Raw genomic sequence first — 288,358 nt, 5'->3', positions numbered from 1 at the left:
TTATGACAGTGTGAAGGTAGCAGTATTCTGAGTAAGGAGGTTCCCAGATTACCTCTCTACTGCACCTGGAGATACTCTCCAGGTCTGCATTGTTAACTTGCGTCTCAGAAGCCTCTGGCAAAAGTCTCTGGTGAAGACGTGGGAAACCTACTCTGCAGGCAGTGTGGAACTGTGAGGGACTGAGGGTGAGCTCAACTCTCAGCAGTAAGATGATTTTGGACAAGGCGTTCAGCTACCTTCTCACATATGGAACTTAGTATGTAGCACCAGTCTACCCCAGGAATTACTGGGAAATCGCTGGATTGAGCTTGGAGGCACTAGTCTTGTGTGCCGGGAGATTCCAGTTACCTCTCCCAACACTTGCGTCAAGCAGCGATCCTAGGCCTTTTGGAAGCGAAAGGTAGCGGCAGGCACGATGTAGGGTTACAGGCCATAAGCTCAACTCTCAGAAGTGTGTATGCATGGGAGGCAGATGTCTGCTACCCACTCGGACATGGGAGTTGGAACCTAGCTACACTCCTATTGAAGAAGGATGTTGGAAATCGCTCTATTCAACTCAGATACACGGTAGTTCAGGCCCAATGGTTTCACATGCTTTTCCCACAACCTATCTCAGCCACTAACATAAGGAGGTTAGCAGGTACGTCTACAGTCAGGCAGGGTGCGGGAGGGTTCTGCCCTGTCCTCAGCTCTCACAGGGAAGCATGCCTAGACCCCAGCTCCCAACTAGCTGCATTCTTATGACAGTGTGAAGGTAGCAGTATTCTGAGTAAGGAGGTTCCCAGATTACCACTCTACTGCACCTGGAGATACCCTCCAGGTCGGCATTGTTAACTTGCGTCTCAGAGGCCTCTGGCAAAAGTCTCTGGTGAAGACGTGGGAAACCTACTCTGCAGGCAGTGTGGAACTGTGAGGGACTGAGGGTGAGCTCAACTCTCAGCAGTAAGATGATTTTGGACAAGGCGTTCAGCTACCTTCTCACATATGGAACTCAGTATGTAGCACCAGTCTACCCCAGGAATTACTGGGAAATCGCTGGATTGAGCTTGGAGGCACTAGTCTTGTGTGCCGGGAGATTCCAGTTACCTCTCCCAACACTTCGGTGAAGCAGCGAGCCTAGGCCTTTTGGAAGCGAAAGGCAGCTGCAGGCAGGAGGTAGGGTTACAGGCCATAAGCTCAACTCTCAGAAGTGGGTATGCATGGGAGGCAGATGTCTGCTACCCACTCGGACATGCGAGTGGGAACCTAGCTACACTCTGATGAAGAAGGACTTTGGAAATCGCTGTATTCAACTCAGATACACGTGGGTTCAGGCACAACGATTCCACATGCTTTTCGCACAACCTTTCCCTGCCACTAACATGAGGACGTTAGCAGTTCCTTCTACAGTCAAGCAGGATGCGGGAGGGTTGTGCCCTGTCCTTAGCTCTCACAGGGAAGCATGCCTTGAAGCCAGCTGTCAACTAGCTGCATTCTTATGGCAGGGTGAAGGTAGCAGTATTCTGAGACAGGAGGTTCCCAGATTACCACTCTACTGCACCTGGAGATACCCTCCAGGTCTGCATTGTTAACTTGCGTCTCAGAAGCCTCTGGCAAACGTCTCTGGTGAAGACGTGCGAAACTCACTCTGCAGGCAGTGTGGAACTGTGAGGGACTGAGGGTGAGCTCAACTCTCAGAAGTAAGATGTTTTTGGACAAGGCGTTCAAGTACCTACTCACGTATGGAACTTAGTACGTAGCACCAGTCTACCCCAGGAATTACTAGGAAATCGCTTGATTGAGCTTGGAGGCACTCGTCTTGTGTGTCGGGAGATTCCAGTTACCTCTCCCAACACTTGCGTCAAGCAGCGAGCCTAGGCCTTTTGGAAGCGAAAGGTAGCGGCAGGCAGGATGTAGGGTTACAGGCCATAAGCTCAACTCTCAGAAGTGTGTATGCATGGGAGGCAGATGTCTGCTACCCACTCGGACATGGGAGTTGGAACCTAGCTACACTCCTATTGAAGAAGGATGTTGGAAATCGCTGTATTCAACTCAGATACACGGGAGTTCAGGCCCAATGGTTTCACATGCTTTTCCCACAACCTATCCCATCCACTAACATAAGGAGGTTAGCAGGTACGTCTACAGTCAGGCAGGGTGCGGGAGGGTTCTGCCCTGTCCTCAGCTCTCACAGGGAAGCATGCCTAGAAGCCAGCTCTCAACTAGCTGCATTCTTATGACAGTGTGAAGGTAGCAGTATTCTGAGTAAGGAGGTTCCCAGATTACCACTCTACTGCACCTGGAGATACCCTCCAGGTCTGCATTGTTAACTTGCGTCTCAGAGGCATCTGGCAAAAGTCTCTGGTGAAGACGTGGGAAACCTACTCTGCAGGCAGTGTGGAACTGTGAGGGACTGAGGGTGAGCTCAACTCTCAGCAGTAAGATGATTTTGGACAAGGCGTTCAGCTACCTTCTCACATATGGAACTTAGTATGTAGCACCAGTCTACCCCAGGAATTACTGGGAAATCGCTGGATTGAGCTTGGAGGCACTAGTCTTGTGTGCCGGGAGATTCCAGTTACCTCTCCCAACACTTCGGTGAAGCAGCGAACCTAGGCCTTTTGGAAGCGAAAGGCAGCTGCAGGCAGGAGGTAGGGTTACAGGCCATAAGCTCAACTCTCAGAAGTGGGTATGCATGGGAGGCAGATGTCTGCTACCCACTCGGACATGCGAGTGGGAACCTAGCTACACTCTGATGAAGAAGGACTTTGGAAATCGCTGTATTCAACTCAGATACACGTGGGTTCAGGCACAACGATTCCACATGCTTTTCGCACAACCTTTCCCTGCCACTAACATGAGGACGTTAGCAGCTCCTTCTACAGTCTAGCAGGATTCGGGAGGGTTGTGCCCTGTCCTTAGCTCTCACAGGGAAGCATGCCTTGAAGCCAGCTGTCAACTAGCTGCATTCTTATGGCAGGGTGAAGGTAGCAGTATTCTGAGACAGGAGGTTCCCAGATTACCACTCTACTGCACCTGGAGATACCCTCCAGGTCTGCATTGTTAACTTGCGTCTCAGAAGCCTCTGGCAAACGTCTCTGGTGAAGACGTGCGAAACTCACTCTGCAGGCAGTGTGGAACTGTGAGGGACTGAGGGTGAGCTCAACTCTCAGAAGTAAGATGTTTTTGGACAAGGCGTTCAACTACCTACTCACGTATGGAACTTAGTACGTAGCACCAGTCTACCCCAGGAATTACTAGGAAATCGCTTGATTGAGCTTGGAGGCACTCGTCTTGTGTGCCGGGAGATTCCAGTTACCTCTCCCAACACTTGCGTCAAGCAGCGAGCCTAGGCCTTTTGGAAGCGAAAGGTAGCGGCAGGCAGGATGTAGGGTTACAGGCCATAAGCTCAACTCTCAGAAGTGTGTATGCATGGGAGGCAGATGTCTGCTACCCTCTCGGACATGGGAGTTGGAACCTAGCTACACTCCTATTGAAGAAGGATGTTGGAAATCGCTGTATTCAACTCAGATACACGGGAGTTCAGGCCCAATGGTTTCACATGCTTTTCCCACAACCTATCCCAGCCACTAACATAAGGAGGTTAGCAGGTACGTCTACAGTCAGGCAGGGTGCGGGAGGGTTCTGCCCTGTCCTCAGCTCTCACAGGGAAGCATGCCTAGAAGCCAGCTCTCAACTCGCTGCATTCTTATGACAGTGTGAAGGTAGCAGTATTCTGAGTAAGGAGGTTCCCAGATTACCACTCTACTGCACCTGGAGATACCCTCCAGGTCTGCATTGTTAACTTGCGTCTCAGAGGCCTCTGGCAAAAGTCTCTGGTGAAGACGTGGGAAACCTACTCTGCAGGCAGTGTGGAACTGTGAGGGACTGAGGGTGAGCTCAACTCTCAGCAGTAAGATGATTTTGGACAAGGCGTTCAGCTACCTTCTCACATATGGAACTCAGTATGTAGCACCAGTCTACCCCAGGAATTACTGGGAAATCGCTGGATTGAGCTTGGAGGCACTAGTCTTGTGTGCCGGGAGATTCCAGTTACCTCTCCCAACACTTCGGTGAAGCAGCGAGCCTAGGCCTTTTGGAAGCGAAAGGCAGCTGCAGGCAGGATGTAGGGTTACAGGCCATAAGCTCAACACTCAGAAGTGGGTATGCATGGGAGGCAGATGTCTGCTACTCACTCGGACATGCGACTGGGAACCTAGCTACACTCTGATGAAGAAGGACTTTGGAAATCGCTGTATTCAACTCAGATACACGTGGGTTCAGGCACAACGATTCCACATGCTTTTCGCACAACCTTTCCCTGCCACTAACATGAGGACGTTAGCAGCTCCTTCTACAGTCAAGCAGGATGCGGGAGGGTTGTGCCCTGTCCTTAGCTCTCACAGGGAAGCATGCCTTGAAGCCAGCTGTCAACTAGCTGCATTCTTATGGCAGGGTGAAGGTAGCAGTATTCTGAGACAGGAGGTTCCCAGATTACCACTCTACTGCACCTGGAGATACCCTCCAGGTCTGCATTGTTAACTTGCGTCTCAGAAGCCTCTGGCAAACGTCTCTGGTGAAGACGTGCGAAACTCACTCTGCAGGCAGTGTGGAACTGTGAGGGACTGAGGGTGAGCTCAACTCTCAGAAGTAAGATGTTTTTGGACAAGGCGTTCAAGTACCTACTCACGTATGGAACTTAGTACGTAGCACCAGTCTACCCCAGGAATTACTAGGAAATCGCTTGATTGAGCTTGGAGGCACTCGTCTTGTGTGCCGGGAGATTCCAGTTACCTCTCCCAACACTTGCGTCAAGCAGCGAGCCTAGGCCTTTTGGAAGCGAAAGGTAGCGGCAGGCAGGATGTAGGGTTACAGGCCATAAGCTCAACTCTCAGAAGTGTGTATGCATGGGAGGCAGATGTCTGCTACCCACTCGGACATGGGAGTTGGAACCTAGCTACACTCCTATTGAAGAAGGATGTTGGAAATCGCTGTATTCAACTCAGATACACGGGAGTTCAGGCCCAATGGTTTCACATGCTTTTCCCACAACCTATCCCAGCCACTAACATAAGGAGGTTAGCAGGTACGTCTACAGTCAGGCAGGGTGCGGGAGGGTTCTGCCCTGTCCTCAGCTCTCACAGGGAAGCATGCCTAGAAGCCAGCTCTCAACTAGCTGCATTCTTATGACAGTGTGAAGGTAGCAGTATTCTGAGTAAGGAGGTTCCCAGATTACCACTCTACTGCACCTGGAGATACCCTCCAGGTCTGCATTGTTAACTTGCGTCTCAGAGGCCTCTGGCAAAAGTCTCTGGTGAAGACGTGGGAAACCTACTCTGCAGGCAGTGTGGAACTGTGAGGGACTGAGGGTGAGCTCAACTCTCAGCAGTAAGATGATTTTGGACAAGGCGTTCAGCTACCTTCTCACATATGGAACTTAGTATGTAGCACCAGTCTACCCCAGGAATTACTGGGAAATCGCTGGATTGAGCTTGGAGGCACTAGTCTTGTGTGCCGGGAGATTCCAGTTACCTCTCCCAACACTTCGGTGAAGCAGCGAGCCTAGGCCTTTTGGAAGCGAAAGGTAGCTGCAGGCAGGAGGTAGGGTTACAGGCCATAAGTTCAACTCTCAGAAGTGGGTATGCATGGGAGGCAGATGTCTGCTACCCACTCGGACATGCGAGTGGGAACCTAGCTACACTCTGATGAAGAAGGACTTTGGAAATCGCTGTATTCAACTCAGATACACGTGGGTTCAGGCACAACGATTCCACATGCCTTTCGCACAACCTTTCCCTGCCACTAACATGAGGACGTTAGCAGCTCCTTCTACAGTCAAGCAGGATGCGGGAGGGTTGTGCCCTGTCCTTAGCTCTCACAGGGAAGCATGCCTTGAAGCCAGCTGTCAACTAGCTGCATTCTTATGGCAGGGTGAAGGTAGCAGTATTCTGAGACAGGAGGTTCCGAGATTACCACTCTACTGGACCTGGAGATACCCTCCAGGTCTGCATTGTTAACTTGCGTCTCAGAAGCCTCTGGCAAAAGTCTCTGGTGAAGACGTGGGAAACCTACTCTGCAGGCAGTGTGGAACTGTGAGGGACTGAGGGTGAGCTCAACTCTCAGCAGTAAGATGATTTTGGACAAGGCGTTCAGCTACCTTCTCACATATGGAACTTAGTATGTAGCACCAGTCTACCCCAGGAATTACTGGGAAATCGCTGGATTGAGCTTGGAGGCACTAGTCTTGTGTGCCGGGAGATTCCAGTTACCTCTCCCAACACTTGCGTCAAGCAGCGAGCCTAGGCCTTTTGGAAGCGAAAGGTAGCGACAGGCAGGATGTAGGGTTACAGGCCATAAGCTCAACTCTCAGAAGTGTGTATGCATGGGAGGCAGATGTCTGCTACCCACTCGGACATGGGAGTTGGAACCTAGCTACACTCCTATTGAAGAAGGATGTTGGAAATCGCTGTATTCAACTCAGATACACGGGAGTTCAGGCCCAATGCTTACACATGCTTTTCCCACAACCTATCCCATCCACTAACATAAGGAGGTTAGCAGGTACGTCTACAGTCAGGCAGGGTGCGGGAGGGTTCTGCCCTGTCCTCAGCTCTCACAGGGAAGCATGCCTAGAAGCCAGCTCTCAACTAGCTGCATTCTTATGACAGTGTGAAGGTAGCAGTATTCTGAGTAAGGAGGTTCCCAGATTACCACTCTACTGCACCTGGAGATACCCTCCAGGTCTGCATTGTTAACTTGCGTCTCAGAGGCCTCTGGCAAAAGTCTCTGGTGAAGACGTGGGAAACCTACTCTGCAGGCAGTGTGGAACTGTGAGGGACTGAGGGTGAGCTCAACTCTCAGCAGTAAGATGATTTTGGACAAGGCGTTCAGCTACCTTCTCACATATGGAACTTAGTATGTAGCACCAGTCTACCCCAGGAATTACTGGGAAAGCGCTGGATTGAGCTTGGAGGCACTAGTCTTGTGTGCCGGGAGATTCCAGTTACCTCTCCCAACACTTCGGTGAAGCAGCGAGCCTAGGCCTTTTGGAAGCGAAAGGTAGGTGCAGGCAGGAGGTAGGGTTACAGGCCATAAGCTCAACTCTCAGAAGTGGGTATGCATGGGAGGCAGATGTCTGCTACCCACTCGGACATGCGAGTGGGAACCTAGCTACACTCTGATGAAGAAGGACTTTGGAAATCGCTGTATTCAACTCAGATACACGTGGGTTCAGGCACAACGATTCCACATGCTTTTCGCACAACCTTTCCCTGCCACTAACATGAGGACGTTAGCAGCTCCTTCTACAGTCTAGCAGGATGCGGGAGGGTTGTGCCCTGTCCTTAGCTCTCACAGGGAAGCATGCCTTGAAGCCAGCTGTCAACTAGCTGCATTCTTATGGCAGGGTGAAGGTAGCAGTATTCTGAGACAGGAGGTTCCCAGATTACCACTCTACTGCACCTGGAGATACCCTCCAGGTCTGCATTGTTAACTTGCGTCTCAGAAGCCTCTGGCAAACGTCTCTGGTGAAGACGTGCGAAACTCACTCTGCAGGCAGTGTGGAACTGTGAGGGACTGAGGGTGAGCTCAACTCTCAGAAGTAAGATGTTTTTGGACAAGGCGTTCAAGTACCTACTCACGTATGGAACTTAGTACGTAGCACCAGTCTACCCCAGGAATTACTAGGAAATCGCTTGATTGAGCTTGGAGGCACTCGTCTTGTGTGCCAGGAGATTCCAGTTACCTCTCCCAACACTTGCGTCAAACAGCGAGCCTAGGCCTTTTGGAAGCGAAAGGTAGCGGCAGGCAGGATGTAGGGTTACAGGCCATAAGCTCAACTCTCAGAAGTGTGTATGCATGGGAGGCAGATGTCTGCTACCCACTCGGACATGGGAGTTGGAACCTAGCTACACTCCTATTGAAGAAGGATGTTCGAAATCGCTGTATTCAACTCAGATACACGGGAGTTCAGGCCCAATGGTTTCACATGCTTTTCCCACAACCTATCCCAGCCACTAACATAAGGAGGTTAGCAGGTACGTCTACAGTCAGGCAGGGTGCGGGAGGGTTCTGCCCTGTCCTCAGCTCTCACAGGGAAGCATGCCTAGAAGCCAGCTCTCAACTAGCTGCATTCTTATGACAGTGTGAAGGTAGCAGTATTCTGAGTAAGGAGGTTCCCAGATTACCACTCTACTGCACCTGGAGATACCCTCCAGGTCTGCACTGTTAACTTGCGTCTCAGAGGCCTCTGGCAAAAGTCTCTGGTGAAGACGTGGGAAACCTACTCTGCAGGCAGTGTGGAACTGTGAGGGACTGAGGGTGAGCTCAACTCTCAGCAGTAAGATGATTTTGGACAAGGCGTTCAGCTACCTTCTCACATATGGAACTTAGTATGTAGCACCAGTCTACCCCAGGAATTACTGGGAAATCGCTGGATTGAGCTTGGAGGCACTAGTCTTGTGTGCCGGGAGATTCCAGTTACCTCTCCCAACACTTCGGTGAAGCAGCGAACCTAGGCCTTTTGGAAGCGAAAGGCAGCTGCAGGCAGGAGGTAGGGTTACAGGCCATAAGCTCAACTCTCAGAAGTGGGTATGCATGGGAGGCAGATGTCTGCTACCCACTCGGACATGCGAGTGGGAACCTAGCTACACTCTGATGAAGAAGGACTTTGGAAATCGCTGTATTCAACTCAGATACACGTGGGTTCAGGCACAACGATTCCACATGCTTTTCGCACAACCTTTCCCTGCCACTAACATGAGGACGTTAGCAGCTCCTTCTACAGTCTAGCAGGATGCGGGAGGGTTGTGCCCTGTCCTTAGCTCTCACAGGGAAGCATGCCTTGAAGCCAGCTGTCAACTAGCTGCATTCTTATGGCAGGGTGAAGGTAGCAGTATTCTGAGACAGGAGGTTCCCAGATTACCACTCTACTGCACCTGGAGATACCCTCCAGGTCTGCATTGTTAACTTGCGTCTCAGAAGCCTCTGGCAAACGTCTCTGGTGAAGACGTGTGAAACTCACTCTGCAGGCAGTGTGGAACTGTGAGGGACTGAGGGTGAGCTCAACTCTCAGAAGTAAGATGTTTTTGGACAAGGCGTTCAAGTACCTACTCACGTATGGAACTTAGTACGTAGCACCAGTCTACCCCAGGAATTACTAGGAAATCGCTTGATTGAGCTTGGAGGCACTCGTCTTGTGTGCCGGGAGATTCCAGTTACCTCTCCCAACACTTGCGTCAAGCAGCGAGCCTAGGCCTTTTGGAAGCGAAAGGTAGCGGCAGGCAGGATGTAGGGTTACAGGCCATAAGCTCAACTCTCAGAAGTGTGTATGCATGGGAGGCAGATGTCTGCTACCCTGTCGGACATGGGAGTTGGAACCTAGCTACACTCCTATTGAAGAAGGATGTTGGAAATCGCTGTATTCAACTCAGATACACGGGAGTTCAGGCCCAATGGTTTCACATGCTTTTCCCACAACCTATCCCAGCCACTAACATAAGGAGGTTAGCAGGTACGTCTACAGTCAGGCAGGGTGCGGGAGGGTTCTGCCCTGTCCTCAGCTCTCACAGGGAAGCATGCCTAGAAGCCAGCTCTCAACTAGCTGCATTCTTATGACAGTGTGAAGGTAGCAGTATTCTGAGTAAGGAGGTTCCCAGATTACCACTCTACTGCACCTGGAGATACCCTCCAGGTCTGCATTGTTAACTTGCGTCTCAGAGGCCTCTGGCAAAAGTCTCTGGTGAAGACGTGGGAAACCTACTCTGCAGGCAGTGTGGAACTGTGAGGGACTGAGGGTGAGCTCAACTCTCAGCAGTAAGATGATTTTGGACAAGGCGTTCAGCTACCTTCTCACATATGGAACTCAGTATGTAGCACCAGTCTACACCAGGAATTACTGGGAAATCGCTGGATTGAGCTTGGAGGCACTAGTCTTGTGTGCCGGGAGATTCCAGTTACCTCTCCCAACACTTCGGTGAAGCAGCGAGCCTAGGCCTTTTGGAAGCGAAAGGCAGCTGCAGGCAGGAGGTAGGGTTACAGGCCATAAGCTCAACTCTCAGAAGTGGGTATGCATGGGAGGCAGATGTCTGCTACCCACTCGGACATGCGAGTGGGAACCTAGCTACACTCTGATGAAGAAGGACTTTGGAAATCGCTGTATTCAACTCAGATACACGTGGGTTCAGGCACAACGATTCCACATGCTTTTCGCACAACCTTTCCCTGCCACTAACATGAGGACGTTAGCAGCTCCTTCTACAGTCAAGCAGGATGCGGGAGGGTTGTGCCCTGTCCTTAGCTCTCACAGGGAAGCATGCCTTGAAGCCAGCTGTCAACTAGCTGCATTCTTATGGCAGGGTGAAGGTAGCAGTATTCTGAGACAGGAGTTTCCCAGATTACCACTCTACTGCACCTGGAGATACCCTCCAGGTCTGCATTGTTAACTTGCGTCTCAGAAGCCTCTGGCAAACGTCTCTGGTGAAGACGTGCGAAACTCACTCTGCAGGCAGTGTGGAACTGTGAGGGACTGAGGGTGAGCTCAACTCTCAGAAGTAAGATGTTTTTGGACAAGGCGTTCAAGTACCTACTCACGTATGGAACTTAGTACGTAGCACCAGTCTACCCCAGGAATTACTAGGAAATCGCTTGATTGAGCTTGGAGGCACTCGTCTTGTGTGCCGGGAGATTCCAGTTACCTCTCCCAACACTTGCGTCAAGCAGCGAGCCTAGGCCTTTTGGAAGCGAAAGGTAGCGGCAGGCAGGATGTAGGGTTACAGGCCATAAGCTCAACTCTCAGAAGTGTGTATGCATGGGAGGCAGATGTCTGCTACCCACTCGGACATGGGAGTTGGAACCTAGCTACACTCCTATTGAAGAAGGATGTTGGAAATCGCTGTATTCAACTCAGATACACGGGAGTTCAGGCCCAATGGTTTCACATGCTTTTCCCACAACCTATCCCAGCCACTAACATAAGGAGGTTAGCAGGTACGTCTACAGTCAGGCAGGGTGCGGGAGGGTTCTGCCCTGTCCTCAGCTCTCACAGGGAAGCATGCCTAGAAGCCAGCTCTCAACTAGCTGCATTCTTATGACAGTGTGAAGGTAGCAGTATTCTGAGTAAGGAGGTTCCCAGATTACCACTCTACTTAACCTGGAGATACCCTCCAGGTCTGCATTGTTAACTTGCGTCTCAGAGGACTCTGGCAAAAGTCTCTGGTGAAGACGTGGGAAACCTACTCTGCAGGCAGTGTGGAACTGTGAGGGACTGAGGGTGAGCTCAACTCTCAGCAGTAAGATGATTTTGGACAAGGCGTTCAGCTACCTTCTCACATATGGAACTTAGTATGTAGCACCAGTCTACCCCAGGAATTACTGGGAAATCGCTGGATTGAGCTTGGAGGCACTAGTCTTGTGTGCCGGGAGATTCCAGTTACCTCTCCCAACACTTCGGTGAAGCAGCGAACCTAGGCCTTTTGGAAGCGAAAGGCAGCTGCAGGCAGGAGGTAGGGTTACAGGCCATAAGCTCAACTCTCAGAAGTGGGTATGCATGGGAGGCAGATGTCTGCTACCCACTCGGACATGCGAGTGGGAACCTAGCTACACTCTGATGAAGAAGGACTTTGGAAATCGCTGTATTCAACTCAGATACACGTGGGTTCAGGCACAACGATTCCACATGCCTTTCGCACAACCTTTCCCTGCCACTAACATGAGGACGTTAGCAGCTCCTTCTACAGTCAAGCAGGATGCGGGAGGGTTGTGCCCTGTCCTTAGCTCTCACAGGGAAGCATGCCTTGAAGCCAGCTGTCAACTAGCTGCATTCTTATGGCAGGGTGAAGGTAGCAGTATTCTGAGACAGGAGGTTCCGAGATTACCACTCTACTGGACCTGGAGATACCCTCCAGGTCTGCATTGTTAACTTGCGTCTCAGAAGCCTCTGGCAAAAGTCTCTGGTGAAGACGTGGGAAACCTACTCTGCAGGCAGTGTGGAACTGTGAGGGACTGAGGGTGAGCTCAACTCTCAGCAGTAAGATGATTTTGGACAAGGCGTTCAGCTACCTTCTCACATATGGAACTTAGTACGTAGCACCAGTCTACCCCAGGAATTACTGGGAAATCGCTGGATTGAGCTTGGAGGCACTAGTCTTGTGTGCCGGGAGATTCCAGTTACCTCTCCCAACACTTGCGTCAAGCAGCGAGCCTAGGCCTTTTGGAAGCGACGGTAGCGACAGGCAGGATGTAGGGTTACAGGCCATAAGCTCAACTCTCAGAAGTGTGTATGCATGGGAGGCAGATGTCTGCTACCCACTCGGACATGGGAGTTGGAACCTAGCTACACTCCTATTGAAGAAGGATGTTGGAAATCGCTGTATTCAACTCAGATACACGGGAGTTCAGGCCCAATGCTTACACATGCTTTTCCCACAACCTATCCCATCCACTAACATAAGGAGGTTAGCAGGTACGTCTACAGTCAGGCAGGGTGCGGGAGGGTTCTGCCCTGTCCTCAGCTCTCACAGGGAAGCATGCCTAGAAGCCAGCTCTCAACTAGCTGCATTCTTATGACAGTGTGAAGGTAGCAGTATTCTAAGGAGGTTCCCAGATTACCACTCTACTGCACCTGGAGATACCCTCCAGGTCTGCATTGTTAACTTGCGTCTCAGAGGCATCTGGCAAAAGTCTCTGGTGAAGACGAGGGAAACCTACTCTGCAGGCAGTGTGGAACTGTGAGGGACTGAGGGTGAGCTCAACTCTCAGCAGTAAGATGATTTTGGACAAGCCGTTCAGCTACCTTCTCACATATGGAACTTAGTATGTAGCACCAGTCTACCCCAGGAATTACTGGGAAAGCGCTGGATTGAGCTTGGAGGCACTAGTCTTGTGTGCCGGGAGATTCCAGTTACCTCTCCCAACACTTCGGTGAAGCAGCGAGCCTAGGCCTTTTGGAAGCGAAAGGTAGGTGCAGGCAGGAGGTAGGGTTACAGGCCATAAGCTCAACTCTCAGAAGTGGGTATGCATGGGAGGCAGATGTCTGCTACCCACTCGGACATGCGAGTGGGAACCTAGCTACACTCTGATGAAGAAGGACTTTGGAAATCGCTGTATTCAACTCAGATACACGTGGGTTCAGGCACAACGATTCCACATGCTTTTCGCACAACCTTTCCCTGCCACTAACATGAGGACGTTAGCAGCTCCTTCTACAGTCTAGCAGGATGCGGGAGGGTTGTGCCCTGTCCTTAGCTCTCACAGGGAAGCATGCCTTGAAGCCAGCTGTCAACTAGCTGCATTCTTATGGCAGGGTGAAGGTAGCAGTATTCTGAGACAGGAGGTTCCCAGATTACCACTCTACTGCACCTGGAGATACCCTCCAGGTCTGCATTGTTAACTTGCGTCTCAGAAGCCTCTGGCAAACGTCTCTGGTGAAGACGTGCGAAACTCACTCTGCAGGCAGTGTGGAACTGTGAGGGACTGAGGGTGAGCTCAACTCTCAGAAGTAAGATGTTTTTGGACAAGGCGTTCAAGTACCTACTCACGTATGGAACTTAGTACGTAGCACCAGTCTACCCCAGGAATTACTAGGAAATCGCTTGATTGAGCTTGGAGGCACTCGTCTTGTGTGCCGGGAGATTCCAGTTACCTCTCCCAACACTTGCGTCAAGCAGCGAGCCTAGGCCTTTTGGAAGCGAAAGGTAGCGGCAGGCAGGATGTAGGGTTACAGGCCATAAGCTCAACTCTCAGAAGTGTGTATGCATGGGAGGCAGATGTCTGCTACCCACTCGGACATGGGAGTTGGAACCTAGCTACACTCCTATTGAAGAAGGATGTTGGAAATCGCTGTATTCAACTCAGATACACGGGAGTTCAGGCCCAATGGTTTCACATGCTTTTCCCACAACCTATCCCAGCCACTAACATAAGGAGGTTAGCAGGTACGTCTACAGTCAGGCAGGGTGCGGGAGGGTTCTGCCCTGTCCTCAGCTCTCACAGGGAAGCATGCCTAGAAGCCAGCTCTCAACTAGCTGCATTCTTATGACAGTGTGAAGGTAGCAGTATTCTGAGTAAGGAGGTTCCCAGATTACCACTCTACTGCACCTGGAGATACCCTCCAGGTCTGCATTGTTAACTTGCGTCTCAGAGGCCTCTGGCAAAAGTCTCTGGTGAAGACGTGGGAAACCTACTCTGCAGGCAGTGTGGAACTGTGAGGGACTGAGGGTGAGCTCAACTCTCAGCAGTAAGATGATTTTGGACAAGGCGTTCAGCTACCTTCTCACATATGGAACTTAGTATGTAGCACCAGTCTACCCCAGGAATTACTGGGAAATCGCTGGATTGAGCTTGGAGGCACTAGTCTTGTGTGCCGGGAGATTCCAGTTACCTCTCCCAACACTTCGGTGAAGCAGCGAACCTAGGCCTTTTGGAAGCGAAAGGCAGCTGCAGGCAGGAGGTAGGGTTACAGGCCATAAGCTCAACTCTCAGAAGTGGGTATGCATGGGAGGCAGATGTCTGCTACCCACTCGGACATGCGAGTGGGAACCTAGCTACACTCTGATGAAGAAGGACTTTGGAAATCGCTGTATTCAACTCAGATACACGTGGGTTCAGGCACAACGATTCCACATGCTTTTCGCACAACCTTTCCCTGCCACTAACATGAGGACGTTAGCAGCTCCTTCTACAGTCAAGCAGGATGCGGGAGGGTTGTGCCTTGTCCTTAGCTCTCACAGGGAAGCATGCCTTGAAGCCAGCTGTCAACTAGCTGCATTCTTATGGCAGGGTGAAGGTAGCAGTATTCTGAGACAGGAGTTTCCCAGATTACCACTCTACTGCACCTGGAGATACCCTCCAGGTCTGCATTGTTAACTTGCGTCTCAGAAGCCTCTGGCAAACGTCTCTGGTGAAGACGTGCGAAACTCACTCTGCAGGCAGTGTGGAACTGTGAGGGACTGAGGGTGAGCTCAACTCTCAGAAGTAAGATGTTTTTGGACAAGGCGTTCAACTACCTACTCACGTATGGAACTTAGTACGTAGCACCAGTCTACCCCAGGAATTACTAGGAAATCGCTTGATTGAGCTTGGAGGCACTCGTCTTGTGTGCCGGGAGATTCCAGTTACCTCTCCCAACACTTGCGTCAAGCAGCGAGCCTAGGCCTTTTGGAAGCGAAAGGTAGCGGCAGGCAGGATGTAGGGTTACAGGCCATAAGCTCAACTCTCAGAAGTGTGTATGCATGGGAGGCAGATGTCTGCTACCCACTCGGACATGGGAGTTGGAACCTAGCTACACTCCTATTGAAGAAGGATGTTGGAAATCGCTGTATTCAACTCAGATACACGGGAGTTCAGGCCCAATGGTTTCACATGCTTTTCCCACAACCTATCCCAGCCACTAACATAAGGAGGTTAGCAGGTACGTCTACAGTCAGGCAGGGTGCGGGAGGGTTCTGCCCTGTCCTCAGCTCTCACAGGGAAGCATGCCTAGAAGCCAGCTCTCAACTAGCTGCATTCTTATGACAGTGTGAAGGTAGCAGTATTCTGAGTAAGGAGGTTCCCAGATTACCACTCTACTGCACCTGGAGATACCCTCCAGGTCTGCATTGTTAACTTGCGTCTCAGAGGACTCTGGCAAAAGTCTCTGGTGAAGACGTGGGAAACCTACTCTGCAGGCAGTGTGGAACTGTGAGGGACTGAGGGTGAGCTCAACTCTCAGCAGTAAGATGATTTTGGACAAGGCGTTCAGCTACCTTCTCACATATGGAACTTAGTATGTAGCACCAGTCTACCCCAGGAATTACTGGGAAATCGCTGGATTGAGCTTGGAGGCACTAGTCTTGTGTGCCGGGAGATTCCAGTTACCTCTCCCAACACTTCGGTGAAGCAGCGAACCTAGGCCTTTTGGAAGCGAAAGGCAGCTGCAGGCAGGAGGTAGGGTTACAGGCCATAAGCTCAACTCTCAGAAGTGGGTATGCATGGGAGGCAGATGTCTGCTACCCACTCGGACATGCGAGTGGGAACCTAGCTACACTCTGATGAAGAAGGACTTTGGAAATCGCTGTATTCAACTCAGATACACGTGGGTTCAGGCACAACGATTCCACATTCCTTTCGCACAACCTTTCCCTGCCACTAACATGAGGACGTTAGCAGCTCCTTCTACAGTCAAGCAGGATGCGGGAGGGTTGTGCCCTGTCCTTAGCTCTCACAGGGAAGCATGCCTTGAAGCCAGCTGTCAACTAGCTGCATTCTTATGGCAGGGTGAAGGTAGCAGTATTCTGAGACAGGAGGTTCCGAGATTACCACTCTACTGGACCTGGAGATACCCTCCAGGTCTGCATTGTTAACTTGCGTCTCAGAAGCCTCTGGCAAAAGTCTCTGGTGAAGACGTGGGAAACCTACTCTGCAGGCAGTGTGGAACTGTGAGGGACTGAGGGTGAGCTCAACTCTCAGCAGTAAGATGATTTTGGACAAGGCGTTCAGCTACCTTCTCACATATGGAACTTAGTACGTAGCACCAGTCTACCCCAGGAATTACTTGGAAATCGCTGGATTGAGCTTGGAGGCACTAGTCTTGTGTGCCGGGAGATTCCAGTTACCTCTCCCAACACTTGCGTCAAGCAGCGAGCCTAGGCCTTTTGGAAGCGACGGTAGCGACAGGCAGGATGTAGGGTTACAGGCCATAAGCTCAACTCTCAGAAGTGTGTATGCATGGGAGGCAGATGTCTGCTACCCACTCGGACATGGGAGTTGGAACCTAGCTACACTCCTATTGAAGAAGGATGTTGGAAATCGCTGTATTCAACTCAGATACACGGGAGTTCAGGCCCAATGCTTACACATGCTTTTCCCACAACCTATCCCATCCACTAACATAAGGAGGTTAGCAGGTACGTCTACAGTCAGGCAGGGTGCGGGAGGGTTCTGCCCTGTCCTCAGCTCTCACAGGGAAGCATGCCTAGAAGCCAGCTCTCAACTAGCTGCATTCTTATGACAGTGTGAAGGTAGCAGTATTCTAAGGAGGTTCCCAGATTACCACTCTACTGCACCTGGAGATACCCTCCAGGTCTGCATTGTTAACTTGCGTCTCAGAGGCATCTGGCAAAAGTCTCTGGTGAAGACGAGGGAAACCTACTCTGCAGGCAGTGTGGAACTGTGAGGGACTGAGGGTGAGCTCAACTCTCAGCAGTAAGATGATTTTGGACAAGCCGTTCAGCTACCTTCTCACATATGGAACTTAGTATGTAGCACCAGTCTACCCCAGGAATTACTGGGAAAGCGCTGGATTGAGCTTGGAGGCACTAGTCTTGTGTGCCGGGAGATTCCAGTTACCTCTCCCAACACTTCGGTGAAGCAGCGAGCCTAGGCCTTTTGGAAGCGAAAGGTAGGTGCAGGCAGGAGGTAGGGTTACAGGCCATAAGCTCAACTCTCAGAAGTGGGTATGCATGGGAGGCAGATGTCTGCTACCCACTCGGACATGCGAGTGGGAACCTAGCTACACTCTGATGAAGAAGGACTTTGGAAATCGCTGTATTCAACTCAGATACACGTGGGTTCAGGCACAACGATTCCACATGCTTTTCGCACAACCTTTCCCTGCCACTAACATGAGGACGTTAGCAGCTCCTTCTACAGTCTAGCAGGATGCGGGAGGGTTGTGCCCTGTCCTTAGCTCTCACAGGGAAGCATGCCTTGAAGCCAGCTGTCAACTAGCTGCATTCTTATGGCAGGGTGAAGGTAGCAGTATTCTGAGACAGGAGGTTCCCAGATTACCACTCTACTGCACCTGGAGATACCCTCCAGGTCTGCATTGTTAACTTGCGTCTCAGAAGCCTCTGTCAAACGTCTCTGGTGAAGACGTGCGAAACTCACTCTGCAGGCAGTGTGGAACTGTGAGGGACTGAGGGTGAGCTCAACTCTCAGAAGTAAGATGTTTTTGGACAAGGCGTTCAAGTACCTACTCACGTATGGAACTTAGTACGTAGCACCAGTCTACCCCAGGAATTACTAGGAAATCGCTTGATTGAGCTTGGAGGCACTCGTCTTGTGTGCCGGGAGATTCCAGTTACCTCTCCCAACACTTGCGTCAAGCAGCGAGCCTAGGCCTTTTGGAAGCGAAAGGTAGCGGCAGGCAGGATGTAGGGTTACAGGCCATAAGCTCAACTCTCAGAAGTGTGTATGCATGGGAGGCAGATGTCTGCTACCCACTCGGACATGGGAGTTGGAACCTAGCTACACTCCTATTGAAGAAGGATGTTGGAAATCGCTGTATTCAACTCAGATACACGGGAGTTCAGGCCCAATGGTTTCACATGCTTTTCCCACAACCTATCCCAGCCACTAACATAAGGAGGTTAGCAGGTACGTCTACAGTCAGGCAGGGTGCGGGAGGGTTCTGCCCTGTCCTCAGCTCTCACAGGGAAGCATGCCTAGAAGCCAGCTCTCAACTAGCTGCATTCTTATGACAGTGTGAAGGTAGCAGTATTCTGAGTAAGGAGGTTCCCAGATTACCACTCTACTGCACCTGGAGATACCCTCCAGGTCTGCATTGTTAACTTGCGTCTCAGAGGCCTCTGGCAAAAGTCTCTGGTGAAGACGTGGGAAACCTACTCTGCAGGCAGTGTGGAACTGTGAGGGACTGAGGGTGAGCTCAACTCTCAGCAGTAAGATGATTTTGGACAAGGCGTTCAGCTACCTTCTCACATATGGAACTTAGTATGTAGCACCAGTCTACCCCAGGAATTACTGGGAAATCGCTGGATTGAGCTTGGAGGCACTAGTCTTGTGTGCCGGGAGATTCCAGTTACCTCTCCCAACACTTCGGTGAAGCAGCGAGCCTAGGCCTTTTGGAAGCGAAAGGTAGCTGCAGGCAGGAGGTAGGGTTACAGGCCATAAGTTCAACTCTCAGAAGTGGGTATGCATGTGAGGCAGATGTCTGCTACCCACTCGGACATGCGAGTGGGAACCTAGCTACACTCTGATGAAGAAGGACTTTGGAAATCGCTGTATTCAACTCAGGTACACGTGGGTTCAGGCACAACGATTCCACATGCCTTTCGCACAACCTTTCCCTGCCACTAACATGAGGACGTTAGCAGCTCCTTCTACAGTCAAGCAGGATGCGGGAGGGTTGTGCCCTGTCCTTAGCTCTCACAGGGAAGCATGCCTTGAAGCCAGCTGTCAACTAGCTGCATTCTTATGGCAGGGTGAAGGTAGCAGTATTCTGAGACAGGAGGTTCCCAGATTACCACTCTACTGCACCTGGAGATACCCTCCAGGTCTGCATTGTTAACTTGCGTCTCAGAAGCCTCTGGCAAACGTCTCTGGTGAAGACGTGCGAAACTCACTCTGCAGGCAGTGTGGAACTGTGAGGGACTGAGGGTGAGCTCAACTCTCAGAAGTAAGATGTTTTTGGACAAGGCGTTCAAGTACCTACTCACGTATGGAACTTAGTACGTAGCACCAGTCTACCCCAGGAATTACTAGGAAATCGCTTGATTGAGCTTGGAGGCACTCGTCTTGTGTGTCGGGAGATTCCAGTTACCTCTCCCAACACTTGCGTCAAGCAGCGAGCCTAGGCCTTTTGGAAGCGAAAGGTAGCGGCAGGCAGGAGGTAGGGTTACAGGCCATAAGCTCAACTCTCAGAAGTGGGTATGCATGGGAGGCAGATGTCTGCTACCCACTCGGACATGCGAGTGGGAACCTAGCTACACTCCTATTGAAGAAGGATGTTGGAAATCGCTGTATTCAACTCAGATACACGGGAGTTCAGGCACAACGATTCCACATGCTTTTCGCACAACCTTTCCCTGCCACTAACATGAGGACGTTAGCAGCTCCTACTACAGTCAAGCAGGATGCGGGAGGGTTGTGCCCTGTCCTTAGCTCTCACAGGGAAGCATGCCTTGAAGCCAGCTGTCAACTAGCTGCATTCTTATGGCAGGGTGAAGGTAGCAGTATTCTGAGACAGGAGGTTCCCAGATTACCACTCTACTGCACCTGGAGATACCCTCCAGGTCTGCATTGTTAACTTGCGTCTCAGAAGCCTCTGGCAAACGTCTCTGGTGAAGACGTGCGAAACTCACTCTGCAGGCAGTGTGGAACTGTGAGGGACTGAGGGTGAGCTCAACTCTCAGAAGTAAGATGTTTTTGGACAAGGCGTTCAAGTACCTACTCACGTATGGAACTTAGTACGTAGCACCAGTCTACCCCAGGAATTACTAGGAAATCGCTTGATTGAGCTTGGAGGCACTCGTCTTGTGTGCCGGGAGATTCCAGTTACCTCTCCCAACACTTGCGTCAAGCAGCGAGCCTAGGCCTTTTGGAAGCGAAAGGTAGCGGCAGGCAGGATGTAGGGTTACAGGCCATAAGCTCAACTCTCAGAAGTGTGTATGCATGGGAGGCAGATGTCTGCTACCCACTCGGACATGGGAGTTGGAACCTAGCTACACTCCTATTGAAGAAGGATGTTGGAAATCGCTGTATTCAACTCAGATACACGGGAGTTCAGGCCCAATGCTTACACATGCTTTTCCCACAACCTATCCCAGCCACTAACATAAGGAGGTTAGCAGGTACGTCTACACTCAGGCAGGGTGCGGGAGGGTTCTGTCCTGTCCTCAGCTCTCACAGGGAAGCATGCCTAGAAGCCAGCTCTCAACTAGCTGCATTCTTATGACAGTGTGAAGGTAGCAGTATTCTGAGTAAGGAGGTTCCCAGATTACCACTCTACTGCACCTGGAGATACCCTCCAGGTCTGCATTGTTAACTTGCGTCTCAGAAACCTCTGGCAAAAGTCTCTGGTGAAGACATGGGAAACCTACTCTGCAGGCAGTGTGGAACTGTGAGGGAATGAGGGTGAGCTCAACTCTCAGAAGTAAGATGTTTTTGAACAAGGCGTTCAGCTACCTACTCACGTATGGAACTTAGTACGTAGCTCCAGTCTACCCCAGGAATTACTAGGAAATCGCTGGATTGAGCTTGGAGGCACTCGTCTTGTGTGCCGGGAGATTCCAGTTACCTCTCCCAACACTTGCGTCAAGCAGCGAGCCTAGGCCTTTTGGAAGCGAAAGGTAGCGGCAGGCAGGAGGTAGGGTTACAGGCCCTAAGCTCAACTCTCAGAAGTGGGTATGCATGGGAGGCAGATGTCTGCTACCCACTCGGACATGCGAGTGGGAACCTAGCTACACTCTGATGAAGAAGGACTTTGGAAATCGCTGTATTCAACTCAGGTACACGTGGGTTCAGGCACAACGATTCCACATGCCTTTCGCACAACCTTTCCCTGCCACTAACATGAGGACGTTAGCAGCTCCTACTACAGTCAAGCAGGATGCGGGAGGGTTGTGCCCTGTCCTTAGCTCTCACAGGGAAGCATGCCTTGAAGCCAGCTGTCAACTAGCTGCATTCTTATGGCAGGGTGAAGGTAGCAGGATTCTGAGACAGGAGGTTCCCAGATTACCACTCTACTGCACCTGGAGATACCCTCCAGGTCTGCATTGTTAACTTGCGTCTCAGAAGCCTCTGGCAAACGTCTCTGGTGAAGACGTGCGAAACTCACTCTGCAGGCAGTGTGGAACTGTGAGGGACTGAGGGTGAGCTCAACTCTCAGAAGTAAGATGTTTTTGGACAAGGCGTTCAAGTACCTACTCACGTATGGAACTTAGTACGTAGCACCAGTCTACCCCAGGAATTACTAGGAAATCGCTTGATTGAGCTTGGAGGCACTCGTCTTGTGTGTCGGGAGATTCCAGTTACCTCTCCCAACACTTGCGTCAAGCAGCGAGCCTAGGCCTTTTGGAAGCGAAAGGTAGCGGCAGGCAGGATGTAGGGTTACAGGCCATAAGCTCAACTCTCAGAAGTGTGTATGCATGGGAGGCAGATGTCTGCTACCCACTCGGACATGGGAGTTGGAACCTAGCTACACTCCTATTGAAGAAGGATGTTGGAAATCGCTGTATTCAACTCAGATACACGGGAGTTCAGGCCCAATGCTTACACATGCTTTTCCCACAACCTATCGCAGCCACTAACATAAGGAGGTTAGCAGGTACGTCTACAGTCAGGCAGGGTGCGGGAGTGTTCTGCCCTGTCCTCAGCTCTCACAGGGAAGCATGCCTAGAAGCCAGCTCTCAACTAGCTGCATTCTTATGTCAGTGTGAAGGTAGCAGTATTCTGAGTAAGGAGGTTCCCAGATTACCACTCTACTGCACCTGGAGATACCCTCCAGGTCTGCATTGTTAACTTGCGTCTCAGAAACCTCTGGCAAAAGTCTCTGGTGAAGACATGGGAAACCTACTCTGCAGGCAGTGTGGAACTGTGAGGGAATGAGGGTGAGCTCAACTCTCAGAAGTAAGATGTTTTTGGACAAGGCGTTCAGCTACCTACTCACGTATGGAACTTAGTACGTAGCACCAGTCTACCCCAGGAATTACTAGGAAATCGCTGGATTGAGCTTGGAGGCACTCGTCTTGTGTGCCGGGATATTCCAGTTACCTCTCCCAACACTTGCGTCAAGCAGCGAGCCTAGGCCTTTTGGAAGCGAAAGGTAGCGGCAGGCAGGAGGTAGGGTTACAGGCCATAAGCTCAACTCTCAGAAGTGGGTATGCATGGGAGGCAGATGTCTGCTACCCACTCGGACATGCGAGTGGGAACCTAGCTACACTCCTATTGAAGAAGGATGTTGGAAATCGCTGTATTCAACTCAGATACACGGGAGTTCAGGCACAACGATTCCACATGCTTTTCGCACAACCTTTCCCTGCCACTAACATGAGGACGTTAGCAGCTCCTACTACAGTCAAGCAGGATGCGGGAGGGTTGTGCCCTGTCCTTAGCTCTCACAGGTAAGCATGCCTTGAAGCCAGCAGTCAACTAGCTGCATTCTTATGGCAGGGTGAAGGTAGCAGTATTCTGAGACAGGAGGTTCCCAGATTACCACTCTACTGCACCTGGAGATACCCTCCAGGTCTGCATTGTTAACTTGCGTCTCAGAAGCCTCTGGCAAACGTCTCTGGTGAAGACGTGCGAAACTCACTCTGCAGGCAGTGTGGAACTGTGAGGGACTGAGGGTGAGCTCAACTCTCAGAAGTAAGATGTTTTTGGACAAGGCGTTCAAGTACCTACTCACGTATGGAACTTAGTACGTAGCACCAGTCTACCCCAGGAATTACTAGGAAATCGCTTGATTGAGCTTGGAGGCACTCGTCTTGTGTGCCGGGAGATTCCAGTTACCTCTCCCAACACTTGCGTCAAGCAGCGAGCCTAGGCCTTTTGGAAGCGAAAGGTAGCGGCAGGCAGGATGTAGGGTTACAGGCCATAAGCTCAACTCTCAGAAGTGTGTAACATTGGGAGGCAGATGTCTGCTACCCACTCGGACATGGGAGTTGGAACCTAGCTACACTCCTATTGAAGAAGGATGTTGGAAATCGCTGTATTCAACTCAGATACACGGGAGTTCAGGCCCAATGGTTTCACATGCTTTTCCCACAACCTATCCCAGCCACTAACATAAGGAGGTTAGCAGGTACGTCTACAGTCAGGCAGGGTGCGGGAGGGTTCTGCCCTGTCCTCAGCTCCCACAGGGAAGCATGCCTAGAAGCCAGTTCTCAACTAGCTGCATTCTTATGACAGTGTGAAGGTAGCAGTATTCTGAGTAAGGAGGTTCCCAGATTACCACTCTACTGCACCTGGACATACCCTCCAGGTCTGCATTGTTAACTTGCGTCTCAGAAACCTCTGGCAAAAGTCTCTGGTGAAGACATGGGAAACCTACTCTGCAGGCAGTGTGGAACTGTGAGGGAATGAGGGTGAGCTCAACTCTCAGAAGTAAGATGTTTTTGGACAAGGCGTTCAGCTACCTACTCACGTATGGAACTTATTACGTAGCACCAGTCTACCCCAGGAATTACTAGGAAATCGCTGGATTGAGCTTGGAGGCACTCGTCTTGTGTGCCGGGAGATTCCAGTTACCTCTCCCAACACTTGCGTCAAGCAGCGAGCCTAGGCCTTTTGGAAGCGAAAGGTAGCGGCAGGCAGGATGTAGGGTTACAGGCCATAAGCTCAACTCTCAGAAGTGTGTATGCATGTGAGGCAGATATCTGCTCCCCACTCGGACATGGGAGTTGGAACCTAGCTACACTCCTATTGAAGAAGGATGTTGGAAATCGCTGTATTCAACTCAGATACACGGGAGTTCAGGCCCAATGCTTACACATGCTTTTCCCACAACCTATCCCAGCCACTAACATAAGGAGGTTAGCAGGTACGTCTACAGTCAGGCAGGGTGCGGGAGGGTTCTGCCCTGTCCTCAGCTCTCACAGGGAAGCATGCCTAGAAGCCAGCTCTCAACTAGCTGCATTCTTATGACAGTGTGAAGGTAGCAGTATTCTGAGTAAGGAGGTTCCCAGATTACCACTCTACTGCACCTGGAGATACTCTCCAGGTCTGCATTGTTAACTTGCGTCTCAGAGGCCTCTGGCAAAAGTCTCTGGTGAAGACGTGGGAAACCTACTCTGCAGGCAGTGTGGAACTGTGAGGGACTGAGGGTGAGCTCAACTCTCAGCAGTAAGATGATTTTGGACAAGGCGTTCAGCTACCTTCTCACATATGGAACTTAGTATGTAGCACCAGTCTACCCCAGGAATTACTGGGAAATCGCTGGATTGAGCTTGGAGGCACTAGTCTTGTGTGCCGGGAGATTCCAGTTACCTCTCCCAACACTTCGGTGAAGCAGCGAGCCTAGGCCTTTTGGAAGCGAAAGGTAGCTGCAGGCAGGAGGTAGGGTTACAGGCCATAAGCTCAACTCTCAGAAGTGGGTATGCATGGGAGGCAGATGTCTGCTACCCACTCGTACATGCGATTGGGAACCTAGCTACACTCTGATGAAGAAGGACTTTGGAAATCGCTGTATTCAACTCAGATACACGTGGGTTCAGGCACAACGATTCCACATGCCTTTCGCACAACCTTTCCCTGCCACTAACATGAGGACGTTAGCAGCTCCTTCTACAGTCAAGCAGGATGCGGGAGGGTTGTGCCCTGTCCTTAGCTCTCACAGGGAAGCATGCCTTGAAGCCAGCTGTCAACTAGCTGCATTCTTATGGCAGGGTGAAGGTAGCAGTATTCTGAGACAGGAGGTTCCCAGATTACCACTCTACTGCACCTGGAGATACCCTCCAGGTCTGCATTGTTAACCTGCGTCTCAGAAGCCTCTGGCTAACGTCTCTGGTGAAGACGTGCGAAACTCACTCTGCAGGCAGTGTGGAACTGTGAGGGACTGAGGGTGAGCTCAACTCTCAGAAGTAAGATGTTTTTGGACAAGGCGTTCAACTACCTACTCACGTATGGAACTTAGTACGTAGCACCAGTCTACCCCAGGAATTACTAGGAAATCGCTTGATTGAGCTTGGAGGCACTCGTCTTGTGTGTCGGGAGATTCCAGGTACCTCTCCCAACACTTGCGTCAAGCAGCGAGCCTAGGCCTTTTGGAAGCGAAAGGTAGCGGCAGGCAGGATGTAGGGTTACAGGCCATAAGCTCAACTCTCAGAAGTGGGTATGCATGGGAGGCAGATGTCTGCTACCCACTCGGACATGGGAGTTGGAACCTAGCTACACTCCTATTGAAGAAGGATGTTGGAAATCGCTGTATTCAACTCAGATACACGGGAGTTCAGGCCCAATGGTTTCACATGCTTTTCCCACAACCTATCCCAGCCACTAACATAAGGAGGTTAGCAGGTACGTCTACAGTCAGGCAGGGTGCGGGAGGGTTCTGCCCTGTCCTCAGCTCTCACAGGGAAGCATGCCTAGAAGCCAGCTCTCAACTAGCTGCATTCTTATGACAGTGTGAAGGTAGCAGTATTCTGAGTAAGGAGGTTCCCAGATTACCACTCTACTGCACCTGGAGATACCGTCCAGGTCTGCATTGTTAACTTGCGTCTCAGAAGCCTCTGGCAAAAGTCTCTGGTGAAGACGTGGGAAACCTACTCTGCAGGCAGTGTGGAACTGTGAGGGACTGAGGGTGAGCTCAACTCTCAGCAGTAAGATGATTTGGACAAGGCGTTCAGCTACCTTCTCACATATGGAACTTAGTATGTAGCACCAGTCTACCCCAGGAATTACTGGGAAATCGCTGGATTGAGCTTGGAGGCACTAGTCTTGTGTGCCGGGAGATTCCAGTTACCTCTCCCAACACTTCGGTGAAGCAGCGAGCCTAGGCCTTTTGGAAGCGAAAGGTAGCTGCAGGCAGGAGGTAGGCTTACAGGCCATAAGCTCAACTCTCAGAAGTGGGTATGCATGGGAGGCAGATGTCTGCTACCCACTCGTACATGCGAGTGGGAACCTAGCTACACTCTGATGAAGAAGGACTTTGGAAATCGCTGTATTCAACTCAGATACACGTGGCTTCAGGCACAACGATTCCACATGCCTTTCGCACAACCTTTCCCTGCCACTAACATGAGGACGTTAGCAGCTCCTTCTACAATCAAGCAGGATGCGGGAGGGTTGTGCCCTGTCCTTAGCTCTCACAGGGAAGCATGCCTTGAAGCCAGCTGTCAACTAGCTGCATTCTTATGGCAGGGTGAAGGTAGCAGTATTCTGAGACAGGAGGTTCCCAGATTACCACTCTACTGCACCAGGAGGTAGCCTCCAGGTCTGCATTGTTAACTTGCGTCTCAGAAGCCTCTGGCAAACGTCTCTGGTGAAGACGTGCGAAACTCACTCTGCAGGCAGTGTGGAACTGTGAGGGACTGAGGGTGAGCTCAACTCTCAGAAGTAAGATGTTTTTGGACAAGGCGTTCAAGTACCTACTCACGTATGGAACTTAGTACGTAGCACCAGTCTACCCCAGGAATTACTAGGAAATCGCTTGATTGAGCTTGGAGGCACTCGTCTTGTGTGTCGGGAGATTCCAGGTACCTCTCCCAACACTTGCGTCAAGCAGCGAGCCTAGGCCTTTTGGAAGCGAAAGGTAGCGACAGGCAGGATGTAGGGTTACAGGCCATAAGCTCAACTCTCAGAAGTGTGTATGCATGGGAGGCAGATGTCTGCTACCCACTCGGACATGGGAGTTGGAACCTAGCTACACTCCTATTGAAGAAGGATGTTGGAAATCGCTGTATTCAACTCAGATACACGGGAGTTCAGGCCCAATGGTTTCACATGCTTTTCCCACAACCTATCCCAGCCACTAACATAAGGAGGTTAGCAGGTACGTCTACAGTCAGGCAGGGTGCGGGAGGGTTCTGCCCTGTCCTCAGCTCTCACAGGGAAGCATGCCTAGAAGCCAGCTCTCAACTACCTGCATTCTTATGACAGTGTGAATGTAGCAGTATTCTGAGTAAGGAGGTTCCCAGATTACCACTCTACTGCACCTGGAGATACCCTCCAGGTCTGCATTGTTAACTTGCGTCTCAGAGGCCTCTGGCAAAAGTCTCTGGTGAAGACGTGGGAAACCTACTCTGCAGGCAGTGTGGAACTGTGAGGGACTGAGGGTGAGCTCAACTCTCAGCAGTAAGATGATTTTGGACAAGGCGTTCAGCTACCTTCTCACATATGGAACTTAGTATGTAGCACCAGTCTACCCCAGGAATTACTGGGAAAGCGCTGGATTGAGCTTGGAGGCACTAGTCTTGTGTGCCGGGAGATTCCAGTTACCTCTCCCAACACTTCGGTGAAGCAGCGAGCCTAGGCCTTTTGGAAGCGAAAGGTAGCTGCAGGCAGGAGGTAGGGTTACAGGCCATAAGCTCAACTCTCAGAAGTGGGTATGCATGGGAGGCAGATGTCTGCTACCCACTCGGACATGCGAGTGGGAACCTAGCTACACTCTGATGAAGAAGGACTTTGGAAATCGGTGTATTCAACTCAGATACACGTGGCTTCAGGCACAACGATTCCACATGCTTTTCGCACAACCTTTCCCTGCCAGTAACATGAGGACGTTAGCAGCTCCTTCTACAGTCAAGCAGGATGCGGGAGGGTTGTGCCCTGTCCTTAGCTCTCACAGGGAAGCATGCCTTGAAGCCAGCTGTCAACTAGCTGCATTCTTATGGCAGGGTGAAGGTAGCAGTATTCTGAGACAGGAGGTTCCCAGATTACCACTCTACTGCACCTGGAGATACCCTCCAGGTCTGCCTTGTTAACTTGCGTCTCAGAAGCCTCTGGCAAACATCTCTGGTGAAGACGTGCGAAACTCACTCTGCAGGCAGTGTGGAACTCTGAGGGACTGAGGGTGAGCTCAACTCTCAAAAGTAAGATGTTTTTGGACAAGGCGTTCAACTACCTACTCACGTATGGAACTTAGTACGTAGCACCAGTCTACCCCAGGAATTACTAGGAAATCGCTTGATTGAGCTTGGAGGCACTCGTCTTGTGTGCCGGGAGATTCCAGTTACCTCTCCCAACACTTGCGTCAAGCAGCGAGCCTAGGCCTTTTGGAAGCGAAAGGTAGCGGCAGGCAGGATGTAGGGTTACAGGCCATAAGCTCAACTCTCAGAAGTGTGTATGCATGGGAGGCAGATGTCTGCTACCCACTCGGACATGGGAGTTGGAACCTAGCTACACTCCTATTGAAGAAGGATGTTGGAAATCGCTGTATTCAACTCAGATACACGGGAGTTCAGGCCCAATGGTTTCACATGCTTTTCCCACAACCTATCCCAGCCACTAACATAAGGAGGTTAGCAGGTACGTCTACAGTCAGGCAGGGTGCGGGAGGGTTCTGCCCTGTCCTCAGCTCTCACAGGGAAGCATGCCTAGAAGCCAGTTCTCAACTAGCTGCATTCTTATGACAGTGTGAAGGTAGCAGTATTCTGAGTAAGGAGGTTCCCAGATTACCACTCTACTGCACCTGGAGATACCCTCCAGGTCTGCATTGTTAACTTGCGTCTCAGAAACCTCTGGCAAAAGTCTCTGGTGAAGACGTGGGAAACCTACTCTGCAGGCAGTGTGGAACTGTGAGGGAATGAGGGTGAGCTCAACTCTCAGAAGTAAGATGTTTTTGGACAAGGCGTTCAGCTACCTACTCACGTATGGAACTTAGTACGTAGCACCAGTCTACCCCAGGAATTACTAGGAAATCGCTGGATTGAGCTTGGAGGCACTCGTCTTGTGTGCCGGGAGATTCCAGTTACCTCTCCCAACACTTGCGTCAAGCAGCGAGCCTAGGCCTTTTGGAAGCGAAAGGTAGCGGCAGGCAGGAGGTAGGGTTACAGGCCCTAAGCTCAACTCTCAGAAGTGTGTATGCATGGGAGGCAGATGTCTGCTACCCACTCGGACATGCGAGTGGGAACCTAGCTACACTCTGATGAAGAAGGACTTTGGAAATCGCTGTATTCAACTCCGATACACGTGGGTTCAGGCACAACGATTCCACATGCCTTTCGCACAACCTTTCCCTGCCACTAACATGAGGATGTTAGCAGCTCCTTCTACAGTCAAGCAGGATGCGGGAGGGTTGTGCCCTGTCCTTAGCTCTCACAGGGAAGCATGCCTTGAAGCCAGCTGTCAACTAGCTGCATTCTTATGGCAGGGTGAAGGTAGCAGTATTCTGAGACAGGAGGTTCCCAGATTACCACTCTACTGCACCTGGAGATACCCTCCAGGTCTGCATTGTTAACTTGCGTCTCAGAAGCCTCTGGCAAACGTCTCTGGTGAAGACGTGCGAAACTCACTCTGCAGGCAGTGTGGAACTGTGAGGGACTGAGGGTGAGCTCAACTCTCAGAAGTAAGATGTTTTTGGACAAGGCGTTCAACTACCTACTCACGTATGGAACTTAGTACGTAGCACCAGTCTACCCCAGGAATTACTAGGAAATCGCTTGATTGAGCTTGGAGGCACTCGTCTTGTGTGCCGGGAGATTCCAGTTACCTCTCCCAACACTTGCGTCAAGCAGCGAGCCTAGGCCTTTTGGAAGCGAAAGGTAGCGGCAGGCAGGATGTAGGGTTACAGGCCATAAGCTCAACTCTCAGAAGTGTGTATGCATGTGAGGCAGATATCTGCTCCCCACTCGGACATGGGAGTTGGAACCTAGCTACACTCCTATTGAAGAAGGATGTTGGAAATCGCTGTATTCAACTCAGATACACGGGAGTTCAGGCCCAATGCTTACACATGCTTTTCCCACAACCTATCCCAGCCACTAACATAAGGAGGTTAGCAGGTACGTCTACAGTCAGGCAGGGTGCGGGAGGGTTCTGCCCTGTCCTCAGCTCTCACAGGGAAGCATGCCTAGAAGCCAGCTCTCAACTAGCTGCATTCTTATGACAGTGTGAAGGTAGCAGTATTCTGATTAAGGAGGTTCCCAGATTACCACTCTACTGCACCTGGAGATACCCTCCAGGTCTGCATTGTTAACTTGCGTCTCAGAGGCCTCTGGCAAAAGTCTCTGGTGAAGACGTGGGAAACCTACTCGGCAGGCAGTGTGGAACTGTGAGGGACTGAGGGTGAGCTCAACTCTCAGCAGTAAGATGATTTTGGACAAGGCGTTCAGCTACCTTCTCACATATGGAACTTAGTATGTAGCACCAGTCTACCCCAGGAATTACTGGGAAATCGCTGGATTGAGCTTGGAGGCACTAGTCTTGTGTGCCGGGAGATTCCAGTTACCTTTCCCAACACTTCGGTGAAGCAGCGAGCCTAGGCCTTTTGGAAGCGAAAGGTAGCTGCAGGCAGGAGGTAGGGTTACAGGCCATAAGCTCAACTCTCAGAAGTGGGTATGCATGGGAGGCAGATGTCTGCTACCCACTCGTACATGCGAGTGGGAACCTAGCTACACTCTGATGAAGAAGGACTTTGGAAATCGCTGTATTCAACTCAGATAGACGTGGGTTCAGGCACAACGATTCCACATGCTTTTCGCACAACCTTTCCCTGCCACTAACATGAGGACGTTAGCAGCTCCTTCTACAGCCAAGCAGATTCGGGAGGGTAGTGCCCTGTCCAAGCTCTCACAGGGAAGCATGCCTTGAAGCCAGCTTCAACTAGCTGCATTCTTATGGCAGGGTGAAGGTAGCAGTATTCTGAGACAGGAGGTTCCCAGATTACCACTCTACTGCACCTGGAGATACCCTCCAGGTCTGCATTGTTAACTTGCGTCTCAGAAGCCTCTGGCAAACGTCTCTGGTGAAGACGTGCGAAACTCACTCTGCAGGCAGTGTGGAACTGTGAGGGACTGACGGTGAGCTAAACTCTCAGAAGTAAGATGTTTTTGGACAAGGCGTTCAACTACCTACTCACGTATGGAACTTAGTACGTAGCACCAGTCTACCCCAGGAATTACTAGGAAATCGCTTGATTGAGCTTGGAGGCACTCGTCTTGTGTGCCGGGAGATTCCAGTTACCTCTCCCAACACATGCGTCAAGCAGCGAGCCTAGGCCTTTTGGAAGCGAAAGGTAGCGGCAGGCAGGATGTAGGGTTACAGGCCATAAGCTCAACTCTCAGAAGTGTGTATGCATGGGAGGCAGATGTCTGCTACCCACTCGGACATGGGAGTTGGAACCTAGCTACACTCCTATTGAAGAAGGATGTTGGAAATCGCTGTATTCAACTCAGATACACGGGAGTTCAGGCCCAATGCTTACACATGCTTTTCCCACAACCTATCCCAGCCACTAACATAAGGATGTTAGCAGGTACGTCTACAGTCAGGCAGGGTGCGGGAGGGTTCTGCCCTGTCCTCAGCTCTCACAGGGAAGCATGCCTAGAAGCCAGCTCTCAACTAGCTGCATTCTTATGACAGTGTGAAGGTAGCAGTATTCTGAGTAAGGATGTTCCCAGATTACCACTCTACTGCACCTGGAGATACCCTCCAAGTCTGCATTGTTAACTTGCGTCTCAGAGGCCTCTGGCAAAAGTCTCTGGTGAAGACGTGGGAAACCTACTCTGCAGGCAGTGTGGAACTGTGAGGGACTGAGGGTGAGCTCAACTCTCAGCAGTAAGATGATTTTGGACAAGGCGTTCAGCTACCTTCTCACATATGGAACTTAGTATGTAGCACCAGTCTACCCCAGGAATTACTGGGAAATCGCTGGATTGAGCTTGGAGGCACTAGTCTTGTGTGCCGGGAGATTCCAGTTACCTCTCCCAACACTTCGGTGAAGCAGCGAGCCTAGGCCTTTTGGAAGCGAAAGGTAGCTGCAGGCAGGAGGTAGGGTTACAGGCCATAAGCTCAACTCTCAGAAGTGGGTATGCATGGGAGGCAGATGTCTGCTACCCACTCGGACATGCGAGTGGGAACCTAGCTACACTCTGATGAAGAAGGACTTTGGAAATCGCTGTATTCAACTCAGATACACGTGGGTTCAGGCACAACGATTCCACATGCTTTTCGCACAACCTTTCCCTGCCACTAACATGAGGACGTTAGCAGCTCCTTCTACAGTCAAGCAGGATGCGGGAGGGTTGTGCCCTGTCCTTAGCTCTCACAGGGAAGCATGCCTTGAAGCCAGCTGTCAACTAGCTGCATTCTTATGGCAGGGTGAAGGTAGCAGTATTCTGAGACAGGAGGTTCCCAGATTACCACTCTACTGCACCTGGAGATACCCTCCAGGTCTGCATTGTTAACTTGCGTCTCAGAAGCCTCTGGCAAACGTCTCTGGTGAAGACGTGCGAAACTCACTCTGCAGGCAGTGTGGAACTGTGAGGGACTGAGGGTGAGCTCAACTCTCAGAAGTAAGATGTTTTTGGGAAGGCGTTCAACTACCTACTCACGTATGGAACTTAGTACGTAGCACCAGTCTACCCCAGGAATTACTAGGAAATCGCTTCATTGAGCTTGGAGGCACTAGTCTTGTGTGCCGGGAGATTCCAGTTACCTCTCCCAACACTTCGGTGAAGCAGCGAGCCTAGGCCTTTTGGAAGCGAAAGGCAGCTGCAGGCAGGAGGTAGGGTTACAGGCCATAAGCTCAACTCTCAGAAGTGGGTATGCATGGGAGGCAGATGTCTGCTACCCACTCGGACATGCGAGTGGGAACCTAGCTACACTCTGATGAAGAAGGACTTTGGAAATCGCTGTATTCAACTCAGATACACGTGGGTTCAGGCACAACGATTCCACATGCTTTTCGCACAACCTTTCCCTGCCACTAACATGAGGACGTTAGCAGCTCCTTCTACAGTCAAGCAGGATGCGGGAGGGTTGTGCCCTGTCCTTAGCTCTCACAGGGAAACATGCCTTGAAGCCAGCTGTCAACTAGCTGCATTCTTATGGCAGGGTGAAGGTAGCAGTATTCTGAGACAGGAGGTTCCCAGATTACCACTCTACTGCACCTGGAGATACCCTCCAGGTCTGCATTGTTAACTTGCGTCTCAGAAGCCTCTGGCAAACGTCTCTGGTGAAGACGTGCGAAACTCACTCTGCAGGCAGTGTGGAACTGTGAGGGACTGAGGGTGAGCTCAACTCTCAGAAGTAAGATGTTTTTGGACAAGGCGTTCAACTACCTACTCACGTATGGAACTTAGTACGTAGCACCAGTCTACCCCAGGAATTACTAGGAAATCGCTTCATTGAGCTTGGAGGCACTCGTCTTGTGTGCCGGGAGATTCCAGTTACCTCTCCCAACACTTCGGTGAAGCAGCGAGCCTAGGCCTTTTGGAAGCGAAAGGCAGCTGCAGGCAGGAGGTAGGGTTACAGGCCATAAGCTCAACTCTCAGAAGTGGGTATGCATGGGAGGCAGATGTCTGCTACCCACTCGGACATGCGAGTGGGAACCTAGCTACACTCTGATGAAGAAGGACTTTGGAAATCGCTGTATTCAACTCAGATACACGTGGGTTCAGGCACAACGATTCCACATGCTTTTCGCACAACCTTTCCCTGCCACTAACATGAGGACGTTAGCAGCTCCTTCTACAGTCAAGCAGGATGCGGGAGGGTTGTGCCCTGTCCTTAGCTCTCACAGGGAAGCATGCCTTGAAGCCAGCTGTCAACTAGCTGCATTCTTATGGCAGGGTGAAGGTAGCAGTATTCTGAGACAGGAGGTTCCCAGATTACCACTCTACTGCACCTGGAGATACCCTCCAGGTCTGCATTGTTAACTTGCGTCTCAGAAGCCTCTGGCAAACGTCTCTGGTGAAGACGTGCGAAACTCACTCTGCAGGCAGTGTGGAACTGTGAGGGACTGAGGGTGAGCTCAACTCTCAGAAGTAAGATGTTTTTGGGAAGGCGTTCAACTACCTACTCACGTATGGAACTTAGTACGTAGCACCAGTCTACCCCAGGAATTACTAGGAAATCGCTTCATTGAGCTTGGAGGCACTAGTCTTGTGTGCCGGGAGATTCCAGTTACCTCTCCCAACACTTCGGTGAAGCAGCGAGCCTAGGCCTTTTGGAAGCGAAAGGCAGCTGCAGGCAGGAGGTAGGGTTACAGGCCATAAGCTCAACTCTCAGAAGTGGGTATGCATGGGAGGCAGATGTCTGCTACCCACTCGGACATGCGAGTGGGAACCTAGCTACACTCTGATGAAGAAGGACTTTGGAAATCGCTGTATTCAACTCAGATACACGTGGGTTCAGGCACAACGATTCCACATGCTTTTCGCACAACCTTTCCCTGCCACTAACATGAGGACTTTAGCAACTCCTTCTACAGTCAAGCAGGATGCGGGAGGGTTGTGCCCTGTCCTTAGCTCTCACAGGGAAACATGCCTTGAAGCCAGCTGTCAACTAGCTGCATTCTTATGGCAGGGTGAAGGTAGCAGTATTCTGAGACAGGAGGTTCCCAGATTACCACTCTACTGCACCTGGAGATACCCTCCAGGTCTGCATTGTTAACTTGCGTCTCAGAAGCCTCTGGCAAACGTCTCTGGTGAAGACGTGCGAAACTCACTCTGCAGGCAGTGTGGAACTGTGAGGGACTGAGGGTGAGCTCAACTCTCAGAAGTAAGATGTTTTTGGACAAGGCGTTCAACTACCTACTCACGTATGGAACTTAGTACGTAGCACCAGTCTACCCCAGGAATTACTAGGAAATCGCTTCATTGAGCTTGGAGGCACTAGTCTTGTGTGCCGGGAGATTCCAGTTACCTCTCCCAACACTTCGGTGAAGCAGCGAGCCTAGGCCTTTTGGAAGCGAAAGGCAGCTGCAGGCAGGAGGTAGGGTTACAGGCCATAAGCTCAACTCTCAGAAGTGGGTATGCATGGGAGGCAGATGTCTGCTACCCACTCGGACATGCGAGTGGGAACCTAGCTACACTCTGATGAAGAAGGACTTTGGAAATCGCTGTATTCAACTCAGATACACGTGGGTTCAGGCACAACGATTCCACATGCTTTTCGCACAACCTTTCCCTGCCACTAACATGAGGACGTTAGCAGCTCCTTCTACAGTCAAGCAGGATGCGGGAGGGTTGTGCCCTGTCCTTAGCTCTCACAGGGAAGCATGCCTTGAAGCCAGCTGTCAACTAGCTGCATTCTTATGGCAGGGTGAAGGTAGCAGTATTCTGAGACAGGAGGTTCCCAGATTACCACTCTACTGCACATGGAGATACACTCCAGGTCTGCATTTTTAACTTGCGTCCCAGAAGCCTCTGGCAAACGTCTCTGGTGAAGACGTGCGAAACTCACTCTGCAGGCAGTGTGGAACTGTGAGGGACTGAGGGTGAGCTCAACTCTCAGAAGTAAGATGTTTTTGGAAAAGGCGTTCAAGTACCTACTCACGTATGGAACTTAGTACGTAGCACCAGTCTACCCCAGGAATTACTGGGAAATCGCTGGATTGAGCTTGGAGGCACTAGTCTTGTGTGCCGGGAGATTCCAGTTACCTCTCCCAACACTTCGGTGAAGCAGCGAGCCTAGGCCTTTTGGAAGCGAAAGGTAGCTGCAGGCAGGAGGTAGGGTTACAGGCCATAAGCTCAACTCTCAGAAGTGGGTATGCATGGGAGGCAGATGTCTGCTACCCACTCGTACATGCGAGTGGGAACCTAGCTACACTCTGATGAAGAAGGACTTTGGAAATCGCTGTATTCAACTCAGATACACGTGGGTTCAGGCACAACGATTCCACATGCTTTTCTCACAACCTTTCCCTGCCAGTAACATGAGGACGTTAGCAGCTCCTTCTACAGCCAAGCAGGATGCGGGAGGGTTGTGCCCTGTCCTTAGCTCTCACAGGGAAGCATGCCTTGAAGCAAGCTGTCAACTAGCTGCATTCTTATGGCAGGGTGAAGGTAGCAGTATTCTGAGTAAGGAGGTTCCAAGATTACCACTCTACTGCACCTGGAGATACCCTCCAGGTCTGCATTGTTAACTTGCGTCTCAGAAGCCTCTGGCAAACGTCTGTGGTGAAGACGTGCGAAACTCACTCTGCAGGCAGTGTGGAACTGTGAGGGACTGAGGGTGAGCTCAACTCTCAGAAGTAAGATGTTTTTGGACAAGGCGTTCAACTACCTACTCACGTATGGAACTTAGTACGTAGCACCAGTCTACCCCAGGAATTACTAGGAAATCGCTTGATTGAGCTTGGAGGCACTCGTCTTGTGTGTCGGGAGATTCCAGTTACCTCTCCCAACACTTGCGTCAAGCAGCGAGCCTAGGCCTTTTGGAAGCGAAAGGTAGCGGCAGGCAGGATGTAGGGTTACAGGCCATAAGCTCAACTCTCAGAAGTGTGTATGCATGGGAGGCAGATGTCTGCTACCCACTCGGACATGGGAGTTGGAACCTAGCTACACCTCTATTGAAGAAGGATGTTGGAAATCGCTGTATTCAACTCAGATACACGGGAGTTCAGGCCCAATGGTTTCACATGCTTTTCCCACAACCTATCCCAGCCACTAACATAAGGAGGTTAGCAGGTACGTCTACAGTCAGGCAGGGTGCGGGAGGGTTCTGCCCTGTCCTCAGCTCTCACAGGGAAGCATGCCTAGAAGCCAGCTCTCAACTAGCTGCATTCTTATGACAGTGTGAAGGTAGCAGTATTCTGAGTAAGGAGGTTCCCAGATTACCACTCTACTGCACCTGGAGATACCCTCCAGGTCTGCATTGTTAACTTGCGTCTCAGAGGCCTCTGGCAAAAGTCTCTGGTGAAGACGTGGGAAACCTACTCTGCAGGCAGTGTGGAACTGTGAGGGACTGAGGGTGAGCTCAACTCTCAGCAGTAAGATGATTTTGGACAAGGCGTTCAGCTACCTTCTCACATATGGAACTTAGTATGTAGCACCAGTCTACCCCAGGAATTACTGGGAAATCGCTGGATTGAGCTTGGAGGCACTAGTCTTGTGTGCCGGGAGATTCCAGTTACCTCTCCCAACACTTCGGTGAAGCAGCGAGCCTAGGCCTTTTGGAAGCGAAAGGTAGCTGCAGGCAGGAGGTAGGGTTACAGGCCATAAGCTCAACTCTCAGAAGTGGGTATGCATGGGAGGCAGATGTCTGCTACCCACTCGGACATGCGAGTGGGAACCTAGCTACACTCTGATGAAGAAGGACTTTGGAAATCGCTGTATTCAACTCAGATACACGTGGGTTCAGGCACAACGATTCCACATGCTTTTCGCACAACCTTTCCCTGCCACTAACATGAGGACGTTAGCAGCTCCTTCTACAGTCAAGCAGGATGCGGGAGGGTTGTGCCCTGTCCTTAGCTCTCACAGGGAAGCATGCCTTGAAGCCAGCTGTCAACTAGCTGCATTCTTATGGCAGGGTGAAGGTAGCAGTATTCTGAGACAGGAGGTTCCCAGATTACCACTCTACTGCACCTGGAGATACCCTCCAGGTCTGCATTGTTAACTTGCGTCTCAGAAGCCTCTGGCAAACGTCTCTGGTGAAGACGTGCGAAACTCACTCTGCAGGCAGTGTGGAACTGTGAGGGACTGAGGGTGAGCTCAACTCTCAGAAGTAAGATGTTTTTGGGAAGGCGTTCAACTACCTACTCACGTATGGAACTTAGTACGTAGCACCAGTCTACCCCAGGAATTACTAGGAAATCGCTTCATTGAGCTTGGAGGCACTAGTCTTGTGTGCCGGGAGATTCCAGTTACCTCTCCCAACACTTCGGTGAAGCAGCGAGCCTAGGCCTTTTGGAAGCGAAAGGCAGCTGCAGGCAGGAGGTAGGGTTACAGGCCATAAGCTCAACTCTCAGAAGTGGGTATGCATGGGAGGCAGATGTCTGCTACCCACTCGGACATGCGAGTGGGAACCTAGCTACACTCTGATGAAGAAGGACTTTGGAAATCGCTGTATTCAACTCAGATACACGTGGGTTCAGGCACAACGATTCCACATGCTTTTCGCACAACCTTTCCCTGCCACTAACATGAGGACGTTAGCAGCTCCTTCTACAGTCAAGCAGGATGCGGGAGGGTTGTGCCCTGTCCTTAGCTCTCACAGGGAAACATGCCTTGAAGCCAGCTGTCAACTAGCTGCATTCTTATGGCAGGGTGAAGGTAGCAGTATTCTGAGACAGGAGGTTCCCAGATTACCACTCTACTGCACCTGGAGATACCCTCCAGGTCTGCATTGTTAACTTGCGTCTCAGAAGCCTCTGGCAAACGTCTCTGGTGAAGACGTGCGAAACTCACTCTGCAGGCAGTGTGGAACTGTGAGGGACTGAGGGTGAGCTCAACTCTCAGAAGTAAGATGTTTTTGGACAAGGCGTTCAACTACCTACTCACGTATGGAACTTAGTACGTAGCACCAGTCTACCCCAGGAATTACTAGGAAATCGCTTCATTGAGCTTGGAGGCACTCGTCTTGTGTGCCGGGAGATTCCAGTTACCTCTCCCAACACTTCGGTGAAGCAGCGAGCCTAGGCCTTTTGGAAGCGAAAGGCAGCTGCAGGCAGGAGGTAGGGTTACAGGCCATAAGCTCAACTCTCAGAAGTGGGTATGCATGGGAGGCAGATGTCTGCTACCCACTCGGACATGCGAGTGGGAACCTAGCTACACTCTGATGAAGAAGGACTTTGGAAATCGCTGTATTCAACTCAGATACACGTGGGTTCAGGCACAACGATTCCACATGCTTTTCGCACAACCTTTCCCTGCCACTAACATGAGGACGTTAGCAGCTCCTTCTACAGTCAAGCAGGATGCGGGAGGGTTGTGCCCTGTCCTTAGCTCTCACAGGGAAGCATGCCTTGAAGCCAGCTGTCAACTAGCTGCATTCTTATGGCAGGGTGAAGGTAGCAGTATTCTGAGACAGGAGGTTCCCAGATTACCACTCTACTGCACCTGGAGATACCCTCCAGGTCTGCATTGTTAACTTGCGTCTCAGAAGCCTCTGGCAAACGTCTCTGGTGAAGACGTGCGAAACTCACTCTGCAGGCAGTGTGGAACTGTGAGGGACTGAGGGTGAGCTCAACTCTCAGAAGTAAGATGTTTTTGGGAAGGCGTTCAACTACCTACTCACGTATGGAACTTAGTACGTAGCACCAGTCTACCCCAGGAATTACTAGGAAATCGCTTCATTGAGCTTGGAGGCACTCGTCTTGTGTGCCGGGAGATTCCAGTTACCTCTCCCAACACTTCGGTGAAGCAGCGAGCCTAGGCCTTTTGGAAGCGAAAGGCAGCTGCAGGCAGGAGGTAGGGTTACAGGCCATAAGCTCAACTCTCAGAAGTGGGTATGCATGGGAGGCAGATGTCTGCTACCCACTCGGACATGCGAGTGGGAACCTAGCTACACTCTGATGAAGAAGGACTTTGGAAATCGCTGTATTCAACTCAGATACACGTGGGTTCAGGCACAACGATTCCACATGCTTTTCGCACAACCTTTCCCTGCCACTAACATGAGGACGTTAGCAGCTCCTTCTACAGTCAAGCAGGATGCGGGAGGGTTGTGCCCTGTCCTTAGCTCTCACAGGGAAACATGCCTTGAAGCCAGCTGTCAACTAGCTGCATTCTTATGGCAGGGTGAAGGTAGCAGTATTCTGAGACAGGAGGTTCCCAGATTACCACTCTACTGCACCTGGAGATACCCTCCAGGTCTGCATTGTTAACTTGCGTCTCAGAAGCCTCTGGCAAACGTCTCTGGTGAAGACGTGCGAAACTCACTCTGCAGGCAGTGTGGAACTGTGAGGGACTGAGGGTGAGCTCAACTCTCAGAAGTAAGATGTTTTTGGACAAGGCGTTCAACTACCTACTCACGTATGGAACTTAGTACGTAGCACCAGTCTACCCCAGGAATTACTAGGAAATCGCTTCATTGAGCTTGGAGGCACTAGTCTTGTGTGCCGGGAGATTCCAGTTACCTCTCCCAACACTTCGGTGAAGCAGCGAGCCTAGGCCTTTTGGAAGCGAAAGGCAGCTGCAGGCAGGAGGTAGGGTTACAGGCCATAAGCTCAACTCTCAGAAGTGGGTATGCATGGGAGGCAGATGTCTGCTACCCACTCGGACATGCGAGTGGGAACCTAGCTACACTCTGATGAAGAAGGACTTTGGAAATCGCTGTATTCAACTCAGATACACGTGGCTTCAGGCACAACGATTCCACATGCTTTTCGCACTACCTTTCCCTGCCACTAACATGAGGACGTTAGCAGCTCCTTCTACAGTCAAGCAGGATGCGGGAGGGTTGTGCCCTGTCCTTAGCTCTCACAGGGAAGCATGCCTTGAAGCCAGCTGTCAACTAGCTGCATTCTTATGGCAGGGTGAAGGTAGCAGTATTCTGAGACAGGAGGTTCCCAGATTACCACTCTACTGCACATGGAGATACACTCCAGGTCTGCATTTTTAACTTGCGTCCCAGAAGCCTCTGGCAAACGTCTCTGGTGAAGACGTGCGAAACTCACTCTGCAGGCAGTGTGGAACTGTGAGGGACTGAGGGTGAGCTCAACTCTCAGAAGTAAGATGTTTTTGGAAAAGGCGTTCAAGTACCTACTCACGTATGGAACTTAGTACGTAGCACCAGTCTACCCCAGGAATTACTGGGAAATCGCTGGATTGAGCTTGGAGGCACTAGTCTTGTGTGCCGGGAGATTCCAGTTACCTCTCCCAACACTTCGGTGAAGCAGCGAGCCTAGGCCTTTTGGAAGCGAAAGGTAGCTGCAGGCAGGAGGTAGGGTTACAGGCCATAAGCTCAACTCTCAGAAGTGGGTATGCATGGGAGGCAGATGTCTGCTACCCACTCGTACATGCGAGTGGGAACCTAGCTACACTCTGATGAAGAAGGACTTTGGAAATCGCTGTATTCAACTCAGATACACGTGGGTTCTGGCACAACGATTCCACATGCTTTTCTCACAACCTTTCCCTGCCAGTAACATGAGGACGTTAGCAGCTCCTTCTACAGTCAAGCAGGATGCGGGAGGGTTGTGCCCTGTCCTTAGCTCTCACAGGGAAGCATGCCTTGAAGCAAGCTGTCAACTAGCTGCATTCTTATGGCAGGGTGAAGGTAGCAGTATTCTGAGTAAGGAGGTTCCAAGATTACCACTCTACTGCACCTGGAGATACCCTCCAGGTCTGCATTGTTAACTTGCGTCTCAGAAGCCTCTGGCAAACGTCTGTGGTGAAGACGTGCGAAACTCACTCTGCAGGCAGTGTGGAACTGTGAGGGACTGAGGGTGAGCTCAACTCTCAGAAGTAAGATGTTTTTGGACAAGGCGTTCAACTACCTACTCACGTATGGAACTTAGTACGTAGCACCAGTCTACCCCAGGAATTACTAGGAAATCGCTTGATTGAGCTTGGAGGCACTCGTCTTGTGTGTCGGGAGATTCCAGTTACCTCTCCCAACACTTGCGTCAAGCAGCGAGCCTAGGCCTTTTGGAAGCGAAAGGTAGCGGCAGGCAGGATGTAGGGTTACAGGCCATAAGCTCAACTCTCAGAAGTGTGTATGCATGGGAGGCAGATGTCTGCTACCCACTCGGACATGGGAGTTGGAACCTAGCTACACTCCTATTGAAGAAGGATGTTGGAAATCGCTGTATTCAACTCAGATACACGGGAGTTCAGGCCCAATGGTTTCACATGCTTTTCCCACAACCTATCCCAGCCACTAACATAAGGAGGTTAGCAGGTACGTCTACAGTCAGGCAGGGTGCGGGAGGGTTCTGCCCTGTCCTCAGCTCTCACAGGGAAGCATGCCTAGAAGCCAGCTCTCAACTAGCTGCATTCTTATGACAGTGTGAAGGTAGCAGTATTCTGAGTAAGGAGGTTCCCAGATTACCACTCTACTGCACCTGGAGATACCCTCCAGGTCTGCATTGTTAACTTGCGTCTCAGAGGCCTCTGGCAAAAGTCTCTGGTGAAGACGTGGGAAACCTACTCTGCAGGCAGTGTGGAACTGTGAGGGACTGAGGGTGAGCTCAACTCTCAGCAGTAAGATGATTTTGGACAAGGCGTTCAGCTACCTTCTCACATATGGAACTCAGTATGTAGCACCAGTCTACCCCAGGAATTACTGGGAAATCGCTGGATTGAGCTTGGAGGCACTAGTCTTGTGTGCCGGGAGATTCCAGTTACCTCTCCCAACACTTCGGTGAAGCAGCGAGCCTAGGCCTTTTGGAAGCGAAAGGCAGCTGCAGGCAGGAGGTAGGGTTACAGGCCATAAGCTCAACTCTCAGAAGTGGGTATGCATGGGAGGCAGATGTCTGCTACCCATTCGTACATGCGAGTGGGAACCTAGCTACACTCTGATGAAGAAGGACTTTGGAAATCGCTGTATTCAACTCAGATACACGTGGGTTCAGGCACAACGATTCCACATGCTTTTCGCACAACCTTTCCCTGCCAGTAACATGAGGACGTTAGCAGCTCCTTCTACAGTCAAGCAGGATGCGGGAGGGTTTTGCCCTGTCCTTAGCTCTCACAGGGAAGCATGCCTTGAAGCCAGCTGTCAACTAGCTGCATTCTTATGGCAGGGTGAAGGTAGCAGTATTCTGAGACAGGAGGTTCCCAGATTACCACTCTACTGCACCTGGAGATACCGTCCAGGTCTGCATTGTTAACTTGCGTCTCAGAAGCCTCTGGCAAAAGTCTCTGGTGAAGACGTGGGAAACCTACTCTGCAGGCAGTGTGGAACTGTGAGGGACTGAGGGTGAGCTCAACTCTCAGCAGTAAGATGATTTTGGACAAGGCTTTCAGCTACCTTCTCACATATGGAACTTAGTATGTAGCACCAGTCTACCCCAGGAATTACTGGGAAATCGCTGGATTCAGCTTGGAGGCACTAGTCTTGTGTGCCGGGAGATTCCAGTTACCTCTCCCAACACTTCGGTGAAGCAGCGAGCCTAGGCCTTTTGGAAGCGAAAGGTAGCTGCAGGCAGGAGGTAGGGTTACAGGCCATAAGCTCAACTCTCAGAAGTGGGTATGCATGGGAGGCAGATGTCTGCTACCCACTCGGACATGCGAGTGGGAACCTAGCTACACTCTGATGAAGAAGGACTTTGGAAATCACTGTATTCAACTGAGATACACGTGGGTTCAGGCACAACGATTCCACATGCTTTTCGCACAACCTTTCCCTGCCAGTAACATGAGGACGTTAGCAGCTCCTTCTACAGTCAAGCAGGATGCGGGAGGGTTGTGCCCTGTCCTTAGCTCTCACAGGGAAGCATGCCTTGAAGCCAGCTGTCAACTAGCTGCATTCTTATGGCAGGGTGAAGGTAGCAGTATTCTGAGACAGGAGGTTCCCAGATTACCACTCTACTGCACCTGGAGATACCCTCCAGGTCTGCATTGTTAACTTGCATCTCAGAAGCCTCTGGCAAACGTTTCTGGTGAAGACGTGCAAAACTCACTCTGCAGGCAGTGTGGAACTGTGAGGGACTGAGGGTGAGCTCAACTCTCAGAAGTAAGATGTTTTTGGACAAGGCGTTCAACTACCTACTCACGTATGGAACGTAGTACGTAGCACCAGTCTACCCCAGGAATTACTAGGATATCGCTTGATTGAGCTTGGAGGCACTCGTATTGTGTGCCGTGAGATTCCAGTTACCTCTCCCAACACTTGTGTCAAGCAGCGAGCCTAGGCCTTTTGGAAGCGAAAGGTAGCGGCAGGCAGGATGTAGGGTTACAGGCCATAAGCTCAACTCTCAGAAGTGTGTATGCATGGGAGGCAGATGTCTGCTACCCACTCGGACATGGGAGTTGGAACCTAGCTACACTCCTATTGAAGAAGGATGTTGGAAATCGCTGTATTCAACTCAGATACACGGGAGTTCAGGCCCAATGCTTACACATGCTTTTCCCACAACCTATCCCAGCCACTAACATAAGGAGGTTAGCAGGTACGTCTACAGTCAGGCAGGGTGCGGGAGGGTTCTGCCCTGTCCTCAGCTCTCACAGGGAAGCATGCCTAGAAGCCAGCTCTCAACTAGCTGCATTCTTATGACAGTGTGAAGGTAGCAGTATTCTGAGTAAGGAGGTTCCCAGATTACCACTCTACTGCACCTGGAGATACCGTCCAGGTCTGCATTGTTAACTTGCGTCTCAGAAGCCTCTGGCAAAAGTCTCTGGTGAAGAAGTGGGAAACCTACTCTGCAGGCAGTGTGGAACTGTGAGGGACTGAGGGTGAGCTCAACTCTCAGCAGTAAGATGATTTTGGACAAGGCGTTCAGCTACCTTCTCACATATGGAACTTAGTATGTAGCACCAGTCTACCCCAGGAATTACTGGGAAATCGCTGGATTGAGCTTGGAGGCACTAGTCTTGTGTGCCGGGAGATTCCAGTTACCTCTCCCAACACTTCGGTGAAGCAGCGAGCCTAGGCCTTTTGGAAGCGAAAGGTAGCTGCAGGCAGGAGGTAGGGTTACAGGCCATAAGCTCAACTCTCAGAAGTGGGTATGCATGGGAAGCAGATGTCTGCTACCCACTCGTACATGCGAGTGGGAACCTAGCTACACTCTGATGAAGAAGGACTTTGGAAATCACTGTATTCAACTCAGATACACGTGGGTTCAGGCACAACGATTCCACATGCTTTTCGCACAACCTTTCCCTGCCACTAACATGAGGACGTTAGCAGCTCCTTCTACAGTCAAGCAGGATGCGGGAGGGTTGTGCCCTGTCCTTAGCTCTCACAGGAAAGCATGCCTTGAAGCCAGCTGTCAACTAGCTGCATTCTTATGGCAGGGTGAAGGTAGCAGTATTCTGAGACAGGAGGTATCCAGATTACCACTCTACTGCACCTGGAGATACCCTCCAGGTCTGCATTGTTAACTTGTGTCTCAGAAGCCTCAGGCAAACGTCTCTGGTGAAGACGTGCGAAACTCACTCTGCAGGCAGTGTGGAACTGTGAGGGACTGAGTGTGAGCTCAACTCTCAGAAGTAAGATGTTTTTGGACAAGGCGTTCAACTACCTACTCACGTATGGAACTTAGTACGTAGCACCAGTCTACCCCAGGAATTACTAGGAAATCGCTTCATTGAGCTTGGAGGCACTAGTCTTGTGTGCCGGGAGATTTCAGTTACCTCTCCCAACACTTCGGTGAAGCAGCGAGCCTAGGCCTTTTGGAAGCGAAAGGCAGCTGCAGGCAGGAGGTAGGGTTACAGGCCATAAGCTCAACTCTCAGAAGTGGGTATGCATGGGAGGCAGATGTCTGCTACCCACTCGGACATGCGAGTGGGAACCTAGCTACACTCTGATGAAGAAGGACTTTGGAAATCGCTGTATTCAACTCAGATACACGTGGGTTCAGGCACAACGATTCCACATGCTTTTCGCACAACCTTTCCCTGCCACTAACATGAGGACGTTAGCAGCTCCTTCTACAGTCAAGCAGGATGCGGGAGGGTTGTGCCCTGTCCTTAGCTCTCACAGGGAAGCATGCCTTGAAGCCAGCTGTCAACTAGCTGCATTCTTATGGCAGGGTGAAGGTAGCAGTATTCTGAGACAGGAGGTTCCCAGATTACCACTCTACTGCACCTGGAGATACCCTCCAGGTCTGCATTGTTAACTTGCATCTCAGAAGCCTCTGGCAAACGTCTCTGGTGAAGACGTGCAAAACTCACTCTGCAGGCAGTGTGGAACTGTGAGGGACTGAGGGTGAGCTCAACTCTCAGAAGTAAGATGTTTTTGGACAAGGCGTTCAACTACCTACTCACGTATGGAACGTAGTTCGTAGCACCAGTCTACCCCAGGAATTACTAGGAAATCGCTTCATTGAGCTTGGAGGCACTCGTCTTGTGTGCCGGGAGATTCCAGTTACCTCTCCCGACACTTGCGTCAAGCAGCGAGCCTAGGCCTTTTGGAAGCGAAAGGTAGCGGCAGGCAGGATGTAGGGTTACAGGCCATAAGCTCAACTCTCAGAAGTGTGTATGCATGGGAGGCAGATGTCTGCTACCCACTCGGACATGGGAGTTGGAACCTAGCTACACTCCTATTGAAGAAGGATGTTGGAAATCGCTGTATTCAACTCAGATACAAGGGAGTTCAGGCCCAATGGTTTCACATGCTTTTCCCACAACCTATCCCAGCCACTAACATAAGGAGGTTAGCAGGTACGTCTACAGTCAGGCAGGGTGCGGGAGGGTTCTGCCCTGTCCTCAGCTCTCACAGGGAAGCATGCCTAGAAGCCAGCTCTCAACTAGCTGCATTCTTATGACAGTGTGAAGGTAGCAGTATTCTGAGTAAGGAGGTTCCCAGATTACCACTCTACTGCACCTGGAGATACTCTCCAGGTCTGCATTGTTAACTTGCGTCTCAGAGGCCTCTGGCAAAAGTCTCTGGTGAAGACGTGGGAAACCTACTCTGCAGGCAGTGTGGAACTGTGAGGGACTGAGGGTGAGCTCAACTCTCAGCAGTAATATGATTTTGGACAAGGCGTTCAGCTACCTTCTCACATATGGAACTTAGTATGTAGCACCAGTCTACCCCAGGAATTACTGGGAAATCGCTGGATTGAGCTTGGAGGCACTAGTCTTGTGTGCCGGGAGATTCCAGTTACCTCTCCCAACACTTGCGTCAAGCAGCGAGCCTAGGCCTTTTGGAAGCGAAAGGTAGCGGCAGGCAGGATGTAGGGTTACAGGCCATAAGCTCAACTCTCAGAAGTGTGTATGCATGGGAGGCAGATGTCTGCTACCCACTCGGACATGGGAGTTGGAACCTAGCTACACTCCTATTGAAGAAGGATGTTGGAAATCGCTGTATTCAACTCAGATACACGGGAGTTCAGGCCCAATGCTTACACATGCTTTTCCCACAACCTATCCCAGCCACTAACATAAGGAGGTTAGCAGGTACGTCTACAGTCAGGCAGGGTGCGGGAGGGTTCTGCCCTGTCCTCAGCTCTCACAGGGAAGCATGCCTAGAAGCCAGCTCTCAACTAGCTGCATTCTTATGACAGTGTGAAGGTAGCAGTATTCTGAGTAAGGAGGTTCCCAGATTACCACTCTACTGCACCTGGAGATACCGTCCAGGTCTGCATTGTTAACTTGCGTCTCAGAAGCCTCTGGCAAAAGTCTCTGGTGAAGAAGTGGGAAACCTACTCTGCAGGCAGTGTGGAACTGTGAGGGACTGAGGGTGAGCTCAACTCTCAGCAGTAAGATGATTTTGGACAAGGCGTTCAGCTACCTTCTCACATATGGAACTTAGTATGTAGCACCAGTCTACCCCAGGAATTACTGGGAAATCGCTGGATTGAGCTTGGAGGCACTAGTCTTGTGTGCCGGGAGATTCCAGTTACCTCTCCCAACACTTCGGTGAAGCAGCGAGCCTAGGCCTTTTGGAAGCGAAAGGTAGCTGCAGGCAGGAGGTAGGGTTACAGGCCATAAGCTCAACTCTCAGAAGTGGGTATGCATGGGAGGCAGATGTCTGCTACCCACTCGGACATGCGAGTGGGAACCTAGCTACACTCTGATGAAGAAGGACTTTGGAAATCGCTGTATTCAACTCAGATACACGTGGGTTCAGGCACAACGATTCCACATGCTTTTCGCACAACCTTTCCCTGCCACTAACATGAGGACGTTAGCAGCTCCTTCTACAGTCAAGCAGGATGCGGGAGGGTTGTGCCCTGTCCTTAGCTCTCACAGGGAAGCATGCCTTGAAGCCAGCTGTCAACTAGCTGCATTCTTATGGCAGGGTGAAGGTAGCAGTATTCTGAGACAGGAGGTTCCCAGATTACCACTCTACTGCACCTGGAGATACCCTCCAGGTCTGCATTGTTAACTTGCGTCTCAGAAGCCTCTGGCAAACGTCTCTGGTGAAGACGTGCGAAACTCACTCTGCAGGCAGTGTGGAACTGTGAGGGACTGAGGGTGAGCTCAACTCTCAGAAGTAAGATGTTTTTGGACAAGGCGTTCAACTACCTACTCACGTATGGAACTTAGTACGTAGCACCAGTCTACCCCAGGAATTACTAGGAAATCGCTGGATTGAGCTTGGAGGCACTCGTCTTGTGTGCCGGGAGATTCCAGTTACCTCTCCCAACACTTGCGTCAAGCAGCGAGCCTAGGCCTTTTGGAAGCGAAAGGTAGCGGCAGGCAGGATGTAGGGTTACAGGCCATAAGCTCAACTCTCAGAAGTGTGTATGCATGGGAGGCAGATGTCTGCTACCCACTCGGACATGGGAGTTGGAACCTAGCTACACTCCTATTGAAGAAGGATGTTGGAAATCGCTGTATTCAACTCAGATACACGGGAGTTCAGGCCCAATGCTTACACATACTTTTCCCACAACCTATCCCAGCCACTAACATAAGGAGGTTAGCAGGTACGTCTACAGTCAGGCAGGGTGCGGGAGGGTTCTGCCCTGTCCTCAGCTCTCAGAGGGAAGCATGCCTAGAAGCCAGCTCTCAACTAGCTGCATTCTTATGACAGTGTGAAGGTAGCAGTATTCTGAGTAAGGAGATTCCCAGGTTACCATTCTACTGCACCTGGAGATACCGTACAGGTCTGCATTGTTAACTTGCGTCTCAGAAGCCTCTGGCAAAAGTCTCTGGTGAAGACGTGGGAAACCTACTCTGCAGGCAGTGTGGAACTGTGAGGGACTGAGGGTGAGCTCAACTCTCAGCAGTAAGATGATTTTGGACAAGGCTTTCAGCTACCTTCTCACATATGGAACTTAGTATGTAGCACCAGTCTACCCCAGGAATTACTGGGAAATCGCTGGATTGAGCTTGGAGGCACTAGTCTTGTGTGCCGGGAGATTCCAGTTACCTCTCCCAACACTTCGGAGAAGCAGCGAGCCTAGGCCATTTGGAAGCGAAAGGTAGCTGCAGGCAGGAGTTAGGCTTACAGGCCATAAGCTCAACTCTCAGAAGTGGGTATGCATGGGAGGCATATGTCTGCTACCCACTCGTACATGCGAGTGGGAACCTAGCTACACTCTGATGAAGAAGGACTTTGGAAATTGCTGTATTCAACTCAGATACACGTGGGTTCAGGCACAACGATTCCACATGCTTTTCTCACAACCTTTCCCTGCCAGTAACATGAGGACGTTAGCAGCTCCTTCTACAGTCAAGCAGGATGCGGGAGGGTTGTGCCCTGTCCTTAGCTCTCACAGGGAATCATGCCTTGAAGCCAGCTGTCAACTAGCTGCATTCTTATGGCAGGGTGAAGGTAGCAGTATTCTGAGACAGGAGGTTCCCAGATTACCACTCTACTGCACCTGGAGATACCGTCAAGGTCTGCATTGTTAACTTGCGTCTCAGAAGCCTCTGGCAAAAGTCTCTGGTGAAGACGTGGGAAACCTACTCTGCAGGCAGTGTGGAACTGTGAGGGACTGAGGGTGAGCTCAACTCTCAGCAGTAAGATGATTTTGGACAAGGCTTTCAGCTACCTTCTCACATATGGAACTTAGTATGTAGCACCAGTCTACCCCAGGAATTACTGGGAAATCGCTGGATTCAGCTTGGAGGCACTAGTCTTGTGTGCCGGGAGATTCCAGTTACCTCTCCCAACACTTCGGTGAAGCAGCGAGCCTAGGCCTTTTGGAAGCGAAAGTTAGCTGCAGGCAGGAGGTAGGGTTACAGGCCATAAGCTCAACTCTCAGAAGTGGGTATGCATGGGAGGCAGATGTCTGCTACCCACTCGGACATGCGAGTGGGAACCTAGCTACACTCTGATGAAGAAGGACTTTGGAAATCGCTGTATTCAACTCAGATACACGTGGCTTCAGGCACAACGATTCCACATGCTTTTCCCACAACCTTTCCCTGCCAGTAACATGAGGACGTTAGCAGCTCCTTCTACAGTCAAGCAGGATGCGGGAGGGTTGTGCCCTGTCCTTAGCTCTCACAGGGAAGCATGCCTTGAAGCCAGCTGTCAACTAGCTGCATTCTTATGGCAGGGTGAAGGTAGCAGTATTCTGAGACAGGAGGTTCCCAGATTACCACTCTACTGCACCTGGAGATACCCTCCAGGTCTGCATTGTTAACTTGCGTCTCAGAAGCCTCTGGCAAACGTGTCTGGTGAAGACGTGCAAAACACACTCTGCAGGCAGTGTGGAACTGTGAGGGACTGAGGGTGAGCTCAACTCTCAGAAGTAAGATGTTTTTGGACAAGGCGTTCAACTACCTACTCACGTATGAAACGTAGTACGTAGCACCAGTCTACCCCAGGAATTACTAGGAAATCGCTTGATTGAGCTTGGAGGCACTCGTCTTGTGTGCCGGGAGATTCCAGTTACCTCTCCCAAAACTTGCGTCAAACAGCGAGCCTAGGCCTTTTGGAAGCGAAAGGTAGCGGCAGGCAGGATGTAGGGTTACAGGCCATAAGCTCAACTCTCAGAAGTGTGTATGCATGGGAGGCAGATGTCTGCTACCCACTCGGACATGGGAGTTGGAACCTAGCTACACTCCTATTGAAGAAGGATGTTGGAAATCGCTGTATTCAACTCAGATACAAGGGAGTTCAGGCCCAATGTTTTCACATGCTTTTCCCACAACCTATCCCAGCCACTAACATAAGGAGGTTAGCAGGTACGTCTACAGTCAGGCAGGGTGCGGGAGGGTTCTGCCCTGTCCTCAGCTCTCACAGGGAAGCATGCCTAGAAGCCAGCTCTCAACTAGCTGCATTCTTATGACAGTGTGAAGGTAGCAGTATTCTGAGTAAGGAGGTTCCCAGATTACCACTCTACTGCACCTGGAGATACTCTCCAGGTCTGCATTGTTAACTTGCGTCTCAGAGGCCTCTGGCAAAAGTCTCTGGTGAAGACGTGGGAAACCTACTCTGCAGGCAGTGTGGAACTGTGAGGGACTGAGGGTGAGCTCAACTCTCAGCAGTAAGATGATTTTGGACAAGGCGTTCAGCTACCTTCTCACATATGGAACTTAGTATGTAGCACCAGTCTATCCCAGGAATTACTGGGAAATCGCTGGATTGAGCTTGGAGGCACTAGTCTTGTGTGCCGGGAGATTCCAGTTACCTCTCCCAACACTTGCGTCAAGCAGCGAGCCTAGGCCTTTTGGAAGCGAAAGGTAGCGGCAGGCAGGATGTAGGGTTACAGGCCATAAGCTCAACTCTCAGAAGTGTGTATGCATGGGAGGCAGATGTCTGCTACCCACTCGGACATGCGAGTGGGAACCTAGCTACACTCTGATGAAGAAGGACTTTGGAAATCGCTGTATTCAACTCAGATACACGTGGGTTCAGGCACAACGATTCCACATGCTTTTCGCACAACCTTTCCCTGCCACTAACATGAGGACGTTAGCAGCACCTTCTACAGTCAAGCAGGATGCGGGAGGGTTGTGCCCTGTCCTTAGCTCTCACAGGGAAGCATGCCTTGAAGCCAGCTGTCAACTAGCTGCATTCTTATGGCAGGGTGAAGGTAGCAGTATTCTGAGACAGGAGGTTCCCAGATTACCACTCTACTGCACCTGGAGATACCCTCCAGGTCTGCATTGTTAACTTGCGTCTCAGAAGCCTCTGGCAAACGTCTCTGGTGAAGACGTGCGAAACTCACTCTGCAGGCAGTGTGGAACTGTGAGGGACTGAGGGTGAGCTCAACTCTCAGAAGTAAGATGTTTTTGGACAAGGCGTTCAAGTACTTACTCACGTATGGAACTTAGTACGTAGCACCAGTCTACCCCAGGAATTACTAGGAAATCGCTTGATTGAGCTTGGAGGCACTAGTCTTGTGTGCCGGGAGATTCCAGTTACCTCTCCCAACACTTGCGTCAAGCAGCGAGCCTAGGCCTTTTGGAAGCGAAAGGTAGCGGCAGGCAGGATGTAGGGTTACAGGCCATAAGCTCAACTCTCAGAAGTGTGTATGCATGGGAGGCAGATGTCTGCTACCCACTCGGACATGGGAGTTGGAACCTAGCTACACTCCTATTGAAGAAGGATGTTGGAAATCGCTCTATTCAACTCATATACACGGGAGTTCAGGCCCAATGCTTGCACATGCTTTTCCCACAACCTATCCCAGCCACTAACATAAGGAGGTTAGCAGGTACGTCTACAGTCAGGCAGGGTGCGGGAGGGTTCTGCCCTGTCCTCAGCTCTCACAGGGAAGCATGCCTAGAAGCCAGCTCTCAACTAGCTGCATTCTTATGACAGTGTGAAGGTAGCAGTATTCTGAGTAAGGAGGTTCCCAGATTACCACTCTACTGCACCTGGAGATACCGTCCAGGTCTGCATTGTTAACTTGCGTCTCAGAAGCCTCTGGCAAAAGTCTCTGGTGAAGAAGTGGGAAACCTACTCTGCAGGCAATGTGGAACTGTGAGGGACTGAGGGTGAGCTCAACTCTCAGCAGTAAGATGATTTTGGACAAGGCGTTCAGCTACCTTCTCACATATGGAACTTAGTATGTAGCACCAGTCTACCCCAGGAATTACTGGGAAATCGCTGGATTGAGCTTGGAGGCACTAGTCTTGTGTGCCGGGAGATTCCAGTTACCTCTCCCAACACTTCGGTGAAGCAGCGAGCCTAGGCCTTTTGGAAGCGAAAGGTAGCTGCAGGCAGGAGGTAGGGTTACAGGCCATAAGCTCAACACTCAGAAGTGGGTATGCATGGGAGGCAGATGTCTGCTACCCACTCGTACATGCGAGTGGGAACCTAGCTACACTCTGATGAAGAAGGACTTTGGAAATCGCTGTATTCAACTCAGATACACGTGGGTTCAGGCACAACGATTCCACATGCTTTTCGCACAACCTTTCCCTGCCACTAACATGAGGACGTTAGCAGCTCCTTCTACAGTCAAGCAGGATGCGGGAGGGTTGTGCCCTGTCCTTAGCTCTCACAGGGAAGCATGCCTTGAAGCAAGCTGTCAACTAGCTGCATTCTTATGGCAGGGTGAAGGTAGCAGTATTCTGAGACAGGAGGTATCCAGATTACCACTCTACTGCACCTGGAGATACCCTCCAGGTCTGCATTGTTAACTTGTGTCTCAGAAGCCTCTGGCAAACGTCTCTGGTGAAGACGTGCGAAACTCACTCTGCAGGCAGTGTGGAACTGTGAGGGACTGAGGGTGAGCTCAACTCTCAGAAGTAAGATGTTTTTGGACAAGGCGTTCAACTACCTACTCACGTATGGAACTTAGTACGTAGCACCAGTCTACCCCAGGAATTACTAGGAAATCGCTTCATTGAGCTTGGAGGCACTAGTCTTGTGTGCCGGGAGATTCCAGTTACCTCTCCCAACACTTCGGTGAAGCAGCGAGCCTAGGCCTTTTGGAAGCGAAAGGCAGCTGCAGGCAGGAGGTAGGGTTACAGGCCATAAGCTCAACTCTCAGAAGTGGGTATGCATGGGAGGCAGATGTCTGCTACCCACTCGGACATGCGAGTGGGAACCTAGCTACACTCTGATGAAGAAGGACTTTGGAAATCGCTGTATTCAACTCAGATACACGTGGGTTCAGGCACAACGATTCCACATGCTTTTCGCACAACCTTTCCCTGCCACTAACATGAGGACGTTAGCAGCTCCTTCTACAGTCAAGCAGGATGCGGGAGGGTTGTGCCCTGTCCTTAGCTCTCACAGGGAAGCATGCCTTGAAGCCAGCTGTCAACTAGCTGCATTCTTATGGCAGGGTGAAGGTAGCAGTATTCTGAGACAGGAGGTTCCCAGATTACCACTCTACTGCACCTGGAGATACCCTCCAGGTCTGCATTGTTAACTTGCGTCTCAGAAGCCTCTGGCAAACGTCTGTGGTGAAGACGTGCGAAACTCACTCTGCAGGCAGTGTGGAACTGTGAGGGACTGAGGGTGAGCTCAACTCTCAGCAGTAAGATGATTTTGGACAAGGCGTTCAGCTACCTTCTCACGTATGGAACTTAGTATGTAGCACCAGTCTACCCCAGGAATTACTGGGAAATCGCTGGATTGAGCTTGGAGGCACTAGTCTTGTGTGCCGGGAGATTCCAGTTACCTCTCCCAACACTTGCGTCAAGCAGCGAGCCTAGGCCTTTTGGAAGCGAAAGGTAGCGGCAGGCAGGATGTAGGGTTACAGGCCATAAGCTCAACTCTCAGAAGTGTGTATGCATGGGAGGCAGATGTCTGCTACCCACTCGGACATGGGAGTTGGAACCTAGCTACACTCCTATTGAAGAAGGATGTTGGAAATCGCTGTATTCAACTCATATACACGGGAGTTCAGGCCCAATGGTTTCACATGCTTTTCCCACAACCTATCCCAGCCACTAACATAAGGAGGTTAGGAGGTACGTCTACAGTCAGGCAGGGTGCGGGAGGGTTCTGCCCTGTCCTCAGCTCTCACAGGGAAGCATGCCTAGAAGCCAGCTCTCAACTAGCTGCATTCTTATGACAGTGTGAAGGTAGCAGTATTCTGAGTAAGGAGGTTCCCAGATTACCACTCTACTGCACCTGGAGATACCCTCCAGGTCTTCATTGTTAACTTGCGTCTCAGAAGCCTCTGGCAAAAGTCTCTGGTGAAGAAGTGGGAAACCTACTCTGCAGGCAGTGTGGAACTGTGAGGGACTGAGGGTGAGCTCAACTCTCAGCAGTAAGATGCTTTTGGACAAGGCGTTCAGCTACCTTCTCACATATGGAACTTAGTATGTAGCACCAGTCTACCCCAGGAATTACTGGGAAATCGCTGGATTGAGCTTGGAGGCACTAGTCTTGTGTGCCGGGAGATTCCAGTTACCTCTCCCAACACTTCGGTGAAGCAGCGAGCCTAGGCCTTTTGGAAGCGAAAGGTAGCTGCAGGCAGGAGGTAGGGTTACAGGCCATAAGCTCAACTCTCAGAAGTGGGTATGCATGGGAGGCAGATGTCTGCTACCCACTCGTACATGCGAGTGGGAACCTAGCTACACTCTGATGAAGAAGGACTTTGGAAATCGCTGTATTCAACTCAGATACACGTGGGTTCAGGCACAACGATTCCACATGCTTTTCGCACAATCTTTCCCTGCCACTAACATGAGGACGTTAGCAGCTCCTTCTACAGTCAAGCAGGATGCGGGAGGGTTGTGCCCTGTCCTTAGCTCTCACAGGGAAGCATGCCTTGAAGCAAGCTGTCAACTAGCTGCATTCTTATGGCAGGGTGAAGGTAGCAGTATTCTGAGACAGGAGGTATCCAGGTTACCACTCTACTGCACCTGGAGATACCCTCCAGGTCTGCATTGTTAACTTGTGTCTCAGAAGCCTCTGGCAAACGTCTCTGGTGAAGACGTGCGAAACTCACTCTGCAGGCAGTGTGGAACTGTGAGGGACTGAGGGTGAGCTCAACTCTCAGAAGTAAGATGTTTTTGGACAAGGCGTTCAAATACCTACTCACGTATGGAACTTAATACGTAGCACCAGTCTACCCCAGGAATTACTAGGAAATCGCTTCATTGAGCTTGGAGGCACTAGTCTTGTGTGCCGGGAGATTCCAGTTACCTCTCCCAACACTTCGGTGAAGCAGCGAGCCTAGGCCTTTTGGAAGCGAAAGGCAGCTGCAGGCAGGAGGTAGGGTTACAGGCCATAAGCTCAACTCTCAGAAGTGGGTATGCATGGGAGGCAGATGTCTGCTACCCACTCGGACATGCGAGTGGGAACCTAGCTACACTCTGATGAAGAAGGACTTTGGAAATCGCTGTATTCAACTCAGATACACGTGGGTTCAGGCACAACGATTCCACATGCTTTTCGCACAACCTTTCCCTGCCACTAACATGAGGACGTTAGCAGCTCCTTCTACAGTCAAGCAGGATGCGGGAGGGTTGTGCCCTGTCCTTAGCTCTCACAGGGAAGCATGCCTTGAAGCCAGCTGTCAACTAGCTGCATTCTTATGGCAGGGTGAAGGTAGCAGTATTCTGAGACAGGAGGTTCCCAGATTACCACTCTACTGCACCTGGAGATACCCTCCAGGTCTGCATTGTTAACTTGCGTCTCAGAAGCCTCTGGCAAACGTCTCTGGTGAAGACGTGCGAAACTCACTCTGCAGGCAGTGTGGAACTGTGAGGGACTGAGGGTGAGCTCAACTCTCAGAAGTAAGATGTTTTTGGACAAGGCGTTCAAGTACCTACTCACGTATGGAACTTAGTACGTAGCACCAGTCTACCCCAGGAATTACTAGGAAATCGCTTGATTGAGCTTGGAGGCACTCGTCTTGTGTGCCGGGAGATTCCAGTTACCTCTCCCAACACTTGCGTCAAGCAGCGAGCCTAGGCCTTTTGGAAGCGAAAGGTAGCGGCAGGCAGGATGTAGGGTTACAGGCCATAAGCTCAACTCTCAGAAGTGTGTATGCATGGGAGGCAGATGTCTGCTACCCACTCGGACATGGGAGTTGGAACCTAGCTACACTCCTATTGAAGAAGGATGTTGGAAATCGCTGTATTCAACTCAGATACACGGGAGTTCAGGCCCAATGGTTTCACATGCTTTTCCCACAACCTATCCCAGCCACTAACATAAGGAGGTTAGCAGGTACGTCTACAGTCAGGCAGGGTGCGGGAGGGTTCTGCCCTGTCCTCAGCTCTCACAGGGAAGCATGCCTAGAAGCCAGCTCTCAACTAGCTGCATTCTTATGACAGTGTGAAGATAGCAGTATTCTGAGTAAGGAGGTTCCCAGATTACCACTCTACTGCACCTGGAGATACCCTCCAGGTCTGCATTGTTAACTTGCGTCTCAGAAGCCTCTGGCAAAAGTCTCTGGTGAAGACGTGCGAAACTCACTCTGCAGGCAGTGTGGAACTGTGAGGGACTGAGGGTGAGCTCAACTCTCAGCAGTAAGATGATTTTGGACAAGGCGTTCAGCTACCTTCTCACATATGGAACTTAGTATGTAGCACCAGTCTACCCCAGGAATTACTGGGAAATCGCTGGATTGAGCTTGGAGGCACTAGTCTTGTGTGCCGGGAGATTCCAGTTACCTCTCCCAACACTTCGGTGAAGCAGCGAGCCTAGGCCTTTTGGAAGCGAAAGGTAGCTGCAGGCAAGAGGTAGGGTTACAGGCCATAAGCTCAACTCTCAGAAGTGGGTATGCATGGGAGGCAGATGTCTGCTAACCACTCGTACATGCGAGTGGGAACCTAGCTACACTCTGATGAAGAAGGACTTTGGAAATCGCTGTATTCAACTCAGATACACGTGGGTTCAGGCACAACGATTCCACATGCTTTTCGCACAACCTTTCCCTGCCACTAACATGAGGACGTTAGCAGCTCCTTCTACAGTCAAGCAGGATGCGGGAGGGTTGTGCCCTGTCCTTAGCTCTCACAGGGAAGCATGCCTTGAAGCCAGCTGTCAACTAGCTGCATTCTTATGGCAGGGTGAAGGTAGCAGTATTCTGAGACAGGAGGTTCCCAGATTACCACTCTACTGCACCTGGAGATACCCTCCAGGTCTGCATTGTTAACTTGCGTCTCAGAAGCCTCTGGCAAACGTCTCTGGTGAAGACGTGCGAAACTCACTCTGCAGGCAGTATGGAACTGTGAGGGACTGAGGGTGAGCTCAACTCTCAGAAGTAAGATGTTTTTGGACAAGGCGTTCAACTACCTACTCACGTATGGAACTTAGTACGTAGCACCAGTCTACCCCAGGAATTACTAGGAAATCGCTTCATTGACCTTGGAGGCACTCGTCTTGTGTGCCGGGAGATTCCAGTTACCTCTCCCAACACTTCGGTGAAGCAGCGAGCCTAGGCCTTTTGGAAGCGAAAGGCAGCTGCAGGCAGGAGGTAGGGTTACAGGCCATAAGCTCAACTCTCAGAAGTGGGTATGCATGGGAGGCAGATGTCTGCTACCCACTCGGACATGCGAGTGGGAACCTAGCTACACTCTGATGAAGAAGGACTTTGGAAATCGCTGTATTCAACTCAGATACACGTGGGTTCAGGCACAACGATTCCACATGCTTTTCGCACAACCTTTCCCTGCCACTAACATGAGGACGTTAGCAGCTCCTTCTACAGTCAAGCAGGATGCGGGAGGGTTGTGCCCTGTCCTTAGCTCTCACAGGGAAGCATGCCTTGAAGCCAGCTGTCAACTAGCTGCATTCTTATGGCAGGGTGAAGGTAGCAGTATTCTGAGACAGGAGGTTCCCAGATTACCACTCTACTGCACCTGGAGATACCCTCCAGGTCTGCATTGTTAACTTGCGTCTCAGAAGCCTCTGGCAAACGTCTCTGGTGAAGACGTGCGAAACTCACTCTGCAGGCAGTGTGGAACTGTGAGGGACTGAGGGTGAGCTAAACTCTCAGAAGTAAGATGTTTTTGGACAAGGCGTTCAAGTACCTACTCACGTATGGAACTTAGTACGTAGCACCAGTCTACCCCAGGAATTACTAGGAAATCGCTTGATTGAGCTTGGAGGCACTCGTCTTGTGTGCCGGGAGATTCCAGTTACCTCTCCCAACACTTGCGTCAAGCAGCGAGCCTAGGCCTTTTGGAAGCGAAAGGTAGCGGCAGGCAGGATGTAGGTTTACAGGCCATAAGCTCAACTCTCAGAAGTGTGTATGCATGGGAGGCAGATGTCTGCTACCCACTCGGACATGGGAGTTGGAACCTAGCTACACTCCTATTGAAGAAGGATGTTGGAAATCGCTGTATTCAACTCAGATACACGGGAGTTCAGGCCCAATGGTTTCACATGCTTTTCCCACAACCTATCCCAGCCACTAACATAAGGAGGTTAGCAGGTACGTCTACAGTCAGGCAGGGTGCGGGAGGGTTCTGCCCTGTCCTCAGCTCTCACAGGGAAGCATGCCTAGAAGCCAGCTCTCAACTAGCTGCATTCTTATGACAGTGTGAAGGTAGCAGTATTCTGATTAAGGAGGTTCCCAGATTACCACTCTACTGCACCTGGAGATACCCTCCAGGTCTGCATTGTTAACTTGCGTCTCAGAGGCCTCTGGCAAAAGTCTCTGGTGAAGACGTGGGAAACCTACTCTGCAGGCAGTGTGGAACTGTGAGGGACTGAGGGTGAGCTCAACTCTCAGCAGTAAGATGATTTTGGACAAGGCGTTCAGCTACCTTCTCACATATGGAACTTAGTATGTAGCACCAGTCTACCCCAGGAATTACTGGGAAATCGCTGGATTGAGCTTGGAGGCACTAGTCTTGTGTGCCGGGAGATTCCAGTTACCTTTCCCAACACTTCGGTGAAGCAGCGAGCCTAGGCCTTTTGGAAGCGAAAGGTAGCTGCAGGCAGGAGGTAGGGTTACAGGCCATAAGCTCAACTCTCAGAAGTGGGTATGCATGGGAGGCAGATGTCTGCTACCCACTCGTACATGCGAGTGGGAACCTAGCTACACTCTGATGAAGAAGGACTTTGGAAATCGCTGTATTCAACTCAGATAGACGTGGGTTCAGGCACAACGATTCCACATGCTTTTCGCACAACCTTTCCCTGCCACTAACATGAGGACGTTAGCAGCTCCTTCTACAGCCAAGCAGGATTCGGGAGGGTTGTGCCCTGTCCAAGCTCTCACAGGGAAGCATGCCTTGAAGCCAGCTGTCAACTAGCTGCATTCTTATGGCAGGGTGAAGGTAGCAGTATTCTGAGACAGGAGGTTCCCAGATTACCACTCTACTGCACCTGGAGATACCCTCCAGGTCTGCATTGTTAACTTGCGTCTCAGAAGCCTCTGGCAAACGTCTCTGGTGAAGACGTGCGAAACTCACTCTGCAGGCAGTGTGGAACTGTGAGGGACTGAGGGTGAGCTAAACTCTCAGAAGTAAGATGTTTTTGGACAAGGCGTTCAACTACCTACTCACGTATGGAACTTAGTACGTAGCACCAGTCTACCCCAGGAATTACTAGGAAATCGCTTGATTGAGCTTGGAGGCACTCGTCTTGTGTGCCGGGAGATTCCAGTTACCTCTCCCAACACTTGCGTCAAGCAGCGAGCCTAGGCCTTTTGGAAGCGAAAGGTAGCGGCAGGCAGGATGTAGGGTTACAGGCCATAAGCTCAACTCTCAGAAGTGTGTATGCATGGGAGGCAGATGTCTGCTACCCACTCGGACATGGGAGTTGGAACCTAGCTACACTCCTATTGAAGAAGGATGTTGGAAATCGCTGTATTCAACTCAGATACACGGGAGTTCAGGCCCAATGCTTACACATGCTTTTCCCACAACCTATCCCAGCCACTAACATAAGGAGGTTAGCAGGTACGTCTACAGTCAGGCAGGGTGCGGGAGGGTTCTGCCCTGTCCTCAGCTCTCACAGGGAAGCATGCCTAGAAGCCAGCTCTCAACTAGCTGCATTCTTATGACAGTGTGAAGGTAGCAGTATTCTGAGTAAGGATGTTCCCAGATTACCACTCTACTGCACCTGGAGATACCCTCCAAGTCTGCATTGTTAACTTGCGTCTCAGAGGCCTCTGGCAAAAGTCTCTGGTGAAGACGTGGGAAACCTACTCTGCAGGCAGTGTGGAACTGTGAGGGACTGAGGGTGAGCTCAACTCTCAGCAGTAAGATGATTTTGGACAAGGCGTTCAGCTACCTTCTCACATATGGAACTTAGTATGTAGCACCAGTCTACCCCAGGAATTACTGGGAAATCGCTGGATTGAGCTTGGAGGCACTAGTCTTGTGTGCCGGGAGATTCCAGTTACCTCTCCCAACACTTCGGTGAAGCAGCGAGCCTAGGCCTTTTGGAAGCGAAAGGTAGCTGCAGGCAGGAGGTAGGGTTACAGGCCATAAGCTCAACTCTCAGAAGTGGGTATGCATGGGAGGCAGATGTCTGCTACCCACTCGGACATGCGAGTGGGAACCTAGCTACACTCTGATGAAGAAGGACTTTGGAAATCGCTGTATTCAACTCAGATACACGTGGGTTCAGGCACAACGATTCCACATGCTTTTCGCACAACCTTTCCCTGCCACTAACATGAGGACGTTAGCAGCTCCTTCTACAGTCAAGCAGGATGCGGGAGGGTTGTGCCCTGTCCTTAGCTCTCACAGGGAAGCATGCCTTGAAGCCAGCTGTCAACTAGCTGCATTCTTATGGCAGGGTGAAGGTAGCAGTATTCTGAGACAGGAGGTTCCCAGATTACCACTCTACTGCACCTGGAGATAACCTCCAGGTCTGCATTGTTAACTTGCGTCTCAGAAGCCTCTGGCAAACGTCTCTGGTGAAGACGTGCGAAACTCACTCTGCAGGCAGTGTGGAACTGTGAGGGACTGAGGGTGAGCTCAACTCTCAGAAGTAAGATGTTTTTGGGAAGGCGTTCAACTACCTACTCACGTATGGAACTTAGTACGTAGCACCAGTCTACCCCAGGAATTACTAGGAAATCGCTTCATTGAGCTTGGAGGCACTAGTCTTGTGTGCCGGGAGATTCCAGTTACCTCTCCCAACACTTCGGTGAAGCAGCGAGCCTAGGCCTTTTGGAAGCGAAAGGCAGCTGCAGGCAGGAGGTAGGGTTACAGGCCATAAGCTCAACTCTCAGAAGTGGGTATGCATGGGAGGCAGATGTCTGCTACCCACTCGGACATGCGAGTGGGAACCTAGCTACACTCTGATGAAGAAGGACTTTGGAAATCGCTGTATTCAACTCAGATACACGTGGGTTCAGGCACAACGATTCCACATGCTTTTCGCACAACCTTTCCCTGCCACTAACATGAGGACGTTAGCAGCTCCTTCTACAGTCAAGCAGGATGCGGGAGGGTTGTGCCCTGTCCTTAGCTCTCACAGGGAAACATGCCTTGAAGCCAGCTGTCAACTAGCTGCATTCTTATGGCAGGGTGAAGGTAGCAGTATTCTGAGACAGGAGGTTCCCAGATTACCACTCTACTGCACCTGGAGATACCCTCCAGGTCTGCATTGTTAACTTGCGTCTCAGAAGCCTCTGGCAAACGTCTCTGGTGAAGACGTGCGAAACTCACTCTGCAGGCAGTGTGGAACTGTGAGGGACTGAGGGTGAGCTCAACTCTCAGAAGTAAGATGTTTTTGGACAAGGCGTTCAACTACCTACTCACGTATGGAACTTAGTACGTAGCACCAGTCTACCCCAGGAATTACTAGGAAATCGCTTCATTGAGCTTGGAGGCACTAGTCTTGTGTGCCGGGAGATTCCAGTTACCTCTCCCAACACTTCGGTGAAGCAGCGAGCCTAGGCCTTTTGGAAGCGAAAGGCAGCTGCAGGCAGGAGGTAGGGTTACAGGCCATAAGCTCAACTCTCAGAAGTGGGTATGCATGGGAGGCAGATGTCTGCTACCCACTCGGACATGCGAGTGGGAACCTAGCTACACTCTGATGAAGAAGGACTTTGGAAATCGCTGTATTCAACTCAGATACACGTGGGTTCAGGCACAACGATTCCACATGCTTTTCGCACAACCTTTCCCTGCCACTAACATGAGGACGTTAGCAGCTCCTTCTACAGTCAAGCAGGATGCGGGAGGGTTGTGCCCTGTCCTTAGCTCTCACAGGGAAGCATGCCTTGAAGCCAGCTGTCAACTAGCTGCATTCTTATGGCAGGGTGAAGGTAGCAGTATTCTGAGACAGGAGGTTCCCAGATTACCACTCTACTGCACCTGGAGATACCCTCCAGGTCTGCATTGTTAACTTGCGTCTCAGAAGCCTCTGGCAAACGTCTCTGGTGAAGACGTGCGAAACTCACTCTGCAGGCAGTGTGGAACTGTGAGGGACTGAGGGTGAGCTCAACTCTCAGAAGTAAGATGTTTTTGGGAAGGCGTTCAACTACCTACTCACGTATGGAACTTAGTACGTAGCACCAGTCTACCCCAGGAATTACTAGGAAATCGCTTCATTGAGCTTGGAGGCACTAGTCTTGTGTGCCGGGAGATTCCAGTTACCTCTCCCAACACTTCGGTGAAGCAGCGAGCCTAGGCCTTTTGGAAGCGAAAGGCAGCTGCAGGCAGGAGGTAGGGTTACAGGCCATAAGCTCAACTCTCAGAAGTGGGTATGCATGGGAGGCAGATGTCTGCTACCCACTCGGACATGCGAGTGGGAACCTAGCTACACTCTGATGAAGAAGGACTTTGGAAATCGCTGTATTCAACTCAGATACACGTGGGTTCAGGCACAACGATTCCACATGCTTTTCGCACAACCTTTCCCTGCCACTAACATGAGGACGTTAGCAGCTCCTTCTACAGTCAAGCAGGATTCGGGAGGGTTGTGCCCTGTCCTTAGCTCTCACAGGGAAGCATGCCTTGAAGCCAGCTGTCAACTAGCTGCATTCTTATGGCAGGGTGAAGGTAGCAGTATTCTGAGACAGGAGGTTCCCAGATTACCACTCTACTGCACCTGGAGATACCCTCCAGGTCTGCATTGTTAACTTGCGTCTCAGAAGCCTCTGGCAAACGTCTCTGGTGAAGACGTGCGAAACTCACTCTGCAGGCAGTGTGGAACTGTGAGGGACTGAGGGTGAGCTCAACTCTCAGAAGTAAGATGTTTTTGGACAAGGCGTTCAACTACCTACTCACGTATGGAACTTAGTACGTAGCACAAGTCTACCCCAGGAATTACTAGGAAATCGCTTCATTGAGCTTGGAGGCACTAGTCTTGTGTGCCGGGAGATTCCAGTTACCTCTCCCAACACTTCGGTGAAGCAGCGAGCCTAGGCCTTTTGGAAGCGAAAGGCAGCTGCAGGCAGGAGGTAGGGTTACAGGCCATAAGCTCAACTCTCAGAAGTGGGTATGCATGGGAGGCAGATGTCTGCTACCCACTCGGACATGCGAGTGGGAACCTAGCTACACTCTGATGAAGAAGGACTTTGGAAATCGCTGTATTCAACTCAGATACACGTGGGTTCAGGCACAACGATTCCACATGCTTTTCGCACAACCTTTCCCTGCCACTAACATGAGGACGTTAGCAGCTCCTTCTACAGTCAAGCAGGATGCGGGAGGGTTGTGCCCTGTCCTTAGCTCTCACAGGGAAGCATGCCTTGAAGCCAGCTGTCAACTAGCTGCATTCTTATGGCAGGGTGAAGGTAGCAGTATTCTGAGACAGGAGGTTCCCAGATTACCACTCTACTGCACATGGAGATACACTCCAGGTCTGCATTTTTAACTTGCGTCCCAGAAGCCTCTGGCAAACGTCTCTGGTGAAGACGTGCGAAACTCACTCTGCAGGCAGTGTGGAACTGTGAGGGACTGAGGGTGAGCTCAACTCTCAGAAGTAAGATGTTTTTGGACAAGGCGTTCAAGTACCTACTCACGTATGGAACTTAGTACGTAGCACCAGTCTACCCCAGGAATTACTGGGAAATCGCTGGATTGAGCTTGGAGGCACTAGTCTTGTGTGCCGGGAGATTCCAGTTACCTCTCCCAACACTTCGGTGAAGCAGCGAGCCTAGGCCTTTTGGAAGCGAAAGGTAGCTGCAGGCAGGAGGTAGGGTTACAGGCCATAAGCTCAACTCTCAGAAGTGGGTATGCATGGGAGGCAGATGTCTGCTACCCACTCGTACATGCGAGTGGGAACCTAGCTACACTCTGATGAAGAAGGACTTTGGAAATCGCTGTATTCAACTCAGATACACGTGGGTTCAGGCACAACGATTCCACATGCTTTTCTCACAACCTTTCCCTGCCAGTAACATGAGGACGTTAGCAGCTCCTTCTACAGTCAAGCAGGATGCGGGAGGGTTGTGCCCTGTCCTTAGCTCTCACAGGGAAGCATGCCTTGAAGCAAGCTGTCAACTAGCTGCATTCTTATGGCAGGGTGAAGGTAGCAGTATTCTGAGTAAGGAGGTTCCAAGATTACCACTCTACTGCACCTGGAGATACCCTCCAGGTCTGCATTGTTAACTTGCGTCTCAGAAGCCTCTGGCAAACGTCTCTGGTGAAGACGTGCGAAACTCACTCTGCAGGCAGTGTGGAACTGTGAGGGACTGAGGGTGAGCTCAACTCTCAGAAGTAAGATGTTTTTGGACAAGGCGTTCAACTACCTACTCACGTATGGAACTTAGTACGTAGCACCAGTCTACCCCAGGAATTACTAGGAAATCGCTTGATTGAGCTTGGAGGCACTCGTCTTGTGTGTCGGGAGATTCCAGTTACCTCTCCCAACACTTGCGTCAAGCAGCGAGCCTAGGCCTTTTGGAAGCGAAAGGTAGCGGCAGGCAGGATGTAGGGTTACAGGCCATAAGCTCAACTCTCAGAAGTGTGTATGCATGGGAGGCAGATGTCTGCTACCCACTCGGACATGGGAGTTGGAACCTAGCTACACTCCTATTGAAGAAGGATGTTGGAAATCGCTGTATTCAACTCAGATACACGGGAGTTCAGGCCCAATGGTTTCACATGCTTTTCCCACAACCTATCCCAGCCACTAACATAAGGAGGTTAGCAGGTACGTCTACAGTCAGGCAGGGTGCGGGAGGGTTCTGCCCTGTCCTCAGCTCTCACAGGGAAGCATGCCTAGAAGCCAGCTCTCAACTAGCTGCATTCTTATGACAGTGTGAAGGTAGCAGTATTCTGAGTAAGGAGGTTCCCAGATTACCACGCTACTGCACCTGGAGATACCCTCCAGGTCTGCATTGTTAACTTGCGTCTCAGAAACCTCTGGCAAAAGTCTCTGGTGAAGACGTGGGAAACCTACTCTGCAGGCAGTGTGGAACTGTGAGGGACTGAGGGTGAGCTCAACTCTCAGCAGTAAGATGATTTTGGACAAGGCGTTCAGCTACCTTCTCACGTATGGAACTTAGTATGTAGCACCAGTCTACCCCAGGAATTACTGGGAAATCGCTGGATTGAGCTTGGAGGCACTAGTCTTGTGTGCCGGGAGATTCCAGTTACCTCTCCCAACACTTCGGTGAAGCAGCGAGCCTAGGCCTTTTGGAAGCGAAAGGTAGCGGCAGGCAGGAGGTAGGGATACAGGCCATAAGCTCAACTGTCAGAAGTGGGTATGCATGGGAGGCAGATGTCTGCTACCCACTCGTACATGCGAGTGGGAACCTAGCTACACTCTGATGAAGAAGGACTTTGGAAATCGCTGTATTCAACTCAGATACACGTGGCTTCAGGCACAACGATTCCACATGCTTTTCTCACAACCTTTCCCTGCCAGTAACATGAGGACGTTAGCAGCTCCTTCTACAGTCAAGCAGGATGCGGGAGGGTTGTGCCCTGTCCTTAGCTCTCACAGGGAAGCATGCCTTGAAGCCAGCTGTCAACTAGCTGCATTCTTATGGCAGGGTGAAGGTAGCAGTATTCTGAGACAGGAGGTTCCCAGATTACCACTCTACTGCACCTGGAGATACCGTCCAGGTCTGGATTGTTAACTTGCGTCTCAGAGGCCTCTGGCAAAAGTCTCTGGTGAAGACGTGGGAAACCTACTCTGCAGGCAGTGTGGAACCGTGAGGGACTGAGGGTGAGCTCAACTCTCAGCAGTAAGATGATTTTGGACAAGGCGTTCAGCTACCTTCTCACATATGGAACTTAGTATGTAGCACCAGTCTACCCCAGGAATTACTGGGAAATCGCTGGATTGAGCTTGGAGGCACTAGTCTTGTGTGCCGGGAGATTCCAGTTACCTCTCCCAACACTTCGGTGAAGCAGCGAACCTAGGCCTTTTGGAAGCGAAAGGCAGCTGCAGGCAGGAGGTAGGGTTACAGGCCATAAGCTCAACACTCAGAAGTGGGTATGCATGGGAGGCAGATGTCTGCTACCCACTCGGACATGCGAGTGGGAACCTAGCTACACTCTGATGAAGAAGGACTTTGGAAATCGCTGTATTCAACTCAGATACACGTGGGTTCAGGCACAACGATTCCACATGCTTTTCGCACAACCTTTCCCTGCCACTAACATGAGGACGTTAGCAGCTCCTTCTACAGTCTAGCAGGATGCGGGAGGGTTGTGCCCTGTCCTTAGCTCTCACAGGGAAGCATGCCTTGAAGCCAGCTGTCAACTAGCTGCATTCTTATGGCAGGGTGAAGGTAGCAGTATTCTGAGACAGGAGGTATCCAGATTACCACTCTACTGCACCTGGAGATACCCTCCAGGTCTGCATTGTTAACTTGTGTCTCAGAAGCCTCAGGCAAACGTCTCTGGTGAAGACGTGCGAAACTCACTCTGCAGGCAGTGTGGAACTGTGAGGGACTGAGTGTGAGCTCAACTCTCAGAAGTAAGATGTTTTTGGACAAGGCGTTCAACTACCTACTCACGTATGGAACTTAGTACGTAGCACCAGTCTACCCCAGGAATTACTAGGAAATCGCTTGATTGAGCTTGGAGGCACTCGTCTTGTGTGCCGGGAGATTCCAGTTACCTCTCCCAACACTTGCGTCAAGCAGCGAGCCTAGGCCTTTTGGAAGCGAAAGGTAGCGGCAGGCAGGATGTAGGGTTACAGGCCATAAGCTCAACTCTCAGAAGTGTGTATGCATGGGAGGCAGATGTCTGCTACCCACTCGGACATGGGAGTTGCAACCTAGCTACACTCCTATTGAAGAAGGATGTTGGAAATCGCTGTATTCAACTCAGATACACGGGAGTTCAGGCCCAATGGTTTCACATGCTTTTCCCACAACCTATCCCAGCCACTAACATAAGGAGGTTAGCAGGTACGTCTACAGTCAGGCAGGGTGCGGGAGGGTTCTGCCCTGTCCTCAGCTCTCACAGGGAAGCATGCCTAGAAGCCAGCTCTCAACTAGCTGCATTCTTATGACAGTGTGAAGGTAGCAGTATTCTGAGTAAGGAGGTTCCCAGATTACCACTCTACTGCACCTGGAGATACCCTCCAGGTCTGCATTGTTAACTTGCGTCTCAGAGGCCTCTGGCAAAAGTCTCTGGTGAAGACGTGGGAAACCTACTCTGCAGGCAGTGTGGAACCGTGAGGGACTGAGGGTGAGCTCAACTCTCAGCAGTAAGATGATTTTGGACAAGGCGTTCAGCTACCTTCTCACATATGGAACTTAGTATGTAGCACCAGTCTACCCCAGGAATTACTGGGAAATCGCTGGATTGAGCTTGGAGGCACTAGTCTTGTGTGCCGGGAGATTCCAGTTACCTCTCCCAACACTTCGGTGAAGCAGCGAACCTAGGCCTTTTGGAAGCGAAAGGCAGCTGCAGGCAGGAGGTAGGGTTACAGGCCATAAGCTCAACACTCAGAAGTGGGTATGCATGGGAGGCAGATGTCTGCTACCCACTCGGACATGCGAGTGGGAACCTAGCTACACTCTGATGAAGAAGGACTTTGGAAATCGCTGTATTCAACTCAGATACACGTGGGTTCAGGCACAACGATTCCACATGCTTTTCGCACAACCTTTCCCTGCCACTAACATGAGGACGTTAGCAGCTCCTTCTACAGTCTAGCAGGATGCGGGAGGGTTGTGCCCTGTCCTTAGCTCTCACAGGGAAGCATGCCTTGAAGCCAGCTGTCAACTAGCTGCATTCTTATGGCAGGGTGAAGGTAGCAGTATTCTGAGACAGGAGGTATCCAGATTACCACTCTACTGCACCTGGAGATACCCTCCAGGTCTGCATTGTTAACTTGTGTCTCAGAAGCCTCAGGCAAACGTCTCTGGTGAAGACGTGCGAAACTCACTCTGCAGGCAGTGTGGAACTGTGAGGGACTGAGTGTGAGCTCAACTCTCAGAAGTAAGATGTTTTTGGACAAGGCGTTCAACTACCTACTCACGTATGGAACTTAGTACGTAGCACCAGTCTACCCCAGGAATTACTAGGAAATCGCTTGATTGAGCTTGGAGGCACTCGTCTTGTGTGCCGGGAGATTCCAGTTACCTCTCCCAACACTTGCGTCAAGCAGCGAGCCTAGGCCTTTTGGAAGCGAAAGGTAGCGGCAGGCAGGATGTAGGGTTACAGGCCATAAGCTCAACTCTCAGAAGTGTGTATGCATGGGAGGCAGATGTCTGCTACCCACTCGGACATGGGAGTTGCAACCTAGCTACACTCCTATTGAAGAAGGATGTTGGAAATCGCTGTATTCAACTCAGATACACGGGAGTTCAGGCCCAATGGTTTCACATGCTTTTCCCACAACCTATCCCAGCCACTAACATAAGGAGGTTAGCAGGTACGTCTACAGTCAGGCAGGGTGCGGGAGGGTTCTGCCCTGTCCTCAGCTCTCACAGGGAAGCATGCCTAGAAGCCAGCTCTCAACTAGCTGCATTCTTATGACAGTGTGAAGGTAGCAGTATTCTGAGTAAGGAGGTTCCCAGATTACCACTCTACTGCACCTGGAGATACCCTCCAGGTCTGCATTGTTAACTTGCGTCTCAGAGGCCTCTGGCAAAAGTCTCTGGTGAAGACGTGGGAAACCTACTCTGCAGGCAGTGTGGAACCGTGAGGGACTGAGGGTGAGCTCAACTCTCAGCAGTAAGATGATTTTGGACAAGGCGTTCAGCTACCTTCTCACATATGGAACTTAGTATGTAGCACCAGTCTACCCCAGGAATTACTGGGAAATCGCTGGATTGAGCTTGGAGGCACTAGTCTTGTGTGCCGGGAGATTCCAGTTACCTCTCCCAACACTTCGGTGAAGCAGCGAACCTAGGCCTTTTGGAAGCGAAAGGCAGCTGCAGGCAGGAGGTAGGGTTACAGGCCATAAGCTCAACTCTCAGAAGTGGGTATGCATGGGAGGCAGATGTCTGCTACCCACTCGGACATGCGAGTGGGAACCTAGCTACACTCTGATGAAGAAGGACTTTGGAAATCGCTGTATTCAACTCAGATACACGTGGGTTCAGGCACAACGATTCCACATGCTTTTCGCACAACCTTTCCCTGCCACTAACATGAGGACGTTAGCAGCTCCTTCTACAGTCTAGCAGGATGCGGGAGGGTTGTGCCCTGTCCTTAGCTCTCACAGGGAAGCATGCCTTGAAGCCAGCTGTCAACTAGCTGCATTCTTATGGCAGGGTGAAGGTAGCAGTATTCTGAGACAGGAGGTATCCAGATTACCACTCTACTGCACCTGGAGATACCCTCCAGGTCTGCATTGTTAACTTGTGTCTCAGAAGCCTCAGGCAAACGTCTCTGGTGAAGACGTGCGAAACTCACTCTGCAGGCAGTGTGGAACTGTGAGGGACTGAGTGTGAGCTCAACTCTCAGAAGTAAGATGTTTTTGGACAAGGCGTTCAACTACCTACTCACGTATGGAACTTAGTACGTAGCACCAGTCTACCCCAGGAATTACTAGGAAATCGCTTGATTGAGCTTGGAGGCACTCGTCTTGTGTGTCGGGAGATTCCAGTTACCTCTCCCAACACTTCGGTGAAGCAGCGAGCCTTGGCCTTTTGGAAGCGAAAGGCAGCTGCAGGCAGGAGGTAGGGTTACAGGCCATAAGCTAAACTCTCAGAAGTGGGTATGCATGGGAGGCAGATGTCTGCTACCCACTCGGACATGCGAGTGGGAACCTAGCTACACTCTGATGAAGAAGGACTTTGGAAATCGCTGTATTCAACTCAGATACACGTGGGTTCAGGCACAACGATTCCACATGCTTTTCGCACAACCTTTCCCTGCCACTAACATGAGGACGTTAGCAGCTCCTTCTACAGTCAAGCAGGTTGCGGGAGGGTTGTGCCCTGTCCTTAGCTCTCACAGGGAAGCATGCCTTGAAGCCAGGTGTCAACTAGCTGCATTTTTATGGCAGGGTGAAGGTAGCAGTATTCTGAGACAGGAGGTTCCCAGATTACCACTCTACTGCACCTGGAGATACACTCCAGGTCTGCATTGTTAACTTGCGTCTCAGAAGCCTCTGGCAAACGTCTCTGGTGAAGACGTGCGAAACTCACTCTGCAGGCAGTGTGGAACTGTGAGGGACTGAGGGTGAGCTAAACTCTCAGACGTAAGATGTTTTTGGACAAGGCGTTCAAGTACCTACTCACGTATGGAACTTAGTAGGTAGCACCAGTCTACCCCAGGAATTACTAGGAAATCGCTTGATTGAGCTTGGAGGCACTCGTCTTGTGTGCCGGGAGATTCCAGTTACCTCTCCCAACACTTGCGTCAAACAGCGAGCCTAGGCCTTTTGGAAGCGAAAGGTAGCGGCAGGCAGGATGTAGGGTTACAGGCCATAAGCTCAACTCTCAGAAGTGTGTATGCATGGGAGGCAGATGTCTGCTACCCACTCGGACATGGGAGTTGGAACCTAGCTACACTCCTATTGAAGAAGGATGTTGGAAATCGCTGTATTCAACTCAGATACACGGGAGTTCAGGCCCAATGCTTACACATGCTTTTCCCACAACCTATCCCTGCCACTAACATAAGGAGGTTAGCAGGTACGTCTACACTCAGGCAGGGTGCGGGAGGGTTCTGCCCTGTCCTCAGCTCTCACAGGGAAGCATGCCTAGAAGCCAGCTCTCAACTAGCTGCATTCTTATGACAGTGTGAAGGTAGCAGTATTCTGAGTAAGGAGGTTCCCAGATTACCACTCTACTGCACCTGGAGATACCCTCCAGGTCTGCATTGTTAACTTGCGTCTCAGAAACCTCTGGCAAAAGTCTCTGGTGAAGACATGGGAAACCTACTCTGCAGGCAGTGTGGAACTGTGAGGGAATGAGGGTGAGCTCAACTCTCAGAAGTAAGATGTTTTTGGACAAGGCGTTCAGCTACCTACTCACGTATGGAACTTAGTACGTAGCACCAGTCTACCCCAGGAATTACTAGGAAATCGCTTGATTGAGCTTGGAGGCACTCGTCTTGTGTGCCGGGAGATTCCAGTTACCTCTCCCAACACTTGCGTCAAGCAGCGAGCCTAGGCCTTTTGGAAGCGAAAGGTAGCGGCAGGCAGGATGTAGGGTTACAGGCCATAAGCTCAACTCTCAGAAGTGTGTATGCATGGGAGACAGATGACTGCTACCCACTCGGACATGGGAGTTGGAACCTAGCTACACTCCTATTGAAGAAGGATGTTGGAAATCGCTGTATTCAACTCAGATACACGGGAGTTCAGGCCCAATGGTTTCACATGCTTTTCCCACAACCTATCCCAGCCACTAACATAAGGAGGTTAGCAGGTACGTCTACACTCAGGCAGGGTGCGGGAGGGTTCTGCCCTGTCCTCAGCTCTCACAGGGAAGCATGCCTAGAAGCCAGCTCTCAACTAGCTGCATTCTTATGACATTGTGAAGGTAGCAGTATTCTGAGTAAGGAGGTTCCCAGATTACCACTCTACTGCACCTGGAGATACCCTCCAGGTCTGCATTGTTAACTTGCGTCTCAGAGGCCTCTGGCAAAAGTCTCTGGTGAAGACGTGGGAAACCTACTCTGCAGGCAGTGTGGAACTGTGAGGGACTGAGGGTGAGCTCAACTCTCAGCAGTAAGATGATTTTGGACAAGGCGTTCAGCTACATTCTCACATATGGAACTCAGTATGTAGCACCAGTCTACCCCAGGAATTACTGGGAAATCGCTGGATTGAGCTTGGAGGCACTAGTCTTGTGTGCCGGGAGATTCCAGTTACCTCTCCCAACACTTCGGTGAAGCAGCGAGCCTAGGCCTTTTGGAAGCGAAAGGTAGCTGCAGGCAGGAGGTAGGGTTACAGGCCATAAGCTCAACTCTCAGAAGTGGGTATGCATGGGAAGCAGATGTCTGCTACCCACTCGTACATGCGAGTGGGAACCTAGCTACACTCTGATGAAGAAGGACTTTGGAAATCACTGTATTCAACTCAGATACACGTGGGTTCAGGCACAACGATTCCACATGCTTTTCGCACAACCTTTCCCTGCCACTAACATGAGGACGTTAGCAGCTCCTTCTACAGTCAAGCAGGATGCGGGAGGGTTGTGCCCTGTCCTTAGCTCTCACAGGGAAGCATGCCTTGAAGCCAGCTGTCAACTAGCTGCATTCTTATGGCAGGGTGAAGGTAGCAGTATTCTGAGACAGGAGGTATCCAGATTACCACTCTACTGCACCTGGAGATACCCTCCAGGTCTGCATTGTTAACTTGTGTCTCAGAAGCCTCAGGCAAACGTCTCTGGTGAAGACGTGCGAAACTCACTCTGCAGGCAGTGTGGAACTGTGAGGGACTGAGTGTGAGCTCAACTCTCAGAAGTAAGATGTTTTTGGACAAGGCGTTCAACTACCTACTCACGTATGGAACTTAGTACGTAGCACCAGTCTACCCCAGGAATTACTAGGAAATCGCTTGATTGAGCTTGGAGGCACTCGTCTTGTGTGCCGGGAGATTCCAGTTACCTCTCCCAACACTTGCGTCAAGCAGCGAGCCTAGGCCTTTTGGAAGCGAAAGGTAGCGGCAGGCAGGATGTAGGGTTACAGGCCATAAGCTCAACTCTCAGAAGTGTGTATGCATGGGAGGCAGATGTCTGCTACCCACTCGGACATGGGAGTTGCAACCTAGCTACACTCCTATTGAAGAAGGATGTTGGAAATCGCTGTATTCAACTCAGATACACGGGAGTTCAGGCCCAATGGTTTCACATGCTTTTCCCACAACCTATCCCAGCCACTAACATAAGGAGGTTAGCAGGTACGTCTACAGTCAGGCAGGGTGCGGGAGGGTTCTGCCCTGTCCTCAGCTCTCACAGGGAAGCATGCCTAGAAGCCAGCTCTCAACTAGCTGCATTCTTATGACAGTGTGAAGGTAGCAGTATTCTGAGTAAGGAGGTTCCCAGATTACCACTCTACTGCACCTGGAGATACCCTCCAGGTCTGCATTGTTAACTTGCGTCTCAGAGGCCTCTGGCAAAAGTCTCTGGTGAAGACGTGGGAAACCTACTCTGCAGGCAGTGTGGAACCGTGAGGGACTGAGGGTGAGCTCAACTCTCAGCAGTAAGATGATTTTGGACAAGGCGTTCAGCTACCTTCTCACATATGGAACTTAGTATGTAGCACCAGTCTACCCCAGGAATTACTGGGAAATCGCTGGATTGAGCTTGGAGGCACTAGTCTTGTGTGCCGGGAGATTCCAGTTACCTCTCCCAACACTTCGGTGAAGCAGCGAACCTAGGCCTTTTGGAAGCGAAAGGCAGCTGCAGGCAGGAGGTAGGGTTACAGGCCATAAGCTAAACTCTCAGAAGTGGGTATGCATGGGAGGCAGATGTCTGCTACCCACTCGGACATGCGAGTGGGAACCTAGCTACACTCTGATGAAGAAGGACTTTGGAAATCGCTGTATTCAACTCAGATACACGTGGGTTCAGGCACAACGATTCCACATGCTTTTCGCACAACCTTTCCCTGCCACTAACATGAGGACGTTAGCAGCTCCTTCTACAGTCAAGCAGGTTGCGGGAGGGTTGTGCCCTGTCCTTAGCTCTCACAGGGAAGCATGCCTTGAAGCCAGGTGTCAACTAGCTGCATTTTTATGGCAGGGTGAAGGTAGCAGTATTCTGAGACAGGAGGTTCCCAGATTACCACTCTACTGCACCTGGAGATACACTCCAGGTCTGCATTGTTAACTTGCGTCTCAGAAGCCTCTGGCAAACGTCTCTGGTGAAGACGTGCGAAACTCACTCTGCAGGCAGTGTGGAACTGTGAGGGACTGAGGGTGAGCTAAACTCTCAGACGTAAGATGTTTTTGGACAAGGCGTTCAAGTACCTACTCACGTATGGAACTTAGTAGGTAGCACCAGTCTACCCCAGGAATTACTAGGAAATCGCTTGATTGAGCTTGGAGGCACTCGTCTTGTGTGCCGGGAGATTCCAGTTACCTCTCCAACACTTGCGTCAAGCAGCGAGCCTAGGCCTTTTGGAAGCGAAAGGTAGCGGCAGGCAGGATGTAGGGTTACAGGCCATAAGCTCAACTCTCAGAAGTGTGTATGCATGGGAGGCAGATGTCTGCTACCCACTCGGACATGGGAGTTGGAACCTAGCTACACTCCTATTGAAGAAGGATGTTGGAAATCGCTGTATTCAACTCAGATACACGGGAGTTCAGGCCCAATGCTTACACATGCTTTTCGCACAACCTTTCCCTGCCACTAACATGAGGACGTTAGCAGCTCCTTCTACAGTCAAGCAGGATGCGGGAGGGTTGTGCCCTGTCCTTAGCTCTCACAGGGAAGCATGCCTTGAAGCCAGCTGTCAACTAGCTGCATTCTTATGGCAGGGTGAAGGTAGCAGTATTCTGAGACAGGAGGTTCCCAGATTACCACTCTACTGCACCTGGAGATACCCTCCAGGTCTGCATTGTTAACTTGCGTCTCAGAAGCCTCTGGCAAACGTCTCTGGTGAAGACGTGCGAAACTCACTCTGCAGGCAGTGTGGAACTGTGAGGGACTGAGGGTGAGCTCAACTCTCAGAAGTAAGATGTTTTTGGACAAGGCGTTCAAGTACCTACTCACGTATGGAACTTAGTACGTAGCACCAGTCTACCCCAGGAATTACTAGGAAATCGCTTGATTGAGCTTGGAGGCACTCGTCTTGTGTGCCGGGAGATTCCAGTTACCTCTCCCAACACTTGCGTCAAGCAGCGAGCCTAGGCCTTTTGGAAGCGAAAGGTAGCGGCAGGCAGGATGTAGGGTTACAGGCCATAAGCTCAACTCTCAGAAGTGTGTATGCATGGGAGGCAGATGTCTACTACCCACTCGGACATGGGAGTTGGAACCTAGCTACACTCCTATTGAAGAAGGATGTTGGAAATCGCTGTATTCAACTCAGATACACGGGAGTTCAGGCCCAATGCTTACACATGCTTTTCCCACAACCTATCCCAGCCACTAACATAAGGAGGTTAGCAGGTACGTCTACAGTCAGGCAGGGTGCGGGAGGGTTCTGCCCTGTCCTCAGCTCTCACAGGGAAGCATGCCTAGAAGCCAGCTCTCAACTAGCTGCATTCTTATGACAGTGTGAAGGTAGCAGTATTCTGAGTAAGGAGGTTCCCAGATTACCACTCTACTGCACCTGGAGATACCCTCCAGGTCTGCATTGTTAACTTGCGTCTCAGAGGCCTCTGGCAAAAGTCTCTGGTGAAGACGTGGGAAACCTACTCTGCAGGCAGTGTGGAACTGTGAGGGACTGAGGGTGAGCTCAACTCTCAGCAGTAAGATGATTTTGGACAAGGCGTTCAGCTACCTTCTCACATATGGAACTTAGTATGTAGCACCAGTCTACCCCAGGAATTACTGGGAAATCGCTGGATTGAGCTTGGAGGCACTAGTCTTGTGTGCCGGGAGATTCCAGTTACCTCTCCCAACACTTCGGTGAAGCAGCGAACCTAGGCCTTTTGGAAGCGAAAGGCAGCTGCAGGCAGGAGGTAGGGTTACAGGCCATAAGCTCAACTCTCAGAAGTGGGTATGCATGGGAGGCAGATGTCTGCTACCCACTCGGACATGCGAGTGGGAACCTAGCTACACTCTGATGAAGAAGGACTTTGGAAATCGCTGTATTCAACTCAGATACACGTGGGTTCAGGCACAACGATTCCACATGCTTTTCGCACAACCTTTCCCTGCCACTAACATGAGGACGTTAGCAGCTCCTTCTACAGTCTAGCAGGATTCGGGAGGGTTGTGCCCTGTCCTTAGCTCTCACAGGGAAGCATGCCTTGAAGCCAGCTGTCAACTAGCTGCATTCTTATGGCAGGGTGAAGGTAGCAGTATTCTGAGACAGGAGGTTCCCAGATTACCACTCTACTGCACCTGGAGATACCCTCCAGGTCTGCATTGTTAACTTGCGTCTCAGAAGCCTCTGGCAAACGTCTCTGGTGAAGACGTGCGAAACTCACTCTGCAGGCAGTGTGGAACTGTGAGGGACTGAGGGTGAGCTCAACTCTCAGAAGTAAGATGTTTTTGGACAAGGCGTTCAACTACCTACTCACGTATGGAACTTAGTACGTAGCACCAGTCTACCCCAGGAATTACTAGGAAATCGCTTGATTGAGCTTGGAGGCACTCGTCTTGTGTGCCGGGAGATTCCAGTTACCTCTCCCAACACTTGCGTCAAGCAGCGAGCCTAGGCCTTTTGGAAGCGAAAGGTAGCGGCAGGCAGGATGTAGGGTTACAGGCCATAAGCTCAACTCTCAGAAGTGTGTATGCATGGGAGGCAGATGTCTGCTACCCTCTCGGACATGGGAGTTGGAACCTAGCTACACTCCTATTGAAGAAGGATGTTGGAAATCGCTGTATTCAACTCAGATACACGGGAGTTCAGGCCCAATGGTTTCACATGCTTTTCCCACAACCTATCCCAGCCACTAACATAAGGAGGTTAGCAGGTACGTCTACAGTCAGGCAGGGTGCGGGAGGGTTCTGCCCTGTCCTCAGCTCTCACAGGGAAGCATGCCTAGAAGCCAGCTCTCAACTAGCTGCATTCTTATGACAGTGTGAAGGTAGCAGTATTCTGAGTAAGGAGGTTCCCAGATTACCACTCTACTGCACCTGGAGATACCCTCCAGGTCTGCATTGTTAACCTGCGTCTCAGAGGCCTCTGGCAAAAGTCTCTGGTGAAGACGTGGGAAACCTACTCTGCAGGCAGTGTGGAACTGTGAGGGACTGAGGGTGAGCTCAACTCTCAGCAGTAAGATGATTTTGGACAAGGCGTTCAGCTACCTTCTCACATATGGAACTCAGTATGTAGCACCAGTCTACCCCAGGAATTACTGGGAAATCGCTGGATTGAGCTTGGAGGCACTAGTCTTGTGTGCCGGGAGATTCCAGTTACCTCTCCCAACACTTCGGTGAAGCAGCGAGCCTAGGCCTTTTGGAAGCGAAAGGCAGCTGCAGGCAGGAGGTAGGGTTACAGGCCATAAGCTCAACTCTCAGAAGTGGGTATGCATGGGAGGCAGATGTCTGCTACTCACTCGGACATGCGAGTGGGAACCTAGCTACACTCTGATGAAGAAGGACTTTGGAAATCGCTGTATTCAACTCAGATACACGTGGGTTCAGGCACAACGATTCCACATGCTTTTCGCACAACCTTTCCCTGCCACTAACATGAGGACGTTAGCAGCTCCTTCTACAGTCAAGCAGGATGCGGGAGGGTTGTGCCCTGTCCTTAGCTCTCACAGGGAAGCATGCCTTGAAGCCAGCTGTCAACTAGCTGCATTCTTATGGCAGGGTGAAGGTAGCAGTATTCTGAGACAGGAGGTTCCCAGATTACCACTCTACTGCACCTGGAGATACCCTCCAGGTCTGCATTGTTAACTTGCGTCTCAGAAGCCTCTGGCAAACGTCTCTGGTGAAGACGTGCGAAACTCACTCTGCAGGCAGTGTGGAACTGTGAGGGACTGAGGGTGAGCTCAACTCTCAGAAGTAAGATGTTTTTGGACAAGGCGTTCAAGTACCTACTCACGTATGGAACTTAGTACGTAGCACCAGTCTACCCCAGGAATTACTAGGAAATCGCTTGATTGAGCTTGGAGGCACTCGTCTTGTGTGCCGGGAGATTCCAGTTACCTCTCCCAACACTTGCGTCAAGCAGCGAGCCTAGGCCTTTTGGAAGCGAAAAGTAGCGGCAGGCAGGATGTAGGGTTACAGGCCATAAGCTCAACTCTCAGAAGTGTGTATGCATGGGAGGCAGATGTCTGCTACCCACTCGGACATGGGAGTTGGAACCTAGCTACACTCCTATTGAAGAAGGATGTTGGAAATCGCTGTATTCAACTCAGATACACGGGAGTTCAGGCCCAATGGTTTCACATGCTTTTCCCACAACCTATCCCAGCCACTAACATAAGGAGGTTAGCAGGTACGTCTACAGTCAGGCAGGGTGCGGGAGGGTTCTGCCCTGTCCTCAGCTCTCACAGGGAAGCATGCCTAGAAGCCAGCTCTCAACTAGCTGCATTCTTATGACAGTGTGAAGGTAGCAGTATTCTGAGTAAGGAGGTTCCCAGATTACCACTCTACTGCACCTGGAGATACCCTCCAGGTCTGCATTGTTAACTTGCGTCTCAGAGGCCTCTGGCAAAAGTCTCTGGTGAAGACGTGGGAAACCTACTCTGCAGGCAGTGTGGAACTGTGAGGGACTGAGGGTGAGCTCAACTCTCAGCAGTAAGATGATTTTGGACAAGGCGTTCAGCTACCTTCTCACATATGGAACTTAGTATGTAGCACCAGTCTACCCCAGGAATTACTGGGAAATCGCTGGATTGAGCTTGGAGGCACTAGTCTTGTGTGCCGGGAGATTCCAGTTACCTCTCCCAACACTTCGGTGAAGCAGCGAGCCTAGGCCTTTTGGAAGCGAAAGGTAGCTGCAGGCAGGAGGTAGGGTTACAGGCCATAAGTTCAACTCTCAGAAGTGGGTATGCATGGGAGGCAGATGTCTGCTACCCACTCGGACATGCGAGTGGGAACCTAGCTACACTCTGATGAAGAAGGACTTTGGAAATCGCTGTATTCAACTCAGATACACGTGGGTTCAGGCACAACGATTCCACATGCCTTTCGCACAACCTTTCCCTGCCACTAACATGAGGACGTTAGCAGCTCCTTCTACAGTCAAGCAGGATGCGGGAGGGTTGTGCCCTGTCCTTAGCTCTCACAGGGAAGCATGCCTTGAAGCCAGCTGTCAACTAGCTGCATTCTTATGGCAGGGTGAAGGTAGCAGTATTCTGAGACAGGAGGTTCCGAGATTACCACTCTACTGGACCTGGAGATACCCTCCAGGTCTGCATTGTTAACTTGCGTCTCAGAAGCCTCTGGCAAAAGTCTCTGGTGAAGACGTGGGAAACCTACTCTGCAGGCAGTGTGGAACTGTGAGGGACTGAGGGTGAGCTCAACTCTCAGCAGTAAGATGATTTTGGACAAGGCGTTCAGCTACCTTCTCACATATGGAACTTAGTATGTAGCACCAGTCTACCCCAGGAATTACTGGGAAATCGCTGGATTGAGCTTGGAGGCACTAGTCTTGTGTGCCGGGAGATTCCAGTTACCTCTCCCAACACTTGCGTCAAGCAGCGAGCCTAGGCCTTTTGGAAGCGAAAGGTAGCGACAGGCAGGATGTAGGGTTACAGGCCATAAGCTCAACTCTCAGAAGTGTGTATGCATGGGAGGCAGATGTCTGCTACCCACTCGGACATGGGAGTTGGAACCTAGCTACACTCCTATTGAAGAAGGATGTTGGAAATCGCTGTATTCAACTCAGATACACGGGAGTTCAGGCCCAATGCTTACACATGCTTTTCCCACAACCTATCCCATCCACTAACATAAGGAGGTTAGCAGGTACGTCTACAGTCAGGCAGGGTGCGGGAGGGTTCTGCCCTGTCCTCAGCTCTCACAGGGAAGCATGCCTAGAAGCCAGCTCTCAACTAGCTGCATTCTTATGACAGTGTGAAGGTAGCAGTATTCTGAGTAAGGAGGTTCCCAGATTACCACTCTACTGCACCTGGAGATACCCTCCAGGTCTGCATTGTTAACTTGCGTCTCAGAGGCCTCTGGCAAAAGTCTCTGGTGAAGACGTGGGAAACCTACTCTGCAGGCAGTGTGGAACTGTGAGGGACTGAGGGTGAGCTCAACTCTCAGCAGTAAGATGATTTTGGACAAGGCGTTCAGCTACCTTCTCACATATGGAACTTAGTATGTAGCACCAGTCTACCCCAGGAATTACTGGGAAAGCGCTGGATTGAGCTTGGAGGCACTAGTCTTGTGTGCCGGGAGATTCCAGTTACCTCTCCCAACACTTCGGTGAAGCAGCGAGCCTAGGCCTTTTGGAAGCGAAAGGTAGGTGCAGGCAGGAGGTAGGGTTACAGGCCATAAGCTCAACTCTCAGAAGTGGGTATGCATGGGAGGCAGATGTCTGCTACCCACTCGGACATGCGAGTGGGAACCTAGCTACACTCTGATGAAGAAGGACTTTGGAAATCGCTGTATTCAACTCAGATACACGTGGGTTCAGGCACAACGATTCCACATGCTTTTCGCACAACCTTTCCCTGCCACTAACATGAGGACGTTAGCAGCTCCTTCTACAGTCTAGCAGGATGCGGGAGGGTTGTGCCCTGTCCTTAGCTCTCACAGGGAAGCATGCCTTGAAGCCAGCTGTCAACTAGCTGCATTCTTATGGCAGGGTGAAGGTAGCAGTATTCTGAGACAGGAGGTTCCCAGATTACCACTCTACTGCACCTGGAGATACCCTCCAGGTCTGCATTGTTAACTTGCGTCTCAGAAGCCTCTGGCAAACGTCTCTGGTGAAGACGTGCGAAACTCACTCTGCAGGCAGTGTGGAACTGTGAGGGACTGAGGGTGAGCTCAACTCTCAGAAGTAAGATGTTTTTGGACAAGGCGTTCAAGTACCTACTCACGTATGGAACTTAGTACGTAGCACCAGTCTACCCCAGGAATTACTAGGAAATCGCTTGATTGAGCTTGGAGGCACTCGTCTTGTGTGCCGGGAGATTCCAGTTACCTCTCCCAACACTTGCGTCAAGCAGCGAGTCTAGGCCTTTTGGAAGCGAAAGGTAGCGGCAGGCAGGATGTAGGGTTACAGGCCATAAGCTCAACTCTCAGAAGTGTGTATGCATGGGAGGCAGATGTCTGCTACCCACTCGGACATGGGAGTTGGAACCTAGCTACACTCCTATTGAAGAAGGATGTTCGAAATCGCTGTATTCAACTCAGATACACGGGAGTTCAGGCCCAATGGTTTCACATGCTTTTCCCACAACCTATCCCACCCACTAACATAAGGAGGTTAGCAGGTACGTCTACAGTCAGGCAGGGTGCGGGAGGGTTCTGCCCTGTCCTCAGCTCTCACAGGGAAGCATGCCTAGAAGCCAGCTCTCAACTAGCTGCATTCTTATGACAGTGTGAAGGTAGCAGTATTCTGAGTAAGGAGGTTCCCAGATTACCACTCTACTGCACCTGGAGATACCCTCCAGGTCTGCACTGTTAACTTGCGTCTCAGAGGCCTCTGGCAAAAGTCTCTGGTGAAGACGTGGGAAACCTACTCTGCAGGCAGTGTGGAACTGTGAGGGACTGAGGGTGAGCTCAACTCTCAGCAGTAAGATGATTTTGGACAAGGCGTTCAGCTACCTTCTCACATATGGAACTTAGTATGTAGCACCAGTCTACCCCAGGAATTACTGGGAAATCGCTGGATTGAGCTTGGAGGCACTAGTCTTGTGTGCCGGGAGATTCCAGTTACCTCTCCCAACACTTCGGTGAAGCAGCGAACCTAGGCCTTTTGGAAGCGAAAGGCAGCTGCAGGCAGGAGGTAGGGTTACAGGCCATAAGCTCAACTCTCAGAAGTGGGTATGCATGGGAGGCAGATGTCTGCTACCCACTCGGACATGCGAGTGGGAACCTAGCTACACTCTGATGAAGAAGGACTTTGGAAATCGCTGTATTCAACTCAGATACACGTGGGTTCAGGCACAACGATTCCACATGCTTTTCGCACAACCTTTCCCTGCCACTAACATGAGGACGTTAGCAGCTCCTTCTACAGTCTAGCAGGATGCGGGAGGGTTGTGCCCTGTCCTTAGCTCTCACAGGGAAGCATGCCTTGAAGCCAGCTGTCAACTAGCTGCATTCTTATGGCAGGGTGAAGGTAGCAGTATTCTGAGACAGGAGGTTCCCAGATTACCACTCTACTGCACCTGGAGATACCCTCCAGGTCTGCATTGTTAACTTGCGTCTCAGAAGCCTCTGGCAAACGTCTCTGGTGAAGACGTGCGAAACTCACTCTGCAGGCAGTGTGGAACTGTGAGGGACTGAGGGTGAGCTCAACTCTCAGAAGTAAGATGTTTTTGGACAAGGCGTTCAAGTACCTACTCACGTATGGAACTTAGTACGTAGCACCAGTCTACCCCAGGAATTACTAGGAAATCGCTTGATTGAGCTTGGAGGCACTCGTCTTGTGTGCCGGGAGATTCCAGTTACCTCTCCCAACACTTGCGTCAAGCAGCGAGTCTAGGCCTTTTGGAAGCGAAAGGTAGCGGCAGGCAGGATGTAGGGTTACAGGCCATAAGCTCAACTCTCAGAAGTGTGTATGCATGGGAGGCAGATGTCTGCTACCCTGTCGGACATGGGAGTTGGAACCTAGCTACACTCCTATTGAAGAAGGATGTTGGAAATCGCTGTATTCAACTCAGATACACGGGAGTTCAGGCCCAATGGTTTCACATGCTTTTCCCACAACCTATCCCAGCCACTAACATAAGGAGGTTAGCAGGTACGTCTACAGTCAGGCAGGGTGCGGGAGGGTTCTGCCCTGTCCTCAGCTCTCACAGGGAAGCATGCCTAGAAGCCAGCTCTCAACTAGCTGCATTCTTATGACAGTGTGAAGGTAGCAGTATTCTGAGTAAGGAGGTTCCCAGATTACCACTCTACTTAACCTGGAGATACCCTCCAGGTCTGCATTGTTAACTTGCGTCTCAGAGGACTCTGGCAAAAGTCTCTGGTGAAGACGTGGGAAACCTACTCTGCAGGCAGTGTGGAACTGTGAGGGACTGAGGGTGAGCTCAACTCTCAGCAGTAAGATGATTTTGGACAAGGCGTTCAGCTACCTTCTCACATATGGAACTTAGTATGTAGCACCAGTCTACCCCAGGAATTACTGGGAAATCGCTGGATTGAGCTTGGAGGCACTAGTCTTGTGTGCCGGGAGATTCCAGTTACCTCTCCCAACACTTCGGTGAAGCAGCGAACCTAGGCCTTTTGGAAGCGAAAGGCAGCTGCAGGCAGGAGGTAGGGTTACAGGCCATAAGCTCAACTCTCAGAAGTGGGTATGCATGGGAGGCAGATGTCTGCTACCCACTCGGACATGCGAGTGGGAACCTAGCTACACTCTGATGAAGAAGGACTTTGGAAATCGCTGTATTCAACTCAGATACACGTGGGTTCAGGCACAACGATTCCACATGCCTTTCGCACAACCTTTCCCTGCCACTAACATGAGGACGTTAGCAGCTCCTTCTACAGTCAAGCAGGATGCGGGAGGGTTGTGCCCTGTCCTTAGCTCTCACAGGGAAGCATGCCTTGAAGCCAGCTGTCAACTAGCTGCATTCTTATGGCAGGGTGAAGGTAGCAGTATTCTGAGACAGGAGGTTCCGAGATTACCACTCTACTGGACCTGGAGATACCCTCCGGTCTGCATTGTTAACTTGCGTCTCAGAAGCCTCTGGCAAAAGTCTCTGGTGAAGACGTGGGAAACCTACTCTGCAGGCAGTGTGGAACTGTGAGGGACTGAGGGTGAGCTCAACTCTCAGAAGTAAGATGATTTTGGACAAGGCGTTCAGCTACCTTCTCACATATGGAACTTAGTATGTAGCACCAGTCTACCCCAGGAATTACTGGGAAATCGCTGGATTGAGCTTGGAGGCACTAGTCTTGTGTGCCGGGAGATTCCAGTTACCTCTCCCAACACTTGCGTCAAGCAGCGAGCCTAGGCCTTTTGGAAGCGAAAGGTAGCGACAGGCAGGATGTAGGGTTACAGGCCATAAGCTCAACTCTCAGAAGTGTGTATGCATGGGAGGCAGATGTCTGCTACCCACTCGGACATGGGAGTTGGAACCTAGCTACACTCCTATTGAAGAAGGATGTTGGAAATCGCTGTATTCAACTCAGATACACGGGAGTTCAGGCCCAATGCTTACACATGCTTTTCCCACAACCTATCCCATCCACTAACATAAGGAGGTTAGCAGGTACGTCTACAGTCAGGCAGGGTGCGGGAGGGTTCTGCCCTGTCCTCAGCTCTCACAGGGAAGCATGCCTAGAAGCCAGCTCTCAACTAGCTGCATTCTTATGACAGTGTGAAGGTAGCAGTATTCTGAGTAAGGAGGTTCCCAGATTACCACTCTACTGCACCTGGAGATACCCTCCAGGTCTGCATTGTTAACTTGCGTCTCAGAGGACTCTGGCAAAAGTCTCTGGTGAAGACGTGGGAAACCTACTCTGCAGGCAGTGTGGAACTGTGAGGGACTGAGGGTGAGCTCAACTCTCAGCAGTAAGATGATTTTGGACAAGGCGTTCAGCTACCTTCTCACATATGGAACTTAGTATGTAGCACCAGTCTACCCCAGGAATTACTGGGAAAGCGCTGGATTGAGCTTGGAGGCACTAGTCTTGTGTGCCGGGAGATTCCAGTTACCTCGCCCAACACTTCGGTGAAGCAGCGAGCCTAGGCCTTTTGGAAGCGAAAGGTAGGTGCAGGCAGGAGGTAGGGTTACAGGCCATAAGCTCAACTCTCAGAAGTGGGTATGCATGGGAGGCAGATGTCTGCTACCCACTCGGACATGCGAGTGGGAACCTAGCTACACTCTGATGAAGAAGGACTTTGGAAATCGCTGTATTCAACTCAGATACACGTGGGTTCAGGCACAACGATTCCACATGCTTTTCGCACAACCTTTCCCTGCCACTAACATGAGGACGTTAGCAGCTCCTTCTACAGTCTAGCAGGATGCGGGAGGGTTGTGCCCTGTCCTTAGCTCTCACAGGGAAGCAGGCCTTGAAGCCAGCTGTCAACTAGCTGCATTCTTATGGCAGGGTGAAGGTAGCAGTATTCTGAGACAGGAGGTTCCCAGATTACCACTCTACTGCACCTGGAGATACCCTCCAGGTCTGCATTGTTAACTTGCGTCTCAGAAGCCTCTGGCAAACGTCTCTGGTGAAGACGTGCGAAACTCACTCTGCAGGCAGTGTGGAACTGTGAGGGACTGAGGGTGAGCTCAACTCTCAGAAGTAAGATGTTTTTGGACAAGGCGTTCAAGTACCTACTCACGTATGGAACTTAGTACGTAGCACCAGTCTACCCCAGGAATTACTAGGAAATCGCTTGATTGAGCTTGGAGGCACTCGTCTTGTGTGCCGGGAGATTCCAGTTACCTCTCCGAACACTTGCGTCAAGCAGCGAGCCTAGGCCTTTTGGAAGCGAAAGGTAGCGGCAGGCAGGATGTAGGGTTACAGGCCATAAGCTCAACTCTCAGAAGTGTGTATGCATGGGAGGCAGATGTCTGCTACCCACTCGGACATGGGAGTTGGAACCTAGCTACACTCCTATTGAAGAAGGATGTTGGAAATCGCTGTATTCAACTCAGATACACGGGAGTTCAGGCCCAATGGTTTCACATGCTTTTCCCACAACCTATCCCAGCCACTAACATAAGGAGGTTAGCAGGTACGTCTACAGTCAGGCAGGGTGCGGGAGGGTTCTGCCCTGTCCTCAGCTCTCACAGGGAAGCATGCCTAGAAGCCAGCTCTCAACTAGCTGCATTCTTATGACAGTGTGAAGGTAGCAGTATTCTGAGTAAGGAGGTTCCCAGATTACCACTCTACTGCACCTGGAGATACCCTCCAGGTCTGCATTGTTAACTTGCGTCTCAGAGGCCTCTGGCAAAAGTCTCTGGTGAAGACGTGGGAAACCTACTCTGCAGGCAGTGTGGAACTGTGAGGGACTGAGGGTGAGCTCAACTCTCAGCAGTAAGATGATTTTGGACAAGGCGTTCAGCTACCTTCTCACATATGGAACTTAGTATGTAGCACCAGTCTACCCCAGGAATTACTGGGAAATCGCTGGATTGAGCTTGGAGGCACTAGTCTTGTGTGCCGGGAGATTCCAGTTACCTCTCCCAACACTTCGGTGAAGCAGCGAACCTAGGCCTTTTGGAAGCGAAAGGTAGGTGCAGGCAGGAGGTAGGGTTACAGGCCATAAGCTCAACTCTCAGAAGTGGGTATGCATGGGAGGCAGATGTCTGCTACCCACTCGGACATGCGAGTGGGAACCTAGCTACACTCTGATGAAGAAGGACTTTGGAAATCGCTGTATTCAACTCAGATACACGTGGGTTCAGGCACAACGATTCCACATGCTTTTCGCACAACCTTTCCCTGCCACTAACATGAGGACGGTAGCAGCTCCTTCTACAGTCTAGCAGGATGCGGGAGGGTTGTGCCCTGTCCTTAGCTCTCACAGGGAAGCATGCCTTGAAGCCAGCTGTCAACTAGCTGCATTCTTATGGCAGGGTGAAGGTAGCAGTATTCTGAGACAGGAGGTTCCCAGATTACCACTCTACTGCACCTGGAGATACCCTCCAGGTCTGCATTGTTAACTTGCGTCTCAGAAGCCTCTGGCAAACGTCTCTGGTGAAGACGTGCGAAACTCACTCTGCAGGCAGTGTGGAACTGTGAGGGACTGAGGGTGAGCTCAACTCTCAGAAGTAAGATGTTTTTGGACAAGGCGTTCAAGTACCTACTCACGTATGGAACTTAGTACGTAGCACCAGTCTACCCCAGGAATTACTAGGAAATCGCTTGATTGAGCTTGGAGGCACTCGTCTTGTGTGCCGGGAGATTCCAGTTACCTCTCCCAACACTTGCGTCAAGCAGCGAGCCTAGGCCTTTTGGAAGCGAAAGGTAGCGGCAGGCAGGATGCAGGGTTACAGGCCATAAGCTCAACTCTCAGAAGTGTGTATGCATGGGAGGCAGATGTCTGCTACCCTCTCGGACATGGGAGTTGGAACCTAGCTACACTCCTATTGAAGAAGGATGTTGGAAATCGCTGTATTCAACTCAGATACACGGGAGTTCAGGCCCAATGGTTTCACATGCTTTTCCCACAACCTATCCCAGCCACTAACATAAGGAGGTTAGCAGGTACGTCTACAGTCAGGCAGGGTGCGGGAGGGTTCTGCCCTGTCCTCAGCTCTCACAGGGAAGCATGCCTAGAAGCCAGCTCTCAACTAGCTGCATTCTTATGACAGTGTGAAGGTAGCAGTATTCTGAGTAAGGAGGTTCCCAGATTACCACTCTACTGCACCTGGAGATACCCTCCAGGTCTGCATTGTTAACTTGCGTCTCAGAGGCCTCTGGCAAAACTCTCTGGTGAAGACGTGGGAAACCTACTCTGCAGGCAGTGTGGAACTGTGAGGGACTGAGGGTGAGCTCAACTCTCAGCAGTAAGATGATTTTGGACAAGGCGTTCAGCTACCTTCTCACATATGGAACTCAGTATGTAGCACCAGTCTACACCAGGAATTACTGGGAAATCGCTGGATTGAGCTTGGAGGCACTAGTCTTGGGTGCCGGGAGATTCCAGTTACCTCTCCCAACACTTCGGTGAAGCAGCGAGCCTAGGCCTTTTGGAAGCGAAAGGCAGCTGCAGGCAGGAGGTAGGGTTACAGGCCATAAGCTCAACTCTCAGAAGTGGGTATGCATGGGAGGCAGATGTCTGCTACCCACTCGGACATGCGAGTGGGAACCTAGCTACACTCTGATGAAGAAGGACTTTGGAAATCGCTGTATTCAACTCAGATACACGTGGGTTCAGGCACAACGATTCCACATGCTTTTCGCACAACCTTTCCCTGCCACTAACATGAGGACGTTAGCAGCTCCTTCTACAGTCAAGCAGGATGCGGGAGGGTTGTGCCCTGTCCTTAGCTCTCACAGGGAAGCATGCCTGGAAGCCAGCTGTCAACTAGCTGCATTCTTATGGCAGGGTGAAGGTAGCAGTATTCTGAGACAGGAGTTTCCCAGATTACCACTCTACTGCACCTGGAGATACCCTCCAGGTCTGCATTGTTAACTTGCGTCTCAGAAGCCTCTGGCAAACGTCTCTGGTGAAGACGTGCGAAACTCACTCTGCAGGCAGTGTGGAACTGTGAGGGACTGAGGGTGAGCTCAACTCTCAGCAGTAAGATGATTTTGGACAAGGCGTTCAGCTACCTTCTCACATATGGAACTTAGTACGTAGCACCAGTCTACCCCAGGAATTACTGGGAAATCGCTGGATTGAGCTTGGAGGCACTAGTCTTGTGTGCCGGGAGATTCCAGTTACCTCTCCCAACACTTGCGTCAAGCAGCGAGCCTAGGCCTTTTGGAAGCGACGGTAGCGACAGGCAGGATGTAGGGTTACAGGCCATAAGCTCAACTCTCAGAAGTGTGTATGCATGGGAGGCAGATGTCTGCTACCCACTCGGACATGGGAGTTGGAACCTAGCTACACTCCTATTGAAGAAGGATGTTGGAAATCGCTGTATTCAACTCAGATACACGGGAGTTCAGGCCCAATGCTTACACATGCTTTTCCCACAACCTATCCCATCCACTAACATAAGGAGGTTAGCAGGTACGTCTACAGTCAGGCAGGGTGCGGGAGGGTTCTGCCCTGTCCTCAGCTCTCACAGGGAAGCATGCCTAGAAGCCAGCTCTCAACTAGCTGCATTCTTATGACAGTGTGAAGGTAGCAGTATTCTAAGGAGGTTCCCAGATTACCACTCTACTGCACCTGGAGATACCCTCCAGGTCTGCATTGTTAACTTGCGTCTCAGAGGCCTCTGGCAAAAGTCTCTGGTGAAGACGTGGGAAACCTACTCTGCAGGCAGTGTGGAACTGTGAGGGACTGAGGGTGAGCTCAACTCTCAGCAGTAAGATGATTTTGGACAAGGCGTTCAGCTACCTTCTCACATATGGAACTCAGTATGTAGCACCAGTCTACACCAGGAATTACTGGGAAATCGCTGGATTGAGCTTGGAGGCACTAGTCTTGTGTGCCGGGAGATTCCAGTTACCTCTCGCAACACTTCGGTGAAGCAGCGAGCCTAGGCCTTTTGGAAGCGAAAGGCAGCTGCAGGCAGGAGGTAGGGTTACAGGCCATAAGCTCAACTCTCAGAAGTGGGTATGCATGGGAGGCAGATGTCTGCTACCCACTCGGACATGCGAGTGGGAACCTAGCTACACTCTGATGAAGAAGGACTTTGGAAATCGCTGTATTCAACTCAGATACACGTGGGTTCAGGCACAACGATTCCACATGCTTTTCGCACAACCTTTCCCTGCCACTAACATGAGGACGTTAGCAGCTCCTTCTACAGTCAAGCAGGATGCGGGAGGGTTGTGCCCTGTCCTTAGCTCTCACAGGGAAGCATGCCTTGAAGCCAGCTGTCAACTAGCTGCATTCTTATGGCAGGGTGAAGGTAGCAGTATTCTGAGACAGGAGTTTCCCAGATTACCACTCTACTGCACCTGGAGATACCCTCCAGGTCTGCATTGTTAACTTGCGTCTCAGAAGCCTCTGGCAAACGTCTCTGGTGAAGACGTGCGAAACTCACTCTGCAGGCAGTGTGGAACTGTGAGGGACTGAGGGTGAGCTCAACTCTCAGAAGTAAGATGTTTTTGGACAAGGCGTTCAAGTACCTACTCACGTATGGAACTTAGTACGTAGCACCAGTCTACCCCAGGAATTACTAGGAAATCGCTTGATTGAGCTTGGAGGCACTCGTCTTGTGTGCCGGGAGATTCCAGTTACCTCTCCCAACACTTGCGTCAAGCAGCGAGCCTAGGCCTTTTGGAAGCGAAAGGTAGCGGCAGGCAGGATGTAGGGTTACAGGCCATAAGCTCAACTCTCAGAAGTGTGTATGCATGGGAGGCAGATGTCTGCTACCCACTCGGACATGGGAGTTGGAACCTAGCTACACTCCTATTGAAGAAGGATGTTGGAAATCGCTGTATTCAACTCAGATACACGGGAGTTCAGGCCCAATGGTTTCACATGCTTTTCCCACAACCTATCCCAGCCACTAACATAAGGAGGTTAGCAGGTACGTCTACAGTCAGGCAGGGTGCGGGAGGGTTCTGCCCTGTCCTCAGCTCTCACAGGGAAGCATGCCTAGAAGCCAGCTCTCAACTAGCTGCATTCTTATGACAGTGTGAAGGTAGCAGTATTCTGAGTAAGGAGGTTCCCAGATTACCACTCTACTGCACCTGGAGATACCCTCCAGGTCTGCATTGTTGACTTGCGTCTCAGAGGACTCTGGCAAAAGTCTCTGGTGAAGACGTGGGAAACCTACTCTGCAGGCAGTGTGGAACTGTGAGGGACTGAGGGTGAGCTCAACTCTCAGCAGTAAGATGATTTTGGACAAGGCGTTCAGCTACCTTCTCACATATGGAACTTAGTATGTAGCACCAGTCTACCCCAGGAATTACTGGGAAATCGCTGGATTGAGCTTGGAGGCACTAGTCTTGTGTGCCGGGAGATTCCAGTTACCTCTCCCAACACTTCGGTGAAGCAGCGAGCCTAGGCCTTTTGGAAGCGAAAGGCAGCTGCAGGCAGGAGGTAGGGTTACAGGCCATAAGCTCAACTCTCAGAAGTGGGTATGCATGGGAGGCAGATGTCTGCTACCCACTCGGACATGCGAGTGGGAACCTAGCTACACTCTGATGAAGAAGGACTTTGGAAATCGCTGTATTCAACTCAGATACACGTGGGTTCAGGCACAACGATTCCACATGCCTTTCGCACAACCTTTCCCTGCCACTAACATGAGGACGTTAGCAGCTCCTTCTACAGTCAAGCAGGATGCGGGAGGGTTGTGCCCTGTCCTTAGCTCTCACAGGGAAGCATGCCTTGAAGCCAGCTGTCAACTAGCTGCATTCTTATGGCAGGGTGAAGGTAGCAGTATTCTGAGACAGGAGGTTCCGAGATTACCACTCTACTGGACCTGGAGATACCCTCCAGGTCTGCATTGTTAACTTGCGTCTCAGAAGCCTCTGGCAAAAGTCTCTGGTGAAGACGTGGGAAACCTACTCTGCAGGCAGTGTGGAACTGTGAGGGACTGAGGGTGAGCTCAACTCTCAGCAGTAAGATGATTTTGGACAAGGCGTTCAGCTACCTTCTCACATATGGAACTTAGTACGTAGCACCAGTCTACCCCAGGAATTACTGGGAAATCGCTGGATTGAGCTTGGAGGCACTAGTCTTGTGTGCCGGGAGATTCCAGTTACCTCTCCCAACACTTGCGTCAAGCAGCGAGCCTAGGCCTTTTGGAAGCGACGGTAGCGACAGGCAGGATGTAGGGTTACAGGCCATAAGCTCAACTCTCAGAAGTGTGTATGCATGGGAGGCAGATGTCTGCTACCCACTCGGACATGGGAGTTGGAACCTAGCTACACTCCTATTGAAGAAGGATGTTGGAAATCGCTGTATTCAACTCAGATACACGGGAGTTCAGGCCCAATGCTTACACATGCTTTTCCCACAACCTATCCCATCCACTAACATAAGGAGGTTAGCAGGTACGTCTACAGTCAGGCAGGGTGCGGGAGGGTTCTGCCCTGTCCTCAGCTCTCACAGGGAAGCATGCCTAGAAGCCAGCTCTCAACTAGCTGCATTCTTATGACAGTGTGAAGGTAGCAGTATTCTAAGGAGGTTCCCAGATTACCACTCTACTGCACCTGGAGATACCCTCCAGGTCTGCATTGTTAACTTGCGTCTCAGAGGCATCTGGCAAAAGTCTCTGGTGAAGACGAGGGAAACCTACTCTGCAGGCAGTGAGGAACTGTGAGGGACTGAGGGTGAGCTCAACTCTCAGCAGTAAGATGATTTTGGACAAGCCGTTCAGCTACCTTCTCACATATGGAACTTAGTATGTAGCACCAGTCTACCCCAGGAATTACTGGGAAAGCGCTGGATTGAGCTTGGAGGCACTAGTCTTGTGTGCCGGGAGATTCCAGTTACCTCTCCCAACACTTCGGTGAAGCAGCGAGCCTAGGCCTTTTGGAAGCGAAAGGTAGCTGCAGGCAGGAGGTAGGGTTACAGGCCATAAGCTCAACTCTCAGAAGTGGGTATGCATGGGAGGCAGATGTCTGCTACCCACTCGGACATGCGAGTGGGAACCTAGCTACACTCTGATGAAGAAGGACTTTGGAAATCGCTGTATTCAACTCAGATACACGTGGGTTCAGGCACAACGATTCCACATGCTTTTCGCACAACCTTTCCCTGCCACTAACATGAGGACGTTAGCAGCTCCTTCTACAGTCTAGCAGGATGCGGGAGGGTTGTGCCCTGTCCTTAGCTCTCACAGGGAAGCATGCCTTGAAGCCAGCTGTCAACTAGCTGCATTCTTATGGCAGGGTGAAGGTAGCAGTATTCTGAGACAGGAGGTTCCCAGATTACCACTCTACTGCACCTGGAGATACCCTCCAGGTCTGCATTGTTAACTTGCGTCTCAGAAGCCTCTGTCAAACGTCTCTGGTGAAGACGTGCGAAACTCACTCTGCAGGCAGTGTGGAACTGTGAGGGACTGAGGGTGAGCTCAACTCTCAGAAGTAAGATGTTTTTGGACAAGGCGTTCAAGTACCTACTCACGTATGGAACTTAGTACGTAGCACCAGTCTACCCCAGGAATTACTAGGAAATCGCTTGATTGAGCTTGGAGGCACTCGTCTTGTGTGCCGGGAGATTCCAGTTACCTCTCCCAACACTTGCGTCAAGCAGCGAGCCTAGGCCTTTTGGAAGCGAAAGGTAGCGGCAGGCAGGATGTAGGGTTACAGGCCATAAGCTCAACTCTCAGAAGTGTGTATGCATGGGAGGCAGATGTCTGCTACCCACTCGGACATGGGAGTTGGAACCTAGCTACACTCCTATTGAAGAAGGATGTTGGAAATCGCTGTATTCAACTCAGATACACGGGAGTTCAGGCCCAATGGTTTCACATGCTTTTCCCACAACCTATCCCAGCCACTAACATAAGGAGGTTAGCAGGTACGTCTACAGTCAGGCAGGGTGCGGGAGGGTTCTGCCCTGTCCTCAGCTCTCACAGGGAAGCATGCCTAGAAGCCAGCTCTCAACTAGCTGCATTCTTATGACAGTGTGAAGGTAGCAGTATTCTGAGTAAGGAGGTTCCCAGATTACCACTCTACTGCACCTGGAGATACCCTCCAGGTCTGCATTGTTAACTTGCGTCTCAGAGGCCTCTGGCAAAAGTCTCTGGTGAAGACGTGGGAAACCTACTCTGCAGGCAGTGTGGAACTGTGAGGGACTGAGGGTGAGCTCAACTCTCAGCAGTAAGATGATTTTGGACAAGGTGTTCAGCTACCTTCTCACATATGGAACTTAGTATGTAGCACCAGTCTACCCCAGGAATTACTGGGAAATCGCTGGATTGAGCTTGGAGGCACTAGTCTTGTGTGCCGGGAGATTCCAGTTACCTCTCCCAACACTTCGGTGAAGCAGCGAGCCTAGGCCTTTTGGAAGCGAAAGGTAGCTGCAGGCAGGAGGTAGGGTTACAGGCCATAAGTTCAACTCTCAGAAGTGGGTATGCATGGGAGGCAGATGTCTGCTACCCACTCGGACATGCGAGTGGGAACCTAGCTACACTCTGATGAAGAAGGACTTTGGAAATCGCTGTATTCAACTCAGGTACACGTGGGTTCAGGCACAACGATTCCACATGCCTTTCGCACAACCTTTCCCTGCCACTAACATGAGGACGTTAGCAGCTCCTTCTACAGTCAAGCAGGATGCGGGAGGGTTGTGCCCTGTCCTTAGCTCTCACAGGGAAGCATGCCTTGAAGCCAGCTGTCAACTAGCTGCATTCTTATGGCAGGGTGAAGGTAGCAGTATTCTGAGACAGGAGGTTCCGAGATTACCACTCTACTGGACCTGGAGATACCCTCCAGGTCTGCATTGTTAACTTGCGTCTCAGAAGCCTCTGGCAAAAGTCTCTGGTGAAGACGTGGGAAACCTACTCTGCAGGCAGTGTGGAACTGTGAGGGACTGAGGGTGAGCTCAACTCTCAGCAGTAAGATGATTTTGGACAAGGCGTTCAGCTACCTTCTCACATATGGAACTTAGTATGTAGCACCAGTCTACCCCAGGAATTACTGGGAAATCGCTGGATTGAGCTTGGAGGCACTAGTCTTGTGTGCCGGGAGATTCCAGTTACCTCTCCCAACACTTGCGTCAAGCAGCGAGCCTAGGCCTTTTGGAAGCGAAAGGTAGCGACAGGCAGGATGTAGGGTTACAGGCCATAAGCTCAACTCTCAGAAGTGTGTATGCATGGGAGGCAGATGTCTGCTACCCACTCGGACATGGGAGTTGGAACCTAGCTACACTCCTATTGAAGAAGGATGTTGGAAATCGCTGTATTCAACTCAGATACACGGGAGTTCAGGCCCAATGCTTACACATGCTTTTCCCACAACCTATCCCATCCACTAACATAAGGAGGTTAGCAGGTACGTCTACAGTCAGGCAGGGTGCGGGAGGGTTCTGCCCTGTCCTCAGCTCTCACAGGGAAGCATGCCTCGAAGCCAGCTCTCAACTAGCTGCATTCTTATGACAGTGTGAAGGTAGCAGTATTCTGAGTAAGGAGGTTCCCAGATTACCACTCTACTGCACCTGGAGATACCCTCCAGGTCTGCATTGTTAACTTGCGTCTCAGAGGCCTCTGGCAAAAGTCTCTGGTGAAGACGTGGGAAACCTACTCTGCAGGCAGTGTGGAACTGTGAGGGACTGAGGGTGAGCTCAACTCTCAGCAGTAAGATGATTTTGGACAAGGCGTTCAGCTACCTTCTCACATATGGAACTTAGTATGTAACACCAGTCTACCCCAGGAATTACTGGGAAAGCGCTGGATTGAGCTTGGAGGCACTAGTCTTGTGTGCCGGGAGATTCCAGTTACCTCTCCCAACACTTCGGTGAAGCAGCGAGCCTAGGCCTTTTGGAAGCGAAAGGTAGCTGCAGGCAGGAGGTAGGGTTACAGGCCATAAGCTCAACTCTCAGAAGTGGGTATGCATGGGAGGCAGAAGTCTGCTACCCACTCGGACATGCGAGTGGGAACCTAGCTACACTCTGATGAAGAAGGACTTTGGAAATCGCTGTATTCAACTCAGATACACGTGGGTTCAGGCACAACGATTCCACATGCCTTTCGCACAACCTTTCCCTGCCACTAACATGAGGACGTTAGCAGCTCCTTCTACAGTCAAGCAGGATGCGGGAGGGTTGTGCCCTGTCCTTAGCTCTCACAGGGAAGCATGCCTTGAAGCCAGCTGTCAACTAGCTGCATTCTTATGGCAGGGTGAAGGTAGCAGTATTCTGAGACAGGAGGTTCCGAGATTACCACTCTACTGGACCTGGAGATACCCTCCAGGTCTGCATTGTTAACTTGCGTCTCAGAAGCCTCTGGCAAAAGTCTCTGGTGAAGACGTGGGAAACCTACTCTGCAGGCAGTGTGGAACTGTGAGGGACTGAGGGTGAGCTCAACTCTCAGCAGTAAGATGATTTTGGACAAGGCGTTCAGCTACCTTCTCACGTATGGAACTTAGTATGTAGCACCAGTCTACCCCAGGAATTACTGGGAAATCGCTGGATTGAGCTTGGAGGCACTAGTCTTGTGTGCCGGGAGATTCCAGTTACCTCTCCCAACACTTGCGTCAAGCAGCGAGCCTAGGCCTTTTGGAAGCGAAAGGTAGCGACAGGCAGGATGTAGGGTTACAGGCCATAAGCTCAACTCTCAGAAGTGTGTATGCATGGGAGGCAGATGTCTGCTACCCACTCGGACATGGGAGTTGGAACCTAGCTACACTCCTATTGAAGAAGGATGTTGGAAATCGCTGTATTCAACTCAGATACACGGGAGTTCAGGCCCAATGCTTACACATGCTTTTCCCACAACCTATCCCATCCACTAACATAAGGAGGTTAGCAGGTACGTCTACAGTCAGGCAGGGTGCGGGAGGGTTCTGCCCTGTCCTCAGCTCTCACAGGGAAGCATGCCTAGAAGCCAGCTCTCAACTAGCTGCATTCTTATGACAGTGTGAAGGTAGCAGTATTCTGAGTAAGGAGGTTCCCAGATTACCACTCTACTGCACCTGGAGATACCCTCCAGGTCTGCATTGTTAACTTGCGTCTCAGAGGCCTCTGGCAAAAGTCTCTGGTGAAGACGTGGGAAACCTACTCTGCAGGCAGTGTGGAACTCTGAGGGACTGAGGGTGAGCTCAACTCTCAAAAGTAAGATGTTTTTGGACAAGGCGTTCAACTACCTACTCACGTATGGAACTTAGTACGTAGCACCAGTCTACCCCAGGAATTACTAGGAAATCGCTTCATTGAGCTTGGAGGCACTAGTCTTGTGTGTCGGGAGATTCCAGTTACCTCTCCCAACACTTCGGTGAAGCAGCGAGCCTTGGCCTTTTGGAAGCGAAAGGCAGCTGCAGGCAGGAGGTAGGGTTACAGGCCATAAGCTCAACTCTCAGAAGTGGGTATGCATGGGAGGCAGATGTCTGCTACCCACTCGGACATGCGAGTGGGAACCTAGCTACACTCTGATGAAGAAGGACTTTGGAAATCGCTGTATTCAACTCAGATACACGTGGGTTCAGGCACAACGATTCCACATGCTTTTCGCAAAACCTTTCCCTGCCACTAACATGAGGACGTTAGCAGCTCCTTCTACAGTTAAGCAGAATGCGGGAGGGTTGTGCCCTGTCCTTAGCTCTCACAGGGAAGCATGCCTTGAAGCCAGGTGTCAACTAGCTGCATTCTTATGGCAGGGTGAAGGTAGCAGTATTCTGAGACAGGAGGTTCCCAGATTACCACTCTACTGCACCTGGAGATACACTCCAGGTCTGCATTGTTAACTTGCGTCTCAGAAGCCTCTGGCAAACGTCTCTGGTGAAGACGTGCGAAACTCACTCTGCAGGCAGTGTGGAACTGTGAGGGACTGAGGGTGAGCTCAACTCTCAGACGTAAGATGTTTTTGGACAAGGCGTTCAAGTACCTACTCACGTATGGAACTTAGTACGTAGCACCAGTCTACCCCAGGAATTACTAGGAAATCGCTTGATTGAGCTTGGAGGCACTCGTCTTGTGTGCCGGGAGATTCCAGTTACCTCTCCCAACACTTGCGTCAAGCAGCGAGCCTAGGCCTTTTGGAAGCGAAAGGTAGCGGCAGGCAGGATGTAGGGTTACAGGCCATAAGCTCAACTCTCAGAAGTGTGTATGCATGGGAGGCAGATGTCTGCACCCAAACGGACATGGGAGTTGGAACCTAGCTACACTCCTATTGAAGAAGGATGTTGGAAATCGCTGTATTCAACTCAGATACACGGGAGTTCAGGCCCAATGCTTACACATGCTTTTCCCACAACCTATCCCAGCCACTAACATAAGGAGGTTAGCAGGTACGTCTACACTCAGGCAGGGTGCGGGAGGGTTCTGTCCTGTCCTCAGCTCTCACAGGGAAGCATGCCTAGAAGCCAGCTCTCAACTAGCTGCATTCTTATGACAGTGTGAAGGTAGCAGTATTCTGAGTAAGGAGGTTCCCAGATTACCACTCTACTGCACCTGGAGATACCCTCCAGGTCTGCATTGTTAACTTGCGTCTCAGAAACCTCTGGCAAAAGTCTCTGGTGAAGACATGGGAAACCTACTCTGCAGGCAGTGTGGAACTGTGAGGGAATGAGGGTGAGCTCAACTCTCAGAAGTAAGATGTTTTTGGACAAGGCGTTCAGCTACCTACTCACGTATGGAACTTAGTACGTAGCACCAGTGTACCCCAGGAATTACTAGGAAATCGCTGGATTGAGCTTGGAGGCACTCGTCTTGTGTGCCGGGAGATTCCAGTTACCTCTCCCAACACTTGCGTCAAGCAGCGAGCCTAGGCCTTTTGGAAGCGAAACGTAGCGGCAGGCAGGAGGTAGGGTTACAGGCCCTAAGCTCAACTCTCAGAAGTAGGTATGCATGGGAGGCAGATGTCTGCTACCCACTCGGACATGCGAGTGGGAACCTAGCTACACTCTGATGAAGAAGGACTTTGGAAATCGCTGTATTCAACTCAGGTACACGTGGGTTCAGGCACAACGATTCCACATGCCTTTCGCACAACCTTTCCCTGCCACTAACATGAGGACGTTAGCAGCTCCTTCTACAGTCAAGCAGGATGCGGGAGGGTTGTGCCCTGTCCTTAGCTCTCACAGGGAAGCATGCCTTGAAGCCAGCTGTCAACTAGCTGCATTCTTATGGCAGGGTGAAGGTAGCAGTATTCTGAGACAGGAGGTTCCGAGATTACCACTCTACTGGACCTGGAGATACCCTCCAGGTCTGCATTGTTAACTTGCGTCTCAGAAGCCTCTGGCAAAAGTCTCTGGTGAAGACGTGGGAAACCTACTCTGCAGGCAGTGTGGAACTGTGAGGGACTGAGGGTGAGCTCAACTCTCAGCAGTAAGATGATTTTGGACAAGGCGTTCAGCTACCTTCTCACATATGGAACTTAGTATGTAGCACCAGTCTACCCCAGGAATTACTGGGAAATCGCTGGATTGAGCTTGGAGGCACTAGTCTTGTGTGCCGGGAGATTCCAGTTACCTCTCCCAACACTTGCGTCAAGCAGCGAGCCTAGGCCTTTTGGAAGCGAAAGGTAGCGGCAGGCAGGATGTAGGGTTACAGGCCATAAGCTCAACTCTCAGAAGTGTGTATGCATGGGAGGCAGATGTCTGCTACCCACTCGGACATGGGAGTTGGAACCTAGCTACACTCCTATTGAAGAAGGATGTTGGAAATCGCTGTATTCAACTCAGATACACGGGAGTTCAGGCCCAATGCTTACACATGCTTTTCCCACAACCTATCCCAGCCACTAACATAAGGAGGTTAGCAGGTACGTCTACACTCAGGCAGGGTGCGGGAGGGTTCTGCCCTGTCCTCAGCTCTCACAGGGAAGCATGCCTAGAAGCCAGCTCTCAACTAGCTGCATTCTTATGACAGTGTGAAGGTAGCAGTATTCTGAGTAAGGAGGTTCCCAGATTACCACTCTACTGCACCTGGAGATACCCTCCAGGTCTGCATTGTTAACTTGCGTCTCAGAAGCCTCTGGCAAACGTCTCTGGTGAAGACGTGCGAAACTCACTCTGCAGGCAGTGTGGAACTGTGAGGGACTGAGGGTGAGCTCAACTCTCAGAAGTAAGATGTTTTTGGACAAGGCGTTCAAGTACCTACTCACGTATGGAACTTAGTACGTAGCACCAGTCTACCCCAGGAATTACTAGGAAATCGCTTGATTGAGCTTGGAGGCACTCGTCTTGTGTGTCGGGAGATTCCAGTTACCTCTCCCAACACTTGCGTCAAGCAGCGAGCCTAGGCCTTTTGGAAGCGAAAGGTAGCGGCAGGCAGGATGTAGGGTTACAGGCCATAAGCTCAACTCTCAGAAGTGTGTATGCATGGGAGGCAGATGTCTGCTACCCACTCGGACATGGGAGTTGGAACCTAGCTACACTCCTATTGAAGAAGGATGTTGGAAATCGCTGTATTCAACTCAGATACACGGGAGTTCAGGCCCAATGCTTACACATGCTTTTCCCACAACCTATCTCAGCCACTAACATAAGGAGGTTAGCAGGTACGTCTACAGTCAGGCAGGGTGCGGGAGTGTTCTGCCCTGTCCTCAGCTCTCACAGGGAAGCATGCCTAGAAGCCAGCTCTCAACTAGCTGCATTCTTATGACAGTGTGAAGGTAGCAGTATTCTGAGTAAGGAGGTTCCCAGATTACCACTCTACTGCACCTGGAGATACCCTCCAGGTCTGCATTGTTAACTTGCGTCTCAGAAACCTCTGGCAAAAGTCTCTGGTGAAGACATGGGAAACCTACTCTGCAGGCAGTGTGGAACTGTGAGGGAATGAGGGTGAGCTCAACTCTCAGAAGTAAGATGTTTTTGGACAAGGCGTTCAGCTACCTACTCACGTATGGAACTTAGTACGTAGCACCAGTCTACCCCAGGAATTACTAGGAAATCGCTGGATTGAGCTTGGAGGCACTCGTCTTGTGTGCCGGGAGATTCCAGTTACCTCTCCCAACACTTGCGTCAAGCAGCGAGCCTAGGCCTTTTGGAAGCGAAAGGTAGCGGCAGGCAGGAGGTAGGGTTACAGGCCATAAGCTCAACTCTCAGAAGTGGGTATGCATGGGAGGCAGATGTCTGCTACCCACTCGTACATGCGAGTGGGAACCTAGCTACACTCCTATTGAAGAAGGATGTTGGAAATCGCTGTATTCAACTCAGATACACGGGAGTTCAGGCACAACGATTCCACATGCTTTTCGCACAACCTTTCCCTGCCACTAACATGAGGACGTTAGCAGCTCCTACTACAGTCAAGCAGGATGCGGGAGGGTTGTGCCCTGTCCTTAGCTCTCACAGGGAAGCATGCCTTGAAGCCAGCTGTCAACTAGCTGCATTCTTATGGCAGGGTGAAGGTAGCAGTATTCTGAGACAGGAGGTTCCCAGATTACCACTCTACTGCACCTGGAGATACCCTCCAGGTCTGCATTGTTAACTTGCGTCTCAGAAGCCTCTGGCAAACGTCTCTGGTGAAGACGTGCGAAACTCACTCTGCAGGCAGTGTGGAACTGTGAGGGACTGAGGGTGAGCTCAACTCTCAGAAGTAAGATGTTTTTGGACAAGGCGTTCAAGTACCTACTCACGTATGGAACTTAGTACGTAGCACCAGTCTACCCCAGGAATTACTAGGAAATCGCTTGATTGAGCTTGGAGGCACTCGTCTTGTGTGCCGGGAGATTCCAGTTACCTCTCCCAACACTTGCGTCAAGCAGCGAGCCTAGGCCTTTTGGAAGCGAAAGGTAGCGGCAGGCAGGATGTAGGGTTACAGGCCATAAGCTCAACTCTCAGAAGTGTGTATGCATGGGAGGCAGATGTCTGCTACCCACTCGGACATGGGAGTTGGAACCTAGCTACACTCCTATTGAAGAAGGATGTTGGAAATCGCTGTATTCAACTCAGATACACGGGAGTTCAGGCCCAATGCTTACACATGCTTTTCCCACAACCTATCCCAGCCACTAACATAAGGAGGTTAGCAGGTACGTCTACACTCAGGCAGGGTGCGGGAGGGTTCTGTCCTGTCCTCAGCTCTCACAGGGAAGCATGCCTAGAAGCCAGCTCTCAACTAGCTGCATTCTTATGACAGTGTGAAGGTAGCAGTATTCTGAGTAAGGAGGTTCCCAGATTACCACTCTACTGCACCTGGAGATACCCTCCAGGTCTGCATTGTTAACTTGCGTCTCAGAAACCTCTGGCAAAAGTCTCTGGTGAAGACATGGGAAACCTACTCTGCAGGCAGTGTGGAACTGTGAGGGAATGAGGGTGAGCTCAACTCTCAGAAGTAAGATGTTTTTGAACAAGGCGTTCAGCTACCTACTCACGTATGGAACTTAGTACGTAGCTCCAGTCTACCCCAGGAATTACTAGGAAATCGCTGGATTGAGCTTGGAGGCACTCGTCTTGTGTGCCGGGAGATTCCAGTTACCTCTCCCAACACTTGCGTCAAGCAGCGAGCCTAGGCTTTTTGGAAGCGAAAGGTAGCGGCAGGCAGGAGGTAGGGTTACAGGCCCTAAGCTCAACTCTCAGAAGTGGGTATGCATGGGAGGCAGATGTCTGCTACCCACTCGGACATGCGAGTGGGAACCTAGCTACACTCTGATGAAGAAGGACTTTGGAAATCGCTGTATTCAACTCAGGTACACGTGGGTTCAGGCACAACGATTCCACATGCCTTTCGCACAACCTTTCCCTGCCACTAACATGAGGACGTTAGCAGCTCCTTCTACAGTCAAGCAGGATGCGGGAGGGTTGTGCCCTGTCCTTAGCTCTCACAGGGAAGCATGCCTTGAAGCCAGCTGTCAACTAGCTGCATTCTTATGGCAGGGTGAAGGTAGCAGTATTCTGAGACAGGAGGTTCCGAGATTACCACTCTACTGGACCTGGAGATACCCTCCAGGTCTGCATTGTTAACTTGCGTCTCAGAAGCCTCTGGCAAACGTCTCTGGTGAAGACGTGGGAAACCTACTCTGCAGGCAGTGTGGAACTGTGAGGGACTGAGGGTGAGCTCAACTCTCAGCAGTAAGATGATTTTGGACAAGGCGTTCAGCTACCTTCTCACATATGGAACTTAGTATGTAGCACCAGTCTACCCCAGGAATTACTGGGAAATCGCTGGATTGAGCTTGGAGGCACTAGTCTTGTGTGCCGGGAGATTCCAGTTACCTCTCCCAACACTTGCGTCAAGCAGCGAGCCTAGGCCTTTTGGAAGCGAAAGGTAGCGGCAGGCAGGATGTAGGGTTACAGGCCATAAGCTCAACTCTCAGAAGTGTGTATGCATGGGAGGCAGATGTCTGCTACCCACTCGGACATGGGAGTTGGAACCTAGCTACACTCCTATTGAAGAAGGATGTTGGAAATCGCTGTATTCAACTCAGATACACGGGAGTTCAGGCCCAATGCTTACACATGCTTTTCCCACAACCTATCCCAGCCACTAACATAAGGAGGTTAGCAGGTACGTCTACACTCAGGCAGGGTGCGGGAGGGTTCTGCCCTGTCCTCAGCTCTCACAGGGAAGCATGCCTAGAAGCCAGCTCTCAACTAGCTGCATTCTTATGACAGTGTGAAGGTAGCAGTATTCTGAGTAAGGAGGTTCCCAGATTACCACTCTACTGCACCTGGAGATACCCTCCAGGTCTGCATTGTTAACTTGCGTCTCAGAAGCCTCTGGCAAACGTCTCTGGTGAAGACGTGCGAAACTCACTCTGCAGGCAGTGTGGAACTGTGAGGGACTGAGGGTGAGCTCAACTCTCAGAAGTAAGATGTTTTTGGACAAGGCGTTCAAGTACCTACTCACGTATGGAACTTAGTACGTAGCACCAGTCTACCCCAGGAATTACTAGGAAATCGCTGGATTGAGCTTGGAGGCACTCGTCTTGTGTGCCGGGAGATTCCAGTTACCTCTCCCAACACTTGCGTCAAGCAGCGAGCCTAGGCCTTTTGGAAGCGAAAGGTAGCGGCAGGCAGGAGGTAGGGTTACAGGCCCTAAGCTCAACTCTCAGAAGTGGGTATGCATGGGAGGCAGATGTCTGCTACCCACTCGGACATGCGAGTGGGAACCTAGCTACACTCTGATGAAGAAGGACTTTGGAAATCGCTGTATTCAACTCAGATACACGTGGGTTCAGGCACAACGATTCCACATGCCTTTCGCACAACCTTTCCCTGCCACTAACATGAGGATGTTAGCAGCTCCTTCTACAGTCAAGCAGGATGCGGGAGGGTTGTGCCCTGTCCTTAGCTCTCACAGGGAAGCATGCCTTGAAGCCAGCTGTCAACTAGCTGCATTCTTATGGCAGGGTGAAGGTAGCAGTATTCTGAGACAGGAGGTTCCCAGATTACCACTCTACTGCACCTGGAGATACCCTCCAGGTCTGCATTGTTAACTTGCGTCTCAGAAGCCTCTGGCAAACGTCTCTGGTGAAGACGTGCGAAACTCACTCTGCAGGCAGTGTGGAACTGTGAGGGACTGAGGGTGAGCTCAACTTTCAGAAGTAAGATGTTTTTGGACAAGGCGTTCAACTACCTACTCACGTATGGAACTTAGTACGTAGCACCAGTCTACCCCAGGAATTACTAGGAAATCGCTTGATTGAGCTTGGAGGCACTCGTCTTGTGTGCCGGGAGATTCCAGTTACCTCTCCCAACACTTGCGTCAAGCAGCGAGCCTAGGCCTTTTGGAAGCGAAAGGTAGCGGCAGGCAGGATGTAGGGTTACAGGCCATAAGCTCAACTCTCAGAAGTGTGTATGCATGTGAGGCAGATATCTGCTCCCCACTCGGACATGGGAGTTGGAACCTAGCTACACTCCTATTGAAGAAGGATGTTGGAAATCGCTGTATTCAACTCAGATACACGGGAGTTCAGGCCCAATGCTTACACATGCTTTTCCCACAACCTATCCCAGCCACTAACATAAGGAGGTTAGCAGGTACGTCTACAGTCAGGCAGGGTGCGGGAGGGTTCTGCCCTGTCCTCAGCTCTCACAGGGAAGCATGCCTAGAAGCCAGCTCTCAACTAGCTGCATTCTTATGACAGTGTGAAGGTAGCAGTATTCTGAGTAAGGAGGTTCCCAGATTACCACTCTACTGCACCTGGAGATACTCTCCAGGTCTGCATTGTTAACTTGCGTCTCAGAGGCCTCTGGCAAAAGTCTCTGGTGAAGACGTGGGAAACCTACTCTGCAGGCAGTGTGGAACTGTGAGGGACTGAGGGTGAGCTCAACTCTCAGCAGTAAGATGATTTTGGACAAGGCGTTCAGCTACCTTCTCACATATGGAACTTAGTATGTAGCACCAGTCTACCCCAGGAATTACTGGGAAATCGCTGGATTGAGCTTGGAGGCACTAGTCTTGTGTGCCGGGAGATTCCAGTTACCTCTCCCAACACTTCGGTGAAGCAGCGAGCCTAGGCCTTTTGGAAGCGAAAGGTAGCTGCAGGCAGGAGGTAGGGTTACAGGCCATAAGCTCAACTCTCAGAAGTGGGTATGCATGGGAGGCAGATGTCTGCTACCCACTCGTACATGCGATTGGGAACCTAGCTACACTCTGATGAAGAAGGACTTTGGAAATCGCTGTATTCAACTCAGATACACGTGGGTTCAGGCACAACGATTCCACATGCCTTTCGCACAACCTTTCCCTGCCACTAACATGAGGACGTTAGCAGCTCCTTCTACAGTCAAGCAGGATGCGGGAGGGTTGTGCCCTGTCCTTAGCTCTCACAGGGAAGCATGCCTTGAAGCCAGCTGTCAACTAGCTGCATTCTTATGGCAGGGTGAAGGTAGCAGTATTCTGAGACAGGAGGTTCCCAGATTACCACTCTACTGCACCTGGAGATACCCTCCAGGTCTGCATTGTTAACTTGCGTCTCAGAAGCCTCTGGCTAACGTCTCTGGTGAAGACGTGCGAAACTCACTCTGCAGGCAGTGTGGAACTGTGAGGGACTGAGGGTGAGCTCAACTCTCAGAAGTAAGATGTTTTTGGACAAGGCGTTCAACTACCTACTCACGTATGGAACTTAGTACGTAGCACCAGTCTACCCCAGGAATTACTAGGAAATCGCTTGATTGAGCTTGGAGGCACTCGTCTTGTGTGTCGGGAGATTCCAGGTACCTCTCCCAACACTTGCGTCAAGCAGCGAGCCTAGGCCTTTTGGAAGCGAAAGGTAGCGGCAGGCAGGATGTAGGGTTACAGGCCATAAGCTCAACTCTCAGAAGTGTGTATGCATGGGAGGCAGATGTCTGCTACCCACTCGGACATGGGAGTTGGAACCTAGCTACACTCCTATTGAAGAAGGATGTTGGAAATCGCTGTATTCAACTCAGATACACGGGAGTTCAGGCCCAATGGTTTCACATGCTTTTCCCACAACCTATCCCAGCCACTAACATAAGGAGGTTAGCAGGTACGTCTACAGTCAGGCAGGGTGCGGGAGGGTTCTGCCCTGTCCTCAGCTCTCACAGGGAAGCATGCCTAGAAGCCAGCTCTCAACTAGCTGCATTCTTATGACAGTGTGAAGGTAGCAGTATTCTGAGTAAGGAGGTTCCCAGATTACCACTCTACTGCACCTGGAGATACCGTCCAGGTCTGCATTGTTAACTTGCGTCTCAGAAGCCTCTGGCAAAAGTCTCTGGTGAAGACGTGGGAAACCTACTCTGCAGGCAGTGTGGAACTGTGAGGGACTGAGGGTGAGCTCAACTCTCAGCAGTAAGATGATTTGGACAAGGCGTTCAGCTACCTTCTCACATATGGAACTTAGTATGTAGCACCAGTCTACCCCAGGAATTACTGGGAAATCGCTGGATTGAGCTTGGAGGCACTAGTCTTGTGTGCCGGGAGATTCCAGTTACCTCTCCCAACACTTCGGTGAAGCAGCGAGCCTAGGCCTTTTGGAAGCGAAAGGTAGCTGCAGGCAGGAGGTAGGCTTACAGGCCATAAGCTCAACTCTCAGAAGTGGGTATGCATGGGAGGCAGATGTCTGCTACCCACTCGTACATGCGAGTGGGAACCTAGCTACACTCTGATGAAGAAGGACTTTGGAAATCGCTGTATTCAACTCAGATACACGTGGCTTCAGGCACAACGATTCCACATGCCTTTCGCACAACCTTTCCCTGCCACTAACATGAGGACGTTAGCAGCTCCTTCTACAGTCAAGCAGGATGCGGGAGGGTTGTGCCCTGTCCTTAGCTCTCACAGGGAAGCATGCCTTGAAGCCAGCTGTCAACTAGCTGCATTCTTATGGCAGGGTGAAGGTAGCAGTATTCTGAGACAGGAGGTTCCCAGATTACCACTCTACTGCACCAGGAGGTAGCCTCCAGGTCTGCATTGTTAACTTGCGTCTCAGAAGCCTCTGGCAAACGTCTCTGGTGAAGACGTGCGAAACTCACTCTGCAGGCAGTGTGGAACTGTGAGGGACTGAGGGTGAGCTCAACTCTCAGAAGTAAGATGTTTTTGGACAAGGCGTTCAAGTACCTACTCACGTATGGAACTTAGTACGTAGCACCAGTCTACCCCAGGAATTACTAGGAAATCGCTTGATTGAGCTTGGAGGCACTCGTCTTGTGTGTCGGGAGATTCCAGGTACCTCTCCCAACACTTGCGTCAAGCAGCGAGCCTAGGCCTTTTGGAAGCGAAAGGTAGCGGCAGGCAGGATGTAGGGTTACAGGCCATAAGCTCAACTCTCAGAAGTGTGTATGCATGGGAGGCAGATGTCTGCTACCCACTCGGACATGGGAGTTGGAACCTAGCTACACTCCTATTGAAGAAGGATGTTGGAAATCGCTGTATTCAACTCAGATACACGGGAGTTCAGGCCCAATGGTTTCACATGCTTTTCCCACAACCTATCCCAGCCACTAACATAAGGAGGTTAGCAGGTACGTCTACAGTCAGGCAGGGTGCGGGAGGGTTCTGCCCTGTCCTCAGCTCTCACAGGGAAGCATGCCTAGAAGCCAGCTCTCAACTAGCTGCATTCTTATGACAGTGTGAAGGTAGCAGTATTCTGAGTAAGGAGGTTCCCAGATTACCACTCTACTGCACCTGGAGATACCCTCCAGGTCTGCATTGTTAACTTGCGTCTCAGAGGCCTCTGGCAAAAGTCTCTGGTGAAGACGTGGGAAACCTACTCTGCAGGCAGTGTGGAACTGTGAGGGACTGAGGGTGAGCTCAACTCTCAGCAGTAAGATGATTTTGGACAAGGCGTTCAGCTACCTTCTCACATATGGAACTTAGTATGTAGCACCAGTCTACCCCAGGAATTACTGGGAAAGCGCTGGATTGAGCTTGGAGGCACTAGTCTTGTGTGCCGGGAGATTCCAGTTACCTCGCCCAACACTTCGGTGAAGCAGCGAGCCTAGGCCTTTTGGAAGCGAAAGGTAGCTGCAGGCAGGAGGTAGGGGTACAGGCCATAAGCTCAACTCTCAGAAGTGGGTATGCATGGGAGGCAGATGTCTGCTACCCACTCGGACATGCGAGTGGGAACCTAGCTACACTCTGATGAAGAAGGACTTTGGAAATCGCTGTATTCAACTCAGATACACGTGGCTTCAGGCACAACGATTCCACATGCTTTTCGCACAACCTTTCCCTGCCAGTAACATGAGGACGTTAGCAGCTCCTTCTACAGTCAAGCAGGATGCGGGAGGGTTGTGCCCTGTCCTTAGCTCTCACAGGGAAGCATGCCTTGAAGCCAGCTGTCAACTAGCTGCATTCTTATGGCAGGGTGAAGGTAGCAGTATTCTGAGACAGGAGGTTCCCAGATTACCACTCTACTGCACCTGGAGATACCCTCCAGGTCTGCATTGTTAACTTGCGTCTCAGAAGCCTCTGGCAAACATCTCTGGTGAAGACGTGCGAAACTCACTCTGCAGGCAGTGTGGAACTCTGAGGGACTGAGGGTGAGCTCAACTCTCAAAAGTAAGATGTTTTTGGACAAGGCGTTCAACTACCTACTCACGTATGGAACTTAGTACGTAGCACCAGTCTACCCCAGGAATTACTAGGAAATCGCTTGATTGAGCTTGGAGGCACTCGTCTTGTGTGCCGGGAGATTCCAGTTACCTCTCCCAACACTTGCGTCAAGCAGCGAGCCTAGGCCTTTTGGAAGCGAAAGGTAGCGGCAGGCAGGATGTAGGGTTACAGGCCATAAGCTCAACTCTCAGAAGTGTGTATGCATGGGAGGCAGATGTCTGCTACCCACTCGGACATGGGAGTTGGAACCTAGCTACACTCCTATTGAAGAAGGATGTTGGAAATCGCTGTATTCAACTCAGATACACGGGAGTTCAGGCCCAATGGTTTCACATGCTTTTCCCACAACCTATCCCAGCCACTAACATAAGGAGGTTAGCAGGTACGTCTACAGTCAGGCAGGGTGCGGGAGGGTTCTGCCCTGTCCTCAGCTCTCACAGGGAAGCATGCCTAGAAGCCAGCTCTCAACTAGCTGCATTCTTATGACAGTGTGAAGGTAGCAGTATTCTGAGTAAGGAGGTTCCCAGATTACCACTCTACTGCACCTGGAGATACCGTCCAGGTCTGCATTGTTAACTTGCGTCTCAGAAGCCTCTGGCAAAAGTCTCTGGTGAAGACGTGGGAAACCTACTCTGCAGGCAGTGTGGAACTGTGAGGGACTGAGGGTGAGCTCAACTCTCAGCAGTAAGATGATTTGGACAAGGCGTTCAGCTACCTTCTCACATATGGAACTTAGTATGTAGCACCAGTCTACCCCAGGAATTACTGGGAAATCGCTGGATTGAGCTTGGAGGCACTAGTCTTGTGTGCCGGGAGATTCCAGTTACCTCTCCCAACACTTCGGTGAAGCAGCGAGCCTAGGCCTTTTGGAAGCGAAAGGTAGCTGCAGGCAGGAGGTAGGCTTACAGGCCATAAGCTCAACTCTCAGAAGTGGGTATGCATGGGAGGCAGATGTCTGCTACCCACTCGTACATGCGAGTGGGAACCTAGCTACACTCTGATGAAGAAGGACTTTGGAAATCGCTGTATTCAACTCAGATACACGTGGCTTCAGGCACAACGATTCCACATGCCTTTCGCACAACCTTTCCCTGCCACTAACATGAGGACGTTAGCAGCTCCTTCTACAGTCAAGCAGGATGCGGGAGGGTTGTGCCCTGTCCTTAGCTCTCACAGGGAAGCATGCCTTGAAGCCAGCTGTCAACTAGCTGCATTCTTATGGCAGGGTGAAGGTAGCAGTATTCTGAGACAGGAGGTTCCCAGATTACCACTCTACTGCACCAGGAGATAGCCTCCAGGTCTGCATTGTTAACTTGCGTCTCAGAAGCCTCTGGCAAACGTCTCTGGTGAAGACGTGCGAAACTCACTCTGCAGGCAGTGTGGAACTGTGAGGGACTGAGGGTGAGCTCAACTCTCAGAAGTAAGATGTTTTTGGACAAGGCGTTCAAGTACCTACTCACGTATGGAACTTAGTACGTAGCACCAGTCTACCCCAGGAATTACTAGGAAATCGCTTGATTGAGCTTGGAGGCACTCGTCTTGTGTGTCGGGAGATTCCAGGTACCTCTCCCAACACTTGCGTCAAGCAGCGAGCCTAGGCCTTTTGGAAGCGAAAGGTAGCGGCAGGCAGGATGTAGGGTTACAGGCCATAAGCTCAACTCTCAGAAGTGTGTATGCATGGCAGGCAGATGTCTGCTACCCACTCGGACATGGGAGTTGGAACCTAGCTACACTCCTATTGAAGAAGGATGTTGGAAATCGCTGTATTCAACTCAGATACACGGGAGTTCAGGCCCAATGGTTTCACATGCTTTTCCCACAACCTATCCCAGCCACTAACATAAGGAGGTTAGCAGGTACGTCTACAGTCAGGCAGGGTGCGGGAGGGTTCTGCCCTGTCCTCAGCTCTCACAGGGAAGCATGCCTAGAAGCCAGCTCTCAACTACCTGCATTCTTATGACAGTGTGAAGGTAGCAGTATTCTGAGTAAGGAGGTTCCCAGATTACCACTCTACTGCACCTGGAGATACCCTCCAGGTCTGCATTGTTAACTTGCGTCTCAGAGGCCTCTGGCAAAAGTCTCTGGTGAAGACGTGGGAAACCTACTCTGCAGGCAGTGTGGAACTGTGAGGGACTGAGGGTGAGCTCAACTCTCAGCAGTAAGATGATTTTGGACAAGGCGTTCAGCTACCTTCTCACATATGGAACTTAGTATGTAGCACCAGTCTACCCCAGGAATTACTGGGAAAGCGCTGGATTGAGCTTGGAGGCACTAGTCTTGTGTGCCGGGAGATTCCAGTTACCTCTCCCAACACTTCGGTGAAGCAGCGAGCCTAGGCCTTTTGGAAGCGAAAGGTAGCTGCAGGCAGGAGGTAGGGTTACAGGCCATAAGCTCAACTCTCAGAAGTGGGTATGCATGGGAGGCAGATGTCTGCTACCCACTCGGACATGCGAGTGGGAACCTAGCTACACTCTGATGAAGAAGGACTTTGGAAATCGCTGTATTCAACTCAGATACACGTGGCTTCAGGCACAACGATTCCACATGTTTTCGCACAACCTTTCCCTGCCAGTAACATGAGGACGTTAGCAGCTCCTTCTACAGTCAAGCAGGATGAGGGGGGGTTGTGCCCTGTCCTTAGCTCTCACAGGGAAGCATGCCTTGAAGCCAGCTGTCAACTAGCTGCATTCTTATGGCAGGGTGAAGGTAGCAGTATTCTGAGACAGGAGGTTCCCAGATTACCACTCTACTGCACCTGGAGATACCCTCCAGGTCTGCATTGTTAACTTGCGTCTCAGAAGCCTCTGGCAAACATCTCTGGTGAAGACGTGCGAAACTCACTCTGCAGGCAGTGTGGAACTGTGAGGGACTGAGGGTGAGCTCAACTCTCAAAAGTAAGATGTTTTTGGACAAGGCGTTCAACTACCTACTCACGTATGGAACTTAGTACGTAGCACCAGTCTACCCCAGGAATTACTAGGAAATCGCTTGATTGAGCTTGGAGGCACTCGTCTTGTGTGCCGGGAGATTCCAGTTACCTCTCCCAACACTTGCGTCAAGCAGCGAGCCTAGGCCTTTTGGAAGCGAAAGGTAGCGGCAGGCAGGATGTAGGGTTACAGGCCATAAGCTCAACTCTCAGAAGTGTGTATGCATGGGAGGCAGATGTCTGCTACCCACTCGGACATGGGAGTTGGAACCTAGCTACACTCCTATTGAAGAAGGATGTTGGAAATCGCTGTATTCAACTCAGATACACGGGAGTTCAGGCCCAATGGTTTCACATGCTTTTCCCACAACCTATCCCAGCCACTAACATAAGGAGGTTAGCAGGTACGTCTACAGTCAGGCAGGGTGCGGGAGGGTTCTGCCCTGTCCTCAGCTCTCACAGGGAAGCATGCCTAGAAGCCAGTTTTCAACTAGCTGCATTCTTATGACAGTGTGAAGGTAGCAGTATTCTGAGTAAGGAGGTTCCCAGATTACCACTCTACTGCACCTGGAGATACCCTCCAGGTCTGCATTGTTAACTTGCGTCTCAGAAACCTCTGGCAAAAGTCTCTGGTGAAGACGTGGGAAACCTACTCTGCAGGCAGTGTGGAACTGTGAGGGAATGAGGGTGAGCTCAACTCTCAGAAGTAAGATGTTTTTGGACAAGGCGTTCAGCTACCTACTCACGTATGGAACTTAGTACGTAGCACCAGTCTACCCCAGGAATTACTAGGAAATCGCTGGATTGAGCTTGGAGGCACTCGTCTTGTGTGCCGGGAGATTCCAGTTACCTCTCCCAACACTTGCGTCAAGCAGCGAGCCTAGGCCTTTTGGAAGCGAAAGGTAGCTGCAGGCAGGAGGTAGGGTTACAGGCCATAAGCTCAACTCTCAGAAGTGGGTATGCATGGGAGGCAGATGTCTGCTACCCACTCGGACATGCGAGTGGGAACCTAGCTACACTCTGATGAAGAAGGACTTTGGAAATCGCTGTATTCAACTCAGATACACGTGGGCTCAGGCACAACGATTCCACATGCCTTTCGCACAACCTTTCCCTGCCACTAACATGAGGATGTTAGCAGCTCCTTCTACAGTCAAGCAGGATGCGGGAGGGTTGTGCCCTGTCCTTAGCTCTCACAGGGAAGCATGCCTTGAAGCCAGCTGTCAACTAGCTGCATTCTTATGGCAGGGTGAAGGTAGCAGTATTCTGAGACAGGAGGTTCCCAGATTACCACTCTACTGCACCTGGAGATACCCTCCAGGTCTGCATTGTTAACTTGCGTCTCAGAAGCCTCTGGCAAACGTCTCTGGTGAAGACGTGCGAAACTCACTCTGCAGGCAGTGTGGAACTGTGAGGGACTGAGGGTGAGCTCAACTTTCAGAAGTAAGATGTTTTTGGACAAGGCGTTCAACTACCTACTCACGTATGGAACTTAGTACGTAGCACCAGTCTACCCCAGGAATTACTAGGAAATCGCTTGATTGAGCTTGGAGGCACTCGTCTTGTGTGCCGGGAGATTCCAGTTACCTCTCCCAACACTTGCGTCAAGCAGCGAGCCTAGGCCTTTTGGAAGCGAAAGGTAGCGGCAGGCAGGATGTAGGGTTACAGGCCATAAGCTCAACTCTCAGAAGTGTGTATGCATGTGAGGCAGATATCTGCTCCCCACTCGGACATGGGAGTTGGAACCTAGCTACACTCCTATTGAAGAAGGATGTTGGAAATCGCTGTATTCAACTCAGATACACGGGAGTTCAGGCCCAATGCTTACACATGCTTTTCCCACAACCTATCCCAGCCACTAACATAAGGAGGTTAGCAGGTACGTCTACAGTCAGGCAGGGTGCGGGAGGGTTCTGCCCTGTCCTCAGCTCTCACAGGGAAGCTTGCCTAGAAGCCAGCTCTCAACTAGCTGCATTCTTATGACAGTGTGAAGGTAGCAGTATTCTGAGTAAGGAGGTTCCCAGATTACCACTCTACTGCACCTGGAGATACTCTCCAGGTCTGCATTGTTAACTTGCGTCTCAGAGGCCTCTGGCAAAAGTCTCTGGTGAAGACGTGGGAAACCTACTCTGCAGGCAGTGTGGAACTGTGAGGGACTGAGGGTGAGCTCAACTCTCAGCAGTAAGATGATTTTGGACAAGGCGTTCAGCTACCTTCTCACATATGGAACTTAGTATGTAGCACCAGTCTACCCCAGGAATTACTGGGAAATCGCTGGATTGAGCTTGGAGGCACTAGTCTTGTGTGCCGGGAGATTCCAGTTACCTCTCCCAACACTTCGGTGAAGCAGCGAGCCTAGGCCTTTTGGAAGCGAAAGGTAGCTGCAGGCAGGAGGTAGGGTTACAGGCCATAAGCTCAACTCTCAGAAGTGGGTATGCATGGGAGGCAGATGTCTGCTACCCACTCGTACATGCGAGTGGGAACCTAGCTACACTCTGATGAAGAAGGACTTTGGAAATCGCTGTATTCAACTCAGATACACGTGGGTTCAGGCACAACGATTCCACATGCCTTTCGCACAACCTTTCCCTGCCACTAACATGAGGACGTTAGCAGCTCCTTCTACAGTCAAGCAGGATGCGGGAGGGTTGTGCCCTGTCCTTAGCTCTCACAGGGAAGCATGCCTTGAAGCCAGCTGTCAACTAGCTGCATTCTTATGGCAGGGTGAAGGTAGCAGTATTCTGAGACAGGAGGTTCCCAGATTACCACTCTACTGCACCTGGAGATACCCTCCAGGTCTGCATTGTTAACTTGCGTCTCAGAAGCCTCTGGCTAACGTCTCTGGTGAACACGTGCGAAACTCACTCTGCAGGCAGTGTGGTACTGTGAGGGACTGAGGGTGAGCTCAACTCTCAGAAGTAAGATGTTTTTGGACAAGGCGTTCAACTACCTACTCACGTATGGAACTTAGTACGTAGCACCAGTCTACCCCAGGAATTACTAGGAAATCGCTTGATTGAGCTTGGAGGCACTCGTCTTGTGTGTCGAGAGATTCCAGGTACCTCTCCCAACACTTGCGTCAAGCAGCGAGCCTAGGCCTTTTGGAAGCGAAAGGTAGCGGCAGGCAGGATGTAGGGTTACAGGCCATAAGCTCAACTCTCAGAAGTGTGTATGCATGGGAGGCAGATGTCTGCTACCCACTCGGACATGGGAGTTGGAACCTAGCTACACTCCTATTGAAGAAGGATGTTGGAAATCGCTGTATTCAACTCAGATACACGGGAGTTCAGGCCCAATGGTTTCACATGCTTTTCCCACAACCTATCCCAGCCACTAACATAAGGAGGTTAGCAGGTACGTCTACAGTCAGGCAGGGTGCGGGAGGGTTCTGCCCTGTCCTCAGCTCTCACAGGGAAGCATGCCTAGAAGCCAGCTCTCAACTACCTGCATTCTTATGACAGTGTGAAGGTAGCAGTATTCTGAGTAAGGAGGTTCCCAGATTACCACTCTACTGCACCTGGAGATACCCTCCAGGTCTGCATTGTTAACTTGCGTCTCAGAGGCCTCTGGCAAAAGTCTCTGGTGAAGACGTGGGAAACCTACTCTGCAGGCAGTGTGGAACTGTGAGGGACTGAGGGTGAGCTCAACTCTCAGCAGTAAGATGATTTTGGACAAGGCGTTCAGCTACCTTCTCACATATGGAACTTAGTATGTAGCACCAGTCTACCCCAGGAATTACTGGGAAAGCGCTGGATTGAGCTTGGAGGCACTAGTCTTGTGTGCCGGGAGATTCCAGTTACCTCTCCCAACACTTCGGTGAAGCAGCGAGCCTAGGCCTTTTGGAAGCGAAAGGTAGCTGCAGGCAGGAGGTAGGGTTACAGGCCATAAGCTCAACTCTCAGAAGTGGGTATGCATGGGAGGCAGATGTCTGCTACCCACTCGGACATGCGAGTGGGAACCTAGCTACACTCTGATGAAGAAGGACTTTGGAAATCGCTGTATTCAACTCAGATACACGTGGCTTCAGGCACAACGATTCCACATGCTTTTCGCACAACCTTTCCCTGCCAGTAACATGAGGACGTTAGCAGCTCCTTCTACAGTCAAGCAGGATGCGGGAGGGTTGTGCCCTGTCCTTAGCTCTCACAGGGAAGCATGCCTTGAAGCCAGCTGTCAACTACCTGCATTCTTATGGCAGGGTGAAGGTAGCAGTATTCTGAGACAGGAGGTTCCCAGATTACCACTCTACTGCACCTGGAGATACCCTCCAGGTCTGCATTGTTAACTTGCGTCTCAGAAGCCTCTGGCAAACGTCTCTGGTGAAGACGTGCGAAACTCACTCTGCAGTCAGTGTGGAACTGTGAGGGACTGAGGGTGAGCTCAACTCTCAGAAGTAAGATGTTTTTGGACAAGGCGTTCAACTACCTACTCACGTATGGAACTTAGTACGTAGCACCAGTCTACCCCAGGAATTACTAGGAAATCGCTTGATTGAGCTTGGAGGCACTCGTCTTGTGTGCCGGGAGATTCCAGTTACCTCTCCCAACACTTGCGTCAAGCAGCGAGCCTAGGCCTTTTGGAAGCGAAAGGTAGCGGCAGGCAGGATGTAGGGTTACAGGCCATAAGCTCAACTCTCAGAAGTGTGTATGCATGGGAGGCAGATGTCTGCTACCCACTCGGACATGGGAGTTGGAACCCAGCTACACTCCTATTGAAGAAGGATGTTGGAAACCGCTGTATTCAACTCAGATACACGGGAGTTCAGGCCCAATGGTTTCACATGCTTTTCCCACAACCTATCCCAGCCACTAACATAAGGAGGTTAGCAGGTACGTCTACAGTCAGGCAGGGTGCGGGAGGGTTCTGCCCTGTCCTCAGCTCTCACAAGGAAGCATGCCTAGAAGCCAGCTCTCAACTAGCTGCATTCTTATGACAGTGTGAAGGTAGCAGTATTCTGAGTAAGGAGGTTCCCAGATTACCACTCTACTGCACCTGGAGATACTCTCCAGGTCTGCATTGTTAACTTGCGTCTCAGAGGCCTCTGGCAAAAGTCTCTGGTGAAGACGTGGGAAACCTACTCTGCAGGCAGTGTGGAACTGTGAGGGACTGAGGGTGAGCTCAACTCTCAGCAGTAAGATGATTTTGGACAAGGCGTTCAGCTACCTTCTCACATATGGAACTTAGTATGTAGCACCAGTCTACCCCAGGAATTACTGGGAAATCGCTGGATTGAGCTTGGAGGCACTAGTCTTGTGTGCCGGGAGATTCCAGTTACCTCTCCCAACACTTCGGTGAAGCAGCGAGCCTAGGCCTTTTGGAAGCGAAAGGTAGCTGCAGGCAGGAGGTAGGGTTACAGGCCATAAGCTCAACTCTCAGAAGTGGGTATGCATGGGAGGCAGATGTCTGCTACCCACTCGTACATGCGAGTGGGAACCTAGCTACACTCTGATGAAGAAGGACTTTGGAAATCGCTGTATTCAACTCAGATACACGTGGGTTCAGGCACAACGATTCCACATGCCTTTCGCACAACCTTTCCCTGCCACTAACATGAGGACGTTAGCAGCTCCTTCTACAGTCAAGCAGGATGCGGGAGGGTTGTGCCCTGTCCTTAGCTCTCACAGGGAAGCATGCCTTGAAGCCAGCTGTCAACTAGCTGCATTCTTATGGCAGGGTGAAGGTAGCAGTATTCTGAGACAGGAGGTTCCCAGATTACCACTCTACTGCACCTGGAGATACCCTCCAGGTCTGCATTGTTAACTTGCGTCTCAGAAGCCTCTGGCTAACGTCTCTGGTGAAGACGTGCGAAACTCACTCTGCAGGCAGTGTGGAACTGTGAGGGACTGAGGGTGAGCTCAACTCTCAGAAGTAAGATGTTTTTGGACAAGGCGTTCAAGTACCTACTCACGTATGGAACTTAGTACGTAGCACCAGTCTACCCCAGGAATTACTAGGAAATCGCTTGATTGAGCTTGGAGGCACTCGTCTTGTGTGCCGGGAGATTCCAGTTACCTCTCCCAACACTTGCGTCAAGCAGCGAGCCTAGGCCTTTTGGAAGCGAAAGGTAGCGGCAGGCAGGATGTAGGGTTACAGGCCATAAGCTCAACTCTCAGAAGTGTGTATGCATGGGAGGCAGATGTCTGCTACCCACTCGGACATGGGAGTTGGAACCCAGCTACACTCCTATTGAAGAAGGATGTTGGAAACCGCTGTATTCAACTCAGATACACGGGAGTTCAGGCCCAATGGTTTCACATGCTTTTCCCACAACCTATCCCAGCCACTAACATAAGGAGGTTAGCAGGTACGTCTACAGTCAGGCAGGGTGCGGGAGGGTTCTGCCCTGTCCTCAGCTCTCACAGGGAAGCATGCCTAGAAGCCAGCTCTCAACTAGCTGCATTCTTATGACAGTGTGAAGGTAGCAGTATTCTGAGTAAGGAGGTTCCCAGATTACCACTCTACTGCACCTGGAGATACCCTCCAGGTCTGCATTGTTAACTTGCGTCTCAGAGGCCTCTGGCAAAAGTCTCTGGTGAAGACGTGGGAAACCTACTCTGCAGGCAGTGTGGAACTGTGAGGGACTGAGGGTGAGCTCAACTCTCAGCAGTAAGATGATTTTGGACAAGGCGTTCAGCTACCTTCTCACATATGGAACTTAGTATGTAGCACCAGTCTACCCCAGGAATTACTGGGAAAGCGCTGGATTGAGCTTGGAGGCACTAGTCTTGTGTGCCGGGAGATTCCAGTTACCTCTCCCAACACTTCGGTGAAGCAGCGAGCCTAGGCCTTTTGGAAGCGAAAGGTAGCTGCAGGCAGGAGGTAGGGTTACAGGCCATAAGCTCAACTCTCAGAAGTGGGTATGCATGGGAGGCAGATGTCTGCTACCCACTCGGACATGCGAGTGGGAACCTAGCTACACTCTGATGAAGAAGGACTTTGGAAATCGCTGTATTCAACTCAGATACACGTGGCTTCAGGCACAACGATTCCACATGCTTTTCGCACAACCTTTCCCTGCCAGTAACATGAGGACGTTAGCAGCTCCTTCTACAGTCAAGCAGGATGCGGGAGGGTTGTGCCCTGTCCTTAGCTCTCACAGGGAAGCATGCCTTGAAGCCAGCTGTCAACTACCTGCATTCTTATGGCAGGGTGAAGGTAGCAGTATTCTGAGACAGGAGGTTCCCAGATTACCACTCTACTGCACCTGGAGATACCCTCCAGGTCTGCATTTTTAACTTGCGTCTCAGAAGCCTCTGGCAAACGTCTCTGGTGAAGACGCGCGAAACTCACTCTGCAGTCAGTGTGGAACTGTGAGGGACTGAGGGTGAGCTCAACTCTCAGAAGTAAGATGTTTTTGGACAAGGCGTTCAAGTACCTACTCACGTATGGAACTTAGTACGTAGCACCAGTCTACCCCAGGAACTACTAGGAAATCGCTTGATTGAGCTTGGAGGCACTCGTCTTGTGTGCCGGGAGATTCCAGTTACCTCTCCCAACACTTGCGTCAAGCAGCGAGCCTAGGCCTTTTGGAAGCGAAAGGTAGCGGCAGGCAGGATGTAGGGTTACAGGCCATAAGCTCAACTCTCAGAAGTGTGTATGCATGGGAGGCAGATGTCTGCTACCCACTCGGACATGGGAGTTGGAACCCAGCTACACTCCTATTGAAGAAGGATGTTGGAAACCGCTGTATTCAACTCAGATACACGGGAGTTCAGGCCCAATGGTTTCACATGCTTTTCCCACAACCTATCCCAGCCACTAACATAAGGAGGTTAGCAGGTACGTCTACAGTCAGGCAGGGTGCGGGAGGGTTCTGCCCTGTCCTCAGCTCTCACAGGGAAGCATGCCTAGAAGCCAGCTCTCAACTAGCTGCATTCTTATGACAGTGTGAAGGTAGCAGTATTCTGAGTAAGGAGGTTCCCAGATTACCACTCTACTGCACCTGGAGATACCCTCCAGGTCTGCATTGTTAACTTGCGTCTCAGAAACCTCTGGCAAAAGTCTCTGGTGAAGACGTGGGAAACGTACTCTGCAGGCAGTGTGGAACTGTGAGGGACTGAGGGTGAGCTCAACTCTCAGCAGTAAGATGATTTTGGACAAGGCGTTCAGCTACCTTCTCACGTATGGAACTTAGTATGTAGCACCAGTCTACCCCAGGAATTACTGGGAAATCGCTGGATTGAGCTTGGAGGCACTAGTCTTGTGTGCCGGGAGATTCCAGTTACCTCTCCCAACACTTCGGTGAAGCAGCGAGCCTAGGCCTTTTGGAAGCGAAAGGTAGCTGCAGGCAGGAGGTAGGGTTACAGGCCATAAGCTCAACTCTCAGAAGTGGGTATGCATGGGAGGCAGATGTCTGCTACCCACTCGTACATGCGAGTGGGAACCTAGCTACACTCTGATGAAGAAGGACTTTGGAAATCGCTGTATTCAACTCAGATACACGTGGGCTCAGGCACCACGATTCCACATGCTTTTCGCACAACCTTTCCCTGCCACTAACATGAGGACGTTAGCAGCTCCTTCTACAGGCAAGCAGGATGCGGGAGGGTTGTGCCCTGTCCTTAGCTCTCACAGGGAAGCATGCCTTGAAGCCAGCTGTCAACTAGCTGCATTCTTATGGCAGGGTGAAGGTAGCAGTATTCTGAGACAGGAGGTTCCCAGATTACCACTCTACTGCACCTGGAGATACCCTCCAGGTCTGCATTGTTAACTTGCGTCTCAGAAGCCTCTGGCAAAAGTCTCTGGTGAAGACGTGGGAAACCTACTCTGCAGGCAGTGTGGAACTGTGAGGGACTGAGGGTGAGCTCAACTCTCAGCAGTAAGATGATTTTGGACAAGGCGTTCAGCTACCTTCTCACATATGGAACTTAGTATGTAGCACCAGTCTACCCCAGGAATTACTGGGAAATCGCTGGATTGAGCTTGGAGGCACTAGTCTTGTGTGCCGGGAGATTCCAGTTACCTCTCCCAACACTTGCGTCAAGCAGCGAGCCTAGGCCTTTTGGAAGCGAAAGGTAGCGGCAGGCAGGATGTAGGGTTACAGGCCATAAGCTCAACTCTCAGAAGTGTGTATGCATGGGAGGCAGATGTCTGCTACCCACTCGGACATGGGAGTTGGAACCTAGCTACACTCCTATTGAAGAAGGATGTTGGAAATCGCTGTATTCAACTCAGATACACGGGAGTTCAGGCCCAATGGTTTCACATGCTTTTCCCACAACCTATCCCAGCCACTAACATAAGGAAGTTAGCAGGTACGTCTACAGTCAGGCAGGGTGCGGGAGGGTTCTGCCCTGTCCTCAGCTCTCACAGGGAAGCATGCCTAGAAGCCATCTCTCAACTAGCTGCATTCTTATGACAGTGTGAAGGTAGCAGTATTCTGAGTAAGGAGGTTCCCAGATTACCACTCTACTGCACCTGGAGATACCCTCCAGGTCTGCATTGTTAACTTGCGTCTCATAAACCTCTGGCAAAAGTCTCTGGTGAAGACGTGGGAAACGTACTCTGCAGGCAGTGTGGAACTGTGAGGGACTGAGGGTGAGCTCAACTCTCAGCAGTAAGATGATTTTGGACAAGGCGTTCAGCTACCTTCTCACGTATGGAACTTAGTATGTAGCACCAGTCTACCCCAGGAATTACTGGGAAATCGCTGGATTGAGCTTGGAGGCACTAGTCTTGTGTGCCGGGAGATTCCAGTTACCTCTCCCAACACTTCGGTGAAGCAGCGAGCCTAGGCCTTTTGGAAGCGAAAGGTAGCTGCAGGCAGGAGGTAGGGTTACAGGCCATAAGCTCAACTCTCAGAAGTGGGTATGCATGGGAGGCAGATGTCTGCTACCCACTCGTACATGCGAGTGGGAACCTAGCTACACTCTGATGAAGAAGGACTTTGGAAATCGCTGTATTCAACTCAGATACACGTGGGCTCAGGCACAACGATTCCACATGCTTTTCGCACAACCTTTCCCTGCCACTAACATGAGGACGTTAGCAGCTCCTTCTACAGTCAAGCAGGATGCGGGAGGGTTGTGCCCTGTCCTTAGCTCTCACAGGGAAGCATGCCTTGAAGCCAGCTGTCAACTAGCTGCATTCTTATGGCAGGGTGAAGGTAGCAGTATTCTGAGACAGAAGGTTCCCAGATTACCACTCTACTGCACCTGGAGATACCCTCCAGGTCTGCATTGTTAACTTGCGTCTCAGAAGCCTCTGGCAAAAGTCTCTGGTGAAGACGTGGGAAACCTACTCTGCAGGCAGTGTGGAACTGTGAGGGACTGAGGGTGAGCTCAACTCTCAGCAGTAAGATGATTTTGGACAAGGCGTTCAGCTACCTTCTCACATATGGAACTTAGTATGTAGCACCAGTCTACCCCAGGAATTACTGGGAAAGCGCTGGATTGAGCTTGGAGGCACTAGTCTTGTGTGCCGGGAGATTCCAGTTACCTCTCCCAACACTTCGGTGAAGCAGCGAGCCTAGGCCTTTTGGAAGCGAAAGGTAGCGACAGGCAGGATGTAGGGTTACAGGCCATAAGCTCAACTCTCAGAAGTGTGTATGCATGGGAGGCAGATGTCTGCTACCCACTCGGACATGGGAGTTGGAACCTAGCTACACTCCTATTGAAGAAGGATGTTGGAAATCGCTGTATTCAACTCAGATACACGGGAGTTCAGGCCCAATGGTTTCACATGCTTTTCCCACAACCTATCCCAGCCACTAACATAAGGAGGTTAGCAGGTACGTCTACAGTCAGGCAGGGTGCGGGAGGGTTCTGCCCTGTCCTCAGCTCTCACAGGGAAGCATGCCTAGAAGCCATCTCTCAACTAGCTGCATTCTTATGACAGTGTGAAGGTAGCAGTATTCTGAGTAAGGAGGTTCCCAGATTACCACTCTACTGCACCTGGAGATACCCTCCAGGTCTGCATTGTTAACTTGCGTCTCAGAGGCCTCTGGCAAAAGTCTCTGGTGAAGAGGTGGGAAACCTACTCTGCAGGCAGTGTGGAACTGTGAGAGACTGAGGGTGAGCTCAACTCTCAGCAGTAAGATGATTTTGGACAAGGCGTTCAGCTACCTTCTCACATATGGAACTTAGTATGTAGCACCAGTCTACCCCAGGAATTACTGGGAAATCGCTGGATTGAGCTTGGAGGCACTAGTCTTGTGTGCCGGGAGATTCCAGTTACCTCTCCCAACACTTCGGTGAAGCAGCGAGCCTAGGCCTTTTGGAAGCGAAAGGTAGCTGCAGGCAGGAGGTAGGGTTACAGGCCATAAGCTCAACTCTCAGAAGTGGGTATGCATGGGAGGCAGATGTCTGCTACCCACTCGGACATGCGAGTGGGAACCTAGCTACACTCTGATGAAGAAGGACTTTTGAAATCGCTGTATTCAACTCAGATACACGTGGGCTCAGGCACAACGATTCCACATGCTTTTCGCACAACCTTTCCCTGCCACTAACATGAGGACGTTAGCAGCTCCTTCTACAGTCAAGCAGGATGCGGGAGGGTTGTGCCCTGTCCTTAGCTCTCACAGGGAAGCATGCCTTGAAGCCAGCTGTCAACTAGCTGCATTCTTATGGCAGGGTGAAGGTAGCAGTATTCTGAGACAGGAGGTTCCCAGATTACCACTCTACTGCACCTGGAGATACCCTCCAGGTCTGCATTGTTAACTTGCGTCTCAGAAGCCTCTGGCAAACGTCTCTGGTGAAGACGTGCGAAACTCACTCTGCAGGCAGTGTGGAACTGTGAGGGACTGAGGGTGAGCTCAACTCTCAGAAGTAAGATGTTTTTGGACAAGGCGTTCAACTACCTACTCACGTATGGAACTTAGTACGTAGCACCAGTCTACCCCAGGAATTACTAGGAAATCGCTTGATTGAGCTTGGAGGCACTCGTCTTGTGTGTCGGGAGATTCCAGGTACCTCTCCCAACACTTGCGTCAAGCAGCGAGCCTAGGCCTTTTGGAAGCGAAAGGTAGCGGCAGGCAGGATGTAGGGTTACAGGCCATAAGCTCAACTCTCAGAAGTGTGTATGCATGGGAGGCAGATGTCTGCTACCCACTCGGACATGGGAGTTGGAACCTAGCTACACTCCTATTGAAGAAGGATGTTGGAAATCGCTGTATTCAACTCAGATACACGGGAGTTCAGGCCCAATGGTTTCACATGCTTTTCCCACAACCTATCCCAGCCACTAACATAAGGAGGTTAGCAGGTACGTCTACAGTCAGGCAGGGTGCGGGAGGGTTCTGCCCTGTCCTCAGCTCTCACAGGGAAGCATGCCTAGAAGCCAGCTCTCAACTACCTGCATTCTTATGACAGAGTGAAGGTAGCAGTATTCTGAGTAAGGAGGTTCCCAGATTACCACTCTACTGCACCTGGAGATACCCTCCAGGTCTGCATTGTTAACTTGCGTCACAGAGGCCTCTGGCAAAAGTCTCTGGTGAAGACGTGGGAAACCTACTCTGCAGGCAGTGTGGAACTGTGAGGGACTGAGGGTGAGCTCAACTCTCAGCAGTAAGATGATTTTGGACAAGGCGTTCAGCTACCTTCTCACATATGGAACTTAGTATGTAGCACCAGTCTACCCCAGGAATTACTGGGAAAGAGCTGGATTGAGCTTGGAGGCACTAGTCTTGTGTGCCGGGAGATTCCAGTTACCTCTCCCAACACTTCGGTGAAGCAGCGAGCCTAGGCCTTTTGGAAGCGAAAGGTAGCTGCAGGCAGGAGGTAGGGTTACAGGCCATAAGCTCAACTCTCAGAAGTGGGTATGCATGGGAGGCAGATGTCTGCTACCCACTCGGACATGCGAGTGGGAACCTAGCTACACTCTGATGAAGAAGGACTTTGGAAATCGCTGTATTCAACTCAGATACACGTGGGCTCAGGCACAACGATTCCACATGCTTTTTTCACAACCTTTCCCTGCCAGTAACATGAGGACGTTAGCAGCTCCTTCTACAGGCAAGCAGGATGCGGGAGGGTTGTGCCCTGTCCTTAGCTCTCACAGGGAAGCATGCCTTGAAGCCAGCTGTCAACTACCTGCATTCTTATGGCAGGGTGAAGGTAGCAGTATTCTGAGACAGGAGGTTCCCAGATTACCACTCTACTGCACCTGGAGATACACTCCAGGTCTGCATTGTTAACTTGCGTCTCAGAAGCCTCTGGCAAACGTCTCTGGTGAAGACGTGCGAAACTCACTCTGCAGGCAGTGTGGAACTGTGAGGGACTGAGGGTGAGCTCAACTCTCAGAAGTAAGATGTTTTTGGACAAGGCGTTCAACTACCTACTCACGTATGGAACTTAGTACGTAGCACCAGTCTACCCCAGGAATTACTAGGAAATCGCTTGATTGAGCTTGGAGGCACTCGTCTTGTGTGCCGGGAGATTCCAGTTACCTCTCCCAACACTTGCGTCAAGCAGCGAGCCTAGGCCTTTTGGAAGCGAAAGGTAGCGGCAGGCAGGATGTAGGGTTACATGCCATAAGCTCAACTCTCAGAAGTGGGTATGCATGGGAGGCAGATGTCTGATACCCACTCGTACATGCGAGTGGGAACCTAGCTACACTCTGATGAAGAAGGACTTTGGAAATCGCTGTATTCAACTCAGATACACGTGGGCTCAGGCACAACGATTCCACACGCTTTTCGCACAACCTTTCCCTGCCACTAACATGAGGACGTTAGCAGCTCCTTCTACAGTCAAGCAGGATGCGGGAGGGTTGTTCCCTGTCCTTAGCTCTCACAGGGAAGCATGCCTTGAAGCCAGCTGTCAACTAGCTGCATTCTTATGGCAGGGTGAAGGTAGCAGTATTCTGAGACAGGAGGTTCCCAGATTACCACTCTACTGCACCTGGAGATACCCTCCAGGTCTGCATTGTTAACTTGCGTCTCAGAAGCCTCTGGCAAAAGTCTCTGGTGAAGACGTGGGAAACCTACTCTGCAGGCAGTGTGGAACTGTGAGGGACTGAGGGTGAGCTCAACTCTCAGCAGTAAGATGATTTTGGACAAGGCGTTCAACTACCTACTCACGTATGGAACTTAGTACGTAGCACCAGTCTACCCCAGGAATTACTGGGAAAGCGCTGGATTGAGCTCGGAGGCACTAGTCTTGTGTGCCGGGAGATTCCAGTTACCTCTCCCAACACTTGCGTCAAGCAGCGAGCCTAGGCCTTTTGGAAGCGAAAGGTAGCAACAGGCAGGATGTAGGGTTACAGGCCATAAGCTCAACTCTCAGAAGTGTGTATGCATGGGAGGCAGATGTCTGCTACCCACTCGGACATGGGAGTGGGAACCTAGCTACACTCCTATTGAAGAAGGATGTTGGAAATCGTTGTATTCAACTCAGATACACGGGAGTTCAGGCCCAATGGTTTCACATGCTTTTCCCACAACCTATCCCAGCCACTAACATAAGGAGGTTAGCAGGTACGTCTACAGTCAGGCAGGGTGCGGGAGGGTTCTGCCCTGTCCTCAGCTCTCACAGGGAAGCATGCCTAGAAGCCAGCTCTCAACTAGCTGCATTCTTATGACAGTGTGAAGGTAGCAGTATTCTGAGTAAGGAGGTTCCCAGATTACCACTCTACTGCACCTGGAGATACCCTCCAGGTCTGCATTGTTAACTTGCGTTTCAGAGGCCTCTGGCAAAAGTCTCTGGTGAAGAGGTGGGAAACCTACTCTGCAGGCAGTGTGGAACTGTGAGGGACTGAGGGTGAGCTCAACTCTCAGCAGTAAGATGATTTTGGACAAGGCGTTCAGCTACCTTCTCACATATGGAACTTAGTATGTAGCACCAGTCTACCCCAGGAATTACTGGGAAATCGCTGGATTGAGCTTGGATGCACTAGTCTTGTGTGCCGGGAGATTCCAGTTACCTCTCCCAACACTTCGGTGAAGCAGCGAGCCTAGGCATTTTGGAAGCGAAAGGTAGCTGCAGGCAGGAGGTAGGGTTACAGGCCATAAGCTCAAATCTCAGACGTGGGTATGCATGGGAGGCAGATGTCTGCTACCCACTCGGACATGCGAGTGGGAACCTAGCTACACTCTGATGAAGAAGGACTTTGGAAATCGCTGTATTCAACTCAGATACACGTGGGCTCAGGCACAACGATTCCACATGCTTTTCGCACAACCTTTCCCTGCCACTAACATGAGGACGTTAGCAGCTCCTTCTACAATCAAGCAGGATGCGGGAGGGTTGTGCCCTGTCCTTAGCTCTCACAGGGAAGCATGCCTTGAAGCCAGCTGTCAACTAGCTGCATTCTTATGGCAGGGTGAAGGTAGCAGTATTCTGAGACAGGAGGTTCCCAGATTACCACTCTACTGCACCTGGAGATACCCTCCAGGTCTGCATTGTTAACTTGCGTCTCAGAAGCCTCTGGCAAACGTCTCTGGTGAAGACGTGCGAAACTCACTCTGCAGGCAGTGTGGAACTGTGAGGGACTGAGGGTGAGCTCAACTCTCAGAAGTAAGATGTTTTTGGACAAGGCGTTCAACTACCTACTCACGTATGGAACTTAGTACGTAGCACCAGTCTACCCCAGGAATTACTAGGAAATCGCTTGATTGAGCTTGGAGGCACTCGTCTTGTGTGTCGGGAGATTCCAGGTACCTCTCCCAACACTTGCGTCAAGCAGCGAGCCTAGGCCTTTTGGAAGCGAAAGGTAGCGGCAGGCAGGATGTAGGGTTACAGGCCATAAGGTCAACTCTCAGAAGTGTGTATGCATGGGAGGCAGATGTCTGCTACCCACTCGGACATGGGAGTTGGAACCTAGCTACACTCCTATTGAAGAAGGATGTTGGAAATCGCTGTATTCAACTCAGATACACGGGAGTTCAGGCCCAATGGTTTCACATGCTTTTCCCACAACCTATCCCAGCCACTAACATAAGGAGGTTAGCAGGTACGTCTACAGTCAGGCAGGGTGCGGGAGGGTTCTGCCCTGTCCTCAGCTCTCACAGGGAAGCATGCCTAGAAGCCAGCTCTCAACTACCTGCATTCTTATGACAGAGTGAAGGTAGCAGTATTCTGAGTAAGGAGGTTCCCAGATTACCACTCTACTGCACCTGGAGATACCCTCCAGGTCTGCATTGTTAACTTGCGTCTCAGAGGCCTCTGGCAAAAGTCTCTGGTGAAGACGTGGGAAACCTACTCTGCAGGCAGTGTGGAACTGTGAGGGACTGAGGGTGAGCTCAACTCTCAGCAGTAAGATGATTTTGGACAAGGCGTTCAGCTACCTTCTCACATATGGAACTTAGTATGTAGCACCAGTCTACCCCAGGAATTACTGGGAAAGCGCTGGATTGAGCTTGGAGGCACTAGTCTTGTGTGCCGGGAGATTCCAGTTACCTCTCCCAACACTTCGGTGAAGCAGCGAGCCTAGGCCTTTTGGAAGCGAAAGGTAGCTGCAGGCAGGAGGTAGGGTTACAGGCCATAAGCTCAACTCTCAGAAGTGGGTATGCATGGGAGGCAGATGTCTGCTACCCACTCGGACATGCGAGTGGGAACCTAGCTACACTCTGATGAAGAAGGACTTTGGAAATCGCTGTATTCAACTCAGATACACGTGGCTTCAGGCACAACGATTCCACATGCTTTTCGCACAACCTCTCCCTGCCAGTAACATGAGGACGTTAGCAGCTCCTTCTACAGTCAAGCAGGATGCGGGAGGGTTGTGCCCTGTCCTTAGCTCTCACAGGGAAGCATGCCTTGAAGCCAGCTGTCAACTTGCTGCATTCTTATGGCAGGGTGAAGGTAGCAGTATTCTGAGACAGGAGGTTCCCAGATTACCACTCTACTGCACCTGGAGATACCCTCCAGGTCTGCATTGTTAACTTGCGTCTCAGAAGCCTCTGGCAAACGTCTCTGGTGAAGACGTGCGAAACTCACTCTGCAGGCAGTGTGGAACTGTGAGGGACTGAGGGTGAGCTCAACTCTCAGAAGTAAGATGTTTTTGGACAAGGCGTTCAACTACCTACTCACGTATGGAACTTAGTACGTAGCACCAGTCTACCCCAGGAATTACTAGGAAATCGCTTGATTGAGCTTGGAGGCACTCGTCTTGTGTGTCGGGAGATTCCAGGTACCTCTCCCAACACTTGCGTCAAGCAGCGAGCCTAGGCCTTTTGGAAGCGAAAGGTAGCGGCAGGCAGGATGTAGGGTTACAGGCCATAAGCTCAACTCTCAGAAGTGTGTATGCATGGGAGGCAGATGTCTGCTACCCACTCGGACATGGGAGTTGGAACCTAGCTACACTCCTATTGAAGAAGGATGTTGGAAATCGCTGTATTCAACTCAGATACACGGGAGTTCAGGCCCAATGGTTTCACATGCTTTTCCCACAACCTATCCCAGCCACTAACATAAGGAGGTTAGCAGGTACGTCTACAGTCAGGCAGGGTGCGGGAGGGTTCTGCCCTGTCCTCAGCTCTCACAGGGAAGCATGCCTAGAAGCCAGCTCTCAACTACCTGCATTCTTATGACAGAGTGAAGGTAGCAGTATTCTGAGTAAGGAGGTTCCCAGATTACCACTCTACTGCACCTGGAGATACCCTCCAGGTATGCATTGTTAACTTGCGTCACAGAGGCCTCTGGCAAAAGTCTCTGGTGAAGACGTGGGAAACCTACTCTGCAGGCAGTGTGGAACTGTGAGGGACTGAGGGTGAGCTCAACTCTCAGCAGTAAGATGATTTTGGACAAGGCGTTCAGCTACCTTCTCACATATGGAACTTAGTATGTAGCACCAGTCTACCCCAGGAATTACTGGGAAATCGCTGGATTGAGCTTGGAGGCACTAGTCTTGTGTGCCGGGAGATTCCAGTTACCTCTCCCAACACTTCGGTGAAGCAGCGAGCCTAGGCCTTTTGGAAGCGAAAGGTAGCTGCAGGCAGGAGGTAGGGTTACAGGCCATAAGCTCAACTCTCAGAAGTGGGTATGCATGGGAGGCAGATGTCTGCTACCCACTCGGACATGCGAGTGGGAACCTAGCTACACTCTGATGAAGAAGGACTTTGGAAATCGCTGTATTCAACTCAGATACACGTGGGCTCAGGCACAACGATTCCACATGCTTTTCGCACAACCTTTCCCTGCCAGTAACATGAGGACGTTAGCAGCTCCTTCTACAGGCAAGCAGGATGCGGGAGGGTTGTGCCCTGTCCTTAGCTCTCACAGGGAAGCATGCCTTGAAGCCAGCTGTCAACTACCTGCATTCTTATGGCAGGGTGAAGGTAGCAGTATTCTGAGACAGGAGGTTCCCAGATTACCACTCTACTGCACCTGGAGATACACTCCAGGTCTGCATTGTTAACTTGCGTCTCAGAAGCCTCTGGCAAACGTCTCTGGTGAAGACGTGCGAAACTCACTCTGCAGGCAGTGTGGAACTGTGAGGGACTGAGGGTGAGCTCAACTCTCAGAAGTAAGATGTTTTTGGACAAGGCGTTCAACTACCTACTCACGTATGGAACTTAGTACGTAGCACCAGTCTACCCCAGGAATTACTAGGAAATCGCTTGATTGAGCTTGGAGGCACTCGTCTTGTGTGCCGGGAGATTCCAGTTACCTCTCCCAACACTTGCGTCAAGCAGCGAACCTAGGCCTTTTGGAAGCGAAAGGTAGCGGCAGGCAGGATGTAGGGTTACATGCCATAAGCTCAACTCTCAGAAGTGGGTATGCATGGGAGGCAGATGTCTGCTACCCACTCGGACATGCGAGTGGGAACCTAGCTACACTCTGATGAAGAAGGACTTTGGAAATCGCTGTATTCAACTCAGATACACGTGGGCTCAGGCACAACGATTCCACACGCTTTTCGCACAACCTTTCCCTGCCACTAACATGAGGACGTTAGCAGCTCCTTCTACAGTCAAGCAGGATGCGGGAGGGTTGTTCCCTGTCCTTAGCTCTCACAGGGAAGCATGCCTTGAAGCCAGCTGTCAACTAGCTGCATTCTTATGGCAGGGTGAAGGTAGCAGTATTCTGAGACAGGAGGTTCCCAGATTACCACTCTACTGCACCTGGAGATACCCTCCAGGTCTGCATTGTTAACTTGCGTCTCAGAAGCCTCTGGCAAAAGTCTCTGGTGAAGACGTGGGAAACCTACTCTGCAGGCAGTGTGGAACTGTGAGGGACTGAGGGTGAGCTCAACTCTCAGCAGTAAGATGATTTTGGACAAGGCGTTCAGCTACCTTCTCACATATGGAACTTAGTATGTAGCACCAGTCTACCCCAGGAATTACTGGGAAAGCGCTGGATTGAGCTCGGAGGCACTAGTCTTGTGTGCCGGGAGATTCCAGTTACCTCTCCCAACACTTGCGTCAAGCAGCGAGCCTAGGCCTTTTGGAAGCGAAAGGTAGCAACAGGCAGGATGTAGGGTTACAGGCCATAAGCTCAACTCTCAGAAGTGTGTATGCATGGGAGGCAGATGTCTGCTACCCACTCGGACATGGGAGTGGGAACCTAGCTACACTCCTATTGAAGAAGGATGTTGGAAATCGTTGTATTCAACTCAGATACACGGGAGTTCAGGCCCAATGGTTTCACATGCTTTTCCCACAACCTATCCCAGCCACTAACATAAGGAGGTTAGCAGGTACGTCTACAGTCAGGCAGGGTGCGGGAGGGTTCTGCCCTGTCCTCAGCTCTCACAGGGAAGCATGCCTAGAAGCCAGCTCTCAACTAGCTGCATTCTTATGACAGTGTGAAGGTAGCAGTATTCTGAGTAAGGAGGTTCCCAGATTACCACTCTACTGCACCTGGAGATACCCTCCAGGTCTGCATTGTTAACTTGCGTTTCAGAGGCCTCTGGCAAAAGTCTCTGGTGAAGAGGTGGGAAACCTACTCTGCAGGCAGTGTGGAACTGTGAGGGACTGAGGGTGAGCTCAACTCTCAGCAGTAAGATGATTTTGGACAAGGCGTTCAGCTACCTTCTCACATATGGAACTTAGTATGTAGCACCAGTCTAACCCAGGAATTACTGGGAAATCGCTGGATTGAGCTTGGATGCACTAGTCTTGTGTGCCGGGAGATTCCAGTTACCTCTCCCAACACTTCGGTGAAGCAGCGAGCCTAGGCATTTTGGAAGCGAAAGGTAGCTGCAGGCAGGAGTTAGGGTTACAGGCCATAAGCTCAACTCTCAGACGTGGGTATGCATGGGAGGCAGATGTCTGCTACCCACTCGGACATGCGAGTGGGAACCTAGCTACACTCTGATGAAGAAGGACTTTGGAAATCGCTGTATTCAACTCAGATACACGTGGGCTCAGGCACAACGATTCCACATGCTTTTCGCACAACCTTTCCCTGCCACTAACATGAGGACGTTAGCAGCTCCTTCTACAATCAAGCAGGATGCGGGAGGGTTGTGCCCTGTCCTTAGCTCTCACAGGGAAGCATGCCTTGAAGCCAGCTGTCAACTAGCTGCATTCTTATGGCAGGGTGAAGGTAGCAGTATTCTGAGACAGGAGGTTCCCAGATTACCACTCTACTGCACCTGGAGATACCCTCCAGGTCTGCATTGTTAACTTGCGTCTCAGAAGCCTCTGGCAAACGTCTCTGGTGAAGACGTGCCAAACTCACTCTGCAGGCAGTGTGGAACTGTGAGGGACTGAGGGTGAGCTCAACTCTCAGAAGTAAGATGTTTTTGGACAAGGCGTTCAACTACCTACTCACGTATGGAACTTAGTACGTAGCACCAGTCTACCCCAGGAATTACTAGGAAATCGCTTGATTGAGCTTGGAGGCACTCGTCTTGTGTGTCGGGAGATTCCAGGTACCTCTCCCAACACTTGCGTCAAGCAGCGAGCCTAGGCCTTTTGGAAGCGAAAGGTAGCGGCAGGCAGGATGTAGGGTTACAGGCCATAAGCTCAACTCTCAGAAGTGTGTATGCATGGGAGGCAGATGTCTGCTACCCACTCGGACATGGGAGTTGGAACCTAGCTACACTCCTTTTGAAGAAGGATGTTGAAATCGCTGTATTCAACTCAGATACACGGGAGTTCAGGCCCAATGGTTTCACATGCTTTTCCCACAACCTATCCCAGCCACTAACATAAGGAGGTTAGCAGGTACGTCTACAGTCAGGCAGGGTGCGGGAGGGTTCTGCCCTGTCCTCAGCTCTCACAGGGAAGCATGCCTAGAAGCCAGCTCTCAACTACCTGCATTCTTATGACAGAGTGAAGGTAGCAGTATTCTGAGTAAGGAGGTTCCCAGATTACCACTCTACTGCACCTGGAGATACCCTCCAGGTCTGCATTGTTAACTTGCGTCACAGAGGCCTCTGGCAAAAGTCTCTGGTGAAGACGTGGGAAACCTACTCTGCAGGCAGTGTGGAACTGTGAGGGACTGAGGGTGAGCTCAACTCTCAGCAGTAAGATGATTTTGGACAAGGCGTTCAGCTACCTTCTCACATATGGAACTTAGTATGTAGCACCAGTCTACCCCAGGAATTACTGGGAAAGCGCTGGATTGAGCTTGGAGGCACTAGTCTTGTGTGCCGGGAGATTCCAGTTACCTCTCCCAACACTTCGGTGAAGCAGCGAGCCTAGGCCTTTTGGAAGCGAAAGGTAGCTGCAGGCAGGAGGTAGGGTTACAGGCCATAAGCTCAACTCTCAGAAGTGGGTATGCATGGGAGGCAGATGTCTGCTACCCACTCGGACATGCGAGTGGGAACCTAGCTACACTCTGATGAAGAAGGACTTTGGAAATCGCTGTATTCAACTCAGATACACGTGGCTTCAGGCACAACGATTCCACATGCTTTTCGCACAACCTCTCCCTGCCAGTAACATGAGGACGTTAGCAGCTCCTTCTACAGTCAAGCAGGATGCGGGAGGGTTGTGCCCTGTCCTTAGCTCTCACAGGGAAGCATGCCTTGAAGCCAGCTGTCAACTTGCTGCATTCTTATGGCAGGGTGAAGGTAGCAGTATTCTGAGACAGGAGGTTCCCAGATTACCACTCTACTGCACCTGGAGATACCCTCCAGGTCTGCATTGTTAACTTGCGTCTCAGAAGCCTCTGGCAAACGTCTCTGGTGAAGACGTGCGAAACTCACTCTGCAGGCAGTGTGGAACTGTGAGGGACTGAGGGTGAGCTCAACTCTCAGAAGTAAGATGTTTTTGGACAAGGCGTTCAACTACCTACTCACGTATGGAACTTAGTACGTAGCACCAGTCTACCCCAGGAATTACTAGGAAATCGCTTGATTGAGCTTGGAGGCACTCGTCTTGTGTGTCGGGAGATTCCAGGTACCTCTCCCAACACTTGCGTCAAGCAGCGAGCCTAGGCCTTTTGGAAGCGAAAGGTAGCGGCAGGCAGGATGTAGGGTTACAGGCCATAAGCTCAACTCTCAGAAGTGTGTATGCATGGGAGGCAGATGTCTGCTACCCACTCGGACATGGGAGTTGGAACCTAGCTACACTCCTATTGAAGAAGGATGTTGGAAATCGCTGTATTCAACTCAGATACACGGGAGTTCAGGCCCAATGGTTTCACATGCTTTTCCCACAACCTATCCCAGCCACTAACATAAGGAGGTTAGCAGGTACGTCTACAGTCAGGCAGGGTGCGGGAGGGTTCTGCCCTGTCCTCAGCTCTCACAGGGAAGCATGCCTAGAAGCCAGCTCTCAACTACCTGCATTCTTATGACAGAGTGAAGGTAGCAGTATTCTGAGTAAGGAGGTTCCCAGATTACCACTCTACTGCACCTGGAGATACCCTCCAGGTCTGCATTGTTAACTTGCGTCACAGAGGCCTCTGGCAAAAGTCTCTGGTGAAGACGTGGGAAACCTACTCTGCAGGCAGTGTGGAACTGTGAGGGACTGAGGGTGAGCTCAACTCTCAGCAGTAAGATGATTTTGGACAAGGCGTTCAGCTACCTTCTCACATATGGAACTTAGTATGTAGCACCAGTCTACCCCAGGAATTACTGGGAAAGAGCTGGATTGAGCTTGGAGGCACTAGTCTTGTGTGCCGGGAGATTCCAGTTACCTCTCCCAACACTTCGGTGAAGCAGCGAGCCTAGGCCTTTTGGAAGCGAAAGGTAGCTGCAGGCAGGAGGTAGGGTTACAGGCCATAAGCTCAACTCTCAGAAGTGGGTATGCATGGGAGGCAGATGTCTGCTACCCACTCGGACATGCGAGTGGGAACCTAGCTACACTCTGATGAAGAAGGACTTTGGAAATCGCTGTATTCAACTCAGATACACGTGGGCTCAGGCACAACGATTCCACATGCTTTTCGCACAACCTTTCCCTGCCAGTAACATGAGGACGTTAGCAGCTCCTTCTACAGGCAAGCAGGATGCGGGAGGGTTGTGCCCTGTCCTTAGCTCTCACAGGGAAGCATGCCTTGAAGCCAGCTGTCAACTACCTGCATTCTTATGGCAGGGTGAAGGTAGCAGTATTCTGAGACAGGAGGTTCCCAGATTACCACTCTACTGCACCTGGAGATACACTCCAGGTCTGCATTGTTAACTTGCGTCTCAGAAGCCTCTGGCAAACGTCTCTGGTGAAGACGTGCGAAACTCACTCTGCAGGCAGTGTGGAACTGTGAGGGACTGAGGGTGAGCTCAACTCTCAGAAGTAAGATGTTTTTGGACAAGGCGTTCAACTACCTACTCACGTATGGAACTTAGTACGTAGCACCAGTCTACCCCAGGAATTACTAGGAAATCGCTTGATTGAGCTTGGAGGCACTCGTCTTGTGTGCCGGGAGATTCCAGTTACCTCTCCCAACACTTGCGTCAAGCAGCGAGCCTAGGCCTTTTGGAAGCGAAAGGTAGCGGCAGGCAGGATGTAGGGTTACATGCCATAAGCTCAACTCTCAGAAGTGGGTATGCATGGGAGGCAGATGTCTGCTACCCACTCGTACATGCGAGTGGGAACCTAGCTACACTCTGATGAAGAAGGACTTTGGAAATCGCTGTATTCAACTCAGATACACGTGGGCTCAGGCACAACGATTCCACACGCTTTTCGCACAACCTTTCCCTGCCACTAACATGAGGACGTTAGCAGCTCCTTCTACAGTCAAGCAGGATGCGGGAGGGTTGTTCCCTGTCCTTAGCTCTCACAGGGAAGCATGCCTTGAAGCCAGCTGTCAACTAGCTGCATTCTTATGGCAGGGTGAAGGTAGCAGTATTCTGAGACAGGAGGTTCCCAGATTACCACTCTACTGCACCTGGAGATACCCTCCAGGTCTGCATTGTTAACTTGCGTCTCAGAAGCCTCTGGCAAAAGTCTCTGGTGAAGACGTGGGAAACCTACTCTGCAGGCAGTGTGGAACTGTGAGGGACTGAGGGTGAGCTCAACTCTCAGCAGTAAGATGATTTTGGACAAGGCGTTCAGCTACCTTCTCACATATGGAACTTAGTATGTAGCACCAGTCTACCCCAGGAATTACTGGGAAAGCGCTGGATTGAGCTCGGAGGCACTAGTCTTGTGTGCCGGGAGATTCCAGTTACCTCTCCCAACACTTGCGTCAAGCAGCGAGCCTAGGCCTTTTGGAAGCGAAAGGTAGCAACTGGCAGGATGTAGGGTTACAGGCCATAAGCTCAACTCTCAGAAGTGTGTATGCATGGGAGGCAGATGTCTGCTACCCACTCGGACATGGGAGTGGGAACCTAGCTACACTCCTATTGAAGAAGGATGTTGGAAATCGTTGTATTCAACTCAGATACACGGGAGTTCAGGCCCAATGGTTTCACATGCTTTTCCCACAACCTATCCCAGCCACTAACATAAGGAGGTTAGCAGGTACGTCTACAGTCAGGCAGGGTGCGGGAGGGTTCTGCCCTGTCCTCAGCTCTCACAGGGAAGCATGCCTAGAAGCCAGCTCTCAACTAGCTGCATTCTTATGACAGTGTGAAGGTAGCAGTATTCTGAGTAAGGAGGTTCCCAGATTACCACTCTACTGCACCTGGAGATACCCTCCAGGTCTGCATTGTTAACTTGCGTTTCAGAGGCCTCTGGCAAAAGTCTCTGGTGAAGAGGTGGGAAACCTACTCTGCAGGCAGTGTGGAACTGTGAGGGACTGAGGGTGAGCTCAACTCTCAGCAGTAAGATGATTTTGGACAAGGCGTTCAGCTACCTTCTCACATATGGAACTTAGTATGTAGCACCAGTCTACCCCAGGAATTACTGGGAAATCGCTGGATTGAGCTTGGATGCACTAGTCTTGTGTGCCGGGAGATTCCAGTTACCTCTCCCAACACTTCGGTGAAGCAGCGAGCCTAGGCATTTTGGAAGCGAAAGGTAGCTGCAGGCAGGAGGTAGGGTTACAGGCCATAAGCTCAAATCTCAGACGTGGGTATGCATGGGAGGCAGATGTCTGCTACCCACTCGGACATGCGAGTGGGAACCTAGCTACACTCTGATGAAGAAGGACTTTGGAAATCGCTGTATTCAACTCAGATACACGTGGGCTCAGGCACCACGATTCCACATGCTTTTCGCACAACCTTTCCCTGCCACTAACATGAGGACGTTAGCAGCTCCTTCTACAATCAAGCAGGATGCGGGAGGGTTGTGCCCTGTCCTTAGCTCTCACAGGGAAGCATGCCTTGAAGCCAGCTGTCAACTAGCTGCATTCTTATGGCAGGGTGAAGGTAGCAGTATTCTGAGACAGGAGGTTCCCAGATTACCACTCTACTGCACCTGGAGATACCCTCCAGGTCTGCATTGTTAACTTGCGTCTCAGAAGCCTCTGGCAAACGTCTCTGGTGAAGACGTGCCAAACTCACTCTGCAGGCAGTGTGGAACTGTGAGGGACTGAGGGTGAGCTCAACTCTCAGAAGTAAGATGTTTTTGGACAAGGCGTTCAACTACCTACTCACGTATGGAACTTAGTACGTAGCACCAGTCTACCCCAGGAATTACTAGGAAATCGCTTGATTGAGCTTGGAGGCACTCGTCTTGTGTGTCGGGAGATTCCAGGTACCTCTCCCAACACTTGCGTCAAGCAGCGAGCCTAGGCCTTTTGGAAGCGAAAGGTAGCGGCAGGCAGGATGTAGGGTTACAGGCCATAAGCTCAACTCTCAGAAGTGTGTATGCATGGGAGGCAGATGTCTGCTACCCACTCGGACATGGGAGTTGGAACCTAGCTACACTCCTATTGAAGAAGGATGTTGGAAATCGCTGTATTCAACTCAGATACACGGGAGTTCTGGCCCAATGGTTTCACATGCTTTTCCCACAACCTATCCCAGCCACTAACATAAGGAGGTTAGCAGGTACGTCTACAGTCAGGCAGGGTGCGGGAGGGTTCTGCCCTGTCCTCAGCTCTCACAGGGAAGCATGCCTAGAAGCCAGCTCTCAACTACCTGCATTCTTATGACAGAGTGAAGGTAGCAGTATTCTGAGTAAGGAGGTTCCCAGATTACCACTCTACTGCACCTGGAGATACCCTCCAGGTCTGCATTGTTAACTTGCGTCTCAGAGGCCTCTGGCAAAAGTCTCTGGTGAAGACGTGGGAAACCTACTCTGCAGGCAGTGTGGAACTGTGAGGGACTGAGGGTGAGCTCAACTCTCAGCAGTAAGATGATTTTGGACAAGGCGTTCAGCTACCTTCTCACATATGGAACTTAGTATGTAGCACCAGTCTACCCCAGGAATTACTGGGAAAGCGCTGGATTGAGCTTGGAGGCACTAGTCTTGTGTGCCGGGAGATTCCAGTTACCTCTCCCAACACTTCGGTGAAGCAGCGAGCCTAGGCCTTTTGGAAGCGAAAGGTAGCTGCAGGCAGGAGGTAGGGTTACAGGCCATAAGCTCAACTCTCAGAAGTGGGTATGCATGGGAGGCAGATGTCTGCTACCCACTCGGACATGCGAGTGGGAACCTAGCTACACTCTGATGAAGAAGGACTTTGGAAATCGCTGTATTCAACTCAGATACACGTGGGCTCAGGCACAACGATTCCACATGCTTTTCGCACAACCTCTCCCTGCCAGTAACATGAGGACGTTAGCAGCTCCTTCTACAGGCAAGCAGGATGCGGGAGGGTTGTGCCCTGTCCTTAGCTCTCACAGGGAAGCATGCCTTGAAGCCAGCTGTCAACTACCTGCATTCTTATGGCAGGGTGAAGGTAGCAGTATTCTGAGACAGGAGGTTCCCAGATTACCACTCTACTGCACCTGGAGATACACTCCAGGTCTGCATTGTTAACTTGCGTCTCAGAAGCCTCTGGCAAACGTCTCTGGTGAAGACGTGCGAAACTCACTCTGCAGGCAGTGTGGAACTGTGAGGGACTGAGGGTGAGCTCAACTCTCAGAAGTAAGATGTTTTTGGACAAGGCGTTCAACTACCTACTCACGTATGGAACTTAGTACGTAGCACCAGTCTACCCCAGGAATTACTAGGAAATCGCTTGATTGAGCTTGGAGGCACTCGTCTTGTGTGCCGGGAGATTCCAGTTACCTCTCCCAACACTTGCGTCAAGCAGCGAACCTAGGCCTTTTGGAAGCGAAAGGTAGCGGCAGGCAGGATGTAGGGTTACATGCCATAAGCTCAACTCTCAGAAGTGGGTATGCATGGGAGGCAGATGTCTGCTACCCACTCGTACATGCGAGTGGGAACCTAGCTACACTCTGATGAAGAAGGACTTTGGAAATCGCTGTATTCAACTCAGATACACGTGGGCTCAGGCACAACGATTCCACACGCTTTTCGCACAACCTTTCCCTGCCACTAACATGAGGACGTTAGCAGCTCCTTCTACAGTCAAGCAGGATGCGGGAGGGTTGTTCCCTGTCCTTAGCTCTCACAGGGAAGCATGCCTTGAAGCCAGCTGTCAACTAGCTGCATTCTTATGGCAGGGTGAAGGTAGCAGTATTCTGAGACAGGAGGTTCCCAGATTACCACTCTACTGCACCTGGAGATACCCTCCAGGTCTGCATTGTTAACTTGCGTCTCAGAAGCCTCTGGCAAAAGTCTCTGGTGAAGACGTGGGAAACCTACTCTGCAGGCAGTGTGGAACTGTGAGGGACTGAGGGTGAGCTCAACTCTCAGCAGTAAGATGATTTTGGACAAGGCGTTCAGCTACCTTCTCACATATGGAACTTAGTATGTAGCACCAGTCTACCCCAGGAATTACTGGGAAAGCGCTGGATTGAGCTCGGAGGCACTAGTCTTGTGTGCCGGGAGATTCCAGTTACCTCTCCCAACACTTGCGTCAAGCAGCGAGCCTAGGCCTTTTGGAAGCGAAAGGTAGCAACAGGCAGGATGTAGGGTTACAGGCCATAAGCTCAACTCTCAGAAGTGTGTATGCATGGGAGGCAGATGTCTGCTACCCACTCGGACATGGGAGTGGGAACCTAGCTACACTCCTATTGAAGAAGGATGTTGGAAATCGTTGTATTCAACTCAGATACACGGGAGTTCAGGCCCAATGGTTTCACATGCTTTTCCCACAACCTATCCCAGCCACTAACATAAGGAGGTTAGCAGGTACGTCTACAGTCAGGCAGGGTGCGGGAGGGTTCTGCCCTGTCCTCAGCTCTCACAGGGAAGCATGCCTAGAAGCCAGCTCTCAACTAGCTGCATTCTTATGACAGTGTGAAGGTAGCAGTATTCTGAGTAAGGAGGTTCCCAGATTACCACTCTACTGCACCTGGAGATACCCTCCAGGTCTGCATTGTTAACTTGCGTCTCAGAGGCCTCTGGCAAAAGTCTCTGGTGAAGAGGTGGGAAACCTACTCTGCAGGCAGTGTGGAACTGTGAGGGACTGAGGGTGAGCTCAACTCTCAGCAGTAAGATGATTTTGGACAAGGCGTTCAGCTACCTTCTCACATATGGAACTTAGTATGTAGCACCAGTCTACCCCAGGAATTACTGGGAAATCGCTGGATTGAGCTTGGATGCACTAGTCTTGTGTGCCGGGAGATTCCAGTTACCTCTCCCAACACTTCGGTGAAGCAGCGAGCCTAGGCATTTTGGAAGCGAAAGGTAGCTGCAGGCAGGAGGTAGGGTTACAGGCCATAAGCTCAACTCTCAGACGTGGGTATGCATGGGAGGCAGATGTCTGCTACCCACTCGGACATGCGAGTGGGAACCTAGCTACACTCTGATGAAGAAGGACTTTGGAAATCGCTGTATTCAACTCAGATACACGTGGGCTCAGGCACAACGATTCCACATGCTTTTCGCACAACCTTTCCCTGCCACTAACATGAGGACGTTAGCAGCTCCTTCTACAATCAAGCAGGATGCGGGAGGGTTGTGCCCTGTCCTTAGCTCTCACAGGGAAGCATGCCTTGAAGCCAGCTGTCAACTAGCTGCATTCTTATGGCAGGGTGAAGGTAGCAGTATTCTGAGACAGGAGGTTCCCAGATTACCACTCTACTGCACCTGGAGATACCCTCCAGGTCTGCATTGTTAACTTGCGTCTCAGAAGCCTCTGGCAAACGTCTCTGGTGAAGACGTGCCAAACTCACTCTGCAGGCAGTGTGGAACTGTGAGGGACTGAGGGTGAGCTCAACTCTCAGAAGTAAGATGTTTTTGGACAAGGCGTTCAACTACCTACTAACGTATGGAACTTAGTACGTAGCACCAGTCTACCCCAGGAATTACTAGGAAATCGCTTGATTGAGCTTGGAGGCACTCTTCTTGTGTGTCGGGAGATTCCAGGTACCTCTCCCAACACTTGCGTCAAGCAGCGAGCCTAGGCCTTTTGGAAGCGAAAGGTAGCGGCAGGCAGGATGTAGGGTTACAGGCCATAAGCTCAACTCTCAGAAGTGTGTATGCATGGGAGGCAGATGTCTGCTACCCACTCGGACATGGGAGTTGGAACCTAGCTACACTCCTATTGAAGAAGGATGTTGGAAATCGCTGTATTCAACTCAGATACACGGGAGTTCAGGCCCAATGGTTTCACATGCTTTTCCCACAACCTATCCCAGCCACTAACATAAGGAGGTTAGCAGGTACGTCTACAGTCAGGCAGGGTGCGGGAGGGTTCTGCCCTGTCCTCAGCTCTCACAGGGAAGCATGCCTAGAAGCCAGCTCTCAACTACCTGCATTCTTATGACAGAGTGAAGGTAGCAGTATTCTGAGTAAGGAGGTTCCCAGATTACCACTCTACTGCACCTGGAGATACCCTCCAGGTCTGCATTGTTAACTTGCGTCACAGAGGCCTCTGGCAAAAGTCTCTGGTGAAGACGTGGGAAACCTACTCTGCAGGCAGTGTGGAACTGTGAGGGACTGAGGGTGTGCTCAACTCTCAGCAGTAAGATGATTTTGGACAAGGCGTTCAGCTACCTTCTCACATATGGAACTTAGTATGTAGCACCAGTCTACCCCAGGAATTACTGGGAAAGCGCTGGATTGAGCTTGGAGGCACTAGTCTTGTGTGCCGGGAGATTCCAGTTACCTCTCCCAACACTTCGGTGAAGCAGCGAGCCTAGGCCTTTTGGAAGCGAAAGGTAGCTGCAGGCAGGAGGTAGGGTTACAGGCCATAAGCTCAACTCTCAGAAGTGGGTATGCATGGGAGGCAGATGTCTGCTACCCACTCGGACATGCGAGTGGGAACCTAGCTACACTCTGATGAAGAAGGACTTTGGAAATCGCTGTATTCAACTCAGATACACGTGGCTTCAGGCACAACGATTCCACATGCTTTTCGCACAACCTCTCCCTGCCAGTAACATGAGGACGTTAGCAGCTCCTTCTACAGTCAAGCAGGATGCGGGAGGGTTGTGCCCTGTCCTTAGCTCTCACAGGGAAGCATGCCTTGAAGCCAGCTGTCAACTTGCTGCATTCTTATGGCAGGGTGAAGGTAGCAGTATTCTGAGACAGGAGGTTCCCAGATTACCACTCTACTGCACCTGGAGATACCCTCCAGGTCTGCATTGTTAACTTGCGTCTCAGAAGCCTCTGGCAAACGTCTCTGGTGAAGACGTGCGAAACTCACTCTGCAGGCAGTGTGGAACTGTGAGGGACTGAGGGTGAGCTCAACTCTCAGAAGTAAGATGTTTTTGGACAAGGCGTTCAACTACCTACTCACGTATGGAACTTAGTACGTAGCACCAGTCTACCCCAGGAATTACTAGGAAATCGCTTGATTGAGCTTGGAGGCACTCGTCTTGTGTGTCGGGAGATTCCAGGTACCTCTCCCAACACTTGCGTCAAGCAGCGAGCCTAGGCCTTTTGGAAGCGAAAGGTAGCGGCAGGCAGGATGTAGGGTTACAGGCCATAAGCTCAACTCTCAGAAGTGTGTATGCATGGGAGGCAGATGTCTGCTACCCACTCGGACATGGGAGTTGGAACCTAGCTACACTCCTATTGAAGAAGGATGTTGGAAATCGCTGTATTCAACTCAGATACACGGGAGTTCAGGCCCAATGGTTTCACATGCTTTTCCCACAACCTATCCCAGCCACTAACATAAGGAGGTTAGCAGGTACGTCTACAGTCAGGCAGGGTGCGGGAGGGTTCTGCCCTGTCCTCAGCTCTCACAGGGAAGCATGCCTAGAAGCCAGCTCTCAACTACCTGCATTCTTATGACAGAGTGAAGGTAGCAGTATTCTGAGTAAGGAGGTTCCCAGATTACCACTCTACTGCACCTGGAGATACCCTCCAGGTCTGCATTGTTAACTTGCGTCACAGAGGCCTCTGGCAAAAGTCTCTGGTGAAGACGTGGGAAACCTACTCTGCAGGCAGTGTGGAACTGTGAGGGACTGAGGGTGAGCTCAACTCTCAGCAGTAAGATGATTTTGGACAAGGCGTTCAGCTACCTTCTCACATATGGAACTTAGTATGTAGCACCAGTCTACCCCAGGAATTACTGGGAAAGAGCTGGATTGAGCTTGGAGGCACTAGTCTTGTGTGCCGGGAGATTCCAGTTACCTCTCCCAACACTTCGGTGAAGCAGCGAGCCTAGGCCTTTTGGAAGCGAAAGGTAGCTGCAGGCAGGAGGTAGGGTTACAGGCCATAAGCTCAACTCTCAGAAGTGGGTATGCATGGGAGGCAGATGTCTGCTACCCACTCGGACATGCGAGTGGGAACCTAGCTACACTCTGATGAAGAAGGACTTTGGAAATCGCTGTATTCAACTCAGATACACGTGGGCTCAGGCACAACGATTCCACATGCTTTTCGCACAACCTCTCCCTGCCAGTAACATGAGGACGTTAGCAGCTCCTTCTACAGGCAAGCAGGATGCGGGAGGGTTGTGCCCTGTCCTTAGCTCTCACAGGGAAGCATGCCTTGAAGCCAGCTGTCAACTACCTGCATTCTTATGGCAGGGTGAAGGTAGCAGTATTCTGAGACAGGAGGTTCCCAGATTACCACTCTACTGCACCTGGAGATACACTCCAGGTCTGCATTGTTAACTTGCGTCTCAGAAGCCTCTGGCAAACGTCTCTGGTGAAGACGTGCGAAACTCACTCTGCAGGCAGTGTGGAACTGTGAGGGACTGAGGGTGAGCTCAACTCTCAGAAGTAAGATGTTTTTGGACAAGGCGTTCAACTACCTACTCACGTATGGAACTTAGTACGTAGCACCAGTCTACCCCAGGAATTACTAGGAAATCGCTTGATTGAGCTTGGAGGCACTCGTCTTGTGTGCCGGGAGATTCCAGTTACCTCTCCCAACACTTGCGTCAAGCAGCGAACCTAGGCCTTTTGGAAGCGAAAGGTAGCGGCAGGCAGGATGTAGGGTTACATGCCATAAGCTCAACTCTCAGAAGTGGGTATGCATGGGAGGCAGATGTCTGCTACCCACTCGTACATGCGAGTGGGAACCTAGCTACACTCTGATGAAGAAGGACTTTGGAAATCGCTGTATTCAACTCAGATACACGTGGGCTCAGGCACAACGATTCCACACGCTTTTCGCACAACCTTTCCCTGCCACTAACATGAGGACGTTAGCAGCTCCTTCTACAGTCAAGCAGGATGCGGGAGGGTTGTTCCCTGTCCTTAGCTCTCACAGGGAAGCATGCCTTGAAGCCAGCTGTCAACTAGCTGCATTCTTATGGCAGGGTGAAGGTAGCAGTATTCTGAGACAGGAGGTTCCCAGATTACCACTCTACTGCACCTGGAGATACCCTCCAGGTCTGCATTGTTAACTTGCGTCTCAGAAGCCTCTGGCAAAAGTCTCTGGTGAAGACGTGGGAAACCTACTCTGCAGGCAGTGTGGAACTGTGAGGGACTGAGGGTGAGCTCAACTCTCAGCAGTAAGATGATTTTGGACAAGGCGTTCAGCTACCTTCTCACATATGGAACTTAGTATGTAGCACCAGTCTACCCCAGGAATTACTGGGAAAGCGCTGGATTGAGCTCGGAGGCACTAGTCTTGTGTGCCGGGAGATTCCAGTTACCTCTCCCAACACTTGCGTCAAGCAGCGAGCCTAGGCCTTTTGGAAGCGAAAGGTAGCAACAGGCAGGATGTAGGGTTACAGGCCATAAGCTCAACTCTCAGAAGTGTGTATGCATGGGAGGCAGATGTCTGCTACCCACTCGGACATGGGAGTGGGAACCTAGCTACACTCCTATTGAAGAAGGATGTTGGAAATCGTTGTATTCAACTCAGATACACGGGAGTTCAGGCCCAATGGTTTCACATGCTTTTCCCACAACCTATCCCAGCCACTAACATAAGGAGGTTAGCAGGTACGTCTACAGTCAGGCAGGGTGCGGGAGGGTTCTGCCCTGTCCTCAGCTCTCACAGGGAAGCATGCCTAGAAGCCAGCTCTCAACTAGCTGCATTCTTATGACAGTGTGAAGGTAGCAGTATTCTGAGTAAGGAGGTTCCCAGATTACCACTCTACTGCACCTGGAGATACCCTCCAGGTCTGCATTGTTAACTTGCGTCTCAGAGGCCTCTGGCAAAAGTCTCTGGTGAAGAGGTGGGAAACCTACTCTGCAGGCAGTGTGGAACTGTGAGGGACTGAGGGTGAGCTCAACTCTCAGCAGTAAGATGATTTTGGACAAGGCGTTCAGCTACCTTCTCACATATGGAACTTAGTATGTAGCACCAGTCTACCCCAGGAATTACTGGGAAATCGCTGGATTGAGCTTGGATGCACTAGTCTTGTGTGCCGGGAGATTCCAGTTACCTCTCCCAACACTTCGGTGAAGCAGCGAGCCTAGGCATTTTGGAAGCGAAAGGTAGCTGCAGGCAGGAGGTAGGGTTACAGGCCATAAGCTCAACTCTCAGACGTGGGTATGCATGGGAGGCAGATGTCTGCTACCCACTCGGACATGCGAGTGGGAACCTAGCTACACTCTGATGAAGAAGGACTTTGGAAATCGCTGTATTCAACTCAGATACACGTGGGCTCAGGCACAACGATTCCACATGCTTTTCGCACAACCTTTCCCTGCCACTAACATGAGGACGTTAGCAGCTCCTTCTACAATCAAGCAGGATGCGGGAGGGTTGTGCCCTGTCCTTAGCTCTCACAGGGAAGCATGCCTTGAAGCCAGCTGTCAACTAGCTGCATTCTTATGGCAGGGTGAAGGTAGCAGTATTCTGAGACAGGAGGTTCCCAGATTACCACTCTACTGCACCTGGAGATACCCTCCAGGTCTGCATTGTTAACTTGCGTCTCAGAAGCCTCTGGCAAACGTCTCTGGTGAAGACGTGCCAAACTCACTCTGCAGGCAGTGTGGAACTGTGAGGGACTGAGGGTGAGCTCAACTCTCAGAAGTAAGATGTTTTTGGACAAGGCGTTCAACTACCTACTCACGTATGGAACTTAGTACGTAGCACCAGTCTACCCCAGGAATTACTAGGAAATCGCTTGATTGAGCTTGGAGGCACTCGTCTTGTGTGTCGGGAGATTCCAGGTACCTCTCCCAACACTTGCGTCAAGCAGCGAGCCTAGGCCTTTTGGAAGCGAAAGGTAGCGGCAGGCAGGATGTAGGGTTACAGGCCATAAGCTCAACTCTCAGAAGTGTGTATGCATGGGAGGCAGATGTCTGCTACCCACTCGGACATGGGAGTTGGAACCTAGCTACACTCCTATTGAAGAAGGATGTTGGAAATCGCTGTATTCAACTCAGATACACGGGAGTTCAGGCCCAATGGTTTCACATGCTTTTCCCACAACCTATCCCAGCCACTAACATAAGGAGGTTAGCAGGTACGTCTACAGTCAGGCAGGGTGCGGGAGGGTTCTGCCCTGTCCTCAGCTCTCACAGGGAAGCATGCCTAGAAGCCAGCTCTCAACTACCTGCATTCTTATGACAGAGTGAAGGTAGCAGTATTCTGAGTAAGGAGGTTCCCAGATTACCACTCTACTGCACCTGGAGATACCCTCCAGGTCTGCATTGTTAACTTGCGTCACAGAGGCCTCTGGCAAAAGTCTCTGGTGAAGACGTGGGAAACCTACTCTGCAGGCAGTGTGGAACTGTGAGGGACTGAGGGTGAGCTCAACTCTCAGCAGTAAGATGATTTTGGACAAGGCGTTCAGCTACCTTCTCACATATGGAACTTAGTATGTAGCACCAGTCTACCCCAGGAATTACTGGGAAAGCGCTGGATTGAGCTTGGAGGCACTAGTCTTGTGTGCCGGGAGATTCCAGTTACCTCTCCCAACACTTCGGTGAAGCAGCGAGCCTAGGCCTTTTGGAAGCGAAAGGTAGCTGCAGGCAGGAGGTAGGGTTACAGGCCATAAGCTCAACTCTCAGAAGTGGGTATGCATGGGAGGCAGATGTCTGCTACCCACTCGGACATGCGAGTGGGAACCTAGCTACACTCTGATGAAGAAGGACTTTGGAAATCGCTGTATTCAACTCAGATACACGTGGCTTCAGGCACAACGATTCCACATGCTTTTCGCACAACCTCTCCCTGCCAGTAACATGAGGACGTTAGCAGCTCCTTCTACAGTCAAGCAGGATGCGGGAGGGTTGTGCCCTGTCCTTAGCTCTCACAGGGAAGCATGCCTTGAAGCCAGCTGTCAACTTGCTGCATTCTTATGGCAGGGTGAAGGTAGCAGTATTCTGAGACAGGAGGTTCCCAGATTACCACTCTACTGCACCTGGAGATACCCTCCAGGTCTGCATTGTTAACTTGCGTCTCAGAAGCCTCTGGCAAACGTCTCTGGTGAAGACGTGCGAAACTCACTCTGCAGGCAGTGTGGAACTGTGAGGGACTGAGGGTGAGCTCAACTCTCAGAAGTAAGATGTTTTTGGACAAGGCGTTCAACTACCTACTCACGTATGGAACTTAGTACGTAGCACCAGTCTACCCCAGGAATTACTAGGAAATCGCTTGATTGAGCTTGGAGGCACTCGTCTTGTGTGTCGGGAGATTCCAGGTACCTCTCCCAACACTTGCGTCAAGCAGCGAGCCTAGGCCTTTTGGAAGCGAAAGGTAGCGGCAGGCAGGATGTAGGGTTACAGGCCATAAGCTCAACTCTCAGAAGTGTGTATGCATGGGAGGCAGATGTCTGCTACCCACTCGGACATGGGAGTTGGAACCTAGCTACACTCCTATTGAAGAAGGATGTTGGAAATCGCTGTATTCAACTCAGATACACGGGAGTTCAGGCCCAATGGTTTCACATGCTTTTCCCACAACCTATCCCAGCCACTAACATAAGGAGGTTAGCAGGTACGTCTACAGTCAGGCAGGGTGCGGGAGGGTTCTGCCCTGTCCTCAGCTCTCACAGGGAAGCATGCCTAGAAGCCAGCTCTCAACTACCTGCATTCTTATGACAGAGTGAAGGTAGCAGTATTCTGAGTAAGGAGGTTCCCAGATTACCACTCTACTGCACCTGGAGATACCCTCCAGGTCTGCATTGTTAACTTGCGTCACAGAGGCCTCTGGCAAAAGTCTCTGGTGAAGACGTGGGAAACCTACTCTGCAGGCAGTGTGGAACTGTGAGGGACTGAGGGTGAGCTCAACTCTCAGCAGTAAGATGATTTTGGACAAGGCGTTCAGCTACCTTCTCACATATGGAACTTAGTATGTAGCACCAGTCTACCCCAGGAATTACTGGGAAAGAGCTGGATTGAGCTTGGAGGCACTAGTCTTGTGTGCCGGGAGATTCCAGTTACCTCTCCCAACACTTCGGTGAAGCAGCGAGCCTAGGCCTTTTGGAAGCGAAAGGTAGCTGCAGGCAGGAGGTAGGGTTACAGGCCATAAGCTCAACTCTCAGAAGTGGGTATGCATGGGAGGCAGATGTCTGCTACCCACTCGGACATGCGAGTGGGAACCTAGCTACACTCTGATGAAGAAGGACTTTGGAAATCGCTGTATTCAACTCAGATACACGTGGGCTCAGGCACAACGATTCCACATGCTTTTCGCACAACCTTTCCCTGCCAGTAACATGAGGACGTTAGCAGCTCCTTCTACAGGCAAGCAGGATGCGGGAGGGTTGTGCCCTGTCCTTAGCTCTCACAGGGAAGCATGCCTTGAAGCCAGCTGTCAACTAGCTGCATTCTTATGGCAGGGTGAAGGTAGCAGTATTCTGAGACAGGAGGTTCCCAGATTACCACTCTACTGCACCTGGAGATACACTCCAGGTCTGCATTGTTAACTTGCGTCTCAGAAGCCTCTGGCAAACGTCTCTGGTGAAGACGTGCGAAACTCACTCTGCAGGCAGTGTGGAACTGTGAGGGACTGAGGGTGAGCTCAACTCTCAGAAGTAAGATGTTTTTGGACAAGGCGTTCAACTACCTACTCACGTATGGAACTTAGTACGTAGCACCAGTCTACCCCAGGAATTACTAGGAAATCGCTTGATTGAGCTTGGAGGCACTCGTCTTGTGTGCCGGGAGATTCCAGTTACCTCTCCCAACACTTGCGTCAAGCAGCGAGCCTAGGCCTTTTGGAAGCGAAAGGTAGCGGCAGGCAGGATGTAGGGTTACATGCCATAAGCTCAACTCTCAGAAGTGGGTATGCATGGGAGGCAGATGTCTGCTACCCACTCGTACATGCGAGTGGGAACCTAGCTACACTCTGATGAAGAAGGACTTTGGAAATCGCTGTATTCAACTCAGATACACGTGGGCTCAGGCACAACGATTCCACACGCTTTTCGCACAACCTTTCCCTGCCACTAACATGAGGACGTTAGCAGCTCCTTCTACAGTCAAGCAGGATGCGGGAGGGTTGTTCCCTGTCCTTAGCTCTCACAGGGAAGCATGCCTTGAAGCCAGCTGTCAACTAGCTGCATTCTTATGGCAGGGTGAAGGTAGCAGTATTCTGAGACAGGAGGTTCCCAGATTACCACTCTACTGCACCTGGAGATACCCTCCAGGTCTGCATTGTTAACTTGCGTCTCAGAAGCCTCTGGCAAAAGTCTCTGGTGAAGACGTGGGAAACCTACTCTGCAGGCAGTGTGGAACTGTGAGGGACTGAGGGTGAGCTCAACTCTCAGCAGTAAGATGATTTTGGACAAGGCGTTCAGCTACCTTCTCACATATGGAACTTAGTATGTAGCACCAGTCTACCCCAGGAATTACTGGGAAAGCGCTGGATTGAGCTCGGAGGCACTAGTCTTGTGTGCCGGGAGATTCCAGTTACCTCTCCCAACACTTGCGTCAAGCAGCGAGCCTAGGCCTTTTGGAAGCGAAAGGTAGCAACTGGCAGGATGTAGGGTTACAGGCCATAAGCTCAACTCTCAGAAGTGTGTATGCATGGGAGGCAGATGTCTGCTACCCACTCGGACATGGGAGTGGGAACCTAGCTACACTCCTATTGAAGAAGGATGTTGGAAATCGTTGTATTCAACTCAGATACACGGGAGTTCAGGCCCAATGGTTTCACATGCTTTTCCCACAACCTATCCCAGCCACTAACATAAGGAGGTTAGCAGGTACGTCTACAGTCAGGCAGGGTGCGGGAGGGTTCTGCCCTGTCCTCAGCTCTCACAGGGAAGCATGCCTAGAAGCCAGCTCTCAACTAGCTGCATTCTTATGACAGTGTGAAGGTAGCAGTATTCTGAGTAAGGAGGTTCCCAGATTACCACTCTACTGCACCTGGAGATACCCTCCAGGTCTGCATTGTTAACTTGCGTTTCAGAGGCCTCTGGCAAAAGTCTCTGGTGAAGAGGTGGGAAACCTACTCTGCAGGCAGTGTGGAACTGTGAGGGACTGAGGGTGAGCTCAACTCTCAGCAGTAAGATGATTTTGGACAAGGCGTTCAGCTACCTTCTCACATATGGAACTTAGTATGTAGCACCAGTCTACCCCAGGAATTACTGGGAAATCGCTGGATTGAGCTTGGATGCACTAGTCTTGTGTGCCGGGAGATTCCAGTTACCTCTCCCAACACTTCGGTGAAGCAGCGAGCCTAGGCATTTTGGAAGCGAAAGGTAGCTGCAGGCAGGAGGTAGGGTTACAGGCCATAAGCTCAAATCTCAGACGTGGGTATGCATGGGAGGCAGATGTCTGCTACCCACTCGGACATGCGAGTGGGAACCTAGCTACACTCTGATGAAGAAGGACTTTGGAAATCGCTGTATTCAACTCAGATACACGTGGGCTCAGGCACCACGATTCCACATGCTTTTCGCACAACCTTTCCCTGCCACTAACATGAGGACGTTAGCAGCTCCTTCTACAATCAAGCAGGATGCGGGAGGGTTGTGCCCTGTCCTTAGCTCTCACAGGGAAGCATGCCTTGAAGCCAGCTGTCAACTAGCTGCATTCTTATGGCAGGGTGAAGGTAGCAGTATTCTGAGACAGGAGGTTCCCAGATTACCACTCTACTGCACCTGGAGATACCCTCCAGGTCTGCATTGTTAACTTGCGTCTCAGAAGCCTCTGGCAAACGTCTCTGGTGAAGACGTGCCAAACTCACTCTGCAGGCAGTGTGGAACTGTGAGGGACTGAGGGTGAGCTCAACTCTCAGAAGTAAGATGTTTTTGGACAAGGCGTTCAACTACCTACTCACGTATGGAACTTAGTACGTAGCACCAGTCTACCCCAGGAATTACTAGGAAATCGCTTGATTGAGCTTGGAGGCACTCGTCTTGTGTGTCGGGAGATTCCAGGTACCTCTCCCAACACTTGCGTCAAGCAGCGAGCCTAGGCCTTTTGGAAGCGAAAGGTAGCGGCAGGCAGGATGTAGGGTTACAGGCCATAAGCTCAACTCTCAGAAGTGTGTATGCATGGGAGGCAGATGTCTGCTACCCACTCGGACATGGGAGTTGGAACCTAGCTACACTCCTATTGAAGAAGGATGTTGGAAATCGCTGTATTCAACTCAGATACACGGGAGTTCAGGCCCAATGGTTTCACATGCTTTTCCCACAACCTATCCCAGCCACTAACATAAGGAGGTTAGCAGGTACGTCTACAGTCAGGCAGGGTGCGGGAGGGTTCTGCCCTGTCCTCAGCTCTCACAGGGAAGCATGCCTAGAAGCCAGCTCTCAACTACCTGCATTCTTATGACAGAGTGAAGGTAGCAGTATTCTGAGTAAGGAGGTTCCCAGATTACCACTCTACTGCACCTGGAGATACCCTCCAGGTCTGCATTGTTAACTTGCGTCTCAGAGGCCTCTGGCAAAAGTCTCTGGTGAAGACGTGGGAAACCTACTCTGCAGGCAGTGTGGAACTGTGAGGGACTGAGGGTGAGCTCAACTCTCAGCAGTAAGATGATTTTGGACAAGGCGTTCAGCTACCTTCTCACATATGGAACTTAGTATGTAGCACCAGTCTACCCCAGGAATTACTGGGAAAGCGCTGGATTGAGCTTGGAGGCACTAGTCTTGTGTGCCGGGAGATTCCAGTTACCTCTCCCAACACTTCGGTGAAGCAGCGAGCCTAGGCCTTTTGGAAGCGAAAGGTAGCTGCAGGCAGGAGGTAGGGTTACAGGCCATAAGCTCAACTCTCAGAAGTGGGTATGCATGGGAGGCAGATGTCTGCTACCCACTCGGACATGCGAGTGGGAACCTAGCTACACTCTGATGAAGAAGGACTTTGGAAATCGCTGTATTCAACTCAGATACACGTGGCTTCAGGCACAACGATTCCACATGCTTTTCGCACAACCTCTCCCTGCCAGTAACATGAGGACGTTAGCAGCTCCTTCTACAGTCAAGCAGGATGCGGGAGGGTTGTGCCCTGTCCTTAGCTCTCACAGGGAAGCATGCCTTGAAGCCAGCTGTCAACTTGCTGCATTCTTATGGCAGGGTGAAGGTAGCAGTATTCTGAGACAGGAGATTCCCAGATTACCACTCTACTGCACCTGGAGATACCCTCCAGGTCTGCATTGTTAACTTGCGTCTCAGAAGCCTCTGGCAAACGTCTCTGGTGAAGACGTGCGAAACTCACTCTGCAGGCAGTGTGGAACTGTGAGGGACTGAGGGTGAGCTCAACTCTCAGAAGTAAGATGTTTTTGGACAAGGCGTTCAACTACCTACTCACGTATGGAACTTAGTACGTAGCACCAGTCTACCCCAGGAATTACTAGGAAATCGCTTGATTGAGCTTGGAGGCACTCGTCTTGTGTGTCGGGAGATTCCAGGTACCTCTCCCAACACTTGCGTCAAGCAGCGAGCCTAGGCCTTTTGGAAGCGAAAGGTAGCGGCAGGCAGGATGTAGGGTTACAGGCCATAAGCTCAACTCTCAGAAGTGTGTATGCATGGGAGGCAGATGTCTGCTACCCACTCGGACATGGGAGTTGGAACCTAGCTACACTCCTATTGAAGAAGGATGTTGGAAATCGCTGTATTCAACTCAGATACACGGGAGTTCAGGCCCAATGGTTTCACATGCTTTTCCCACAACCTATCCCAGCCACTAACATAAGGAGGTTAGCAGGTACGTCTACAGTCAGGCAGGGTGCGGGAGGGTTCTGCCCTGTCCTCAGCTCTCACAGGGAAGCATGCCTAGAAGCCAGCTCTCAACTACCTGCATTCTTATGACAGAGTGAAGGTAGCAGTATTCTGAGTAAGGAGGTTCCCAGATTACCACTCTACTGCACCTGGAGATACCCTCCAGGTATGCATTGTTAACTTGCGTCACAGAGGCCTCTGGCAAAAGTCTCTGGTGAAGACGTGGGAAACCTACTCTGCAGGCAGTGTGGAACTGTGAGGGACTGAGGGTGAGCTCAACTCTCAGCAGTAAGATGATTTTGGACAAGGCGTTCAGCTACCTTCTCACATATGGAACTTAGTATGTAGCACCAGTCTACCCCAGGAATTACTGGGAAATCGCTGGATTGAGCTTGGAGGCACTAGTCTTGTGTGCCGGGAGATTCCAGTTACCTCTCCCAACACTTCGGTGAAGCAGCGAGCCTAGGCCTTTTGGAAGCGAAAGGTAGCTGCAGGCAGGAGGTAGGGTTACAGGCCATAAGCTCAACTCTCAGAAGTGGGTATGCATGGGAGGCAGATGTCTGCTACCCACTCGGACATGCGAGTGGGAACCTAGCTACACTCTGATGAAGAAGGACTTTGGAAATCGCTGTATTCAACTCAGATACACGTGGGCTCAGGCACAACGATTCCACATGCTTTTCGCACAACCTTTCCCTGCCAGTAACATGAGGACGTTAGCAGCTCCTTCTACAGGCAAGCAGGATGCGGGAGGGTTGTGCCCTGTCCTTAGCTCTCACAGGGAAGCATGCCTTGAAGCCAGCTGTCAACTACCTGCATTCTTATGGCAGGGTGAAGGTAGCAGTATTCTGAGACAGGAGGTTCCCAGATTACCCCTCTACTGCACCTGGAGATACACTCCAGGTCTGCATTGTTAACTTGCGTCTCAGAAGCCTCTGGCAAACGTCTCTGGTGAAGACGTGCGAAACTCACTCTGCAGGCAGTGTGGAACTGTGAGGGACTGAGGGTGAGCTCAACTCTCAGAAGTAAGATGTTTTTGGACAAGGCGTTCAACTACCTACTCACGTATGGAACTTAGTACGTAGCACCAGTCTACCCCAGGAATTACTAGGAAATCGCTTGATTGAGCTTGGAGGCACTCGTCTTGTGTGCCGGGAGATTCCAGTTACCTCTCCCAACACTTGCGTCAAGCAGCGAGCCTAGGCCTTTTGGAAGCGAAAGGTAGCGGCAGGCAGGATGTAGGGTTACATGCCATAAGCTCAACTCTCAGAAGTGGGTATGCATGGGAGGCAGATGTCTGCTACCCACTCGTACATGCGAGTGGGAACCTAGCTACACTCTGATGAAGAAGGACTTTGGAAATCGCTGTATTCAACTCAGATACACGTGGGCTCAGGCACAACGATTCCACACGCTTTTCGCACAACCTTTCCCTGCCACTAACATGAGGACGTTAGCAGCTCCTTCTACAGTCAAGCAGGATGCGGGAGGGTTGTTCCCTGTCCTTAGCTCTACAGGGAAGCATGCCTTGAAGCCAGCTGTCAACTAGCTGCATTCTTATGGCAGGGTGAAGGTAGCAGTATTCTGAGACAGGAGGTTCCCAGATTACCACTCTACTGCACCTGGAGATACCCTCCAGGTCTGCATTGTTAACTTGCGTCTCAGAAGCCTCTGGCAAAAGTCTCTGGTGAAGACGTGGGAAACCTACTCTGCAGGCAGTGTGGAACTGTGAGGGACTGAGGGTGAGCTCAACTCTCAGCAGTAAGATGATTTTGGACAAGGCGTTCAGCTACCTTCTCACATATGGAACTTAGTATGTAGCACCAGTCTACCCCAGGAATTACTGGGAAAGCGCTGGATTGAGCTCGGAGGCACTAGTCTTGTGTGCCGGGAGATTCCAGTTACCTCTCCCAACACTTGCGTCAAGCAGCGAGCCTAGGCCTTTTGGAAGCGAAAGGTAGCAACAGGCAGGATGTAGGGTTACAGGCCATAAGCTCAACTCTCAGAAGTGTGTATGCATGGGAGGCAGATGTCTGCTACCCACTCGGACATGGGAGTGGGAACCTAGCTACACTCCTATTGAAGAAGGATGTTGGAAATCGTTGTATTCAACTCAGATACACGGGAGTTCAGGCCCAATGGTTTCACATGCTTTTCCCACAACCTATCCCAGCCACTAACATAAGGAGGTTAGCAGGTACGTCTACAGTCAGGCAGGGTGCGGGAGGGTTCTGCCCTGTCCTCAGCTCTCACAGGGAAGCATGCCTAGAAGCCAGCTCTCAACTAGCTGCATTCTTATGACAGTGTGAAGGTAGCAGTATTCTGAGTAAGGAGGTTCCCAGATTACCACTCTACTGCACCTGGAGATACCCTCCAGGTCTGCATTGTTAACTTGCGTTTCAGAGGCCTCTGGCAAAAGTCTCTGGTGAAGAGGTGGGAAACCTACTCTGCAGGCAGTGTGGAACTGTGAGGGACTGAGGGTGAGCTCAACTCTCAGCAGTAAGATGATTTTGGACAAGGCGTTCAGCTACCTTCTCACATATGGAACTTAGTATGTAGCACCAGTCTACCCCAGGAATTACTGGGAAATCGCTGGATTGAGCTTGGATGCACTAGTCTTGTGTGCCGGGAGATTCCAGTTACCTCTCCCAACACTTCGGTGAAGCAGCGAGCCTAGGCATTTTGGAAGCGAAAGGTAGCTGCAGGCAGGAAGTAGGGTTACAGGCCATAAGCTCAACTCTCAGACGTGGGTATGCATGGGAGGCAGATGTCTGCTACCCACTCGGACATGCGAGTGGGAACCTAGCTACACTCTGATGAAGAAGGACTTTGGAAATCGCTGTATTCAACTCAGATACACGTGGGCTCAGGCACAACGATTCCACATGCTTTTCGCACAACCTTTCCCTGCCACTAACATGAGGACGTTAGCAGCTCCTTCTACAATCAAGCAGGATGCGGGAGGGTTGTGCCCTGTCCTTAGCTCTCACAGGGAAGCATGCCTTGAAGCCAGCTGTCAACTAGCTGCATTCTTATGGCAGGGTGAAGGTAGCAGTATTCTGAGACAGGAGGTTCCCAGATTACCACTCTACTGCACCTGGAGATACCCTCCAGGTCTGCATTGTTAACTTGCGTCTCAGAAGCCTCTGGCAAACGTCTCTGGTGAAGACGTGCCAAACTCACTCTGCAGGCAGTGTGGAACTGTGAGGGACTGAGGGTGAGCTCAACTCTCAGAAGTAAGATGTTTTTGGACAAGGCGTTCAACTACCTACTCACGTATGGAACTTAGTACGTAGCACCAGTCTACCCCAGGAATTACTAGGAAATCGCTTGATTGAGCTTGGAGGCACTCGTCTTGTGTGTCGGGAGATTCCAGGTACCTCTCCCAACACTTGCGTCAAGCAGCGAGCCTAGGCCTTTTGGAAGCGAAAGGTAGCGGCAGGCAGGATGTAGGGTTACAGGCCATAAGCTCAACTCTCAGAAGTGTGTATGCATGGGAGGCAGATGTCTGCTACCCACTCGGACATGGGAGTTGGAACCTAGCTACACTCCTATTGAAGAAGGATGTTGGAAATCGCTGTATTCAACTCAGATACACGGGAGTTCAGGCCCAATGGTTTCACATGCTTTTCCCACAACCTATCCCAGCCACTAACATAAGGAGGTTAGCAGGTACGTCTACAGTCAGGCAGGGTGCGGGAGGGTTCTGCCCTGTCCTCAGCTCTCACAGGGAAGCATGCCTAGAAGCCAGCTCTCAACTAGCTGCATTCTTATGACAGTGTGAAGGTAGCAGTATTCTGAGTAAGGAGGTTCCCAGATTACCACTCTACTGCACCTGGAGATACCGTCCAGGTCTGCATTGTTAACTTGCGTCTCAGAAGCCTCTGGCAAAAGTCTCTGGTGAAGACGTGGGAAACCTACTCTGCAGGCAGTGTGGAACTGTGAGGGACTGAGGGTGAGCTCAACTCTCAGCAGTAAGATGATTTTGGACAAGGCGTTCAGCTACCTTCTCACATATGGAACTTAGTATGTAGCACCAGTCTACCCCAGGAATTACTGGGAAATCGCTGGATTGAGCTTGGAGGCACTAGTCTTGTGTGCCGGGAGATTCCAGTTACCTCTCCCAACACTTCGGTGAAGCAGCGAGCCTAGGCCTTTTGGAAGCGAAAGGTAGCTGCAGGCAGGAGGTAGGGTTACAGGCCATAAGCTCAACTCTCAGAAGTGGTTATGCATGGGAGGCAGATGTCTGCTACCCACTCGGACATGCGAGTGGGAACCTAGCTACACTCTGATGAAGAAGGACTTTGGAAATCGCTGTATTCAACTCAGATACACGTGGGCTCAGGCACAACGATTCCACATGCTTTTCGCACAACCTTTCCCTGCCACTAACATGAGGACGTTAGCAGCTCCTTCTACAGTCAAGCAGGATGCGGGAGGGTTGTGCCCTGTCCTTAGCTCTCACAGGGAAGCATGCCTTGAAGCCAGCTGTCAACTAGCTGCATTCTTATGGCAGGGTGAAGGTAGCAGTATTCTGAGACAGGAGGTTCCCAGATTACCACTCTACTGCACCTGGAGATACCCTCCAGGTCTGCATTGTTAACTTGCGTCTCAGAAGCCTCTGGCAAACGTCTCTGGTGAAGATGTGCGAAACTCACTCTGCAGGCAGTGTGGAACTGTGAGGGACTGAGGGTGAGCTCAACTCTCAGAAGTAAGATGTTTTTGGACAAGGCGTTCAACTACCTACTCACGTATGGAACTTAGTACGTAGCACCAGTCTACCCCAGGAATTACTAGGAAATCGCTTGATTGAGCTTGGAGGCACTCGTCTTGTGTGTCGAGAGATTCCAGGTACCTCTCCCAACACTTGCGTCAAGCAGCGAGCCTAGGCCTTTTGGAAGCGAAAGGTAGCGGCAGGCAGGATGTAGGGTTACAGGCCATAAGCTCAACTCTCAGAAGTGTGTATGCATGGGAGGCAGATGTCTGCTACCCACTCGGACATGGGAGTTGGAACCTAGCTACACTCCTATTGAAGAAGGATGTTGGAAATCGCTGTATTCAACTCAGATACACGGGAGTTCAGGCCCAATGGTTTCACATGCTTTTCCCACAACCTATCCCAGCCACTAACATAAGGAGGTTAGCAGGTACGTCTACAGTCAGGCAGGGTGCGGGAGGGTTCTGCCCTGTCCTCAGCTCTCACAGGGAAGCATGCCTAGAAGCCAGCTCTCAACTAGCTGCATTCTTATGACAGTGTGAAGGTAGCAGTATTCTGAGTAAGGAGGTTCCCAGATTACCACTCTACTGCACCTGGAGATACCCTCCAGGTCTGCATTGTTAACTTGCGTCTCAGAAACCTCTGGCAAAAGACTCTGGTGAAGACGTGGGAAACGTACTCTGCAGGCAGTGTGGAACTGTGAGGGACTGAGGGTGAGCTCAACTCTCAGCAGTAAGATGATTTTGGACAAGGCGTTCAGCTACCTTCACACGTATGGAACTTAGTATGTAGCACCAGTCTACCCCAGGAATTACTGGGAAATCGCTGGATTGAGCTTGGAGGCACTAGTCTTGTGTGCCGGGAGATTCCAGTTACCTCTCCCAACACTTCGGTGAAGCAGCGAGCCTAGGCCTTTTGGAAGCGAAAGGTAGCTGCAGGCAGGAGGTAGGGTTACAGGCCATAAGCTCAACTCTCAGAAGTGGGTATGCATGGGAGGCAGATGTCTGCTACCCACTCGTACATGCGAGTGGGAACCTAGCTACACTCTGATGAAGAAGGACTTTGGAAATCGCTGTATTCAACTCAGATACACGTGGGCTCAGGCACAACGATTCCACATGCTTTTCGCACAACCTTTCCCTGCCACTAACATGAGGACGTTAGCAGCTCCTTCTACAGTCAAGCAGGATGCGGGAGGGTTGTGCCCTGTCCTTAGCTCTCACAGGGAAGCATGCCTTGAAGCCTGCTGTCAACTAGCTGCATTCTTATGGCAGGGTGAAGGTAGCAGTATTCTGAGTAAGGAGGTTCCCAGATTACCACTCTACTGCACCTGGAGATACCCTCCAGGTCTGCATTGTTAACTTGCGTCTCAGAAGCCTCTGGCAAAAGTCTCTGGTGAAGACGTGGGAAACCTACTCTGCAGGCAGTGTGGAACTGTGAGGGACTGTCGGTGAGCTCAACTCTCAGCAGTAAGATGATTTTGGACAAGGCGTTCAGCTACCTTCTCACATATGGAACTTAGTATGTAGCACCAGTCTACCCCAGGAATTACTGGGAAAGAGCTGGATTGAGCTTGGAGGCACTAGTCTTGTGTGCCGGGAGATTCCAGTTACCTCTCCCAACACTTCGGTGAAGCAGCGAGCCTAGGCCTTTTGGAAGCGAAAGGTAGCTGCAGGCAGGAGGTAGGGTTACAGGCCATAAGCTCAACTCTCAGAAGTGGGTATGCATGGGAGGCAGATGTCTGCTACCCACTCGGACATGCGAGTGGGAACCTAGCTACACTCTGATGAAGAAGGACTTTGGAAATCGCTGTATTCAACTCAGATACACGTGGGCTCAGGCACAACGATTCCACATGCTTTTCGCACAACCTTTCCCTGCCAGTAACATGAGGACGTTAGCAGCTCCTTCTACAGGCAAGCAGGATGCGGGAGGGTTGTGCCCTGTCCTTAGCTCTCACAGGGAAGCATTCCTTGAAGCCAGCTGTCAACTAGCTGCATTCTTATGGCAGGGTGAAGGTAGCAGTATTCTGAGACAGGAGGTTCCCAGATTACCACTCTACTGCACCTGGAGATACCCTCCAGGTCTGCATTGTTAACTTGCGTCTCAGAAGCCTCTGGCAAACGTCTCTGGTGAAGACTTGCGAAACTCACTCTGCAGGCAGTGTGGACCTGTGAGGGACTGAGGGTGAGCTCAACTCTCAGAAGTAAGATGTTTCTGGACAAGGCGTTCAACTACCTACTCACGTATGGAACTTAGTACCTAGCACCAGTCTACCCCAGGAATTACAAGGAAATCGCTTGATTGAGCTTGGAGGCACTCGTCTTGTGTGCCGGGAGATTCCAGTTACCTATCCCAACACTTGCGTCAAGCAGCGAGCCTAGGCCTTTTGGAAGCGAAAGGTAGCGGCAGGCAGGATGTAGGGTTACAGGCCATAAGCTCAACTCTCAGAAGTGTGTATGCATGGGAGGCAGATGTCTGCTACCCACTCGGACATGGGAGTTGGAACCTAGCTACACTCCTATTGAAGAAGGATGTTGGAAATCGCTGTATTCAACTCAGATACACGGGAGTTCAGGCCCAATGCTTACACCTGCTTTTCCCACAACCTATCCCAGCCACTAACATAAGGAGGTTAGCAGGTACGTCTACAGTCAGGCAGGGTGCGGGAGGGTTCTGCCCTGTCCTCAGCTCTCACAGGGAAGCATGCCTAGAAGCCAGCTCTCAACTAGCTGCATTCTTATGACAGTGTGAAGGTAGCAGTATTCTGAGTAAGGAGGTTCCCAGATTACCACTCTACTGCACCTGGAGATACCCTCCAGGTCTGCATTGTTAACTTGCGTCTCAGAAGCCTCTGGCAAAAGTCTCTGGTGAAGACGTGGGAAACCTACTCTGCAGGCAGTGTGGAACTGTGAGGGACTGAGTGTGAGCTCAACTCTCAGCAGTAAGATGATTTTGGACAAGGCGTTCAGCTACCTTCTCACATATGGAACTTAGTATGTAGCACCAGTCTACCCCAGGAATTACTGGGAAATCGCTGGATTGAGCTTGGAGGCACTAGTCTTGTGTGCCGGGAGATTCCAGTTACCTCTCCCAACACTTGCGTCAAGCAGCGAGCCTAGGCCTTTTGGAAGCGAAAGGTAGCTGCAGGCAGGAGGTAGGGTTACAGGCCATAAGCTCAACTCTCAGAAGTGGGTATGCATGGGAGGCAGATGTCTGCTACCCACTCGGACATGGGAGTGGGAACCTAGCTACACTCTGATGAAGAAGGACTTTGGAAATCGCTGTGTTCAACTCAGATACACGTGGGTTCAGGCACAACGATTCCACATGCTTTTCGCACAACCTTTCCCTGCCACTAACATGAGGACGTTAGCAGCTCCTTCTACAGTCAAGCAGGATACGGGAGGGTTGTGCCCTGTCCTTAGCTCTCACAGGGAAGCATGCATTAAAGCCAGCTGTCAACTAGCTGCATTCTTATGGCAGGGTGAAGGTAGCAGTATTCTGAGACAGGAGGTTCCCAGATTACCACTCTACTGCACCTGGAGATACCCTCCAGGTCTGCATTGTTAACTTGCGTCTCAGAAGCCTCTGGCAAACGTCTCTGGTGAAGACGTGCGAAACTCACTCTGCAGGCAGTGTGGAACTGTGAGGGACTGAGGGTGAGCTCAACTCTCAGAAGTAAGATGTTTCTGGACAAGGCGTTCAACTACCTACTCACGTATGGAACTTAGTACCTAGCACCAGTCTACCCCAGGAATTACTAGGAAATCGCTTGATTGAGCTTGGAGGCACTCGTCTTGTGTGCCGGGAGATTCCAGTTACCTCTCCCAACACTTGCGTCAAGCAGCGAGCCTAGGCCTTTTGAAAGCGAAAGGTAGCGGCAGATAGGATGTAGGGTTACAGGCCATAAGCTCAACTCTCAGAAGTGTGTATGCATGGGAGGCAGATGTCTGCTACCCACTAGGACATGGGAGTTGGAACCTAGCTACACTCCTAATGAAGAAGGATGTTGGAAATCGCTGTATTCAACTCAGATACACGGGAGTTCAGGCCCAATGCTTACACATGCTTTTCCCACAACCTATCCCAGCCACACACATAAGGAGGTTAGCAGGTACGTCTACAGTCAGGCAGGGTGCGGGAGGGTTCTGCCCTGTCCTCAGCTCTCACAGGGAAGCATGCCTAGAAGCCAGCTCTCAACTAGCTGCATTCTTATGACAGTGTGAAGGTAGCAGTATTCTGAGTAAGGAGGTTCCCAGATTACCACTCTACTGCACCTGGAGATACCCTCCAGGTCTGCATTGTTAACTTGCGTCTCAGAAGCCTCTGGCAAAAGTCTCTGGTGAAGACGTGGGAAACGTACTCTGCAGGCAGTGTGGAACTGTGAGGGACTGAGGGTGAGCTCAACTCTCAGCAGTAAGATGATTTTGGAGAAGGCGTTCAACTACCTACTCACGTATGGAACTTAGTACCTAGCACCAGTCTACCCCAGGACTTACTGGGAAATCGCTGGATTGAGCTTGGAGGCACTAGTCTTGTGTGCCGGGAGATTCCAGTTACCTCTCCCAACACTTCGGTGAAGCAGCGAGCCTAGGCCTTTTGGAAGCGAAAGGTAGCTGCAGGCAGGAGGTAGGGTTACAGGCCATAAGCTCAACTCTCAGAAGTGGGTATGCATGGGAGGCAGATGTCTTCTACCCACTCGGACATGGGAGTGGTAACCTAGCTACACTCTGATGAAGAAGGACTTTGGAAATCGCTGTATTCAACTCAGATACACGTGGGTTCAGGCACAACGATTCTACATGCTTTTCACAACCTTTCCCTGCCACTAACATGAGGACGTTAGCAGCTCCTTCTACAGTCAAGCAGGATGCGGGAGGGTTGTGCCCTGTCCTTAGCTCTCACAGGGAAGCATGCATTAAAGCCAGCTGTCAACTAGCTGCATTCTTATGGCAGGGTGAAGGTAGCAGTATTCTGAGACAGGAGGTTCCCAGATTACCACTCTACTGCACCTGGAGATACCCTCCAGGTCTGCATTGTTAACTTGCGTCTCAGAAGCCTCTGGCAAACGTCTCTGGTGAAGACGTGCGAAACTCACTCTGCAGGCAGTGTGGACCTGTGAGGGACTGAGGGTGAGCTCAACTCTCAGAAGTAAGATGTTTCTGGACAAGGCGTTCAACTACCTACTCACGTATGGAACTTAGTACCTAGCACCAGTCTACCCCAGGAATTACTAGGAAATCGCTTGATTGAGCTTGGAGGCACTCGTCTTGTGTGCCGGGAGATTCCAGTTACCTCTCCCAACACTTGCGTCAAGCAGCGAGCCTAGGCCTTTTGGAAGCGAAAGGTAGCGGCAGGCAGGATGTAGGGTTACAGGCCATAAGCTCAACTCTCAGAAGTGTGTATGCATGGGAGGCAGATGTCTGCTACCCACTCGGACATGGGAGTTGGAACCTAGCTACACTCCTATTGAAGAAGGATGTTGGAAATCGCTGTATTCAACTCAGATACACGGGAGTTCAGGCCCATTGCTTACACCTGCTTTTCCCACAACCTATCCCAGCCACTAACATAAGGAGGTTAGCAGGTACGTCTACAGTCAGGCAGGGTGCGGGAGGGTTCTGCCCTGTCCTCAGCTCTCACAGGGAAGCATGCCTAGAAGCCAGCTCTCAACTAGCTGCATTCTTATGACAGTGTGAAGGTAGCAGTATTCTGAGTAAGGAGGTTCCCAGATTACCACTCTACTGCACCTGGAGATACCCTCCAGGTCTGCATTGTTAACTTGCGTCTCAGAAGCCTCTGGCAAAAGTCTCTGGTGAAGACGTGGGAAACCTACTCTGCAGGCAGTGTGGAACTGTGAGGGACTGAGTGTGAGCTCAACTCTCAGCAGTAAGATGATTTTGGACAAGGCGTTCAGCTACCTTCTCACATATGGAACTTAGTATGTAGCACCAGTCTACCCCAGGAATTACTGGGAAATCGCTGGATTGAGCTTGGAGGCACTAGTCTTGTGTGCCGGGAGATTCCAGTTACCTCTCCCAACACTTGCGTCAAGCAGCGAGCCTAGGCCTTTTGGAAGCGAAAGGTAGCTGCAGGCAGGAGGTAGGGTTACAGGCCATAAGCTCAACTCTCAGAAGTGGGTATGCATGGGAGGCAGATGTCTGCTACCCACTCGGACATGGGAGTGGGAACCTAGCTACACTCTGATGAAGAAGGACTTTGGAAATCGCTGTGTTCAACTCAGATACACGTGGGTTCAGGCACAACGATTCCACATGCTTTTCGCACAACCTTTCCCTGCCACTAACATGAGGACGTTAGCAGCTCCTTCTACAGTCAAGCAGGATGCGGGAGGGTTGTGCCCTGTCCTTAGCTCTCACAGGGAAGCATGCATTAAAGCCAGCTGTCAACTAGCTGCATTCTTATGGCAGGGTGAAGGTAGCAGTATTCTGAGACAGGAGTTTCCCAGATTACCACTCTACTGCACCTGGAGATACCCTCCAGGTCTGCATTGTTAACTTGCGTCTCAGAAGCCTCTGGCAAACGTCTCTGGTGAAGATGTGCGAAACTCACTCTGCAGGCAGTGTGGAACTGTGAGGGACTGAGGGTGAGCTCAACTCTCAGAAGTAAGATGTTTTTGGACAAGGCGTTCAACTACCTACTCACGTATGGAACTTAGTACGTAGCACCAGTCTACCCCAGGAATTACTAGGAAATCGCTTGATTGAGCTTGGAGGCACTCGTCTTGTGTGTCGAGAGATTCCAGGTACCTCTCCCAACACTTGCGTCAAGCAGCGAGCCTAGGCCTTTTGGAAGCGAAAGGTAGCGGCAGGCAGGATGTAGGGTTACAGGCCATAAGCTCAACTCTCAGAAGTGTGTATGCATGGGAGGCAGATGTCTGCTACCCACTCGGACATGGGAGTTGGAACCTAGCTACACTCCTATTGAAGAAGGATGTTGGAAATCGCTGTATTCAACTCAGATACACGGGAGTTCAGGCCCAATGGTTTCACATGCTTTTCCCACAACCTATCCCAGCCACTAACATAAGGAGGTTAGCAGGTACGTCTACAGTCAGGCAGGGTGCGGGAGGGTTCTGCCCTGTCCTCAGCTCTCACAGGGAAGCATGCCTAGAAGCCAGCTCTCAACTAGCTGCATTCTTATGACAGTGTGAAGGTAGCAGTATTCTGAGTAAGGAGGTTCCCAGATTACCACTCTACTGCACCTGGAGATACCCTCCAGGTCTGCATTGTTAACTTGCGTCTCAGAAACCTCTGGCAAAAGTCTCTGGTGAAGACGTGGGAAACGTACTCTGCAGGCAGTGTGGAACTGTGAGGGACTGAGGGTGAGCTCAACTCTCAGCAGTAAGATGATTTTGGACAAGGCGTTCAGCTACCTTCACACGTATGGAACTTAGTATGTAGCACCAGTCTACCCCAGGAATTACTGGGAAATCGCTGGATTGAGCTTGGAGGCACTAGTCTTGTGTGCCGGGAGATTCCAGTTACCTCTCCCAACACTTCGGTGAAGCAGCGAGCCTAGGCCTTTTGGAAGCGAAAGGTAGCTGCAGGCAGGAGGTAGGGTTACAGGCCATAAGCTCAACTCTCAGAAGTGGGTATGCATGGGAGGCAGATGTCTGCTACCCACTCGTACATGCGAGTGGGAACCTAGCTACACTCTGATGAAGAAGGACTTTGGAAATCGCTGTATTCAACTCAGATACACGTGGGCTCAGGCACAACGATTCCACATGCTTTTCGCACAACCTTTCCCTGCCACTAACATGAGGACGTTAGCAGCTCCTTCTACAGTCAAGCAGGATGCGGGAGGGTTGTGCCCTGTCCTTAGCTCTCACAGGGAAGCATGCCTTGAAGCCTGCTGTCAACTAGCTGCATTCTTATGGCAGGGTGAAGGTAGCAGTATTCTGAGTAAGGAGGTTCCCAGATTACCACTCTACTGCACCTGGAGATACCCTCCAGGTCTGCATTGTTAACTTGCGTCTCAGAAGCCTCTGGCAAAAGTCTCTGGTGAAGACGTGGGAAACCTACTCTGCAGGCAGTGTGGAACTGTGAGGGACTGTCGGTGAGCTCAACTCTCAGCAGTAAGATGATTTTGGACAAGGCGTTCAGCTACCTTCTCACATATGGAACTTAGTATGTAGCACCAGTCTACCCCAGGAATTACTGGGAAAGAGCTGGATTGAGCTTGGAGGCACTAGTCTTGTGTGCCGGGAGATTCCAGTTACCTCTCCCAACACTTCGGTGAAGCAGCGAGCCTAGGCCTTTTGGAAGCGAAAGGTAGCTGCAGGCAGGAGGTAGGGTTACAGGCCATAAGCTCAACTCTCAGAAGTGGGTATGCATGGGAGGCAGATGTCTGCTACCCACTCGGACATGCGAGTGGGAACCTAGCTACACTCTGATGAAGAAGGACTTTGGAAATCGCTGTATTCAACTCAGATACACGTGGGCTCAGGCACAACGATTCCACATGCTTTTCGCACAACCTTTCCCTGCCAGTAACATGAGGACGTTAGCAGCTCCTTCTACAGGCAAGCAGGATGCGGGAGGGTTGTGCCCTGTCCTTAGCTCTCACAGGGAAGCATTCCTTGAAGCCAGCTGTCAACTAGCTGCATTCTTATGGCAGGGTGAAGGTAGCAGTATTCTGAGACAGGAGGTTCCCAGATTACCACTCTACTGCACCTGGAGATACCCTCCAGGTCTGCATTGTTAACTTGCGTCTCAGAAGCCTCTGGCAAACGTCTCTGGTGAAGACGTGCGAAACTCACTCTGCAGGCAGTGTGGACCTGTGAGGGACTGAGGGTGAGCTCAACTCTCAGAAGTAAGATGTTTCTGGACAAGGCGTTCAACTACCTACTCACGTATGGAACTTAGTACGTAGCACCAGTCTACCCCAGGAATTACAAGGAAATCGCTTGATTGAGCTTGGAGGCACTCGTCTTGTGTGCCGGGAGATTCCAGTTACCTATCCCAACACTTGCGTCAAGCAGCGAGCCTAGGCCTTTTGGAAGCGAAAGGTAGCGGCAGGCAGGATGTAGGGTTACAGGCCATAAGCTCAACTCTCAGAAGTGTGTATGCATGGGAGGCAGATGTCTGCTACCCACTCGGACATGGGAGTTGGAACCTAGCTACACTCCTATTGAAGAAGGATGTTGGAAATCGCTGTATTCAACTCAGATACACGGGAGTTCAGGCCCAATGCTTACACCTGCTTTTCCCACAACCTATCCCAGCCACTAACATAAGGAGGTTAGCAGGTACGTCTACAGTCAGGCAGGGTGCGGGAGGGTTCTGCCCTGTCCTCAGCTCTCACAGGGAAGCATGCCTAGAAGCCAGCTCTCAACTAGCTGCATTCTTATGACAGTGTGAAGGTAGCAGTATTCTGAGTAAGGAGGTTCCCAGATTACCACTCTACTGCACCTGGAGATACCCTCCAGGTCTGCATTGTTAACTTGCGTCTCAGAAGCCTCTGGCAAAAGTCTCTGGTGAAGACGTGGGAAACCTACTCTGCAGGCAGTGTGGAACTGTGAGGGACTGAGTGTGAGCTCAACTCTCAGCAGTAAGATGATTTTGGACAAGGCGTTCAGCTACCTTCTCACATATGGAACTTAGTATGTAGCACCAGTCTACCCCAGGAATTACTGGGAAATCGCTGGATTGAGCTTGGAGGCACTAGTCTTGTGTGCCGGGAGATTCCAGTTACCTCTCCCAACACTTGCGTCAAGCAGCGAGCCTAGGCCTTTTGGAAGCGAAAGGTAGCTGCAGGCAGGAGGTAGGGTTACAGGCCATAAGCTCAACTCTCAGAAGTGGGTATGCATGGGAGGCAGATGTCTGCTACCCACTAGGACATGGGAGTTGGAACCTAGCTACACTCCTAATGAAGAAGGATGTTGGAAATCGCTGTATTCAACTCAGATACACGGGAGTTCAGGCCCAATGCTTACACATGCTTTTCCCACAACCTATCCCAGCCACACACATAAGGAGGTTAGCAGGTACGTCTACAGTCAGGCAGGGTGCGGGAGGGTTCTGCCCTGTCCTCAGCTCTCACAGGGAAGCATGCCTAGAAGCCAGCTCTCAACTAGCTGCATTCTTATGACAGTGTGAAGGTAGCAGTATTCTGAGTAAGGAGGTTCCCAGATTACCACTCTACTGCACCTGGAGATACCCTCCAGGTCTGCATTGTTAACTTGCGTCTCAGAAGCCTCTGGCAAAAGTCTCTGGTGAAGACGTGGGAAACGTACTCTGCAGGCAGTGTGGAACTGTGAGGGACTGAGGGTGAGCTCAACTCTCAGCAGTAAGATGATTTTGGAGAAGGCGTTCAACTACCTACTCACGTATGGAACTTAGTACCTAGCACCAGTCTACCCCAGGACTTACTGGGAAATCGCTGGATTGAGCTTGGAGGCACTAGTCTTGTGTGCCGGGAGATTCCAGTTACCTCTCCCAACACTTCGGTGAAGCAGCGAGCCTAGGCCTTTTGGAAGCGAAAGGTAGCTGCAGGCAGGAGGTAGGGTTACAGGCCATAAGCTCAACTCTCAGAAGTGGGTATGCATGGGAGGCAGATGTCTTCTACCCACTCGGACATGGGAGTGGTAACCTAGCTACACTCTGATGAAGAAGGACTTTGGAAATCGCTGTATTCAACTCAGATACACGTGGGTTCAGGCACAACGATTCTACATGCTTTTCACAACCTTTCCCTGCCACTAACATGAGGACGTTAGCAGCTCCTTCTACAGTCAAGCAGGATGCGGGAGGGTTGTGCCCTGTCCTTAGCTCTCACAGGGAAGCATGCATTAAAGCCAGCTGTCAACTAGCTGCATTCTTATGGCAGGGTGAAGGTAGCAGTATTCTGAGACAGGAGGTTCCCAGATTACCACTCTACTGCACCTGGAGATACCCTCCAGGTCTGCATTGTTAACTTGCGTCTCAGAAGCCTCTGGCAAACGTTTCTGGTGAAGACGTGCGAAACTCACTCTGCAGGCAGTGTGGACCTGTGAGGGACTGAGGGTGAGCTCAACTCTCAGAAGTAAGATGTTTCTGGACAAGGCGTTCAACTACCTACTCACGTATGGAACTTAGTACCTAGCACCAGTCTACCCCAGGAATTACTAGGAAATCGCTTGATTGAGCTTGGAGGCACTCGTCTTGTGTGCCGGGAGATTCCAGTTACCTCTCCCAACACTTGCGTCAAGCAGCGAGCCTAGGCCTTTTGGAAGCGAAAGGTAGCGGCAGGCAGGATGTAGGGTTACAGGCCATAAGCTCAACTCTCAGAAGTGTGTATGCATGGGAGGCAGATGTCTGCTACCCACTCGGACATGGGAGTTGGAACCTAGCTACACTCCTATTGAAGAAGGATGTTGGAAATCGCTGTATTCAACTCAGATACACGGGAGTTCAGGCCCAATGCTTACACATGCTTTTCCCACAACCTATCCCAGCCACTAACATAAGGAGGTTAGCAGGTACGTCTACAGTCAGGCAGGGTGCGGGAGGGTTCTGCCCTGTCCTCAGCTCTCACAGGGAAGCATGCCTAGAAGCCAGCTCTCAACTAGCTGCATTCTTATGACAGTGTGAAGGTAGCAGTATTCTGAGTAAGGAGGTTCCCAGATTACCACTCTACTGCACCTGGAGATACCCTCCAGGTCTGCATTGTTAACTTGCGTCTCAGAAGCCTCTGGCAAAAGTCTCTGGTGAAGACGTGGGAAACCTACTCTGCAGGCAGTGTGGAACTGTGAGGGACTGAGGGTGAGCTCAACTCTCAGCAGTAAGATGATTTTGGACAAGGCGTTCAGCTACCTTCTCACATATGGAACTTAGTATGTTGCACCAGTCTACCCCAGGAATTACTGGGAAATCGCTGGATTGAGCTTGGAGGAACTAGTCTTGTGTGCCGGGAGATTCCAGTTACCTCTCCCAACACTTCGGTGAAGCAGCGAGCCTAGGCCTTTTGGAAGCGAAAGGTAGCTGCAGGCAGGAGGTAGGGTTACACGCCATAAGCTCAACTCTCAGAAGTGGGTATGCATGGGAGGCAGATGTCTGCTACCCACTCGGACATGCGAGTGGGAACCTAGCTACACTCTGATGAAGAAGGACTTTGGAAATCGCTGTATTCAACTCAGATACACGTGGGTTCAGGCACAACGATTCCACATGCTTTTCGCACAACCTTTCCCTGCCACTAACATGAGGACGTTAGCAGCTCCTTCTAAGTCAAGCAGGATGCGGGAGGGTTGTGCCCTGTCCTTAGCTCTCACAGGGAAGCATGCCTTAAAGCCAGCTGTCAACTAGCTGCATTCTTATGGCAGGGTGAAGGTAGCAGTATTCTGAGACAGGAGGTTCCCAGATTACCACTCTACTGCACCTGGAGATACCCTCCAGGTCTGCATTGTTAACTTGCGTCTCAGAAGCCTCTGGCAAACGTCTCTGGTGAAGACGTGCGAAACTCACTCTGCAGGCAGTGTGGAACTGTGAGGGACTGAGGGTGAGCTCAACTCTCAGAAGTAAGATATTTCTGGACAAGGCGTTCAACTACCTACTCACGTATGGAACTTAGTACGTAGCACCAGTCTACCCCAGGAATTACTAGGAAATCGCTTGATTGAGCTTGGAGGCACTCGTCTTGTGTGCCGGGAGATTCCAATTACCTCTCCCAACACTTGCGTCAAGCAGCGAGCCTAGGCCTTTTGGAAGCGAAAGGTAGCGGCAGGCAGGATGTAGGGTTACAGGCCATAAGCTCAACTCTCAGAAGTGTGTATGCATGGGAGGCAGATGTCTGCTACCCACTCGGACATGGGAGTTGGAACCTAGCTACACTCCTATTGAAGAAGGATGTTGGAAATCGCTGTATTCAACTCAGATACACGGGAGTTCAGGCCCAATGCTTACACATGCTTTTCCCACAACCTATCCCAGCCACTAACATAAGGAGTTTAGCAGGTACGTCTACAGTCAGGCAGGGTGCGGGAGGGTTCTGCCCTGTCCTCAGCTCTCACAGGGAAGCATGCCTAGAAGCCAGCTCTCAACTAGCTGCATTCTTATGACAGTGTGAAGGTAGCAGTATTCTGAGTAAGGAGGTTCCCAGATTACCACTCTACTGCACCTGGAGATACCCTCCAGGTCTGCATTGTTAACTTGCGTCTCAGAAGCCTCTGGCAAAAGTCTCTGGTGAAGACGTGGGAAACCTACTCTGCAGGCAGTGTGGAACTGTGAGGGACTGAGGGTGAGCTCAACTCTCAGCAGTAAGATGATTTTGGAGAAGGCGTTCAACTACCTACTCACGTATGGAACTTAGTACCTAGCACCAGTCTACCCCAGGACTTACTGGGAAATCGCTGGATTGAGCTTGGAGGCACTAGTCTTGTGTGCCGGGAGATTCCAGTTACCTCTCCCAACACTTCGGTGAAGCAGCGAGCCTAGGCCTTTTGGAAGCGAAAGGTAGCTGCAGGCAGGAGGTAGGGTTACAGGCCATAAGCTCAACTCTCAGAAGTGGGTATGCATGGGAGGCAGATGTCTTCTACCCACTCGGACATGGGAGTGGTAACCTAGCTACACTCTGATGAAGAAGGACTTTGGAAATCGCTGTATTCAACTCAGATACACGTGGGTTCAGGCACAACGATTCTACATGCTTTTCACAACCTTTCCCTGCCACTAACATGAGGACGTTAGCAGCTCCTTCTACAGTCAAGCAGGATGCGGGAGGGTTGTGCCCTGTCCTTAGCTCTCACAGGGAAGCATGCATTAAAGCCAGCTGTCAACTAGCTGCATTCTTATGGCAGGGTGAAGGTAGCAGTATTCTGAGACAGGAGGTTCCCAGATTACCACTCTACTGCACCTGGAGATACCCTCCAGGTCTGCATTGTTAACTTGCGTCTCAGAAGCCTCTGGCAAACGTTTCTGGTGAAGACGTGCGAAACTCACTCTGCAGGCAGTGTGGACCTGTGAGGGACTGAGGGTGAGCTCAACTCTCAGAAGTAAGATGTTTCTGGACAAGGCGTTCAACTACCTACTCACGTATGGAACTTAGTACCTAGCACCAGTCTACCCCAGGAATTACTAGGAAATCGCTTGATTGAGCTTGGAGGCACTCGTCTTGTGTGCCGGGAGATTCCAGTTACCTCTCCCAACACTTGCGTCAAGCAGCGAGCCTAGGCCTTTTGGAAGCGAAAGGTAGCGGCAGGCAGGATGTAGGGTTACAGGCCATAAGCTCAACTCTCAGAAGTGTGTATGCATGGGAGGCAGATGTCTGCTACCCACTCGGACATGGGAGTTGGAACCTAGCTACACTCCTATTGAAGAAGGATGTTGGAAATCGCTGTATTCAACTCAGATACACGGGAGTTCAGGCCCAATGCTTACACATGCTTTTCCCACAACCTATCCCAGCCACTAACATAAGGAGGTTAGCAGGTACGTCTACAGTCAGGCAGGGTGCGGGAGGGTTCTGCCCTGTCCTCAGCTCTCACAGGGAAGGATGCCTAGAAGCCAGCTCTCAACTAGCTGCATTCTTATGACAGTGTGAAGGTAGCAGTATTCTGAGTAAGGAGGTTCCCAGATTACCACTCTACTGCACCTGGAGATACCGTCCAGGTGTGCATTGTTAACTTGCGTCTCAGAAGCCTCTGGCAAAAGTCTCTGGTGAAGACGTGGGAAATCTACTCTGCAGGCAGTGTGGAACTGTGAGGGACTGAGGGTGAGCTCAACTCTCAGCAGTAAGATGATTTTGGACAAGGCGTTCAGCTACCTTCTCACATATGGAACTTAGTATGTAGCACCAGTCTACCCCAGGAATTACTGGGAAATCGCTGGATTGAGCTTGGAGGCACTAGTCTTGTGTGCCGGGAGATTCCAGTTACCTCTCCCAACACTTCGGTGAAGCAGCGAGCCTAGGCCTTTTGGAAGCGAAAGGTAGCTGCAGGCAGGAGGTAGGGTTACAGGCCATAAGCTCAACTCTCAGAACTGGGTATGCATGGGAGGCAGATGTCTGCTACCCGCTCGGACATGCGAGTGGGAACCTAGCTACACTCTGATGAAGAAGGACTTTGGAAATCGCTGTATTCAACTCAGATAGACGTGGGTTCAGGCACAACGATTCTACATGCTTTTCGCACAACCTTTCCCTGCCACTAACATGAGGACGTTAGCAGCTCCTTCTACAGTCAAGCAGGATGCGGGAGGGTTGTGCCCTGTCCTTAGCTCTCACAGGGAAGCATGCCTTGAAGCCAGCTGTCAACTAGCTGCATTCTTTTTTTTTTTTTTTTTTAAATTTATTTATTTATTTTTTAATTTTTATTTATTTATGATAGTCACAGAGAGAGAGAGAGAGGCAGAGACACAGGCAGAGGAAGAAGCAGGCCCCATGCACCGGGAGCCCGACGTGGGATTCGATCCCGGGTCTCCAGGATCGCGCCCTGGGCCAAAGGCAGGCGCTAAACCGCTGCGCCACCCAGGGATCCCAACTAGCTGCATTCTTATGGCAGGGAGAAGGTAGGAGTATTCTGAGACAGGAGGTTCCCAGATTACCACTCTACTGCACCTGGAGATACCCTCCAGGTCTGCATCGTTAACTTGCGTCTCAGAAGCCTCTGGCAAAAGTCTCTGATGAAGACGTTGGAAACTCACCCTGCAGGCAGTGTGGAACTGTGAGGGACTGAGGGTGAGCTCAACTCTCAGAAGTAAGATGTTTTTGGACAAGGCGTTCAGCTACCTACTCACGTATGGAACTTAGTACGTAGCACCAGTCTACCCCAGGAATTACTAGGAAATCGCTGGATTGAGCTTGGAGGCACTCGTCTTGTGTGCCGGGAGATTCCAGTTACCTCTCCCAACACTTGCGTCAAGCAGCGAGCCTAGGCCTTTTGGAAGCGAAACGTAGCTGCAGGCAGGAGGTAGGGTTACAGGCCATAAGCTCAACTCTCAGAAGTGGGTATGCATGGGAGGCAGATGTCTGCTACCCACTCGTACATGCGAGTGGGAACCTAGCTACACTCTGATGAAGAAGGACTTTGGAAATCGCTGTATTCAACTCAGATACACGTGGGTTCAGGCACAACGATTCCACATGCCTTTCGCACAACCTTTCCCTGCCACTAACATGAGGACGTTAGCAGCTCCTTCTACAGTCAAGCAGGATGCGGGAGGGTTGTGCCCTGTCCTTAGCTCTCACAGGGAAGCATGCCTTGAAGCCAGCTGTCAACTAGCTGCATTCTTATGGCAGGGTGAAGGTAGCAGTATTCTGAGACAGGAGGTTCCCAGATTACCACTCTACTGCACCTGGAGATACCCTCCAGGTCTGCATTGTTAACTTGCGTCTCAGAAGCCTCTGGCTAACGTCTCTGGTGAAGACGTGCGAAACTCACTCTGCAGGCAGTGTGGAACTGTGAGGACTGAGGGTGAGCTCAACTCTCAGAAGTAAGATGTTTTTGGACAAGGCGTTCAACTACCTACTCACGTATGGAACTTAGTACGTAGCACCAGTCTACCCCAGGAATTACTAGGAAATCGCTTGATTGAGCTTGGAGGCACTCGTCTTGTGTGTCGGGAGATTCCAGGTACCTCTCCCAACACTTGCGTCAAGCAGCGAGCCTAGGCCTTTTGGAAGCGAAAGGTAGCGGCAGGCAGGATGTAGGGTTACAGGCCATAAGCTCAACTCTCAGAAGTGTGTATGCATGGGAGGCAGATGTCTGCTACCCACTCGGACATGGGAGTTGGAACCTAGCTACACTCCTATTGAAGAAGGATGTTGGAAATCGCTGTATTCAACTCAGATACACGGGAGTTCAGGCCCAATGGTTTCACATGCTTTTCCCACAACCTATCCCAGCCACTAACATAAGGAGGTTAGCAGGTACGTCTACAGTCAGGCAGGGTGCGGGAGGGTTCTGCCCTGTCCTCAGCTCTCACAGGGAAGCATGCCTAGAAGCCAGCTCTCAACTAGCTGCATTCTTATGACAGTGTGAAGGTAGCAGTATTCTGAGTAAGGAGGTTCCCAGATTACCACTCTACTGCACCTGGAGATACCGTCCAGGTCTGCATTGTTAACTTGCGTCTCAGAAGCCTCTGGCAAAAGTCTCTGGTGAAGACGTGGGAAACCTACTCTGCAGGCAGTGTGGAACTGTGAGGGACTGAGGGTGAGCTCAACTCTCAGCAGTAAGATGATTTGGACAAGGCGTTCAGCTACCTTCTCACATATGGAACTTAGTATGTAGCACCAGTCTACCCCAGGAATTACTGGGAAATCGCTGGATTGAGCTTGGAGGCTCTAGTCTTGTGTGCCGGGAGATTCCAGTTACCTCTCCCAACACTTCGGTGAAGCAGCGAGCCTAGGCCTTTTGGAAGCGAAAGGTAGCTGCAGGCAGGAGGTAGGCTTACAGGCCATAAGCTCAACTCTCAGAAGTGGGTATGCATGGGAGGCAGATGTCTGCTACCCACTCGTACATGCGAGTGGGAACCTAGCTACACTCTGATGAAGAAGGACTTTGGAAATCGCTGTATTCAACTCAGATACACGTGGCTTCAGGCACAACGATTCCACATGCCTTTCGCACAACCTTTCCCTGCCACTAACATGAGGACGTTAGCAGCTCCTTCTACAGTCAAGCAGGATGCGGGAGGGTTGTGCCCTGTCCTTAGCTCTCACAGGGAAGCATGCCTTGAAGCCAGCTGTCAACTAGCTGCATTCTTATGGCAGGGAGAAGGTAGCAGTATTCTGAGACAGGAGGTTCCCAGATTACCACTCTACTGCACCTGGAGATACCCTCCAGGTCTGCATTGTTAACTTGCGTCTCAGAAGCCTCAAGCAAACGTCTCTGGTGAAGACGTGCGAAACTCACTCTGCAGGCAGTGTGGAACTGTGAGGGACTGAGGGTGAGCTCAACTCTCAGAAGTAAGATGTTTCTGGACAAGGCGTTCAACTACCTACTCACGTATGGAACTTAGTACCTAGCACCAGTCTACCCCAGGAATTACTAGGAAATCGCTTGATTGAGCTTGGAGGCACTCGTCTTGTGTGCCGGGAGATTCCAGTTACCTCTCCCAACACTTGCGTCAAGCAGCGAGGCTAGGCCTTTTGGAAGCGAAAGGTAGCGGCAGGCAGGATGTAGGGTTACAGGCCATAAGCTCAACTCTCAGAAGTGTGTATGCATGAAGGCAGATGTCTGCTACCCACTAGGACATGGGAGTTGGAACCTAGCTACACTCCTATTGAAGAAGGATGTTGGAAATCGCTGTATTCAACTCAGATACACGGGAGTTCAGGCCAAATGCTTACACATGCTTTTCCCACAACCTATCCCAGCCACTAACATAAGGAGGTTAGGAGGTACGTCTACAGTCAGGCAGGGTGCGGGAGGGTTCTGCCCTGTCCTCAGCTCTCACAGGGAAGCATGCCTAGAAGCCAGCTCTCAACTAGCTGCATTCTTATGACAGTGTGAAGGTAGCAGTATTCTGAGTAAGGAGGTTCCCAGATTACCACTCTACTGCACCTGGAGATACCCTCCAGGTCTGCATTGTTAACTTGCGTCTCAGAAGCCTCTGGCAAAAGTCTCTGGTGAAGACGTGGGCAACCTACTCTGCAGGCAGTGTGGAACTGGGAGGGACTGAGGGTGAGCTCAACTCTCAGCAGTAAGATGATTTTGGACAAGGCGTTCAGCTACCTTCTCACATATGGAACTTAGTATGTAGCACCAGTCTACCCCAGGAATTACTGGGAAATCGCTTGATTGAGCTTGGAGGCACTCGTCTTGTGTGCCGGGAGATTCCAGTTACCTCTCCCAACACTTGCGTCAAGCAGCGAGCCTAGGCCTTTTGGAAGCGAAAGGTAGCGGCAGGCAGGATGTAGGGTTACAGGCCATAAGGTCAACTCTCAGAAGTGTGTATGCATGGGAGGCAGATGTCTGCTACCCACTCGGACATGGGAGTCGGAACCTAGCTACACTCCTATTGAAGAAGGATGTTGGAAATCGCTGTATTCAACTCAGATACACGGGAGTTCAGGCCCAATGCTTATACATGCTTTTCCCACAACCTATCCCAGCCACTAACATAAGGAGGTTAGCAGGTACGTCTACAGTCAGGCAGGGTGCGGGAGGGTTCTGCCCTGTCCTCAGCTCTCACAGGGAAGCATGCCTAGAAGCCAGCTCTCAACTAGCTGCATTCTTATGACAGTGTGAAGGTAGCAGTATTCTGAGTAAGGAGGTTCCCAGATTACCACTCTACTGCACCTGGAGATACCGTCCAGGTGTGCATTGTTAACTTGCGTCTCAGAAGCCTCTGGCAAAAGTCTCTGGTGAAGACGTGGGAAATCTACTCTGCAGGCAGTGTGGAACTGTGAGGGACTGAGGGTGAGCTCAACTCTCAGCAGTAAGATGATTTTGGACAAGGCGTTCAGCTACCTTCTCACATATGGAACTTAGTATGTAGCACCAGTCTACCCCAGGAATTACTGGGAAATCGCTGGATTGAGCTTGGAGGCACTAGTCTTGTGTGCCGGGAGATTCCAGTTACCTCTCCCAACACTTCGGTGAAGCAGCGAGCCTAGGCCTTTTGGAAGCGAAAGGTAGCTGCAGGCAGGAGGTAGGGTTACAGGCCATAAGCTCAACTCTCAGAAGTGGGTATGCATGGGAGGCAGATGTCTGCTACCCACTCGGACATGCGAGTGGGAACCTAGCTACACTCTGATGAAGAAGGACTTTGGAAATCGCTGTATTCAACTCAGATAGACGTGGGTTCAGGCACAACGATTCTACATGCTTTTCGCACAACCTTTCCCTGCCACTAACATGAGGACGTTAGCAGCTCCTTCTACAGTCAAGCAAGATGCGGGAGGGTTGTGCCCTGTCCTTAGCTCTCACAGGGAAGCATGCCTTGAAGCCAGCTGTCAACTAGCTGCATTCTTTTTTTTTTTTTTTTTTTTAAATTTATTTATTTATTTTTTAATTTTTATTTATTTATGATAGTCACAGAGAGAGAGAGAGAGGCAGAGACACAGGCAGAGGAAGAAGCAGGCCCCATGCACCGGGAGCCCGACGTGGGATTCGATCCCGGGTCTCCAGGATCGCGCCCTGGGCCAAAGGCAGGCGCTAAACCGCTGCGCCACCCAGGGATCCCAACTAGCTGCATTCTTATGGCAGGGAGAAGGTAGGAGTATTCTGAGACAGGAGGTTCCCAGATTAGCACTCTACTGCACCTGGAGATACCCTCCAGGTCTGCATTGTTAACTTGCGTCTCAGAAGCCTCTGGCAAAAGTCTCTGATGAAGACGTTGGAAACTCACCCTGCAGGCAGTGTGGAACTGTGAGGGACTGAGGGTGAGCTCAACTCTCAGAAGTAAGATGATTTTGGACAAGGCGTTCAGGTACCTTCTCACCTATGGAACTTAGTATGTAGCACCAGTCTACCCCAGGAATTACTGGGAAATCGCTGGATTGAGCTTGGAGGCACTAGTCTTGTGTACCGGGAGATTTCAGTTACCTCTCCCAACACTTCGGTGAAGCAGCGAGCCTAGGCCTTTTGGAAGCGAAAGGTAGCTGCAGGCAGGAGGTAGGGTTACAGGCCATAAGCTCAACTCTCAGAAGTGTGTATGCATGGGAGGCAGATGTCTGCTACCCACTCGGACATGGGAGTTGGAAACTAGCTACACTCCTATTGAAGAAGGATGTTGGAAATGGCTGTATTCAACTCAGATACACGTGGTTTCAGGCACAACGATTCCACATGCTTTTCTCACAACGTTTCCCTGCCACTAACATGAGGACGTTAGCAGCTCCTTCTACAGTCAAGCAGGATGCGGGAGGGTTGTGCCCTGTCCTTAGCTCTCACAGGGAAGCATGCCTTGAAGCCAGCTGTCAACTAGCTGCATTCTTATGGCAGGGTTAAGGTAGCAGTATTCTGAGACAGGAGGTTCCCAGGTTACCACTCTACTGCGCCTGGAGATACCCTCCAGGTCTGCATTGTTAACTTGCGTCTCAGAAGCCTCTGGCAAACGTCTCTGGTGAAGACGTGCGAAACTCACTCTGCAGGCAGTGTGGAACTGTGAGGGACTGAGGGTGTGCTCAACTCTCAGAAGTAAGATGTTTTTGGACAAGGCTTTCAACTACCTACTCACGTATGGAACTTAGTATGTAGCACCAGTCTACCCCAGGAATTACTAGGAAATCGCTTGATTGAGCTTGGAGGCACTCGTCTTGTGTGCCGGGAGATTCCAGTTACCTCTCCCAACACTTGCGTCAAGCAGCGAGCCTAGGCCTTTTGGAAGCGAAAGGTAGCTGCAGGCAGGATGTAGGGTTACAGGCCATAAGCTCAACTCTCAGAAGTGTGTATGCAAGGGAGGCAGATGTCTGCTACCCACTCGGACATGGGAGTTGGAACCTAGCTACACTCCTATTGAAGAAGGATGTTGGAAATCGCTGTATTCAACTCAGATACACGGGAGTTCAGGCCCAATGCTTACACATGCTTTTCCCGCAACCCATCCCAGCCACTAAGAGAAGGAGGTTAGCAGGTACGTCTACAGTCAGGCAGGATGCGGGAGGGTTCTGCCCTGTCCTCAGCTCTCACAGGGAAGCATGCCTAGAAGCCAGCTCTCAACTAGCTGCATTCTTATGAGAGTGTGAAGGTAGCAGTATTCTGAGTAAGGAGGTTCCCAGATTACCACTCTACTGCACCTGGAGATACTCTCCAGGTCTGCATTGTTAATTTGCGTCTCAGAAGCCTCTGGCAAAAGTCTCTGGTGAAGACGTGGGAAATCTACTCTGCAGGCAGTGTGGAACTGTGAGGGACTGAGGGTGAGCTCAACTCTCAGGAGTAAGATGATTTTGGACAAGGCGTTCAGCTACCTTCTCACATATGGAACTTAGTATGTAGCACCAGTCTACCCCAGGAATTACTGGGAAATCGCTGGATTGAGCTTGGAGGCACTAGTCTTGTGTGCCGGGAGATTCCAGTTACCTCTCCCAACACTTCGGTGAAGCAGCGAGCCTAGGCCTTTTGGAAGCGAAAGGTAGCTGCAGGCAGGAGGTAGGGTTACAGGCCATAAGCTCAACTCTCAGAACTGGGTATGCATGGGAGGCAGATGTCTGCTACCCACTCGGACATGCGAGTGGGAACCTAGCTACACTCTGATGAAGAAGGACTTTGGAAATCGCTGTATTCAACTCAGATACACGTGGGTTCAGGCACAACGATTCTACATGCTTTTCGCACAACCTTTCCTGCCACTAACATGAGGACGTTAGCAGCTCCTTCTACAGTCAAGCAGGATGCGGGAGGGTTGTGCCCTGTCCTTAGCTCTCACAGGGAAGCATGCCTTGAAGCCAGCTGTCAACTAGCTGCATTCTTATGGCAGGGAGAAGGTAGCAGTATTCTGAGACAGGAGGTTCCCAGATTACCACTCTACTGCACCTGGAGATACCCTCCAGGTCTGCATTGTTAACTTGCGTCTCAGAAGCCTCTGGCAAAAGTCTCTGATGAAGACGTTGGAAACTCACCCTGCAGGCAGTGTGGAACTGTGAGGGACTGAGGGTGAGCTCAACTCTCAGAAGTAAGATGATTTTGGACAAGGCGTTCAGCTACCTTCTCACCTATGGAACTTAGTATGTAGCACCAGTCTACCCCAGGAATTACTGGGAAATCGCTTGATTGAGCTTGGAGGCACTCGTCTTGTGTGCCGGGAGATTCCAGTTACCTCTCCCAACACTTGCATCAAGCAGCGAGCCTAGGACTTTTGGAAGCGAAAGGTAGCGGCAGGCAGGAGGTAGGGTTACAGGCCATAAGCTCAACTCTCAGAAGTGTGTATGCATGGGAGGCAGATGTCTGCTACCCACTCGCCATGGGAGTTGGAACCTAGCTACACTCCTATTGAAAAAGGATGTTGGAAATCGCTGTATTCAACTCAGATACACGGGAGTTCAGGCCCAATGCTTACACATGCTTTTCCCACAACCTATCCCAGCCACTAACATAAGGAGGTTAGCAGGTACGTATACAGTCAGGCAGGGTGCGGGAGGGTTCTGCCCTGTCCTCAGCTCTCACAGGGAAGCATGCCTAGAAGCCAGCTCTCAACTAGCTGCATTCTTATGACAGTGTGAAGGTAGCAGTATTCTGAGACAGGAGGTTCCCAGATTACCACTCTACTGCACCTGGAGATACCCTCCAGGTCTGCATTGTTAACTTGCGTCTCAGAAGCCTCTGGCAAAAGTCTCTGGTGAAGACGTGGGAAACCTACTCTGCAGGCAGTGTGGAACTGTGAGGGACTGAGGGTGAGCTCAACTCTCAGCAGTAAGATGATTTTGGACAAGGCGTTCAGCTACCTTCTCACATGTGGAACTTAGTATGTAGCACCAGTCTACCCCAGGAATTACTGGGAAATCGCTGGATTGAGCTTGGTGGCACTAGTCTTGTGTGCCGGGAGATTCCAGTTACCTCTCCCAACACTTCGGTGAAGCAGCGAGCCTAGGCCTTTTGGAAGCGAAAGGTAGCTGCAGGCAGGAGGTAGGCTTACAGGCCATAAGCTCAACTCTCAGAAGTGTGTATACATGGGAGGCAGATGTCTGCTACCCACTCGGACATGCGAGTGGGAACCTAGCTACACTCTGATGAAGAAGGACTTTGGAAATCGCTGTATTCAATTCAGATACACGTGGGTTGAGGCACAAGGATTCCACATGCTTTTCTCACAACGTTTCCCTGCCACTAACATGAGGACGTTAGCAGCTCCTTCTACAGTCAAGCAGGATGCGGGAGGGTTGTGCCCTGTCCTTAGCTCTCACAGGGAAGCATGCCTTGAAGCCAGCTGTCAACTAGCTGCATTCTTATGGCAGGGAGAAGGTAGCAGTATTCTGAGACAGGAGGTTCCCAGATTACCACTCTACTGCACCTGGAGATACCCTCCAGGTCTGCATTGTTAACTTGCGTCTCAGAAGCCTCTGGCAAAAGTCTCTGGTGAAGACGTGGGAAACCTACTCTGCAGGCAGTGTGGAACTGGGAGGGACTGAGGGTGAGCTCAACTCTCAGGAGTAAGATGATTTTGGACAAGCGTTCAGCTACCTTCTCACATATGGAACTTAGTATGTAGCACCACTGTACCCCAGGAATTACTGGGAAATCGCTTGATTGAGCTTGGAGGCACTCGTCTTGTGTGCCGGGAGATTCCAGTTACCTCTCCCAACACTTACGTCAAGCAGCGAGCCTAGGCCTTTTGGAAGCGAAAGGTAGCGGCAGGCAGGATGTAGGGTTACAGGCCATAAGGTCAACTCTCAGAAGTGTGTATGCATGGGAGGCAGATGTCTGCTACCCACTCGGACATGGGAGTTGGAACCTAGCTACACTCCTATTGAAGAAGGATGTTGGAAATCGCTGTATTCAACTCAGATACACGGGAGTTCAGGCCCAATGCTTACACATGCTTTTCCCACAACCTATCCCAGCCACTAACATAAGGAGGTTAGCAGGTACGTCTACAGTCAGGCAGGGTGCGGGAGGGTTCTGCCCTGTCCTCAGCTCTCACAGGGAAGCATGCCTAGAAGCCAGCTCTCAACTAGCTGCATTCTTATGACAGTGTGAAGGTAGCATTATTCTGAGACAGGAGGTTCCCAGATTACCACTCTACTGCACCTGGAGATACCCTCCAGGTCTGCATTGTTAACTTGCGTCTCAGAAGCCTCTTGCAAAAGTCTCTGATGAAGACGTTGGAAACTCACTCTGCAGGCAGTGTGCAACTGTGAGGGACTGAGGGTGAGCTCAACCCTCAGCAGTAAGATGATTTTGGACAAGGCGTTCAGCTACCTTCTCACATATGGAACTTAGTATGTAGCACCAGTCTACCCCAGGAATTACTGGGAAATCGCTGGATTGAGCTTGGAAGCACTAGTCTTGTGTGACGGGAGATTCCAGTTACCTCTCCCAACACTTCGGTGAAGCAGCGAGCCTAGGCCTTTTGGAAGCGAAAGGTAGCTGCAGGCAGGAGGTAGGGTTACAGGCCATAAGTTCAACTATCAGAACTGGGTGTGCATGGGAGGCAGATGTCTGCTACCCACTCGGACATGCGAGTGGGAACCTAGCTACACTCTGATGAAGAAGGACTTTGGAAATCGCTGTATTCAACTCAGATACACGTGGGTTCAGGCACAACGATTCTACATGCTTTTCGCACAACCTTTCCCTGCCACTAACATGAGGACGTTAGCAGCTCCTTCTACAGTCAAGCAGGATGCGGGAGGGTTGTGCCCTGTCCTTAGCTCTCACAGGGAAGCATGCCTTGAAGCCAGCTGTCAACTAGCTGCATTCTTATGGCAGGGTGAAGGTAGCAGTATTCTGAGTAAGGAGGTTCCCAGATTACCACTCTACTGCACCTGGAGATACCCTCCAGGTCTGCATTGTTAACTTGCGTCTCAGAAGCCTCTGGCAAACGTCTCTGGTGAAGACGTGCGAAACTCACTCTGCAGGCAGTGTGAAACTGTGTGGGACTGAGGGTGAGCTCAACTCTCAGAGGTAAGATGTTTCTGGACAAGGCGTTCAACTACCTACTCACGTATGGAACTTAGTACGTAGCACCAGTCTACCCCAGGAATTACTGGGAAATCGCTTGATTGAGCTTGGAGGCACTCGTCTTGTGTGCCGGGAGATTCCAGTTACCTCTCCCAACACTTGCGTCAAGCAGCGAGCCTAAGCCTTTTGGAAGCGAAAGGTAGCGGCAGGCAGGATGTAGGGTTACAGGCCATAAGCTCAACTCTCAGAAGTGTGTATGCATGGGAGGCAGATGTCTGCTACCCACTAGGACATGGGAGTTGGAACCTAGCTACACTCCTATTGAAGAAGGATGTTGGAAATCGCTGTATTCAACTCAGATACACAGAGTTCAGGCCCAATGCTTACACATGCTTTTCCTACAACCATCCCAGCAACTAACATTAGGAGGTTAGCAGGTACGTCTACTGTCAGGCAGGATGCGGGAGGGTTGTGCCCTGTCCTCAGCTCTCACAGGGAAGCATGCCTTGAAGCCAGCTGTCAACTAGCTGAATACTTATGGCAGGGTCAAGTAGCAGTATTCTGCGACAGGAGGTTCCCAGATTACCACTCTACTGCACCTGGAGATACCCTCCAGGTCTGCATTGTTAACTTGCGTCTCAGAAGCCTCTGGCAAACGTCTCTGTTGAAGACGTGCGAAACTCACTCTGCAGGCAGTGTGGAACTGTGAGGGACTGAGGGTGAGCTCAACTCTCAGAAGTAAGATGTTTTTGGACAAGGCGTTCAACTACCTACTCACGTATGGAACTTAGTATGTAGCACCAGTCTACCCCAGGAATTACTAGGAAATCGCTTGATTGAGCTTGGAGGCACTCGTCTTGTGTGCCGGGAGATTCCAATTACCTCTCCCAACACTTGCGTCAAGCAGCGAGCCTAGGCCTTTTGAAGCGAAAGGTAGGGGCCGGCAGGATGTAGGGTTACAGGCCATAAGCTCAACTCTCAGAAGTGTGTATGCATGGGAGGCAGATGTCTGCTACCCACTCGGACATGGGAGTTGGAACATAGCTACACTCCTATTGAAGAAGGATGTTGGAAATCGCTGTATTCAACTCAGATACACGGGAGTTCAGGCCCAATGCTTACATGTGCTTTTCCCACAACCTATCCCAGCCACTAACATAAGGTGTTTAGAAGGTACGTCTACAGTCAGGCAGGATGCGGGAGGGTTGTGCCCTGTCCTCAGCTCTCACAGGGAAGCATGCCTAGAAGCCAGCTCTCAACTAGCTGCATTCTTATGACAGTGTGAAGGTAGCAGTATTCTGAGTAAGGAGGTTCCCAGATTACCACTCTACTGCACCTGGAGATACCGTCCAGGTGTGCATGGTTAACTTGCGTCTCAGAAGCCTCTGGCAAAAGTCTCTGGTGAAGACGTGGGAAACTCACTCTGCAGGCAGTGTGGAACTGTGAGGGACTGAGGGTGAGCTCAACTCTCAGCAGTAAGATGATTGTGGACAAGGCGTTCAGCTACCTTCTCACATATGGAACTTAGTATGTAGCACCAGTCTACCCCAGGAATTACTGGGAAATCGCTGGTTTGAGCTTGGAGGCACTCGTCTTGTGTGCTGGGAGATTCCAGTTACCTCTCCCAACACTTCGGTGAAGCAGCGAGCCTAGGCCTTTTGGAAGCGAAAGGTAGCTGCAGGCAGTAGGTAGGGTTACAGGCCATAAGCTCAACTCTCAGAAGTGTGTATGCATGGGAGGCAGATGTCTGCTACCCACTCGTACATGCGAGTGGGAACCTAGCTACACTCTGATGAAGAAGGACTTTGGAAATTGCTGTATTCAACTCTGATACACGTGGGTTCAGGCACAACGATTCCACATGCTTTTCTCCCAACCTTTCCCTGCCAGTAACATGAGGACGTTAGCAGCTCCTTCTACAGTCAAGCAGGATGCGGGAGGGTTGTGCCCTGTCCTTAGCTCTCACAGGGAAGCATGCCTTGAAGCCAGCTGTCAACTAGCTGCATACTTATGGCGGGGTCAAGGTAGCAGTATTCTGAGACAGGAGGTTCCCAGATTACCACTCTACTGCACCTGGAGATACCCTCCAGGTCTGCATTGTTAACTTGCGTCTCAGAAGCCTCTGGCAAAAGTCTCTGGAGAAGACGTGGGAAACCTACTCTGCAGGCAGTGTGGAACTGTGAGGGACTGAGGGTGAGCTCAACTCTCAGCAGTAAGATGATTTTGGACAAGGCGTTCAGCTACCTTCTCACATATGGAACTTAGTATGTAGCACCAGTCTACCCCAGGAATTACTGGGAAATCGCTGGATTGAGCTTGGTGGCACTAGTCTTGTGTGCCGGGAGATTCCAGTTACCTCTCCCAACACTTCGGTGAAGCAGCGAGCCTAGGCCTTTTGGAAGCGAAAGGTAGCTGCAGGCAGGAGGTAGGCTTACAGGCCATAAGCTCAACTCTCAGAAGTGTGTATACATGGGAGGCAGATGTCTGCTACCTTCTCGGACATGCGAGTGGGAACCTAGCTACACTCTGATGAAGAAGGACTTTGGAAATCGCTGTATTCAATTCAGATACACGTGGGTTCAGGCACAAGGATTCCACATGTTTTTTCACAACGTTTCCCTGCCACTAACATGAGGACGTTAGCAGCTCCTTCTAGAGTCAAGCAGGATGCGGGAGGGTTGTGCCCTGTCCTTAGCTCTCACAGGGAAGCAGGCCTTGAAGCCAGCTGTCAACTAGCTGCATTCTTAAGGCAGGGTGAAGGTAGCAGTATTCTGAGACAGGAGGTTCCCAGATTACCACTCTACTGCACCTGGAGATACCCTCCAGGTCTGCATTGTTAACTTGCGTCTCAGAAGCCTCTGGCAAACGTCTCTGGTTAAGATGTGCCTAACTCACTCTGCAGGCAGTGTGGAACTGTGAGGGACTGAGGGTGAGCTCAACTCTCAGAAGTAAGATGTTTTTGGACAAGGCGTTCAACTACCTACTCACGTATGGAACTTAGTACGTAGCACCAGTCTACCCCAGGAATTACTAGGAAATCGCTTGATTGAGCCTGGAGGCACTCGTCTTGTGTGTCGGGAGATTCCAGGTACCTCTCCCAACTCTTGCGTCAAGCAGCGAGCCTAGGCCTTTTGGAAGCGAAACGTAGCGGCAGGCAGGATGTAGGGTTACAGGCCCTAAGCTCAACTCTCAGAAGTGTGTATGCATGGGAGGCAGATGTCTGCTACCCACTCGGACATGGGAGTTGGAACCTAGCTACACTCCTATTGAAGAAGGATGTTGGAAACCGCTGTATTCAACTCAGATACACGGGAGTTCAGGCCCAATGGTTTCACATGCTTTTCCCACAACCTATCCCAGCCACTAACATAAGGAGGTTAGCAGGTACGTCTACTGTCAGGCAGGGTGCCGGAGGGTTCTGCCCTGTCCTCAGCTCTCACAGGGAAGCATGCCTAGAAGCCAGCTCTCAACTAGCTGCATTCTTATGACAGTGTGAAGGTAGCAGTATTCTGAGTAAGGAGGTTCCCAGATTATCACTCTACTGCTCCTGGAGATACCCTCCAGGTCTGCATTGTTAACTTGCGTCTCAGAAACCTCTGGCAAAAGTCTCTGGTGAAGACGTGGGAAACCTACTCTGCAGGCAGTGTGGAACTGTGAGGGACTGAGGGTGAGCTCAACTCTTAGCAGTAAGATGATTTTGGACAAGGCGTTCAGCTACCTTCTCACGTATGGAACTTAGTATGTAGCACCAGTCTACCCCAGGAATTACTGGGAAAGCGCTGGATTGAGCTTGGAGGCACTAGTCTTGTGTGCCGGGAGATTCCAGTTACCTCTCCCAACACTTCGGTGAAGCAGCGAGCCTAGGCCTTTTGGAAGCGAAAGGTAGCTGCAGGCAGGAGGTAGGGTTACAGGCCATAAGCTCAACTCTCAGAAGTGGGTATGCATGGGAGGCAGATGTCTGCTACCCACTCGGACATGCGAGTGGGAACCTAGCTACACTCTGATTAAGAAGGCCTTTGGAAATCGCTGTATTCAACTCAGATACACGTGGGCTCAGGCACAACGATTCCACATGCTTTTCGCACAACCTTTCCCTGCCACTAACATGAGGACGTTAGCAGCTCCTTCTACAGTCAAGCAGGATGCGGGAGGGTTGTGCCCTGTCCTTAGCTCTCACAGGGAAGCATGCCTTGAAGCCAGCTGTCAACTAGCTGCATTCTTATGGCAGGGTGAAGGTAGCAGTATTCTGAGTAAGGAGGTTCCCAGATTACCACTCTACTGCACCTGGAGATACCCTCCAGGTCTGCATTGTTAACTTGCGTCTCAGAAGCCTCTGGCAAAAGTCTCTGGTGAAGACGTGGGAAACCTACTCTGCAGGCAGTGTGGAACTGTGAGGGACTGAGGGTGAGCTCAACTCTCAGCAGTAAGATGATTTTGGACAAGGCGTTCAGCTACCTTCTCACATATGGAACTTAGTATGTAGCACCAGTCTACCCCAGGAATTACTGGGAAATCGCTGGATTGAGCTTGGAGGCACTAGTCTTGTGTGCCGGGAGATTCCAGTTACCTCTCCCAACACTTGCGTCAAGCAGCGAGCCTAGGCCTTTTGGAAGCGAAAGGTAGCGACAGGCAGGATGTAGGGTTACAGGCCATAAGCTCAACTCTCAGAAGTGTGTATGCATGGGAGGCAGATGTCTGCTACCCACTCGGACATGGGAGTTGGAACCTAGCTACACTCCTATTGAAGAAGGATGTTGGAAATCGCTGTATTCAACTCAGATACACGGGAGTTCAGGCCCAATGCTTACACATGCTTTTCCCACAACCTATCCCAGCCACTAACATAAGGAGGTTAGCAGGTACGTCTACAGTCAGGCAGGGTGCGGGAGGGTTCTGCCCTGTCCTCAGCTCTCACAGGGAAGCATGCCTAGAAGCCAGCTCTCAACTAGCTGCATTCTTATGACAGTGTGAAGGTAGCAGTATTCTGAGTAAGGAGGTTCCCAGATTACCACTCTACTGCACCTGGAGATACCGTCCAGGTCTGCATTGTTAACTTGCGTCTCAGAAGCCTCTGGCAAAAGTCTCTGGTGAAGACGTGGGAAACCTACTCTGCAGGCAGTGTGGAACTGTGAGGGACTGAGGGTGAGCTCAACTCTCAGCAGTAAGATGATTTTGGACAAGGCGTTCAGCTACCTTCTCACATATGGAACTTAGTATGTAGCACCAGTCTACCCCAGGAATTACTGGGAAATCGCTGGATTGAGCTTGGAGGCACTAGTCTTGTGTGCCGGGAGATTCCAGTTACCTCTCCCAACACTTCGGTGAAGCAGCGAGCCTAGGCCTTTTGGAAGCGAAAGGTAGCTGCAGGCAGGAGGTAGGGTTACAGGCCATAAGCTCAACTCTCAGAAGTGGTTATGCATGGGAGGCAGATGTCTGCTACCCACTCGGACATGCGAGTGGGAACCTAGCTACACTCTGATGAAGAAGGACTTTGGAAATCGCTGTATTCAACTCAGATACACGTGGGTTCAGGCACAACGATTCCACATGCTTTTCGCACAACCTTTCCCTGCCACTAACATGAGGACGTTAGCAGCTCCTTCTACAGTCAAGCAGGATGCGGGAGGGTTGTGCCCTGTCCTTAGCTCTCACAGGGAAGCATGCCTTGAAGCCAGCTGTCAACTAGCTGCATTCTTATGGCAGGGTGAAGGTAGCAGTATTCTGAGACAGGAGGTTCCCAGATTACCACTCTACTGCACCTGGAGATACCCTCCAGGTCTGCATTGCTAACTTGCGTCTCAGAAGCCTCTGGCAAACGTCTCTGGTGAAGATGTGCGAAACTCACTCTGCAGGCAGTGTGGAACTGTGAGGGACTGAGGGTGAGCTCAACTCTCAGAAGTAAGATGTTTTTGGACAAGGCGTTCAACTACCTACTCACGTATGGAACTTAGTACGTAGCACCAGTCTACCCCAGGAATTACTAGGAAATCGCTTGATTGAGCTTGGAGGCACTCGTCTTGTGTGTCGAGAGATTCCAGGTACCTCTCCCAACACTTGCGTCAAGCAGCGAGCCTAGGCCTTTTGGAAGCGAAAGGTAGCGGCAGGCAGGATGGAGGGTTACAGGCCATAAGCTCAACTCTCAGAAGTGTGTATGCATGGGAGGCAGATGTCTGCTACCCACTCGGACATGGGAGTTGGAACCTAGCTACACTCCTATTGAAGAAGGATGTTGGAAATCGCTGTATTCAACTCAGATACACGGGAGTTCAGGCCCAATGGTTTCACATACTTTTCCCACAACCTATCCCAGCCACTAACATAAGGAGGTTAGCAGGTACGTCTACAGTCAGGCAGGGTGCCGGAGGGTTCTGCCCTGTCCTCAGCTCTCACAGGGAAGCATGCCTAGAAGCCAGCTCTCAACTAGCTGCATTCTTATGACAGTGTGAAGGTAGCAGTATTCTGAGTAAGGAGGTTCCCAGATTACCACTCTACTGCACCTGGAGATACCCTCCAGGTCTGCATTGTTAACTTGCGTCTCAGAGGCCTCTGGCAAAAGTCTCTGGTGAAGACGTGGGAAACCTACTCTGCAGGCAGTGTGGAACTGTGAGGGACTGAGGGTGAGCTCAACTCTCAGCAGTAAGATGATTTTGGACAAGGCGTTCAGCTACCTTCTCACATATGGAACTTAGTATGTAGCACCAGTCTACCCCAGGAATTACTGGGAAATCGCAGGATTGAGCTTGGAGGCACTAGTCTTGTGTGCCGGGAGATTCCAGTTACCTCTCCCAACACTTCGGTGAAGCAGCGAGCCTAGGCCTTTTGGAAGCGAAAGGTAGCTGCAGGCAGGAGGTAGGGTTACAGGCCATAAGCTCAACTCTCAGAAGTGGGTATGCATGGGAGGCATATGTCTGCTACCCACTCGGACATGCGAGTGGGAACCTAGCTACACTCTGATGAAGAAGGACTTTGGAAATCGCTGTATTCAACTCAGATACACGTGGGCTCAGGCACAACGATTCCACATGCTTTTCGCACAACCTTTCCCTGCCACTAACATGAGGACGTTAGCAGCTCCTTCTACAGTCAAGCAGGATGCGGGAGGGTTGTGCCCTGTCCTTTGCTCTCACAGGGAAGCATGCCTTGAAGCCAGCTGCCAACTAGCTGCATTCTTATGGCAGGGTGAAGGTAGCAGTATTCTGAGACAGGAAGTTCCCAGATTACCACTCTACTGCACCTGGAGATACCCTCCAGGTCTGCATTGTTAACTTGCGTCTCAGAAGCCTCTGGCAAACGTCTCTGGTGAAGACGTGCGAAACTCACTCTGCAGGCAGTGTGGAACTGTGAGGGACTGAGGGTGAGCTCAACTCTCAGAAGTAAGATGATTTTGGACAAGGCATTCAGCTACCTTCTCACCTATGGAACTTAGTATGTAGCACCAGTCTACCCCAGGAATTACTGGGAAATCGCTTGATTGAGCTTGGAGGCACTCGTCTTGTGTGCCGGGAGATTCCAGTTACCTCTCCCAACACTTGCATCAAGCAGCGAGCCTAGGACTTTTGGAAGCGAAAGGTAGCGGCAGGCAGGATGTAGGGTTACAGGCCCTAAGCTCAACTCTCAGAAGTGTGTATGCATGGGAGGCAGATGTCTGCTACCCACTCGCCATGGGAGTTGGAACCTAGCTACACTCCTATTGAAAAAGGATGTTGGAAATCGCTGTATTCAACTCAGATACACGGGAGTTCAGGCCCAATGCTTACACATGCTTTTCCCACAACCTATCCCAGCCACTAACATAAGGAGGTTAGCAGGTACGTATACAGTCAGGCAGGGTGCGGGAGGGTTCTGCCCTGTCCTCAGCTCTCACAGGGAAGCATGTCTAGAAGCCAGCTCTCAACTAGCTGCATTCTTATGACAGTCTGAAGGTAGCAGTATTCTGAGACAGGAGGTTCCCAGATTACCACTCTACTGCACCTGGAGATACCCTCCAGGTCTGCATTGTTAACTTGCGTCTCAGAAGCCTCTGGCAAAAGTCTCTGGTGAAGACGTGGGAAACCTACTCTGCAGGCAGTGTGGAACTGTGAGGGACTGAGGGTGAGCTCAACTCTCAGCAGTAAGATGATTTTGGACAAGGCGTTCAGCTACCTTCTCACCTATGGAACTTAGTATGTAGCACCAGTCTACCCCAGGAATTACTGGGAAATCGCTGGATTGAGCTTGGAAGCACTAGTCTTGTGTGCCGGGAGATTCCAGTTACCTCTCCCAACACTTCGGTGAAGCAGCGAGCCTAGGCCTTTTGGAAGCGAAAGGTAGCTGCAGGCAGGAGGTAGGGTTACAGGCCATAAGCTCAACTCTCAGAAGTGGGTATGCATGGGAGGCATATGTCTGCTACCCACTCGGACATGCGAGTGGGAACCTAGCTACACTCTGATGAAGAAGGACTTTGGAAATCGCTGTATTCAACTCAGATACACGTGGGCTCAGGCACAACGATTCCACATGCTTTTCGCACAACCTTTCCCTGCCACTAACATGAGGACGTTAGCAGCTCCTTCTACAGTCAAGCAGGATGCGGGAGGGTTGTGCCCTGTCCTTTGCTCTCACAGGGAAGCATGCCTTGAAGCCAGCTGCCAACTAGCTGCATTCTTATGGCAGGGTGAAGGTAGCAGTATTCTGAGACAGGAGGTTCCCAGATAACCACTCTACTGCACCTGGAGATACCCTCCAGGTCTGCATTGCTAACTTGCGTCTCAGAAGCCTCTGGCAAACGTCTCTGGTGAAGACGTGCGAAACTCACTCTGCAGGCAGTGTGGAACTGTGAGGGACTGAGGGTGAGCTCACCTCTCAGAAGTAAGATGTTTTTGGACAAGGCGTTCAACTACCTACTCACGTATGGAACTTAGTACGTAGCACCAGTCTACCCCAGGAATTACTAGGAAATCGCTTGATTGAGCTTGGAGGCACTCGTCTTGTGTGTCGAGAGATTCCAGGTACCTCTCCCAACACTTGCGTCAAGCAGCGAGCCTAGGCCTTTTGGAAGCGAAAGGTAGCGGCAGGCAGGATGTAGGGTTACAGGCCATAAGCTCAACTCTCAGAAGTGTGTATGCATGGGAGGCAGATGTCTGCTACCCACTCGGACATGGGAGTTGGAACCTAGCTACACTCCTATTGAAGAAGGATGTTGGAAATCGCTGTATTCAACTCAGATACACGGGAGTTCAGGCCCAATGGTTTCACATACTTTTCCCACAACCTATCCCAGCCACTAACATAAGGAGGTTAGCAGGTACGTCTACAGTCAGGCAGGGTGCCGGAGGGTTCTGCCCTGTCCTCAGCTCTCACAGGGAAGCATGCCTAGAAGCCAGCTCTCAACTAGCTGCATTCTTATGACAGTGTGAAGGTAGCAGTATTCTGAGTAAGGAGGTTCCCAGATTACCACTCTACTGCACCTGGAGATACCCTCCAGGTCTGCATTGTTAACTTGCGTCTCAGAGGCCTCTGGCAAAAGTCTCTGGTGAAGACGTGGGAAACCTACTCTGCAGGCAGTGTGGAACTGTGAGGGACTGAGGGTGAGCTCAACTCTCAGCAGTAAGATGATTTTGGACAAGGCGTTCAGCTACCTTCTCACATATGGAACTTAGTATGTAGCACCAGTCTACCCCAGGAATTACTGGGAAATCGCAGGATTGAGCTTGGAGGCACTAGTCTTGTGTGCCGGGAGATTCCAGTTACCTCTCCCAACACTTGGGTGAAGCAGCGAGCCTAGGCCTTTTGGAAGCGAAAGGTAGCTGCAGGCAGGAGGTAGGGTTACAGGCCATAAGCTCAACTCTCAGAAGTGGGTATGCATGGGAGGCATATGTCTGCTACCCACTCGGACATGCGAGTGGGAACCTAGCTACACTCTGATGAAGAAGGACTTTGGAAATCGCTGTATTCAACTCAGATACACGTGGGCTCAGGCACAACGATTCCACATGCTTTTCGCACAACCTTTCCCTGCCACTAACATGAGGACGTTAGCAGCTCCTTCTACAGTCAAGCAGGATGCGGGAGGGTTGTGCCCTGTCCTTTGCTCTCACAGGGAAGCATGCCTTGAAGCCAGCTGCCAACTAGCTGCATTCTTATGGCAGGGTGAAGGTAGCAGTATTCTGAGACAGGAGGTTCCCAGATTACCACTCTACTGCACCTGGAGATACCCTCCAGGTCTGCATTGTTAACTTGCGTCTCAGAAGCCTCTGGCAAACGTCTCTGGTGAAGACGTGCGAAACTCACTCTGCAGGCAGTGTGGAACTGTGAGGGACTGAGGGTGAGCTCAACTCTCAGAAGTAAGATGATTTTGGACAAGGCATTCAGCTACCTTCTCACCTATGGAACTTAGTATGTAGCACCAGTCTACCCCAGGAATTACTGGGAAATCGCTTGATTGAGCTTGGAGGCACTCGTCTTGTGTGCCGGGAGATTCCAGTTACCTCTCCCAACACTTGCATCAAGCAGCGAGCCTAGGACTTTTGGAAGCGAAAGGTAGCGGCAGGCAGGATGTAGGGTTACAGGCCCTAAGCTCAACTCTCAGAAGTGTGTATGCATGGGAGGCAGATGTCTGCTACCCACTCGCCATGGGAGTTGGAACCTAGCTACACTCCTATTGAAAAAGGATGTTGGAAATCGCTGTATTCAACTCAGATACACGGGAGTTCAGGCCCAATGCTTACACATGCTTTTCCCACAACCTATCCCAGCCACTAACATAAGGAGGTTAGCAGGTACGTATACAGTCAGGCAGGGTGCGGGAGGGTTCTGCCCTGTCCTCAGCTCTCACAGGGAAGCATGTCTAGAAGCCAGCTCTCAACTAGCTGCATTCTTATGACAGTCTGAAGGTAGCAGTATTCTGAGACAGGAGGTTCCCAGATTACCACTCTACTGCACCTGGAGATACCCTCCAGGTCTGCATTGTTAACTTGCGTCTCAGAAGCCTCTGGCAAAAGTCTCTGGTGAAGACGTGGGAAACCTACTCTGCAGGCAGTGTGGAACTGTGAGGGACTGAGGGTGAGCTCAACTCTCAGCAGTAAGATGATTTTGGACAAGGCGTTCAGCTACCTTCTCACCTATGGAACTTAGTATGTAGCACCAGTCTACCCCAGGAATTACTGGGAAATCGCTGGATTGAGCTTGGAAGCACTAGTCTTGTGTGCCGGGAGATTCCAGTTACCTCTCCCAACACTTCGGTGAAGCAGCGAGCCTAGGCCTTTTGGAAGCGAAAGGTAGCTGCAGGCAGGAGGTAGGGTTACAGGCCATAAGCTCAACTATCAGAACTGGGTGTGCATGGGAGGCAGATGTCTGCTACCCACTCGGACATGCGAGTGGGAACCTAGCTACACTCTGATGAAGAAGGACTTTGGAAATCGCTGTATTCAACTCAGATAGACGTGGGTTCAGGCACAACGATTCCACATGCTTTTCGCACAACCTTTCCCTGCCACTAACATGAGGACGTTAGCAGCTCCTTCTACAGTCAAGCAGGATGCGGGAGGGTTGTGCCCTGTCCTTATCTCTCACAGGGAAGCATGCATTAAAGCCAGCTGTCAACTAGCTGCATTCTTATGGCAGGGTGAAGGTAGCAGTATTCTGAGACAGGAGGTTCCCAGATTACCACTCTACTGCACCTGGAGATACCCTCCAGGTCTGCATTGTTAACTTGCGTCTCAGAAGCCTCTGGCAAACGTCTCTGGGGAAGACGTGCGAAACTCACTCTGCAGGCAGTGTGGACCTGTGAGGGACTGAGGGTGAGCTCAACTCTCAGAAGTAAGATGTTTCTGGACAAGGCGTTCAACTACCTACTCACGTATGGAACTTAGTACCTAGCACCAGTCTACCCCAGGAATTACTAGGAAATCGCTTGATTGAGCTTGGAGGCACTCGTCTTGTGTGCCGGGAGATTCCAGTTACCTCTCCCACACTTGCGTCAAGCAGCGAGCCTAGGCCTTTTGGAAGCGAAAGGTAGCGGCAGGCAGGATGTAGGGTTACAGGCCATAAGCTCAACTCTCAGAAGTGTGTATGCATGGGAGGCAGATGTCTGCTACCCACTCGGACATGGGAGTTGGAACCTAGCTACACTCCTATTGAAGAAGGATGTTGGAAATCGCTGTATTCAACTCAGATACACGGGAGTTCAGGCCCAATGTTTACACATGCTTTTCCCACAACCTATCCCAGCCACTAACATAAGGAGGTTAGCAGGTACGTCTACAGTCAGGCAGGGTGCGGGAGGGTTCTGCCCTGTCCTCAGCTCTCACAGGGAAGCATGCCTAGAAGCCAGCTCTCAACTAGCTGCATTCTTATGACAGTGTGAAGGTAGCAGTATTCTGAGTAAGGAGGTTCCCAGATTACCACTCTACTGCACCTGGAGATACCCTCCAGGTCTGCATTGTTAACTTGCGTCTCAGAAGCCTCTGGCAAAAGTCTCTGGTGAAGACGTGCGAAACTCACTCTACAGGCAGTGTGAAACTGTGATGGACTGAAGGTGAGCTCAACTCTCAGAGGTAAGATGTTTCTGGACAAGGCGTTCAACTACCTACTCACGTATGGAACTTAGTACCTAGCACCAGTCTACCCCAGGAATTACTAGGAAATCGCTTGATTGAGCTTGGAGGCACTCGTCTTGTGTGCCGGGAGATTCCAGTTACCTCTCCCAACACTTGCGTCAAGCAGCGAGCCTAGGCCTTTTGGAAGCGAAAGGTAGCGGCAGGCAGGATGTAGGGTTACAGGCCATAAGCTCAACTCTCAGAAGTGTGTATGCATGGGAGGCAGATGTCTGCTACCCACTCGTACATGCGAGTGGGAACCTAGCTACACTCTGATGAAGAAGGACTTTGGAAATCGCTGTATTCAACTCTGATACACGTGGGTTCAGGCACAACGATTCCACATGCTTTTCTCCCAACCTTTCCCTGCCAGTAACATGAGGACGTTAGCAGCTCCTTCTACAGTCAAGCAGGATGCGGGAGGGTTGTGCCCTGTCCTTAGCTCTCACAGGGAAGCATGCCTTGAAGCCAGCTGTCAACTAGCTGCATACTTATGGCGGGGTCAAGGTAGCAGTATTCTGAGACAGGAGGTTCCCAGATTACCACTCTACTGCACCTGGAGATACCCTCCAGGTCTGCATTGCTAACTTGCGTCTCAGAAGCCTCTGGCAAACGTCTCTGGTGAAGATGTGCGAAACTCACTCTGCAGGCAGTGTGGAACTGTGAGGGACTGAGGGTGAGCTCAACTCTCAGAAGTAAGATGTTTTTGGACAAGGCGTTCAACTACCTACTCACGTATGGAACTTAGTACGTAGCACCAGTCTACCCCAGGAATTACTAGGAAATCGCTTGATTGAGCTTGGAGGCACTCGTCTTGTGTGTCGAGAGATTCCAGGTACCTCTCCCAACACTTGCGTCAAGCAGCGAGCCTAGGCCTTTTGGAAGCGAAAGGTAGCGGCAGGCAGGATGTAGGGTTACAGGCCATAAGCTCAACTCTCAGAAGTGTGTATGCATGGGAGGCAGATGTCTGCTACCCACTCGGACATGGGAGTTGGAACCTAGCTACACTCCTATTGAAGAAGGATGTTGGAAATCGCTGTATTCAACTCAGATACACGGGAGTTCAGGCCCAATGGTTTCACATACTTTTCCCACAACCTATCCCAGCCACTAACATAAGGAGGTTAGCAGGTACGTCTACAGTCAGGCAGGGTGCGGGAGGGTTCTGCGTGTCCTCAGCTCTCACAGGGAAGCATGCCTAGAAGCCAGCTCTCAACTAGCTGCATTCTTATGACAGTGTGAAGGTAGCAGTATTCTGAGTAAGGAGGTTCCCAGATTACCACTCTACTGCACCTGGAGATACCCTCCAGGTCTGCATTGTTAACTTGCGTCTCAGAGGCCTCTGGCAAAAGTCTCTGGTGAAGACGTGGGAAACCTACTCTGCAGGCAGTGTGGAACTGTGAGGGACTGAGGGTGAGCTCAACTCTCAGCAGTAAGATGATTTTGGACAAGGCGTTCAGCTACCTTCTCACATATGGAACTTAGTATGTAGCACCAGTCTACCCCAGGAATTACTGGGAAATCACTGGATTGAGCTTGGAGGCACTAGTCTTGTGTGCCGGGAGATTCCAGTTACCTCTCCCAACACTTCGGTGAAGCAGCGAGCCTAGGCCTTTTGGAAGCGAAAGGTAGCTGCAGGCAGGAGGTAGGGTTACAGGCCATAAGCTCAACTCTCAGAAGTGGGTATGCATGGGAGGCATATGTCTGCTACCCACTCGGACATGCGAGTGGGAACCTAGCTACACTCTGATGAAGAAGGACTTTGGAAATCGCTGTATTCAACTCAGATAGACGTGGGTTCAGGCACAACGATTCCACATGCTTTTCGCACAACCTTTCCCTGCCACTAACATGAGGACGTTAGCAGCTCCTTCTAAGTCAAGCAGGATGCGGGAGGGTTGTGCCCTGTCCTTATCTCTCACAGGGAAGCATGCATTAAAGCCAGCTGTCAACTAGCTGCATTCTTATGGCAGGGTGAAGGTAGCAGTATTCTGAGACAGGAGGTTCCCAGATTACCACTCTACTGCACCTGGAGATACCCTCCAGGTCTGCATTGTTAACTTGCGTCTCAGTAGCCTCTGGCAAACGTCTCTGGGGAAGACGTGCGAAACTCACTCTGCAGGCAGTGTGGACCTGTGAGGGACTGAGGGTGAGCTCAACTCTCAGAAGTAAGATGTTTCTGGACAAGGCGTTCAACTACCTACTCACGTATGGAACTTAGTACGTAGCACCAGTCTACCCCAGGAATTACTAGGAAATCGCTTGATTGAGCTTGGAGGCACTCGTCTTGTGTGCCGGGAGATTCCAGTTACCTCTCCCACACTTGCGTCAAGCAGCGAGCCTAGGCCTTTTGGAAGCGAAAGGTAGCGGCAGGCAGGATGTAGGGTTACAGGCCATAAGCTCAACTCTCAGAAGTGTGTATGCATGGGAGGCAGATGTCTGCTACCCACTCGGACATGGGAGTTGGAACCTAGCTACACTCCTATTGAAGAAGGATGTTGGAAATCGCTGTATTCAACTCAGATACACGGGAGTTCAGGCCCAATGCTTACACATGCTTTTCCCACAACCTATCCCAGCCACTAACATAAGGAGGATAGCAGGTATGTCTACAGTCAGGCAGGGTGCGGGAGGGTTCTGCCCTGTCCTCAGCTCTCACAGGGAAGCATGCCTAGAAGCCAGCTCTCAACTAGCTGCATTCTTATGACAGTGTGAAGGTAGCAGTATTCTGAGTAAGGAGGTTCCCAGATTACCACTCTACTGCACCTGGAGATACCCTCCAGGTCTGCATTGTTAACTTGCGTCTCAGAAGCCTCTGGCAAAAGTCTCTGGTGAAGACGTGCGAAACTCACTCTACAGGCAGTGTGAAACTGTGAGGGACTGAAGGTGAGCTCAACTCTCAGAGCTAAGATGTTTCTGAACAAGGCGTTCAACTACCTACTCACGTATGGAACTTAGTACCTAGCACCAGTCTACCCCAGGAATTACTAGGAAATCGCTTGATTGAGCTTGGAGGCACTCGTCTTGTGTGCCGGGAGATTCCAGTTACCTCTCCCAACACTTGCGTCAAGCAGCGAGCCTAGGCCTTTTGGAAGCGAAAGGTAGCGGCAGGCAGGATGTAGGGTTACAGGCCATAAGCTCAACTCTCAGAAGTGTGTATGCATGGGAGGCAGATGTCTGCTACCCACTCGTACATGCGAGTGGGAACCTAGCTACACTCTGATGAAGAAGGACTTTGGAAATTGCTGTATTCAACTCTGATACACGTGGGTTCAGGCACAACGATTCCACATGCTTTTCTCCCAACCTTTCCCTGCCAGTAACATGAGGACGTTAGCAGCTCCTTCTACAGTCAAGCAGGATGCGGGAGGGTTGTGCCCTGTCCTTAGCTCTCACAGGGAAGCAGGCCTTGAAGCCAGCTGTCAACTAGCTGCATTCTTATGGCAGGGTGAAGGTAGCAGTATTCTGAGACAGGAGGTTCCCAGGTTACCACTCTACTGCACCTGGAGATACCCTCCAGGTCTGCATTGTTAACTTGCGTCTCAGAAGCCTCTGGCAAACGTCTCTGGTGAAGACGTGCGAAACTCACTCTGCAGGCAGTGTGGAACTGTGAGGGACTGAGGGTGAGCTCAACTCTCAGAAGTAAGATGTTTTTGGACAAGGCGTTCAACTACCTACTCACGTATGGAACTTAGTATGTAGCACCAGTCTACCCCAGGAATTACTAGGAAATCGCTTGATTGAGCTTGGAGGCACTCGTCTTGTGTGCCGGGAGATTCCAGTTACCTCTCCCAACACTTGCGTCAAGCAGCGAGCCTAGGCCTTTTGGAAGCGAAAGGTAGCGGCAGGCAGGATGTAGGGTTACAGGCCATAAGCTCAACTCTCAGAAGTGTGTATGCATGGGAGGCAGATGTCTGCTACCCACTCGGACATGGGAGTTGGAAACTAGCTACACTCCTATTGAAGAAGGATGTTGGAAATGGCTGTATTCAACTCAGATACACGTGGTTTCAGGCACAACGATTCCACATGCTTTTCTCACAACGTTTCCCTGCCACTAACATGAGGACGTTAGCAGCTCCTTCTACAGTCAAGCAGGATGCGGGAGGGTTGTGCCCTGTCCTTAGCTCTCACAGGGAAGCATGCCTTGAAGCCAGCTGTCAACTAGCTGCATTCTTATGGCAGGGTTAAGGTAGCAGTATTCTGAGACAGGAGGTTCCCAGGTTACCACTCTACTGCGCCTGGAGATACCCTCCAGGTCTGCATTGTTAACTTGCGTCTCAGAAGCCTCTGGCAAACGTCTCTGGTGAAGACGTGCGAAACTCACTCTGCAGGCAGTGTGGAACTGTGAGGGACTGAGGGTGTGCTCAACTCTCAGAAGTAAGATGTTTTTGGACAAGGCTTTCAACTACCTACTCACGTATGGAACTTAGTATGTAGCACCAGTCTACCCCAGGAATTACTAGGAAATCGCTTGATTGAGCTTGGAGGCACTCGTCTTGTGTGCCGGGAGATTCCAGTTACCTCTCTCAACACTTGCGTCAAGCAGCGAGCCTAGGCCTTTTGGAAGCGAAAGGTAGCTGCAGGCAGGATGTAGGGTTACAGGCCATAAGCTCAACTCTCAGAAGTGTGTATGCAAGGGAGGCAGATGTCTGCTACCCACTCGGACATGGGAGTTGGAACCTAGCTACACTCCTATTGAAGAAGGATGTTGGAAATCGCTGTATTCAACTCAGATACACAGAGTTCAGGCCCAATGCTTACACATGCTTTTCCTACAACCATCCCAGCAACTAACATTAGGAGGTTAGCAGGTACGTCTACTGTCAGGCAGGATGCGGGAGGGTTGTGCCCTGTCCTCAGCTCTCACAGGGAAGCATGCCTTGAAGCCAGCTGTCAACTAGCTGAATACTTATGGCAGGGTCAAGTAGCAGTATTCTGCGACAGGAGGTTCCCAGATTACCACTCTACTGCACCTGGAGATACCCTCCAGGTCTGCATTGTTAACTTGCGTCTCAGAAGCCTCTGGCAAACGTCTCTGGTGAAGACGTGCGAAACTCACTCTGCAGGCAGTGTGGAACTGTGAGGGACTGAGGGTGAGCTCAACTCTCAGAAGTAAGATGTTTTTGGACAAGGCGTTCAACTACCTACTCACGTATGGAACTTAGTATGTAGCACCAGTCTACCCCAGGAATTACTAGGAAATCGCTTGATTGAGCTTGGAGGCACTCGTCTTGTGTGCCGGGAGATTCCAATTACCTCTCCCAACACTTGCGTCAAGCAGCGAGCCTAGGCCTTTTGAAGCGAAAGGTAGGGGCCGGCAGGATGTAGGGTTACAGGCCATAAGCTCAACTCTCAGAAGTGTGTATGCATGGGAGGCAGATGTCTGCTACCCACTCGGACATGGGAGTTGGAACATAGCTACACTCCTATTGAAGAAGGATGTTGGAAATCGCTGTATTCAACTCAGATACACGGGAGTTCAGGCCCAATGCTTACATGTGCTTTTCCCACAACCTATCCCAGCCACTAACATAAGGTGTTTAGAAGGTACGTCTACAGTCAGGCAGGATGCGGGAGGGTTGTGCCCTGTCCTCAGCTCTCACAGGGAAGCATGCCTAGAAGCCAGCTCTCAACTAGCTGCATTCTTATGACAGTGTGAAGGTAGCAGTATTCTGAGTAAGGAGGTTCCCAGATTACCACTCTACTGCACCTGGAGATACCCTCCAGGTCTGCATTGTTAACTTGCGTCTCAGAAGCCTCTGGCAAAAGTCTCTGGTGAAGACGTGCGAAACTCACTCTGCAGGCAGTGTGGAACTGTGAGGGACTGAGGGTGAGCTCAACTCTCAGCAGTAAGATGATTGTGGACAAGGCGTTCAGCTACCTTCTCACATATGGAACTTAGTATGTAGCACCAGTCTACCCCAGGAATTACTGGGAAATCGCTGGTTTGAGCTTGGAGGCACTCGTCTTGTGTGCTGGGAGATTCCAGTTACCTCTCCCAACACTTCGGTGAAGCAGCGAGCCTAGGCCTTTTGGAAGCGAAAGGTAGCTGCAGGCAGTAGGTAGGGTTACAGGCCATAAGCTCAACTCTCAGAAGTGTGTATGCATGGGAGGCAGATGTCTGCTACCCACTCGTACATGCGAGTGAGAACCTAGCTACACTCTGATGAAGAAGGACTTTGGAAATTGCTGTATTCAACTCTGATACACGTGGGTTCAGGCACAACGATCCACATGCTTTTCTCCCAACCTTTCCCTGCCAGTAACATGAGGACGTTAGCAGCTCCTTCTACAGTCAAGCAGGATGCGGGAGGTTTGTGCCCTGTCCTTAGCTCTCACAGGGAAGCATGCCTTGAAGCCAGCTGTCAACTAGCTGCATACTTATGGCAGGGTCAAGGTAGCAGTATTCTGAGACAGGAGGTTCCCAGATTACCACTCTACTGCACCTGGAGATACCCTCCAGGTCTGCATTGTTAACTTGCGTCTCAGAAGCCTCTGGCAAAAGTCTCTGGAGAAGACGTGGGAAACCTACTCTGCAGGCAGTGTGGAACTGTGAGGGACTGAGGGTGAGCTCAACTCTCAGCAGTAAGATGATTTTGGACAAGGCGTTCAGCTACCTTCTCACATGTGGAACTTAGTATGTAGCACCAGTCTACCCCAGGAATTACTGGGAAATCGCTGGATTGAGCTTGGTGGCACTAGTCTTGTGTGCCGGGAGATTCCAGTTACCTCTCCCAACACTTCGGTGAAGCAGCGAGCCTAGGCCTTTTGGAAGCGAAAGGTAGCTGCAGGCAGGAGGTAGGCTTACAGGCCATAAGCTCAACTCTCAGAAGTGTGTATACATGGGAGGCAGATGTCTGCTACCCACTCGGACATGCGAGTGGGAACCTAGCTACACTCTGATGAAGAAGGACTTTGGAAATCGCTGTATTCAATTCAGATACACGTGGGTTCAGGCACAAGGATTCCAATGTTTTTTCACAACGTTTCCCTGCCACTAACATGAGGACGTTAGCAGCTCCTTCTACAGTCAAGCAGGATGCGGGAGGGTTGTGCCCTGTCCTTAGCTCTCACAGGGAAGCAGGCCTTGAAGCCAGCTGTCAACTAGCTGCATTCTTATGGCAGGGTGAAGGTAGCAGTATTCTGAGTAAGGAGGTTCCCAGATTACTACTCTACTGCACCTGGAGATACCCTCCAGGTCTGCATTGTTAACTTGCGTCTCAGAAGCCTCTGGCAAACGTCTCTGGTGAAGAAGTGCGAAACTCACTCTGCAGGCAGTGTGGAACTGTGAGGGACTGAGGGTGAGCTCAACTCTCAGAAGTAAGATGTTTTTGGACAAGGCGTTCAACTACCTACTCACGTATGGAACTTAGTATGTAGCACCAGTCTACCCCAGGAATTACTAGGAAATCGCTTGATTGAGCTTGGAGGCACTCGTCTTGTGTGCCGGGAGATTCCAGTTACCTCTCCCAACACTTGCGTCAAGCAGCGAGCCTAGGCCTTTTGGAAGCGAAAGGTAGCGGCAGGCAGGATGGAGGGTTACAGGCCATAAGCTCAACTCTCAGAAGTGTGTATGCATGGGAGGCAGATGTCTGCTACCCACTCGGACATGGGAGTTGGAACCTAGCTACACTCCTATTGAAGAAGGATGTTGGAAATCGCTGTATTCAACTCAGATACACGGGAGTTCAGGCCCAATGGTTTCACATACTTTTCCCACAACCTATCCCAGCCACTAACATAAGGAGGTTAGCATGTACGTCTACAGTCAGGCAGGGTGCGGGAGGGTTCTGCCCTGTCCTCAGCTCTCACAGGGAAGCATGCCTAGAAGCCAGCTCTCAACTAGCTGCATTCTTATGACAGTGTGAAGGTAGCAGTATTCTGAGTAAGGAGGTTCCCAGATTACCACTCTACTGCACCTGGAGATACCCTCCAGGTCTGCATTGTTAACTTGCGTCTCAGAGGCCTCTGGCAAAAGTCTCTGGTGAAGACGTGGGAAACTTACTCTGCAGGCAGTGTGGAACTGTGAGGGACTGAGGGTGAGCTCAACTCTCAGCAGTAAGATGATTTTGGACAAGGCGTTCAGCTACCTTCTCACATATGGAACTTAGTATGTAGCACCAGTCTACCCCAGGAATTACTGGGAAATCGCTGGATTGAGCTTGGAGGCACTAGTCTTGTGTGCCGGGAGATTCCAGTTACCTCTCCCAACACTTCGGTGAAGCAGCGAGCCTAGGCCTTTTGGAAGCGAAAGGTAGCTGCAGGCAGGAGGTAGGGTTACAGGCCATAAGCTCAACTCTCAGAAGTGGGTATGCATGGGAGGCATATGTCTGCTACCCACTCGGACATGCGAGTGGGAACCTAGCTACACTCTGATGAAGAAGGACTTTGGAAATCGCTGTATTCAACTCAGATACACGTGGGCTCAGGCACAACGATTCCACATGCTTTTCGCACAACCTTTCCCTGCCACTAACATGAGGACGTTAGCAGCTCCTTCTACAGTCAAGCAGGATGCGGGAGGGTTGTGCCCTGTCCTTTGCTCTCACAGGGAAGCATGCCTTGAAGCCAGCTGCCAACTAGCTGCATTCTTATGGCAGGGTGAAGGTAGCAGTATTCTGAGACAGGAGGTTCCCAGATAACCACTCTACTGCACCTGGAGATACCCTCCAGGTCTGCATTGTTAACTTGCGTCTCAGAAGCCTCTGGCAAACGTCTCTGGTGAAGACGTGCGAAACTCACTCTGCAGGCAGTGTGGAACTGTGAGGGACTGAGGGTGAGCTCAACTCTCAGAAGTAAGATGTTTTTGGACAAGGCGTTCAAGTACCTACTCACGTATGGAACTTAGTACGTAGCACCAGTCTACCCCAGGAATTACTAGGAAATCGCTTGATTGAGCTTGGAGGCACTCGTCTTGTGTGTCGAGAGATTCCAGGTACCTCTCCCAACACTTGCGTCAAGCAGCGAGCCTAGGCCTTTTGGAAGCGAAAGGTAGCGGCAGGCAGGATGTAGGGTTACAGGCCATAAGCTCAACTCTCAGAAGTGTGTATGCATGGGAGGCAGATGTCTGCTACCCACTCGGACATGGGAGTTGGAACCTAGCTACACTCCTATTGAAGAAGGATGTTGGAAATCGCTGTATTCAACTCAGATACACGGGAGTTCAGGCCCAATGGTTTCACATACTTTTCCCACAACCTATCCCAGCCACTAACATAAGGAGGTTAGCAGGTACGTCTACAGTCAGGCAGGGTGCCGGAGGGTTCTGCCCTGTCCTCAGCTCTCACAGGGAAGCATGCCTAGAAGCCAGCTCTCAACTAGCTGCATTCTTATGACAGTGTGAAGGTAGCAGTATTCTGAGTAAGGAGGTTCCCAGATTACCACTCTACTGCACCTGGAGATACCCTCCAGGTCTGCATTGCTAACTTGCGTCTCAGAGGCCTCTGGCAAAAGTCTCTGGTGAAGACGTGGGAAACCTACTCTGCAGGCAGTGTGGAACTGTGAGGGACTGAGGGTGAGCTCAACTCTCAGCAGTAAGATGATTTTGGACAAGGCGTTCAGCTACCTTCTCACATATGGAACTTAGTATGTAGCACCAGTCTACCCCAGGAATTACTGGGAAATCGCAGGATTGAGCTTGGAGGCACTAGTCTTGTGTGCCGGGAGATTCCAGTTACCTCTCCCAACACTTCGGTGAAGCAGCGAGCCTAGGCCTTTTGGAAGCGAAAGGTAGCTGCAGGCAGGAGGTAGGGTTACAGGCCATAAGCTCAACTCTCAGAAGTGGGTATGCATGGGAGGCATATGTCTGCTACCCACTCGGACATGCGAGTGGGAACCTAGCTACACTCTGATGAAGAAGGACTTTGGAAATCGCTGTATTCAACTCAGATACACGTGGGCTCAGGCACAACGATTCCACATGCTTTTCGCACAACCTTTCCCTGCCACTAACATGAGGACGTTAGCAGCTCCTTCTACAGTCAAGCAGGATGCGGGAGGGTTGTGCCCTGTCCTTTGCTCTCACAGGGAAGCATGCCTTGAAGCCAGCTGCCAACTAGCTGCATTCTTATGGCAGGGTGAAGGTAGCAGTATTCTGAGACAGGAGGTTCCCAGATTACCACTCTACTGCACCTGGAGATACCCTCCAGGTCTGCATTGTTAACTTGCGTCTCAGAAGCCTCTGGCAAACGTCTCTGGTGAAGACGTGCGAAACTCACTCTGCAGGCAGTGTGGAACTGTGAGGGACTGAGGGTGAGCTCAACTCTCAGAAGTAAGATGATTTTGGACAAGGCATTCAGCTACCTTCTCACCTATGGAACTTAGTATGTAGCACCAGTCTACCCCAGGAATTACTGGGAAATCGCTTGATTGAGCTTGGAGGCACTCGTCTTGTGTGCCGGGAGATTCCAGTTACCTCTCCCAACACTTGCATCAAGCAGCGAGCCTAGGACTTTTGGAAGCGAAAGGTAGCGGCAGGCAGGATGTAGGGTTACAGGCCCTAAGCTCAACTCTCAGAAGTGTGTATGCATGGGAGGCAGATGTCTGCTACCCACTCGCCATGGGAGTTGGAACCTAGCTACACTCCTATTGAAAAAGGATGTTGGAAATCGCTGTATTCAACTCAGATACACGGGAGTTCAGGCCCAATGCTTACACATGCTTTTCCCACAACCTATCCCAGCCACTAACATAAGGAGGTTAGCAGGTACGTATACAGTCAGGCAGGGTGCGGGAGGGTTCTGCCCTGTCCTCAGCTCTCACAGGGAAGCATGCCTAGAAGCCAGCTCTCAACTAGCTGCATTCTTATGACAGTGTGAAGGTAGCAGTATTCTGAGACAGGAGGTTCCCAGATTACCACTCTACTGCACCTGGAGATACCCTCCAGGTCTGCATTGTTAACTTGCGTCTCAGAAGCCTCTGGCAAAAGTCTCTGGTGAAGACGTGGGAAACCTACTCTGCAGGCAGTGTGGAACTGTGAGGGACTGAGGGTGAGCTCAACTCTCAGCAGTAAGATGATTTTGGACAAGGCGTTCAGCTACCTTCTCACCTATGGAACTTAGTATGTAGCACCAGTCTACCCCAGGAATTACTGGGAAATAGCTGGATTGAGCTTGGAAGCACTAGTCTTGTGTGCCGGGAGATTCCAGTTACCTCTCCCAACACTTCGGTGAAGCAGCGAGCCTAGGCCTTTTGGAAGCGAAAGGTAGCTGCAGGCAGGAGGTAGGGTTACAGGCCATAAGCTCAACTATCAGAACTGGGTGTGCATGGGAGGCAGATGTCTGCTACCCACTCGGACATGCGAGTGGGAACCTAGCTACACTCTGATGAAGAAGGACTTTGGAAATCGCTGTATTCAACTCAGATAGACGTGGGTTCAGGCACAACGATTCCACATGCTTTTCGCACAACCTTTCCCTGCCACTAACATGAGGACGTTAGCAGCTCCTTCTACAGTCAAGCAGGATGCGGGAGGGTTGTGCCCTGTCCTTATCTCTCACAGGGAAGCATGCATTAAAGCCAGCTGTCAACTAGCTGCATTCTTATGGCAGGGTGAAGGTAGCAGTATTCTGAGACAGGAGGTTCCCAGATTACCACTCTACTGCACCTGGAGATACCCTCCAGGTCTGCATTGTTAACTTGCGTCTCAGAAGCCTCTGGCAAACGTCTCTGGGGAAGACGTGCGAAACTCACTCTGCAGGCAGTGTGGACCTGTGAGGGACTGAGGGTGAGCTCAACTCTCAGAAGTAAGATGTTTCTGGACAAGGCGTTCAACTACCTACTCACGTATGGAACTTAGTACCTAGCACCAGTCTACCCCAGGAATTACTAGGAAATCGCTTGATTGAGCTTGGAGGCACTCGTCTTGTGTGCCGGGAGATTCCAGTTACCTCTCCCACACTTGCGTCAAGCAGCGAGCCTAGGCCTTTTGGAAGCGAAAGGTAGCGGCAGGCAGGATGTAGGGTTACAGGCCATAAGCTCAACTCTCAGAAGTGTGTATGCATGGGAGGCAGATGTCTGCTACCCACTCGGACATGGGAGTTGGAACCTAGCTACACTCCTATTGAAGAAGGATGTTGGAAATCGCTGTATTCAACTCAGATACACGTGGGTTCAGGCCCAATGTTTACACATGCTTTTCCCACAACCTATCCCAGCCACTAACATAAGGAGGTTAGCAGGTACGTCTACAGTCAGGCAGGGTGCGGGAGGGTTCTGCCCTGTCCTCAGCTCTCACAGGGAAGCATGCCTAGAAGCCAGCTCTCAACTAGCTGCATTCTTATGACAGTGTGAAGGTAGCAGTATTCTGAGTAAGGAGGTTCCCAGATTACCACTCTACTGCACCTGGAGATACCCTCCAGGTCTGCATTGTTAACTTGCGTCTCAGAAGCCTCTGGCAAAAGTCTCTGGTGAAGACGTGCGAAACTCACTCTACAGGCAGTGTGAAACTGTGAGGGACTGAAGGTGAGCTCAACTCTCAGAGGTAAGATGTTTCTGGACAAGGCGTTCAACTACCTACTCACGTATGGAACTTAGTACCTAGCACCAGTCTACCCCAGGAATTACTAGGAAATCGCTTGATTGAGCTTGGAGGCACTCGTCTTGTGTGCCGGGAGATTCCAGTTACCTCTCCCAACACTTGCGTCAAGCAGCGAGCCTAGGCCTTTTGGAAGCGAAAGGTAGCGGCAGGCAGGATGTAGGGTTACAGGCCATAAGCTCAACTCTCAGAAGTGTGTATGCATGGGAGGCAGATGTCTGCTACCCACTCGTACATGCGAGTGGGAACCTAGCTACACTCTGATGAAGAAGGACTTTGGAAATCGCTGTATTCAACTCTGATACACGTGGGTTCAGGCACAACGATTCCACATGCTTTTCTCCCAACCTTTCCCTGCCAGTAACATGAGGACGTTAGCAGCTCCTTCTACAGTCAAGCAGGATGCGGGAGGGTTGTGCCCTGTCCTTAGCTCTCACAGGGAAGCATGCCTTGAAGCCAGCTGTCAACTAGCTGCATACTTATGGCGGGGTCAAGGTAGCAGTATTCTGAGACAGGAGGTTCCCAGATTACCACTCTACTGCACCTGGAGATACCCTCCAGGTCTGCATTGCTAACTTGCGTCTCAGAAGCCTCTGGCAAACGTCTCTGGTGAAGATGTGCGAAACTCACTCTGCAGGCAGTGTGGAACTGTGAGGGACTGAGGGTGAGCTCAACTCTCAGAAGTAAGATGTTTTTGGACAAGGCGTTCAACTACCTACTCACGTATGGAACTTAGTACGTAGCACCAGTCTACCCCAGGAATTACTAGGAAATCGCTTGATTGAGCTTGGAGGCACTCGTCTTGTGTGTCGAGAGATTCCAGGTACCTCTCCCAACACTTGCGTCAAGCAGCGAGCCTAGGCCTTTTGGAAGCGAAAGGTAGCGGCAGGCAGGATGTAGGGTTACAGGCCATAAGCTCAACTCTCAGAAGTGTGTATGCATGGGAGGCAGATGTCTGCTACCCACTCGGACATGGGAGTTGGAACCTAGCTACACTCCTATTGAAGAAGGATGTTGGAAATCGCTGTATTCAACTCAGATACACGGGAGTTCAGGCCCAATGGTTTCACATACTTTTCCCACAACCTATCCCAGCCACTAACATAAGGAGGTTAGCAGGTACGTCTACAGTCAGGCAGGGTGCGGGAGGGTTCTGCCCTGTCCTCAGCTCTCACAGGGAAGCTTGCCTAGAAGCCAGCTCTCAACTAGCTGCATTCTTATGACAGTGTGAAGGTAGCAGTATTCTGAGTAAGGAGGTTCCCAGATTACCACTCTACTGCACCTGGAGATACCCTCCAGGTCTGCATTGTTAACTTGCGTCTCAGAAGCCTCTGGCAAAAGTCTCTGGTGAAGACGTGCGAAACTCACTCTACAGGCAGTGTGAAACTGTGATGGACTGAAGGTGAGCTCAACTCTCAGAGGTAAGATGTTTCTGGAAAGGCGTTCAACTACCTACTCACGTATGGAACTTAGTACCTAGCACCAGTCTACCCCAGGAATTACTAGGAAATCGCTTGATTGAGCTTGGAGGCACTCGTCTTGTGTGCCGGGAGATTCCAGTTACCTCTCCCAACACTTGCGTCAAGCAGCGAGCCTAGGCCTTTTGGAAGCGAAAGGTAGCGGCAGGCAGGATGTAGGGTTACAGGCCATAAGCTCAACTCTCAGAAGTGTGTATGCATGGGAGGCAGATGTCTGCTACCCACTCGTACATGCGAGTGGGAACCTAGCTACACTCTGATGAAGAAGGACTTTGGAAATTGCTGTATTCAACTCTGATACACGTGTGTTCAGGCACAACGATTCCACATGCTTTTCTCCCAACCTTTCCCTGCCAGTAACATGAGGACGTAAGCAGCTCCTTCTACAGTCAAGCAGGATGCGGGAGGGTTGTGCCCTGTCCTTAGCTCTCACAGGGAAGCATGCCTTGAAGCCAGCTGTCAACTAGCTGCATACTTATGGCGGGGTCAAGGTAGCAGTATTCTGAGACAGGAGGTTCCCAGGTTACCACTCTACTGCACCTGGAGATACCCTCCAGGTCTGCATTGTTAACTTGCGTCTCAGAAGCCTCTGGCAAAAGTCTCTGGAGAAGACGTGGGAAACCTACTCTGCAGGCAGTGTGGAACTGTGAGGGACTGAGGGTGAGCTCAACTCTCAGCAGTAAGATGATTTTGGACAAGGCGTTCAGCTACCTTCTCACATGTGGAACTTAGTATGTAGCACCAGTCTACCCCAGGAATTACTGGGAAATCGCTGGATTGAGCTTGGTGGCACTACTCTTGTGTGCCGGGAGATTCCAGTTACCTCTCCCAACACTTCGGTGAAGCAGCGAGCCTAGGCCTTTTGGAAGCGAAAGGTAGCTGCAGGCAGGAGGTAGGCTTACAGGCCATAAGCTCAACTCTCAGAAGTGTGTATACATGGGAGGCAGATGTCTGCTACCCACTCGGACATGCGAGTGGGAACCTAGCTACACTCTGATGAAGAAGGACTTTGGAAATCGCTGTATTCAATTCAGATACACGTGGGTTCAGGCACAAGGATTCCACATGTTTTTTCACAACGTTTCCCTGCCACTAACATGAGGACGTTAGCAGCTCCTTCTACAGTCAAGCAGGATGCGGGAGGGTTGTGCCCTGTCCTTAGCTCTCACAGGGAAGCAGGCCTTGAAGCCAGCTGTCAACTAGCTGCATTCTTATGGCAGGGTGAAGGTAGCAGTATTCTGAGACAGGAGGTTCCCAGATTACCACTCTACTGCACCTGGAGATACCCTCCAGGTCTGCATTGTTAACTTGCGTCTCAGAAGCCTCTGGCAAACGTCTCTGGTGAAGACGTGCGAAACTCACTCTGCAGGCAGTGTGGAACTGTGAGGGACTGAGGGTGAGCTCAACTCTCAGAAGTAAGATGTTTTTGGACAAGGCGTTCAACTACCTACTCACGTATGGAACTTAGTACGTAGCACCAGTCTACCCCAGGAATTACTAGGAAATCGCTTGATTGAGCCTGGAGGCACTCGTCTTGTGTGTCGGGAGATTCCAGGTACCTCTCCCAACTCTTGCGTCAAGCAGCGAGCCTAGGCCTTTTGGAAGCGAAAGGTAGCGGCAGGCAGGATGTAGGGTTACAGGCCCTAAGCTCAACTCTCAGAAGTGTGTATGCATGGGAGGCAGATGTCTGCTACCCACTCGGACATGGGAGTTGGAACCTAGCTACACTCCTATTGAAGAAGGATGTTGAAAACCGCTGTATTCAACTCAGATACACGGGAGTTCAGGCCCAATGGTTTCACATGCTTTTCCCACAACCTATCCCAGCCACTAACATAAGGAGGTTAGCAGGTACGTCTACTGTCAGGCAGGGTGCCGGAGGGTTCTGCCTGTCCTCAGCTCTCACAGGGAAGCATGCCTAGAAGCCAGCTCTCAACTACCTGCATTCTTATGACAGTGTGAAGGTAGCAGTATTCTGAGTAAGGAGGTTCCCAGATTATCACTCTACTGCTCCTGGAGATACCCTCCAGGTCTGCATTGTTAACTTGCGTCTCAGAAACCTCTGGCAAAAGTCTCTGGTGAAGACGTGGGAAACCTACTCTGCAGGCAGTGTGGAACTGTGAGGGACTGAGGGTGAGCTCAACTCTTAGCAGTAAGATGATTTTGGACAAGGCGTTCAGCTACCTTCTCACGTATGGAACTTAGTATGTAGCACCAGTCTACCCCAGGAATTACTGGGAAAGCGCTGGATTGAGCTTGGAGGCACTAGTCTTGTGTGCCGGGATATTCCAGTTACCTCTCCCAACACTTCGGTGAAGCAGCGAGCCTAGGCCTTTTGGCAGCGAAAGGTAGCTGCAGGCAGGAGGTAGGGTTACAGGCCATAAGCTCAACTCTCAGAAGTGGGTATGCATGGGAGGCAGATGTCTGCTACCCACTCCTACATGCGAGTGGGAACCTAGCTACACTCTGATTAAGAAGGCCTTTGGAAATCGCTGTATTCAACTCAGATACACGTGGGCTCAGGCACAACGATTCCACATGCTTTTCGCACAACCTTTCCCTGCAACTAACATGAGGACGTTAGCAGCTCCTTCTACAGTCAAGCAGGATGCGGGAGGGTTGTGCCCTGTCCTTAGCTCTCACAGGGAAGCATGCCTTGAAGCCAGCTGTCAACTAGCTGCATTCTTATGGCAGGGTGAAGGTAGCAGTATTCTGAGTAAGGAGGTTCCCAGATTACCACTCTACTGCACCTGGAGATACCCTCCAGGTCTGCATTGTTAACTTGCGTCTCAGAAGCCTCTGGCAAAAGTCTCTGGTGAAGACGTGGGAAACCTACTCTGCAGGCAGTGTGGAACTGTGAGGGACTGAGGGTGAGCTCAACTCTCAGCAGTAAGATGATTTTGGACAAGGCGTTCAGCTACCTTCTCACATATGGAACTTAGTATGTAGCACCAGTCTACCCCAGGAATTACTGGGAAATCGCTGGATTGAGCTTGGAGGCACTAGTCTTGTGTGCCGGGAGATTCCAGTTACCTCTCCCAACACTTGCGTCAAGCAGCGAGCCTAGGCCTTTTGGAAGCGAAAGGTAGCGACAGGCAGGATGTAGGGTTACAGGCCATAAGCTCAACTCTCAGAAGTGTGTATGCATGGGAGGCAGATGTCTGCTACCCACTCGGACATGGGAGTTGGAACCTAGCTACACTCCTATTGAAGAAGGATGTTGGAAATCGCTGTATTCAACTCAGATACACGGGAGTTCAGGCCCAATGCTTACACATGCTTTTCCCACAACCTATCCCAGCCACTAACATAAGGAGGTTAGCAGGTACGTCTACAGTCAGGCAGGGTGCGGGAGGTTTCTGCCCTGTCCTCAGCTCTCACAGGGAAGCATGCCTAGAAGCCAGCTCTCAACTAGCTGCATTCTTATGACAGTGTGAAGGTAGCAGTATTCTGAGTAAGGAGGTTCCCAGATTACCACTCTACTGCACCTGGAGATACCGTCCAGGTCTGCATTGTTAACTTGCGTCTCAGAAACCTCTGGCAAAAGTCTCTGGTGAAGACGTGGGAAACCTACTCTGCAGGCAGTGTGGAACTGTGAGGGACTGAGGGTGAGCTCAACTCTCAGCAGTAAGATGATTTTGGACAAGGCGTTCAGCTACCTTCTCACATATGGAACTTAGTATGTAGCACCAGTCTACCCCAGGAATTACTGGGAAATCGCTGGATTGAGCTTGGAGGCACTAGTCTTGTGTGCCGGGAGATTCCAGTTACCTCTCCCAACACTTCGGTGAAGCAGCGAGCCTAGGCCTTTTGGAAGCGAAAGGTAGCTGCAGGCAGGAGGTAGGGTTACAGGCCATAAGCTCAACTCTCAGAAGTGGTTATGCATGGGAGGCAGATGTCTGCTACCCACTCGGACATGCGAGTGGGAACCTAGCTACACTCTGATGAAGAAGGACTTTGGAAATCGCTGTATTCAACTCAGATACACGTGGGCTCAGGCACAACGATTCCACATGCTTTTCGCACAACCTTTCCCTGCCAGTAACATGAGGACGTTAGCAGCTCCTTCTACAGTCAAGCAGGATGCGGGAGGGTTGTGCCCTGTCCTTATCTCTCACAGGGAAGCATGCCTTGAAGCCAGCTGTCAACTAGCTGCATTCTTATGGCAGGGTGAAGGTAGCAGTATTCTGAGACAGGAGGTTCCCAGATTACCACTCTACTGCACCTGGAGATACCCTCCAGGTCTGCATTGCTAACTTGCGTCTCAGAAGCCTCTGGCAAACGTCTCTGGTGAAGATGTGCGAAACTCACTCTGCAGGCAGTGTGGAACTGTGAGGGACTGAGGGTGAGCTCAACTCTCAGAAGTAAGATGTTTTTGGACAAGGCGTTCAACTACCTACTCACGTATGGAACTTAGTACGTAGCACCAGTCTACCCCAGGAATTACTAGGAAATCGCTTGATTGAGCTTGGAGGCACTCGTCTTGTGTGTCGAGAGATTCCAGGTACCTCTCCCAACACTTGCGTCAAGCAGCGAGCCTAGGCCTTTTGGAAGCGAAAGGTAGCGGCAGGCAGGATGTAGGGTTACAGGCCATAAGCTCAACTCTCAGAAGTGTGTATGCATGGGAGGCAGATGTCTGCTACCCACTCGGACATGGGAGTTGGAACCTAGCTACACTCCTATTGAAGAAGGATGTTGGAAATCGCTGTATTCAACTCAGATACACGGGAGTTCAGGCCCAATGGTTTCACATACTTTTCCCACAACCTATCCCAGCCACTAACATAAGGAGGTTAGCAGGTACGTCTACAGTCAGGCAGGATGCGGGAGGGTTCTGCCCTGTCCTCAGCTCTCACAGGGAAGCATGCCTAGAAGCCAGCTCTCAACTAGCTGCATTCTTATGACAGTGTGAAGGTAGCAGTATTCTGAGTAAGGAGGTTCCCAGATTACCACTCTACTGCACCTGGAGATACCCTCCAGGTCTGCATTGTTAACTTGCGTCTCAGAAGCCTCTGGCAAAAGTCTCTGATGAAGACGTTGGAAACTCACCCTGCAGGCAGTGTGGAACTGTGAGGGACTGAGGGTGAGCTCAACTCTCAGAAGTAAGATGATTTTGGACAAGGAGTTCAGCTACCTTCTCACCTATGGAACTTAGTATGTAGCACCAGTCTACCCCAGGAATTACTGGAAAATCGCTTGATTGAGCTTGGAGGCACTCGTCTTGTGTGCCGGGAGATTCCAGTTACCTCTCCCAACACTTCGGTGAAGCAGCGAGCCTAGGCCTTTTGGAAGCGAAAGGTAGCTGCAGGCAGGAGGTAGGGTTACAGGCCATAAGCTCAACTATCAGAACTGGGTGTGCATGGGAGGCAGATGTCTGCTACCCACTCGGACATGCGAGTGGGAACCTAGCTACACTCTGATGAAGAAGGACTTTGGAAATCGCTGTATTCAACTCAGATAGACGTGGGTTCAGGCACAACGATTCCACATGCTTTTCGCACAACCTTTCCCTGCCACTAACATGAGGACGTTAGCAGCTCCTTCTAAGTCAAGCAGGATGCGGGAGGGTTGTGCCCTGTCCTTATCTCTCACAGGGAAGCATGCATTAAAGCCAGCTGTCAACTAGCTGCATTCTTATGGCAGGGTGAAGGTAGCAGTATTCTGAGACAGGAGGTTCCCAGATTACCACTCTACTGCACCTGGAGATACCCTCCAGGTCTGCATTGTTAACTTGCGTCTCAGAAGCCTCTGGCAAAAGTCTCTGATGAAGACGTTGGAAACTCACCCTGCAGGCAGTGTGGAACTGTGAGGGACTGAGGGTGAGCTCAACTCTCAGAAGTAAGATGATTTTGGACAAGGCGTTCAGCTACCTTCTCACCTATGGAACTTAGTATGTAGCACCAGTCTACCCCAGGAATTACTGGGAAATCGCTTGATTGAGCTTGGAGGCACTCGTCTTGTGTGCCGGGAGATTCCAGTTACCTCTCCCAACACTTGCATCAAGCAGCGAGCCTAGGACTTTTGGAAGCGAAAGGTAGCGGCAGGCAGGATGTAGGGTTACAGGCCCTAAGCTCAACTCTCAGAAGTGTGTATGCATGGGAGGCAGATGTCTGCTACCCACTCGCCATGGGAGTTGGAACCTAGCTACACTCCTATTGAAAAAGGATGTTGGAAATCGCTGTATTCAACTCAGATACACGGGAGTTCAGGCCCAATGCTTACACATGCTTTTCCCACAACCTATCCCAGCCACTAACATAAGGAGGTTAGCAGGTACGTATACAGTCAGGCAGGGTGCGGGAGGGTTCTGCCCTGTCCTCAGCTCTCACAGGGAAGAATGCCTAGAAGCCAGCTCTCAACTAGCTGCATTCTTATGACAGTGTGAAGGTAGCAATATTCTGAGACAGGAGGTTCACAGATTACCACTCTACTGCACCTGGAGATACCCTCCAGGTCTGCATTGTTAACTTGCGTCTCAGAAGCCTCTGGCAAAAGTCTCTGGTGAAGACGTGGGAAACCTACTCTGCAGGCAGTGTGGAACTGTGAGGGACTGAGGGTGAGCTCAACTCTCAGCAGTAAGATGATTTTGGACAAGGCGTTCAGCTACCTTCTCACCTATGGAACTTAGTATGTAGCACCAGTCTACCCCAGGAATTACTGGGAAATCGCTGGATTGAGCTTGGAAGCACTAGTCTTGTGTGCCGGGAGATTCCAGTTACCTATCCCAACACTTCGGTGAAGCAGCGAGCCTAGGCCTTTTGGAAGCGAAAGGTAGCTGCAGGCAGGAGGTAGGGTTACAGGCCATAAGCTCAACTATCAGAACTGGGTGTGCATGGGAGGCAGATGTCTGCTACCCACTCGGACATGCGAGTGGGAACCTAGCTACACTCTGATGAAGAAGGCCTTTGGAAATCGCTGTATTCAACTCAGATACACGTGGGTTCAGGCACAACGATTCCACATGCTTTTCGCACAACCTTTCCCTGCCACTAACATGAGGACGTTAGCAGCTCCTTCTAAGTCAAGCAGGATGCGGGAGGGTTGTTCCCTGTCCTTAGCTCTCACAGGGAAGCATGCCTTAAAGCCAGCTGTCAACTAGCTGCATTCTTATGGCAGGGTGAAGGTAGCAGTATTCTGAGACAGGAGGTTCCCAGATTACCACTCTACTGCACCTGGAGATACCCTCCAGGTCTGCATTGTTAACTTGCGTCTCAGAAGCCTCTGGCAAACGTCTCTGGTGAAGACGTGCGAAACTCACTCTGCAGGCAGTGAGGAACTGTGAGGGACTGAGGGTGAGCTCAACTCTCAGAAGTAAGATATTTCTGGACAAGGCGTTCAACTACCTACTCACGTATGGAACTTAGTACGTAGTACCAGTCTACCCCAAGAATTACTAGGAAATCGCTTGATTGAGCTTGGAGGCACTCGTCTTGTGTGCCGGGAGATTCCAATTACCTCTCCCAACACTTGCGTCAAGCAGCGAGCCTAGGCCTTTTGGAAGCGAAAGGTAGCGGCAGGCAGGATGTAGGGTTACAGGCCATAAGCTCAACTCTCAGAAGTGTGTATGCATGGGAGGCAGATGTCTGCCACCCACTCGGACAAGGGAGTTGGAACCTAGCTACACTCCTATTGAAGAAGGATGTTGGAAATCGCTGTATTCAACTCAGATACACGGGAGTTCAGGCCCAATGCTTACACATGCTTTTCCCACAACCTATCCCAGCCACACACATAAGGAGGTTAGCAGGTACGTCTACAGTCAGGCAGGGTGCGGGAGGGTTCTGCCCTGTCCTCAGCTCTCACAGGGAAGCATGCCTAGAAGCCAGCTCTCAACTAGCTGCATTCTTATGACAGTGTGAAGGTAGCAGTATTCTGAGTAAGGAGGTTCCCAGATTACCACTCTACTGCACCTGGAGATACCCTCCAGGTCTGCATTGTTAACTTGCGTCTCAGAAGCCTCTGGCAAACGTCTCTGGTGAAGACGTGCGAAACTCACTCTGCAGGCAGTGTGGACCTGTGAGGGACTGAGGGTGAGCTCAACTCTCAGAAGTAAGATGTTTCTGGAGAAGGCGTTCAACTACCTACTCACGTATGGAACTTAGTACGTAGCACCAGTCTACCCCAGGAATTACTAGGAAATCGCTTGATTGAGCTTGGAGGCACTCGTCTTGTGTGCCGGGAGATTCCAGTTACCTCTCCCAACACTTGCGTCAAGCAGCGAGCCTAGGCCTTTTGGAAGCGAAAGGTAGCGGCAGGCAGGATGTAGGGTTACAGGCCATAAGCTCAACTCTCAGAAGTGTGTATGCATGGGAGGCAGATGTCTGCTACCCACTAGGACATGGGAGTTGGAACCTAGCTACACTCCTATTGAAGAAGGATGTTGGAAATCGCTGTATTCAACTCAGATACACAGAGTTCAGGCCCAATGCTTACACATGCTTTTCCTACAACCATCCCAGCAACTAACATTAGGAGGTTAGCAGGTACGTCTACTGTCAGGCAGGATGCGGGAGGGTTGTGCCCTGTCCTCAGCTCTCACAGGGAAGCATGCCTTGAAGCCAGCTGTCAACTAGCTGCATACTTATGGCAGGGTCAAGTAGCAGTATTCTGCGACAGGAGGTTCCCAGATTACCACTCTACTGCACCTGGAGATACCCTCCAGGTCTGCATTGTTAACTTGCGTCTCAGAAGCCTCTGGCAAACGTCTCTGGTGAAGACGTGCGAAACTCACTCTGCAGGCAGTGTGGAACTGTGAGGGACTGAGGGTGAGCTCAACTCTCAGAAGTAAGATGTTTTTGGACAAGGCGTTCAACTACCTACTCACGTATGGAACTTAGTATGTAGCACCAGTCTACCCCAGGAATTACTAGGAAATCGCTTGATTGAGCTTGGAGGCACTCGTCTTGTGTGCCGGGAGATTCCAATTACCTCTCCCAACACTTGCGTCAAGTAGCGAGCCTAGGCCTTTTGAAGCGAAAGGTAGGGGCCGGCAGGATGTAGGGTTACAGGCCATAAGCTCAACTCTCAGAAGTGTGTATGCATGGGAGGCAGATGTCTGCTACCCACTCGGACATGGGAGTTGGAACCTAGCTACACTGCTATTGAAGAAGGATGTTGGAAATCGCTGTATTCAACTCAGATACACGGGAGTTCAGGCCCAATGCTTACATGTGCTTTTCCCACCACCTATCCCAGCCACTAACATAAGGTGTTTAGAAGGTACGTCTACAGTCAGGCAGGATGCGGGAGGGTTGTGCCCTGTCCTCAGCTCTCACAGGGAAGCATGCCTAGAAGCCAGCTCTCAACTAGCTGCAATCTTATGACAGTGTGAAGGTAGCAGTATTCTGAGTAAGGTGGTTCCGAGATTACCACTCTACTGCACCTGGAGATACCCTCCAGGTCTGCATTGTTAACTTGCGTCTCAGAAGCCTCTGGCAAAAGTCTCTGGTGAAGACGTGCGAAACTCACTCTGCAGGAAGTGTGGAACTGTGAGGGACTGAGGGTGAGCTCAACTCTCAGCAGTAAGATGATTGTGGACAAGGCGTTCAGCTACCTTCTCACATATGGAACTTAGTATGTAGCACCAGTCTACCCCAGGAATTACTGGGAAATCGCTGGTTTGAGCTTGGAGGCCCTCGTCTTGTGTGCTGGGAGATTCCAGTTACCTCTCCCAACACTTCGGTGAAGCAGCGAGCCTAGGCCTTTTGGAAGCGAAAGGTAGCTGCAGGTAGTAGGTAGGGTTACAGGCCATAAGCTCAACTCTCAGAAGTGTGTATGCATGGGAGGCAGATGTCTGCTACCCACTCGTACATGCGAGTGGGAACCTAGCTACACTCTGATGAAGAAGGACTTTGGAAATTGCTGTATTCAACTCTGATACACGTGGGTTCAGGCACAACGATTCCACATGCTTTTCTCCCAACCTTTCCCTGCCAGTAACATGAGGACGTTAGCAGCTCCTTCTAAGTCAAGCAGGATGCGGGAGGGTTGTGCCCTGTCCTTATCTCTCACAGGAAAGCATGCATTAAAGCCAGCTGTCAACTAGCTGCATTCTTATGGCAGGGTCAAGGTAGCAGTATTCTGAGACAGGAGGTTCCCAGATTACCACTCTACTGCACCTGGAGATACCCTCCAGGTCTGCATTGCTAACTTGCGTCTCAGAAGCCTCTGGCAAACGTCTCTGGTGAAGATGTGCGAAACTCACTCTGCAGGCAGTGTGGAACTGTGAGGGACTGAGGGTGAGCTCAACTCTCAGAAGTAAGATGTTTTTGGACAAGGCGTTCAACTACCTACTCACGTATGGAACTTAGTACGTAGCACCAGTCTACCCCAGGAATTACTAGGAAATCGCTTGATTGAGCTTGGAGGCACTCGTCTTGTGTGTCGAGAGATTCCAGGTACCTCTCCCAACACTTGCGTCAAGCAGCGAGCCTAGGCCTTTTGGAAGCGAAAGGTAGCGGCAGGCAGGATGTAGGGTTACAGGCCATAAGCTCAACTCTCAGAAGTGTGTATGCATGGGAGGCAGATGTCTGCTACCCACTCGGACATGGGAGTTGGAACCTAGCTACACTCCTATTGAAGAAGGATGTTGGAAATCGCTGTATTCAACTCAGATACACGGGAGTTCAGGCCCAATGGTTTCACATACTTTTCCCACAACCTATCCCAGCCACTAACATAAGGAGGTTAGCAGGTACGTCTACAGTCAGGCAGGGTGCGGGAGGGTTCTGCCCTGTCCTCAGCTCTCACAGGGAAGCTTGCCTAGAAGCCAGCTCTCAACTAGCTGCATTCTTATGACAGTGTGAAGGTAGCAGTATTCTGAGTAAGGAGGTTCCCAGATTACCACTCTACTGCACCTGGAGATACCCTCCAGGTCTGCATTGTTAACTTGCGTCTCAGAAGCCTCTGGCAAAAGTCTCTGGTGAAGACGTGCGAAACTCACTCTACAGGCAGTGTGAAACTGTGATGGACTGAAGGTGAGCTCAACTCTCAGAGGTAAGATGTTTCTGGAAAGGCGTTCAACTACCTACTCACGTATGGAACTTAGTACCTAGCACCAGTCTACCCCAGGAATTACTAGGAAATCGCTTGATTGAGCTTGGAGGCACTCGTCTTGTGTGCCGGGAGATTCCAGTTACCTCTCCCAACACTTGCGTCAAGCAGCGAGCCTAGGCCTTTTGGAAGCGAAAGGTAGCGGCAGGCAGGATGTAGGGTTACAGGCCATAAGCTCAACTCTCAGAAGTGTGTATGCATGGGAGGCAGATGTCTGCTACCCACTCGTACATGCGAGTGGGAACCTAGCTACACTCTGATGAAGAAGGACTTTGGAAATTGCTGTATTCAACTCTGATACACGTGTGTTCAGGCACAACGATTCCACATGCTTTTCTCCCAACCTTTCCCTGCCAGTAACATGAGGACGTAAGCAGCTCCTTCTACAGTCAAGCAGGATGCGGGAGGGTTGTGCCCTGTCCTTAGCTCTCACAGGGAAGCATGCCTTGAAGCCAGCTGTCAACTAGCTGCATACTTATGGCGGGGTCAAGGTAGCAGTATTCTGAGACAGGAGGTTCCCAGGTTACCACTCTACTGCACCTGGAGATACCCTCCAGGTCTGCATTGTTAACTTGCGTCTCAGAAGCCTCTGGCAAAAGTCTCTGGAGAAGACGTGGGAAACCTACTCTGCAGGCAGTGTGGAACTGTGAGGGACTGAGGGTGAGCTCAACTCTCAGCAGTAAGATGATTTTGGACAAGGCGTTCAGCTACCTTCTCACATGTGGAACTTAGTATGTAGCACCAGTCTACCCCAGGAATTACTGGGAAATCGCTGGATTGAGCTTGGTGGCACTACTCTTGTGTGCCGGGAGATTCCAGTTACCTCTCCCAACACTTCGGTGAAGCAGCGAGCCTAGGCCTTTTGGAAGCGAAAGGTAGCTGCAGGCAGGAGGTAGGCTTACAGGCCATAAGCTCAACTCTCAGAAGTGTGTATACATGGGAGGCAGATGTCTGCTACCCACTCGGACATGCGAGTGGGAACCTAGCTACACTCTGATGAAGAAGGACTTTGGAAATCGCTGTATTCAATTCAGATACACGTGGGTTCAGGCACAAGGATTCCACATGTTTTTTCACAACGTTTCCCTGCCACTAACATGAGGACGTTAGCAGCTCCTTCTACAGTCAAGCAGGATGCGGGAGGGTTGTGCCCTGTCCTTAGCTCTCACAGGGAAGCAGGCCTTGAAGCCAGCTGTCAACTAGCTGCATTCTTATGGCAGGGTGAAGGTAGCAGTATTCTGAGACAGGAGGTTCCCAGATTACCACTCTACTGCACCTGGAGATACCCTCCAGGTCTGCATTGTTAACTTGCGTCTCAGAAGCCTCTGGCAAACGTCTCTGGTGAAGACGTGCGAAACTCACTCTGCAGGCAGTGTGGAACTGTGAGGGACTGAGGGTGAGCTCAACTCTCAGAAGTAAGATGTTTTTGGACAAGGCGTTCAACTACCTACTCACGTATGGAACTTAGTACGTAGCACCAGTCTACCCCAGGAATTACTAGGAAATCGCTTGATTGAGCCTGGAGGCACTCGTCTTGTGTGTCGGGAGATTCCAGGTACCTCTCCCAACTGTTGCGTCAAGCAGCGAGCCTAGGCCTTTTGGAAGCGAAAGGTAGCGGCAGGCAGGATGTAGGGTTACAGGCCCTAAGCTCAACTCTCAGAAGTGTGTATGCATGGGAGGCAGATGTCTGCTACCCACTCGGACATGGGAGTTGGAACCTAGCTACACTCCTATTGAAGAAGGATGTTGAAAACCGCTGTATTCAACTCAGATACACGGGAGTTCAGGCCCAATGGTTTCACATGCTTTTCCCACAACCTATCCCAGCCACTAACATAAGGAGGTTAGCAGGTACGTCTACTGTCAGGCAGGGTGCCGGAGGGTTCTGCCTGTCCTCAGCTCTCACAGGGAAGCATGCCTAGAAGCCAGCTCTCAACTACCTGCATTCTTATGACAGTGTGAAGGTAGCAGTATTCTGAGTAAGGAGGTTCCCAGATTATCACTCTACTGCTCCTGGAGATACCCTCCAGGTCTGCATTGTTAACTTGCGTCTCAGAAACCTCTGGCAAAAGTCTCTGGTGAAGACGTGGGAAACCTACTCTGCAGGCAGTGTGGAACTGTGAGGGACTGAGGGTGAGCTCAACTCTTAGCAGTAAGATGATTTTGGACAAGGCGTTCAGCTACCTTCTCACGTATGGAACTTAGTATGTAGCACCAGTCTACCCCAGGAATTACTGGGAAAGCGCTGGATTGAGCTTGGAGGCACTAGTCTTGTGTGCCGGGATATTCCAGTTACCTCTCCCAACACTTCGGTGAAGCAGCGAGCCTAGGCCTTTTGGCAGCGAAAGGTAGCTGCAGGCAGGAGGTAGGGTTACAGGCCATAAGCTCAACTCTCAGAAGTGGGTATGCATGGGAGGCAGATGTCTGCTACCCACTCCTACATGCGAGTGGGAACCTAGCTACACTCTGATTAAGAAGGCCTTTGGAAATCGCTGTATTCAACTCAGATACACGTGGGCTCAGGCACAACGATTCCACATGCTTTTCGCACAACCTTTCCCTGCAACTAACATGAGGACGTTAGCAGCTCCTTCTACAGTCAAGCAGGATGCGGGAGGGTTGTGCCCTGTCCTTAGCTCTCACAGGGAAGCATGCCTTGAAGCCAGCTGTCAACTAGCTGCATTCTTATGGCAGGGTGAAGGTAGCAGTATTCTGAGTAAGGAGGTTCCCAGATTACCACTCTACTGCACCTGGAGATACCCTCCAGGTCTGCATTGTTAACTTGCGTCTCAGAAGCCTCTGGCAAAAGTCTCTGGTGAAGACGTGGGAAACCTACTCTGCAGGCAGTGTGGAACTGTGAGGGACTGAGGGTGAGCTCAACTCTCAGCAGTAAGATGATTTTGGACAAGGCGTTCAGCTACCTTCTCACATATGGAACTTAGTATGTAGCACCAGTCTACCCCAGGAATTACTGGGAAATCGCTGGATTGAGCTTGGAGGCACTAGTCTTGTGTGCCGGGAGATTCCAGTTACCTCTCCCAACACTTGCGTCAAGCAGCGAGCCTAGGCCTTTTGGAAGCGAAAGGTAGCGACAGGCAGGATGTAGGGTTACAGGCCATAAGCTCAACTCTCAGAAGTGTGTATGCATGGGAGGCAGATGTCTGCTACCCACTCGGACATGGGAGTTGGAACCTAGCTACACTCCTATTGAAGAAGGATGTTGGAAATCGCTGTATTCAACTCAGATACACGGGAGTTCAGGCCCAATGCTTACACATGCTTTTCCCACAACCTATCCCAGCCACTAACATAAGGAGGTTAGCAGGTACGTCTACAGTCAGGCAGGGTGCGGGAGGTTTCTGCCCTGTCCTCAGCTCTCACAGGGAAGCATGCCTAGAAGCCAGCTCTCAACTAGCTGCATTCTTATGACAGTGTGAAGGTAGCAGTATTCTGAGTAAGGAGGTTCCCAGATTACCACTCTACTGCACCTGGAGATACCGTCCAGGTCTGCATTGTTAACTTGCGTCTCAGAAACCTCTGGCAAAAGTCTCTGGTGAAGACGTGGGAAACCTACTCTGCAGGCAGTGTGGAACTGTGAGGGACTGAGGGTGAGCTCAACTCTCAGCAGTAAGATGATTTTGGACAAGGCGTTCAGCTACCTTCTCACATATGGAACTTAGTATGTAGCACCAGTCTACCCCAGGAATTACTGGGAAATCGCTGGATTGAGCTTGGAGGCACTAGTCTTGTGTGCCGGGAGATTCCAGTTACCTCTCCCAACACTTCGGTGAAGCAGCGAGCCTAGGCCTTTTGGAAGCGAAAGGTAGCTGCAGGCAGGAGGTAGGGTTACAGGCCATAAGCTCAACTCTCAGAAGTGGTTATGCATGGGAGGCAGATGTCTGCTACCCACTCGGACATGCGAGTGGGAACCTAGCTACACTCTGATGAAGAAGGACTTTGGAAATCGCTGTATTCAACTCAGATACACGTGGGCTCAGGCACAACGATTCCACATGCTTTTCGCACAACCTTTCCCTGCCACTAACATGAGGACGTTAGCAGCTCCTTCTACAGTCAAGCAGGATGCGGGAGGGTTGTGCCCTGTCCTTATCTCTCACAGGGAAGCATGCCTTGAAGCCAGCTGTCAACTAGCTGCATTCTTATGGCAGGGTGAAGGTAGCAGTATTCTGAGACAGGAGGTTCCCAGATTACCACTCTACTGCACCTGGAGATACCCTCCAGGTCTGCATTGCTAACTTGCGTCTCAGAAGCCTCTGGCAAACGTCTCTGGTGAAGATGTGCGAAACTCACTCTGCAGGCCGTGTGGAACTGTGAGGGACTGAGGGTGAGCTCAACTCTCAGAAGTAAGATGTTTTTGGACAAGGCGTTCAACTACCTACTCACGTATGGAACTTAGTACGTAGCACCAGTCTACCCCAGGAATTACTAGGAAATCGCTTGATTGAGCTTGGAGGCACTCGTCTTGTGTGTCGAGAGATTCCAGGTACCTCTCCCAACACTTGCGTCAAGCAGCGAGCCTAGGCCTTTTGGAAGCGAAAGGTAGCTGCAGGCAGGATGTAGGGTTACAGGCCATAAGCTCAACTCTCAGAAGTGTGTATGCATGGGAGGCAGATGTCTGCTACCCACTCGGACATGGGAGTTGGAACCTAGCTACACTCCTATTGAAGAAGGATGTTGGAAATCGCTGTATTCAACTCAGATACACGGGAGTTCAGGCCCAATGGTTTCACATACTTTTCCCACAACCTATCCCAGCCACTAACATAAGGAGGTTAGCAGGTACGTCTACAGTCAGGCAGGATGCGGGAGGGTTCTGCCCTGTCCTCAGCTCTCACAGGGAAGCATGCCTAGAAGCCAGCTCTCAACTAGCTGCATTCTTATGACAGTGTGAAGGTAGCAGTATTCTGAGTAAGGAGGTTCCCAGATTACCACTCTACTGCACCTGGAGATACCCTCCAGGTCTGCATTGTTAACTTGCGTCTCAGAAGCCTCTGGCAAAAGTCTCTGATGAAGACGTTGGAAACTCACCCTGCAGGCAGTGTGGAACTGTGAGGGACTGAGGGTGAGCTCAACTCTCAGCAGTAAGATGATTTTGGACAAGGAGTTCAGCTACCTTCTCACCTATGGAACTTAGTATGTAGCACCAGTCTACCCCAGGAATTACTGGAAAATCGCTTGATTGAGCTTGGAGGCACTCGTCTTGTGTGCCGGGAGATTCCAGTTACCTCTCCCAACACTTCGGTGAAGCAGCGAGCCTAGGCCTTTTGGAAGCGAAAGGTAGCTGCAGGCAGGAGGTAGGGTTACAGGCCATAAGCTCAACTATCAGAACTGGGTGTGCATGGGAGGCAGATGTCTGCTACCCACTCGGACATGCGAGTGGGAACCTAGCTACACTCTGATGAAGAAGGACTTTGGAAATCGCTGTATTCAACTCACATAGACGTGGGTTCAGGCACAACGATTCCACATGCTTTTCGCACAACCTTTCCCTGCCACTAACATGAGGACGTTAGCAGCTCCTTCTAAGTCAAGCAGGATGCGGGAGGGTTGTGCCCTGTCCTTATCTCTCACAGGGAAGCATGCATTAAAGCCAGCTGTCAACTAGCTGCATTCTTATGGCAGGGTGAAGGTAGCAGTATTCTGAGACAGGAGGTTCCCAGATTACCACTCTACTGCACCTGGAGATACCCTCCAGGTCTGCATTGTTAACTTGCGTCTCAGAAGCCTCTGGCAAAAGTCTCTGATGAAGACGTTGGAAACTCACCCTGCAGGCAGTGTGGAACTGTGAGGGACTGAAGGTGAGCTCAACTCTCAGAAGTAAGATGATTTTGGACAAGGCGTTCAGCTACCTTCTCACCTATGGAACTTAGTATGTAGCACCAGTCTACCCCAGGAATTACTGGGAAATCGCTTGATTGAGCTTGGAGGCACTCGTCTTGTGTGCCGGGAGATTCCAGTTACCTCTCCCAACACTTGCATCAAGCAGCGAGCCTAGGCCTTTTGGAAGCGAAAGGTAGCGGCAGGCAGGATGTAGGGTTACAGGCCATAAGCTCAACTCTCAGAAGTGTGTATGCATGGGAGGCAGATGTCTGCCACCCACTCGGACAAGGGAGTTGGAACCTAGCTACACTCCTATTGAAGAAGGATGTTGGAAATCGCTGTATTCAACTCAGATACACGGGAGTTCAGGCCCAATGCTTACACATGCTTTTCCCACAACCTATCCCAGCCACACACATAAGGAGGTTAGCAGGTACGTCTACAGTCAGGCAGGGTGCGGGACGGTTCTGCCCTGTCCTCAGCTCTCACAGGGAAGCATGCCTAGAAGCCAGCTCTCAACTAGCTGCATTCTTATGACAGTGTGAAGGTAGCAGTATTCTGAGTAAGGAGGTTCCCAGATTACCACTCTACTGCACCTGGAGATACCCTCCAGGTCTGCATTGTTAACTTGCGTCTCAGAAGCCTCTGGCAAACGTCTCTGGTGAAGACGTGCGAAACTCACTCTGCAGGCAGTGTGGACCTGTGAGGGACTGAGGGTGAGCTCAACTCTCAGAAGTAAGATGTTTCTGGACAAGGCGTTCAACTACCTACTCACGTATGGAACTTAGTACGTAGCACCAGTCTACCCCAGGAATTACTAGGAAATCGCTTGATTGAGCTTGGAGGCACTCGTCTTGTGTGCCGGGAGATTCCAGTTACCTCTCCCAACACTTGCGTCAAGCAGCGAGCCTAGGCCTTTTGGAAGCGAAAGGTAGCGGCAGGCAGGATGTAGGGTTACAGGCCATAAGCTCAACTCTCAGAAGTGTGTATGCATGGGAGGCAGATGTCTGCTACCCACTAGGACATGGGAGTTGGAACCTAGCTACACTCCTATTGAAGAAGGATGTTGGAAATCGCTGTATTCAACTCAGATACACAGAGTTCAGGCCCAATGCTTACACATGCTTTTCCTACAACCATCCCAGCAACTAACATTAGGAGGTTAGCAGGTACGTCTACTGTCAGGCAGGATGCGGGAGGGTTGTGCCCTGTCCTCAGCTCTCACAGGGAAGCATGCCTTGAAGCCAGCTGTCAACTAGCTGCATACTTATGGCAGGGTCAAGTAGCAGTATTCTGCGACAGGAGGTTCCCAGATTACCACTCTACTGCACCTGGAGATACCCTCCAGGTCTGCATTGTTAACTTGCGTCTCAGAAGCCTCTGGCAAACGTCTCTGGTGAAGACGTGCGAAACTCACTCTGCAGGCAGTGTGGACCTGTGAGGGACTGAGGGTGAGCTCAACTCTCAGAAGTAAGATGTTTCTGGACAAGGCGTTCAACTACCTACTCACGTATGGAACTTAGTACCTAGCACCAGTCTACCCCAGGAATTACTAGGAAATCGCTTGATTGAGCTTGGAGGCACTCGTCTTGTGTGCCGGGAGATTCCAGTTACCTCTCCCACACTTGCGTCAAGCAGCGAGCCTAGGCCTTTTGGAAGCGAAAGGTAGCGGCAGGCAGGATGTAGGGTTACAGGCCATAAGCTCAACTCTCAGAAGTGTGTATGCATGGGAGGCAGATGTCTGCTACCCACTCGGACATGGGAGTTGGAACCTAGCTACACTCCTATTGAAGAAGGATGTTGGAAATCGCTGTATTCAACTCAGATACACGGGAGTTCAGGCCCAATGCTTACACATGCTTTTCCCACAACCTATCCCAGCCACTAACATAAGGAGGTTAGCAGGTACGTCTACAGTCAGGCAGGGTGCGGGAGGGTTCTGCCCTGTCCTCAGCTCTCACAGGGAAGCATGCCTAGAAGCCAGCTCTCAACTAGCTGCATTCTTATGACAGTGTGAAGGTAGCAGTATTCTGAGTAAGGAGGTTCCCAGATTACCACTCTACTGCACCAGGAGATACCCTCCAGGTGTGCATTGTTAACTTGCGTCTCAGAAGCCTCTGGCAAAAGTCTCTGGTGAAGACGTGGGAAACCTACTCTGCAGGCAGTGTGGAACTGGGAGGGACTGAGGGTGAGCTCAACTCTCAGCAGTAAGATGATTTTGGACAAGGCGTTCAGCTACCTTCTCACATATGGAACTTAGTATGTAGCACCAGTCTACCCCAGGAATTACTGGGAAATCACTGGATTGAGCTTGGAGGCACTAGTCTTGTGTGCCGGGAGATTCCAGTTACCTCTCCCAACACTTCGGTGAAGCAGCGAGCCTAGGCCTTTTGGAAGCGAAAGGTAGCTGCAGGCAGGATGTAGGGTTACAGGCCATAAGCTCAACTCTCAGAAGTGGGTATGCATGGGAGGCAGATGTCTGCTACCCACTCGGACATGCGAGTGGGAACCTAGCTACACTCTGATGAAGAAGGACTTTGGAAATCGCTGTATTCAACTCAGATACACGTGGGTTCAGGCACAACGATTCCACATGCTTTTCGCACAACCTTTCCCTGCCACTAACATGAGGACGTTAGCAGCTCCTTCTAAGTCAAGCAGGATGCGGGAGGGTTGTTCCCTGTCCTTAGCTCTCACAGGGAAGCATGCCTTAAAGCCAGCTGTCAACTAGCTGCATTCTTATGGCAGGGTGAAGGTAGCAGTATTCTGAGACAGGAGGTTCCCAGATTACCACTCTACTGCACCTGGAGATACCCTCCAGGTCTGCATTGTTAACTTGCGTCTCAGAAGCCTCTGGCAAACGTCTCTGGTGAAGACGTGCGAAACTCACTCTGCAGGCAGTGAGGAACTGTGAGGGACTGAGGGTGAGCTCAACTCTCAGAAGTAAGATATTTCTGGACAAGGCGTTCAACTACCTACTCACGTATGGAACTTAGTACGTAGCACCAGTCTACCCCAAGAATTACTAGGAAATCGCTTGATTGAGCTTGGAGGCACTCGTCTTGTGTGCCGGGAGATTCCAATTACCTCTCCCAACACTTGCGTCAAGCAGCGAGCCTAGGCCTTTTGGAAGCGAAAGGTAGCGGCAGGCAGGATGTAGGGTTACAGGCCATAAGCTCAACTCTCAGAAGTGTGTATGCATGGGAGGCAGATGTCTGCCACCCACTCGGACAAGGGAGTTGGAACCTAGCTACACTCCTATTGAAGAAGGATGTTGGAAATCGCTGTATTCAACTCAGATACACGGGAGTTCAGGCCCAATGCTTACACATGCTTTTCCCACAACCTATCCCAGCCACACACATAAGGAGGTTAGCAGGTACGTCTACAGTCAGGCAGGGTGCGGGAGGGTTCTGCCCTGTCCTCAGCTCTCACAGGGAAGCATGCCTAGAAGCCAGCTCTCAACTAGCTGCATTCTTATGACAGTGTGAAGGTAGCAGTATTCTGAGTAAGGAGGTTCCCAGATTACCACTCTACTGCACCTGGAGATACCCTCCAGGTCTGCATTGTTAACTTGCGTCTCAGAAGCCTCTGGCAAACGTCTCTGGTGAAGACGTGCGAAACTCACTCTGCAGGCAGTGTGGACCTGTGAGGGACTGAGGGTGAGCTCAACTCTCAGAAGTAAGATGTTTCTGGAGAAGGCGTTCAACTACCTACTCACGTATGGAACTTAGTACGTAGCACCAGTCTACCCCAGGAATTACTAGGAAATCGCTTGATTGAGCTTGGAGGCACTCGTCTTGTGTGCCGGGAGATTCCAGTTACCTCTCCCAACACTTGCGTCAAGCAGCGAGCCTAGGCCTTTTGGAAGCGAAAGGTAGCTGCAGGCAGGATGTAGGGTTACAGGCCATAAGCTCAACTCTCAGAAGTGTGTATGCATGGGAGGCAGATGTCTGCTACCCACTAGGACATGGGAGTTGGAACCTAGCTACACTCCTATTGAAGAAGGATGTTGGAAATCGCTGTATTCAACTCAGATACACAGAGTTCAGGCCCAATGCTTACACATGCTTTTCCTACAACCATCCCAGCAACTAACATTAGGAGGTTAGCAGGTACGTCTACTGTCAGGCAGGATGCGGGAGGGTTGTGCCCTGTCCTCAGCTCTCACAGGGAAGCATGCCTTGAAGCCAGCTGTCAACTAGCTGCATACTTATGGCAGGGTCAAGTAGCAGTATTCTGCGACAGGAGGTTCCCAGATTACCACTCTACTGCACCTGGAGATACCCTCCAGGTCTGCATTGTTAACTTGCGTCTCAGAAGCCTCTGGCAAACGTCTCTGGTGAAGACGTGCGAAACTCACTCTGCAGGCAGTGTGGAACTGTGAGGGACTGAGGGTGAGCTCAACTCTCAGAAGTAAGATGTTTTTGGACAAGGCGTTCAACTACCTACTCACGTATGGAACTTAGTATGTAGCACCAGTCTACCCCAGGAATTACTAGGAAATCGCTTGATTGAGCTTGGAGGCACTCGTCTTGTGTGCCGGGAGATTCCAATTACCTCTCCCAACACTTGCGTCAAGTAGCGAGCCTAGGCCTTTTGAAGCGAAAGGTAGGGGCCGGCAGGATGTAGGGTTACAGGCCATAAGCTCAACTCTCAGAAGTGTGTATGCATGGGAGGCAGATGTCTGCTACCCACTCGGACATGGGAGTTGGAACCTAGCTACACTGCTATTGAAGAAGGATGTTGGAAATCGCTGTATTCAACTCAGATACACGGGAGTTCAGGCCCAATGCTTACATGTGCTTTTCCCACCACCTATCCCAGCCACTAACATAAGGTGTTTAGAAGGTACGTCTACAGTCAGGCAGGATGCGGGAGGGTTGTGCCCTGTCCTCAGCTCTCACAGGGAAGCATGCCTAGAAGCCAGCTCTCAACTAGCTGCAATCTTATGACAGTGTGAAGGTAGCAGTATTCTGAGTAAGGTGGTTCCGAGATTACCACTCTACTGCACCTGGAGATACCCTCCAGGTCTGCATTGTTAACTTGCGTCTCAGAAGCCTCTGGCAAAAGTCTCTGGTGAAGACGTGCGAAACTCACTCTGCAGGAAGTGTGGAACTGTGAGGGACTGAGGGTGAGCTCAACTCTCAGCAGTAAGATGATTGTGGACAAGGCGTTCAGCTACCTTCTCACATATGGAACTTAGTATGTAGCACCAGTCTACCCCAGGAATTACTGGGAAATCGCTGGTTTGAGCTTGGAGGCACTCGTCTTGTGTGCTGGGAGATTCCAGTTACCTCTCCCAACACTTCGGTGAAGCAGCGAGCCTAGGCCTTTTGGAAGCGAAAGGTAGCTGCAGGTAGTAGGTAGGGTTACAGGCCATAAGCTCAACTCTCAGAAGTGTGTATGCATGGGAGGCAGATGTCTGCTACCCACTCGTACATGCGAGTGGGAACCTAGCTACACTCTGATGAAGAAGGACTTTGGAAATTGCTGTATTCAACTCTGATACACGTGGGTTCAGGCACAACGATTCCACATGCTTTTCTCCCAACCTTTCCCTGCCAGTAACATGAGGACGTTAGCAGCTCCTTCTACAGTCAAGCAGGATGCGGGAGGGTTGTGCCCTGTCCTTAGCTCTCACAGGGAAGCATGCCTTGAAGCCAGCTGTCAACTAGCTGCATACTTATGGCAGGGTCAAGGTAGCAGTATTCTGAGACAGGAGGTTCCCAGATTACCACTCTACTGCACCTGGAGATACCCTCCAGGTCTGCATTGTTAACTTGCGTCTCAGAAGCCTCTGGCAAAAGTCTCTGGAGAAGACGTGGGAAACCTACTCTGCAGGCAGTGTGGAACTGTGAGGGACTGAGGGTGAGCTCAACTCTCAGCAGTAAGATGATTTTGGACAAGGCGTTCAGCTACCTTCTCACATGTGGAACTTAGTATGTAGCACCAGTCTACCCCAGGAATTACTGGCAAATCGCTGGATTGAGCTTGGTGGCACTAGTCTTGTGTGCCGGGAGATTCCAGTTACCTCTCCCAACACTTCGGTGAAGCAGTGAGCCTAGGCCTTTTGGAAGCGAAAGGTAGCTGCAGGCAGGAGGTAGGCTTACAGGCCATAAGCTCAACTCTCAGAAGTGTGTATGCATGGGAGGCAGATGTCTGCTACCCACTCGGACATGGGAGTTGGAACCTAGCTACACTGCTATTGAAGAAGGATGTTGGAAATCGCTGTATTCAACTCAGATACACGGGAGTTCAGGCCCAATGCTTACACATGCTTTTCCCACAACCTATCCCAGCCACTAACATAAGGAGGTTAGCAGGTACGTCTACAGTCAGGCAGGGTGCGGGAGGGTTCTGCCCTGTCCTCAGCTCTCACAGGGAAGCATGCCTAGAAGCCAGCTCTCAACTAGCTGCATTCTTATGACAGTGTGAAGGTAGCAGTATTCTGAGTAAGGAGGTTCCCAGATTACCACTCTACTGCACCAGGAGATACCCTCCAGGTCTGCATTGTTAACTTGCGTCTCAGAAGCCTCTGGCAAAAGTCTCTGGTGAAGACGTGGGAAACCTACTCTGCAGGCAGTGTGGAACTGTGAGGGACTGAGGGTGAGCTCAACTCTCAGCAGTAAGATGATTTTGGACAAGGCGTTCAGCTACCTTCTCACATATGGAACTTAGTATGTAGCACCAGTCTACCCCAGGAATTACTGGGAAATCACTGGATTGAGCTTGGAGGCACTAGTCTTGTGTGCCGGGAGATTCCAGTTACCTCTCCCAACACTTCGGTGAAGCAGCGAGCCTAGGCCTTTTGGAAGCGAAAGGTAGCTGCAGGCAGGAGGTAGGGTTACACGCCATAAGCTCAACTCTCAGAAGTGGGTATGCATGGGAGGCAGATGTCTGCTACCCACTCGGACATGCGAGTGGGAACCTAGCTACACTCTGATGAAGAAGGACTTTGGAAATCGCTGTATTCAACTCAGATACACGTGGGTTCAGGCACAACGATTCCACATGCTTTTCGCACAACCTTTCCCTGCCACTAACATGAGGACGTTAGCAGCTCCTTCTAAGTCAAGCAGGATGCGGGAGGGTTGTGCCCTGTCCTTAGCTCTCACAGGGAAGCATGCCTTAAAGCCAGCTGTCAACTAGCTGCATTCTTATGGCAGGGTGAAGGTAGCAGTATTCTGAGACAGGAGGTTCCCAGATTACCACTCTACTGCACCTGGAGATACCCTCCAGGTCTGCATTGTTAACTTGCGTCTCAGAAGCCTCTGGCAAACGTCTCTGGTGAAGACGTGCGAAACTCACTCTGCAGGCAGTGAGGAACTGTGAGGGACTGAGGGTGAGCTCAACTCTCAGAAGTAAGATATTTCTGGACAAGGCGTTCAACTACCTACTCACGTATGGAACTTAGTACGTAGCACCAGTCTACCCCAAGAATTACTAGGAAATCGCTTGATTGAGCTTGGAGGCACTCGTCTTGTGTGCCGGGAGATTCCAATTACCTCTCCCAACACTTGCGTCAAGCAGCGAGCCTAGGCCTTTTGGAAGCGAAAGGTAGCGGCAGGCAGGATGTAGGGTTACAGGCCATAAGCTCAACTCTCAGAAGTGTGTATGCATGGGAGGCAGATGTCTGCCACCCACTCGGACAAGGGAGTTGGAACCTAGCTACACTCCTATTGAAGAAGGATGTTGGAAATCGCTGTATTCAACTCAGATACACGGGAGTTCAGGCCCAATGCTTACACATGCTTTTCCCACAACCTATCCCAGCCACACACATAAGGAGGTTAGCAGGTACGTCTACAGTCAGGCAGGGTGCGGGAGGGTTCTGCCCTGTCCTCAGCTCTCACAGGGAAGCATGCCTAGAAGCCAGCTCTCAACTAGCTGCATTCTTATGACAGTGTGAAGGTAGCAGTATTCTGAGTAAGGAGGTTCCCAGATTACCACTCTACTGCACCTGGAGATACCCTCCAGGTCTGCATTGTTAACTTGCGTCTCAGAAGCCTCTGGCAAACGTCTCTGGTGAAGACGTGCGAAACTCACTCTGCAGGCAGTGTGGACCTGTGAGGGACTGAGGGTGAGCTCAACTCTCAGAAGTAAGATGTTTCTGGAGAAGGCGTTCAACTACCTACTCACGTATGGAACTTAGTACGTAGCACCAGTCTACCCCAGGAATTACTAGGAAATCGCTTGATTGAGCTTGGAGGCACTCGTCTTGTGTGCCGGGAGATTCCAGTTACCTCTCCCAACACTTGCGTCAAGCAGCGAGCCTAGGCCTTTTGGAAGCGAAAGGTAGCTGCAGGCAGGATGTAGGGTTACAGGCCATAAGCTCAACTCTCAGAAGTGTGTATGCATGGGAGGCAGATGTCTGCTACCCACTAGGACATGGGAGTTGGAACCTAGCTACACTCCTATTGAAGAAGGATGTTGGAAATCGCTGTATTCAACTCAGATACACAGAGTTCAGGCCCAATGCTTACACATGCTTTTCCTACAACCATCCCAGCAACTAACATTAGGAGGTTAGCAGGTACGTCTACTGTCAGGCAGGATGCGGGAGGGTTGTGCCCTGTCCTCAGCTCTCACAGGGAAGCATGCCTTGAAGCCAGCTGTCAACTAGCTGCATACTTATGGCAGGGTCAAGTAGCAGTATTCTGCGACAGGAGGTTCCCAGATTACCACTCTACTGCACCTGGAGATACCCTCCAGGTCTGCATTGTTAACTTGCGTCTCAGAAGCCTCTGGCAAACGTCTCTGGTGAAGACGTGCGAAACTCACTCTGCAGGCAGTGTGGAACTGTGAGGGACTGAGGGTGAGCTCAACTCTCAGAAGTAAGATGTTTTTGGACAAGGCGTTCAACTACCTACTCACGTATGGAACTTAGTATGTAGCACCAGTCTACCCCAGGAATTACTAGGAAATCGCTTGATTGAGCTTGGAGGCACTCGTCTTGTGTGCCGGGAGATTCCAATTACCTCTCCCAACACTTGCGTCAAGTAGCGAGCCTAGGCCTTTTGAAGCGAAAGGTAGGGGCCGGCAGGATGTAGGGTTACAGGCCATAAGCTCAACTCTCAGAAGTGTGTATGCATGGGAGGCAGATGTCTGCTACCCACTCGGACATGGGAGTTGGAACCTAGCTACACTGCTATTGAAGAAGGATGTTGGAAATCGCTGTATTCAACTCAGATACACGGGAGTTCAGGCCCAATGCTTACATGTGCTTTTCCCACCACCTATCCCAGCCACTAACATAAGGTGTTTAGAAGGTACGTCTACAGTCAGGCAGGATGCGGGAGGGTTGTGCCCTGTCCTCAGCTCTCACAGGGAAGCATGCCTAGAAGCCAGCTCTCAACTAGCTGCAATCTTATGACAGTGTGAAGGTAGCAGTATTCTGAGTAAGGTGGTTCCGAGATTACCACTCTACTGCACCTGGAGATACCCTCCAGGTCTGCATTGTTAACTTGCGTCTCAGAAGCCTCTGGCAAAAGTCTCTGGTGAAGACGTGCGAAACTCACTCTGCAGGAAGTGTGGAACTGTGAGGGACTGAGGGTGAGCTCAACTCTCAGCAGTAAGATGATTGTGGACAAGGCGTTCAGCTACCTTCTCACATATGGAACTTAGTATGTAGCACCAGTCTACCCCAGGAATTACTGGGAAATCGCTGGTTTGAGCTTGGAGGCACTCGTCTTGTGTGCTGGGAGATTCCAGTTACCTCTCCCAACACTTCGGTGAAGCAGCGAGCCTAGGCCTTTTGGAAGCGAAAGGTAGCTGCAGGTAGTAGGTAGGGTTACAGGCCATAAGCTCAACTCTCAGAAGTGTGTATGCATGGGAGGCAGATGTCTGCTACCCACTCGTACATGCGAGTGGGAACCTAGCTACACTCTGATGAAGAAGGACTTTGGAAATTGCTGTATTCAACTCTGATACACGTGGGTTCAGGCACAACGATTCCACATGCTTTTCTCCCAACCTTTCCCTGCCAGTAACATGAGGACGTTAGCAGCTCCTTCTACAGTCAAGCAGGATGCGGGAGGGTTGTGCCCTGTCCTTAGCTCTCACAGGGAAGCATGCCTTGAAGCCAGCTGTCAACTAGCTGCATACTTATGGCAGGGTCAAGGTAGCAGTATTCTGAGACAGGAGGTTCCCAGATTACCACTCTACTGCACCTGGAGATACCCTCCAGGTCTGCATTGTTAACTTGCGTCTCAGAAGCCTCTGGCAAAAGTCTCTGGAGAAGACGTGGGAAACCTACTCTGCAGGCAGTGTGGAACTGTGAGGGACTGAGGGTGAGCTCAACTCTCAGCAGTAAGATGATTTTGGACAAGGCGTTCAGCTACCTTCTCACATGTGGAACTTAGTATGTAGCACCAGTCTACCCCAGGAATTACTGGCAAATCGCTGGATTGAGCTTGGTGGCACTAGTCTTGTGTGCCGGGAGATTCCAGTTACCTCTCCCAACACTTCGGTGAAGCAGTGAGCCTAGGCCTTTTGGAAGCGAAAGGTAGCTGCAGGCAGGAGGTAGGCTTACAGGCCATAAGCTCAACTCTCAGAAGTGTGTATGCATGGGAGGCAGATGTCTGCTACCCACTCGGACATGGGAGTTGGAACCTAGCTACACTGCTATTGAAGAAGGATGTTGGAAATCGCTGTATTCAACTCAGATACACGGGAGTTCAGGCCCAATGCTTACACATGCTTTTCCCACAACCTATCCCAGCCACTAACATAAGGAGGTTAGCAGGTACGTCTACAGTCAGGCAGGGTGCGGGAGGGTTCTGCCCTGTCCTCAGCTCTCACAGGGAAGCATGCCTAGAAGCCAGCTCTCAACTAGCTGCATTCTTATGACAGTGTGAAGGTAGCAGTATTCTGAGTAAGGAGGTTCCCAGATTACCACTCTACTGCACCAGGAGATACCCTCCAGGTCTGCATTGTTAACTTGCGTCTCAGAAGCCTCTGGCAAAAGTCTCTGGTGAAGACGTGGGAAACCTACTCTGCAGGCAGTGTGGAACTGTGAGGGACTGAGGGTGAGCTCAACTCTCAGCAGTAAGATGATTTTGGACAAGGCGTTCAGCTACCTTCTCACATATGGAACTTAGTATGTAGCACCAGTCTACCCCAGGAATTACTGGGAAATCACTGGATTGAGCTTGGAGGCACTAGTCTTGTGTGCCGGGAGATTCCAGTTACCTCTCCCAACACTTCGGTGAAGCAGCGAGCCTAGGCCTTTTGGAAGCGAAAGGTAGCTGCAGGCAGGAGGTAGGGTTACACGCCATAAGCTCAACTCTCAGAAGTGGGTATGCATGGGAGGCAGATGTCTGCTACCCACTCGGACATGCGAGTGGGAACCTAGCTACACTCTGATGAAGAAGGACTTTGGAAATCGCTGTATTCAACTCAGATACACGTGGGTTCAGGCACAACGATTCCACATGCTTTTCGCACAACCTTTCCCTGCCACTAACATGAGGACGTTAGCAGCTCCTTCTAAGTCAAGCAGGATGCGGGAGGGTTGTGCCCTGTCCTTAGCTCTCACAGGGAAGCATGCCTTAAAGCCAGCTGTCAACTAGCTGCATTCTTATGGCAGGGTGAAGGTAGCAGTATTCTGAGACAGGAGGTTCCCAGATTACCACTCTACTGCACCTGGAGATACCCTCCAGGTCTGCATTGTTAACTTGCGTCTCAGAAGCCTCTGGCAAACGTCTCTGGTGAAGACGTGCGAAACTCACTCTGCAGGCAGTGAGGAACTGTGAGGGACTGAGGGTGAGCTCAACTCTCAGAAGTAAGATATTTCTGGACAAGGCGTTCAACTACCTACTCACGTATGGAACTTAGTACGTAGCACCAGTCTACCCCAAGAATTACTAGGAAATCGCTTGATTGAGCTTGGAGGCACTCGTCTTGTGTGCCGGGAGATTCCAATTACCTCTCCCAACACTTGCGTCAAGCAGCGAGCCTAGGCCTTTTGGAAGCGAAAGGTAGCGGCAGGCAGGATGTAGGGTTACAGGCCATAAGCTCAACTCTCAGAAGTGTGTATGCATGGGAGGCAGATGTCTGCCACCCACTCGGACAAGGGAGTTGGAACCTAGCTACACTCCTATTGAAGAAGGATGTTGGAAATCGCTGTATTCAACTCAGATACACGGGAGTTCAGGCCCAATGCTTACACATGCTTTTCCCACAACCTATCCCAGCCACACACATAAGGAGGTTAGCAGGTACGTCTACAGTCAGGCAGGGTGCGGGACGGTTCTGCCCTGTCCTCAGCTCTCACAGGGAAGCATGCCTAGAAGCCAGCTCTCAACTAGCTGCATTCTTATGACAGTGTGAAGGTAGCAGTATTCTGAGTAAGGAGGTTCCCAGATTACCACTCTACTGCACCTGGAGATACCCTCCAGGTCTGCATTGTTAACTTGCGTCTCAGAAGCCTCTGGCAAACGTCTCTGGTGAAGACGTGCGAAACTCACTCTGCAGGCAGTGTGGACCTGTGAGGGACTGAGGGTGAGCTCAACTCTCAGAAGTAAGATGTTTCTGGACAAGGCGTTCAACTACCTACTCACGTATGGAACTTAGTACGTAGCACCAGTCTACCCCAGGAATTACTAGGAAATCGCTTGATTGAGCTTGGAGGCACTCGTCTTGTGTGCCGGGAGATTCCAGTTACCTCTCCCAACACTTGCGTCAAGCAGCGAGCCTAGGCCTTTTGGAAGCGAAAGGTAGCGGCAGGCAGGATGTAGGGTTACAGGCCATAAGCTCAACTCTCAGAAGTGTGTATGCATGGGAGGCAGATGTCTGCTACCCACTAGGACATGGGAGTTGGAACCTAGCTACACTCCTATTGAAGAAGGATGTTGGAAATCGCTGTATTCAACTCAGATACACAGAGTTCAGGCCCAATGCTTACACATGGTTTTCCTACAACCATCCCAGCAACTAACATTAGGAGGTTAGCAGGTACGTCTACTGTCAGGCAGGATGCGGGAGGGTTGTGCCCTGTCCTCAGCTCTCACAGGGAAGCATGCCTAGAAGCCAGCTCTCAACTAGCTGCAATCTTATGACAGTGTGAAGGTAGCAGTATTCTGAGTAAGGTGGTTCCGAGATTACCACTCTACTGCACCTGGAGATACCCTCCAGGTCTGCATTGTTAACTTGCGTCTCAGAAGCCTCTGGCAAAAGTCTCTGGTGAAGACGTGCGAAACTCACTCTGCAGGAAGTGTGGAACTGTGAGGGACTGAGGGTGAGCTCAACTCTCAGCAGTAAGATGATTGTGGACAAGGCGTTCAGCTACCTTCTCACATATGGAACTTAGTATGTAGCACCAGTCTACCCCAGGAATTACTGGGAAATCGCTGGTTTGAGCTTGGAGGCACTCGTCTTGTGTGCTGGGAGATTCCAGTTACCTCTCCCAACACTTCGGTGAAGCAGCGAGCCTAGGCCTTTTGGAAGCGAAAGGTAGCTGCAGGCAGTAGGTAGTGTTACAGGCCATAAGCTCAACTCTCAGAAGTGTGTATGCATGGGAGGCAGATGTCTGCTACCCACTCGTACATGCGAGTGGGAACCTAGCTACACTCTGATGAAGAAGGACTTTGGAAATTGCTGTATTCAACTCTGATACACGTGGGTTCAGGCACAACGATTCCACATGCTTTTCTCCCAACCTTTCCCTGCCAGTAACATGAGGACGTTAGCAGCTCCTTCTACAGTCAAGCAGGATGCGGGAGGGTTGTGCCCTGTCAGCTCTCACAGGGAAGCATGCCTTGAAGCCAGCTGTCAACTAGCTGCATACTTATGGCAGGGTCAAGGTAGCAGTATTCTGAGACAGGAGGTTCCCAGATTACCACTCTACTGCACCTGGAGATACCCTCCAGGTCTGCATTGTTAACTTGCGTCTCAGAAGCCTCTGGCAAAAGTCTCTGGAGAAGACGTGGGAAACCTACTCTGCAGGCAGTGTGGAACTGTGAGGGACTGAGGGTGAGCTCAACTCTCAGCAGTAAGATGATTTTGGACAAGGCGTTCAGCTACCTTCTCACATGTGGAACTTAGTATGTAGCACCAGTCTACCCCAGGAATTACTGGGAAATCGCTGGATTGAGCTTGGTGGCACTAGTCTTGTGTGCCGGGAGATTCCAGTTACCTCTCCCAACACTTCGGTGAAGCAGCGAGCCTAGGCCTTTTGGAAGCGAAAGGTAGCTGCAGGCAGGAGGTAGGCTTACAGGCCATAAGCTCAACTCTCAGAAGTGTGTATACATGGGAGGCAGATGTCTGCTACCCACTCGGACATGCGAGTGGGAACCTAGCTACACTCTGATGAAGAAGGACTTTGGAAATCGCTGTATTCAATTCAGATACACGTGGGTTCAGGCACAAGGATTCCAATGTTTTTTCACAACGTTTCCCTGCCACTAACATGAGGACGTTAGCAGCTCCTTCTACAGTCAAGCAGGATGCGGGAGGGTTGTGCCTTGTCCTTAGCTCTCACAGGGAAGCAGGCCTTGAAGCCAGCTGTCAACTAGCTGCATTCTTATGGCAGGGTGAAGGTAGCAGTATTCTGAGTAAGGAGGTTCCCAGATTACTACTCTACTGCACCTGGAGATACCCTCCAGGTCTGCATTGTTAACTTGCGTCTCAGAAGCCTCTGGCAAACGTCTCTGGTGAAGACGTGCGAAACTCACTCTGCAGGCAGTGTGGAACTGTGAGGGACTGAGGGTGAGCTCAACTCTCAGAAGTAAGATGTTTTTGGACAAGGCGTTCAACTACCTACTCACGTATGGAACTTAGTATGTAGCACCAGTCTACCCCAGGAATTACTAGGAAATCGCTTGATTGAGCTTGGAGGCACTCGTCTTGTGTGCCGGGAGATTCCAGTTACCTCTCCCAACACTTGCGTCAAGCAGCGAGCCTAGGCCTTTTGGAAGCGAAAGGTAGCGGCAGGCAGGATGCAGGGTTACAGGCCATAAGCCCAACTCTCAGAAGTGTGTATGCATGGGAGGCAGATGTCTGCCACCCACTCGGACATGGGAGTTGGAACCTAGCTACACTCCTATTGAAGAAGGATGTTGGAAATCGCTGTATTCAACTCAGATACACGGGAGTTCAGGCCCAATGCTTACACATGCTTTTCCCGTAACCCATCCCAGCCACTAACAGAAGGAGGTTAGCAGGTACGTCTACAGTCAGGCAGGATGCGGGAGGGTTCTGCCCTGTCCTCAGCTCTCACAGGGAAGCATGCCTAGAAGCCAGCTCTCAACTAGCTGCATTCTTATGACAGTGTGAAGGTAGCAGTATTCTGAGTAAGGAGGTTCCCAGATTACCACTCTACTGCACCTGGAGATACCGTCCAGGTGTGCATTGTTAACTTGCGTCTCAGAAGCCTCTGGCAAAAGTCTCTGGTGAAGACGTGGGAAACTCACTCTGCAGGCAGTGTGGAACTGTGAGGGACTGGGGGTGAGCTCAACTCTCAGCAGTAAGATGATTTTGGACAAGGCGTTCAGCTACCTTCTCACATGTGGAACTTAGTATGTAGCACCAGTCTACCCCAGGAATTACTGGGAAATCGCTGGATTGAGCTTGGTGGCACTAGTCTTGTGTGCCGGGAGATTCCAGTTACCTCTCCCAACACTTCGGTGAAGCAGCGAGCCTAGGCCTTTTGGAAGCGAAAGGTAGCTGCAGGCAGGAGGTAGGCTTACAGGCCATAAGCTCAACTCTCAGAAGTGTGTATACATGGGAGGCAGATGTCTGCTACCCACTCGGACATGCGAGTGGGAACCTAGCTACACTCTGATGAAGAAGGACTTTGGAAATCGCTGTATTCAATTCAGATACACGTGGGTTGAGGCACAAGGATTCCACATGCTTTTCTCACAACGTTTACCTGCCACTAACATGAGGACGTTAGCAGCTCCTTCTACAGTCAAGCAGGATGCGGGAGGGTTGTGCCCTGTCCTTAGCTCTCACAGGGAAGCAGGCCTTGAAGCCAGCTGTCAACTAGCTGCATTCTTATGGCAGGGTGAAGGTAGCAGTATTCTGAGTAAGGAGGTTCCCAGATTACCACTCTACTGCACCTGGAGATACCCTCCAGGTCTGCATTGTTAACTTGCGTCTCAGAAGCCTCTGGCAAACGTCTCTGGTGAAGACGTGCGAAACTCACTCTGCAGGCAGTGTGGAACTGTGAGGGACTGAGGGTGAGCTCAACTCTCAGAAGTAAGATGTTTTTGGACAAGGCGTTCAACTACCTACTCACGTATGGAACTTAGTATGTAGCACCAGTCTACCCCAGGAATTACTAGGAAATCGCTTGATTGAGCTTGGAGGCACTCGTCTTGTGTGCCGGGAGATTCCAGTTACCTCTCCCAACACTTGCGTCAAGCAGCGAGCCTAGGCCTTTTGGAAGCGAAAGGTAGCGGCAGGCAGGATGCAGGGTTACAGGCCATAAGCCCAACTCTCAGAAGTGTGTATGCATGGGAGGCAGATGTCTGCCACCCACTCGGACATGGGAGTTGGAACCTAGCTACACTCCTATTGAAGAAGGATGTTGGAAATCGCTGTATTCAACTCAGATACACGGGAGTTCAGGCCCAATGCTTACACATGCTTTTCCCGTAACCCATCCCAGCCACTAACAGAAGGAGGTTAGCAGGTACGTCTACAGTCAGGCAGGATGCGGGAGGGTTCTGCCCTGTCCTCAGCTCTCACAGGGAAGCATGCCTAGAAGCCAGCTCTCAACTAGCTGCATTCTTATGACAGTGTGAAGGTAGCAGTATTCTGAGTAAGGAGGTTCCCAGATTACCACTCTACTGCACCTGGAGATACCGTCCAGGTGTGCATTGTTAACTTGCGTCTCAGAAGCCTCTGGCAAAAGTCTCTGGTGAAGACGTGGGAAACTCACTCTGCAGGCAGTGTGGAACTGTGAGGGACTGGGGGTGAGCTCAACTCTCAGCAGTAAGATGATTTTGGACAAGGCGTTCAGCTACCTTCTCACATGTGGAACTTAGTATGTAGCACCAGTCTACCCCAGGAATTACTGGGAAATCGCTGGATTGAGCTTGGTGGCACTAGTCTTGTGTGCCGGGAGATTCCAGTTACCTCTCCCAACACTTCGGTGAAGCAGCGAGCCTAGGCCTTTTGGAAGCGAAAGGTAGCTGCAGGCAGGAGGTAGGCTTACAGGCCATAAGCTCAACTCTCAGAAGTGTGTATACATGGGAGGCAGATGTCTGCTACCCACTCGGACATGCGAGTGGGAACCTAGCTACACTCTGATGAAGAAGGACTTTGGAAATCGCTGTATTCAATTCAGATACACGTGGGTTGAGGCACAAGGATTCCACATGCTTTTCTCACAACGTTTCCCTGCCACTAACATGAGGACGTTAGCAGCTCCTTCTACAGTCAAGCAGGATGCGGGAGGGTTGTGCCCTGTCCTTAGCTCTCACAGGGAAGCAGGCCTTGAAGCCAGCTGTCAACTAGCTGCATTCTTATGGCAGGGTGAAGGTAGCAGTATTCTGAGTAAGGAGGTTCCCAGATTACCACTCTACTGCACCTGGAGATACCCTCCAGGTCTGCATTGTTAACTTGCGTCTCAGAAGCCTCTGGCAAACGTCTCTGGTGAAGACGTGCGAAACTCACTCTGCAGGCAGTGTGGAACTGTGAGGGACTGAGGGTGAGCTCAACTCTCAGAAGTAAGATGTTTTTGGACAAGGCGTTCAACTACCTACTCACGTATGGAACTTAGTATGTAGCACCAGTCTACCCCAGGAATTACTAGGAAATCGCTTGATTGAGCTTGGAGGCACTCGTCTTGTGTGCCGGGAGATTCCAGTTACCTCTCCCAACACTTGCGTCAAGCAGCGAGCCTAGGCCTTTTGGAAGCGAAAGGTAGCGGCAGGCAGGATGCAGGGTTACAGGCCATAAGCTCAACTCTCAGAAGTGTGTATGCATGGGAGGCAGATGTCTGCTACCCACTCGGACATGGGAGTTGGAACCTAGCTACACTCCTATTGAAGAAGGATGTTGGAAATCGCTGTATTCAACTCAGATACACGGGAGTTCAGGCCCAATGCTTACACATGCTTTTCCCGCAACCCATCCCAGCCACTAACAGAAGGAGGTTAGCAGGTACGTCTACAGTCAGGCAGGATGCGGGAGGGTTCTGCCCTGTCCTCAGCTCTCACAGGGAAGCATGCCTAGAAGCCAGCTCTCAACTAGCTGCATTCTTATGACAGTGTGAAGGTAGCAGTATTCTGAGTAAGGAGGTTCCCAGATTACCACTCTACTGCACCTGGAGATACCCTCCAGGTCTGCATTGTTAACTTGCGTCTCAGAAGCCTCTGGCAAAAGTCTCTGGTGAAGACGTGGGAAACTCACTCTGCAGGCAGTGTGGAACTGTGAGGGACTGAGGGTGAGCTCAACTCTCAGCAGTAAGATGATTTTGGACAAGGCGTTCAGCTACCTTCTCACATGTGGAACTTAGTATGTAGCACCAGTCTACCCCAGGAATTACTGGGAAATCGCTGGATTGAGCTTGGTGGCACTAGTCTTGTGTGCCGGGAGATTCCAGTTACCTCTCCCAACACTTCGGTGAAGCAGCGAGCCTAGGCCTTTTGGAAGCGAAAGGTAGCTGCAGGCAGGAGGTAGGCTTACAGGCCATAAGCTCAACTCTCAGAAGTGTGTATACATGGGAGGCAGATGTCTGCTACCCACTCGGACATGCGAGTGGGAACCTAGCTACACTCTGATGAAGAAGGACTTTGGAAATCGCTGTATTCAATTCAGATACACGTGGGTTGAGGCACAAGGATTCCACATGCTTTTCTCACAACGTTTCCCTGCCACTAACATGAGGACGTTAGCAGCTCCTTCTACAGTCAAGCAGGATGCGGGAGGGTTGTGCCCTGTCCTTAGCTCTCACAGGGAAGCAGGCCTTGAAGCCAGCTGTCAACTAGCTGCATTCTTATGGCAGGGTGAAGGTAGCAGTATTCTGAGACAGGAGGTTCCCAGGTTACCACTCTACTGCACCTGGAGATACCCTCCAGGTCTGCATTGTTAACTTGCGTCTCAGAAGCCTCTGGCAAACGTCTCTGGTGAAGACGTGCGAAACTCACTCTGCAGGCAGTGTGGAACTGTGAGGGACTGAGGGTGAGCTCAACTCTCAGAAGTAAGATGTTTTTGGACAAGGCGTTCAACTACCTACTCACGTATGGAACTTAGTATGTAGCACCAGTCTACCCCAGGAATTACTAGGAAATCGCTTGATTGAGCTTGGAGGCACTCGTCTTGTGTGCCGGGAGATTCCAGTTACCTCTCCCAACACTTGCGTCAAGCAGCGAGCCTAGGCCTTTTGGAAGCGAAAGGTAGCGGCAGGCAGGATGCAGGGTTACAGGCCATAAGCTCAACTCTCAGAAGTGTGTATGCATGGGAGGCAGATGTCTGCTACCCACTCGGACATGGGAGTTGGAACCTAGCTACACTCCTATTGAAGAAGGATGTTGGAAATCGCTGTATTCAACTCAGATACACGGGAGTTCAGGCCCAATGCTTACACATGCTTTTCCCGCAACCCATCCCAGCCACTAACAGAAGGAGGTTAGCAGGTACGTCTACAGTCAGGCAGGATGCGGGAGGGTTCTGCCCTGTCCTCAGCTCTCACAGGGAAGCATGCCTAGAAGCCAGCTCTCAACTAGCTGCATTCTTATGACAGTGTGAAGGTAGCAGTATTCTGAGTAAGGAGGTTCCCAGATTACCACTCTACTGCACCTGGAGATACCCTCCAGGTCTGCATTGTTAACTTGCGTCTCAGAAGCCTCTGGCAAAAGTCTCTGGTGAAGACGTGGGAAACTCACTCTGCAGGCAGTGTGGAACTGTGAGGGACTGAGGGTGAGCTCAACTCTCAGCAGTAAGATGATTTTGGACAAGGCGTTCAGCTACCTTCTCACATGTGGAACTTAGTATGTAGCACCAGTCTACCCCAGGAATTACTGGGAAATCGCTGGATTGAGCTTGGTGGCACTAGTCTTGTGTGCCGGGAGATTCCAGTTACCTCTCCCAACACTTCGGTGAAGCAGCGAGCCTAGGCCTTTTGGAAGCGAAAGGTAGCTGCAGGCAGGAGGTAGGCTTACAGGCCATAAGCTCAACTCTCAGAAGTGTGTATACATGGGAGGCAGATGTCTGCTACCCACTCGGACATGCGAGTGGGAACCTAGCTACACTCTGATGAAGAAGGACTTTGGAAATCGCTGTATTCAATTCAGATACACGTGGGTTGAGGCACAAGGATTCCACATGCTTTTCTCACAACGTTTCCCTGCCACTAACATGAGGACGTTAGCAGCTCCTTCTACAGTCAAGCAGGATGCGGGAGGGTTGTGCCCTGTCCTTAGCTCTCACAGGGAAGCAGGCCTTGAAGCCAGCTGTCAACTAGCTGCATTCTTATGGCAGGGTGAAGGTAGCAGTATTCTGAGACAGGAGGTTCCCAGGTTACCACTCTACTGCACCTGGAGATACCCTCCAGGTCTGCATTGTTAACTTGCGTCTCAGAAGCCTCTGGCAAACGTCTCTGGTGAAGACGTGCGAAACTCACTCTGCAGGCAGTGTGGAACTGTGAGGGACTGAGGGTGAGCTCAACTCTCAGAAGTAAGATGTTTTTGGACAAGGCGTTCAACTACCTACTCACGTATGGAACTTAGTATGTAGCACCAGTCTACCCCAGGAATTACTAGGAAATCGCTTGATTGAGCTTGGAGGCACTCGTCTTGTGTGCCGGGAGATTCCAGTTACCTCTCCCAACACTTGCGTCAAGCAGCGAGCCTAGGCCTTTTGGAAGCGAAAGGTAGCGGCAGGCAGGATGCAGGGTTACAGGCCATAAGCTCAACTCTCAGAAGTGTGTATGCATGGGAGGCAGATGTCTGCTACCCACTCGGACATGGGAGTTGGAACCTAGCTACACTCCTATTGAAGAAGGATGTTGGAAATCGCTGTATTCAACTCAGATACACGGGAGTTCAGGCCCAATGCTTACACATGCTTTTCCCGCAACCCATCCCAGCCACTAACAGAAGGAGGTTAGCAGGTACGTCTACAGTCAGGCAGGATGCGGGAGGGTTCTGCCCTGTCCTCAGCTCTCACAGGGAAGCATGCCTAGAAGCCAGCTCTCAACTAGCTGCATTCTTATGACAGTGTGAAGGTAGCAGTATTCTGAGTAAGGAGGTTCCCAGATTACCACTCTACTGCACCTGGAGATACCCTCCAGGTCTGCATTGTTAACTTGCGTCTCAGAAGCCTCTGGCAAAAGTCTCTGGTGAAGACGTGGGAAACTCACTCTGCAGGCAGTGTGGAACTGTGAGGGACTGAGGGTGAGCTCAACTCTCAGCAGTAAGATGATTTTGGACAAGGCGTTCAGCTACCTTCTCACATGTGGAACTTAGTATGTAGCACCAGTCTACCCCAGGAATTACTGGGAAATCGCTGGATTGAGCTTGGTGGCACTAGTCTTGTGTGCCGGGAGATTCCAGTTACCTCTCCCAACACTTCGGTGAAGCAGCGAGCCTAGGCCTTTTGGAAGCGAAAGGTAGCTGCAGGCAGGAGGTAGGCTTACAGGCCATAAGCTCAACTCTCAGAAGTGTGTATACATGGGAGGCAGATGTCTGCTACCCACTCGGACATGCGAGTGGGAACCTAGCTACACTCTGATGAAGAAGGACTTTGGAAATCGCTGTATTCAATTCAGATACACGTGGGTTGAGGCACAAGGATTCCACATGCTTTTCTCACAACGTTTCCCTGCCACTAACATGAGGACGTTAGCAGCTCCTTCTACAGTCAAGCAGGATGCGGGAGGGTTGTGCCCTGTCCTTAGCTCTCACAGGGAAGCAGGCCTTGAAGCCAGCTGTCAACTAGCTGCATTCTTATGGCAGGGTGAAGGTAGCAGTATTCTGAGACAGGAGGTTCCCAGGTTACCACTCTACTGCACCTGGAGATACCCTCCAGGTCTGCATTGTTAACTTGCGTCTCAGAAGCCTCTGGCAAACGTCTCTGGTGAAGACGTGCGAAACTCACTCTGCAGGCAGTGTGGAACTGTGAGGGACTGAGGGTGAGCTCAACTCTCAGAAGTAAGATGTTTTTGGACAAGGCGTTCAACTACCTACTCACGTATGGAACTTAGTATGTAGCACCAGTCTACCCCAGGAATTACTAGGAAATCGCTTGATTGAGCTTGGAGGCACTCGTCTTGTGTGCCGGGAGATTCCAGTTACCTCTCCCAACACTTGCGTCAAGCAGCGAGCCTAGGCCTTTTGGAAGCGAAAGGTAGCGGCAGGCAGGATGCAGGGTTACAGGCCATAAGCTCAACTCTCAGAAGTGTGTATGCATGGGAGGCAGATGTCTGCTACCCACTCGGACATGGGAGTTGGAACCTAGCTACACTCCTATTGAAGAAGGATGTTGGAAATCGCTGTATTCAACTCAGATACACGGGAGTTCAGGCCCAATGCTTACACATGCTTTTCCCGCAACCCATCCCAGCCACTAACAGAAGGAGGTTAGCAGGTACGTCTACAGTCAGGCAGGATGCGGGAGGGTTCTGCCCTGTCCTCAGCTCTCACAGGGAAGCATGCCTAGAAGCCAGCTCTCAACTAGCTGCATTCTTATGACAGTGTGAAGGTAGCAGTATTCTGAGTAAGGAGGTTCCCAGATTACCACTCTACTGCACCTGGAGATACCCTCCAGGTCTGCATTGTTAACTTGCGTCTCAGAAGCCTCTGGCAAAAGTCTCTGGTGAAGACGTGGGAAACTCACTCTGCAGGCAGTGTGGAACTGTGAGGGACTGAGGGTGAGCTCAACTCTCAGCAGTAAGATGATTTTGGACAAGGCGTTCAGCTACCTTCTCACATGTGGAACTTAGTATGTAGCACCAGTCTACCCCAGGAATTACTGGGAAATCGCTGGATTGAGCTTGGTGGCACTAGTCTTGTGTGCCGGGAGTTTCCATTTACCTCTCCCAACACTTCGGTGAAGCAGCGAGCCTAGGCCTTTTGGAAGCGAAAGGTAGCTGCAGGCAGGAGGTAGGCTTACAGGCCATAAGCTCAACTCTCAGAAGTGTGTATACATGGGAGGCAGATGTCTGCTACCCACTCGGACATGCGAGTGGGAACCTAGCTACACTCTGATGAAGTAGGCCATTGGAAATCTCTGTATTCAACTCAGACACACAGGAGTTCAGGCCCAATGCTTACACTTGCTTTTCCCCCAACCTCTCTCAGCCACTAATATAAGGATGTTAGCAGCTATGTCTAGACTGAGTCAGGATGCGGAAGGGTCCTGCCCTGAGCTCTGCTCTCAAAAGGAAGCATGCCTGCAAGCTAGATTTCCACTAGCTGAGTTCCTATGGCCGTGAGAACGTAGCAGCATTGTAACGCAGGACGTTCTGACAATACCGCTCTTCCGCACCTGGAGACGCAAGCATTGCTGCCTTCAGCTTGCCCCTTGCGTCCCACGAACTTCTGACAAACATGTCTAGTGAGGATATTCGTAACTCCATGTGCAGGCATTGTGGAACTGGGAAGGACGGCGTGTCAGCTCACCCCGCAGAAGGAAATTCCCCAGAGAGACAGCTTTCAAGGAGTTACTCAGGTTTCGAAGTTAGTTAGTAGCTCCCTTCTGAGAGAGGAATTCCTCAGAAGTTGCTGGATTGAGCTAAGAGACACTTGCCACTCACAAAGCTTGCATCCTGTATCGAACCAAATCCTTTGGAAGCAAAGCGTACAGGCAGTCAGCGTGTGGGAGGTACAAGCCAAAAGCTCAATCCAAAGGAATGTGCATGCCTTGGAGGCAGCCGTCTGCTAGGCGCGAAATTGACAAGGCAGACACTTGGTTCTCACTTCGCTACTGTCCCGCATACAACGAAATGCTGTGGAAGCAGACCAACAGGCAGTCAGGATGGCCGAGGTAAAGGCCATGAGCTCAACTCTCAGAAGTGTGTATGCTTTGCAGGCCGATGTCTGCTAGACACTTATACAGGGTAGCTAGAACTGAGCTACACTCGAATTGAACAAGGACGTTGGCAATCGCTGTACTGAACTCAGATACACGAGAGTACAGGCCTGTCACTTCCACAGGCTTTTCACACAACCCCTTCCAGTACCTAACATAAGGATGCTAGGACCTATGTCTACAGGCAGTTAGCATGCGGCACCTAACATAAGCATATTAGCAGTTACGTCTATAGGCAGGCAGGATGAGGGAGGGTCCTGACCTGATCTTAGCTTTCAAAAGGAAGCATGCCTAAAAACCAGCTATCTACTAGCTCCTTTTGATGGCTTTGTGAATGTAGCAGCATTGTAAGGCGGTACGCTTACAATGAATACCGCTCTAATGCATCTGGAGACACAACCGTTGAAGCCTGCAGCTGGCCCTTGTGTCCCGTGAGCTTCTGAAAACATGTCTAGTGAGGATGTACATAACTGCATCTGTAGGCAGTGTGGAAGTGGGAAGAATGGCGTGTCATTTCTTCTCACAGAAGGAAATTCCCCAGAGAGAGAGCTTTCAGCTAGGTTTCAGGTTTGGAAGTTAGTATGTAGCTCCCATCTGAGGGAGCAATTCTTCAGAAGTTGCTGAATTGAACTAAGACACATTTGCCTCTCGCAAAACTTGGGTCCCGTATCGAATGAAATCGTTTGGAAGCGAGGCGTACAGGCAGTCAGCATGTGGGAGATTCAATTCCTAAGCTCAATCCAAAGGAGTGTGCATGCCTTGCAGGCAGCTGTCGGCTAGGCGCAAAATTGACAAGGCAGACACTTGGTTCTCACTCTGCTACTCTCCCGATACAACGAAATGCTGTGGAAGCAGAACGTACAGGCCATAAGCTCAACTCTCAGAAGTGTGTATGCTTTGCAGGCTGATGTCTGCTAGACACATATCGAGGCGAGGTATACACGAGTTACACTCTAATTGAACAAGGATGTGGCAATCGCTGTATTGAAGTCAGAGGCACGTGAGTACACCCCTGACACTTCCACTTGCATTTCTCTAACCTCTCACAGCACATAACATAAGGATGTTAGCAGCTATGACTATGAGCAGGCAGGATGCGGGAGGGTCCTGCCCTGAGCTCAGCTTTCAAAACGAGGCATGCCCCGAAGCCAGCTTTCTACTAACTGCGTTCTGATGGCCATGGGAAAGTGGCATCATTGTAATTCTGGATGTTCCATGAATACCACTTTACTGCACCTGAGGACACAACCTTGAAGCCTGCAGCTTGCCCCTTGTGTCCCATAAGCTTCTAACAAACATGTCTAGTGAGGATGTTTGTAACTGTATCTGCAGGCAGTGAGAAACTGGGAAGGACTGTTTCAGCTCATCTCTGAGAGGGATATTCCGCAGAGAGAGAGCTTTCAGCTAGGTATTCATGTTTGGAAGTTAGTATGTAGCTCCCATCTGAGGGGGAATTCCTCGTAAGTTGTGGTTTGAACTAAGACACATTTGCGTCTTGCAAAACTTGTGTCCCGTATTGAAAGAAATCCTTTGGAAGCGAAGCATACAGGCGGTGAGCATGTGGAGGTTCAAGTCCTAAGCTCAATCCATTGGAGTGGTCATGCCTTGGAGGCAGCTGTCCTCTAGGCGCAAAATTGACAAGGCAGACACTTGGTTCTCACTCTGCTATTCTCCCGCATACAACGAAATGCTGTGGAAGCGAAACGTACAGGCAGTCAGGATGGAGGAGGTAGAACCATAAGCTCAACTCTCAGAAGTGTGTATGCTTTGCAGGCTGATGTCTGCCAGACACTTATTGAGGCGAGGTATACCCCAGCTGCACTCTAATTGAACAAGGACATTGGCAATCGCTGTATTGAACTCAGATACACGTGAGTAGAGTCCTGACACTTCCACTCGCATTTCTCCAACCTCTCCCAACACCTCACTTAAGGATGTTAGCAGCTATGACTATGGGCAGGCAGGATGGGGGAGAGTCTTGCCCTGAGCTCCGCTCTCACAAGAGAGCATGCCTAGAAGCCAGCTTTCAACCAGCTGCGTTCTAATGGCTGTGAGACTAAAGCAGTCTTCTAACTCAGGAGGTTCGAAGAATACCACTCTACTGCACCTGGAGACACCTTCCAGGCCTGCCTTATTCCACTTGTGTCTCACAAGCTTCTGACAAACGTCTCAGGTGAAGATTTTGAAAACTCATTCTGCAGGCAGTGTGGAACTGTGAGGGACTGGGTGTGAGCTCAACTCTCAAAACAGAGATGCTTTTGGACTCGGGGTTCAGCTAGCTTCTCTCGTATGGAATTTAGTATGTAGCACCTGTCTAAGACAGGAATTACTGGGAATCGCTGGATTGAGCTTGGAGGCACTAGTCTTGTGTGCCGAGACTTTCCACTTACCTCTCACAGCACTTCAGTCACGCATCGAGCCTAGGCCTGTTTGCAGCGAAATGTACCTGCAGGCAGGATGTGGGAAGTACAGGCCATAAGCTCAACTCTCAAAAGTGTGTAGCCTGGGAGGCAGATGTCTGCTACCCACTCATTCATGGGAGTTAGAAACTAGCTACACTCTTTGAAGAAGGCTGTTTGAAATTGCTGTATTCAACTCAGATAATCGTGAGTACAGGCCTGACACTTTCACATGCATTTCGCCACCCTCTCCCAGCACCTAACATAAGGATATTAGCAGTTACGTCTACGGGCAGGCAGGATGCAAGATGGTCTTGCCCTGAACTCAGCCTCAGAAGGAAGCATGCCTAGAAGCCAGCTTTCTACTAGCTCGTTCTGATGGCCGTGAGAATGTAGCAGCATTGTAAGGTGGGACGTTCCATGACTACCGCTCTACTGCACCTGGAGACAAAACCATTGAAGCCTGCCGCTGGCCCTTGCATCCCATGAGCTTCTGACAAACATGTCTAGTGAGGATGTTCGTAACTGTATCTGCAGGCAGTGTGGAACTGGGAAGGACCATGTTTCAGCTTATCTCCGAGCGGGAAGTTCCCCAAGAGAGCTTTCAGCTACGTTCTCAGGTTGGAAGTTAGTATGTAGCTCCCGTCTTAGGGAGGAATTCCTCAGAAGTCGCTGGATTGAACTAAGAGACACTTGGCTCTTGCAAAAATTGCATCCCGTATCAAACGAAATCCTTTGGAAGTGAAGTGTACAGGCAGTCAGCATGTGGAAGGTAAGCTCAAGCCAAAGGAGTGTGCATGCCTAGTAGGCAGCTGTCCGCTAGGCGCGATATTGACAAGGGAGACACTTGGTTTATACTCCGCTTCTCTCCCGTATACAACGAAATGCTGTGGAAGCCGAACTTTCAGGCAGTCAGGATTGGGGAGGTACATGCCATAAGCTCAACTCTCAGCAATGTGTATGCTTTGTAGGCTGATGTCTGCTAAACACTTATCGAAGCGAGGTATACCCAAGCTACACTGTAATTGAACAAGGACGTTGGCAATCGCTGTATTGAAGTCAGATGGATATGAGTACAGTCCTGGCGCTTCCACTTGCATTTCTCCAACCTCTCCCATCATCTCACTTAAGGATGTTAGCAGGTATGATTATGGGCAGGCAGGATGCGGGAGGGTCCTGCCCAGAGCTCAACTCTCACCAGAGAGCATGCCTAGAAGCCAGCTTTCAACTGGCTGCGTTCTAATGGCCATAAGATCATAGCAGTCTTCTAACTCAGGAAGTTCGAAGAATACCACTCTACTGCACTTGCAGACACCTTCCAGGCCTGCATTATTCCACTTGCTTCTCACAAGCTTCTGACAAACGTCTCTGGTGAAGATGTTCAAAACTCATTCTGCAGGCAATGTGGAACTGTGAGGGTTTTGGTGTGAACTCAACTCTTGGAAGAGAGATGCTTTTGGATTTGGGGTTCAGCTAGCTCTCACGTATGGAACTTAGTATGTAGCACCTAAGACATGAATTACTAGGAAATCGCAGGATTGAGCTTCGAGGCCCTATTCTTGTGTGCCGGGACTTTCGTCTTATCTCTCACACTTCAGTCATGCATCGAGCCTAGGCCTGTTACCAGCGCAGTGTACCTGGAGGAGGATGTGGGAAGTACAGGCCATAAGCTCAACTCTCAAAAGTGTGTACGCCTGGGAGGCTGATGTCTGCTACCCACTCGTACATTGGAGTTAGAAACTAGCTACACTCTGATTGAAGAAGGCCGTTTGAAATCGCTATATTCAACTCTGATAATGTTGAGTACAAGCCTGATACTTCCACATGCAAATGGAATCGAAACAAATAGAATCCCATCGAATAGAATCGAAAAGAATCGGAAACTATCGTATTGATACGAAAAAAATGGAACTGAATCGAATCGAATCCAAAAGGATCGAATCGCATCGAATTGAAAAGAATCGTATCGAATCGAAAATATTTGAAACAAATCAAATAAAAAGGAATTGAATAGAAAAATTCGAATCGAAAAGAAATGAATTGAATCGAATCGAAAAGGATCGAATCGAATCGAATCAAAAAGAATCGAATTGAAAAGAATTCAATCGAAGAGTTTCCATTCGAATCGAATTGAATCGAAAAGAATCTAATCGAACCAAAAAGATTCGAATGGAATCAAAAAGAAACGAATCAAAAAGAATCGAATCGAATCGATTCATTAGAATCGAATCTAATCGAATCGAAAAGTTTCGAATCCAAATGAATCTAATCGAAAAGAATGGAATCAAAAAGAATCGAATTGTTTCAGAAAAAATGAATCGAAGTGAATCGAATCGAAAAGAATTGAATCGAATTGATTTTAAAAGAAAGGAATTCGAATTGAAAAGACTCGAATCGAAAGATTCGAATCAAATCAAATCGAAACCAAAAGAATCGAATCGAATAGAATCAAAAAGAAACTAATTGAAAACTATCATATCGAAAAGAAAAAAATCGTATCAAATCAAAAAAATCGAATCGAATTATATCGAAAAGGATCTAATCAATTCTAAACGAATCAAAAAGAATCGAATCGAATCAAAAAGAATCGAATCGAATAGGAAATAATCGAAATAAATCAAATAAAAAAGAATCGCATAGAAAAAATCGAATCGAATTGAAAAGAATCAAATCTAATCGAAAAGAATTGAATCAAATCGAATCGAAAACAAACGAATCCAATCGAATCGAAAACAATTGAATCGAAGAGTTTCGAATCGAATCGCATTGAATCGAAAAGAATCTGATCGAACCGAAAAGATTCGAATGGTTTCAAAAAGAAACGAATCAAAAAGAATTGAATCGAATCGATTCGAAAAGAATAGAATCTAATCGAATCGAAAACTATCAAATCCAAATGAATCTAATCGAAAAAAAGTGGAATCAAAAAGAATCGAATTGTTTCAGAAAAAACGAATCGAATTGAATCGAATCGAATAGAATTGAATGGAATCAATTTTAAAAGAAAGGAATTCGACTCAAAAAGACTCGAATCGATAGATTCGAATCAAATCTAACTGAAACAAAAAGAATCGAATCGAATAGAATCGAAAAGAAACTAATCGAAAACTATCATATCAAAAAGAAAAAAATCGTATTGAATCAAAAAAATCGAATTGAATCGAATCGAAAAGGATCTAATCAATTCTAAACAAATAAAAAAAAATCGAAATGAATCGAAAAGAATCGAATCAAATAGAATAGAAAATAATCGAAACAAATCAAATAAAAAAGAATCGAATAGAAAAACATCGAATCGAATCGAAAAGAATCAAATCGAATCGAAAAGAATTGAATTGAATCGAATCGAAAATAATCGAATCCAATCGAAAACAATCGAATCGTAGAGTTTTAAATCGAATCGAATTCAATCGAAAAGAATCTAATCGAACCAAAAACATTCGAATGGAATCAAAAAGAAATGAATTAAAAAGAATCAAATCGAATTGAATCAAAAAGAATCGAATCGAATCGAAAATAATCGAATCCAAATGAATCGAGTCGAAAGGAGTGGAATCGAAAAGAATTGAATCGTTTAGAAAGAAACAAATCGAATTGAATTGAATCAAATAGAAAATAATCGAATCCAATCGAATTGAAAAGAATAGAAAAGAACTGAATCGAATCGAATCGAAAAGAAATCGATTCGAAAAGAATTGAATCGAAAAAAAAAGAAAGGAATCGAATCGAATCGAAAAGAATCGAATCCAAAATAATCGAATCGAAGATTGAATCGAAAGAATGGAATCGATTCTTAAAAACCAAATCAAAGAGACTCGAAAAGAATCGAATCAAATAAAAAAAATAAAATCAAATAGAAAAGAATCGAATCGAATCGAAAAGAAAAGAATCGAATCAAATCGATTTGAAAAGAAAGATATTCGAATCGAAAAGAATCGAATCGAAAAGAATCGAATCGAAACGAATCGAAAAAAATCGAATCGAATTGCTCCAAATCAAAAGAATTGAATCGAATGGAAGTGAAATAATCGAATCAAATCGAATCGAATCAAAATAATCAAATCGAAACGAATCAAAAAGAATCAAATCGATTCGAAAAGAAAGGAATTCAAATCAAAAACATTCGATTAGAAAGATTCGAATCGAATCGAATTGAATAGAAAAGAATAGAATCAAATCAAATAGAAAAGAAACGAATAGAAAACTGTCGAATGGAAATGAAAAAAATCGAATTGAATCGTATCGAAGAGAATCGAATCGAATCAAAAAAGATCGAATGGAATCGAATATAAGAATCTAATCGAATCGAATCAAAAAGAATCTAATCGAATCGAAAGGATCGAATCAAACTTTATCGAATGGAAAAGAATCAAATCAAATCGAAAAGAATCGAATCGAATCGAAAAGGATCGAATCAAATCAAATCGAATAGAAAAGAATCGAATAGAATCGAAAAGAATCGAATCAAATTGAATCGAAAAGAATCAAATCAAATCGAAAAGAATTGAATCGAATCGAAAAGAATCAAATCGAATCAAATCGAAAAGAATCGAATCAAATTGATTCGAAAAGAAAGAAATTAATATAGAAGAGGCTAGAATCGAAAAGAATCTAAATGAATCGAATAGAAAAATATCGAATCGAATCGCACCGAATCAAAAGAATCGAATCTAATGGAAGTGAAAATAATCGAATTGAATCAAAAAGAATCGAATCGAATCGAATCAAAAAGAATCGAATCGAATCGAAAAGAATCAAATCGAATCGATTCGAAAAGAAAGGAATTCAGATCAAAAACACTCGAATAGAAAGATTCGAATCGAATCGAATCGAATCGAAAAGAATAGAATCGAATAGAAAAGAAACGAATAGAAAACTATCGAATGGAAAAAACTATCGAAAAAAATCGAATCGAATCGGAGAGAATCGAATTGAATCGAAAAAAGATCGAATCGAATATAAGAATCGAATCGAATCGAATTGAAAAGAATCGAATCAAAAAGGATCAAATCGAATTGTATCGAATAGAAAAGAATCAAATCAAATCGAAAAGAATCGAATCAAATCGAATAGGAAAGAATCGAAAAAATCTAATAAAGAGTCGAATCGAATCGAAAATATCGAATCGAATGGAAAAGAATCGAATCGAATGGAAAAGAATCGAATCGAATCGAATCGTTTGTAAAGAAAGGAATTCGAATCAAAAAGACTTGAATCATAAGATTCTAATCGAATCGAATCAAAAAGAAACGAACCAAAAACTATCGAATCGAAATGAAAAAAATCGAATCGAAATGAATCGAAAAGAATCGAAGAAATCTAATAAAAAAGAATTGAATCGAATCGAAAATATCGAATCGAATGGAAAAGAATCGAATCAAATCGAATCGAAAATAATCGAAACATCAAATAAAAAGAATCGAATGGAAAAAAATGAAAAGAATTGAATCGAATCGAAAAGAATTGAATTGAATCGAATCGAAAACAATCAAATCGAATCGAATCAAAAAGAATTGAATCTAAGAGTTTCGAATAGAATCGAATTGAATCGAAAAGAATCTAATCGAAATGAAAATATTCGAATAGAATCGAAAAGAAACGAATCAAAAAGAATCGAATCGAATTGAAAAGAATAGAATCTAATCGAGTCGGAAAGAATAGAATCCAAATAAATCAAGTCGAAAGGAGTGGAATCGAAAAGAATTGAATCGATTCGAAAAAAACGAATCAAATTGAATCTAATCGAATCGAAAATAATCGAATCAAATTGAATCGTAAAGAATACAAAATAATCGAATTGAATCGTAAAGAATAGAATCGAAGCGAACCGAAAAGAATCAAATCGAATTGAAAAGAATCGAATCGAATTGAACCGTAATGAAAAGAATCGAATCGAATCGAAAAGAATGGAATCGAATTGAATCGAAAAGAATTGAATCGAATGCAATCAAATCGAAAAGAATCGAATCGAATTGAAAAGAATCAAATCGAATTGATTGAATCAAAAAGAATCGAATCGAATCACATCGAATCAAAAATAATTGAAATGAATAAAAAATAATCGAATCGAATTGAATCGAGAATAATTGGAATTGAATTGAATCGATAATCGAATTGAATCTAATCGAGTTGAATCGAAAATAATCGAATCGAATCAAATCAATTAGAAAAAAATCGAATCAAATTGCATCGAACCAAAAGTAATCGAATCGTATTGAATCGATTCGAATTGAAAAGAATCGAATCGAATCGAATCGAAAAGAATCAAATCGAATTGAATCAAAAAGAATCGAATCCAAAGAATCGAATTGTAGAGAATCTAATCGAAACGAAAAGATTCGAATCGAAAAGAATCGAATGTAAACGAAAAGAATCAAATCGAATCGAAAAGAATTGAATCGAAAAGAATCGAATCAAATCGAATGGATAAGAATCAAATCGAATCGTAAAAAATCGAGTCGAAAGGAAAAAATTCGAATCGAATCGTAAAGAATCGAATTGAATCGCATCAAAAAGATTTGAATCGAATCGAACTGAAAAGAATTGAATTGAAACGAATCGAATAAAAAAGACTCGAATCAAATCGAATAGAAAAGAATCGAATCGAATAAAATTGAATCGAATAGAAAAGAATCTATCTAATCGAAAAGAATCAAATCGATAAGAATCGAATTGAAAGAATTGAATCGAATCGATTCGAATCGAAAAAAATTGAATCGAATCGAATCCCTAACCTTAACCCCTAACCCCTAACACTAAACCTATCCTAACCCTAAGCCTTAACCCTAACACCTAACCCTAACCCTAACCCTAACCGTAACGCTAACTCTAACCCTAACCCCTAACCCAAACCCTACCCCGAACACTAACCCTAAACTTAACCCGTACCCTAACTAAACCCGTACCCTAACCCTAACAGGTACACTAACACTAAGCTGTACCCCAACCTTAACCCAGACCCTAACCCTTACCCTAACCCTAAGACCGTCCCCTAACCCATACACTAACCCATCCCCTAAACATAACCTAACCAGTACTCTAACACTACCCCGTACCCTAACCCGTATCCTAACCCTAACACTAACACATACCTAACCATAACCCTAACCCTAACCCCTAACCCTAACCCTAACCCTAACCCTAAACCTAGCCCTACCCCCTAACCGCTAACCCCTAACCCTACCCCTAACCCTAACCCTTAACCCTAACCCTTAACCCGAACCCTAACCCTAACCCAAAACCTAACCCCTAACCCTAACCAAAACCCGTAACCACTAACCCTAACCCTAACCCTTAACCCTACCCTTAACCCTAACCATAACCCAAACCCTAACCCTAACCCCAAACCCTAACAGTAACCCCAAACCTTAACCCTAACCCTAACGCTAACACTACCCCTAACCCTAACCCCTAACCCCTAACCCTAACCTCTAATGCTCTCCGTAACCCTTAAACTCAACACTTAACCCTAAACCTAACCCTAACCCATACCCTAACCCGTACCCTAACCCTAACCGAACACTAACCGTAACCCGTACCCTAACCTTTACCCATACCCTAACCCTGAACCATACCCTAACCCCAACCTTAACCCGTACACGAACCCTAACCCGTATCCTAACACTAACCCATACCCTAACCCTAACACGTAACCTAAATCTAACCCTGACCCTAACCCAAACAATAACCTAACCCTAATCCTAACCCGTTCCCTAACCCTTACGCTAACCCCAACCCTAACGCTAACACGTACACTAACCCTAATGGTACCCTAACACTAACCCTAACCCGTACCCTAAACCTAACCCTAAAATTAACCCTAACCCGTAACCTAACCCTATACCCTACCCTACCTTAACCCTAAACATAACCCGTACCATAACACTAAAACTACCCCTAAACCAAACGCTAACTCTAACCATAACCCTAACCCTATCTCTAAACCTAACCCTAAACCTAACCTAACCGTAACCCTCACCCTAACTGTATCCCTAACACATAAACTAACCCTAACTCTAACCCTAACCCATAAACTAAACCTAACCCTAACCCTAACCCTAAACAGTGCCCTAACCCTAACCCTAACATGTACCTTAACCCTAACCCTAAACCTAAACCTAACCCTAAGCCATACCCTAACCCTAACCCTAATCCGTACCCTAACCCATACCGTGACCCTAAACCTAACCCGTACCCTAAACCTAACCCTAACCCTAACCTGAACCCTAACTCTAACCTGTACCCTAACCCTAAACCGAAACGTAACCTGTACCCTAACCTGTACCCTAACCCGTACCCAAACCCTAATCCTATCCCGTTCCCTAAACCAAACCCTAACACTAACCCGTACACTATCCCAAAACCGTACCCATACCCTAACCCATAAATAAACCTATACCCTACCCCTAACCCTAACCTGAACCCGTACCCTAAGCCTAACCATAACCCCAGCCCTAACCCTAACCCGTTCCCTAACCCTAACCCAAAACGTATCCCATACCCTAACCCGAACCCTAACCCATAAGCTAACCCTAACCTGTAACCTAAACCTAACACTATACCTAACCCTAAACAGTACCCTAACCCTAGCCCTAACCCTAAACACTAACCCGACCCATAACCCTAACCCTAACCGAAACCTAACCCTAACACTAAGCCTAACCATAACCTACCCTAACCCTAACCCTAACCTGTACCCTAACCCAAACCCTAACACCGTAAACCTAACCCTATCTTGTACCCTAACCCTAACCCTAAACCTAACCCAAACCCTAACCATAACCAGTACACTAACCCATACCTTAACCCGTACCATAATCCATACCATATCTCTAAACCGTACCCTCACCCTAACCCTAACCCGTACCCTAACCCTAATCTGTACCCTAACCTAAGCCTAAACTGAACCCTAATCATAACCCTAACACTAACCCTAATCCGTAGCCTAACCCTAACCCAAACCCTAAACATAACCCAAACTCTAACTCTAACCCTAACCCGTACTCTAACCCTAACCATAATCCTAACCTGTAACCTAACCCTAACCCTAACCCTAAAGCTGAACAGTACCCTAAACCTAACCCTATCCCATACACTAACCCTAAACCTAACCCTAAACCTAACCTTAACCCGTACCCTAATCCTAACCCGTACCCTAATGCTTACCCTAAGCCTCACCCGTACCCTAACCCAAACTCTAACCCATACCCTAACCCTAATCTTACCCCAACCCTAAACCTAACGAAACCCAATCCCTAATCCTAACCTTAACCCTAACCTAATCCTAACCTTATCCCTTACCCTATCCCTAACCCTAACTCGTAACCAAACCCTAACCCTAATCCTAAACAGTACCCTAACTTTAACCCTAACCCGTACCCTAACCCTAACCGTAAACCTAAACCGATCCCTAACCCGTACCCTAACCCGTAACCTAACCCGTAACCTAACCCGTACCCTAACCCTAATCCTAACCCGTAGCCTACCCCTAACCCTAACCTGAACCTTAACCCTAACCCTAACCCTAACCCTAACCCTAACCCTAACCCTAAGCTTAAACAGGACCCTAACCCTAACCCTAACCCATAACCTAACTCAAACTTTACAGCGTTGGAAGTCAGGTCGTTCCATGAACAAAACTCTACTGCACCTGGAGACACAACCGTTGAAGCCTGCAGCTTGCCCCTTGCGTCCCATGAGCTTCTGACAAACATGTCTTGTGAGGATGTTCGTAACTGCATCTGCAGGCAGTATGGAACTGGGAAGGACCGCGTGTCAGCTCACCTCGCAGAAGGAAGTTCCCCAGAGAGACAGCTTTCACCGAGGTACTCAGGTTTGGAAGTTCGTATGTAGCTCCCTTCTGAGGGAGGAATTACTCAGAAGTTGGATTGGGCTAGGAGACACTTGCCTCTCACAAAACTTGTGTCCCGTATCAAACGACGTCCTTTCGAAGTTCTGGCCCTGAGAACGCAGCAGTATTCTAACTCAGGAGGTTCCAAGCGTACCACTCTACTCCACCTGGAGACACCTTCCAGGCCTGCATTATTCCACTTGCGTCTCACAAGCTTCTGACAAGCTTCTCTGGTGAAGACGTTGGCAACACATTCTGCAGGCAGTGTGGAACTGTGAAGGAATGCGTGTGAGCCCAACTCTCGAATGTAAGTTGCCGTTGGATGTAGGGTTCAATTAGCTAGTATGGAACTTAGTATGTAGCACCAGTCTAAGACAGGAATTACTAGGATGTCGCGGGATTGAGCTTGGAGGCACTACTCTTGTGGGCTTCACCTGGACGAGGTGACTGGTCCTCACCTGGGACTCAACTGGACCTGATAACTTAGCTCCACACTTTGGCCTCACCTGGCCCTGATGACTCTGGGCCCCACCTAGGCCTCAATCTGGACTTGGTGACTGTGGTCCCCACCTGGGTCTCACCAGGACCTGGTGACTCTCGTTCCCACATGACCCACACCTGGACCCGGTGACTGTGGTGTTCTTGTAGACTCACATTTACCTGGTGACTCCAGTCCCCACCAGGGCCTCACCTGGATCTGGTGACTCTGGCCTGCAGGTTGGCCTCACCTGGACCTGATGAGTGGGGTTGCCACCTGGGCCTCACCCATACCTGGTGACACAGGTCCCCACGTGGGCCTCACTTGGACCTGGTGAATCTGGTCCTTACCTGGTCCTCACCCAGAACTGGTAACTCTGGTCACCACCTGGGTCTCACCTGGACCTGGTGAATCTGGTCCCCATCTGGGCCTCATCCAGTCCTGGTGACTTTGTTCCCCACCTGGACCTGATTGCTGTGGACTCCTTCTTGGCCTCACCTGGAACTGGTGACTCTGATCCTAACTGGGCCTCACCCATATCTGGTGACTCTGGTCCTCACCTGTGGACCATTATGACCTGGATACTCTGTTCCACACCTGAGCCTCACCTGGACATGATGACTCTGGATCCCCTCTGGCCCTCACCCTGACCTGGTGACTCTGGTCCCCATCTGGATGTCACCTGGACCAGGTGAATCTGGTACCCCTCTAGGCCTCAACTAGACCTGGTGTCTCTGGTCCTCAACTGGGCCTCACCGGAACCTTGTGAATATGCTCCCCACCTGCGCCTCATCTGGACCTGGTGACTCTGGTTCTACCTGGGCATCATCGGGAGATGGTTACTCTATTCCCCACTGGGACTGACCTGATCCTGGTAACTCTGGTCCTGACTTTGGCCTCTTCTGTACCAGGTGACTCTGGCTCCACCTGGGCCTCACCTGGAACTGGTGACTCTGATCCTCAGCATGGCCTCACCTGACCTGGTGACTGTGGTTCCCATCGGGACCTCACCTGGACCTCATGTCTCTGGTCCCACCTGGGCCTCACCAGGACCTGGTGTCTCTGGTACCCACCTGGGTAGCATCAGGATATGGTTACACTGTTCACTAACAGTGACCCAGCTGGACCTATTAACTCTGGTCTTCACCTGGGCCACACCTGGACATGGTGACACTGGTTCCCACCTGGGTCTCACCTGGACCTGGTGAGTCGGATCCCCAACTGGTCCTCAACTGTAACTGGTGATTTTCGTTCCCACATGGACATCATGTGGACCTGGTGTCTGCAGTGTTTCTAGCTTCTCATGTACCTCGTGACTCTGGTTCCCACCAGGGCCTCACTGGGACCTGGTGAGTGTGGTTGCCACCTGCACCTCACCTGGACCTGGTGATTCTGGTCTGCACCTGAGACTACCCTGGATCTGGTGACTGTGGTCCCCACCTGGGCTTCACCTGGATTTGGTGACTCCGATCCCCATCTGGGCCTCACCTGGCCCTGTTGACCATGGTCCTCAACTGGGCATAATTGGGACCCGGTGACTGTGTTCCACAACTGGACCTCACCTGGACCAGGTGACTCTGGTCCCACTCTGGGTCTCACCGTGCCCTAGTGACTGTGAACCCCACTTTGGCCTGACGTGGACCTGCTGACCCTGGTTGCCACCTGCACCTCACCTCGAACTGTTGACTCTGGTTCTTTCAAGGGCCTCCCCTGTACCCGGTGATCCTGGTCCCCACCTGGGCCTCACCTGGACGTGGTGACTCTTGTCACCACCGGGGACTCACCTGGACCTGGTTACTGTGTTCAACACCTGGGCCTCAAGTAGACCTGTTGACCATGGTCCCCAAGCTGGCCTCACATGGACCTGTTGCCTCTGATCTCCACCGGGGCCTCACGTGTACCTGGTAACTCTGGTCCTCACCTGGGCCTCATCTGGACCTGGTGACTCTGGTCCCCACCTGGGCTTCACCTGGATCTGTTGACTCTGGTCCCCACCTGGACTTCACCTGGATCTGGTGACTCTGGTCCCCACCTGGACCTCTCCTGGACCTGGTGACTCTCTTTCCAACATGGACCTCACCTGGATCTGGTGACTCTGGTCCTCAGTTTGGCCTCACCTGGACCTGGTGTCTCTCATCCCCACTTTGACCTAACTCAGAACTGCTGAATCTTGCCCCACCTAGGCCTAACCCAGACCTGGTGACTCTTGTCCCCAGCTATGCCTCAATTCGACCTGATGAATCTGGTCCTCACGTGGGCCTCACATGGACCTGGGACTCAGCTGGATAGAGTGGCTCTTGTTCCCACAAGGGGCTCACCTGATACTGGTGACTGTGGTCTTATTCTATGCCTCACCAGGACCTAGTGATTCTGATCCCCATCTGGGCCCTGCATGGCCCTAGTGACTGTGTTCCTCACCCAGGCATCATTGGGACCTGGATACTCTATTCCACACCTGGGCCTCACTTTGACCAGGGACCTCTGGTCCCATTCTGGGCCTCAAACTAAAATGGTTACTCTGGTTCCCCCTCTGGGCCTCACCCTTACCTGGTGACTCTGGTCACCCCTTGGGGTTCACTTGGACCTGGTGAATCTGGTCCTTAGCTGGTCCTCACCTGGATCTGGTGACTGGTCACCACCTGGGCCTCACCTGGACTTGGTGAATCCTGTTGCCACCTGGGCCTCACCTGGACCTTGTGACTGTGGTCCCACCTGGACCTCACCTGGATCTGGTGGCTCTGGTTCCCATATGGGGCTCTCCTGGACCTGGTTCCTGTGGTCTCCATCTGGCCTCACCTGGAACAAAATGACTCTGATCCATATTTGGGCCTCACCTGGACCTGTTGACTCTGGTCCTTACCTGGGCATCATTGGGACCTGGTTACTCTCTTATATACCTGGGCCTCACCTGGACCTGGTGACTCTGGTCCCCCTCTGGACCTCACCCTGACCTGGTGACTGTGGTCTCACCTGGGCTTCACCTGGATGAGGTGACTGGTTCCCACAGGGACCTCACCTGGACCTGGTGACTCAGGTCCTCATATGGGCATCATGGGACCTGGTTTCTCAGTTCCACATCGGGGCCTCACCTGGACCTAGTGATTCTCGTCCCCCTCTGGGCCTCACCCTGACGTGGTGACTCTGGTCCCCACCTGGATATCACCAGAACCGGGTGACTCTGGTCCCCCTCTGGGACTCACCCGGAGCTGGGGACACTGGTCCTCAACTGGGCCTCCACAGGACCTGGTGAATCTACTCCTCACTTGCCTCGTCTGGACCTTGTGACTCTTGTCCCACCTGACATCAATGGGACATGGTTACTCTTTTCCCCAACTGGGCCTCACCTGGACATGATAACTTTGCTCCACACTTTGGCCTCACCTGGCCCTGATGACTCTGGGCCCCCGACCTAGTCCTCAATCTGGACCTGGTGACTGTGGTCCCCACCTGGGTCTCACCTGGACCTGGTGACTCTCGTTCCCACATGAACCACACCTGGACCTGGTAACTGTGGTGTTCTTGTAGACTTACATTTACCTGGTGACTCCGGTCCCCACCAGGGCCTCACCTGGATCTGGTGACTCTGGCCTGCAGGTTGGCCTCACCTGGACCTGGTGAGTGGGTTTGCCACCTGGGCCTCACCCATACCTGGTGACTCAGATCCCTACGTGGGCCTCTTGGACCTGGTGAATCTGGTCCTTACCTGGTCCTCACCCAGACCTGGGGACTCTGGTCACCACCTGGGCCTCACCTGGACCTAGTGAATCTGGTCCCCATCTGGGCCTCACCCAGTCCTGGTGACTTTGTTCTCCACCTGGACCTGATTGCTGTGGACTCCTTCTTGGCCTCACCTGGAACTGGTGACTCTGATCCTATCTGCGCGTCACCCAGATCTGGTGACTCTGGTCTCACCTGGGCATCATTGGTACCTGGTTACTCTGTTCCACACCTGAACCTCACCTGGACATGATGACTGTGGAACTCTCTGGGCCTCACCCTGACCTGGTGACTCTGGTCCCCATCTGGATGTCACCTGGACCAGGTGATTCTGGTACCCCTCTAGGCCTCAACCAGACCTGGTGAATCTGGTCCTCAACTGGGCCTCACCTGGACCTAGTGAATATGCTCCCCATCTGGACCTCATCTGGACCTGGTGACTCTGGTCCCTACCTGGGCATCATCGGGACATGGTTCCACTGCATGGCCTGCAGGTTGGCCTCATCTGGACCTGGTAACTCTGGTCCCTACCTGGGCATCATTGGGACATGGTTCCTCTGCATGGCCTGCAGGTTGGCCTCACCTGGACCCGGTGACTCTTGTCCTCACTTTGGCCTCTTCTGTACCAGGTGACTCTGGCCCCACCTGGGCCTCACCTGGACCGAGTGACTCTGATCCTCAGCAGCATGCCTCAAATGCACCTTTCCACTAGCTGCATTCATATGGCCGTGAGAATGTAGCTACATTGTAAGTCAGGAGGTTCCATGTATACCGCTCTACTGCACCTAGAGACACAATATTGAAGCCTGCAGCTAGCTCCTTTTGTCCTATGAGCTTCTGACCAACACGTCTAGTGAGGATGTTCGAAATTTCATCTGAAGGCCATGTGGAACTATGAGGGACTGGAGGTGAGTTCAAGTCTCAGAAGAAAGTACCCTTTGGACACTGCGTTCCACTAGCTTCTCATGTATGGGACTTACTATGTAGCACCAATTGTAGAGTGCAGTTCCTCACATATCTCTGGATTGGGCTTGGAGACACTAGGCGTGTGGACCGGCGCCTTCCACTAACCTCTCACAACCCTTCTGTCACAATTCAAGCCTAGGCCTGATAGGAGCGAAGTGTATCTGCAGTCAGCATGTGGGAGGTACAGGGCATAATTTCAACTCTCAGAAGTGTGTATGCTTTACAGGCAGATGTCTGCTAGACACTTATTGATGGGAGGTAGAACCGAGGTACACTCTAATTAAATAAAGACGTTGGCAATCGCTGCATTTAACTCAGATATACGTGAGTCAGGTCTGTCACTTCCACATGCTTTTCACACAACCTCTTCCAGCACCTAACATAAAGATGCTAAGACCTATGTCTACAGGCAGTCAGGATGCGGGACGGTCCTGCCCTGACCTCAGCTCGTACAAGGAAGCATGCCTAGAAGTCAGCTTTCAACTAGCTGCGTTCTTATGGCAGTGAGAATGTAGCAGTATTCTAATTCAGGAGGTTCCAAGATTACCACTCTACTGCACCTGGAGACACCTTCCAGGCCTGCATTATTCCACTTGCGTCTCACAAGCTTCTGACAAACGTCTCTGGTGAAGATGATCAAAACTCATTCTGCAGGCAGTGTGGAACTGTGAGGGACTGGGTGTGAGCTCAACTCTCAGAAGAGAGACTCTTTTGGACTTGGGGTTCAGCTAGCTTCTCACGTATGGAAATTAGTATGTAGCACCTGTCTAAGGAATTACTAGGAAGTCGCTGGATTGAGCTTGGAGGCACTAGTCTTGTGTGCCGGGACTTTCCACTTATCTCTCACAACACTTCAGTCATGCATCGAGCCTAGGCCTTTTAGCAGCGAAGTGTACCTGCAGGCACGATGTGGGAAATACAGGCCATAAGCTCAACTCTCAAAAGTGTGTACGCCTGGGAGGTAGATGTCTGCTACCCACTCAGACATGGGAGTTAGAAACTAGCTACACTCTTTGAAGAAGGCCGTTTGAAATCGCTGTATTCAATTCAGATAATCGGGAGTACAGGCCTGAAACTTCCACATGCATTTCACCGACCTCTCCCAGCACCTAACATAAGCATATTAGCAGGTACGTGTATGGGCAGGCAGGATACGGGAGGGTCCTTCCATGAGCTCAGCTCTCAGAAGGAAGCATGCCTAGAAGCCAGCTTTCTACTAGCTCGTTCGGATGGCCGTGAGAACGTGACAGCATTGTAAGGCGGTATGCTTACAATGAATACTGCTTTACTGCACCTGGAGACACAACCTTGAAGCCTGCAGCTGGCCCTTGCGTCCCATGAGCTTCTGAAAACATGTCTAGTGAGGATGTTCGTAACTGCATCTGCAGGCAGTGTGGAACTGGGAAGGACCGCATGTCAGCTCATCTCGCAGAAGGAAATTCCACACAGAGAGAGCTTTCAGCTAGGTACTCAGGTTTGGAAGTTAGTATGTAGCACCCCTCTGAGGGAGGAATTCCTCAGAAGTCGCTGGATGAAACTAAGAGACACTTGCCTCTCGCAAAACTTGCATCCCGTATTGGACGAAATCCTTTGGAAGTGAAGTGTACAGGCCGTCAGCATGTGGGAGGTACAAGCCATAAGCTCAATCCAAAGGAGCGTGCATGCCTTGATGGCAGCTGTCCGCTACGCACAAAATTTACAAGGGAGACACGTGGTTTTCACTCTGCTACTGTCCCGCATACAACGAAATGCTGTGGAAGCGGAACATACAGGCAGTCAGGATGGGGGAGGTACAGGCCATAAGTTGAACTTGCAGAAGTGTGTTTGCTTTGCAGGCCGATGTCTGCTAGACACTTATCGAGACGAGGTATACAGGAGCTACACTCTAATTGAACATGGACATTGGAAATCGCTCTATTGAACTCAGATACATATGAGTACAGTCCTGACACTTCCACTGGCATTTCTCCAACCTCTCCGAACACCTAACATAAGGATGTTAGCAGCTACGACTACGGGCAGGCAGGATGCGGGAGGCTCCTGCCCTGAGCTCAGATTTCAAAGGAAACATGCCTGGAGGCCAGCTTTCTACTAACTGCGTTCTGATGGGCATGAGAACGTGGCAGCATTGTAATTCAGGATGTTCCATGAATACCGCTTTACTGCACCTGGAGACACAACCTTGAAGCCTGCAGCTTGCCCCTTGCATCCCATGAGCTTCTGACAAACATGTCTAGTGAGGATGTTTATAAGTGTATCTGCAGGCAGTGTGGACTGGGAAGGACCACGTTTCAGCTCATCTCTGAGAGGGAAGTTCCCCAGAGTGAGCTTTCAGGTAGGTTCTCAGGTTTGGAAGTTAGTATGTAGCTCCCATCTGAGGGAAGAATTCCTCAGATGTTGCTGTATTGAACAGAAAGAAGAAAGAAAGAAAGAAAGAAAGAAAGAAAGAAAGAAAGAAAGAAAGAAAGAAAGAAAGAAGAAAGAAAGAAAGAAAAAAGAAAGAAAGAAAGAAAGAAAGAAAAAAGAAAGAAAGAAAAGAAAGAAGGAAGGAAGGAAGGAAGGAAGGAAGAAGAAAGAAAGAAAGAAAGAAAGAAAGAAAGAAAGAAAGAAAGAAAGAATGAGTGGCACCTGTGTGGCTCTGTCAGTTAAGCTTCTGCCTTAGGCTCAGATCATGATCCAGGTCCCAAGGCAGGCTCCCTGTTCAACAGAGAACCTGCTTCTCCCTCTCCCTCTTCCCCTCTCGCTCATGCTTTATCTCTACTCTCTCTCTCAAATAAATAAAAAACATCTTTGAAAAAGAAACAAACAAACAAATCCACAAGGAAGAGAAATTGCCCATGTAGAATAATTTCAAACAATTTGTGAAGACATTCCACCCTCAAGTTCATGAGCATAGCTTCCCACTCTTACGTGTGGAATACACATAGTAACTTCCTTCCTTCTAATAAGAAAACCTTAAAATAATAATGATAATATAATAATAATAATTAATAATAATAAAAAAGAATCAGTTTACTACTGAGAAAGCTGACAAACACTACTTCAGCAAGATGATCAGATCGATACCAAGACTGATAAATCATGTTGATAGTATCTATCCTTTATATGATATAATGAAAATGGCAGTATATCTCTGTATATAATCCACAAAAACAGTTCAGTCATTAGATAAACAACAGACATGTCCCAACTGAGGGAAATTTTACAAAATACTCTACTTGTCAAAGTGTTCCAGTTCAAAACAAGAAAAGGCTGAAAGAATGTCACAATCCAGATGAGCCTAAGGAAAGAGGACAAATGGAATGTGATTTGAGGATTGGTAACTTAGCAAAAACTAAGGAAATCTGAATAAACTATGGTCTTTTTTTTTTGTCTTAGTTTAATGCGAATTTTTAAATATTGATTCATTAGCTCATATTTGTACCGTACTAATATATCAATAATTGGATAAATTGAGTGCAAGTGCATGCGAATGCTCTGTACTATCTTCTCAGTTTCCCTATAAATCTTTGTTTTTTTCCTAATAAATAAGATTTATTTTGAAAATTGACTTAAATGAATCAGGCTCCAAGTGTGAAGACATTTTAAGAATTGTTGAATTAACGTTTGCCTTATTCTTAAAGAGTTCCTTTGATGGAAACAAAGTAAGAATTTTAGATCAAAGGAACAAAACACACTTAAGAACACGTATAATGCCTCCTCAACCTGAAAAACAGGAAAGGATATTAAATAGTAAAAATCAGATAAAAATACTTCTAGTACAATAGACACCGTATTGCAAGTGCATTTAAAATTAGCAATGCATAACATTTATTTCCTTGACATTTGTCTTCCAAAGAGGTCAAAGTGTTTCAGTGTCAGTTGAAACAGGGGAAGAATCTCAGGGAAGGATCCTTCACATAAATAATAGGACCATTGGTACTAATGTCTCTCAGTTCTTTCCAAATCCATAAAGATGCATTTCCTGATGAGTGACTGAGCTGTGAAGAAAGAGATGAGAAACCCTCATCCCTCTGAATTACTTGTGTCAGAATATTTTGACCATAGTACCACGGATAGTAAATTATCCTTATTAACAGGAAATATGTCTCAGATTGGAATCTGAGCAATCAGATGGGCAGAGAAAAAATGCTTTGACTGGCTCTTCATCTTCTAAAAACAAAGGAGAGCTTTTTTATGTACAAAGTCTATTGTCAAGATAGCCTTAGGGAATAAGAGTCTGCAGCATCGAATCCAGCTCCACACAGGTCTTCCTGATCCGAAATCCCTGGGCCTGTCCCCCAACACAGGCTGCCATGCTGAGGTCATTTTCAATTGCTCTCTTAGGAGCTCTGGGGAAGGGGGAAGGAGCGAGATAGGATGTGACTGGAAGCGTGGAGGCCTAGAAAATTAAGACCATTCCAACTTAAATTCAGTGTTAGCACAAGTCCAGCCATCCCAGGTCCCTGTGAAGAACAGCTGAAATTAACATTACTTCAGTTACCGGTAAAAGCAAAAGTTTACAGCTTAATGTCCTAGAAAGCCCCACAATAGAAACAAAACTGAGTCAAGGCCAAGGACAGGAAGCCTCTATTAGAATGAGAACAGAGCTCAATGCCCTTGAATGTCCCATATCAAATTGTAAACAGAACTTGAGGAATTGCTCCACCCCTTCTGGAGGTCCCTGAGACCAGCCCTTAAAACTAAGCTAAAACCCACCTCGGGGTCCAAGTCCCTGCTCCACTCTGTCCGGTATACTTGCACACAAGCTCTAGCTTGTAAATAAACCCTCATGTGTTTGCATCAGTGTCGGCTTCTGGGTGGTTTCTCAGATTCACAATCTTGGGCACAACACTCTGAGATAAAAAAACAAAGCCAAAAGAAGCTCGGACGCAGGTAGAGTAAACGCAGGGTTCTGAGAGAATCGGCGGATACCCAGGGGCTTGGGAGCTCTTCTGTGGAGGCCCATGCAGACTGGGGGGCAGAATGCTCAGCCCCAGAGCCAGAGGACCCACAGACCCCACCGGCATCCGGCCTATCGGGGGGGGGGGGGTCTCAAGGAGCAGCACTGTGCCGCCCACTGGAGGCTAGAGGTGCTGATGCCCACCCCACCTCTGATCCCGCAGGTGCATCTACCACACAGATGTGCACCTGCTAATCAGTGCCAGAGCCCATCCCCAGACCCTGCACAGACCACTCACCGCCACCAATTTGTCGGACCACAGAGGATGCATAGATTCAGCTGTGCCTGGAAAGTAGGATATAGCTTCCTTTGTACTTTGTGCTTTATTGTAATTTATTTTCCTTGATTTTTTTTATTAATTGACTTATTTTAATTTTATGTATGTACCTTATATAATTCTTATTTTTACTTTCATGGTACTTTAATTGTGTTTCATATTTGGGGTTTAGAATCTTTTGAAACGCAGGCCAAAATAATCTGGTGTTTTTTTTTGGAGAGCAGTTGTTATTGTTTTCCTTGGTTTTTCTTTTTCTTCCCTCTTTCTTTTCTGGAAAAGGTAATGAGATGGAGAAATTCACCTCCATAAAATAACATGAGATAGTACTCACAGCCAGGAAGTCCATCAATACACATATATGATGTCTAACTACATTTTAAAACAATGATTATAAAGATAGCAGCTGGGCTGGAAAAAGAGCACAGAAGAAAACTAGAGAATCCCTTACTGCAGAAGTAAAACAACTAAAATCTAGTCAGGCCAACGTTAAAAATGCTATAACTGAGATGCAGTCCCACGTGGAAACCATAAAAACAAGAAAGGTTATGGACCACAGAGACGGACGTAGGGAAGTCAGCCACTTATTAAAAAATAACATTCATATCTTAGAAGACTCAGAAGATGAAGAGAGAGAACAGGTGGGCCTTGCTCAGCCATTAGAAACGACAAATACCCACCATTTGCTTCAACGTGAATGGAACTGGAAGGTATTATGCTGAGTGAAGTAAGTCAATCAGAGAAGGACAAACATTGTATGTTCTCATTCATTTGGGGAATATAGATAATAGTGAAAGGGAATATAAGGGAACGGAGAAGAAATGTGTGGGAAATATCAGAAAGGGAGACAGAACATAAAGACTCCTAACTCAGGGGATCCCTGGGTGGCGCAGTGGTTTAGCGCCTGCCTTTGGCCCAGGGTGCGATCCTGGAGACCCGGGATCGAATCCCACATCGGGTTGCTGATGCATGGAGCCTGCTTCTCCCTCTGCCTATGTCTCTGCCTCTCTTTCTCTCTCTCTCTGTGTGTGTGACTATCATAAATAAAATTAAAAAAAAAGACTCCTAACTCAGGGAAATGACTAGGGGTGATGGAAGGGGAGGAGGGCAGGTGGTGGGGGTGAATGTGTGATGGGCACTGAGGGGGGCACTTGATGGGATGAGCACTGGGTGTTATTCTGTATGCTGGCAAATTGAACACCAATAAAAAATAAAATTATTATTAAAATAAAAGAAAGAAATAAAGAAGAAAGAAAGAAAGAAAAAGAAAGAAAGAAAGAAAGAAAGAAAGAAAGAAAGAAAGAAAGAAAGAAAGAAAGAAGTAGTACCTGGATAGATCAGTCAGTTAAGCTTCTGCATGAGGCTCAGATCATGATCCAGGTCCCAAGGCAGGCTCCCTGTTTAGCAGGGAACCTGCTTCTCCCTCTCCCTCTGCCCCTCTCGCTCATGCTTTTTCTCCTCTCTCTCTCTCATATAAATAAATAACATCTTTGAAAAAGAAACAAACAAACTCAGAAGGAAGAGAAATCTCCCATGTAGAAGAATTTCAAACAATTCGTGCAGACATACCACACTCAAGTTCATGAGCATAGCTTCCCACTCTTATGTGTGGAAAACACATAGTAACTTCCTTCTGCAAAATATATTATGAAAAACCTAAAATAATAATGATAATATAATAATAATAATAATAAAAGAATCACTTTACTACGGAGAACGCTGACAAACATTTCCTCAGCAAGATGATCAGATTGATACCAAGACTGATAAATCATGTTGACAGTATCTATCCTTTATATGATATAATGAAAATGGCAGTATATCTCTGTATATAATCCACAAAAACAGTTCAGTCATGAGATAAACAACAGACATGTCCCAACTGAGGGAAATTTTACAAACTACTCTACTTCTCATAGTGTTCCAATTCTACAACAACAAGGAAAGGCTGAAAGACTGTTACAATCCAGAGGAACCTAAGAAAACAGGAGGACAAATGGAATGTGATATGAGGGATGGTAACTTAGCAAAAGCTAAGGAAATCTGAATAAAGTATGGTCTTTGGTTAATGCGACTATTTTAAAATTGATTCATTAGTTCATATTTGTACCGTACTAATATAAGATATCAATAATTGGAGAAATTGAGTGCCAATGCATGCGAATGCTCTGTACTATCTTCTCAATTTCCCTATAAATTCCCTCAATTCCCTATAAATCTTTGTTTTTTTCCTAATAAATAAGATTTATTTTGAAAATTGACTCATTTCTTGATGAGTGACTGAGCTGTGAATAAAGAGATGAGAAACCCTCATCCCTTTGAATTACTTGTGTCAGAATATTTTAACCATAGTACTACGGATAGTAAATTATTCTTAGTAACAGGAAATACGTCTCAGATTGGAATCTGAGCAATTAGATGGGCAGAGAAAAAAACTTTGACTCGCTCCTCATCTTTTAAAGATAAAGGACAGCTTTTCTATGTACAAAGTCAGTTGTCAAGATAGCCTTAGGGAATAAGAGTCTGCAGCATGGAATCCCACTGCACAGCTGGGACGCCCACGCCCCAGGTCTTCCTGATCCCAAATCCCTGGGCCTATCTCCCAACACAGGCTGCCAAGCTGAGGTCATTTGCAATTGCTCTCTTAGGAGCTCCAGGGAAGGGGAAGGAGCTAGATAGGATGGGACTGGATGCAAGGAGGCCGAGAAAATGCAGGCCTTTCTACTTTAAGTTCAGTGTTCGAACAAGACCAGCCATCCCAGGCCCCTGTGAAGAAGAGCTGAAATTTACATTACTTCAGTTACAGGAAAAAAAAACAAACAAAAGTTTACAGCTTAATATCCTAGAAAGCCCCACAATAGAATGAAACTGAGCCCATGCCAAGGGCTGGAAGCTCCTATTAGAATGAGAGCAGAGTTCAATACCCTTGAAGGCCCCATAACAAAATGTAAACAGAACTTGAGGAATTGCTCCAGCCCTTCTGGAGGACCCCGAGACAAGCCCTTAAAACTAAGCTAAAACCCACCTCAGGGTCCAAGTCCCTGCTCCGCAGTGTTGGGTGTACTTGGACGCAAGCTCGAGTTTGGAAATCAACCCTTGTGTGTTTGCATTGGTGTCAGCTCCTTAGTGGTTTCTCGGATTCGCAATCTTGGGCACAACACCCCCATGTCCCCTCCCACCTTGGTTGAACCGCTATCCCCTCCCACCCAGGGTGACACTCAGTCACCTCCCTCCCTACAACAGCTGGGCACAGGCCGTCACACAGGTCCCATGGGCACGGTGGGCACTCCCACCATCCCTGGCCTCCCAGAGGAAGGAAGGAGGTTTTGGCAGTACCCACTCCATGGTGGCCCCAGGGCTCCCTGCCCAGGACAGACAGGTTAGGGTCTGTGTCCCTGACTCCAGCTCCTCCTCCCCGGTTTTCCCACAGGAAATGAAGGAGGAGGCCCTGGTCTCCTCTAGGGACATCACGCTGGGGGACCTGGACGTCAACAGGATATTCAGCAGTCACGTCATGTTTTGGGACTACTATGGGGTAGGGTGAGGCTGAGGGGCCAGGGGGATTAGGACCCGGGAGGACCGGGGGCTTCTGGGTAGGGAACATGGGGCTTCAGAGCCTGGGAGAAGAACAGCAGCCAACAACACACGGCTACATGGTAGGTTGTTGGGGATAAACACCGTGCCCCCACCCTCGGGGTCTCAGGGATGAGGAGGCCACTAGGACGGGGCCTCCAGGGATTGCCATGTTAGCTGAACCCCAAAAGGGTGAGGGACGGCCCCCTGAAAAGCAGGGGGCTGGGGTGGGGGCCGTCGGGCCAGTAAGGGGACCTGGGGGCAGGGTGAATGGCGGTGACTGGAGGAAGACACACATAGATCTGATGAGGGTCGGACGGGTCAGGGTGATACCCACCCTCAGGACTTTATATATTTCTAAATTCTATGCATTAAATTTGAGACAATTTGAAATTTGTAAACATACATTGTATGATGACCCCCAGATAATGCCCCTGGTCCAGCCAGGGCCCTGTACTCACCACACGGGGCCCCAGGGACAGGTGTCACAGCATACCCCAGACTGGGGTCACCTTTATCTGTGGACGTCTCAGTATGCATCTTAGAGAAAGAGGATGCCCTGTGTCCACCGGCCCCCCACACCATCCTCCCATTCCCCAGACCCACACCATCCCCTAACATCATCATCCCCCATGGCATAGCCCCTACACCATCCCCCTCACACACACACAGCCTCACACAATCCCTACGCACACTATACCCCAACACCATCCCCCCTACAACATCCCCCACACCCCACCACCATCATACCCATGCCCTCACACCATCCACCCCCACACCATCGGCCCCGAGCAAGGACCCAGTGCAGCTGCACCCTGTGGGACATGCTCAACTCCCCGGGGTTCTCTGGATACCCTGCTCCCATCAGAAGCCTGGGTGTCCCATTGAGTACCAGGGGTTGCAGGGAGGAGGGAAGGCAGGGAGCCCCGGACAGTGTGTGTGCAGGAGAGTGGTGCAGAGGACACACTGTGCCGTGCCTCCAACCTCTGTCCCTCCTGGAGGGTGGGGCACCCTGCACAGGACACCAGGCCCTAACCCAGAGGGACCTGGGCTGACTTGGGCCCAGGCTCTGTGGGGGCTGGGTTGATTTGAGCCCACACCAGTCCCAACTGAAAGACTAATGGAATCAGGCCCCCATGGCCCTCGACAACCCTGGATTCTGGCGCCGGGCTCAGCGAGCCCTCTCACAGCTGGATGTGGCCTACTGGGCCCTGAGCATGTCACACAGATACAGGTCGCTTAACTAGGGCAGCCCTGGGGATCCCAGGACACACCAGTGTGGGGAGTGGAGGGGTAAACCGGTGGGCCACACCCGCACTCACACCATGAGGCAGGCTCCACCAGGTGCTGGGACTCTAGAGGGCCCGAGGCCGGGGTCCAGCTGCCCTGCGGGTACCCAGAGCAGGAGCCCATGAGCTAGAGGTCCAGGTCAGCACTGCTGTCCGCAGAACCGTCACTCAGGCTGAAACCTCAGGACACACGCCCCCACCCGGAGTCCACACATGCTCCCAGGTGGGGGACTCCAGCACCAGCCCACCCACCCCGTGTGATTCTTGCCCCCACTTAAAGGACAGAAAGGTCTCCTAGTCTCACTAGTCTTGTGTGCTGGGAGATTCCAATTACCTCTCTCAACACTTCCGTCAAACAGCGAGCTTAGGCCTTTTAGAAGCGAAGGATACTAGTAGGCTGGATGGAGATGTACAGGCCATAAGCTCAACTCTCAGAAGTGTGTATGCATGGGAGGCAGATGTCTGCTCCCCATTCTGACATGGGAGTTGGAACCTAGCTACACTCTGATTGAAGAAGGCCATTGGAAATCGCTGTATTCAACTCAGATACACAGGAGTTCAGGCCCAATGCTTACACATGCTTTTCCCGCAACCTCTCTCAGCCACTAACATTAGGATGTTAGCAGCTACGCCTACAGTCAGGCAGGATGCGGGAGGGTTCTGCCCTGTCCTCAGCTCTCCCATGGGAGCATGCCTAGAAACCAGCTCTCAACTAGCTGCATTCTTTTTTTTTTTAAAGATTTTATTTATTTATTCATGATAGTCACAGAGAGAGAGAGAGAGAGAGAGAGAGAGGGAGAGGCAGAGACACAGGCCGAGGGAGAAGCAGGCTCCATGCACCGGGAGCCCGACGTGGGATTCGATCCCGGGTCTCCAGGATCGCGCCCTGGGCCAAAGGCAGGCGCCAAACCGCTGCGCCACCCAGGGATCCCAACTAGCTGCATTCTTATGGCAGTGTGAAGGTAGCAGTATTCTGAGTCAGGAGGTTCCAAGATTACCACTCTACTGCACCTGGAGATACCCTCCAAGTCTGCATTGTTAACTTGCGTCACAGAAGCCTCTGGCAAATGTCGCTGGGTAAGACGTGCGAAACTCACTCTGCAAGCAGTGTGGAACTGTGAGGGACTGAGGGTGAGCTCAACTCTCAGAAGTAAGATGCTTTAGGAAAAGACGTTCAGCTACCTTCTCACGTATGTAACTTAGTATGTAGCACCAGTCTACCACAGGAATTACTGGGAATTCGCTGAATTGGGCTTGGAGGCACTCGTCTTGTGTGCCGGGAGATTCCAATTACCTCTCCCAACACTTCCGTGAAGCAGCGAGCCTAGGCCTTTTGGAAGCGAATGGTACCGGCAGGCAGGATGTAAGGTTACAGGCCATAAGCTCAACTCTCAGAAGTGTGTACGCATGGGAGGCAGATGTCTGCTACCCACTGTACATGCGAGTTGGAACCTAGTTACACTCTGATTGAAGAAGGCTGTTGGAAATCGCTGTATTCAACTCAGATACACGGGAGTTCAGGCACAACGATTCCACATGCTTTTCTCACAACCTCTCTCAGTCACTACCATGAGGATGTTAGCAGCTCCGTCTAGAGTCAGGCAGGATGCGGGAGGGTTCTGTCCTGAACTCAGCTCTCACAGGGTAGCATGCCTTGAAGCCAGCTCTCATCTAGCAGCATTCCTATGGCAGTGTGAAGGTAGCCGTATTCTGAGTCAGGAGGTTCTAAGATTACCACTCTACTGCACCTGGAGATACCCTCCAGGTCTGTATTGTTAATTTGCGTCTCAGGAGCCTCTGGCAAATGTCTCTGGTGCGAAACTCACTCTGCAGGCAGTGTGGAACTGTGAGGGACTGAGGGTGAGCTCAACTCTCAGAAGTAAGATGCTTTAGGACAAGGCGTTCAGCTACCTTCTCACGTATGGAACTTAGTATGTAGCACCAGTCTACCACAGGAATTACTGGGAATTCGCTGAATTGGGCTTGGAGGCACTCGTCTTGTGTGCCGGGAGATTCCAATTACCTCTCCCAACACTTCCGTGAAGCAGCGAGCCTAGGCCTTTTGGAAGCGATTGGTACCGGCAGGCAGGATGTAAGGTTACAGGCCATAAGCTCAACTCTCAGAAGTGTGTATGCATGGGAGGCAGATGTCTGCTACCCACTGTACATGCGAGTTGGAACCTAGTTACACTCTGATTGAAGAAGGCTGTTGGAAATCGCTGTATTCAACTCAGATAAACGGGAGTTCAGGCACAACGATTCCACATGCTTTTCTCACAACCTCTCTCAGTCACTACCATGAGGATGTTAGCAGCTCCGTCTAGAGTCAGGCAGGATGCGGGAGGGTTCTGTCCTGAACTCAGCTCTCACCGGGAAGCAGGCCTAGAAGCCAGCTCTCATCTAGCAGCATTCCTATGGCAGTGAGAAGGTAGCCGTATTCTGAGTCAGGAGGTTCCAAGATTAACACTCTACTGCACCTGGAGATACCCTCCAGGTCTGCATTGTTAACTTGCGTCTCAGAAGCCTATGGCAAAAGTCTGTGGTGAAGACCTGCGAAACTCACTCTGCAGGCAGTGTGGAACTGTGAGGCTCAAATCACCCCAACCCCCACAGAGCCCGGGGCCAGGCCAGCCCAGGTCCCTCTGGGTTAGAGGCTGGTGTCCCGTGCAGGGCGTGCCGCCCTCCAGGAGGGGCAGTGGGAGGAGGCAGGGCACAGTGCATACCGTGCTCCACCCACCTGCATCCACCCAGTCGTGGGCTCCCGGCATTCCCTCCTCCCTGCAACCTCTGTACTCTCTGGGACACCAGGGATTCTGATGGGAGCCGGCTCTCCAGAGAACCCCGGGGAGGCTGAGCATGTCCCACAGGGGACAGCTTCCCCAGGTCCTTGCTGGGGTCCGATGGTGTGGGGGCAGAGGTATGATGGTGGTGGAGTGTGGGGGATGGTGTAGGGAGGATGGTGTGTGGGTATAGTGTGGGTGGGGAATGTGTGGGGTGTCGGGGATGGTGTAGGTGGGATGCTATGGGGACGATCCCATGGGGGATGATGATGTAGGTGGATGGTGTGGAGGTGGGTAATGAGAGGGATAGCCTCCACAGAAGAGCCCCCAAGCCCCCGGGTCTCCGCCGCTTCTCTCCGAACCCTGCGTTCACTCTGCCTACGTCCAAGCTTCTTTTGGTTTTGTTTTTTTATCTCAGACTGTTGTGCCCAAGATTGCAAATCTGAGAAACCACCAGAAGCCGACACCGATGGAAACGCACGAGGGTTTTTTTTTCAAGCTCGAGCTTGCGTCCAAGTACACCCGACACAGCGGAGCAGGGACTTGGACCCCGAGGTGGGTTTTAGCTTAGTTTTAAGGGCTGGTCTCGGGGACCTCCAGAAGGGCTGGAGCAATTTCTCAAGTTCTGTTTACATTTTGATATGGGGCCTTCAAGAGCATTGAGCTCTGTTCTCATTCTAATAGGGGCTTCCCGCCCTAGGCCTGGGCTCAGTTCTTATGCTAATGTGGGGCTTTCAAAGACATTAAGCTGTAAACTTTTTTTTTTTCCTGTAACTGAAGTAATGAAAATTTCAGCTCTTCTTTGCAGGGGCGTGGGATGGCTGGACGTGTGCTAACACTGGATTAAAAGTGGAATGGCCTTAATTTTCTCGGCCTCAAAAAAAATTTTTTTTTTCTCGGCCTCCACGCGTCCCGTCTTCCTATCTAGCTCCTTCCCCCTTCCCCGGAGCTCCTAAGAGAGCAATTGCAAATGACCTCTGGTGGCAGCGTGTGTTGGGGGACAGGTCCAGGGATTTGGGATCAGGAAGACCTGGAGCGCGGGCGTCCCGGCTGTGAAGCCGGATTCGATGCTGCAGACTCTTATTCCCTAAGGCTATTTTGACAACTGACTTTGTACATAGAAAAGCTCTCCTTTGTCTTTAAAAGATGAAGAGCAAGTCAAAGCGGTTTTTCTCTGCCCATCTGATTGCTCAGATTCCAATCTGAGACATATTTCCTGTTAATAAGGATAATTTACTATCCGCAGTACTATGGTTAAAATATTCTGACACAAGTAATTCAGAGGGCTGAAGGTTCCTCATCTCTTCACAGCTCAGTCACTCATCAGGAAATGCATCTTTATGGATTTGGAAAGAACCAAGAGACATTATTACCAATGGTCATATTATTATGTTAAAGATTCTTCCTTGAGATCCCAGGAAGGCAATTTTTCCTTGGGCTTGCGGAGGCCTCTTGGAGTGAGGTTAGAATCAGAAATTGTGAGTTTGGGTTTCAGATAATGAACTGGTTAGCTACGTAAACACGGACAGGCATTTAGGTTCTTTTTGAATTTCAATTCCCTTAAAAGCTATAGAATAATTTCTAAACACCTCATTAGACTGTTGCAGGATTTCTTTATTGCTAATACAAGTTAACATTCATATGGCACATATTATGTGCCAAGAATTGTGTCATGCTTCACATAAAAGAACTCATGGGATCCTCCAACAACCCTATGGGCAGATACTGTTATCTTGATGGGCCAACTAAAGGATAGATAGGAAGAAAACATCTTGTCCAAGGTCATTTGACCTAGCTAGTTAAGTGGATTCGAACTCAGGAAGCCTGGCTCCAGGCTGTTATGGCCACCAGAAAATATTTATTAAGTACTTACTAACGTCCTAGATATTGTACAAATAAAGTCCAACTCTTTATCATTAGAGCTCTATGGCACAGGCATTATTACTGTCACAGTTTTGCAGAGAAAGAAGTAGGTTCAGAGCCTAAGCTCAAGGGACTTGCCCAGAGCCCTACAATTCAGAGGCAGAAACCTTCCTTTTCCTCATAATATTCTCCTTCCACCACTTACCTTCTCCTTTCTCTAAGTCTTAATATAAATGTTGCTTCTTCTGGTCATCTTCTCCGAGGCCCCAGTTAGACTAAGCCTTCTTATATATGTACTTGTAGTAAGCTGTATATTTACCTTTATATTGGCTACTATAATCTTGTTTAGTTGTCTTTCGGTCACTTTTTGGTTAGTATCCGTCTCTCCCACCAGCATGGCCTGGAGGGAGCTAGGGACTGCATCTATGTCTGGTTAACTTGGTATTCCTAGCACCTTGCACATAGTAGCTATGCACCAAATACTTAATAAATTAATGGATCCCTAATCCCTAATCAACATCTCGAGTTGATGTTGATAAACATTAGAACATGAAATGGACAAAGATAAGAATGAAATTGCTGAATGAAATGATAAAAAGCAATTTTATCCATTCACTCATTCAGTATTTTATCAGGTGCCTACTGTATGCCATATCTGAGCGAAGGAAAATGATACGTGATTCCATTAGGGTATTATAATAGCAACTTAAAAATTGGCCTTCTAAGGCATTTGCTATAGTCGAAAGCTCTAACTAAAAGGCTCAGTGATTAGAAAGGAACTCAATAAAATCAAAATAAAGTATTATCTGGGCAGTAATTTCCCAGTAAATTTGGTTTAATAAAAATTTCACATGAATCATTTCTTAACTGACACTGAAGCACTGTGAACTCTTTGTAAGACAAATGTCCAGGAAATAAATGTTATGCATTGCTAATTTTAAAGGCACTTGCAATATGGTGTCTACTATAAAAGAAGTATTTTTATCTGGTTTTTGCTATTTAATATCCTTTCCTGCTTTTCAGGTTGAGGAGGTGTTCATAAGTGTTTTTCTTTCCTTCTGATATAAAATTCTTACTTTGTTCCCATCGAAGGAACTCTTTAAGAATAAGGCAAAAATTAATTAAACTATTCTTAAAATGTCTTCATACTTGGAGCCTGATACATTTAAGTCAATTTTCAAAATAAATCTTACTGATTAGAAAAAAAAACAAAGATTTATAGGGAAATTGAGAAGATAGTACAGAGAATTCTCATGGGCTTGCACTCAATTTCTCCAATGATCAATATCTTATATTAGTACGGTACAAATATTAGCTAATGAATCAGTATTAAAATATTCGCATTCACCAAAGACCATACTTTATTCAGATTTCCTTAATTTTTGCTAAGTTACCATCCCTCACATCACATTACACTTGTCCTCATGTTTTCTTAGGCTCCTCTGGATTGTGACAATTTTTCAGCCTCTCCTTGTTGTTGTTGAACTGGAACACTTTGAGAAGTAGAGTATTTTGTAAAATTTCCCTCAGGTGGGACATGTCTGTTGTTTATCTCATGATTGAACTGGGATTGCGGATTATATACAGAGATATACTGCCATTTTTATTATATCATATAAAGTATAGATACTATCAACATGATTTATCAGTCTTGGTATCGATCTGATCATCTTGCTGAGGTAGTGTTTGTCAGCTTTCTCCATAGTAAAGTGATTCTTTATTATTATAATATTATTATTATTATAACTTTTTCATAATCTATTTTGTAGAAGGAAGTTACTATGTGTATTCCACACATAAGAGTGGGAAGTTACGCTCATCCACTTGAGGGTGGAATGTCTGCACAAATTGTTTGAAATTCTTCTACATGGGAGATTTCTCTTTCTTCTGTGTTTGTTTTTCAAAGATGTTATTTATTTATTTGAGAGAGAGAGAGGAGAGAAAAAGCATGAGCGAGAGGGGCAGAGGGAGAGGGAGAAGCAGGTTCCCTGCTGAACAGGGAGACTGCCTTGGGACGTGGATCATGATCTGAGCCTAAGGCAGAAGCTTAACTGACTGAGCCACCCAGGTGCCCCTCTTTCTTTCTTTTACAATTTTTAATATTAGTATAGATTCATGGATATTTATTTTACACTTTGGGTTATAATCCAACACTACTTATTTTGTTGCTTATATTGTCTCCGCTCTGGCCAGGGGAGCTCTTTCAGTTGACACCTGTGTCTCTTTAACATATTTCCATCAGTATGGAGTCTTTTGTCCATAAATTTGTGAAAGACAAACTTTATGTAAATCTCATTTTTGATTTGCACTTTGTTTCTGTTTGCCTCCTTCCCTCTCTCTTTGCTGTTTCATTTCTTTATTTATTATGATCTGAAAATAGGAAAGGACATAGGATTTCAAATTTTGCTATTTTAAGGTAAATCAATTCTCCTTGGTGCCTAGCCAGTGGTTCTCAAATGTTAGTGTGAAAAGAATAACCTGGAGACTTCTCTTGTCTTCTCAGTTTCCTTATCTGTTAGTTGAGGGGATCGGTTTCCATACCGTTCATTAACTCTTTGTTTTTAATGACAATCATGGATTTGTCATTATTGGACCGTCACTAATAAATATCACAGAAAGTGAATTCATTTCTCTTTCTCCCTCTCCCTCGTTTTTTGCATTTTTCCATTCTGGAACTTTGATTTGCTTTTCAGAATACTTATTTATTTGAAGTGGGAAAGAGTTTCAGTCATTTTCCATTCACATTTGTAACTTTTTTATGATCTACTGAGGGCCATTTCATAAATGAATTGCTGAGGATGGCTGAGCCGTCCAGTACCTTTTTTTAATTTAAATTTAAATTTAAAAAAATTTTTATTTAAATTCAATTTGTCAACATGTAGTATAATACCCAGCGTTCATCACATCACATGCCCTCCTTAATGCCCGTCCCCCAGTTAAACTATCCTCCCACCCACCTCCCCTTCCGCAATCCTTTGTTTCCCCAAGTTAGGAGTCTCTCATAGTTTATCTTCTGTGAGACCCAGGAAATTTAACAAAAATCCCCTACCCCTGGACAAGCAGAGCAGGACTGATGCCATTTTGTGTTACACCTGCCACCTCCTGTATGACCCCCACATAACCTTAACCTGCTTATTGCTTAAGGCGCTGCCCCACCCTAGTCAAGCCGCTGGGCACACCCTAATCGGAAATCGGCTCATAACCACGTAATCCTGCTTTGTGCCCACCAAAACTGCGCGCCAATTCTGACCAAAGTAATAGGCCAGCTCAAATGGATACTATAGGGTAAGATGTAATTCAATCGGCCACCTGCGTGTGTACCGACATGACTGTGCAACTTTCTGCGTATCCCATGGGCCACTGGCCCCTATAAAGCTGATACGCCCCTTAGTCTCAGGGTCCAAGTCCTTGCTCCGTTGTGTCGGGTACACTTGGACCCAAGCTCGAGCTTGTAAATAAACCCTCGTGTGTTTGTATCAGTGTCGGCTCCTCCGTGGTTTCTCGGATTCGCAATCTTGGGGACAACACTGCCTCTCTCAATTTTCTCCACTCAGTTTCCCTCCTCTCCCTTATGATCCTCTTCACTCTTTCTTACATTCGACATAAGAGTGAAACCGCATGATAATTCTTTCTCCATGTGGCTTATTTTATTCAGCATAATACCCTCCAGTTCCATGTCCATGAAAATGGTAGGTATTCATCCTTGCAGATGGCTAAATAATAATACATTGTATATATAGACCACATCTTCTTTATCCATTCATCTGTTGAAGGACATCAAGTCTCCTTCCACAGTTTGGCTATTAACATTGCCGGTGTGAACATTGGGGTGCAAGTGTCCAGTCAGTTCACTACATCTGTGTCTTTGGGTTAAATACCCAGTAGTGCAATCGATGGGTTGTAGTATAGCTCCATTTCCAGCTTTTTGAGGAACCTCCACACTGTTTTCCAGAGTGGCTGCACCAGTTCACATTCCCACTAACAATGCAAGAGTGTTCCACTTTCTCCACATCCTCTCCAACATTTGTCGTTTCCCGTCTTGTTAATTTCTCCCATTTTCACTGGTGTGAGGTGGTATCTCATTGTGGTTTTGATTTCTATCTCCCTGATGAAAAGTCACGTGGAGCATTTTTTCATGTGTTTGCTCACTCTGTGTAGGTCTTCTTTGGAGAAAAGCGGGTACCTTTAAGTTGGAGAAGAGATGGCAACTCAAGGGGTGTTATTTCCTGTCATGGCCACATACCAGAAGGTTCTTGAGTATGTGTATGTGCGTTTGCCTGTGCCTGTGAGGAGAGGTCGTTGGATAGAATTTGAAAGCAGATCCTCTCCATATTTATAGGTCTATATCTATTTCTCTCTCTTTCTGCACACATCTCTTTCTAACCATTTTGTCTCTATCTCTATAGGGAGATCTATATATGGACGTATAGAGATTAGATATAGAAATGTTTATTTTGCATATTTAAATATAAATATATAGTTCTGTTTATAGATAATTATTATATTATGAGTAATACATTTAATAATAAATATATTAAGTGGAAACATAGATTTATGTTTATATGTTTGTTTATATAAACATCTATTTATGTTCCTGGGAGCGATCTATCAGTAGATCTATCACTCTATCAACTATCTAGCTAGCTAGCTATATATCCCAGGAAGAGAAAAACCCAGATCGAACAGATGGGAATGTCCCCCTCCGGAATGTGTCATACAAGAAGATAGGCAAAAATCTTCTGTACTTTCCTGATGTGCTGATGCAATTAACTCAGAGATGTACCTGTGATGTACTGTGGGCCAGGAGCCAGTGGTCAAGAGAGAATCCTTGAGACATTTTCCATGCAAAAAGGTGTTTTTATTGAAGTATGGGGACAGGACCCCTGGGCCTGAAAAGCTTCACCAGGATTATGAGGAGCCTTGGTTATAATCTTTTAAGTTGCTGTGTGGGATGGGGACTCTAGAGATCAAAGAAGTTTCCAAAAGGATGTTCACACTTGAAAGATTTCTAGGATCCTGGAGGTCTGGCTATCAGCAAACAAATGTTGCTTTTGGCCTCTAGCAAAGCATTAACATTCAGGCAGCTGTGAATTCTTGTAAGAATGTCCCACTCTGTCGGTTTCAAGTATTTGTTTATGGACTGCAAGTTTGTTAGGAAATGTAATTGTAGGGATGCCTGAGTGGCTCAGTGGTTGATCCTGGGGTCCTAGGATGGGGTTCCACATTGGGCTTCCCACAGGGAGCCTGCTTCTCCCTTTGTCTCTGTCT

Source organism: Canis aureus, chromosome 13, assembly GCF_053574225.1.
Source record: "Canis aureus isolate CA01 chromosome 13, VMU_Caureus_v.1.0, whole genome shotgun sequence".
NCBI classification, from domain to species: Eukaryota; Metazoa; Chordata; class Mammalia; order Carnivora; family Canidae; genus Canis; species Canis aureus.
This window is presented reverse-complemented; position numbering follows the sequence as displayed.